A 283,443-nucleotide genomic window follows, 5' to 3' on the forward strand; every position below is an offset into this window, starting at 1 on the left:
AGGCAAAAGAAAAAAGAAAAAAAAGTTTGAGTATAGTCCCCATTGGTCTAGCTCCAAGTCACATGCTCCAGGTTCCAAACCAATCACTGTAGCCAGAGGGATGGCTGATGCTGATTGGTCACGTCTGGGTCATGTGTTCACTGGTGGAGCTCTGGATGAGGTGTATTACCCTATAAACCTGGAAGGGTGGATGATTCCCCACAGGTCTCTTGCTGTAGTTGGGAGGAGAGGACTATGTCCTGGGCAGGCAAAAACTGAATTCACACTATCTTCACCAGGGGATGTCCAAGCCCTCTTGAACATCTCGAGTGATTCTCCTGATGTTCGCTTCCTGCTCAGAATTTCTCCCATACGTTTTCCAGTTACCCTTGGTAATTTCCTCAACTCTCCCGGGGTCGGGGTTCTGTGGCTTTAGGCTGTATCACCTAAAACATGGACATGTCCCTCTTCCTCTGTTGCCCAAGATGCCCCTATCATGCATTAATGTGCATAATCCCTGCCATGGTCTGAATGTGTGTGTCCCCTTAAATCCATATATTGAAATCTTAACCCCCAATGTGATGGCGTTAGGGGGTGGGGCCTTGGGAGATGACTAAGTTATGATGGTGGAGCCCTCACAAATGGTGTTATGAAAGAGATCCCACAGGGGCGCCTGGTGGCTCAGTCAATGAAACAGCTGATTCTTGGTTTCAGTTCAGGTCATGATCTCCCCAGTCCTTGCCAGCAAGCCTGTGTATGGCTCCATGCTTTGCATGCAATCACCTTGAGGATACACTCTCTCTCTCAATCTCTCTTTCTCTCTCTCTCTCTCTCAAATAAATAAATAAATAAATAAATAAATAAATAAATAAATATATTTTTAAAATAGAGAGAGGGCACCTGGGTTGCTCAGTCCATAAGCATCTACCTTCTGCTCAGGTCATGATCCCAGAGTCCTGGGATTGAGCCCCACATTGGGCTCCCTGCTTGGCGGAGCCTCTACTTCACCCTTTCCCTCTGCCCTGCTTGTGCTTTCTTTCAAAAAAAAAAAAATAAGTAGAACCTTTTCAAAAATTAAATTAAATTTTAAAAAAGAGAGATCCCACAGAGTTCCCTTGTCCCTTCCATCATGACAAAGCAAGAAGGCACCAGCTAAGAGCAAGGAAGGGGGCTCTCCCCAGAAAATGACTATGATGCCCTGATAACACTCCATCTGGTCTTAAGGGGTAACTTGCTTCAAGTGAACACACTCCTTACTTGCTGACCTAATGCCCTTGACCTGTAACAGAACTAATGGCCTTGCTTTGAGATTTGCAGGCGGCTCCCCTTAAGGAATGAAGAACCAGAACTTTCCCAGGCCACAGAGGCCAGCAAGTCTGTTTGAAGCCAGCTCAGCTTTCTGATCAGCCTATTTTTTTCTCTTTTAGGTCACACAAATGACTTTACTAACCTCCTTTGTGGAGCTGTAAACTTTGCCCTCCTTTGCAGAAAGAACAGAGGACTCCTGCACATCACAGAACAAGACTCAGATCTCCTTGTACAACCCCAGACCACCAAGGCAGCATTTGTAGTTGGTACAGAGTCTGCACATGATGAAGAAACATTGCAGGCCACTGCACCCCCTTTGCTGATGAATGGCCCTAAACTCCTTTCAAAACTCCTGGGCCAGGGGCACCTGGGTGGCTCAGTGGGTTAAAGCCTCTGCCTTCGGCTCAGGTCATGATCCCAAGGTCCTGGGATCGAGCCCCGCATCGGGTTCTCTGCTCAGCGGGGAGCCTGCTTCCCTTCCTCTCTCTCTGCCTGCCTCTCCGCCTACTTGTGATCTCTGTCTGTCAAATAAATAAATAAAATCTTTAAAAAAAAACCCAAACAACAACACAACAACAACAAATCCTGGGCCAGGCAGAAACCTCAGAGTTGGCTTTTGGACAGGAGTCCACCTTCTCCCCAGGTTGCCAGTCTCCTGAATGAAGCTCAAATTCCTTTCCAATCGAAACTTATCTCTTCCATGATGATCTTTCAGGTGACGGGCAGCCAGACTTGGGTTCAGTAACAATGCTGACTTGATCTTAGACTTTCCAGCCTGTGGAACTGTGAGCGATCATTTTTGTTGTTTGCAAACTATCTAGTCTATGGTATTTTGCTGTAGCAGCCCAAGTGGACTAAAGATTTGGACAGTGAGTGGGTTTGGAATTAGAGCACATCACAGAAAACCAGAGAACCCCAAAGACCAGATATCACTGACTGTCCATATTGTGATGCCAGACAGCTGGGGTCAGTTTCCTCCCAAGCCAGTCACTCTCCCAGCTCTTTGTATCATGCTCCCATCTCAAGACCTACACCATGTGTTTCTTGGTACCAGGTGAAAATTAGAAATTGAGATGATTTTATTATTTAAGCAGTTTAGCTTCTTTTGTCTTCAATTCTCCATTCCAGACCATGCTCTGGGCTTTGCCCTTCATAACCAAAAAGGCCACTAAAGTATTTTCCTAAACCACAGTCACAAAACACTTCTTTCCTAAGTTAAAACTTTGGTGTCCCCCCCACCACCTCCATATCTTGCCTATTGTACAACAATGCTATTGTACATACAACCTAGGGTTGTATGTATCTTTTTTAATTAGATATATACACCCCTATGTTTATTGCAGCACTATTTATAGTAATGAAGCTATGGAAGCAGTCCAAATGCCCATGGGTAGATGAATAAAGAAGAGTGTTATGTATATACAACAAAAAATTACTCAGTAATGAAAAGGAATGAAATCTTGCAACTTGCAACTACATGGGTGGAACTAGAGGGTGTAATGCTAAGTGCAATAAGTCAGGCTTATTGGATGGCTCAGGTCTTGATCTTGGGGTCATGAGTTTGGGCCCCACATTGGGTTCCACACTGGACAAGAAGCCTACTTAAAAAAATAATTGTTGAATTGTTACATTATACAATGAAACTAATATAACGCTGTATGTTAATTATACTGCAATTAAAAAGAAAAATAGGGGCACCTGGGTGGCTCAGTCAGTTAAGTGTCTGCCTTCAGCTCAGGATCCTGGGATGGAGTCCCACATCCGGCTTCCTGCTCAGCAGGGAGTCTGCTTCTCCCTCTGCCTCTGCCCCTCTGCCTCCCCCTGCCTGTGCTCACTCTCTCTCTCTCTCTGTCAAATAAAAAAATAAATAAAATCTTAAAAAAAAAAAGAAAAGAAAAAGAAATTTTAAAAAACTAGTGCCTCCCAGTGCAAATCAAAACCACAGTGATATATGACTTTAAAAATACTAGGATGGGAGTACCTGGGTGATTCAGTCAGCTGGGTTTTGGACTCTTGATTTCAGCTTGGGTCATGATCTCAGTGTTGTGGGGTCAAGCCCCATATTGGGTGTAGAGATTACTTAAATAAACAAAACTTTTTTAAAAAGAAATATATATAATGGAATATTATTAGGCCACGCAAAGGAATGAAATTTTAAAATATTTGTTCATATGAATGGACTTTGAGAACATCATGCTTAGTGAAATGAGCCAGACACAAAAGGACAAATATTAGAGGATTCCATTTACATTAAGTACCCAGGATAGCTAAGTTCCTAGGGACAGAAAGTAGAATAGAGTAACTGAGGGAGGGGAGAAGGGAGAGTTATTGTCTAATGCGTAGAGCGTTTTGGTGGAAGATGATGAATAAGTTTTGGATCTAGATAACAGTAATGGTAATTATACAACATTATTAATGTATTTAATACCACCGAATTGTACATTTGTGAATGGTAAAAATGATAACTAATATGTATATTTAATCACAATATTAATTAGTTGATTGATTGATTGATTAGCAACTCCCAAAATTTTGTCATTTTTGCTTTTGTTGATGCTTTTATAAGAAAGAATTATAGATGGAAATGTATTAGATATCACAGATATCTATGTGATATCTTTGATATCACTATGTGCGAAGCACACACCATGTTAGGAATTTGGGGAAGAAGGATACAAAAACAAATGAATTTCAGATTGTGCTCTGAAGGTAGAATTGTCAGATATAGCAGAAAACCAAAGCACAGCATTGCTCATTTACATTTGAATTTCAGATAAGCAACAAGTATAATATCCCATGCAATATTAGGAATGTCCTTTAACTAATTGTTATTCATTGTTTATGTGAAATTAAAATTAAATGAATGCCCTGCACCCCCGATGGAAGAAATTTATAGTCCAGTTAGAGAAATAAGACATTCACAAGTCACCAGAATACAAAGTACAATGAGCTGAGCATCAAAAGGTCAAGGGCTGTGAGAACTTGGAGGTAAAAATATTATATTTAATTGTAAATGGTCTGCTACTTTAGTAGACATATAGTACATATAGTGTACAGATATTTGTAGGCTACTAAGTGGAGAAAATGGGCTATTTTCAATACTTTTCTTGTTTTTCTTCCTCCCCTCGCCTTTTTGCTCACTCCACATCCACGCAACAGACATTTGAGAAAACTTTTCCTGTTTCCGGGACTTTTCCCAGCTCCAGGGGCAGAGTGGTGAACCAGACAGACATTGTCTTGCCTTCATGGAGTTCACAGTTTGGTGGGGAAGATAGGTAACAACCGGGAAACGTCAAAGAACAGAATCACTTGAGATAGTAATGACAACCATAGGAGAAGGTAGGCTGAGTGTGGAGGCTGTGTTGGGGGCTCTGGAAAGGGCACTCTGAGGAACAGACACTTGGGCGGAGGCCTCCGTGCTATATAGCTGCCTGTCATGCACACGGCATAGGGAAAAGCATTTCAGCAAAGGGAACGGTAAAAATCCTGAAGCAGAAACAAAAACCGAGGTCAAAGTGCCGGGGACGTAATTACACATGGTACATTCTCATTAAACAATCACCTTTTTTCTTTTTTTTCCCTAGTCCTTTTATTGAAGGGTGTATGCATTTAAACTGAAATAGTTAAATGATAGGCAGCCAAAGAAAGAAAATAAAGCTAGGCATTGCAATAATCCAAAAACTATTAGGTAGACTACAGTGATTTTTAGGGTCTATTTTAAGCCCACTTTTCTAAGACATATTTTCCAGAATAATAACAGAATAATCCAGAATAACAGAATAATCTCAATCACTTATAACGTATCATGTCATTTACATCCATTTATTTGGGACGAAGAGAGATTGCAATTCAGGACCTGCAAGCTATGGCAAAACCATAGACAAGTTCAACAAACAACGGAGAGGGACTTATTTTATGACAAAGAAGGAGAAAGTTGGGGGGTTGCGGTGTTTTGAAGGAAAGTCCATCCAAAAAAGCAAGAATTCAGTGTGATGACAGTTTCTCACTGTCTGGGGTGCAGAGGTAGTCACTTTCTTGTGAAAAGGATGTCAGGGTAAGGGCTTCCTGAAGGTGGCGTTTGCAAATGGTACTACAGTGTCTATTTCTTGGGCCTTTAGCGAAGATCTAATAAGAAAATACACGGATTCATTAAAAAACCTTCAGTAGACCCAAAGCGGACCCAAAAGCCCTCTAGGGAAAGAGGCTCGCCCGGCGCCCACAAAAAGGGGAACGTTGGTCACGGCGGAATGGTGATCGAGATGGACGTTGCCCCAGACCGAACGGTGATCCCTCTGAAAACTGGCCCGGACGAACTAAAAACGTTCGCCAAAGAGGGACGTCAATCCGGGAGGAACCTCGCGCGACAGAGCATCACTCTGCCCGGGATTATGGTTACCCTGGCAACGACGCGCGCCGGCTGGGCGGGGGCAGCGCCGGAAGGAACCGCGCGCGCGGGAACGGAAGCGGGGCTTTCGACGGAAGTGACCTCTGCGCCCCAGCGGCCAGGAAAAGATGGCGCGTCTTGTGTGTTGGTGGCTGTGCTTCGGCCTGGGCAGCCTTCTGGCGGGGAAGGCGGAGGCCCCGAGCCCCGTGGAGCCGCCAGAGCGGAGCCGGCCGTACGCCGTGCTGCGTGGGCAGAACCTGGGTGAGCAGCTGCGGGCCGAATGGCGGCGGGCGGAGGGGAGATGGGAGGGAGGGGTGTGCAGCTGCGGCCGTGCTGAGCCCGTCCCACTCCGCGCCAGGCTTGTACCAGATAGGCTCTCCTTGTGTGCTGGTTGCACGAATGAGCTCGTTGTTGAGCCCCATTTTTGGCTGCGTGGGCCCAGGCTAGGCAACAAGGGTAACTTAATGAGAAAGCTCAGGAGTGCAGCCCCGTTTTCCGGATGAAGAGGAAACTCAGGTGAAGTTATTTGCCCATGTTTACACAGTTAGGATAGCTGTGGCAGCCAGTACTGGTACCCCCCTCCTCAAACACACACCCTGCTTTTCGAATGAGTATCTGTTTTCGCTAACCTAAAGAAATCCGAAGGGGATTCTTCCCTTTTACGAAAAAAGGCAAAAAAGTGAAAAGAGAGCTCAGCAGGTGTTCTGCAGTGCACACCCCCAGCAGCGAGAGTGACAACACCAAACTCCGTTCCCGAAACTACACTCAGCCTCTTAGCATCATGCTGTTACAGCTTTGAAATGTGTCTGAGTATCTGTGCGTGTTCTCGATTTATTTTGTGTATCCTTTAGCTAAATGTGTCTTAAGGTATCAGAAAAGCCTAAGGTTATTTTTGGGGTCTGGGAGGCTCAGTTTTTTACACTTAAATTAATGGCAGCTTTTTTTGCTTTATGCCATTTCTGCTTATGAAAGTTTTCATGGGCACAGGACTTTCAGAGAACATAGGAAACTAGCACTGGAACCTAGGTTTTGTGAACATAACTATTTACACACACAAGTATATACAGTGTACATGGCTTTGGAAGGGGTCCCAGAGCTTAAAGCTTCGCAAAATTCCCACTAACTCTTCCTCTTCTGCCAAAGCCCTTCCTTTCCTCTATTCCTCAGTGATAGATCTGAATCTCTGTGCCACATAGTAGTACCATTTTTGGATTATCTTAAGACTCATTTACGTTTGAATTAAATGTCTGTGTTGACCACTTACTGTGTACCTAGCACTCTGCTGAGTGGTTTCCCCGTGCTCTGCTGCTTAATCCTTTGGAGCGGGAGAGTTTCTCCACAGTGGTACTATGACATTCTGGACCAGATGGTTCTTTGCGGGGGAGGTAAGGTCCACTGTCCTGAGCACTGTAAGATGTTGAAGGCATCTCCAGCCTTCACCTGCTAGGTGCCAGTAGCACACCTGACTCCCAGTCTGAATAATCATAATATCTCCAAAGAGTACCAGCTGTCCACTGGGGGCAAAATCGCCCTGGCTGAGAACCACTGCTGAACAATAATACTATTCAAAGAGTGGTCTGCAGGCCAGTGCGGTTTCCAAATTATTTATCTGCAAAGAGATGACTACAGAAATTTAGTGTTTTTAACAAAATTAACAATTTGACACTGTCGCCACATCCAAGCAAGTAGAGGCCAGACCTAGGTGTCTGTGGACTGACCTGCTTCATAGGTAGAGGGAGCTGCTTACTAGTCATGCACATAGTAATGGCCTGGGACTGGCCACAAGTTATAAAAACTAGTCCTTTACCACAGATAGTGTAGAAAACACTACCCTAAACAATCCTGTGCAGGAGGCATTTTTGTCTCCATCTTTACAGAGGAGGAAACAGAGAGGTCGTGTAATTTATTTGAGAACACATAGCTTGTCAGTATAGATGGGAGCCCAGACAGCCTGACCCCACCCCTTGAGTTCATGACCGCTGTGCCGTGTTGCCTGTTTTGGTCATCATAACGGCTTTCACTTAACCGTCTGCATGTTCTGTGTCTGCACTCTATTGAGTGCTTTTCATAGGATACCACAGTTAGGTTTCAGGAAACCCTCTTGAGGTGGGTTTCACTTGACACATTTTATAGATGTAGGAAATGAAGTTCAGCAGTTGGAAGTGACCAATAAAGAAGGACCCAAGTAGTCTTAGGTTCTGCCTGAGCCTGCCATTCAGGCAACTAATACCATATGCAGAGTGCGGGAGAGGACAAAGATGAAGAATGGGAGAATCTGTCAAGCCCCAAATGGATAGTTATCCACATGGGCATTATGTACCTAACAACCCATCATTTTAAATCTGTTCAAATGCTTTTTGAGATTCTGTTCTCTACTTCCAGCCTCCTACATTCCTGCTTTGGGAAGGCGGGGGGAGAAAGAGGGTTGTTTTGTTTTTGAGAGTCCTTTCAGAATGTCAAATGCAGGAGGATGGTTTAAATGGAATAAGGCAACTTGAGGTCCAATTACAGTGAGAACCTTAGAAATTCATGGAATTCAAAACTTTGCAAATAAGGGCAGGTATTTAAATAACAAGGCCTGTTTTGAGATAGGACATTTAGCTTATATGAGTTGTAGGTTGTCTTTATCACCTACATTCTTTCTTCCCCTTCCTCACCAAAAAAAAGTATTTCTGTATGGTCAGTATTTAAATAACTGGGTTCCATATGGGGGCATTTTGTAGGGGTCACAAATACCCCAGATTACTGATTTAAATAAAACTTTGGTCAAATCTTGTTTTTTCAGTAGGCACACTAGAGAACAGCCATGGTTAGTCTCCCATTGAACCTGGGATGGGCCCACATACTTAAAAACAAATGTACACTTGCTTGGTAAAGGTAACATCTTGAACTCTTGTTAGACCTCTAAGGTAGTCACACAAATGGGATTGCCCTTCTCTTCCATGGGTTGCTGGTTACGTTAAAGCCTCAGTCCTTAGGTCTAGTCCTCTACCGGGGCTCAACCCAAGTGCGTAGTTGTAGGTTCCATTTCTCACTTGAGCACCCTGGAGATTTTAGACCTGAAATTTACTCTCTGAAATGGAATAGGTTTGTGAAGTTCATTGCTTCTTGGATCCGAAGGCCTTTGTCTCTTCTAGAGATTAAAATGCTTTACTCTTTTTTTCATCTCTAGTTTTTATGAATGGCTTTTAAAACGTTGGGTTCCCTGCTTCTGTTCTTGTCACCCATAATCGGGTGGTTCTCCATACAACCAAAAGGATCTGGTTTCCCACGTGAATCACATCATGTCACTCTTTGCCTTTGGCCCTCCCTTTAAACTTACAGTAAACCCATGTTGGCATCGTGGTCCACGAGGCCCTGCATGAACTGGCTGCAGCCTTCCTCTCTGGCTTCATTTCCTGCCTCGCTTCCTCCCCCCTCAGCCTCTTTCTATTCATTGGCTTTCTGGGCTTGTCTGGCCCCAAGAGCTTGCTTTTGCTGACCCTTGGGGCCACAGTGCTCTCCCTGCAGATCTTCACAGGGCTGGCTCCTTCCTCTCATCACGGTCCCAGCCTGTGTGTCACCTCCTCAAATGCTTTCTCCACTGCCCTACCTACCCTAACCCCTCCTCACCCCTCTACCCCTATCATTGTCACATTTCCTCAAGCCCTGTGAGCTGCTCTTACTTGTTTACGTTTTCTCCCCCACCTACTTGGAAACATCCTTAGAGAGAATCTGTTGGTGTCTGTTTCTCACACACCTGGCACAGTGCCTGGCACTGAGTGGCATTTGGCAAATTATTGGCAAAAAATGGATGAATGACAACGTGGAGCTGCCATTAGGAGGTAACCTGTTTTCCTTTTGCAGTGTTGATGGGAACCATTTTCAGCATCCTGCTAGTGACCGTGATCCTTATGGCATTTTGTGTCTACAAGCCCATTCGCCGTCGGTGACAGCTGAGCGACCAAGTTCTTCCACAAGTATTGGAGAAAAGTATAAATTGTGTTGCACATGGGTCATTGGAGAAGTTGGAATTAGAACTTCACCACTTGGAAATGACCTTCAGTCTGGACAGTTGGTAAATGTGAAATGATTTAGAAAAAACATCCATCTGGCAGTTATTTTTTTCCTAACACTGTAATGTAAATAACTGACTCTGCTTCTCGATGTTTCTTTGTATATCTGGCTGCACTTAACACTTGTTACAAGAAGGACCTGAAGCTACAAGTTTCAGTATAAAGATGGGAAAACAGCTAACTATATTAGTGGTGGGAAAACCACACTGGAAAGGACTCATCCCAAATATTGGAAAATACTCATAAGAGGAAGACTTGACATGTAGACATTCCGTACTTGAGAGCCATTTAAAATGGTCACAGTGGGGTTTAAGAATCACGCGTGTTTTTAGTTAGATTGAGTTGACCTGGAATGCCCTGGTTGCAAAGCAGTGTCAGCTGTGGGGAACTTAGGCCATCAGTCCTCGTGCCACATCTGGGTCTGCATCCAGGTGACCCCGCTGAAGTCAGGGCCGCATTAGCTAGGCCTGTGACCATGAGCACCCTGTGGCTGGAAGGCTCTGAGTTGGGCTGATTACTGGTTGGCCCATCTGAAAAAGAGGTCCATCCTGCTTAAACACATTGAGCTCCCTGGGGCTGCACTCAAGCCTTTCCAGCCCCTGGCCTAAAGCTTGTGGCAGCTTTTCAGATTTGGAATCTAAAAGAAACTCAGCAGGAGCTCTTTTTAGCTGTGGGTGGGGAGGTCCTCAACCCACGGAAGTGTGTGTTCATAGTAGGAGTCTGAGAGGCAGGTGGATGTGTGTTTACACAGATTTCATCTCAACCTTGAAAATGCTGCTGTTTTGCACTGTTGAAATGGATTTTTTCCTGTTGAAATGATACTTTCATACTTACAAAGTGGTTAACAGTATTTATTTTAAAGGTGCTAGGCTTAATTTTCTTTGTTATTGAACTGAAATGCTTGTCTTGTATTCCAGTCACCTCAATGATGTGTGTTGTTTTTTGTTTGTTTTTTTTTTTAACAACCTGCACTGAATGTGAAATAACTATTGTAGGATACTGTGACTGTCGGACTTCAGGATTTTGTGTGTAACCCTAACATTGAGCCACTGAAATGTTCACTGTTTTGTGGTTTTGAGCAAAGTGTCAATTAAAATTAAAGTAAAATCTTACATGCTATTTGACTCCTAGTGATTTATTTTCTAAGCGTCTAAAATGCAGGTGTGTGTTTGCATCTGCTCTACTCAGGGAGGCGCCGTGAAGTTGCATTTTAAAATTTATATATGTGAAGTAAGACAGTTGCCCCAAGGCAAGGTATTATTTCCGGAGACTGAGCCATAAGTAATCCCTCAGGCCAGGCCAGGGGTCTGAAGCTGGATTTGTGTCCCTGCTTCTTCAGAGCCTCGGTTTTTCACCTGCAAAGTGGTGCTATACACACCTTATCTTTCTTAATTATGGTGAAGATCAAACACTGTGAAACCAGTGGTGACAAGGGTGGGGTCACCACCTTTGGCCTGTCCCATAAAAAAACAGGGTTACTGACGGACTGCAGGGAGGAACAGGTGGGATTCTGAGAGGCTGGCACTGAGAGCTAAGTCCCAGGAGGGCACATCCCCACCTCACCTGGAATGCCATATTTTGATACACTGCCTAAAAATTTACTGGCATTTTTAGGACTCAAGAGGGAAACAGTAAAAACTTGGTAGGCCCATAAACCAACCTTGTAACCTGCCATTAGCCCAGTGATAACTAGGCAGCTTATAATAGAATCACATCCCAATTTTCAGAAACCTTGCAATAGTTATTCCATATACAAATCCCAGAACCCAGCCTATGTCTTCATTCCAACGTTACCATCTGTTCAGCATGAGATTTCAATCTAAAGCCAGACACAGAGTAATCTTTGTAGAAAGAGGCTTATTACAGAGATGAGTAAGGATACAAACCTCAATTCTGGGAGAGAGAGAGACAAAACTCTACTGAAAACTTTTATGCACCAGGACTGACCACTAATACTTTTGAAGTAGCATTATTTCCTTTACCTGTGTCTCTGGGAATACAAGGTTGGGGGGAGGCAGCTGAAGCCCCCTAAACTGAACTGTGCCCAGAATATCCACCGTGTACCCAAATGAACGTATTCACTTTATACCAACCATAGAAATGGCTTATCTTAGTAAGTATTAATCTTAACTTTGTTTAAATCTGAGATGAATAATCTGTGAGTGCTGCTTGGCATTTGGGGGCTCTGGAAGTCTTACTACATTTTTTTCAGCTGGACCGCAATCTGAATTCTACACTTTTCCAGATGTGGGTGTAGTTTGGACTTTGAACCCCAACACTTACCTGCACTGCAGATAGTCCTGGGAAGCAGCTGTCATGCAACTTGCCTTCCTTGAGGTCTTCGGCATTCAGCAGGAAACCCCTGGTTACAGTAAGTCTGGCCGTCTCTTCCCTGTCATTATTTAGAGCAGACCTCACTTCCTTGAGAGGCCAACACCATGTTACGTATGGTGTGCTCAGCTTGCTCATGGAAAAGAGTATCTAAAGTGCTTTGGCTCCATTTCCTGCTGGTACTGCACCACCTAAGCTTTAATGAACTTAAAAGTGAAGAAACTTATTTTTTTAATTAGGTAATCCACAGTTTTTGCCTAAACTATTGCCTCTTGGCCTAAGGCGAATGAGTTTTCTTCACAGTGCCCCACTGGCTCAGTATTGTCTACTTTCCCCCAAAGCAAAGCAGCTCCTTCACATCTTCCTGGAAATACCAAGGCCGAATTTCTGGAGCCCAGATGTTTTTCTACTAGTCACTGCCTCCATTTGTGTTTTTATGTGTCTTTTCAAGATTTTTTTTATTTGAGAGAGAGAGTACAAGCAGGGCAGGGAGGAGAGAGAAGCAGACTCCCCACTGAGCAGGGAGCCCAGTGTAGGGACTCGATCCCAAGCCCCAGAGATCATGACCTGGACTGAAGGTTTAACTGACTAAGCCACCCAGGTGCCCCCCACCTTCCCCATCCCCATTTTTTGTTTAAATACCAAAGTAACTGGGTGTAGGATAAATCTGGAAGCCCTAATTATCACCTGAACTTCTAAGATCAGCCTCACAGAGCACTTCAGCCTCAGAGGGGAGAGCATCTTCAGTCCCATGAGCGATCTGAGGTTGGCACGGCTTCCCGGACTCCAGAGGAGCCAGGCCACCTCCAGCAAGACCACTGCAGTCTCTCCCAGCAGCCCCTGTGCTGGTGGGCTTTTCAGTTTCTATGTGAAATGAGCAGTGTGGGGCACATGGACGAAATGACCCCGGTGGGGAGGCTGAGAGGAGCAGGTCACCTTGGTAATGGACGCCAGGTGGCACGACGCATTCTCTGTTGGAGTCACATACGTAACAGGGAGTGTGGGGACATTCAGCGACTAGAAAAACCCCGTAAAAAGGAACAAAGACTCAAAGGCTGGCTAGGATACTGTCCGAGCACCCTCTCAGGAAGCAGTCTTTATTTGCATTTTAAGAGAGTGAACACATAGATGAGAAATGCTGCAACAGATGGACAGAACGCTCAGTCCCTTTTTAACCAACTTCCCGGGGAGTCCCCTTCCTTTGGAAGCAGGACAGTGGAATGCAAACACAGAAATCATGGCTGGTTCACCTCAGGGAGTAAACGCTGCGGCCTGACGCATTCCCGAGAAGTGTCTTCACTCAGGGTGAACACGGAGTAAACAGAATGCCAAGCTGTGTGTTGGAAACAAACATGACGCTGTGGTATACTGGCCGTGTGTGCGCAACAGAAGGAATTCTGGTGGGACCGTGACTAAAAAGGCAGGTGGTTATGTGGAATCCAGAGCACAATCCTCTGTGACTAAGAACATTTTACTGGCAGCAGTAACTGGAGGATACGGACGCTAACTGCAACGTAGTTTCCGTCTCTTCCCATCCTGAAAGCAGCACAGCAGACAGGAAAGAGACAGGGAGCTGAGGAGGCCACTGTTACCAGGTCACGTCAGTGCAGCCTGTGGGGACGACCAGATGGGCCAGAGTGAGGGTGCCCTCGGCTCTCCTCCCCGGGGTTCTGCTGTGTGGTATGCAGTGCTTATTTACAGAAGGGTCAGATAAAATCATTAAACTACTAAAGGTATCCAAAAAAGGCCTGAGAAAATCTGGTTAAAATGTATAACCTTGTATTGCTACTGATGGGAGTAGTTGTCTTTATATCTTTTAAAAATAATAAAAAGATTCTGTTAAAAAATATATTTATCCAGAAAGATGTTGATTTGAACTCTAAAAAGCAATGCAGAATCCTCATTTTCCCTTTTGAATACAGAGCTTTATATTAAGTTCCGCTTGGAGCTCCCTTTCTAACTACAAGGCCACCCCTTCTTCTCTAGTGAGCCTAGGCCTGTAGTGGGGTCTCCCTTGGCCTCTCCGTGGCAATCTGTCACTAGGGAAGGTGCAGAACACACCTAGTTTGGTTCTGTGCTGTCTGATGTTTTGGCCAGCCTGCCGCCTCGAGAACAAGCCTTAGGCTCTCCTAGCTGCTCCTTCGGGACCAGGATTAGCTGCCTTGGATTTAGCCTGGAGGATCCTGCTCTCAAAGTGCGTGCCTTTATAAATTCAAATCAGACCCCTCAGTGTGGAGTGAGGTGGTTTGAAACTATTGGTAATTTTTAAGGCTAAGGCAACATCCGTGGTCATTTGTATATCCTAATGGGATGCAAATAGTTACGCCTATCTAAAACATATCCTGTACATGTCTCGCCTTTGACTCTAGCGGGGGTGGGAGGGATGGAATAAGGTGGAGATGAAGGAGGAGCAGTGAGAGTGTCCTAGAAACCCTGTATAAAGGTAAAAACAAAAGAATAGATCGGCACAGATTATCCATTTCTTTGGTGAACTGTAAAGAAGTGTCTCATAAATTCTCATAAACCACGCTCTAAAAAGGCTGCTGCTCTCATATATAAAAGCACCCTGACTCTGCAATAACTTGTTTTGTTATCACTCCTTGATAAAAATTAATCTACAAACTTGCGGGGATTGGGGTTTTCGTCTAAAGCTGGTAGTAAAAACGTGGCCTGCAAGCCAATACATCTAATGGAAAGTGACGATGCTCTCCTCCCCTTAGCCCGGAGATGGGGCCTGCTGGTCCCCAGCCCCTCCCCGGGGGAGTGTCATGGATGGGCCTGGGAGTCCCTGGTCCGGCACCTCTGCAGAAGGAAAGGGCAGCTGCTGTCAGCTGCATGCATGCGAGGTGCAGTCCCTCGGCCCTGGGGCACTAGTGATGCAGCACTCGAGTGCGGCCCAGAACCTCTGCTTTGTGCAGCCCGTGAGCAGAAAGGTCTATTTCTCAGTGAGAGACAGCTGTAAGACTTGCTGGAGCTCCTCCTCCTCCTCCCGGAGCCGGAGCTCCCGCTCCTCCAGCTCTTTGGCAGAGAGCTCCATGGCCAGCTTCAGGTCGCTATCAAAACGGCTTGTCTCGCTCAAAGCCCCGGGGCGCAGGCCTTCTGAGCTGGTGAGGAGGCTCTCCTGGATGGCCCTGTGGGGGGAAAGAGGCGGAAAAAGGAAACCAATTACCAGTATCAATCAGGGCGGCAGCAGCACCTACATTTAACTGCCTCCCAAGAACGCACCATACTGGGCACTTCATACGCGTCCCACAGGCACGGTGCCATTCAGTCCCCTCTACGTCTGGACGCGGGGTGCTGTGTACAGGTGAGCAACTGGGGCTCACAGAGGTGAGCAAACCCGCCCAGGATCACCCAGCTGCTAAGGGATGGGGTCAGGAACTGAATTTGGATCTATTTTAAAGCAAAACCTAAGTTTTCTTTCAGTGGGCTTTCAGATACGCCTGGAGTACATGAAAATACTCCATAAAATAAATCTTTCCAGTCTTTACCCTCTCCTTTAAAAAGATAATCTACTCATCCCCGTATCTGTTCCCCAAAGCCTCCTCATTCTTAAAACTATCTATTTCCTGCTGAGGGCATCTAGACCCTGTGAGCATATACTCCTTGCAGAAGATCAGACTGCTCAAAAAGCATTTACTGGGAGCCTTTCTGCCAATGGCACTGGCCTGTGGCTAGTCACCAACTGGATCAACACTAAGTCCTGTGTCGGCCTCAGTTTAATTTAAGAGTCACGCCAGTCACCTCTCATACTGGGCGTCGTAGGCAAGTGCCTGGCCGATCCCTCCATTCGAAGCTGGTCCTGAAAGTTCCTGCGAAAAACAAACATGATGGACATGAATACCTCCTAGAAGGAGGAGGCATCATACTGATAAGGCGATGAAAGCAGCAAGAACAAAATTTTAAATGTTTCCATGTCCGTTACTGAGAACACCACATGAAAAATGAACAGACACTTGGGTGATCTCAAAAACGACACCTAAATGTCAGGTGGAATGTGGTACACTACCCTGCTTAACGGCCAGAGCCTCTCACACTTGACACAGAATCTATCAAAAACAGCCTTGGGCAAAGTTTAAATGAACAAGGCAGGTCATTCTTGTAAAGCAAGGTGACAATACATAACTCAACATTTGTCATCTTTGACTTTGGCCACCCCCCCCCCCCCCCGCTTTGCAAAATTTATGGTCAACAAGGTTTATGCAGATACTGGGGGGGGGGGAGGGTAGCAATGAGCTCACTTGCAGAAGAGGAAGGCGCACTAGAGGGACAGTGAGGTCCAGGGGCTGGGCTTCTCCCAGGAGGTCTCCCAAAGGGAATATGCTGGCTCTGGGTGTGGCCCTTGGCCCAGCAGCTTCAGAAAACTGAATGGTTCCAAGAATGGATCGACGGGGAATGGAGGAGGGGAAGGGCGTACACTGCCCAACCTTGGAGTCTCAAGAATAAAACCATAATGCCAAAAACCTGAGCTTGGACGCTGGAGTGTAGGTACCACTCTCAAACCTTGGGGGGCCTGTGAGTTCAGGGGCTGGGCCTCCTTCAAAGAATCCTCGCTCTACAAACACGTGCCAAATGAGCGATGGAAGGAAACAAGGAACCAAATAGCAGGAGCCCAGGACACTAAAAGGTTGGGGACACAGAAAGAGAGCCCACCACAGCAGAATCAGAAAGACACAAGAGGGCAGGGTTGGAAGGACTTGACATTGGGGGAGGAGGAGCTCAAGGCCTACACTGTCCCAGGCAGGTGAGACCTGGAGGAAGAACCACCTGAGGAGACCAAGGGCACCTGTTCTTACTCTGGTCTGCCCCACCCTTAGCTCTACCCTTAGCTAGAGTCCCTGACAGTTTGGGATTATACCCTTTGCAACAGAGTAAAACACAGGAGTAAAAAACGAACTTAACAAAGACTCAACCAACATTTTCATCACACACTGAGCGACCACAACACAATGACTGGTCTTCCCTCGGGAGGAAGCTAGGATTCGAGTCCATATGCCTTCTTACAAGACGACCAACATGTGGACAATATTCCAGAAAAAAGCAGGATGGGGGAAGCTAGCATGAACCTACGGTTTTGGTACTGGCGTATCAGATAGTATGCTCTGAAAACTACGTGATTGTGGGCTGCGTGGGTGAACCTGAGGAGAAGGAAAGTCTGTCAGGAGACATCCCGTGAATGATGCTGACTTGGGCTATGCACATGGTGTCACAGAAGCAGCTTTTGGGAAAGACCAGGTGCAGAAAATAGGACCTTTGTGTACACCGAGAATATGCCCACTTGTGATGTCCAATGAGTCTCACAAGTCAGCTACAGCTTGAACTCTCCCGTGCCCTGCCATTTGTTCTGCTAAATGCACCTGGCTCCTGCTGGACTCCAGTAAACTCTGCTGGATGGCAAACTGCATTAGCTCATAATCTTCGTCTTGTAAATGCACATTTCTCCCATTGTCTTGAACGTGGTAAGAGTCTGGAATTTCAAATACAGACTGATCCACCTCAAAGTTTGTGACGTGGGAAGCTGAAACACAAAGGGTAAGAGTCCGGTGCCTGAATCAGCAAAATAAATTTCCACTTCAAACTTAAAATTTTAAGTGTATAAAAATTTGTTCAGTTAAAAAACAAAAGGATTAAAATGATTAAGATCTAGGTTTGCTACTATGTGAGAAAGATTTTGAGGAACAATAACCTTGATAGAAAAGTACCAAAATATGGCCTTTTTCTTTTGGTCTTTTTCTTTTTTTTTAAGTAATAAAATTAACTCATGGTCATAAAAAAAATAAAGATCTCTGTCTCCCTACACCCTTTCTCTTATTTCCAAAGTCCTGAGGTAACCAGTGTTCCCTTGCATGTCTTTTGAGAAATGCGGTGTGTGTATGTGTGTGAATAATACATAGTCACACCAAGGACTCTTTGTAGTTTTCCTTTTTTTACTATGAAATACAGTAAACATATAAAACAAAGTAAGATGTCTGTAAACTAAACTAAAAATGATAATAAAACGGGGCACCTGGGTGGCTCAGTCAGTTGGGCATTCAACTCTTGGTTTCGGCTCAGGTCATGATCTTGGGGTCATGGAATTGAGTCCCACACCGAGCCCTGAGTCAGGCTCCGCATTCATCGTGGAGTCTGCTTGAGATTCTCTCCCCCTGTACCCGCCCCCACAGCTTACACATGCTCTCTGTCCCTCTCTCTCAAAAAATAATAAATGCCTGTGTATCCTTCAACTAGTCCAAGACACAGAACACCATTTTACCCCAGTAAAACAGACAAAACAACTAAAAAAAAAATCAGTTTTGTTTCTATATACTACCAATGAGTAACTAGAAAGTAAGTAAATAATCCACTTACAGTAGCCTCCAAAAGATAATCTGGATGGATGGCAAGGGAGCCAGGAGAAATTTTGTGAAGTAACAGAAATGCTCTACATCTTGACTGTGGTGGTTCTGTGGGTACACACATTTGTCCAAAAGCACTGAACTGTCACACTTAAAGTGGGAGCATCTTATTGTATATACAGTACACCTCAATAGAGCTAGTTTTTAAAACTATGCTTTTTTTTTTTTAATACAAGTGGGGTCATATTCTACAAGTTTTTACACTGACTCTCAAAGAAATCTAACATTTTCTTTCATTCAGTGCAGAGATCTATTTCATAAGATACTCCAATATCAAACTGAATAATCAGTAATTACCTGGATGTGTGCTTTTTTTTTTAAAACCACAAAGCCCAACTTTTTTTTTTTTTTCTTTTTTTTACCTGTATCAGCCTGGGTCCCTTCCACGTTTTGAGATCCAGTTTCTTCAGCAGTGCTACAGCCATTGACGTTTCCAAACGTAATCCGTGCATTTAAGACATGAAACAAGGGAATTTCTAACAAAATAAAAGCTTTTATAAATAAATTTTACAAGAATAACAACAGGCACCATTTACTGAGTGCATACTGTGCTCGTACACATCAAATACATTAACATAACTACCCTTCCCAATATACAGATGGGAAAACTGAGATTCAGAGAGGTTAAGCAGCTTTTCCTAGATCACAGTGAATAAGCGATTGAGCCCGCACTGCAGAATGTGTCACAAGTATGCAACTATCCGAACTGTAGATTCCTTGCAAGTTCTATGTATTGTGTATAGGATTATGCGTTCCACTACAGGCCCTAAAACATACTTAGGTATCAAAGATCTTGGTGTCAGAGGTCTTCCTCAGAAACAATCTAATTTGATGCCTAAGTTAAGTGTGACATGAAAACAATGAATGTTTTCCATTCATTCCCAATGACACTTCTTTAAGCCATATTAAGCTAAAGGATCATTGTGACCTCCTCCACTATGTGTACTATCTGCTACTTTTGCCTAAAATGTTCCAGTGCCAGGGTGCCGGGTGGCTCAGTTGGTTAACCATCTGTCTTCAGCTCAGGTCATGATGCTGGGGTCCTGGGATCAAGTCCCACATCTGGCTCCCTGCTCAGCGGGGAGCCTGCTTCTCCCTCTCCCCACCCCACCTCATCCCCCATCCCACTTGTGCTCTCTCTAGCCCTCTATCCAAATAAATAAATAAAATCTTAAAAAAACAAAAAACATTCCAGTGCCCTGAAGCACATTCTGTCACCCACAGAAATGGCCAGAACCTGCAGGTGCTCCTGTGGTTTAGTAGTCAGTACCTATTTTGACAGGAAATCCAGGTGGGAATTCCAGTTTGATGAAATCTCTCAGCCGTGCAAAATGAGCACTGGTTCGGGCCATGAGATCAATGATGGGAATGACCTGCTCCACAAGAGAGAGCGGAAAGTCCTCACACATCCACAGCGTCGCTTTGAACCTGCAAGACGGACCAAGACAAGAGTGAGGCCAACACCCCCAGACAGGGAAAGTGAATGACTTGCACACAGCCGGCGAGACAGCACCAGCCTCCTCCTGAATGCAGCCTTCCCAGCCACTGTACTTCTCTTAACGCGGAGCGGGGAAGGGACTAGACCTGTGCGGAATTCGGACGACCATGCAATCTGGCCATCAGGAGAAATGCTCAGCATGCTGACCTCCCCCTGCAGCAGCTGGAATTGACAGCAAGCGTGAAGGAACTGAGCGCTGGTGGATCTTTCCACTGGATCAGCTGAAGCTTGCTGGCAGTAAAAAGTACAAGGAATTCTTATATCCCATCTCTACTCCATTTGGAAAAGGGCTAATAAGAAGGTGTGCAATCTGCTATTTGCTTTTCTCAGATAAAGTAACTTCCAAATGATGTTTAAAGGAAAGGGACACAAAAATGACAACACAACCCCAAGAAACAGCACAACTTCTGAAACAAGAATCCATGTTGCCGCTGAGCCCCTCTTACTTTTGCGTTCTAATCGTCAGCTCTTTCGGCCTTCCAATGTCCCGGTCCTTCAGATCAAACTCTTCGTTAAAGTACTCCTCAGGCGTGATGGCCGTGGGGTTGTTGGCGGTGGCACATTCCGTAGTGAGGTCCTGCCAAGCCAGAACTCAGGGGAATCAGAAATGCAAATTGGTGCTCACAAGTGGAGACCTATGGCACTCAGCCCCAGAGGTGGATGCGTTAACCAGCTACAGATCAGGACATTCTAGTCATTTCCCTCCCCCCACAACCATGCCCCACACACACTTTTTTTTTTTAACTAAGTTACTACACAGAACAAGAAAATCCACAAAGGTGTGAGGAAATGACACAGGAAGCCTAACGGGTCTCTCCATGTCAAACGTTTCTCCACTCTCTTTAGCATTTTTATCCCCTGACAGGAAAAAAGAAAAAAGAGAGAAATGGCTGAAAGCACGTAAGACCTAGGAGACCTGGAGCTTACATTCCAGCTCTGTCAGGCTCTTGCTCGGGACACTGGAAAGGGAATCTCGGTTTTCTGACTCTCTGACAGCCATTATACCAACTCCACAGAGTTCTCAAAAGGATCAAGTAAGAAAATGTTAAGGTGCTCGGTTAAAACAGAAAGTCCTGAATCCTTTCTAAGTTTACAGATGAGAGAGAAAGCACCTGAATTTCACAGTCATGACCCTCCTCTAAAATCTGTATTTGTAAGACTCATTTATTTCTCTTCCAAAAGAGTATCTCCGATTTCAGTTTGGGAGTGCTCTTCAGCCTTGCGGACAGAGAGGCCTGGTCGGGTTCAGTAAATGCCATCACAGCACAGCAAAGTCATGTCCTTTCTTGAACCTGAGAGCTCGCTGCTTCCACTTACCCCTTGAGCACCAAACTGGTGTTCCACAGTTCCCAGCAAAGATTCCAGTGGGTTCCTATCCGCTAGAGAAGGGAGGAAAAGTTTAACGTCTACTATTATACCTTACTTGTGACTGCAGAAAGAGATTCTCGTCCTATTTTAAAGTTCTAGATCCCAGCTACCTACGTTAGGAAATCCATTTATGGGCAGGCTGGTAAAATCATCTATAATAACCATCAGCTAATTTATCCCTCATAAGACATTTTTTATTAGGGTCTCTAACCTAGGTTAGCAACAGTTACAAGAACTAGAGTAGAAAGAGTTTGGGTTTAGGAGTGAGCCTGGGGTGGGGGGGCCACAAAGTTCTCATCTGTCAAACCAGAATCCTAATAACAGCGGTGGTGGTGGAGGCAGCCAGCAATGACCGTGTGCTTGCCACACTCTGCAGGAACCTTCCAAAGGTTCGCATGAAGCAACTCGTCCCATCCTCCCAAGCACCCCCATTTCACTGCTGAGGAACCTGAGCCCCAGAGGGTAGGTAACTTAAGGCCAAACAACAGGCCACTGGTGGGGCTGGGATATAACCACTGCGCATTGGCAGAGTTTGGGCTCACAGTCCAGGTTCTGTCCAGATCTTCCATGGTACGAGTTTGGACTGACTCGCTCATTCCAGGGAGAACTAGTCTCCAATACCCTTATCTACCTATATGTCAGATCCAGCAACCATTCTTCAGAACACAAGCACAAACCCTCCTGCATGGCTTTAATTCCACTTGAAGCCAACTATAGGTAATATCTTCAAGAATGGGCCAGACAGGGGCACCTGGGTGACTCAGTGGGTTAAGCCTCTGCCTCCGGCTCAGGTCATGATCTCAGAGTCCTGGGATGGAGACCCGCATCAGGCTCTCTGCTCCACGGGGAGCCTGCTTCCTCCTCTCTCTCTGCCTGCCTCTCTGCCTACTTGTGATCTCTCTCTCTCTCTCTCTGTCAAATAAATAAATAAATAAAAATCTTAAAAAAAAAAAAAGAATGGGCCAGACTAAGGAAATTTTTGTAAAAAGGAGTTAGGGTTAGGATGAGCCCGACCTGACCACATTCACCCCAAAACTTAATGAAGCCAACAAAGGCTCTGCTCGCTCTCTCTCTCTCTCTCTCTCTCTCTCTAGGCCAAACAAAGGGTGGGGATTACCTTTATATCTCTTTTTCTCTTCCTCGGTCAGATGTTCTGTCCGGATTTTGGTTATCACACTCACATTGTTTACTGTGTAAACCTTGAGAGACGTGTGCAAAAGAAAACAGTGACACAGGGAATCAAAACTCAAAAAATAAGCATAGCAAGAGCAAGAATGCTGAAGCCAAAAAAAGAAAAAAGAAAAAAGAAAGAAAAAATTCAGCAAAATAAAAACGAGAAATGGTTGACAATCATTAGGATCCTTCAGAGAAAAATATATAAGCTATCAACTTAGAAATGCATCAGCAGTTAATTTGCATCTCTGTCAGTTTTAAATACCGAGGAGTAAACAGGGATGGCTGCAGCTTCCCGCCTGCCCTTTGTGTTGCTAAACACCCTCGAACAAAGGTCCTGATATTTAGGCCTCCCTGCTGGATTCCTATCACGCTATTCCTATCCCAAAGCTGCATCATGGGCTTGTGTACTGATCTGTGGTGATCTTGTAACAGGACTGACTTAGACAGCCATCTGCTGGGCGGCAGGAAAACGGAACAAACACAAGGTTCTCTATATCCATTAAGACTTAACGAGGAAACTGACAAGTCACTATTTAAAAAGCTATTCCCTCTACAGACAAAAAATTATCCTCACCACCAGTCAGGGCTCTTGTTCTCAAGGCTGCCTGAGGAATGTGGGGGGTCTGGAAGACCAAATCTCCTGGTAAGCGGAATTAACTGTATGTGCCCTCCGTGGATTCCTGCACGATCAGAGACTCAGGAAACCCACACAGCACTGGAGCGACTATGTCTAAATGCATCTTGCTGAGCATGACGTAAGTGTCTTTGCACACTCAGAGGTCACCAGAGGATCCTGCGGCGGCCGACTCCGGCCCTGGGAGCCAGCAATCCCTGCTAGACTGCACGGCTACAGAGAAGCCAGCAAGCAGAGTGCTCCCGCTGACAAGACACCAGAGGCCCGGACTGACAGCAGTCTCCACTCTTGACAACTGTATTCTTAACGCACTGATGTCATGCGAGTGGGCTGTCAAGCCACTGGTTACAATTAGGCTGACTACGAAAATGCGAGATTATTAAAGCTACTTTACTTTTTTTTTCTTTAAACCCACTCAGGTTATAAAAAAAGATCGACATGCAGATCTAAGTCTAATCCTTTTCCTCCTTAAAGAATTAAAGGAATGGTCACTCCCCTGGGGACGACTGGCACCCAGACTCACTTCTCTACAGGGCTGTTTCTCTTTGGCATACCTAGGGGCCTCCTCGGGACATGCTATTCTATTTTCTGAATGACAGATCAGATACAAATCCAAGTTGAGAGACGCCAAGCAGTACGTTATTCCCCAGAGCATCTCCACGGCACAGAGGCATGAAAACAATCTGAACAGACTCCTCATTTGCATAGAAGCTAAATAGCTATATTAAATCTTATTTTAAGAGTTTCCTTTTACCTTTGCTTCGTAACCATTAACAACTTCTGCTTTATCTGTCCTCCAGCCCCAGAATCCGGATTTAGTTCTGATAAAAAGTGAACACCACAAATTTCTACATGTACAAAATGCCATTCAGATTTATCCCTGCCGCCTTTATAGTTTACTTCCCCCAGCTTAAGGCGGTGAAGGCCACTTGGTGAGTTGGTCCTACTGTCCACAAAAGGATGCTCTTGGTGACAGATGGCTTACGCAGCCCCACCCCCTCCCACAGATATTAATCAATTCACCTCACCCCTGGCATAGAAAGCCTCCACTCTTGGCTTCTTTACAGAAACCGCCAGCACAGGGGACAAACGTGGTGACACTGACTAGACAGCTGTCCTAAAGAAATGAAGATGACCAGCTTCCAAGGGCTCGCCACGAGGTGCGATCTGGGTCAGAGCATTTGTCTGGATCATCGTAACTGTGGGCATGGACGTCAGCAGCTCTGTCCCCATGAGCAGCCGCATCTCAATCGAGGAATTCTTAGAACAATGAGGCACAGACAGACCATCCTGCTCCTCCGGAGAGAGCACGTGGGGCAGGAACTCATCACTGTGGCGAGCTGCTTGGAGAAGCCATTAATGCCTGCAAAACGGCTTGGGAGTCACACGTTTTATCAGGTTTAGTGCAGCAGAGGAAAGGATGTTATGTTAAAAGCAGTTTTTCAGCCCAGGCATTGATTCCAGGTCTGTGGAACTGCTTTTAAAGTAGCCCAGCATTCCAGCGGCAGCTACGGCATTGGTCAAGGTACCTAAAAACCCAGTTATTCCACTCAACATACTTCTGGGTAAAAATGCATTTAGAGCCAAGAACGGCCAAGAGGCTGTGGTTCATTTTCAAAGCAGCTCATCCTGGGAAATACTACCACTCAGAGGGGAGCCCTGACCAGTCTGGTCTGCCCTTTTGTCTAGGACATCACATCCTAGCTCCACTCCATCACATTCTAGCTCCATGCTGTACTTGGCCCCATGCAGAACTGGCCTGCCTATCTTCTGCTCTGACCCCAGAGGGAAGTGGGACATCACGCAGGAAGCTCTGGAAACTGGCAGGTGAGCCAACTCACAATGAAGATACAGGCCATTTGCATCTTGTGTTTCCAAACGGCTTTATTAGTCCAGATGGGGTATGCAAAGTTTTATGCGTACATTACAGCCCATCAGAGAAAGGAGGGACCAGAGCTTCACCTTTCTGATTAGTCCACAATGAAGGAAGCATGACCCATGGAGGGAGAGCAAGAAACCCTAAAGGGATTACACCAAATGCTAGCTATCTCCACTTCACATTTCAGAAACAAAACCGAAATCCAGGGGGCAAGGGGTTAGGGTCCACACTGATTCATAAACCAGAGTCCCCTCTTAGTCATCAAGAATTGAAAATCAAGACAGTCCTTTTAGTTAACAGATTCAGTCCTCGGTTCCTTGTCTTTCACCAAGTCACTTGATATTTTGGCCTGGGGAGAACTGTTTCCTGGCACACAGTCTTCCGAGGTACCAAAGGATGACTCAGTCTGCTCTCCTTCATCCTGCGGGCCTGCTGGGGAAACAGAGCTGCGCCGTTCTCCCTGGAGACCGCCATGCTGCTCAGTTCTCTGCATCTGCTTGGCTGGCAGTCCTGGCTGCTCCCCTTCCCTTTCCACTCCCCCTCTGACAGCTTGCTTATTAAATTCAGCATCCTAATTTAAAACCAAAAGTCTAATAACTCCTTGGCTCTTGATTAACTTTACATGCAGAGGCATCTGAAAATGACAGGAGGACACCAGCTCCCCCTCTGCCATTTTTACCTCTGCCGAGACTGCTACACCAGGGACCACTGAGCCAATGCTGCAGCCTGGAGGCTGCTGAGCCATGCGGAGAAAGGCTCTGAGGGTGGCAGGGAATGTTCTGTTTAAGGCTGGCAGAACCTAATCTTTCAGGGACGAGACCAACCCAGACTTCAGCCAGAGGGTACATACAGGGGGCCAAAAACTCAGGCAGGAAGCAAGCCTCAGGCTGTCAGAAGCAGATCAGAGGAAAGAGATGGACGAAAACGACTATCGCAAGAGAGCACACCTTCCAGATTCAATCAAACACACACTCCCACCTCCAGTACGAAGGACATGCGCACACCATTTCTACCACTCGAATGGCTCCAAAACTAACTGCATATTTAATTCTGAGCATCACCAAAAAAGCACCTGTCTTCCAGAAACCCTTTCTCCGAGACCCACTGTCATTTGCAAAAAAGGAGGTTAGCTTGAACATTCTGAAAACCTAGTAACCATATGAACATCAGATGTGCCTTAGTCCTCCATACAAATGGAACGTGCCCTCATATACCATCTACATTCAGCCAGTAATCAGCACAATCTTTCTAAATTACACTTAAGAACACTGACTCTACCAACTCTGCCAGTAAACTAGAGGGAACAGCAGCTCTTCTCATGACATCTTAGGATCATGGGGACTTCAGCAGCATATCTCAAGATTCACTCCTTTCTTTCTTTCAAGGACACCGAAACCCGGAGAGACCAAGCCACCTCCCCAAAGCCACATAGTCATTCAGGGGCCCTGCCAGTGGCACTCAGTTCTTCTCACCCCCATCTCCACAGCTGGGCTGCAGCAGGGAGGGCAGGCTCCTCTCTTCCCAGCTTTCCCAACAGAACCCTAGCTGAAGGTGCTCTCCCTGTCTGCAGAGGTGTGTGCCAAGCCTCAGGGGTCTGCCCCAAACCCTCCCAGTTAAAGTCGCAGTCAGTCCCTAGTAGACAGCTATCACCTGGCAAGGCTAGTGATGGGACGCTGACCCCGCCTCACAGGGGTACCACTACCCAAGCAGCAGCGGTATCAGGACACCACACAGGCTGACACTTGGGTTTTCTCTTCCGCTACTAACAGATGCCCCAATTCCACTGCTCTATCTAAATTCGAAGAAAGGGGCATTTCAGTCTTATATTTGACTCATCAGAAAATTCTCAGTCTTACAAACTAATTTTATGGAAACAAAGAAAAGAAAAAGAGAGGAAAGGTAGTATATTCCCTAAAAGTAAAGAAAGCCTAAATCCAGGATAATATATGTCCATGTTATCTCAGGTTGTGCTGCTTTGGATTACAGAGAGCTGGATGTGACATCCTAGGCAAACACTCAGGGCTCTTGCAGACTCCCTCAGCTCAATGTGTTTGGAGGTAAAAACACTCAGGCCAACAGCTCTGACAGCCTCTGCTTCCCCTACATTCAAAAGCTCTCCATGCCTCTGCCCGGCCCAGAGGCAGATGACCAGTTCTCGTCCAGGTTAACCAAGGCACAAACCTCTCCAGAAGTTTCTTCTGGTAGAATCTGGAAGAGAACCGAAAACTCCTCCAGACTCTTTCTCTAAACTCTTAGGCCTCACAGGGGGAAAGGGCCACATTAAACTATACAGTAAGTGTGAATTTGACTAATATCAGTACAACCACAATCAATACTGGGTCAATTCTAGCTTCCAGAAACTCAGAGCTCCATGGTTTGGGACTAGGGAGTCTTATGGATCCCCAAACACCAAAACAAAAAATTCAAATAAAATCCATTAGAAAGGGCCCATAAAAGAATATGAAGACATTTCTCCAAGATGTAACCAATGTGCTGTAAAAATGATCTATGAAAGAGGATGTCAGCTATGGCTTTTACTTGGTTAGAACAGAAAGCAATGTTAAAACCCACTACTGTTTATTATGCTGGATTAGAAAAATCCCAATCCACCCATAATTTCCGATTCATATCTACATGCTACTAAAGATAGCAGTAAAGGGACTAGATGTTAAAATGCAGAACCAAAATGCATACCTTTCAAAAGCAATATTTTTAGTATCGAGGCTGGTGTTAATGACTGGGCTTGTGAGCCGCCTCTCAACTTCCCTGCCTTTTGGCTTCATCAAGTCCAGACTGAGGCGCTCCATTTCCTGGGAAAGGTCAAAGTGCTCAGTAGTGACCACTCTGTCATCATGGTTGACTTCCATCAGCTCCGCCCGGTTGTCTGTTAATGGAAACAAGAGCGTAACCAAGCGCCAGGCAAAGAAGACACAAAAACAAGGAAGCCTCAAAAGTTAAAATGCATCATCTCACATTTTTCCCCTCAAGTGCTATCAGATAAAACCTAAAGACTACTGATTATTCACTACCTACTTACATGGAGATTATCTGGCCAGTTTCCACAGCCCATAGGCCATCTTCCTCAGAACTGCAGGCATTAAAAACAATTTGCCTTTTTCATTGGCAACACATCTGTGCACTTTTTAAAATACACAACTTACAAATATACAATTTACATAACTAATGTAAATTGTTTATGCAACATGCTGGGCTAACAATACAATTTTTCTCACCCTCCATCAGGAGGATTACGCCTGCTTGTGGAGGGAATATAAGGAGATACAAGACAGTCTTCCACTCAACGCTCAGGAATGTGGGACAGACGCATGTCAAAAGGGTAACAGTGTTGGGTGGTAAATGATACGGGCAAGAGAATCAAGAGAACTATCCAAAAAAGAAATAAAATTGAGGAATCGAGAGCTGAAAAGTTAACAAGAATAACCAAAAAAGGAGAAAAAAAAAAAAAGCCCCAGACAGGGTCAGATAAAGTATAGGAATGTAAACACATTTTGATGGTCAAAAAGCAGTCTGTAACTTAGCATGAGCAGTGATTATGAAAACAGAACAGAATCACTCACCTTCTCCCTTAAATATAAAACTACGCCTCCCTCTTATCCAGCTCATGTTCTCAAATCCCAGCAATGTGATATCCACACGCAGCTTGGCACCACTTTTCCAAATGCGACACACATCGTTCGGGCATATTCTGGAAACCAATGGCACTGGAGAAGAGAAACATACTACTGAGGAGAAACCTGAGGGCCAAGCAGAACATGTAGGCCCAGGAAATCTGGATTGGGACTTTAATAAAAGGAAAGCAGTGGCTGGACGGTGACTGTCAGGCAGAACTGGGCTTGGCTCCCACACTGAGGATCCAGGTGGTCACTTTTAAAAAACAGACCTTCTGTTCTACAGCTCTTTATAAAAGTGCAGGTGTATGTCTAACCAGAGAAGACCCTGAATGAATCTCCCAGGGGTATTTTCAATCCCAAAACTGAACGTCTCTCTGTGACCGTCACCACCATCAGGGCTATACAGCATGTCCACCTGGCCTTCTCGCTCACATACGCTGCTCTGGCCACGTGGCCATGGCCTGCCACATTGCCACATCCACCCTTCAAAATATCAGACCTAACACAGCTAAGATCTGTGGCTGCTTCGGCATTGAAAAGAACTTGTAAGGTTTCCAGAAGAACCTGAAGTTCTCTTCTGTTACATACTTTTTACTTCATTTAAATGTTTCATTACAAATATGACTTCTTGCCTGACAGAAAAGTCGGTGTGAAACGGCTGGGAACCTGGGAATTAAGAGCTGTCATTAACTGATCTACAAGAAATAAAATTGGAACATCTATGAAAATTACTGTCAGTCAACTTGCCTTACATAAGATTTTAGAGAAATACATCCATTTTGTAAAAAAGCCAAGCTATCCCAACATTTGTCTCATCTTCTTCCATAGAATAACAAGTTTAAATGAAGCAAGTTGAACCACATAAGGAAATGAGTAATAAATTATGGCAAATCTACTTACTACAATTTTAGCCCTTTAAAAAACCTAATAATATGGATAGGTATCAGCTCTAAGTGACAAAAAAAGGACACAAAATTGTCTATATATTATCTTTACAGTTGCTCAGGAGAAAAATCCCTATGTGTGGAGGAGAAAACTAGAAGGAAAATATTCAAAGCATTAACAGTAGTTGCACTTAAGTGGGACTATAGGTGGCTGTTTTTTCTTACTCTTTTCTACACATTTCTTAGATTTAAAAAAAAAAAAATACATTCAGGGCACCTGGGTGGCTCAGTCATTAAGTGTCTGCCTTCAGCTCAGATCATGACCCCAGGGTCCTGGGATCAAGCCCCACATTGGGCTCCCTGCTCAGCGGGAAGCCTGCTTCTCCCTCTCCTACTCCCCCTGCTTGTGTTCCCTCTCTCACTGTGTCTCTCTCTGTCAAATAAATAAATAAATTAAAAAAAAAAAAACATTCTGTTTTTATAAAGGAAAAGTAAACATATATTCAGGCTCAATAATTTTGGAAACAAATAAAATACAAGCCCAGAGCCACTCACCCCAGCTGGTGAATTCCCATTTCATCTGCACATAGAAATCTGGAGCCTGAAGGACAAAGGTTTAAAGTAAATGATCCTTAACACTATTAACCGAACACAAACATTGTTAAGGGTTAATGAGGTTTTAAGTTTGGGGGTTTAAGTTTGGGTGGGGAGGAGGAGAGAACACAGAAAATAAGAAACATAAAATGCAAACCCATCAAAGTAAATGCTTATTTTATATGCAGGCTGTTATTTTATCTTGAGATAAAATATGTCTAGACAGTTAATAAAGTTAACTGAGAGCAACAAGGTTAGAGAGGGATAAAATCAAATCTGATTTAGGACTCAGTCTGCTTCCTAACCGTAGCAGAAAGATGAGCCTGGAAGATGGGCCTAGGCACCACCATGCAATGTGGGTAACAGGCTATTCTGAACAAAGAAAAAGGAACATCAATTCCATCTATTCTATCTGCCTGACTGCAACAGGTTGTGTGTGCTGGGAAGGGCTTCATATTTACTGGACCTCCAAACCAGAAGAGGCTGCCAGACATCACTTCTCCAAGAAGTTCATGTTCCCTCCAGTTAACAGACTTCTGCCCTCATTTTCCTCTTAAACTTTGAGAATTTGGCTTTATAAAATTTTACACCACCAGAGAAGTCCTGTTTAGGACGACTTTCTGATCTGCCCTGAATTCTTACAGAAGGTTCTTGGAGAGCTTACTTAAGAAATCCAACAGTTACCATCCAAGAAGAGAAATGCTAGAAATTCCAGGTGTTGCTCTGTTCCCCCTCTGCCCACAATGGCTTTGTCGTGGTTTTTACAGAAGCAATGGAAAAGAAGACCAAGAATCTACCCTAGAGTAAAACCAGGATTCCAGTGATGGGCAAAGGCTCAACGAGGGGCAGCAGACAAGAAGGGGGGGCTTGTTTTAAAGAGCCAATGTTAAAAGACAAAATGTCAGCAACAACATCTGGTGCCACTGGGCACACAGGTCATTCACAGGCTGTGTCTAACTTCAAGCAGAGAACACAACCCAATGCAGTTTACTGGTATGGCTCAGTATAGGTTAAAAAACAGAAAGTCCTTTACATGGCATTTTTAAAATGAAGAGTGACCCCACATTAAGTCAGTTTCTGGTTTGCCAAGTGGGCGAATGTGTTTTTAGTTCCTCCTCCAGTAAGCTAGACAAGAAAACAAGAAATCCCCTTGATCTTTCGCACACTCACACACAACGCAGCTTAAAAACAACGCAGACAACTATTTCATATTTCATGGAAGGTTTTGTGTACTCTGTGAAAAATGAGTATCTCCAGGAACAATTTTGCTTGAGTGTCAGAGAAATACACTTTTTAAAAAGAGTGCTCAGATAATGAGCAGTGATTGTCTTACAGCAAAGCTGTTCCTTTTCTCAACAGAGCTGTTAATTTTTCTCAAGAAACATGTTGACTAAAGTTGTAAAGTGGATTTATCTAGCAAATATCTTTGGAGATATTTTGGGAAGCTCCCTTATGTGCTTAAGAATAAATGACACGGAAATTGAAGCACTAATACTTTCTTGTCTCCCACAGCTCTGAGAACATTCCATGACTGGCTCCTAAGATGGTTCTTGCAAGTAACAGACACTTTCTGGAGAAGGGCAACCATGACGCAAAACAGTCCATGAGCCTAGAAGTAAATTTTCATAAAAATGACCTCCAAGTGTCAAAGAGCCCATACACTTTAATTCACAGATAATGGTCTTTACGGCCCAAAGCCAATGGCTGTAAATAAATTAAGCCAATGGACTGGAAGTCACAAAATGCTAATGCCTAGAGTCAACAAGTGGCAAGGAGAAGGTGCATACACACTTCAGAGCCCCAAGAGGCCTTGGAAATCCCTGTACAGTAACCAACGCTCTTCACAGTTTCCTCAAGATGACCTATGCTTAGGGGCACCTTGCGGGGGCTCAGTCGGGTAAGTATCCAACTCTTGATTTCGGCTCAGGTCATGATCTCCCGGTCGTGAGATCGAGCCCTGTCTCAGGCTTCATACTGGGTGTGGAGCCTGCTAAAGATTCTGTCTCCCTCTGCCCTCCCTGCACCATCATCCCACCCCCCGCCCCCGCCCTCACTCACATGTGCGCACACACTCTATCTCTCAAAAAAAAAGATGACCAATGCTTAGAACGCCACTGTTAAGAAAACAGACACCTAGACAAATTGTTTCATGTCCATTTGTGTTCAGTTACAACTCTTGAGCCGCACTTAGAAGGGAAGGTCTAGTGATGGAGAAATGAAATCTGTGAAAGACCTCATACGTTTAATAGATGAGGGATAATGCCCTTTAGTACTAAATATACCGTATTTACCATTCGTTACACTCGTGGGAAGGTACACGTGGACGTCTAACTGTGTCTCTCCAGCTATGCTGTCAGCATTTAACTCAAATTATGGCATCGCCACATTTTTATGGATACCTCGAGAATCTTCTGGAGCAGCTCAGGAACTCCTTCAAGGGCCATGGATGTGTTGTGGTAGTCCCGATGCTGAAGAACGGTGTACACCATCTCAGGGTCACCAGTGCTCACAGCCTCGTGTAAAACTGAAAACCAAAAAGGTGAAACTTCATCATCCAGTAGTCTCATACTCTGACAGACTCCTAAGCTAGTTCGAAGAGAGTCTATAGATCAAAGACAAACATTTTCTTCAAAGAGTAAGAGAGGCTACAGCCCCACCTTACTTTTACAACCATGACTGCTTATCGCTAGCTCTTAACTAAGTGAAAAGAAAATATAGGGCTTGTAGCCTCTTGAGCAAACAGACTTCCATCCTCCCCCCGCACCCCCTCTCTTACCACTGGTTCTGAAATCCTGACAGTGTCTTCAGAGAGCAGGCTTTACCTGTGTGATCACACAACTGGGGTTATATGTGGATCGGGCAGGTAGGGCTTATGTGTATCTTTGCTCAGCCAACACAGAATTACTCTGACCAACAGAGAGCTTGCAAGCAAGTGAAATGCCAGGATATCCCCGGAAGCAGCCATAATTTCGTTTTCATTTTGCCTATCCCGACAGAGTCACTGGAGTTACCATCACATTCCTCAGGAGGAATCTGGCCTCCACACTCATGTGAGATGGAAGGGTTTGCACTGAGAGCTGCTTTCCGGATAGGAGTCGCCCTCCACTGAGGACTTCTGGCCCAGGGCACAGTTTGGACCATTGTGCGCAGGTCTCTGAGGCCCACATCTTCTCGCCCCGGCCCCTACTCCCAAGAGAGAAAGAGTCTTAAGATAAAGATAACTTGAGGACAATTATCATTGAGACTCGCCTTTATTCAGAAAGAGACACCGAAACAAAAGGCTTTCAGATATTTTCAAAATATACTTGCCTGTCCATCCCTCACGATTTTCTTTCGTAACATCTGCTTTATGTCGGAGCAAGACTCTAGCCGATTCCAAATGTCCCAAAGAAACAGCAAGGTGCAATAAGGTTCGACCTCGTGGATCCAGAGCCTCCACATTCTGTGAAGTAAACACTGGCATTTATATAATTGTATATATTAAATCAAAATAAGGAAATGTGTGAGAGATAAAATTTAGTATAAAATGGAAAATTGCACGTTACAGCAGTGTGTGGAAGAAAGAATGCTTGTATGTGGGAGTGGCTGAAATATTAATTTGAGGCTATAATAAAGATGATGGTTACTGAGTTCCTTTTTCTATAAAGTGAAGCACCTAATAAACAAATACTGGCCGTAGGCCTCAGATCATCAGGCACATCTTATGCCCTCCACAGCACTCAAATTAAGTCTAAATAAGGCCGGGGTTTTAATGAATGCGACCAGCCCATGACACAGAACGTGGGGGATTTCTCAAGCGTGTATCAGGTCTAGAACAGGAAGTAGAGGACTTTAACCAAACAGAAAGCACAGAAGAGAACTGGGTCAGAATAAAACTACATTCTCTACCTGGGTTCCTACCAGAACGCTGCTCTCATTGCTGTGTATGGAGTTCCAAGTACCCTGAAGCAGCAGCATCCACAGGTCCTACAATGAGCACGATTTGCCAGACAGGGACGTGGACATATTTATAGGTAAATGTGAGAAGAGACACATGCCACTATTGTCCATTTCCCCTCGAAGGTTTTCTTCCCCATGCTAGACATAGCCATCTGGCTTCTACTCTTCATTCCTATTCCCGCCCTCCTTCCCCCAAACTGCGCTGGGTGGAGAGCCAAGTGGCAGTTTCTCTGGTGTGAACTCAGTCCGAATGACCGAAGGCTGCCTTCCAAAGATGGCTCTGAATGTTCTTCCAAGGACACAATAAACCACCATGGGACTTCTAGGATGTAAAACGTTTTAAGTGCTCAACTACTTCTCAGGAAATGTGCTTTTATCTTGACTTGAGATGCTAGTTGTTATGCAGGCATTAACTGCAGCCTCTAAAGATATCCAGAATGTTCCACTTACTGGCCACATGGGAGAAAGGTAAGCAGAACTAAACAGCTACTGCCCAACAGCTACTGAACCTCCCTGTTCTGCAAAGGGCATCATGGCTGCCGTGCAGTGAAGACAGGAATTGTTCTTGAGGACTGACAGCAGTGGCCGAAGACATTCTGCAAAGCAAGCACATGCCCTCCTGGACCAATCCCAGGCATCAGCGTTCTCTCCGGCGCTGGAATACCAACACATCTCCTGGAATGGGACCCACAGCACCTCCCAGGATTCCCTGGCTTTCCCCAAGGGCATGGCTTGTCCCTCTCACCAGAGACACTGATCTTCTTCCAAAGGGCCGGATCCAAGTCTCATATCTCATATTCCCTAGCTTCCGCGACCCTGGTCTCTAATTTGCATTAAACCATTATTTTTTAAAAAGTAATCTAGCTAATTTTTACCTGAGTTGCAGTTTAGCAGGAGAGACATAATTAACAAGTTCATTACCTCTTTACATATCTGTTATGTAAACTGTTTCCTCACCTAACAAGTTCAGTCTATGGGAAAGGTGCTGGGTTTTAGCACACTGCCTGAGAGAGAGGCGATGTTTAACGATATTTGTCACACAAAAGGGGCAAATTCTGTTTTTTGCAATTCACACCCCAGAACAAAAAAAACATCTCAGACCAAGGACTGACACTCAAGCTCCTGGGCAACCACGAGATATGATGTGTAAAATCAAAGCCAAATTCATTAAGTTGTTGACTTTTTCCTATTTTGGACCATAGGAAAAAAACATATGTATGAGCCAGACAGCAGCATTTTGTGTTGCTGACTATAGCCCTTCAGAGCCTCCTGTGCCTCCTTCTCATGTGAGAATCATGTGAAAAGAGAGAAGGAAGGAAGAGTATTATGGGGACAGGGATTAAAGATGGTGGATGATTGAAGAAGAAATTAGCAAAACAGAGGACAGCAAATCAATACAGAAAAAAAAAAAACCTGAAAATTGGTTCTTGGTAAATATCAAAAAAATTGACAAACTTTCAGCTAGATTGACCAGGAAAGAAAGAGAGAAGACTCCAGTTACCAAAAGCAGGAATGAAAGAAGGGATGCCACTACCAACTCTACAGAAATACAGAGTATTTAAAAGGAATACTATGAACAACTGTATGCCAGCAGATTAGAGGCTTAAATGAAAGGCACATATTCCTAGACAGATACAAACCAGCAAAACTGACTTAAAAAACAGAAAATCTGAATAATTTGTAACAAGTAAAAAGATTGAATCAGTAATGTTTGAACTTTAAAAAAAAGCTCAGGCCCAGATGGCTTTGCCGGTGAATTCTGCCAAACATTCAAAGAATTAATACCAATTCTTCACAAATCCACCCCCCCCCCAAAAAAATAGAAGATAAAGGAAAACTTTCCAACTCATTTTATGAGCCCGGTTTATCCTGATAATAAATACATTGCCAAAGAAAGAAAACCACAGACCAATACCTATAATGAATATAGATGCAAAATCCTCAACAATATAGTAGCAAAACAAATTTAGCAATACACAGAAAGGTTATTAAACACCAGGACCAAGTGAGATTTATCCCAAATGCAAAAGTGGCTTAACATCTGATAATTACTGTAACATATCAAATCAATAGAATAAAATTTTAAAAACACATGACCATCTCAATAGATGCACACGGTCTGAATGTAGTCTGCATTCTTTTTTTTTTTTTTTAAAGATTTTATTTATTTATTTGACAGACAGAGATCAGAAGCAGTCAGAGAGGCAGGCAGAGAGAGAGGGAGAAGCAGGCTCCCTGCTGAGCAGAGAGCCCAATGCGGGCTCGTTCCCAGGACCCTGGGGTCATGACCTGAGCCGAAGGCAGAGGCTTTAACCCACTGAGCCACCCAGGCGCCCCTGTAGTCTGCATTCTTATGTTGAAATGCTAACCTTCAAAGATGATGGTATTAGAAGTGGGGCCTTTGTGGGGGGTGCTTAGGTCGTGAGTGTGGGGCCCTCATGAATGGAATTAGTGCCTTAATAAAAGAGACCAGAGAGTTTGCTAGCCCCACTTCTACCATGTGAGGACACAGCTGGAAAGATCCTGCTATGAACGAGGAAGAGAGCCCTCTCCAGCCACCACACTAAATCTGCCAGCACCATTATCTTGGACTGAGAGCCTCCTGAACTTTAGGAAGTAAGTTTCTACTGTTTATCAACTACCCCCTCTATGTTATTTTGTTACAGTGGCCCAAACAAGGCTAAAACAATACAGAAAAAGCATTTAACAAAATCCAACACCCCTTCATGATACCAAATAAAAATAAAAAAACAAGAAGCGCTCAACAAACTAGAAATAGAAGGGAATTTCCTCAAAGAGCATCCCATTATGAACACCACAGCTAACATTATCTTAGCGGTAAAAGACTGGATGTCTTCCCCCTAAGATAAGGAACAAGCCAAGTACATTCTCTTTTGTCGCTTCTATTCAATACTGTACTAGATGTTCTAACCAGGGCAATAATGCAAGAAAAAGAAAGAAAAGGCATCCGGATTAGAAGGGAAGAAGTAAAACGATTTCTATTCATATTTTACATTATCTTATCTACAGAAAATCCTGAGGTATCCACTAAAAGGTTAGAACTAACGGAGGAGTTCAGCACGATTGGAGGACATAAGATCAATATACAAAAACCAATTATATTTCTCAGAGAACAAACTAGTGGTTGCCAGAGGGGAGGTGAATGGAGAGATGGGTAAGATAGATAAAGGGGATTAAGAGATACAAACTTCCAGTTATAAAATAAGTAAGGCACAAAGATGAAAAGTACAGCATAGGGAATACAGTCAATAATATTGTAATAACGTTGTTTGGTGACAGGTAGTGACTACACTTATCACAGTGAGTGCTGAAAAATGTATAGAACTGTCAAATCAATATGTTGTACACCTGAAACTAATAGAACATTGTATGTTAATTATACTTCCATTTTGAAAAATGAAACAAAATCAATTGTATCTCTATACACTTGTAACACAACTCGAAATGAAATTATGAAAACAATTCCATTTACAATAGCATCAAAAAGAATAAAATATTTATGAATAAATAAAAGTACAAAACATATTTAGGAATAAATAAAAGTACAAAACATACTGAAAACTATAAAGCATTGTTGAAAGAAATTAAGACCTAAATAAATGGAAAAACATCCATGCTCATGGTTCAGAAGACTTAATATTCAAGATGTTAATACTTGGTGCGCCTGGGTGGGTTAAAGTCTCTGCCTTCGGCTCGGGTCATGATCCCAGGGTCCTGGGATCGAGCCCCGCATCGCAGGCTCTTTGCTCGGCAGGGGGCCTGCTTCCTCCCCTCTCTCTGTCTTCTTCTCTGCCTACTTGTGATCTCTGTCAAACAAATAAATTTTTTTAAAAATCTTTAAAAAAAAAAAAAAAGATGTTAATACTCCCCAAACTGAGGGCACCTGGGTGACCCAGTCAGTTAGGTGTCTGCCTTTGGCTCAGGTCATGATCCTAGGGTCCTGGGATAGAGTCCGCATTTGGCTCCCTGCTCAGCAGGGAGTCTGATTCTTCTTCTCCTTCTGCCCCTCCCCCCTCCTCATGCTCTCTTTCTCTCAAATAAATAAAATCTTTAAAAAAAAAAAAGTACTCCCCAAACTGAGCTACAGAGTCAATACACTACCTATCAAAATTCCAGCTGACTTTTTGTAGAGATTGACTAGCTGATCCTAAAATTCTTAAGGAAGTGCAAGGAGACCAGCATTGCCAAAACCATCTGGAAAAGAGCAAAGTTTGAAGACTCACATTTGCCAAATTCAAAATTTAACTGTGTACAAAGCTACAGCAATCAAGAGTGTGGTACTGGCAGAAAGGCAGAATCAACAGAATACAATTTAGAGTCCAGAAATAAACTTACACATTTATGGTCAATTAGTTTTCAGCAAGGGTGCCAAAATAATTCAGTGGGGAAAGAATAATCTTTTCAGCAAATGGTGCCTGAACAACTAGATATCCGCATGCAAAAGAATGAAGCTTTACATATATGATACATGAAAATTAGCTGTAAATTGATCATAAACCCAAATAGAAGAGACAAAACAATAAAACTCTTAGAAGAAAACAAAGAAGTTCATCTTTGTGATCTTGGGTTAGGCAAAACCTTCTTAGATACAATACCGAATCTTTACAAAAGAAAATAGAGGTAAATAGTACTTCATCAGAACTAAAAATTTTTGTACTTCATGTGATATCATAAACAAAGTAAAAAGACATCCCACAGAAGGGGAAAAAAATATTTGTAAGTCATTTATCTGACAAGGGGCTACTTAGTATCAAGACTATACAAAGAACTTGAACTTCTTAAGGATAAAAAGACAACCCAATTTTTAAATGGGCAAAGGATCCGGAATAGACATTTTTTCAAAGGCGATAGGCCAGTGTCAATGAGTATATGAAAAGAGGCTCAATTTCATTCATCACTAAGGAAATCTCAGTCAAAATCACAATGAGATACCACTTCACACCCACGAGGATAACTACAGTCCAAAAGAACAGCAAATGTGGACAAGGATGTGGAGAAACTGGAACCCTCATGCATGGCCAATGGGAATGTAAAATGGCGCAGCCAATCTGAAAAATGGTGGGCAGGTCTTCAAAAAGTCAAACACAGAGTAACCATATGACCCAGCCATTCCTCTCATGGGTATTTACCCAAGAGAAATAAAAACATACATCCCTATGAAAACTTGTACACGAAGGTGCATACAGCATTATTCATACAGCCAAAAAGTTCGGCAGGGACAAATATCCATCAACTGGTAAAACGATAAACAGAATCCAGCACACCTAGACAACGGAATACTATTCAGCCATAAAAAGGAATGAAGGCCTGATCTGTGCCACAGTGTGGATGAACCTCACACACACGGTAAGTCCAAGGAGCCAGACACAAAAGGCCACATACTGTAGGATTCCATTTATAGGAAATGTCCAGAATAGGCAAATCGAAAGAGACAGCAAGTAGATTAGCGGTCACCCGGAGCTGGAGGGGTGGAGGGGAAATGGAGAGTGGCTATGGGGTACGGGGTTTCTTTCTGGGGAAGTGAAAATGTTCTGGAATTTGATGCTGGTGAAGGTTGCACAGCTCAGTGAAGACACTAAAAACCACTGAATGTTATACGTTAATGGGTGAATTGTATGATTAGTGAATTATAGCTCAATGAAGATGTTTGAAAAAAACCTATGTATGTATGTATGTGCTTCATGTAATATATAAAACGAATCTATCATCTATATACTGTTTGATGAGTTAATTTCTCCAGAGCTTCAGTTTGCTCCCTTGTAAACTGGGAATAAAAAACGGGAGGGGGGCGGGAATTGACCTTATAGAGTTCTTACAAAAGTAAAGGCGTAATACCTAACCCTGTAAGAAGCACTAAGAAGAATTAGCTCTTCTTATCATATATACCCACATTACGGAGCGTATATAAGCAGTCAGTTTCTTCCTAAAAGGGATCTGTTCAGATTTCATTACAGTTAATAGTAGGGCTTAGGGTCTCCAACCAATGACATTAGCTCAGTGAGCAAGAGATTTCAGAACTAAACTAGAATTCACATTGGAAGCTGATCATGTCAGGTTTTCCTTTATGTTTCTCCAGTCATGAACTGTACCAAATTAAAAATACCCACCCCTTCAAACTGTAATAGTGCCCCTGAGGAAGAAAAGCAGGGAGATTTCTGCACATCTCCATCCTAACTGCTAATTTAAGAATTTAAGCCCACTGACTAGGCTTGCTCAAGGCAAGCCTACTTTTTTTACATCCTGCTGCCCTCCGGAGGCAGTAAAAGGCCAAGCCTTGAGTGCAGGCTGCAGAGCCAGACAACAGGCCCACAGCCAGGCCCCTGACTAGCCTCAGGTGCAGTGCTCAACCTTTCTGTTCCTTGGCACCCAGCACGATATAAGTGCCTCATCTACTCTCACTGCCAACTGGGGGCGGGGGGCCCTCCACCAAGAGGCTGTGAACTGGCCTTCCATTCTCTCCAGAGTCCACTCTCATTCCTGTGCATCTCTCAGGCTGCTCTGGTCCTCTGCGGCTGTGACCCAAACTGACGCCCCCACCCCAAGTCCGGCAGGAAACGGTATCCATAGGCATAGTTCCCTCAAGGGAGCCTGAGCCCCTAAGGGCCAAAGGGGAGCACGTGAGAGGAGGCTCTAGCTCTTCATCTTGGATGTTGGGCCCCTGGCTCCTGGCAGGCCTCCAGCCAACAGGCACCAACCTGAATGTGGGCCCAGGGCCCCACTCAGCCTGTGGCAGATGGGGGTGAGAACCCCAGGGTAACTCCCCTTCAAGCTCTGAGGACTGCTGCCGCCTAGAACACCCTCTTCTTCTTGCCCTGATGGTGTCCCTTCACCTGCCGGCTTCCTCACTGGTGGCGGGCCCTCGAGTCGGGCCTCATCAGCCACCCTCCACCCTACTGGGTCCTGGGTTTCCCCCCATCCAAGGTGCACTGACTGACCTTTGCATACATCCCTTTAAGTGTTCACTCATTCTCCCAGCATCCGTAAGAAAGCCAGGGATGTTTAAAAGACCTCTCTAGCTAAATGACAAACAACATAACCGTGACACAAATCACTTCCACTGCACTGGCTTCAAGGCCCCACTGAATATTAAAGACAGTAGAGCTGATGCGTCAAGAGGCACTTAATAAAATGCCCCTGCTGAGCCAACATGGAAAGTCTGAAACAACTGCAGAGCTGGCAAACTCCACACTCCAGCCCTCAGCAAGACCTTGGGATGGGGGGTGACTCGTGTGCCCTCGGAAACGCGCCTATCCTCCTCATCTGGATAAACTTGATTCTTTCTGTGCTGCTGTTCCTAGAACAAAATACAATTCTTGCAGCTACCAGCGTGCCCTCTTCGAGTCTCACTCGTGGGATGGGAGGAATGAAGGAACAGACCGCAGAAGCTTACTGGCAAACAAACGGAGTGAAGCAGCTGGTTGTGTTGCTGGGCCGATAGGAATTTTTTGTTTCTAACTCTGCAGCCAGTACATGTTCCTTGCAGAAAAACTGGGCCATAAATAAAAGAAACTGAATGCCCAGGACGATTACAATAATCACAGCAGCAATGAGGATAAATGGGATCACTCTCATTTATGATGTGCCTGCGTTTTCAGATCTGCTCTCTGGCTTATCTTCCACAATTCTGAACTGGAGGGACTCTTATGGAAAAAGCAGCAGAATGGAAGGGTTAAGAATAAAGCATCAGGGCAGAGCCCAACCTTCTGGGTTCACACCCTGGTTCAGCCAGTGGCTAAGTGTGCAACTGAGCCTCCCCACCTTATCTGGTTTCTTTATCTGTAAAATGGGAATCGTGATAGCATTCACTCCAGCACACTGGTGTGAGAATTAAATCTGAAATTGCACAGAAAGCATTTCAGCACAATGCCTGACAAACCAGTAGGCTTTCAGGGCTACTCTCCCTATTTTTACAGATGATAAAACAACTCAGGAAGGGTAGATAACTTGCCCAGGCTCACAACGTTATCAGTATTCGTACTGGCCATTAACCCAACTGCCTGTAAGTCACAGACCTCCGTAGTCGTTTCATAATCAAGAGGATCTTGACAAATATGAAAGCAACAAAATATTTCCTGCCACATGTTTTAATGATATCAATGAATAACTTCTTAACCCTGAACCGGTTACATAATTTGCAGGGTGCAGGGAGAAATGAAAATGCAAGGCGGTGGGGCCACCTGGTGTGGCTCAGTTGGTAAGGCTCCAACTCTCGATTTCAGCTCAGGTCAGATCTCAGGATTGTGAAGTCAAGTCAGGCTCCACGGCTCAGCGGGGAGTCTGCTCAAGATTCTCTCTCTCTCCCTCTGCCCCCTCCCACGCTGTCTTGCTCTTGCTCGTGCTCTCTCAAATACATCTTTTTAAAAAAAGAATTTCAAGATGGTGAAAGCAGAGCATTGTACCAAGCATACCCCTTGAAGCCAACCCAACCTCTACCCCTTCAATGGCCAAGCTTTAGGATGGAGATTGGGTTATATAGTCGTGACAGTCAAGCTTTCACAGTAAAGATGTTCTTTATGATCCATCTGCTTCAATTGCCTCTTACTCAGAAACGATTGGTATACTATGAAATGATCTACAGGGATAACCAATAACAAAGTCAAAACCAAATAATTAGCAAGTATTAATATTCTTCCTTTGACCACCCCCCCCAACCTTGACAGTATAAGGTGCGAAGAATCAGTTTACTCCAGGAAAATCTGCTGCAGAATTGTAATTCTCTGATCACGAACGTCCTTAACATTTTTCGAGGTAAGAGGCACAGAGAACTTTCAATGAATTACAGCCTACAGGAAAAGGAGAGAATTCAACTATGCCACATTTTAGACTGTAAACCAAGCCTGTGTTCTTATCAAACAAGTTTTTCCTATAAAGAAAACCTGCACTGCATTCAAGCTCTTTTCTTCACCCCCGATGAATAGAAAGCCTGCTGTTTCCAGAAATCAGTATTGAAAGAGTGTGTGGCTTAATGGTGGCGACCAACTTCTCTATCAAAAGGGAGTTTAGTTCTGCGACTTTCTTTGTACTTTATCTCAGTATTTCACAAGAAGCTGGGGCAGCAGGGACACTGAGGAAGTGCAGACGCACAACACAGCAGGATTCTCTGGTTGTTTTTCAAGTGTCCAAGATGAGAACGCTTAGAGCTGAGAGCAAAATGATGGAGGATTCCCTCTGCGCCACATCTAGTAACAGAAAGGGAATGAAATCACCAGGTATACTGGGACACCTAATGGTGAGTCATCTACTCTGGGGGCGTGATCTAATTAAGACCAATGACTCTTACAATAAAAGTTTATTCTGTCTGGACAGAGGATTTAAATGAAAAAAGACCAACTCTTGACTTCCAGCAAGTGCTCAGCAGATTTTTTTTTTTTTTTAAATATAGCAGGGGGCAAGAACACTCTCACTTAGCAATAACCATTCACCAAACGGGGTGATGCTGACCTTGCTCAATTTTTGCCAACCAAAAGCGCTCCTTTTTCTCTAAAATTTCTTGACAATTATAGCATCGATTTTGAGCCACTCAAAAATCAGGACTTCGAAGTCAACAAGAATTACACCAAGTAACTACAAATCCTTATCCTAATAGCAAAGTACGTTAGCTTGGAACCTGAGGGCACCAATAACTCCCCGAATTATTGAGATGCCTTTAAAAGCAGTCTTTCTCCCGCAGAACACTACTGACACTTTGGACCAGATAATTCTCAGTTGTGGAGAGCTGGCCTGCGCACCGGAGAATGATGACCTGCATCCTTGGCCTCTACCACTAAGATCCCAGTAGCACCCATTCCCCACTGGTAGCAACCAAAACTGTCTCCACGCATTACCATTGGGGATGGGGAGGTGTGTGTCAAAAATTACCTCCAACTGAGAACCACTGATTTATAAAGATGGCAAGAAATAAAAGACAAGGAATCAAAGCACTGGAGGACAGGAAGGGATTTTAAGGATCCTGTGCCCCCGTGATTCTCAAACTTTGGGATGTATCAACCCCAGAGGGCCAGAAAGGGAAAATGCCTTGCCCAAGGTCACAGGGCGAGTTACAACCTGGACTCCAAACCCAACCAAGCCCTTCCTTACAAAAAAGGTGGGGGGGGCCGCGGGGGTGAGCGGTGTGTGTCATTCTTACTTCTTTGGGAGAGGCAGGAAAACCTAACTGGTTACGACAGTGTACTCTGGAGCCAGCCGGCCAGAGTTAAAATCCCGACTTAGCATTTATTAAGTGGGCGACCTTGCACAAGGCACATAACCTCTGAGAGCCTCAGTTTCCTTCTCTGGCAAATGTAATAATAACAGTGCCTACCTCCTAGGATTGCTGGAAAGGCAAAAAGATTATTATAATGTTCCTAAAGCCCTCGGCACAGGGCCTGGCACCCAGTAAGCACTCCGATACATGTCCTCTTATTATTATTGTCGCAGGCTGCAGAACTGAAGGGGTCTGCGGCACTCCGAAGGCAGAGGGCTGGAGATGGGCTCTGGGGGGGCGAAGCGACTCCCGATTCCCCCCCCTCCCCGCCCCTCGCCGCAGGCGGACCCCGGCCCCGCCCCTCACCTGGCCCCGCAGCTCCTTCTCCAGCTGCCGGTAGTCGTTGTTCCAAACCAGGAGGTGCAAGGGGAAGTGGCCGCTGTTGTCGCGGGCCGAGGACATGGCGAGAAGGCCGCAGCCGGGCCCGCACTGCCCGCTTGCCAAGCCTCAGCCCTGGCGGGGTCTCCGGCGCCCGCCCGCCCGCCCGGCGGCCGACCAGAGAGAGAGAGAGAACGGAGCGAGTGAACGAGGTGCGCGGTACGCGGTGGGGCGGCCTACGGGCCGGGTGCGGGGCGCGCGGGAGGTCGGGGGTCGCGGGCCGGGTCGGGGACGGGGTCGGCCGCGCCCACCCCGCGCCCCGCCGCGCTCCCGCCCGCGCTGACAGCTCCCGAACCGACTTCTGCGGGCCGAACTGCCCCAAACAGGGAAGTGCGCGGGGCAAACCACCGCGCGCCGCGGCGGGGGGAAACGAGGCCAAACGCGCGGCCCAGAGTCGGCCCACCGCACCCACCCCCAACCACACACCGGAAAACACAGTGCAATCCCAAAACAGAGCTAACATTCTCTCCCTTCGCCTAGGATCTCGACACGGACAACTCGGCCTATCCCTCACCAGCCCCTCTCCCCCTGCTCCAGCTGTCTCATATGGTTCAGTCCACAACTGGGCCTCTTCCATCAGCTCTGGGTTCAGGGGGTGGCCGCTGGGGCCTGGACCAAACCATTCCAGTTACTGACTCCCGTGCAGCCTTTTTGGAATTGGGCAGTGCTTCCATGATTGGCCAGAAGCCATTTTGGAAGTGGGCAACACCCAACAATTTTGAAGAGGGAATATTACAAATTCCGGAGAAGTGGCATCGAAGATTTGCCTAACAAGGGGATTGTTCTTCCTTAGGGCTTCTCAACATTGGCATACTGTAAACTCGGTAATTTTCTTTCTGTGAGGGTTGTCCTGTGCTTTCTAGGGTGTTGAGCAACATCCCTGGCGTTTCTATCCCCTGGACGCCATAGCACTTCCCCGCCAAAATGTCTCCAGACACTGCCAAATGTCCCCTGGGGGAGAAAAATCATCCCCAGTTGAGAATCACTTTCTACCGGAACTCCACACCGAGTTAGGATTCAAAGTGACCTACAGTGTGGTTTCCACATATGAGGGGCATTGGTTTTTCATACTAGTCACTTGAGTTTTGGATTATGGCTAAAAAGTCTCGCGGAGAATACCCAGACTTGATCAGAGTCTGCAAATATTAAGTTCATTCTTTGAGTTTCAACTTCAGACACTACAGCTCTTTGATTCAATGAAGAGCCACGTCAACTTAACAGCTATTCCGCAGCCTAAGTTATCGGCACAGTTGTCTGCAACTAGACCACACAGCCGGGTGAAGTTATTCAGTGCCTCCTGAAAGCATAGCCTCTTCCTCCCCAGCCTGCGTACATCCAGCTTTCAGATGCCCGCCACAACAGCTGTTCAAGAATCCTGGCCTAATCCGTTCTCCACACGCGTTGAGTCGGGAAGATTTGTGAGTCTGCGGAACAAAGCAGGGTGCAGGAGCACCAGGATATGACCCAGAGGCCCTTGCTGTGGAATGTGTGGGAATTATTCCGTCATTCCTACACCACACATTTATCAAAATGGAGAAGTAGACCAACATCCAGGGCCTCTAAGACCTCTTCCAGGACTTCCTATCTTTCCAGAAGCCTTATGCAACTTAATCTTTCTTTTCATCATTCAATGTTCATTGGACATATCTCTTATTCATGAGTTGAAGAACTCCACAATGGCTGTTTACCGGAGTATCTAAAGTCAAAACAGTGCCTGGCCCTTAATGGGCATCCAGTATTTCCCAAATGCAGATCATGGCTGCGTTTACATGTAATACATACAATAAGTATTCACAGTATTAGGGTCGCATCTCTTCTCTCATTCACACTGATTAAACTCATCTCATTGTGTTTATCTCACAGTATCCTACAGATTACTGTAGGTCATCTATTCTTATTCTCAAAAACAAAAAGTTGTGATTAGAAACTAACAGTAATACTAAATACCAAGAATAGCAGGAGCTACTATTATTGAGTGCTTACAATGAGGCAGGCACACCACATTTTTCTGTAAATTATTCCATTTGTCCTTAGCCAGATAGTAAATATTTAGCTCCGTTGGCCATATATGAGTTCTGTCAGATATTTTTCATCGACTTCCTCTTCTTTTTCTTTACAACCCTTTAAAAATGTTTTTTTAAATTATTCTTATGTAGCAAGACTTGCAAAAAAAAATTGTACGCTAGAGGTAGAGAACAGATCAGCTCCATTTTGCATATGAGACTAAAACTGCAGCCAAAGAAACACCTAGCGTTGGTTATTTTACGTATTTTGTTGTAGATGTACCACAATAGAATGTAAGCGCCATGAGAACAGGAAATTTTGTCTTTGCTCACTGTTATGTCTTCTGTGCCTGGAACAGTATGTGGAACAGAGTACATGCTCAATAAGTATTTATTGAATAAGTGAACGAACTTGACCAGTTATACTAAGTGACTCGACTATTAACGGCCTCGTGAAACATGTGGCTGCAGAACCCTGGCCACGAGATTTTGCTGCTTCTCCTGGTATTAATCAGTGCTGGGACTTCCAAAGAGAGAGAGAAACCCAAACTGAAGAAAATATATAGGCAGGGGAGAAGATGCTCAGGCACATATCTGCCCTCACTCAAGATGGCGACAAAGCAGCGTGCCCTTTCCGGTCACATGATCTGCCCGTCGGCTAAGGGCGCCTCCCCGCGCGTGCGTGCTGCGCCGCGGCTGCGAGGCGCTGAGGGGAGAGGCGCCGCCGCCAGCGCCGCCGCGGGGACCCGTTAGAGCGGAAGCGCCTCCGTCGCAGCCTTAGCTGTCCCGGGGACCCTGATTCCTGGCAGGTGGGAGGCGGGAGCCATGTCGAAGCGGCTTCGGAGCAGCGAGGTGTGCGCTGACTGCAGCGGGCCGGGTGAGTCGCACCGGCGGGGCCCGCTTCCCTCAGTTCTGCTCGAGGGGACCCCTGCCCCGGGGCCGCCCCCTGGGTCGGGCGGGTCCAGGCGTCCGAACCCCACACCCCCGTTCCCAAGGAGGAGGCACCGGCGCGGCCTCCGGGCGGGACCCGTCCGGTGCCTGTCAAAGCCGGGCGGACTAGGGGCCCGCCGCCCTCCCGCCCCTCCCGCCCCTCCCTCCCGTCTCATCCCCTTTCGTCTCCTCTGTCCCAGGCCGGGCGGGGAGGCTGCGGGGTCGAGGCTGCTTCCCCAACAGGAAGGGGCTTGGGCAATCCACAGGAAGGCCAATTACAGAAGTAAAATGTGAGCGTTCTCCCGGCTGCGGCCCCCAGAGGCTGCAGGTGTGCCCCCAGCTCCCCGCGCAGCCCCCCGGACCCCCCCCCACCCGCGAGGGGGCCCTGCCTGGGGTGGGTGCGCTTGCCGCTTCCGTCTACTGATACTCTCCATAGGACCCCCGTATTTTCCTGTTCTAAAAGCCCGTCTCCCGCTCCACCTCCACCGGGGAGAATCTCCAGAAGGTCGGGGTCTTGCAGACACAACCAGCGCTTGGGAGGCAATACCGGTCTCGAGTTTTGGGGTCTTAAGGGCCTGGGTTCAAGCTAGGTTTTGTCTCTGGGTGACCTTGGACTGGTGATTTCATGTCCCCAGCCTTAATTTCCTCGTTTTTCCGATGGTGATAATTGGGAGACCCACATTCAGTGGTAAGGAAGAGTCGATGAATATTCTTGGGATCATCTCATCTAAGTTTTTTTCTTTTCTGTATTGCGTTGTTTAGTACAGAATCTTTGCTGTCTCTTAGAGCTGGAGTTGAGGTTCTAAATCATACATTAATTACAACCTACAAAACAAAATGATTGGCAACAGATACATTTGGGCATTCAGGCAGGATAGACATATGGGTGTGTTGAAAGGTCAAAACCGTTTTTCCCTTGCATAAGGGATTTAGCGTTTTCAGATTTAGAGTTCAGATCCCTCTTAGCAACTGAAACCGAATTGACAGGTCTCTGTGCTGTTCTTGGTGCTTGGATTAACCTGCTTTGAAATTTGAAGTAATTCAAAGGTAAGATGGCTTCTCTGGTTACAACAAAGTCCAATTAACCATCATTATTAAATCATTGAACACCAGTGTTTCTGCAACTGTTCCAAACTTCATCTTGTTGTATGTCAGTGGAGACTGATTTTACATAGTACTGTGGTAAGTCAGACCTTGTGTGGTTCCTTTATGGCCTGTGTAGTGCAAGTAGGGTTACCAGTTTCCTTTGCAGATGGGGAAGGGGGTAGGGGAGTTGAAAAAGAGGACCTCAAGTCAGTGTGGGTTATACAGACTCCATCGTATTCTCTGAAAATGTTATTTGTTCCACTTCCTTATTTTCTTGTTTTCAGTTGAACTTTCTGTGATGTGTTTCATTCACATGAGTCTAGGTTCAGACTTCCTCTTGGAATGTGTATTCTTTACTCCTCATTAGGTGATAGGGAACAAAGGAAAACTGCTTCTCCATGGCTGCGCTAATGACTGTCTTGCCCTTCTGCAGCATTTCGTGCATATTTCAGAACATTTTCTCTTCCATTGTATCATTTTCGTTGTTGTCTCAAATGCCTAATCTACAGAGACTTGAGTCACTTCCTTCCTGTTTTGAATATAATTAGGCTACCTTGAAATGTTGTGTGAACTTGAGCAGCTAGGAATTTGTGCTGCCTTTTCTACAGAGCCCCAGTCAAGAGAGTTGCCTCTTTCTCGAAGGGGTCCCTTTAAAGATTCTGATGACTGCTGAGGCCTTCTCCCCAGAAAATGCACATGTAGTCACTCTTTCATCCAGAACTCAATTTCTTAGTGGGGTCACAGACATTTCTGAGGTCCATTTCTGAGGTTCCTGGGGAGGAACTCCCCATTGTGGAGTCCGGGGAAGCTCCAGCATAAAACAGTTTACCTTTAGGCAAAGGTTTCACCCAGCCTCATTCATATGAACTCGATTTTGATTTTGCTGTGCTGTGAATGTTCTAATATTTTTTGCATGGGACTCTGATCCATGATGTTAAAGTGATTAATTGAGAACCTTGCTTAATGTGTATTAAATCCTTGTTGTCTTACTCCTATTTATTTTTCTCCAGGAACACTGTGAATCCTCTGATATGTGAAAACAAAAGCTATGCTTCAAAATAGCCTTTTTATTTTTTTTAAGTATCAGTACCAAACTACAAAAAGCGGTGTTCTTTTTTTTTTTTTAAGATTTTATTTTTTTTATTTGACAGAGATCACAAGGAGGCAGAGAGGCAGGCAGAGAGAGGGAGAGGAAGCAGGCTCCCCGCTGAGCAGAGAGCCCGATGTGGGGCTCCATCCCAGGACCCTGAGATCATGACCTGAGCTGAAGGCAGAGGCTTAACCCACTGAGCAACCCAGGCGCCCCCCAAAAAACCGTGTTCTTATGTATCTTTGTAGGAATCTTTGGTCTTGATATTTTCAGTCTTTGCATTTCAGAATAGTATAGTAGTACTGACAGAATTATACTTCATTGATTTTGTTTTTGTTTTATTTCACGGCAAACCTTTTACCATGATAACATCTTAGCAAATTTTTTTTTAATGGCAACATTAATGAATCTCTTTTTAATGAATCTAGTTCATTTTAAAGGTTTTGTTTTATTTTATTTTGAGAGAGAGCGCAAGTGTGCACCGGTGCACACTCCTACATATGCACGGGGGGGGGGGGGGGGGGGCAGAGGGAAGGAGAGGGAGGGAGAGACTCCAGGTAGACTCTATGCTCGGTGTGGAGCCTGATCTCACGACCCTGAGATCATGACCTGAGCCGAAATCAAGAGTCTGTCCCTAAGCCAACTGAGCCACCCAGGTGATCTAGTTCATTTTAAATAGTTTGTTCTCTGAGCTCAACTACCTGAAAACTCCATTTGAGATTTTTTACTATAGTAATAGTGTTCACCTGAAACAGTTGAAGTCTTAAGTATTGACAATCAAAACTTTTTCCAGTTGTCAAGAATTTCAGCGCCTCTTGAAAATACCTGAATGGTACTTTAAAAATAATTTATAAAAGTTATAACAGCTGACATTACTGAGTACTTATTATATGCAGAGAACTTTACCCTTTATATGCCCCCTACTCTGAGGTATGCTGTTATTCCCATTCGACCCATGGTGAGGATGCTCAAAAAAGTAACTTATCTGAGATCATTAGAAGTGGCAGAGTTTTGGTTCCAACCCTGGACTGCTTGTCTCTAGAGCCACCCTCTCAGCCACCACACCTGTGACTCCCAGGATTTGTCTCTGATTTCATTATATGGTTGGAAAGGATTTGAATAAACGGTTTAAAATGGCAAAGATGGTGTACATGCATTTTAGAGATTTTTGTGGACATTGAAGAATTTCTGTATATAGCTCTTAGACCAGGCAGCTTGAGTGTTACCTTTTGTCACCCCATTGTGAGTCTGACAAAATGTAGAAAGTCTGTTTTTGTCTGGGGTTTTTAAGTGTATGTGTTCAGTTTACTTGCCCCGTGTGGATTATTCTCACTCCTTACCAAGTGCGGATTATTCCTCATCTCAAAGGATGTCTGCTGAAGCTCCATGGGACTTCATGGGAAAGAAGTATTGTACACGCACCAAAAATGTTACTCACTTTTATTTTATACCTTTGCCCCTTTAAAGCAGCCGTTATTCCAGCTTCTGTTCTTTCAGAGCAGTTGCAAGGTGGGACTCAGCAGTTTATTTGAAACGACTAATGGATGTCATAGAATATTTTCTAGCAGAGAAGGCCAGGTTCCTCAGTGTGTCCTGCAAGCCACCACAGCCACCCAGTGTTACTGTGTTGCTTGCAGCTTTCTGCCAGGCCTTGAGCCGTGCACAGGTATGGCAGTAGATCAGGGTAGCAGTCTCTTCAGCATTTAGTTCAGATAACAGTCTGGATTATTCATTGACATGGCTGTGTTATCTTGCTGTTTGTGGAGGTTGGTTTGAAATGACTCATCTGTCCTCTCCCAGTTTGCTTCTCATGTTGAATGAAGGAGCAGGCATCTGAGACAGTAGATCACATTAGGGCTACAGACTGTGGCCCTACTCCAGAAAGGAGACAACTGCTTATTTAGGGCTTCAGCACATGTGTTTAATCTCAATCAGTGTGGTACCCAGTCAGCCAAGAAAGGTGGTATCATCAGACAGGCTCACCAGCTCGGCATGTTGACTAGCATCATAAGACAACAGAAATGTCTTGTTTTTCTGGAAAACCAAACCTCAGTCGTCATTGGCCATCTGGCAGTATAGCAACCACCTGGTATCCTCGACACTGAGATGTCATTCTTCTTTCCAGATCCTTCCTGGGCGTCAGTAAATAGGGGAACTTTTATATGTGACGAGTGCTGCAGTGTCCATCGGAGCCTAGGGCGCCACATCTCGCAAGTAAGGCATCTTAAACACACACCGTGGCCTCCCACGTTGCTGCAGGTAAAGAGTAAGAATTCTCATGGTTTGTAATTTGAGCTTGTAGGGTTCATGGTTTTAGCAACTAAATTCCCCTTAAATCTTAAATTCCCCTTAAATCTTACAAAAATGTTTGAGTCATAACTAAATAGAGGTGCTATGCCTATTAGTGCTGTATGTGAGAACTGAATTCCTCATTTAAGATTTTTTTTCCCCTTCTAAGAAATAAATTTTGTCTCAAAAGCTCAATTATAGATAGAAAAATAATTGTTAAAATTTCCTGGTAACATTTCACTGCTGACTTTCTGGACTGTCACCAGAAATTGTTTTCAAATGGTCCACCTTTTTCGTATACCACAATAAATGTTTCTGAAAGCTGCAGTCTCGGGAAATTTTCCTTACGTTTCCTGCTTTGATGGAAGCATGGACTGAGACTCCTCAGAAGTCTCTGAAACGTCTGATCTAAGTTTTCTTGAAATTCTTGTTACAATTTAGACACCAAATTGGGTTGACATGTTTCGATAGAATGCCTGACACCCTGGTAAGTGTCAAGTGAGCTCTTTGTTTTCTTTGGAGTAGGATGTCATGTCACCTGTACTTCTATTTTGGGGTGCACATTCTTCAAGTTCTATTTGGAAGTCAGAATTAAGCATGTGTTTCGCCTTCATTTGTCTTGAGTACATATTTTACTAAATCTGTGGCAGCTGCTCAACATGTCCCTTAAACTTACCTATATAAACCAACAGACCAGAACAAGTGGGTTTGGGTCTCTGATGTGACACAGTCTCCACCAATGCAAAAAAAACAGATGGGGCAGTGTCAGGAGTCATGCTTTGAAATGAAATTGGGAAGTATGATTTATTAATAACTCGTGCTTAGAAGTTTCTAACAGCTCTTTCTCCTGTGAAAGTGGGTGTTTACTGCTCTCAGGTCTTTGTTTACAGATTTCATTATAGAAAGTCCAGAGATGAGTAGTTTAAAATGCCAGGCTTGACCCTAAAAGAACAATTCTGGAGCGCCTGGGTGGCTCAGTTGGTTAAGCAACTGCCTTCAGCTCAGTTCACGATCCCGGAGTCCCGGGATCGAGTCCCACATTGGGCTCCCAGCTGTCCACGGGGAGTCTGCTTCTCCCTCTGACCTTCTCACCTCTCATGATCTCTCTCACTGTCTCTCTCTCTCTCAAATAAATAAAATCTTAAAAAAAAAAAAAAATCCGGAAGGATGGCATATGAACCACCAGTGGTACTCAAGACAAATGTAGGTAATACTTAAATATTTATTTTAATGATTGCGTCAGTTTAATGTTTATAGGAAAACTTTAGCACACCAAGCCATAATTGCTAGTAAAAGTTTTTTAAAAATGAGTGGATTAAAGGAAAATCTTAGGCAGAAGGTCTAGACAGTACGTGGGTTGTTAAGAATCTTAAAAATTGTATTTGAATGATCACTGCCCCAAAGTGTCAAAGTGCTCTTCATAATATGTAAGAACAATTTAATCAAACGCGTTTAGGTACTTAGCCATCCTCCTGGTCAGACTTGAATCCTGCATATAGGGGTCATCCTTCTCTTTCTGGAATCAGAAAGCAATGGTTTGTAGGAAATCCCCGTCATGCTAATGTTTGCAGTAGGGCTTGGTTTTCCCAGTTCAGTCACTACAATTTCCAGTGAATATTTGTGGAAAGACATTAAAATATGATTTTATACTGCTTGGTTTTAGATGGTTGAAACCTTGTATAATAATGGTGCTAATTCTATATGGGAGCATTCTTTGCTGGACCCTGCCTCTATTATGAGCGGAAGACGTAAAGCTAATCCACAGGATAAAGTACAGTGAGTGGAATGTTTATCAATACTTTTATTTCTTCATAACCCTTGGGGCCCACTAAAAGGAGTGCAGCTACTTTGGACCAGCCTCCACCAAGGGCGGCACAGGAGGTGGTTACACTCCAGTTGTGCACAGAGCTCTTTGCTATTAGAAATGGAGAACAAGACCCTGCACAGAACCATCTCTTTTGCATGGTTGCACAGCACAAGTCAGTGGCTTCTCCAGTTTGAAACTAAAGCTTGGAGGCTGTTAATGTAATCAGACTTAAGCTTAGGTGCTCAGACAAGAGGCAGTCAGACCAGAGTTGTAGGTTCTGGGCTCCAGTCTGCCTGATGCCTCTGCCTGTACGATGGGATATAACAGCTGCTTCCTCACAAGGCTGCTAGGTCAATTAAGAAAATTACAAAGAAAAGAGAGAGGTTCTGAAAAGCAAATACTCTGCAATCCTGGCCATTAGAATGACTGACGTTTTGAGGCTTCAGGTCTTAAACTCCTGCTGGAACTTATTTCACTATTGTTCCTTTTCTTCTCAAGTAGGGGATGCGGGTCACTTCCTCTTCCTTTACAGCCTAAAGAATGGGGAATGTTACATCTGAGCTGTGAGTGAGCTGTTTTTTTCCCTCCCCCTCTGCAAACCAGTCCTAATAAAGCGGAATTCATCAGAGCCAAGTATCAGATGTTAGCATTTGTACATCGCTTGCCTTGCCGGGATGATGACAGTGTGACTGCCAAAGACCTTAGCAAGGTGGGTCATACCTTTTAAAATCCCTAAAATTGCTGGATGAAATGTTACATTGTTTTGTTTGGAAAAAACTTAAAGAGGGGGTGCCTGGGTGGCTCAGTCGTTGAGCGTCTGCCTTCAGCTCAGGTCGTGATCCCAGGGTCCTGAGGTCGAGCCCTGTGTTAGGCTCTTGCTCAGTGGGAAGCCTGTTTCTCCCTCTCCTACTTCCACTGCTTGTGTTTCCTCTCTCGTTGTCTCTCTGTCAAATAAATGAATAAAATCTTTAAAAAAAAAAAACTAAACAAAACAGGAAAAACAAGAAAGGAAAAACTTAAAGAGGAGGAAAAGAAAAAACAAAAAACTTTCTGTACTCTAAATAATTAATAACAGGCCCTTTTTGCAGTTGGTTTCATCTTTAATTTTAGTTCAAGTGGCAGCCATTCATGTTAGTGGAAGTACAAGGGCAAAGAGGAAAAATAAGTATGTATCTAGAAAATGATTTGCATTTTTCATATATGTTTTAAAATTATACTTCTATAAGTTTTTTGTTTAACTTTGAAGTAGGAACCATCCTTGAGTTTGTTTCTAGAAGGGGCTAGAAAGTTCAAGGGACTTCTTTAGGTTTCTGGACTGCATACTGAGTAGGATCTTCAGGAAGCAGGATGACTCAAAGCTGTAGTGCTTGGGATTCTTTATTATACTTGTAAAATGAGTAGATGGCTTTCTTTATGTGGGCCTTTGCATGTTTTTGAGAAATGCCATGAGAAATATGCATCTTTTTTTTTTCAAAGCACTGCTCTTAGGAAACGTTCACACAGAGTATGGGTGCTCACAATCAGAATTTTAAACTTTGCACAGAGTATATATGTTACTTTCGCTTATTAATAAGGCTTGGCGTGGCTTTTTTACCACAACTTAAAAATGTTAAATACATTGATTTTAAAAATAAGGTGTGGCTATAGATGCTGGAGTAGATTTCTGTGTTCTTATAATAAGCGTTATTGCATTTTGGACAATTCTAGGTTAGACCTGAAGAAAAGCAGCTCATCTTCTGCATATGTAAGAGCTTTTATGCAGTGGTACAGAATTTGGTATACTCAGGCCCATTTCCCACCCAGAAAGACTTTAAGTATTATATACAAGGCCAAGAATGGTGTTGTGGAGAGGGTGTGCTATGAGGCAGAATCCTGTAGCTTACACAGTGTAGGAAATGCAGCCCTAACATCCTAGGTTCAGTAGTAAAAGCAAATAATAATGATGTTTATAATGACAGCAGCAGTGGTCTTTGAGCATTTCCTGTGTAACAGGCTCCATGCTAAGCACTCTGTTATATCATCAACTCCTTCTAACAACCCTGTGAATACGTGGCATTTTTATCACCATTTTAGAGCTGAGAAAACTAAGGTTCAGAATGCTTAAAGAACTTCCACAAGGTCACGTAACTTGAACAGTGTATGGTTTGAATTTCAAGTCTTTGAGACTGCAGAGCCGTGTTCACCCTCCTTCTCCTACCACCTCTCACTTCAGGTCTGGTTGTGCCACCTAGACATATCATGCGTCTGGGCAGATCGGCCCTCCCAGCCCTCATTCCCTTCTCAGTAAAGTAGGCATGGCCCCTCTTTAGATCCTGGGGTAGTTGTGAGCAGCAAGGGAGAAGTGCTGCTTCCACCTTACTGAGCTAAATAAAGATTGATTATTACTAATAGAATGTATATTAAAATTATCTGCCAGCTGCTCTGGTATACCAGTCTTTACACTTGTAACAAAAATTTTTTTGGTTTGTGTTTTTTAGCAACTCCACTCAAGTGTGAGAACGGGGAATCTCGAAACCTGTTTGAGGCTGTTATCTTTAGGAGCACAAGCCAACTTCTTTCACCCTGTGAGAAAAGCATGAATTGATTTAGATATTAAATTGAAACTAAGTGGGTTGTGTTTGTGTAGCCTTTCGTTTTATTTGCTTGTTTGTCTACTTTTTATTAATATTTCTTAGGAAAAAGGAAATACCCCACTCCATGTCGCCTCCAAAGCAGGGCAGATTTTACAGGCGGAATTATTGGCAGTATATGGAGCAGACCCAGGCACACAGGATTCTAGTGGAAAAACTCCTGTGGATTATGCGAGGTGAGAGACCTAGATTCTTGTCACTGCCTTGGTTAGGGATTATTTATGTTGGGTATGATTCATTGCTAGGTGGCTAAATTGTGTATGATTAACATTTAACCCCTTTAAGTTAAGGATTTACATCCTACCATTTTGCAGATGAAGACATTTCAGATACGTATGAGCTCAGAGCCTGGCAAAGTCAGAGGAGGTAGAACCATTAACGAGTGTACTTAGCTTCCAGTGTTTCACATGACTTCTGATGCGGTGGTATTTGAGCCATAGGCAGCGTCCAAAGCAGGTATCAAGAATTGCAAAACCCACTCCTCAGTTTCTTAATATGTTTAGTCATGACTTGAACTTAAAAACAGATCTGTGCAGATAGGTAGGCGATTAAACAAGTAATAGTAAAATGTTAATTGTAGGTTTTAGGTAGCAGACGTCTGGGTGCTTGCCGTGAAATCCTTTTAAGTTTCTTCTTGGTTTAAAAACTTTCTAAAATGCTGGAAAAATTAATCCATAAGTTAGTCTTGAATATCATTTAAGTGATAGAAGATTGTTCATCTTTCCTTCTATTTCCAAATTAACTTTTTATCAACTGCAAAGCGGTCTGTTCTGTTCTGCAGAAGATAAAATGGGTAAAATGCCAAAACTGTGTCGTCCCAGAATTTCTTCTTCTTCTCTCATGGAGGAGATGATTCATAAATGCATAAAAGAGTTAAATGAAACAAGATAATGTGGAATTAATTGCCAGAATCGGTAACTGGTCTTAAAAGGCATATGTAAGGTTTCTTCATCATGGCCTAGGTCAGTAAGAAACTTCTTTAGTTGGTCTTTGAAAAATGGGTTGCATTTGGGTATGTGAAGGAGGGGCTAAATCATTCCAAGTGAAAAAGAAAGGCATGATTTAAGTTCAGGAGGGAGAGCTGGACGGGCATGTTCAGCACAGCAGAGGACTTTACTAGGTAGAGCAATGTGTCTGGGAATAAGAGCTGAGGTATATAGTATTCCCTGGATCTGAGACTCCACTGACTGTACCAAGTCGTCATTATCTCATATACCACTAAAAGCGGGAACAACTTGGCTGATTAAATGATGACGAACCATCAATTGTAGCATGCTTCCTGATTTCACAGCTGTTAAAAAAAAAAAAAAGGGTGCCTGGGTGGCTCGGTGGTTGAGCCTCTGCCTTCAGCTCAGGTCATGATCTCGGGGTCCTGGGATCGAACCCTGCATCGGTCTCTCTGCTCAGCAGGGAGCCTGCTTCCCCCTCTCTCTCTGCCTGCCTCTCTGCCTAATTGTGATCTCTCTCTGTCAAATAAATAAAATCTTAAAAAAACAAATGAGGAAAAAATATACATATCTCAGAAATCAAACATGTGGTAGATCGAAGGAACATCCTATAGTGTCTTGAATGGTGGGAAGAGAAAGTGGCAGAAACTAGACTTCGGCGTTTAAGGGAAGAGAGCCCTCGGTGCATGGTACTTATTATCACTTACCTTGTAGTTTCCTTGTGTGCCTTGCATATATAATAGTTTCTCAGTGTAATAATTTATTTATATGCCTGGTTACTAAACAGATTTCAAGCAGCTTAAGCTTATTTCTTTGTGAATGAAGAAAGGCAGATCTCATGTTTTCTGTTAGGCAAAGTTAAGGTTTTAGGAGGTAAAAGTAGCTATGAGTGGGAGCTGTGCATTCTGTTGGTCTGTCTCTCCCTGAATTACAAACCTTAAAGTGGATACTAAACTCTCATCCAGAATCAGACTGGCTGCATCAGAAGCCTCTAGGGGGAAAACCTTCTTCAAAATACTGACATTCCCACTCATCCCATCCTTACTGATGCAGAATTCCCAAGGTTGGGACCTAGATTTCTATATGTTTTTAAAAACACTTCAGTTAATTTTTGAGAACCTCTACTCTAGACCATTTATTAGTTTTATTTTCTACCTCATTAGATGAAGTTACTCTTTATCGCTCCCTTAAGTCCTTCATTTCTTTATTAAATATTCTGTTCTGTAAATTAATAAAGGAAGGGGGTAGTTCAGATTGTGAAAACAGTTTATAAAGGTGGGACAGTTTACCTCACACAAAAGATTGGTTATTCTGAGAAGTCACATTTGGTAAATTGCTCGGGTGTCTTAGAAGACATCTCTGTACTTTTTTATTTTAGAGCCAGTGGCTGGTGAGGAATATAAATGGTACTTTGTTTTCTCTTGGTAGGCAAGGAGGGCACCATGAGCTGGCAGAACGCCTTGTAGAAATACAGTATGAGCTGACCGACAGACTAGCCTTCTATCTCTGTGGCAGGAGACCAGGTGAGTGAAAGGACAGCAGTCTCTCTACACCTTCAGTCAGGTAACTAACCTCTGGAAAAACAAGTTGGAACACTGTTACCCAAGATATCTGCTTCAACATATCCTTAAGAAAATTGCAAATAAGGATTTTTATTCGAAATAACTATAACATATTCAGTTATATGTGAAAGGTATAGTCAGTCAAAACTCCTGGAATTTTGGGTTTTAAGACTTTAGCTCTAGAGGAGTAACTATTTTAAGAACCAAAGAGCATAATTGAATGTACACTATAGTTCTTGTGCATAATGGGACTAAGAATGGAAGAGCAGAGCAATAACCTATGTAGTTATTTGAAGAATTCTCCTATCAAAGGAATGGAAGAGAGTCCAAAAATGAACTTTGCCAAGTTTATTTATGAAGTAGAACTGGAGTCGGCAAACTGTGGTCTGTGGGCCAAATCTAGCCTGTTACCTGTTTAAAGTTTTGATGCAAGATAGCCATTCCCATTCATTTTACATACTGTCTGGCTGTTTTCATGCTACTGTTACAGAACTGAGTAGATTGAGGGCTGCCTGGCTAACTTAGTAGAGCAGGTGACTCTTAATCTTGGGGTCATGAGTTTGAGCCCCACATTGAGTGCAGAGCTTACAGAAGGAAAGAGAGAAGGAAAGGAAAGAAGAGAGTAGATTGAGTAGTTGCAACAAAGACCATATGGCTACAAAGCAAAAAATATTTACTGTCTGGACCTTTACAGAAAGTTTGCCAACCCCTGATTAGAATATCCACATACACCTGTACAGTAGTTCCCTAACCTGGTTGTATGATGGAGTTAATAACTTGGTTGTGTGATGGAGTTAAGAGCCTCTGCTGTGGTTCCCAGGGAGATGGGGTGAGCACACCCCACCCTTTCTTTCCTGCTAACTACAATTTAAAACCCTGGACCAGAAGCATGGAGTAGCTATCTAAGGACTCTGGATGCTGGTTTAGGGAGCTCAAAGTACCATCAGGCTGGTGGTAAGTGTCCTGTTTATTTTACTTCTGATACGGCCTTTGTGATAGCCTGAAATCTGGAACTGTATAACAGGTGCAAAGAAGCCTTCTCTCTCTGGTCTATGGAGCAGTAAATGGGATCTTATGGGACAGAGAATTGGGGGGTTCCCCTGGGGGTTTTTTTCTCCTTCTTCCTTTTTCCCCCACCCTAGCCCCTAGGCAGTCATGTGGCTGCAGCAATGGCAGCACAGCTGCCTAAATCTCTGACCAAAAGTGTGAGGAGAATCCTGACTGCATTTATTTTTCTATTCTCTCATCACTTGGCCAGGAGGCAGAGCCTAACCTGGTCAGTTGCTTGCTAAAATTCTTCTATGGAGAATATTAATGTTCTCCATAGAATTTAAAGAAGACTCAGCATTTCACAACATCATACACAAAATGTCTGGGATATCAACTGTAATTACTTGACATAGGAAGAACCAGGAAAATTCCAAAGACTTGCAGGGGAAAAGATAGTCAACAACTGCCAACCCCAGATGACACAGATATTGGAATTAATCAGACAAAGACTAAAGCAGATAGCAACATCATGCATTAAGAAGTAAGGGTGAATGTTCTTGAAGCAAATAGAAATATAGAAAGTCTCAGCAGAGAAACAGACCCAGATAGAAATGCTGAACTGAAAAATACAATAACAAAAATTTTAAAACTCACTGGATGGACTTAATAGCAGACTGGAGATGACAAAGAAAAGAGTCAATGAATTGAAATAGATCACTAGAAATTACCCAGTTTGAGCAACAGGGAGAAGAAAGAGTGGAAGGAAAAAGAAACTGAACACAGAGCCCAGGGACCTATGTGACAATATCAGAAGGTCGTATTTGTATCCTCAGACTCTGAGAAAGAGATCCAAAAGCCTGGTGCAGGAAAAATATTTGAAGAAACATGGGTTCAAAACTCTAAATTTGGCAAAAGACGTAGACTTCAGATTTAAGAAACTCAGAAATTCCCAAATAGGATAAACTCAATAGAATCCTCCCTCAGACACATGAAAATCAAACTGCTGAAAACCCAAAGACCAAAAAAAATTGGAAGCAGCCAAGGGGAAAAAAAAAATGACAACATATGAAAAGACAGTTTGAATGGCTTTGGTTTTTAATTGCAAAGAGTCAAGATGAAAAGGAAATAGAACAATTTTTTAAAGTCCTAAAAGGAAAAAACTATCAGTTCATAATTTTGCTTAAAATGAAAATAACCTTCAGGACTGAAGGCAAAATAAAGACATTTTTAGATGAAGAGAACTAGTTGCTCTAACAGAAATGTGAAAGAAAGTTCTTTGGGTAGAAGGGAAATGATACCATAGGGAATCTGGAACTTCAGAAGTGAAAGAAAAGCAACTGAAATGATAAATATCTGGATAGATATAGTAGACTCTTTTCCTCCTAAGATCTTTGAGATATGCATGGCAGTTTAAAGCTTGTCTGGTGGGGTGTTCAGCATATGTCAGTGTGATACATTGATAAGGACGACATAAAAGGGGAGCAGGTAAAAGAAATGTGGAGGTGAGGAATTTACATTCTTAAGTTGACAAAATATTCTAAGTAGACTAAAAGATTATGTATACTGTAATGCATAGTACAACCATTAAAAATGGTCTACATAATGGAAGGTGGTCAAACTTCTAGAGATAAAATGAGATGTTAAAAATTACTCAAATAACAAAAGAGACTTCAAAACATTCCAGAAAAGAGAGAAAAGGAGAGAAAGAGGAACAAAAACCTGAGGTCCAAACAGAAACTAAACAAAAATCCTAGACTTAAATCCAAACATATTAATAATTACATTAATTGTTATATTAATGACATAAATGTACCAAATAAAAAGCAGAGATTGTCAGCATGGATTTAAAACAAAAAATGAGCTCTAATAACTATATGCTCTCTGTAAGAAACCTACTTTAAATATAGTGATAGAAGTTAGTTAAAAACAGAAAGATATAAAAAGATATATCCTGGGAACACAGTAAAAGAAAGCTAAAGAGTTTATGTTAATACCAAACAAAGTAGGGACACCTGGGTGGCTCAGTCAGTTAAGCGTCTGCCTTCAGCTTGGGTCGTGGTCTCAGGGTCCTGGGATCAGGTCCCACGTCGGGCTCCCTGCTCAGCGGGGAACCTGCTTCTCCTTCTCCCTCTGCTGCTCCACTTGCTTGTGCGTTCACTTTCTCTCTCTGACAGATAAATAAATAAAATCTTTAAAAAAAAAAAAGTAGACTTTCAGGGCAAAGAAAATTAGCAGGGATAGAGATAACAGTTTTCCAAGAAGATGTAACAATTCTAAATGTGTACACACCTAGCAACAGGGTTTCAAAATACATGAAGCAAATTTTGATAGAACTAAAAGGAGAAAAGGTCAAATCCCCAATTCTTGGATATTCAGAGGTCTTCATTTAGTAATAGATGGACCTGGTAGATGGGAATCAGCAAGGATATGGGGCACTTGGCTGGTGCAGTTGGTAAAGCATGTGACTCTTAATCTCAGGGTTGTGAGTTCAAGCTTCACAGTAGGGATAGAGACCACTTAAAAGAAACAAATAAAATGAAATTTAAAAGAAGAAAATCAGCAAAGATAACAAACTGAAACCAAACCATCAGCTAACTGCATGTAGTTGACATGTGTGCTCTACCCAACATTGTCAGAATACACACTCCTTTCAAGTACATGTTGAACATTCACCAAGATAGACCTTATCCTGGGTTATAAAACAAAGTTTAACCAATCTAAAAGAATTAAAATCTTAAAGAGTATATTCTCTGACCATAATGGAATTAAGGTACTAAAAAGTAATAAAACTGTAACTGGAAAATTCCCAAATGTTTGGAAATTAACACAGTTCTAAATAATCCATGGGTCTAAGAGGAAATCTCAAGGAAAATTAGAAAATATTTTCAGATGAATGAATTATGAGATGCAGCTAAAGCAATTCTTAGAGGAAATTTTATAGTATTAAATTCTTACATTAGAACACAAGAAAGCCCTCAACTCCTCCAACTAAGGTTACGCCATAAGAAACTATGAGTTTCAAAAAAAAAAAAAAAAAAGAAAGAAACTCTGAGTTTCTTACTGCTTACTCATCCAAAAAGATGAGTAAAACCCCAAGTAAGCAGAAGGTAGGAAATAACAAAGATAAGAGCAGGAATCAATGAAATTGAAAAAGGAAAACAGTAGAGAGAAATCAGTGAAACCAAATGCTGATTTTGGGGGGAAAAAAAAAGAAACGAATAAATGTCTAGCCATATTATAAATAATACAATGCACACAAATTAGACAACTTAGATAAAATGAACCAGTTCCTTGAAAGCCACAAACTACTAACCACCTACCCAAGAAGAAAGAGGTAAATGCATAATCTTAAATTTTAAAGAATTTTAATTTGTACTTTAAAACATTCCATTAAAGAAAACCCCAACCCACATGACTTCACTGGTAAGTACTGTGAACAAGTTGAAGTGATATTGCCATGTAGCAATTCAACAGATAGGTGTTTTGTTTTGTTTTGTTTTGAAAGATACTTCTTTATTTATTCAACAGAGATCACAAGTAGGCAGAGAGGCAGGCAGAGAGAGAGGGGGAAGCAGGCTCCCCGCTGTGCGGAGAGCCCAATGCGGGACTCGGTCCCAGGACCCTGAGATCACAACCTGAGCCGAAGGTGGAGGATTAACCCACTGAGCCACCCAGGCGCCCCATCAACAAATAGGTTTTATGACTCATGTGATTTGCTAGCTTTGCAATTATGATTCTTAGTGGACATTTTTAAGTTAGGAATTCACACTCCAAGTTTTGCACATAAAATGGGACTATTCTACCAAACATTTGAAGAAGAAATAACATCAGTTCTACATGATATTTAGAAAATAAAAAGGCAGGGAACATTCTGAACAAAATGTTAACAGGTTGAGTCCATATATATATGATATATATATATATATCATAGTCAAGTACGGTTTCTAGATGCCAAAACTAATTAAATATTTGAAAATCAATATGATTTATCATATTAACAGAATAGGAGAAGAAAACCATCAATCTTATCAGTTGATGCAGAAGAAGAATTTAATAAAATTCAACATTCCTTCATGATGAGAAAAAACTTAGCAAACTTGGAATAGAAGGGACTTCTTTAAGTGGATAAAGAGTATCTGTAGAGGGATGACTGGGTGGCTCAGTCAGTTAAGCATTTGCATTTGGCTCAGTTCATGATCCCAGGGTTCTGGGATTGAGCCCCCGCACGGGGCGGGGGGGCGGGGGTGGTTCTTGCTCAGCAGGGAGCCGCCTTCTCCCTCTCCCTCTGCCTGCCACTCTCCTTGCTTGTGCTCTCTCCTCCTCTCTCTGACAAATAAAATCTTTAAAAAAAAAAAAAAATCTGTAGAAACCCACAGCTAACATCATCCTCAATGATGAAAGATTGAATGCTTTTGCTCAAATATCAGAAACAAGGCCAGGACGTCCACTCCCACCATTCCTATTCAACATGACACTGGAAATCCCCCAATGCCATAAGGCAATAAGAATATAAGGCATACAGATTGAAATGGAAGAGATAACTGGTCATAAATAAGATGGTTTCTATGTAGAAAATCCCAAGGAATCTACAATAACATTCTTAGAACAAATAAGTGAGTTTAGCATGGTTGCAGAATATAAGGGAAATAATGAAAAATCAATCATATTTCTATAGATTAGCAGTGAACAATTGGAAACAAGCTAGAAAAACAATACCATTTATAATAGCTCCAAATTCGATGCTTAGGTATAAATCTGACAAAATATTCATGGGCTCTGCATGCTGAAAACTACCAAATGCTGCTGAAAGAAATTGAGGAAGACCTGAATCAATGGAGAGAGAACTGCGTTTATGAGTTAGAATAGTAATATGTCAATTCTCCACAAATTGATTTGTAAAATTAATGCAATTCAAGGATTTTCTTGTGGACATAGATGTGCCAATTCTGAAATTTACACAGAAAAGCAGAGGAACTAGAGTGGGACCATTTTTGCAAAAGAAGAATGTGGGCAGAATCACACCTCCCAATTTTAACTTGTGCTGTAAAGCTCTGCTGAACTCAAGACCATGGTTATGGAGGAGAGACAGACATACAAGTCAGTTAAACAGTAGAGAGAATCCAAAAATAGACCCACACAAATATTTTCAGTCGATTTTTTGAGAATTGCAAAGACAATTCAGCAGGGGAAGAACAGTCTTTTAAGTATATGGTGTTCTAACAACTGGACATCTATATGCAGAAATAAAAACTTCAGTACCTTCCACCTGACATAAAGGCTGTAACTCAAAATGGATCGTAGATCTAAATATAAAACCTAAAAGTATAAAACTTCTAAAGAAAACAGAAGAAAATCTTTATGATCTTGGATTATGTAAAATGTTTACATGTAACAACAAAAGCACAATCCATGAAAGAAAATATGGGTAAATTGGACTTCATAAAAACTGAAAGCTTTTGCTCTGCAAAGGCTACAGTTAAGAAAGAGTGAAAAGACAGGCCACAGACTGGGAGAAAATATTAGGAAATCACGTGTCTAACAAAAGACTTTGGTCCAGAATATTTATACCTAAATATATAAAACTCAACAGTAAGAAAACAAACAACCCAGTACAAACTGGGCAAAGACCATATCCAGATGCCAGATAAGCACATGAAGTTGAGATGCTCAGCATCATTGGCCATTAGGGAAATGCAGATTAAAAGCACAACAAGACACCGCTATACACCTATTAGAATGACTAAAATTTAAAAACCTGCCAAAGAAACTGACAACGTGAGTAGGAAGATGTGAAACAACTGTAACTCTTACATTGCTGGCTGCGAAACAAAATGATAGAGCTACTGTGCCAAAAAGTCTAGCAGTTTCTTACCAAGTTATATACACATTTACCTAGTACCTACATAACCTAGCATTCCCATTCCTGGGTGTTTATCCCAGAGAAATAAAGACTGATGTTACACAAAAACCTTTATTTGAATGTTTATAATGGCTTTTTATTCATTGGCATGTGATCAGTGTCCTCCAGAAGCTAGGTTGGGACTGGCTCAGTAAGCATTGTAGGAGAAGGAAGCCCCACCCAGATCTGCCAAGACCATCTGCCCCAGCCTTGATGGTTTTATGCTAATTGATTAATTTGAGGGTAAGCCACCAAACCCCAAGGTGCTCCTCCATCCCACATGGAGAGCTGACAAAAGCCCACTCTGCTCATTTAGGCTCCCTTAAAGTTTTCTCCATGACTAAAGATCATCAGTTATATTGGGAATGAAATGAAGTGTAGGATTAGTGTGAGCACAGCCTTTTTGCTTAATGATGTCTGGTCCTTTGTGCCCAAAGAAAATGGGAATATGATTCTTGCTACTAGCCAGGTCTTAGGCAGTTCGTAGTCAGTCTGACAACTTCTGCCCCTTCCCCAAATAATTCATAGTTATGAGAAACTACTGATGGCAAGACGTAAATTAAGAAAATTATGGTAGTGTTCCTTTATCGATCTTACCAGTATTTATATAAACAAAACTCTGGCTTGATTTCTGTTTCAGATCACAAAAATGGACAGCACTTTATAATACCTCAAATGGCAGACAGGTAAGGCCACTGAAATACCAATCAGTTCTATCTGTCAGTATTATTTCCTTGGTTGTATAGTGTTTAAGTGTATTATACTTTGTATTTAACAAAGCCCATACATTTTTCTCTTTTACGGCTATACAATTTGGAAATAAGACGGCTGTAAGTAAACCACCATGTAAAACTTAAGTTTGAAAGAGTACAAGTAACAGACATACTAGTAAAATTGTAGTTAGTGATATTGTCACAGTTTTAGCTAGTTGTGACAGTATATCGTGTTGATAGGTTGTATCACAGAATATTACTATATTATAAGAGAGGATATTCTTTGTCTATAACAGGGATTGGCAAATAATTTAAGGGCTAGATAGTAAATATTTTAGGCTTTGTGGGCCATACAGCCTCTGTCACAACTGCTCAGCTCTGCCAGTTGTAGACAAAAGCATCTGTGGACATTAGGTAAATGAAGGGCAAATCAGTTGCAAGAAAATTCTCTTTCTGGACACTGAAATGTGAATGCCATATAATTTTTCCTGTGTTAGGAAATATTTTTCTTTTGCTTTGGGGTTTTTTCCCCCAAACCACTTAAAAATGTAAAAACCATGCATAGCTCATGGGCTGAACAAAGAAATGAGCCATGATCTGCCATCCCCTGGTCTGTGAGGTTAGCAAAGTTCACAGCTGCAGGAATGAACTTGAAATCCTTATTTATCCAATTACCTTTGCACAAACACTGTCAAGAGTTTATGAAACAGTTAGCTGTTATTCCACATGTAATCTTGCCATTCTGGTTTTTCACATTCTGCCCTTTTCATATTTCCTTCTGTCGTGCTTTTTTTAATACTTCAAGAATTGAGACTTCTCACATAAAGGGCCTGGGGACGAACCATAGATAGTTTCTGTCTACTAGTTATTCAGTGATTATCTTTATCTGTACTATGTTGTGTGACTTTGATTTTTCTAAAAGGAGTTACAAATTCTTATGCTCAAAGTTTTCTCGCTAACTCTAATGGGCTATAGAATTTTTGTTTCTGACCATGTCCCTGAACTGTTGATTAATGTCTTGATGCCTTGCCTATCTTAATGTTCTATAGAACTCATAAAAATGTTTTTTATTTATTTGCTTATTAGTTCTGTACATTTTCTTAGCAGCCTGGATTTGTCTGAATTGGCAAAAGCTGCTAAGAAGAAACTTCAATCCGTGAGTATCTCTGTTTCCTAGTGACGTTCAGTGTGGGAAACCATGCATCCTGCTGATACCTGTCCTCAGCCCATTCATTACCTGCTGCGAGAGATGACTTTGTTTCCTCCTCTGGGATGTTATAAAATCCGAAGCAGAGTATTAAGTACTTAGAGAAGAGACAGAAAGTACTCTTAAGTTTAGTAGATCTGATTTATCGGCTCTGCATCAGGTAATGGCGTTTTTCTCTGTCACTCTGAAAGCGAAGACTGTGCCTTTGATGTTAGGGAGTTGTTTTTCCTGAGAGTTCCCTAGTTCTCCTGAGAGTTCCGTAGTGTCTCTCAAGAGTGGGACGCACTTTTAGGGATGCCTTCTGGTAGCCACCTAGGACGCTAGGGAAAGGCAGGAGCTGACGTTGGAGTTGTGAGTGCCGCAGATCCACTTGGCCGCCATTCGGGATTGGGCCACCACCGTCACTGTCTTGCAGAGCCCACGTTGTTGAGCAGAGCTTTTTAAGTGTTTGTTTTCAAGGGCTGGTGGTCCTTCCCCAGGTGCATGCTCAGAGCTTGCCCAGTTCTGCAGGGCCGAGCCTCCCTTCCATCTGCGTCCCTCTTCCCAGCCTGCCCATCTCAGCCTCAGGGGCCCAACAGACCAGCTTCTCTGGGCAGCTTCCTCTTAGTTTGATCCCCACAGATGAGGCCTCACCAGGGTGCTTCCCCGCCGCCTCAAGCACCAGATTGCCTGCCTTGGGCTGTTCTCATAGCTCTCTGGATCAGAACCAAGATTCTTAACTTCTTGTCGTGACCTTGAAGGGCGTCATCCAATGCCCACGATTCAGTTTTTGCCCTGGTTTCCATCTGGTTCCTCCTGTGTGTGTGTGCATGCGTGTACACATGTGTGAATGTATTTATTCCATTTGGGGTTAACACTCTCCAAGGCCACCTTCAGATCCTCTCTGGGGACCTTCTCTTTCTGCAGTGTTCTGCTTTCCGGGCTTATAGCCCTTTTGTCATTCAAGTAGCTGAAATCTGACCACCTGGTGTAGAAGGGAGTTTCCCCAAGCCTGCCTCTCCCCTAATGTATGACTTTCTCTTTGTTCCTCTTTTCACAGAAGACCCTTTACTAACACTTCATATAATATTAAGTACTAAATATTACGTAAAATGAATTTATCATTACTAGTATTCAACTGTGTTATGAAATAAATGTATTTTATGCAATTTGGTGTCTCTGTGTTCTGTATCTGTGGTTATGTGTGTCTGTTCTACCACGTTTCTTAAATTTAGGAGGTCATATGGTAGGATGATTATGACAAGCTTTGGAATCAGATAGCACTAAATAGTCTCATTTCCTTTTAATTAGAGTATATAAGCCAATTTTTATTTTAAATAATACAAACATTATTGGTAATACTCCAGCTCCCTTTGACTGACCTACATTTGCTACGCTGAGAGAGCTGCACAAAAGTTGGGGTTACGTCGGTCATATCTCCAACGTGTGGCAGGCGCTAGATAAATATGTGGAACAAAGTTGAGTATAGCTCTCAAGAACTCAGGCTCTTGGGCACCTGGGTGGCTCAGTGGGTTAAAGCCTCTGCCTTTGGCTCAGGTCATGATCCCAGGGTCCTGGGATTGAGCCCCACATCAGGCTCTCTGCTCGGTGGGGAGCCTGCTTCCCCTTCTCTCTCTCTGCCTGCCTCTGCATACTTGTGATCTCTGTCTGTCAAATAAATAAAAAAATCTTTAAAAAAAAAAAAAAAGAAAAGAAAAGAACTCAGGCTCTGGCTCAGACTGGTCAGGTACAGAGCTCATCTCTGACAAGCTCCTTAACCGCTCCGTGTCTTGGCATCCTCTCCTGGAAAGGGAGCTAATGATCAATCAGCAGCTGCAGATCTGAAATGCTCCATGAGGATGGACTGCTGTTATTACTTGTTGACCCCACCCCACGGTCTCCCCCTCACGGGGACAGCTGGACCAGTGCCACTGCAGTGTTTATCCTAAAATATCTCCCTCTCTCCAGCTGAGAGAAATAGAAAACTAATATATTTCTTAAATTAGTAAGTGTTAACATTGGAGAGACTTAAACTTGGATCTCGCATCCATCACTTGCTGTCTTTGTGACTTCAAGCAAGCTCCTAACTTCTGTGCTTCAGTCTCCTTGTCTGTAAAGTAGGATAATAGTAGTTCCTGTCTTCGTAGAGGTGTCGTATTAATGTGATGATAGTAGCACAGTGCCTGGGATGTAAGCCTTCAGTCTTGCTGTTGTAGTTACTAAGTAATAATAACCTTAGCTTGTAGCCCCTTATTGGGAAGAGACTGGATATTTAAGAGGCAAGTTCAAGTTCCCAGTCCCTCATTACTTTATCCAGCAAAAGGCTCTCAGAGTTTATTTTCAACTATAAATATAAATTCAGCACACAAGAGAAAATGTGGAAAATGGACAGAGGGAATCATCTTCATTCACTATATTCTTAATGGATTCAGGCTCAATATTTTGATATATTCTGATTCTTATTTTATATGCATGTCATTTTTTTAATGGAAGCTCAATCTTAATTATAGGATTGTATATCCTGCTTTTCTCACCCAACAGTCTACCCATTTTAACAAGCTCCCATGAGGTCTGTTTAGCCAACCTTTTAAATTGCCACATAAAATACCTTCTGGTCACTGTGTGACTGGATATTTACTGGGCCCCATCTCAGGGCCAGGTACTGTGGGTGGACATAAGGAACACGGTAAGGAATAAGATTCAGTGTCAACTAAAAAGTGACAGCCACCAACCATCGGGATGTGTTTTATGAGGAAAACAGTGCAGAGAGCTGGAGCCATCCTGGTGAGGCTTAGCCTCAACTGGACTGAGGAAGACCCAACTGTCCTTCCCATATCCGTGGCTGCCAGCTGGCGTGGAGACTATTCTATTGGCTGACACTGCACGGCACGCTGATTAGACAGGCTGCCCTTTGTGGGGGGTGCTGAGTACTTTCCGGGATTGGAGGCCTGCTTCCTGAAGAATATAGCAAAGTGGCTTACTGAAGACTGGATGGTGGTTTCTGCAGTGGCATGTTTTACATTCTGAAAATGGCATGTTTTGGCATCTCTGTCCCACCATGGGTTTAGGATCCTTTCTATCTGTGGGCACCGACAAATGCTCAAGAGCAAAAGAGGGGACTTTAAAGGGTGATGTCACGCGGAGAGTCGAGAACTGGACCCTGCATTTCAGATGACTCTGCCCTCTATAGCACACTCCTGTCTGCTTGTCAGAAAGGAGTGAGGCTGCTGTGGGAGGCAGGTATTTCTAGAGGATCTGTACTATTCTGGAAATGTTGTCTGTTTGACAGTGGGTATTTACTAAGCACTGGCTTTGGATAAGACATTGGAGATTAAAGAGTGTATAAGTCACAGTGCCCACTCATTCTCCCAGCATTAATCCTTGTCCCTTGTGTTCCTGGTATTTTTTTTTTCACTTGCAGCTAAGTAATCATTTGTTTGAAGAACTTGCCATGGATGTGTACGATGAAGTTGACAGGCGAGAGACCGATGCAGGTGACTGAAAGTGTAGCTTTCTCTTACAAGCTTCTGTTGTTGGTGGGCAGTACTTCTACTGTCCTGGTGTTGCATGTTGTCGACATTTACTTTTGTGTATGTTGGTTTTGGAGTGTGCTTCCCCTAGTTTCCCTCGTGACCCCCAAGCTGCGGCTCTCAGAGAAGCAGTGGCACACTCGTGGTGATAAGATTCTGTCTCTGGCTCTTTCCTCTGGCTAGTCTGGCTTGCCACGCAAAACCACAGCACCCTGGTAACCGAGACAACTGTCGTCCCCTTCCTTCCGGTCAATCCTGAGTACTCTTCAACACGGAACCAGGCAAGTGGCCGAGTCTGAGAAGTAACTAGTGGTGGTATTTTGGGAAGGGCTGATATGGTATTTAATTTTCCGAGGCCAGGTATTTAAAATTTTTTTATTGATTAAAGTTAATATCCTTTGCACACACACACACATATACACAACTTAAGAAATCGGTAAGAAAAGCAATAAATGTAAATCAAAGACTAGAAAAGAATATAAAATAATTCACAGAAGAAATATAAATGGCTTACAAATGTGAAGAAATGTTTAACCTAACTAGTAATCCAAGAAAGCAGCCTAAAGGCATTCATTAAAATTTCATCAATCAACTACTCCAGGCTGGTAAGGATATAGGAAAATGGACTTTCTTACGCTACAGATAAGAGTTTCCATTGCTGTAGACTTCAGAAAAGTGATTTGTTAACTGATTTTAGAAGTCTCAAAATTAAATCCATCCTTTCCCATACATAATCCTTATTTGGGAAAGTATGCTAGTAAAATAAAAATAACAAAGATTTATGCACAGTGATTTTCATCAAAGCACTGTATAAAATAATAGAGCATTAAAAACAGCCTAAGCCTCTGTCAGGAGGAGAAAGGTTGAATAAATTGGGAAGGACTTTTAATTTTTATTGGTTAATGGCTATATATAGTGATGGAGTCCCAGCATCTAGGCTATAACTTTATCTTGAAATTTTGAATTTTCTTCCAAATCAGTATCTCATTACTGGGTCTACTTTAAAACTGCATTGATAATGGGGAAAAAAGCATCAGGTAGAAATATTTTGGTTTTGTTCACAAAAATAAATGCGCACGGTATTATCTAATTCTCTTGTGTAGATGGCTCTGCCCTGTTTGCAAGGAAAATGTTGATGTGTGCCTCCCCTAGACTGCGATGATCTTTTGATCATGCTTGGAAGTCTTTGCTTGGGAGTCTTACTCAAGTGTAACAATGTGATTGCTTTTATGTGAATATCCACGTGTATGTTTTCACATTTGGGAACATTTCCAATTATTTCCTCTCTCAGGGCAGACAGAAACTCGCTCGGTTTAACGCCCATGAGTTTGCCACACTGGTCATCGACATTCTCAGTGACGCCAAGAGGAGACAGCAAGGCAGTCCTCTTTCTGGTTCAAAAGGTAACTGTTTCAAACTGCTAAAATTTGCTGCTTTGGTCTTCTAAACTCAACACAGGTATTAAATTTAAAATTATAAATTAACTAAAACAATTATCATGAAAAGTTTACCCTTTTTGAGCCCTGATGAATTACAAATATTTCAGTGTTGTTAACTGCTATTCAAATTTGTCCAATATGTTTTTTCCTCTTAGAACACCTATCTTCCCTATAAAATTGCATCCTGAAATTAACCTAAAAGTCTGACTTAGGTCTTATTAAAGGGCAGAAGAAAAATCAGCCTTCTTGATTGATACTTCAGCTCACCTGTTATTGGTTACAAACAGAATTGATCTCTAAATAATAAAATTTGTTACTATAAACTTCAGATGTCTACAGTAAGAATTATTGTGGTTTAAACTTGTAGAGAGCACCGAGCCCTATTTCCAAGATGCCCTGTTGAGTCTAGCTTAGTAGCTCCACGTCCCAGCTCTGTGCTTAAGAACACACTCTTCTCCCATCTCTATTACTATATACTTTTTGTTTTTTTTCTAATTGTAGAAGTAATACATTTTTAATTATAAAACATTTAAACAGAAGAAATACATACGATAAAAATTAAGGTTTCAGTTCATTAACTGACATTAGTTTGTTTTTATTTTACTGGCTCAACCAGGAATAAGCAAATTCTAAGAAAATCTACTAAGTTTTGGTAAAGGTGCAGTGATACATAAATTTGAAATATCAAAATGTATATACTCTTTGATTGGTATTACTATTTCTGTTTATTTGAGGGAAAATAATCAGAGATGTTGTGAGAATATGTAATACTTTTTTGAAAACATTAGAAACAAATAAGAGAATCACATATTTGAATAATGCAGACATTTTCCCCCCAAAGAATATATAATGACACAACATAAAGGAATAGATTAGTCTTTTTTTAAGTATTTAATGTAATCCCCATTTTGTAAGGAAAACATTTATACACATACATATGTACAAGTAAATATACCACATTAAGTACTGTGTAAATACATAATCCTCATTATTTCAGATCGCATATTTGCAAATTCATCTACTAAAACTTATCTGTAACTTCGAAATCAGCACTTTCATGGCAACTTATGGACATGTGCAGAGAGGCAAAAAATTTGAGTTGCCCAAAACTCACGTACCCAGTTAAAATTGAACAAAACATTTCTATGTCTTTTTGTCTCAACTGTCATACTGTTAACAAGTGGCCTTTTTAGGTCTGCTTAGTACCACATTTTACATTTTTGTGCTTTTTGTTGATGATCCTGCTGCTTAAAATGGCCCCCAAGCATAGTTCCATAGTGCTGTCTGTGGCTCCTTAGCACAAGAAAGCTTTGATGTGCCTTATGGAGAAAATACCTGTGTTAGATAAGTTTCATTCAAACGTGGGTTTTAGTGCTCTTGGCTGTGAGTTCACTGTTAATGAATCAACAGTGTATATTAAAGGTGTCTGAACAGGGACACCTGAGTGGCTTAGTCAGTTGGGCGTCTGACTCTTGGTTTTGGCTCAGGTCATGATTTTTTTTTTAAGGTTTTATTTATTTATTTGACAGAAAGAACATGAACAGAAGCTGGGGGAGTGGCAGAGAGAGGGAAGCAGGCTCCCTACCGACCAAGGAGCCTGACGCAAGGCTTGATCCCAGGAACCCTGGGATCGTGATCTGAGCCAAAGGCAGACGCTTAGCCGACTGAGCCACCCAGGCGCCCCTTAGGTTGTGATTTCATGGGTTGTGGGATTGAGCCCCAAGGGAGGCTCCACACTCAGTATGGAGTTTGCATGAAAGATTCGCTCCCTCTGCCCCTCCCCTACTCATGCTCTGTCACTCTCTGTCTCTCAAACAAATAAATAAGTGTTTTTTGTTTTGGGGGTGTTTTTTTAAAGATTTTATTTATTTATTTGACAGAGATCACAAGTAGGCAGAGAGTCAGGCAGAGGGGGAGGGGAAAGTAGGCTCCCTCCTGAGCAGAGAGCCCGATGCGGGGTTCAATCCCAGGACCCTGAGATCATGACCCAAGCCAAAGGCAGAGACTTAACCCACTGAGCCACCCAGGAGCCCCTAAATAAATGTTTTTTTAAAATGTTGCATAATTGGGGTACCTGGGTTGCTCAGTCCTTAAGCATCTGCCTTCAGCTCAGGTCATGATCCAAGGGTCCTGGGATCCAGTCCCACATTGGGTTCCCTGCTCGGTGGGAAGCCTGTTTCTCCCTCTCCCACGTCGTCTGCTTGTGTTCCCTCTCTCACTGTCTCTGTCAAATAAATAAATAAAATCTTAAAAAAAGATTAAAAATTAAAATTAAAAATGTTGTGTAAGTAGAAACACGCATAAAGTAAGGTTCCGTATTGATCAGTGGACAAAAACATGAGCAAAGGCTGGCAGGAACCTACCCCTGTGTGTCCGCTTAGAACAGTGGTTCAAGATTTGCTAATTCAGTCTTCACACCTTTAGGGACCATACCAACTACAAGTGATGAAATGGACTCTTTATGTGTTTAGGGAAAAGACCGAAAAGGTATAGACCAAAATAAATCAACAGCTATGATTGATTACCACTAGCTTCAGATTTTCTTTTCTTTCTTTCCTTTTTTTTTTTAAAGATTTTATTTATTTATTTATCAGAGAGAGAGGGAGAGAGCACAAGCAGGAGGAGCAACAGGCAGAGGGAGAAGCAGGCTCCCCGCTGAGCAAGGAGCCAGATCCTTGCACCCCAATTATACAACATTTTAAAAAAACATTTATTTAGGGGCTCCTGGGTGGCTCAGTGGGTTAAGCGTCTGCCTTTGGCTTGGGTCATGATCTCAGGGTCCTGGGATTGAACCCCGCATTGGGCTCTCTGCTCAGGAGGGAGCCTGCTTTCCCCTCCCCCTCTGCCTAGGATCCTAGACTCAATCCTGGGACCCTGGGATCATGACCCAAGCCAAAGGCAGATGCTTAACTAACTGGGCCACCCAGGCATCCCTCAGATTTTCTGTATTGAGTATTACTTCTGTAATTCAGATGATATATCCATTTTAAATATTAATTTGAAAAATTAAAATTCCTGTTGGAAATCAGAGGTCACCTTGAGTTAGTTGCCTCAGAGAAGTTGGAGAGACTTGGATAATTTGTGAAATCTTTTATTCAAAATGTATTAGAGCCTATGGAATCATCCCTGCTCCCCTGTAGGCCATACCTCCCTGGTGTGTATGTGTGTCTGTCCACTGGGTTGTTCTGTTTTCTCTGTTCTCTCTGGCAGTTGGTACTAAATGCCAGCGAGCCTGTTCTTTGAGCAGCAAGTATCCAGGCTCCATTTTAACAGTGTCCTTACAGTGACATTACCTTGTAAACAAGTTATAGTTACAGTTGAATCACGGTTAATTTTATATTAGTTACAACTTTAGTTCCCTGGTTTGGAACTACACTCTGTCTCCTGGAATGATGAGAAACTCGGGAACCTGCCTCCTCAGTCTGAGCAGCACATCCATAAACCACCTAATTAATTTGCCCAGATTTGGTGAGTGACCCAGAGAGACGCTGAAATGCCTCTGTGCAGTTGACGGTAGGCCCTCTGTCTGGTTGATAACTTGCTCTGTGATGTTTACATTAGTGTGATTATAACATTGGGATTTCTGTCATTTTCTTTTAGTCTTTAAATGGCTAAACCCAAAACTCCTCCCAGTGGATTTTAGGGGAAAAAGTTTTTTTTAAGCCTGAAGAAAAGTTATTTGCTTCTATTGATAGACAATGTGGAGCTTATACTGAAAACAATCAGTAACCAGCACAGTGTTGAGAGTCAAGACAATGACCAGCCAGACTATGACAGTGTGGCCTCAGATGAAGACACGGATCTGGAAGCTACTGCAAGCAAAGCAAACAGGCAGAAGGTGAGGTGACACATTGCACACAGAAAGGGATAATATGTTTCTTCTTAGAATCTTTCCTCCTGCAAAATCGTCTTATTTGTAAACCACTGTGAAAAGTGCTCTGGAGGTAAAGTTGGGTTTACTTCTAGCTTGGGCCAGCAAGGTAAATCGTTTTAAAATAGGGGGTCCTGTGTGCCTAAGTTGATTGCTGAATCACAGTCCTACCTCGATTGTGATTTATAAAACTTGTGAGGAGGGGCTGATGTGTTTTATTCCCTCAGCAAATGTTTGCCAAGTAACTTCTCTGGATCATACGCTCCCGAATGAGGCCCAGTCCCTTTCCTGTGGGGCCGCCCCCTGCCTGTTAGGAGAGAGAACTGCAGTCGGAGGTACAAAGTGATACATGTCATAAGAAACAAATGGAAGCCAGGGGTAGGGGTGTGAGGACACCCAGCTTGTTGGCAAAGACAAGTGTTCGGGGTCACTGTGTAAGTGTCTTGTCAACATGTGCCTTAAAGGATGCATGGGATTAGGTATGTGGGGAGGCAGGGGACGGTGATCTAGGCAGAGAGAAGGTGAAGGAGAATGTCTTGCAGAACCTGCTCTTGGTAGAGACAGCCTAAAAGGACTGGGACACACAGCTGTAGCAGAGGGCAGGGGTCACACCATGGAGGAACATGACCTCAGACGGAAGAGTCCCCACCTTGGCAGGCAGTGTAGAGCCCAGGAAGCTCTTAGGCAGGGCAGGGGGGCGATAGTGAGCAATTTGGGTTCCTCTCTTTGGGGAGGACAGTTCTTGGTAGGTCAGAGAGCAAAATAAGGAAACCCTGTTGGGGTACTACTGAAGAGGCCGCCGTGGAGCCCATGCTGAGAGGGTCCAGATGGAAGGGAAGTCACAGTAGCCAAGTGAGTGTGGACCCAAGGAGAAGGCAGCGGAGGCCTGCTGGTCCACCTGCTGCTGAGTCCCCAAGACCTTGCCCCAGAGGAGCTCAGCAAACGTTTGAGGATGGACAAAGACAGATAAACAGGTCTCAGCAATAAGTTCGAATGTTTGAAGTGGGGACGTAGACCTACAGAAGATGTGTCCAGAGCTGTCCAGCTCACACGACTGCAAGAAGGGTTGTGCCATCGGTAGATACAGGGAATGTAGAGGGGACAGCAAGAGTCACTTGTCCTATCTGATACGCCCCTGCCCAGTGTCCCCAGAAGCACCAGATTCAGACCAAAAGCCAAAGTCATGATGGGATCCTACCAGCTGGCATCCTCTCTGCCTTGCACACCTGCTCCCTCTGGCTAAGCTCTGCTGCTGGCTGGAACATTCCTCCAGACAGCCACTGGACTGATGTCCTTCCAGCTGTTACTCATGTCTCACCTACCCAAAGGCTTATCCCACCTGTCTCATTAAAAGGCACCCACCTTCACCCCTAATTGTCTCCCCAGCCCCTCACCTTGCTCCATTTTCTCTGTTTCCCACAGCACTTGTCATCTGCTGTCATACTAGATAGTCACTTATTTTTATTTTGTCCCTCTCCCACTCTGCTGGGGTATAAACACCATGGAAGCAGTAATCTTTGTCTATTTTCTTTTTTTATATATCCCAAGTCCCTAGAATACTGCCTGATGCTCAATACAAATAGGTTGGAATGAAGGAATTACTGAAAGAATGTATTGAAAAAAGGAAAAAGGAACGAGCAAGAGAAAGGCAGGCAGGCAATACAAGACAGATGCGCTGCGAGTCCTCGTCAGACTAGATTTGTGACCACACTCCCTGTTCTGTTAGAAAATACTGACTCTGATATTTTTCAGATATTATAGTAACCCTACCTTTATGTTTTATTTTTGTGTTCCTCCCAGAAGCCTTGATTCGCTTTGATTAACTTTGCAGTCCAGCTGGCATGGTCAGAATTTGAAATTCTTTAGCTATGAGTCTTGCATGTTATCATCATCTCAGATTGTGAACATTTTCCCCAATTTATTTTTAGAGCCTAGATTCAGATTTATCAGATGGACCAGTCACTGTGCAGGAATTTATGGAGGTCAAAAACGCTCTAGTGGCTTCTGAGGCCAAGATACAACAGCTAATGAAGGTGAATAACAACTTGAGTGACGAGCTGAGAATTATGCAGAAAAAGGTAACATGTTAATAAATGCCAGGATGATTGACTCTTTAACCCCGTAGTATAAGGAAGAATCCCAGGCACAATGCTGGTGGGCAGAGGGAAGAAAAGCAGTTATTGTAACAGACCTAAAAACCTTTGGGCCAAGCTTTTTGGAAGCAGTATGTATTTGGATATTTCAGATGAAGTGGTTTTGATTAGAAATAAGTCCAGAGTGAGTTTCCCAGGCACTTGAACCTAGTTGCAGCCACGCTTGCACTGCTCCGTGCTTCCTGGGAATGTGGATGCTCCTCATGGATGCACGCCATCCTATTGCTCATTCTAAAGAACCACACCACGAAGACAGAGCAGGCAGAAGCCCTTTTCAGCGCTCTGTGCAGAGGGTGCCATCCCTGCTCACTCATATTCTGTTGTTACCCACCCAGCTCTGGCAGCTTTGTCCCCACATCCCCAGTACTACTAACTTAGGATATCCTCAGAGCCTAGAGCAGGGCCTGCCGTGGGGTAGGGACTCCATAAATATAAGAAAACATTTTCGTTTGCACTAGCGAGAGCTGTTCACTAGTAAGAGACAATCCCATTTGCCTGGCATGTTCTCATTCACTGCCTTTTGGGAGAGTCAGAAATACATGAATATATTAGCCCCTAAAAGGAGCGTGACTACTAGTAGCAAGGAGTATGCTTAAAGGGGGATTATGTGTGCAACTCTTTATGAGAAGGCTGTCCCTGTCAGATTTTGTGCCCTTCCCTTAAATAGAAACAAAACAAAGTATGTATCTGTGTCTTAATTCTGCCATTTGAAGAGTAATGTTTCAGAATCATTATCAGGAACAGAGGACAAGGTGCACTCCCTGTGTGGCTGGGCCTTCCCAGTCATGTCCCCTAAAGGAAGCCCAAGGAACTAGAAGAAGGAGGTCTGTCCCCTCTGCCTGTCAGGGAAGGACACTGCAGTACACTCTTGCTTGGGGCTTGGTCTAGGATTCTTTTGGTGTGGAGTTCTAGATTTTTTTTTTTTTTTTTTAGATAAATGGCCCCAAACCCATAGTATTGCCTGAAGATCAACCAGATTTTAATTCACCCTTTGTTCTGGGCCATCCTGGCCCTATCAAGGGCTGGTGTGCAACCGTGAACAGGGTAGACCAAGAGCCCTTCTGCTGTATCATACAGGGATTGCACTTCTTCTGTCTTTTCTGAAATATCTTTTGTTTAATGAATTACAGTTTGTCCCATTAATTGAACTAATAATTTTTGTTGAGGTGACTTTTTCTGAAACATGCTGACTTTGCCAGTGTAAATCAGTCTGCTAACCATCACTTTTTTTTTCTTTTTTCTTTTTGGCTATAATGCTCCTTTAGTATTTGTAGAAATTGCCAGAGATAACTTCATATCTCTGAAAGCAAATGGCTTGAGTGAAATTATTTGCCATTGCTCATGGATCATCTCCTCATTTCTTAGAAATGCTTTTGATTTCTGGAGCTATTGAATTACCTGTAACTTCTCATTTCCTGTTACACTCCTTCCAAACAAACATGTAAAGTCTGATTCTTAGTAAGATAGCATCAATCAAGTTTATTCTAGGACATCTCTCTAAATACCGAGGACTAAAATTTTTTAAAATCAAGACAAGGAACTTGTGCTCTCAAATACATTCAAGTAAAATCCACCCTGGATATTTTAGAGGCATGACAAGTGTTAAGTTGAAGTTTCAAATTTCAAGGCATTCATTTTTGGATGACAAGGCATTATCTAAAAAACTCTTAAGAGAAAGTTTTTACATAGACAGACAGGCACATGACCAGACACACTGGTCATTCATGGAGGGGCATGTGCGGTTCTGCTCCTCACTTTCTGGACTGTGTCCATTTCCACTTAGGACATGGGCTCACTAATAAATAGTTTGGCAGGCACCTTCTGCTTGTCTCTATCCTGGAATGTAGGAATTTTCAGTGGCTGCTTGTCACTTTGCAGCTGTTCTTTCATTAGGAAATGAGTTGCACATAGAAGTTATACCCCATAAGCCTTTGTGGTATAGAAGCACTCTATCATTCCTTAGTGGATCATCCTTGGAAAAAAACAGAAATGAGGGTATTTCTGTGGCAGAGGCAGTATAAATCAGACTGTCCCCAAAATTTGGCACCATTACTGTAAAGTATGTAGAATTCGCTTATTTTGCAAAGATGTGTTGGTTTTATTTCAAAGTTAGGTAAAAGTTTTTGTATCTATATAGTTGACAAAGTAGCATGATTTGTATCTGATCTTTCATATTTAACAGTTGCTTGGAAAAGATGCTAATTAATGAAGAGGAGCAGCCACTATTGGTGTATAATTCACAGATCGGTGCTTTCTAAATAAAAATGGAAAGTAACTCCTAACACTGAATGGGTTTGCTATTGAAAAAGTAATGATCTTCTGGTGCAAATACATTTGCTTGCGGACTTAAGCCTTGGCCCCGGTGGGGAATTTGGTCAGAGTTTACAGTCTCTGTCAAAGAGTAGACAGCTGAACTTACACCACACCCAGCTTATAAAATGTCTTGGAAGATGAAGGAGCACCAAAGGGGAAGGAAGCTGTGCAGACGGGACTCAGTTAATTGTGTTTCAAATGCCAGACACTAAGGAGTAACACAATTCCTTGCTGATCCCTTAACTCTAACTCATCAAACACCATGAAGCAGCCTGCATGTGAGGAATGGAAGGAGCAATCAGGGTCTCCAAGTGACAGCCTCTAACTAAAATAGGGTGGTGCCAGGCAGATTAGAGTGATTAAAGCTGACACCGCCGAGGTCGCGTTTTTGGGTGACAAAGCCAAAGGAGAGAGGCCAAATAGTCCGGCCCTGGCTGAAAGCTGATCGATCACCAGAGGGAAGCAAGCATGCTACGTGGAGCATTCAGATGAAGACGTTAACGTAGTTTGATAGGCCTCCAGTTTTCTTCGTGATATGTTAATATAGCAAACGTACCATGATTCAGTTCCCTCTCTTTTTTAAGAAGTTCTAAATTGTTTGGAATATCAAGAGTATTCTGTAATAAAAATTTGTTGATCATAATTTTTCTTGTTGGCTTTTTGGGAAGCAATAGCCCTTCTGATTTTTCGTAAGCTGAACTTCACTGTCTTTCTTGCTTTTGCAAAGCAACTCCGGTTATCTTTGTGCTGCTTCCATGGTGTCTGCTGGCATTTTTGGCATTTGCAAATTGCTCAGGGCTCATTTGAAAAGCAGCTTACCTAAATCTTCATGATCTCAAGCTCTTGCTTGAAACAGCCTTAGAAGAATCCAGAGTCTGACTTGCCTGCAAACATTTCCCAGGCCCACCATGACCAGTTTTTAAGTGGTTAGACATTTTGTTTTTAAAAAGTCCAAACTGTAACTTTTCTGCAATGAGAAATCAAGCCTGTTTAATTTGCTTGAGTGATAAAGTGAGTTGATTGTGTGTCACTCATTCTAGGAGAGCGAGCTCTTGTTTGTAGTTGTCTGTAACTTTCAACCCAGCTAGCTGTTACTGTTCTTACTGTTTTAAGCTGGTAGTTGTATGCGTTTACTTGGTGTTTGCTTTTTCTGCTTGCTATAGAAAAACACCGTCCCACTGCCAAACATTTCTTTCAGCTTCAAACACTCCAGAGTGAAAATTCGAACCTCAGGAAACAGGCCACAACCAATATTTATCAGGTGCAAACTGGTTCAGAGTACACAGACACTTCAAACCACTCTTCCTTAAAGCGACGTCCGTCTGCCCGGGGCAGTAGGCCCATGTCCATGTACGAGACGGGATCAGGTCAGAAACCATATCTCCCAATGGGAGAAGTGAACCACCCCGAAGAGAGCAGGACGAGACTCCAGCCTTTCCCCGCGCACGTAAGTAACACCACCGGCGCTTACGCTCTTCACTCTCTGTCCATCCTGACTTCTGCATTTCCTCTTCTGAACCTGCAGATCCCTGTGTCTCTGCTTTGCCAAATTGGGCTAGGAGAGTTATCCTTGTGTTTGCTGTATTAACATGTCAACAGATGCTCATTATACTCCCACAAGCAGACAGGGCCATTGGCTGAAAGTTTTCCAGCAAGGTTCAGGTTCTGGTTCCTGTTCAGCACTGCAACCCCCCCCCCCCAACTTTTCTTCCTCATATCCATATCTTTCCCAGCCAGCCAGTACTGGAACTTCTTTTGTAACAAACTTTCTTCCCCACTTCTGAAACCTAAAACAAATGGTAAAGGTCACCAGCAAAAGGAAGTTCCATCTTCTTTGATGTAGACAGATAGGTGCCCCTCTGTGAAATGGAGCCCTTAGAACTCAGCGTGCCTTCTCTGCTCCCTCCCAGCGGGGCAGGTGGTATGTGTGGCCTAGACATGCAGGGTAGGTCTGGAAGCCTCCGCGCCTCCTCAGCCTTGGCATGTGGTCAGCCTGCCTGCTTAGCTTCTGCATCCGCCTCCTCCCCTTCATGGAGAAAATGTTGCTGTGTCATTTCATAAAAGGGAAATGTAAAACCTCTATACCAATTTTACAAGTATTGTATGCCAAAGATTGCATTCTGTAACAGGCTGCTAACCACCTTGTTCTACAGTGGAATAAGTATTGTGTTTTAAGGAATGTTACATTTCTTTTGGATTAATTTACTTTAAAAACCCATGTTTTGACAAAATGTTACAGCCCTTTAGAACTTTGTTTTTTTTCAGAGAGTAGTATTTATCTTTCATGAATGTGAAAGTTCTTATTTCTTTAATCAAATTTTATAGGAGTCTCCAAGAAATTCTGAGTAAATGCAGAGTAAAGGATATGGTCTAGTAAATTAAGCCCTAGTTTAATTTTGTCAGGCTTAAGTGCAAAAAATTTCAGTGTTGTTGTATTATAGTTGGGCAAGGGGGGGTCTCTTCAGCTTTTTAAGTTGTTTGGGCTAAAACACTCTAAGGCAATTGATTTGATACGTTTGTGTAATGGAAATGCCATCAAACTAACTTAATCTTATTTTTGTATAACTGAAAACAAAAATTAGGAAAAGCAACTTTGTCAGTTTTCACAGTATCCTTTTTTATTTTAGAAACATTTAGAATGCAATGTTATTTTATTGCTAAAGTTCTGTATCTGTACTGAAGAATAGATTAATAACCTATACCAACTGAACCATTCATATAGTTTCTTATTTCGAGTATATCCTGATTAAAAAACAAATATTCATTTAAGGCTATCCATTTAAAAAAACTGACAAAATGAACAAATTAGGCTAGGTGTTACCTTTTCTCTTATGGAAAAGTAGCTTTGTAAATTCCAAGTAATTTCTGGGAGGCATCTCACTAAAGGAGTAAACATTTCTGGGGACCTGTCGTCAGTTAGCATGGCAGTGAGCCTGCTTGTCACAGAAATTTCAGCATTGATCTCACACAATGAGTTACTTTTTAGGATTCTTTTACTGGGAAGCCCTGGGCTGAAGCCAGGGTAGGTGGTAGGGTTTTTTGTTTGTTTTGTATTTTCCCGAGTGTGTTTTTTTTTTCCCCTTCCAGATCGGGAGGAGTGCGCTTGTGACCTCCTCTTCGTCTCTGCCTTCCTTCCCCTCCACACTTTCCTGGTCGAGGGACGAAAGCGCCCGAAGGGTTAAGTACACTCTGACCGGTCTGCTCTCTGGAGGAGGGGCAGTGCTCCTGGGCGCTTTGTGCTTCTCCTGGCCCTCCACTAACTGCCCGTCTGTCCTGCATGAGGCAGTGCTTCCCCCAGGTGTCTCGCCACAGCGGCCCAAGGGCACACGCGTGCGCGCGCACACACACGCACGCGCGCGCACACACACGCACACATGCATGTCTGTAGGAGGCGGTCTCCCTTTTCTCTAACCCCATGTTGCTCAATTTCACTTAATATTAACAAAGTTTGTAATTCGCCCTATAACATTTATTCAGACCATACTGTTTCTTTAAACAATCAGAAAATTAGCTGGCTGCTGGTTAAATATTGTAATTGTGTCAAATTTGTCGAGAGTAACAGATATCAGATTAACATTAGTATACTTGGGCTAACTGAAACACTAAGACATCATGCTTTATTGTTTTTTTATTTCTTTGCCTGTTGACATTTTTTATGTCCATGCCATACCTGACATACACAGGTTTTGCAGTCCTTGTGTCCTGCATCAGAATTGCAACATGGGGCAGCTTTGGAGGTGTAGGCAGCTGTTAGTGTGGCACTCATCACTTACTGAGTTGGTCAAGTTCAGCTTGATGATGTATGATTTACATTCCCTCTAACAGTATGTGATCCAGGTAAGCCCCTTTTAGAGTAGCCAGACAATCACATTTATTAAGCACCTCCTCTATACCCAACCTTTTGGTAAGTCGAAGTATCCTAGGGACTTGAATGACATTCCTGCTCCCAAAGGAATTGTCAGTTTAAAAAATCCTTTCCTGTGGCACCTGGTTGGCTCAGTCGGTTAAGCATCCAACTCTTGATCTCAGGTCTTGATCTCAGGGTCGTGAGTTCAAGCCCTGCATTGCACTCCAAGCTGAATGTGGAGCCTACTTTAAAAAAAAAAAATCCTTTCCTGCACAAAGAGTGCATGATGTCAAGCTGGAAAACAGTGGGGAGAGTGTACAGGCTATGAAGATGTGCATTCAGATCATGGCACACTTTATTTAACAGAAGCGTTAACTCGAGAGGAGAGAAGGTGGCTGTGGGTGAGGCAGTACCCTCCCAGACAGGGTGGGGTTTGCACTAGGCTTTTTTCCATTCCTTCCACATCAGTAGGAATGACACAGAGTCTTTCTTCCCCACTACCAGTGCCATATGGCTCATCGAGGCCCTTTCAACACTTGGAGGTAATCTCTTTAAAGGAATTCTTGTTGTATTTGTCTTCTGAAGAGTTCAGAAATTAAATTGCAATGTTTTTATTGTAATTTTTCAGTTAACTGAGGGACAGTTAAATAGAAATGAAACAACTCATTTGAAATTTTTTTTTAAAGATTTTATTTATTTATTTGACAGAGAGAGCTCACAAGTAGAGAGGCAGGCAGAGAGAGGGAGGGGGGAAGCAGGCTCCCTGCTGAGCAGAGAGCCCGATGTGGGGCTCGATCCCAGGACCCTGGGATCATGACCCGAGCCAAAAGCAGAGGCTTTAACCCACTGAGCCACCCAGGTGCCCTTCATTTGAAATTTTACTAATAAGGGTCAAGTAAATCTCTTTTGCCCACTGTGAAATTTGTTTTAAAAAAATTTCTCTTCTTTGGTAGTTTTGAAAAATCCTTACACAGCTGCTTGCTGAGACAGTTTTATACAAGATCAACAGTTACGTCATTTATACTAATAATCTTTTTTTTTTTTTAAGATTTATTTATTTATTTATTTGACAGATTGAGAGAGAGAGAGAGATATCACAAGCAGGCAGAGAGGCAGGCAGAGAGTGGGTTGGAAAGCAGGCTCCCTGCAGAGCAGAGAGCCCAATGCAGGGCTCGATCCCAGGACCCTGAGACCATGACCTGACCTGAAGGCAGAGGCTTAACCCACTGAGCCACCCAGGTGCCCCTATACTGATAATCTTGATTGTTCCTTACAGCTTCATCATGAGTTTAGGCTATTATGGTATTCAGAGAAAACTGCACATCTATTCAGTAAACTAAACCAGCACCAGCTATAAGGTAACTTTTCCATTAACAGCTTTGAGAGAGCAGCACTTTAACTAATAGGTCTTAATCTTAGCTCTGCATGTTTATAATTGTTTTTATATAATTAAATGCTGGCTAATTTGAAATCCTGTACCTTGCTTTTGTTGACAATGATGAAAGACAGTAGCTGATTTCCCAGATGGTTATTGCTCTATGTTGTTTTCTGTGCTTGAGGAACATTTCCTGAATACTTGTTGTATATATGAGTTGTTAACTCTTCTAAAATGTTTGAATGAAACCTGGTACTTTGATCACTGCAGGGTAATGCATTTGATTTGTAATTATCACATTTACACCAAGGAAGGCAGAAAGATTGATTATAAAAATGTGAGATTTTCTGGGTTTAATTCTGTTTTCTAGATTTTTCCACTGGAGCAGCTCTGGATGAATTTTCTAGAATACTTATTTAAATGCAAGTTTTTTACGTTTCATTTTTGTATGTGCATGTGTGTGTGTACACACACAGACACACATCCACATACACTCATCCACATGTATGTGCATGTGTATATTAAAACTAAAGGAAATAAGCATTCCCTGTGAAAGGTAAGATGGGGTATTTTTGTTTGTTTTGGGGGAGTTTTTTTTTTAGATCACCTCTAGAAGAGCCTGCTTTCCCTGTTCCCTGTACAGGGTACATGCCTAGCTTTGGTCTTCCAGCTACACTTCTAGTATCCAGTAACTGACTGATGGATCCATAAAGCCAGGTCAGAATAAGGCACCTGGTAAAACAGAACTGCTTACTGATAGGAGAAGAAAACTCGGGGATCTGGAAGGTTGTCGTAGATTTTATCGAGTAGCTTTACAGACTCTCCACATGGCTCCAAGCCAACACTTTAAATCATTTGCCAGATGAATTTGAGTAGATAGAGCATGAGTTCACATTGAATTTTAGGAACCCAGCAGGCATCTTATATTAGAGAACCAAATAGGAACACTCAAATATGGGAAAACCTCAGCATACAGTGGAAGGGCGCCTTGCCCTGGGAGGGGAAAAGGAGGCCATGGGGAGAGTAAAGCGAAATGTGGCATGAATAAGTCTTTCCCCACCCCGGGTCTGGCAGCCTTGCCAGTCTGCATCGGGCCTTCAGAGGGCCAAGCAGCATTACCAGCAAGGAGCAGATAATTAGACTTCATATAGACTCTACGCTAGCCATTCTTTTGGATGAAGATACAAAGTCTCCATAGGTTTGAACAAGGGTCTTAATTTACAGCTATATCTTTAGCCACATTTATTGCAGCATCAGTAAAATTCCTTAGTCACGTTTCAATTAACTTGGATTAAATTCAAGGTGTAAAGGTGGAAATAGCTTGTATTTGTATTTTGCAAAGTAATTGGTTAAGTTTTGAATCAGATTCCACTCACTTCTGTTCTAGAGGATGAAATTCCCAAACATTGTGGATAAAATAAATACTGAGGGAAAATCATTTTTATTACACTCCAGAACTAACATAGTCCCCTTCAAGGGAATGTAATGTGGTCCCCTCCAAATTTGGTCACCCTGGAAGACCTATGCTTCACTGTGCTGACGTTTGCCCAAAACATTTTTAGGATTCCTCTATTGAATCTGTGTCTCATTTTTGAAACTCCACAATTGCATCAAATATTTATATCCTAAGGGATAGATGTTTTGGGAAACATAAAAGTGGTTGGAAACCAAGTGTCATGCTGGATTAATCCATTTTGGTTCACAAAAACAACATGCAACAGTAATACCAGTTTTCTTGTGTGGCTCATACCAACTGTCTCTGAGGGCAGTTCTTGGAGAGCCCTAAGTGCTCTGAGCAGTGACAATCCTCAGGGCCCCAGGCATGGAATACTGGAGTTAATAGGAGACGGGACCTAGGTTCTTGGTGCTGATTTTCTGCCGATTCTGTGGCCTTGGGGTTGTCCCCTAGCTCTTTTGGCCCTCTGTTTTCTCATCTGGTAGTAGACTAGATAATCTGCAGCCAGCTTCCAGCACCGAAGGTCTTGCGTATGTAAGTGCTAGCCTGTGTGCATTGTATTTTAGTTAAACTCCCTACTCCTTAGAGAACTAAATGTAGTTTGTTGCCTCCCATGTCTGCGTTAGTTTATACTAGGAATCTGTTTATGGAGTTGCCACTGAGCTAAGAAGAAAATGGTGCCAAGAAGGAGAGAAATCATTTCTGGATCTACTATTCAGCTTCTACTAAATTTTCAATAAATTTTCAATTCTTCTTTTCAATTCTTCTACCAAATTTTCAATAAAGGGTTGATTCCTGTCCCAAGTGAGATCTGGGGCCTGAAGGCCACATAGCCTAATAGGTAATGATTCCTAGGCAAGGCTCCCAAATGTCTCATGCTTGAAACATAACAGGTGTTGCCTTTCTCTCTTGCAGGCATCCAGGCTGGAGAAGCAGAACAGCACGCCTGAAAGTGACTACGACAACACCCCCAATGACACGGACCCAGACGACACAGGGTACAGCTGCAGGAGAACTGCCCTGGGGTGGGCTCTCGAACCTGAGACCTAGCAGCCATGCTCAGGAGACGCACTTTATCCCCCACGTGCCTGCTCTGTATTTTCAGACCTAGGAGGTCATAAAACATGGAGGCATAAGTTTATCCTCTCATCCTATTATTACCCCAGGGGTCTGGTTTTCTTTTACCGGCATATTATACACGTCTCTGAGGCTGTAATGTGCTTAAAATCAGTACTTAAAGAGTACTTAAAATCAGTACTCTTAAGTCAACATGAGGTCATATTCTACGTCGTAGCCCAAGGGATGAGCTGGCTTAAGGATGGCTCTGTAACAGCACATCCTTGCTGTTCCACTTGTTTCCTCCCTTTCTCCGTCTTTACCCTTTCTCTGAGAGTCATAATTTCCAGCCCTGTGGTAGCATGAAGCAGCCGCCATGTGAGCTGCGGCTGCCTGTTGAGGAAGCAGCCTCACCGTGAGTCTCCTGCCCGACAGGATATAGGAAACCACACAAGCAGCCAGCTCATGCATTCAGCAGGTGCACATGCACTGGCTCCTAGAAGCAGAGAGGCAGCTGAGAAGCACCTGTCACATGTAGCCACTTTCTGATGGTCACAGGTCAGGCAGAAAGGGAAGGCAGAGGAGTATGGTGTGGCAAGGCGACGGCTCAGTACCAGATACAGCGGAACCCCACACAGCCCCAAGCCCCGTCCTCCCCAGCACGGAAGACGTCATCCGGAAAACTGAACAGATCACCAAAAACATACAGGAGCTCTTGAGAGCAGCTCAAGAAAATAAACATGACAGGTAAGGGGGTTTAGAAATCCCACCTGGAAAAGTGCACATGCTCTGAAAGAGATGCTGCTCCATTACCAACAGGGATGGGTTGGGTTTATTTCAGCATGCTGTTATTTTTAAGGTTTTTTGAAAAGTTCAGTTTGTGTAACAGGCTTAAGAACAAATTTGTAAATTTCAGTGGGGTTTTTTTGGTTTTTACATGGTATTTTCCATTTTCCATGTTCTTATGAAAAGTGCTTTGGAAACAGATGCCTCTAGAAATAGAATTGCAGCCTAGTTAGGGTTAGTCCTATTCCTGGTGCTGGATATCGAGAGGAAAGAAAGAAGCTTCCTTAGAGCTTGCGGTTGATTCTTCCAACCCCTGTGCTCCCTGTGGTCTCTCTAGCTAGAGCAGAGTTGTCTGATTTAAAAGGTATCCTGACATGAATTTGATTTCTTAGGTCTCCTTTTTGTGCGTGTATGTGTGTGCATGTGTGCAAGCATGTGTGAACATCTAGGAAACAAAGTGGTTTACAGATAAAAGTGAATCTAACTGACACCCAAATAATACTATGCTCCTGAAGTAAGAGGCATCTTACTCTGAGCAGAACCACATCCTGCAGTTTTGTTTTGTTTTAAGAATTTATTTATTTGTTTATTTATTTATTTATATTTGTCAGAGCGAGAGAGCAGGAGTGGGGTCGGGGGGAGAGGCAGGCAGAGGGAGAAGCAGGCTCCCCACTGAGCAAGGATCCGATAAGGGGCTTGATCCCAGCACCGGGGGATCATGACCTGAGCTGAAGGCAGTTGCTTAACCAACTGAGCCCCCCGGGCGGCCCCTGCAGAGTTATTTCTTAGGGTGAAGAAGGGACTGGCTCTTGTTCTAGCTCAACCTTTTGTTCACTGAGCACGAATTCTGAGAACTTCTGATGAGTCGTTCACTGTTCTGGGTGACGTCCTAGTTTCACATGGCCAGCCATGTCGAGAGACCCTCGTGAAACATGTAACATCCTCCCATTGAGTTTATGAAAGCAACAGAGGTCAGGCACAAGCCCTCACCAATCTCGCTGTCGTCTGTAGTCAGCAGAGTGTAAGTTGTTCAAGGAACACTGTGCTCCACCTCCTTGGCCTCCTTGTTCTCTCACTCCGCATAAAGATGCACCAGCATCTTCTGTCTTCCCTGTGATCCCAGCACCACCAGACTAGTCTCCCCTTCTCTCCCCTTTCCCTTTTTCCACACCTCTGACTTCCCCCAGGGTCACTCCTTCCACTCGACAGGAGAGGAGTGGACAGTGTTTAGTGAAGGATGAGAGTTCGTCTTCTGGGTGGACTGCTGGAGGTTCCTCAGAGGAAAAGAGGAAGGCTGTTGCTCAGCCTCCTTCCATGAGAATTAATGGCTCTTCATCCCCCCCCTTCCCGGCAAGCCTCCCTGTGACACACCCCTATGCCTCACTAGCTCCCTGTGTAAACATGTGTCACAGCGCACCGTAGGGCAGTCTTTAACTGACTCCCAATACCGAGATGGCCTCCCTCCTCAGGGCGTTCCTACCAGTCGACGACAAGCTTCGCTTTTCATTTACTCCGGTTCAGAAGTGCCACGCTGTATTTCAAACAAACCAAAAAATATGTTTACATTGCATTGTTCTCTTCAGTAGTTGTCAGAAATACCTGCCTGGAAGCCATTTTTGGCCTCAGAGACCACAATAAGGTACTTGTTTTTCTTTTTCTTTTTCTTTTTTTTTTAAGATGTACAAACCCATTCAAAAACCTCATGATCTGATTTTTTTAAGAGCATGAGAGAATGATGCAGAGTTTAGTCATTAGTTCACTCTTCCAATTTAAATCATAATTGATCTAGAGATTTGGTATTTTATGACTTATTCAATGTTCTAAGATCTCTGGTTACTCACATATACAAGACACTTCCATTTATAATTTTGCGTTGTACTGATTAAATCCATGCCTTTTCCTCTTGTTTTCTCCTCTTGTTCATCTGTTGCTTATGCTCATCCTAAGTAGACCAGCAGCCTACACAGACACCTTCAGGCTTTACCCTGGTCCCTTGAGCCCAGCAAGCTGCCCACAGCTCCTGACCTGGCCTCAGCCTGGTCCCTCCCCTGGGCCTCCATTCCCACTCCCTGCCTGTCTCTGTCTGTCTCTCATACATGCACACATGCGTGCACAAAGACACAACTCAGGAGTACTACATATTATACACAAAACCCTTTTTTTGAGGAAGGATAACACCTAGAAGTTGTGAACATGAACACCCCCGAGTGAGGAGGAGGACGACTTTCTCATTTATCTGCATGTGCTTTCTTTTGTGGCTCATTGAGGACTTCCTAAAATATTTCGTACTGAGAGAGTTTTGGGGAGGTGTCCATAAGAAAATTGTCTTCTGTGTAGCAGAGGGAAGACTGAATTATATTTCTGGGTCAAAATGAAAACTCTAAGCATAAATCTTTCAGGTATGAGTCTCTGTTAACATGTTATTAATGGACATACTAGTTCAAGTAAGATTTATGGCTGAAACAGTGGTTGCCATAGACACAGCCTTTTTCCCTGAGTGTTTGGATGTCCAGATGGGTTGTCACCCCTTCATATACAAGGGAAATGACTCCCTCTGCCTTGGCTTTTTTGTTATTCTACGGAGTATGGTTCTAACTGCTCACAAAAGTAAAAGTCAGGATCGCTCATTTGAAGGCATTTCAAGATAATATAAACCACTCTCTTGAAATGTGATGATTTAGTTAAAATGTAGCCAGTCTTAATTAAAATAGTTTTGAGACTAGATTTCTTACAAAGATGAAATACAGAGGTTGCTTATTAGATAGTGTTTAAGCAGAAGCCAACTTTATGACTTAAAAAATGGGGAAAGAATTTTACTTGAGGGCTTTAAAAAGTGCTAAGCTGGATGCTGAATGAGATTTCATTCCCTGTCTTGGAAAGGAAGTTTTAAAACAGCTCCATGGGCGCTTGTGGAAGGCTACACCTGCATATTCACACCATATTTTCTAACATGCTGCAAACAGGCTGCTAGTGAGCTTTTCTCGTATCCCCATTTCCCCCCGGGCTCTGTGGGTCAGTTGTTCTGAAACCAGAGCCCTGGACAGTGGTAGCATGCTGGCTAAGAGCTGCTGCTCCGTCCATCTTCAGCATGTCTTTGTCTCTGGACCTTGTAACACATACTATGGGTGGGAGCCTAATATTTTGAAGGTGTAGGAAACCAACCCCATATGCTGCACATCCCAGTGCCAAAAATAAGAAGCCAAGTGGGGCGCCTGGGTGGCTCAGGGTTAAAGCCTCTGCCTTCCGCTCAGGTCATGATCTCAGGGTCCTGGGATCGAGCCCCACATCCGGCTCTCTGCTCGGCAGGGAGCCTGCTTCCCCCTCTTTCTCTACCTGCCCCTCTGCCTACTTGTGATCTCTCTCTCTGTCAAATAAATAAATAAAATCTTTAAAAAATAAAAAAATTAAAAAAAAAATAAGCCAAGTGAAGTCCAAGTCTCCATCCCTGCAGTTCTCCTCATCTAAGAAGTTAGAGTCACCAGTCACAAATGAAAAGTGGCCTGCTCTAAAGAAAGGCATGAATCTGTTGTGTCTCTGATAGCAGGAGAGGCCTGTGGCATGTGGTAAGGGGCCGGGGGTCAGGTGCTGGACAGTTGGGTTTGTGCTCGGCTCTCCTGTCACCAGCTGTGGGACCTTGGACACATTCTCTGCTTCTCCAGGCCTCAGTTTCCTCTTTTGAAAAATGGGAACAGAGCTGGCATTCTGTCAGTGCTCCCGAACCCTCAGCTCTCAGCTCTTATCCATGGGGCCCTTAGGATGCCAGTGGCTGGAGGAAAGGATGAGGACAGGCGGAGTCCATGCACTTTGTCTTCTTAGAGCTCGTCAAGCGAGCAGAGAAAGTGCTGGCTGTACTCCTAGCCTGTTATTACAAGCAAAGTCATGGCAACTTCATTAGAAAGTGGGTGAGTGATCCAATGAAAGAGCGGACCTCAGCGTTTCCTCTTTACCCAAAGTAAAGCTTTTGATTCCCCAACAGTTGATATGTGTCCATCAGTTTTAACCAACGTGTGGATGTTGAGGTGTAGGCTCCACTTTGAATTTTAAGGACTTTTTTCAGTCCTTTATTTTTAAGTTCTGTGGCCTTGGTGTGGAAATCCTCTCTCTCAAGAACTAAGAAAGGTGAAGCATATGAGAACCTAATGACCCCCGGAAGTGGTGGGACGGCCGTCACAGACTGGCTGGCTGGCTGTGGCTTCTCCGGCTACTTCTGTGTGTTGCCTACGTTCCATACCTGGAGACTAGCAGATTGGATGAACTTTCGGGAAAGGATGGGGACCCTGCTCCTATTGGCGTGGCATCCACGGGGAGCTGGCGGCGGCCTCAGCCCCTTCTCTGGGTGAATATAAATGGAGCGCATTCTGGCCCCTGAGTTCTCTCCATCTCTGCAGACTTCGTACTTCTGCTGTCTTCGAATAACCTCTTTGATGTTCTTGCAGCTATATCCCCTGCTCAGAGAGGATACACGTGGCCGTTACTGAAATGGCAGCATTATTCCCCAAAGTAAGTCACTTCTTTACTTGGTTCAGACCCTTTTAAATGAACTGAAAGAAATTTCTTCAGGATCCTTGATACTATATTAACCTTTATTTAGCACAAGTTTTTAAATATGCAAACAGTCATAGGGACCTGGAAATCATTTTGTCCTACATGCATACCAGTGGGCTTTTTTTGTTTTGTTTTGTAAAGATTTATTTATTTGAGAGGGAGAGAGAGAGTGTACATATGCATGTGCATGAGAGTCGGGAAGGAGGGGCAGAGGGAGAGAATCTCAAGCAGACTCCCCACTGAGTGAGGAGCCTGACTCGGGGCTCAATCCCAGGACCCATCAGATCATGACCTGAACTGAAACCAAAAGTCAGACGCTTAACCAACTGAGCTACCCAGGCACCCCTATGAATATTGGTTTTAATAAGGCAAGAATGTGTGAGCCCAGTGCTGAAAGGCAAAGCAGTAATAGATTAAAATTGTATCTGGAATATCTCACCCGAGCAGGTTACTGTTTTTGAAAAACCAGCTCAGACTAGGGTGTCCTAAAACAGCACTGCGTACACTTGGACATTTGAGTCGGAGCACTTGGGCATCTCTCACGCTGTGGGCCACCCAGCTTGCCATGTCCTGAGCACCCCCACTGAGAAAGGGCATGACAAAACTGCATGCCCCGTGGAACAGCTTGAGCTGTCCTCACAGGAACGCTTGTCCCTGCGCTTGGGTGTCCACTATGCAGCTCACACAGGCAACTGTGTTCTTCCATTCAGAAACCCAAGTCTGACACAGTGAGGACTTCCCTGCGCTTGCTGACATCCAGTGCCTACCGACTCCAGTCTGAGTGCAAGAAGACCCTCCCTGGGGAGCCTGGCCCGCCCACGGACATCCAGCTGGTCACGCAGCAGGTCATCCAGTGCGCCTACGATATCGCCAAGGCCGCCAAGCAGCTGGTCACCATCACCACCAAAGAGAACAACAACTGAACAGCTCAGTGCCGGCCCTTGCATTTTCTAGGCTTTTTAAGGTCCACTTTCAAATTGAGATGTGGAATTCTGCCAGTTTTTACAGAACAAACATTTAATGAAAGTTTAAAACTTTTTTTTAAAAAACTCAGTATTATTTTTGCATGTTTTCTAACAAATTTTCGACTATTAATTTAACCCACTTGCCTTATTTTGTGCCTGTTTGCCAGTTTCCTCGCTGATGTTCTGTCGTGCTGTCAGTGACTGTTGTTGAGTTGATGGTCATAGTCCTCCAAATGCATAGTTTCATTGTTTCAGGTTTGTTAGACCTTTTCCATCCCTTTGAAAACTGCCTGTTTAGGGTTAATATTATAAATGAGATTTTTAGTGAAACATTTTCTGGAGAGAGTTGGGTTTAAAAAAAAAAAAAAATCCACCTCATCTGTTCCCGAGCAAGCATTGTGCAATAAGCGAATTTTCCAGCCCTAGTGCAAGAATCTCTAAGTTTAGGGGGGTCTACAAACACGGATGTAGAGAAAGGACTTTGCTCCTCTCTAAAAGTAGTGTGACAGTCTCTCTTGAAAGGAAACAATGAACTGCTCCATTGCTTTTAACTGTTTTATCTTGTTAGATGTTCTTTTATTTGATGTTTCTGTCTGGATCCTCTGTCTCTTTTACCATCATCCTGAGGTCTCCGCGGTGCCATGTGAGCACTCATCCCCCACGTCCCGTGTCATTTGGCTTTGTCCAGGTAGGAGCGCGGCTCAGTGCTCCGCCTTCCCACAGGCAACCAGATATGTCATTCCAAACGTGTGGCAAACGTGCCGTGTCCCACAAGCCATGACTAATTCTGTGCCACCCCATTCAGATATCACTGCCATAAACTGTGGGAAGAGAAATGACCTACTCCCTGACATGGTAATGTATCTCTCTCCCAGAACTCAGTTCCTCTAACCACTTAAAGTTTCCTCCCACGGCCTGTTTGGCACACCTCATCACCTTTAAGGACTTCTCATAAGGTAAGGTTTATACAATCTGATTTTGTTTCTCCTCCATTACCTCGCTGGTACTTAAAAATTAGACCTCCTCTTTCATAAATTCCTCAGAGAGTGTGTTCTAGCTGACTGCCAGCTATCCTGAAGCTACGAAAGTACAGGTTTAGATTCTAGAACATACTGACATTGGTTTTTAAACTGCTAAGAAGACCTTTCTTGCTCTGAATGCTAAGGCATGTCCCTGTCCCTGCTTCTTGTGGTGTTTTTGTGGACGGGAGGGGCCAGGCAGCATTGATGGAGATGAATGGAGTGGGCAGATACAGAGCAGGGCCGCAGGACCGTGGGGGAGCTGTGGCACACCCAGGAGGGACAGCAGCTCCCCAGCTCCACTTGGGCCACCTTGTGGAAAGGTGGGCCCGGGGTTGACAGAGCTTTGATTTTTTTTTAAGAGACACCAGAAATATGGATTTTTTTTTGCCATTTCTCTATTTATAAATGTTGGTGATGAAACATTCTCACAGCACACGGCGGGGGTGAGCTGTGGTCTCTAGGCAGCCAGCTCACAGATTCTGCCAGGGGGTCCTGTCCGCTGCAGTGGGGAGGCCACGCCTGGTTTACTTCTGAGCCTTACGTGTCCCCTGGCCGCCCCTACCGTGTGTCAAGTTGCTGTTAGTCCTCATCTTACCCATATAGTCTGTCCCATAGTGCTTCATTCATACACATGAAGAAGTCAGAGTAATCACAGTTGCCTCAGTACGTGCTAAATAAGCCTGTTTTGTCACAGAACTGTTTGACCCACAAATATCTGCATAGCTTGACCGGATGCTGTTGTGAAGGAAGCACCATGACGGTGTTGGTTTACTAAGTCCTGGGGTGTGGATGCTTTTGCCGGATTTTGCTGCACTGAGTAGCGTGGGGAAAGGTCCACATCTCCAAAAGACTCATCCACTTATCTGTACAATCCTAAGTGCCACGTTCCTGTCGGATGCTGAGGGGACACCTACCTTAAATTAAGTTCCAGCACCATCTGACAACATTGTCTGCATGCTGCAGATACTTCGCTGTCCCTCTTCCTCTTTCTGACAAACACCTGCCCTCCCGTTGGGCCCATGCAGGGGCCTCGGGAAGGGCCGTCTTGAGTTGGTGCCTCAGCCTCCCAGGGAGGACAGGCTTCTAAATAATGAGTCATCTGGGGGGGGGGTGGGGAGCAGCATCTTTACTGGAACACTCGACAGGTGATGAAAGACGTTGTCTCTGTGCCCCTAGAGAAGGTCAACGAGTGCAGGGACCAGAGGGCATTTCCAATCGCAAGAGCACCACAGAGGTTTGCTCTGGGAACCCAGTGCTAGCACTCCAGAGAGAAGTTCTGGGTGGAATGAGATGCCTCCTTTGCTACCCTGCACATTTCCTCAGCCTCTTCTGCGACACAGTCCCGCTGACAAACTGCACCTTGTCTGGATGGCCATTCACCACCTTTTGCACACGTGTTCCATGCCTTGCACTAACACCTGCGTTCTCTAAAGTCCTTTTTTTACTCTTCGTTCTCAAATCGCTCCCCACCACCGTGCCACAAGCTGATAGGATGGAGGTGCACTTTATGAAACGGACACTTGCCGACCGAGACAGCTCCGCCCTGAAGTCCTCCTCTGCCTCATAACGCAAATACTTCTTATTTGCCAAAGAACAGGGAATCGGGCCCAAAGAGCAAATACGGCATTTCGCACAATTGGAACCACAGACGCACACCTCAGGAGTGACTGAAGCTGCAGAACCAAGAGCGAGACGAGCATGTGTCTGTCCACAGTGGCTCTGAGCTCTCCAATCCTAGAATGTTCCTTCTCTCCCTGTCCCCTGTGAAAGGCACCCTTGTTTTTATGAAAGAAAATGCTGCATAGGAAAAACGAAATGCCTTTCGTTCAAATGTGTTCTATCCATGTGACCCATTATTCTGTACGTTTCATGTTTATTGTACATTCTATTCCTGTAATTATTGTACAACCCTGTAAGCGTTGTAAAATTGTTCTGAAATTTGTGCCTGGTAGTTATGCAATAAACAGGCTCTGTAGTATCTTTGTGGTAATGCTGTGTTTCCTGGCTGTTAGGTGATGTTTCCAGATTCTCCGCCAAAGTTTCAAGAAAGTTCTCCTCCTGTAAGGTCATCTTTAATGAGACAGTAGTGAATATGTCTGCACCCTGGCAGCTCTTGTCAATTTACAGGAGTGAAGACCTTTTTCCCCTTCCTGCTTATTAGCAAGTAGCTCTCTTAAAAGAAATTACACATCACTGCGCTCCGTTGTCCACTCCGTTGATCTTATCATGATGTGTTCATTCTTGAACTTTTATTTTCCAAGTTCAGCGACAGCCAGCCAGGCATGGTGCTCCCACCTCCTCTGCCAGATGAGGGGTCTGTAGGGTTACTTTGGTCTCTTAAGGCTACCAGTCTTCTAACTCTCAGAGCAAGGCCTATGGCGCAGGTTCCCACAGGGATGGTGGGGTATATCCGGGTTCATCAGGGCCACCCTCAGTCCCCAACAGTTGTCCTCTAGAGCGGTGACTTGGGGCTCTTCTCTCAAACAGAAGGAGCAGGGCCTGGCCATCGCGTTTGCCTTTCCAAGCAACAAGGCTGGGGGAGATGCACTATCCTTCCTATGGGAGCCAGCTTGTCTGAGGCCCCACACGCATCAGCTCACACCCGGAGGTTCCTCCTAGGCCGGAGTTCTCATGGACACCCACATCACAGCACCAGCAGGGCTCGCTGGAACACAGCCAGGATCCCGGAGTCCCTGGCCCGCGCTATGCTGTAGGCCACTGCACCCTACCACGCACCTCCTGGCCATCTGCTTTTCATAATTACAACTGGTTTGTATCAGCTGTTGACTGTGCTAGGTGCTGTGCTGGGGTCCGGACGGGTATTGACTCCTGTAATCCTCACCATGTCCCTGTGCAGCAGGCGGGAATGAGGACGGTTACTCCCCAAGCAGTTACACTGAGGAGGGGCCTGTGAGTTGTCAGTAGTCCAGTTCATCTTCCTCTTAAACGACCCAGTTGGGGGGCGCCTGGCTGGCTCAGTGGGTTAAAGCCTCTGTCTTCGGCTCAAGTCATGATCCCAGGTTCCTGGGATCGAGCCCCACATCAAGCTCTCTGCTCAGCGGGGAGCCTGCTTCCCCCTCTCTCCCCCTGACTCTCTGCCTACTTGTGATCTCTGTCAAATAAATCAATAAAATCTTTAAAAAAAAAAAAAAAAAAGACCCAGTTGGTTTTTCTTAACCCCTGACACTCCAGGACTGCGGAGTCTCGTGGCCTCATTGGAGGTGAAACCAGGGGGGCTCCCACATTTCCCCAGGGTCTAGATCAGGCATCGGGGGGGGGCCCGTGCATGACATGAGACTATGTGGATAAATGCAGCACAGTCAGCTTGTGACCCTTAAGATGGGCCCCCCAAGCAGGGCTGTCTCACCCTTGAGCCCTTGGGGGCTGGGACCCCACCAGTGTTTGCCAAATGACCCCTGGAAGGACTGTTCGTTGGCTCTCAAGGACCACGAGCAGTGCTTTCTCACCCATGGGGCTGTGCAGGGGCAGCTTCAATGCAGGGACAGCTCAGCAACACCCGAGGCTGACCCGCTGCCCATCAGGGTGGCGTGCAGGAGTGTCGGGGAGCCGGGCCCTGTGGCCCACAGACGCCAGGCAGAGGACACTGTGGTCTGTGCCTCGGCCAGCCGGCCACCCCACCAAAAGCCAGGGCCACGTGAGGTGGGACAGACTCCCCCACAGTTTAACCGGGGCATGGTTGGCTCACCACAGAGCAGGTCCCCCGGGGTGGGGTGGGGGCTGCTGCAGGGAGGAGGGACAGGGAAAGGCGTGTTCGAACCTCACTCCTTCCCACCTCACCTCCATCTCCCCTTCTGCCCAGGCTTTTGCCACACAGCTTCCTGACTACACCACCTTCCCAGACCCCAGAGATGGGAACATCTCCGCCCCATTTCCCCCAAATGCAGCTTATCTCCAAGCATCCGCCTCTCCTCCAAAATCCCTCTTCTCACCCCTTCCAGCACCTCCCCTCTTGGGACTCCTCTTTCCCTTCTCTTCCCTCTCAAGCACCCCATTCCCCACTCTTGTAACGGGGACCCCTGTGTCCTGCCCTTCCCACGGCCAGCTCTGCACCCATCCCCCTCGAAACTCCACTCCTAGCCATGGCCTTTCACTGGGGCTGAGTCCTGCAAGCACCATCTGGCTCATAGGCTTGGAACACTTTACAGACAGGGAAGATTTGAAGTCTAACTTGAACCCCCACTCTGACCCTGGATCTAACGTTGGCCTGAGTCTCCCCTTGCTCCACACTTAACTATGGGCTTCCCTCTTCCAGCCCTCCTCTTCCCAGGCCCTGGCCCTTTCCATACTTCCCCACTGCACCCCAGCTATTCCTTTCTGAATGAGGGCTGAGTGAATGCCAGCACGTACTGTGCGCAGCCACCGCGCTCTATACCATTTCGTAAAGTAGGGACTGAAACTACCCCTGTTTTGCAGATGAGGACACTGAGGCTCAGACCTCAAAGTGCAGTTGGTGGTGGGGCAGGAAGTTAGAGGACAGGGCCTGTGCTCTTCATCACGGGGCTCTTCTTGCACAGTGGACCATCAAGGAAGGTGGCTGGAGGGACGGGCAGGAAGCAGAGGAGGATGAAGGCCAGCTGTAACTTTGGCAGAGGTAAGGTGGGAGGGAGACATGGAGCAGGCTTGGTGGCCCTGCAGTCCTACCATTCCTCCTGCCTGGGAGTGGCGGAGCAGGAAGGCCCATGCCCATGTCTGTGTGGTCCCCTGCCCTCCCCAGGCAGGCTTAGAGGAACAGGATCCGGGTGGCCACATGTGTGTTTCATCTTTCCCCTCCCTACTTTCGCCACAAATATTTCCAGTCTTTTCGGTCTGTTTGAAATTGAAACTCTCAGTAACTGCTGCTCAAGTAATAAGACTGATCTGTGAGTGGAGGATATTGCCCATTTCACCAGTTTCCATGATTCAGGGACCTCACAGATTCCGTGGTGACACACACCCCGTCAGCCCTTCTGGGAGGAGCAGCCCTGGACCTGCCACTAGAAGCAGGAGGGCTCCAGGGCCCAGCACAGCATGGACGGGAGGTTCACCCGTTCCCAGAATAGGGGGAGAGAGCTCCCCATGGAGGCTGGAAGCTGGAATCTGACCTGCTTCTGCCAATTAAGTCAAGATGAAATCCTACCCAAGTACAGACACAGGGACCAGGGTGTGCAGGCAGGTTGTTTCCTAGGGGCAGGGAGGCCCCCTCTTGGCAGGAAAACAGGTCCATTTGGGCTCCGCGCTTTTTGTTATTTACCTTTAGCACATCCACACGTCACCCTTCTCCACATTTCACAGATGAACAGGGCCCAGAGAGGGGTCCCCTGGCCTCTACATGGTGGAGGTGGAGCGTCAGAGAACCCTAGTGCTTGGGCCACACCCTCTACCCTTCACTCGGGCACTTCTGTTTGCCACCGCCTCCCACGGGAGCTCTAAATTCAGAAATACGTCTGCCGCATCCACGTAGAATTCTAAAGTGACCACCTGGGTAGTTGCAACCCGGGTAAGAAAGAGAACACTGCCTTTCCCCCAGGAGCCCCCATGGGCCCCTCCTTCCCCTGGGCTTCAGTGCTCACTGCTCCTAGCTTTTGGTTCCATGCCCTGTGTGTCTTCCCAGACCTAAGTAAGAGCTGTGTTTTGTCTGGTTTTGAACATGTAAATGAACCCTACTGGTGTATTCTCGTCTTTCCCTCAATCTTGTGAGTCAGCTAGGTCAATGTGCATGCCTCTGCTTAGATTTTCCATGTTGTGTAGCATTCATGCATTGTATACACATGATTTATTTATCTAGTATTTTAGTGATGGAAGTTTCAGTTATTTCTAGTTCTTGGCTCTTAAAAAACTCTGAAAGGTATGTCTTATGGTACATGTAGGACTAACTTCTGTGGGGGATAGATATGGACCTGGATTGTAGAGAACGTACATCTCCAAATGTGTAATGCTGTTTTTATCCCTTTTTCCAAAGTGTTGTACCAGCAGAATGTGAGACTTCCCATTGTTCTGCATCTTCATGAACACTGATATAAAAGCTGTGTCAATTTTGTCAATCCAGAGGCACCCGGCTGGCTCAGTCGGTAGAGCGTGCGACTCTTGATCTCAGGGTTGTGAGTTCAAGCCCCACATTGAGTGTAGAGATGACTTTAAAATAAATCTTTAAAAAATTTTTTGTCAATCCACAGGGTTTATGGTAGTGTCTCAGTTTCAATATGCATTCTTCTGACAATATTGCTGTGTGCTTTTCCAGGTTTATTAGCCATTTAGATTTCCTCTTTTGTGAAATGCCTATTTGAGTGTTTACCCATTTTTTCCATTAGGTTCTATTTTTCATTATTCTTCATAGGAGTTTTAAAAATGTTTTGAACACTAGTCCTTTGTTTACTGTGTTACAAACATCCTTTAACATTCTGTGGCACGTCTTTTCCTTCTTAGGTGTCTTTTGAAATAAGCTGTTTGGCTTTTTTTTTTTTTTTTTTTAGATTTATTTATTTTTAGAGAGAGCCTGTGAGTGAGGGAGGAGGGGCTAAGGAGGAGGGAGAGAAAGAGGAGAAAAAATCCCAAGCAGAGTCTGCACTGAGCAGAGCCTGACTCAGGGCTCAATCTCACGATCTAGGAGATCACAATCTGAGCCAGAACTAAGAGTTGGATGCTCAACTGACTGAACCACCTAGGCAACCCTGAAATAAGCATTTTATTAAATGTAGTCAAATTTATCAATCCTTTCCTTATGGTTTGTGTTCCTTGTGTCTTAAGAAACCTCAGTGGTAGCCATGAAAGATAGGGGCAGAGGGAGCAAAGCAAATGGACTTGGAGGTTGCTGGAGCTCAAAGTAGCAGGACTCAGTGCCCCTAGGCTTATGGCTTCTGCAGCTGGCAGGATGGATGGGGGTGCCACTCACTTATCTGAGAACACTGGAGAAGAGCCAGGTTGTTGCTATTGTTTTGTTTAATGATAGGAGTTTAGTAGGAGAGATCATTTGCTAGTCTTGTGCTGAGTTGGAGGTGCCTTTGAGATGCATATCGAAGTAGGGATACCAAAGGGGTGGTAGATATAGGAGTCTAGACTAGAGATACAGATCCAGGATGTACTGATGGGTAGACAGTGCTGGAAGCCATAGGCCTGGCTCACATCATGTAGGAAGGGCCTGTGTGGTGAAGAGAAGCCTGGGCCTAAAGGCTGTCACTCCTTGGGTTACAACTGGCAAAGGCCAGAGTGACAGCAAAAGTGCCCAAAGAGAACCCTCCTACACTATTGGTGGGAATGCAAGCTGGTGCAACCACTCTGGAAAATAGCATGGAGGTTCCTCAAAAAGTTGAAAATAGAGCTGGGTATATGACCTAGCCATCGCACTACTGGGTATTTACCCTAAAGATACAAATGTAGTGATCCAAAGGGGCACGTGCACCCGAATGTTTATAGCAGCGATGTCCACAATAGCCAAACTATGGAAAGAACCTAGATGTCCATCAACAGATGAATGGATAAAGAAGATGTGGGTTGTGTGTGTGTATATATATATATATATATATATGTGTGTGTGTGTGTGTGCGTGTGTGTGCGCATATATATACATATATATGTATACATATATACATACACACACACACATATACATATATACATATATGTATAAAGATGTGGGTTGTATATATATGTGTGTGTACATATATATACATATATATGTATACATATATACACACATATATACATATATACATATATGTATATATGTATACATATATGTACATATACATATATGTATATGTGTATATGTGTATATATACACATATATACCCACATATGTGTATGCATATATACATATATACACACACACACACATATATATATATCCCACATCTTCATTGTGTGTGTGTGTATATATATATATATATAATGGAATACTATGCAGCCATCAAAAGAAATGAAATCTTGCCATTTGCAACAACATGGATGGAACTAGAGGGTATTATGCTTAGCGACATAAGTCAATCAGAGAAACACAATTATCATATGATCTCCCTGATATGAGGAAGTTGAGAGGCAACATGGGGGGTTTGGGGGGTAGGAAAAGAATAAATGAAACAAGATGGGATTGGGAGGGAGACAAACCATAAGAGACTCTTAATCTCACAAAACAAACCAAGGGTTGCCAGGGGGAGGGGGGGTAGGGAGAGGGTGGTTGGATTATGAACATTGGGGAAGGTATGTGCTATGGTGAGTGCTGTGAAGTGTGTAAACCTGGCGATTCATGGATCTGTACCCCTGGGGCTAATAATACATTATATGTTAATTAAAAATTAAAAAAAAAAGAAAAAAGAAAGAAATAGATATCATTAGGCTAAATGGACAGTTTGAAAAATGAAAAAAAAAAAAAGTGCCCAAAGAACCTCATTTATATTGTCAACCCGGATGGAGCAAAATATATGTTAACTGTAAGCCTGTTACATAATGTATATGTTAACTAGAGTAGAATTACAAAGAAGGAACTCAACAGAGAAAAATCAACAAAACCAAAAGATGGTTCTTTAGAAAGATCAATAAAATCAATAAGCCTCCAGCCAGGCTAAGACAAAAAGAGAGGATACAAATCACTAATATCAGAAATGAAAAGGGGACATCACTACAGATCCCATGAACATCAAAATCAAAATGACAATAAAGGAATACTATGACCAATTCCATGCTCACAAATTGATAACCTAGAAGAAATGAACCAACTCCCTGAAATACTTAACCTGTCAAATTCACATAAGAAGAAACAATCTGCGGGGCACCTGGGTGGCTTAGTGGGTTAAAGCCTCTGCCTTCGGCTCGGGTCATGATCTCAGGGTCCTGGGATTGAGTCCCACATCGGGCTCTCTGCTCAGCGGGGAGCCTGCTTCCTCCTTTCTCTCTGCCTGCCTCTCTGCCTACTTGTGATCTCTCTCTGTCAAATAAATAAATAAAATCTTTTTTTTAAAAAAAAAAGAAGAAGAAACAATCTGCACAGGCCTACATCTACTTACGAAGTTCAATCAATAATTAATAACCTTCCAAAAATGAAGTACCAGGCTGGCCCAGATGGATTCACTGGTGAATTCTACCAAACATTTAGGGAAGAACGTATACCAATTCTCCATAGGTTTTTTCAGAAGATAAATGCAAAATCCATTCTGTGAGGCCAGCATTACCCTAAAGCCAAACCTAGGCAAAGACATTACCAGAGAAGAAAACTACAGATCTCTCTCATAAACATAAATGCAAAAATCCTCAACAAAATATTAGCAAATTGAATCCAATAGTGTATAAAAAGAATTATATACCACAACCAAGTTAGATTTATCCCAGGTATGCAAGACTGGTTCAACATTCAAAACTCAATTAATGTAATCCATTGCATCTACAATCTAAAAAAGAAAAATCACATCATATCAATAGATGCAGAAAAGACCTGTGAGGGGCGCCTGGGTGGCTCAGTGGGTTAAAGCCTCTGCCTTTGGCTCAGGTCATGATCCCAGGGTACCGGGATCAAGCCCCGCATTGGGCTCTCTGCTCAGCAGGGAGCCTGCTTCACGTCCTTTCTCTCTCTGCCTACTTGTGATCTCTGTCAAATAAGTAAATAAAACCTTTAAAAAAGACAAGACAAGACAAGACCAGACCTGTGGAAAAATCCAATACCCATTCGTAATAAAAACTCTTAGCAAATTAGGAAGAGAGGGGAACTTCTTCAACTTGATAAAAAAAAAAAAAATCTACAAAAACCTATAGCTAGTATCATACCTAATGGTGAGAAACTCAAAGCTTTCCCACTAAGGTCAGGTACAAGGCAAAGATGTCCCCTTTCACCACTCCTTTTCAACACAGAAGTTGTAGCTATTGCAGTAAGAGAAGAAAAGGAAGTAAAAGATACAGATCAGGAAGGAAGGAATAAAACTGACTTTGTTCACAGATGACATGATCATCTTTATGTACAAAATCTGAAAGAACCAAAAAAACCTCCTGGAACCAATAAGCAATTATAGCAAGGTTATAGGATAGAAAGTTAATGTACAAACGTTAATTATTTTCCTACACACTAGCAACGAAGAGGTGGAATTCGAAATTAAAAACACAGTACCAATTACATTAGCATCCAAAAACAATGAAATACTGTAGGTATAAATCTAAAAAAAAAAAGTATCAGAGCTATATGAAGGAAAACAAAATTCTGATGAATGAACTTTTACAAAGATATATTTCATTCATGTCAATAGACAGGAAGATTGTTAAAATGTCAGTTCTTCCCAACTTGATCTACAGATTCAATGCAATCCCTAGCAACTGGCGGGGAGCCCGGCTGGCTCAGTCAGTGGAGCACGCAACTTTTGATCTTGGGGTTGCAAGTTCGAGTCCCACATTAGGTAAAGAGATTACTTAAAAAAAAAAAAAAAAATCTAAAAAAAAAAATTCCAGCAAGTTATTTTGTGGATATCAACAAACTGATTCTAAAGACCCAGAAGAGCCAATACAATATTGCAGGAAAAGAACAAATGGTACTACCCAACTTTAAGACTTAAAGCAACAGGAATCAAGACAGTGGTATTGACTATAGAAGCTTATGGTACTGGCGAGAGAATAAACAGATCAATGGATCAGATTAAGGAGGCCAGAAATACACTGACATAAATACAGTCAACTGATCTCTGACAAAGGAACCAAGGTACTGTGATGACACAAGTATTCTTTCAAACAAATGGTACTGGGACAACTGGACATCTACGTGACCAAAAAATGAATAAAGACACAGACCTGACACCCTTCACAAAAATCAACTCAAAATATGTGCTGAATGAGCACGAAGAGTGAAAACACAGAAAATAAGAATTACTTTAATATTAGTAGTGGCTTCAGCACCACCTGTTCCAAAGGAACTGAACTTCATAGAAGAACCTGTGAAGAATAATCTAAAAAGCACTAATTTTACAGGGCACAGAAAAAGGCACTGGAAAAAACAGGAAAAAGAAAAAGGTGCTTAGAAACAGGGCCAATATACATACATGATAAGAGCACAAACTACACACGAGAGAAGAGGACTCTGGGCTATGCTAGAAGCAGTAAGGCAATGGAAGCTCGAAACTTAGAGACTATTATTTTGGTCGAGTTTACATGAATTAGACAGAAAATCGGCGTCACAAAAAAGGCTTCAAAAACAAGAAATTTGAAAATAAGAAATAGTAGATATTTACGTGCCTACTTACCAGGCATTCTGGCCAATCAAATCTATAGTGGAGCTAGTAATTCCCTGTGGTTTACTTAAGAGAGGATCTAGTGAAAATTAGAGGGGAGACACGACCATTTCCATAAGAAAAAACTGACATAGCCTAGAAAATGTGAGCAGTCATAGGAAATATGCAAAGCTGTAAGAGATGTGGATTAAGTCAGTACAAACTTTTCACTCTACAGGGCCCACTTGGCAACAATTACTAAAAGCGACAGTAACAAAGCCAGGAAGCCATGCTGTCACACCAGAACTTTATTTCACAATAAATGAACATCTGAACAGGGGAAGCAAATATGAGCAAACATAATGAAAGTGGTGCTCAGGGGATCATAGCCAAAGAAATTCAAGACAAGAAAATGAAAAATATACCATTTGTTTTACAGCACAATGGATGTAGAAGGCAATGCAGCCCTTACACACAGGAGTTTTTCTAATAAACTCTGGTTTTTAATAACCTGGCACGTAGCCCTATAATTAGCTGTAATTTACTGAGACGTGCAATCTTAAGTACAATATAATGAAAACAAACCTCAGAGGAAGAATCTGAAAAAAAAAAAAAAAAAAAGTCATAAAAATATGATTATTGCTGCCGGGAACTTGTACTCCTTGCAGAGATGAATCTAGAACTGTGTCACATTGATAAAACAGTGGGAAGAGGAAGTTCTGGCCTATCTGGTTGAGTGTGATCTACTTCCTTTAGGCTCAGGGCTCCTTCCTCTGGGTACACACATCCCAGAAGGCTGCATGCTGCCAAGACCTTCCCAAGACACGAGAGGTCCAAAGTGTCAGCCAAAAGGTTAGCCACCCAGGTGGCCTTTTGAGATTCCCTTCTGGGGCTCAGTAACATCCACATTGGGATCACCCCACACAGGGCTCTCTATGGGAATTCTACCAAACGTTTCCTGAAGGAGGAAAGACCCACTTCTTGCCACCTTTCCAGAAAGCATCTGTGAAGCACATCAAACTGTCTCAGAATTTCATAGCTTTTTTCTTCCAGAAAACAAGACATGATCCTTGGGGGACCACTAAATTAATAAACCCTGAAATAAACTGCATCAAGACTTACGAGTCTGTTCTCAACAGAATAATGAAATTAAAATAGCAAGTTTAAAAACTGAGAAACTTCTCTCCAGAGGGACTCTTCACTGGAGGTTGACAATTAGCGTGAGGCAACAGGAAACCATATATCCTGCAATAGGACATATCCCACAGCTCCTACAGCAGGTGCAGTCTAGGAGGGGACTGTGTGACAGCACTGTCAGCGTGTGACTACAGGAGCCCCATCCTTGGATACGAAAGGCAAGAAGGGCCTTCCTGCTGGGTGCTGCCTATCTACAAGACCTTCATCTGGTGAGACCCTTGCTCTGTTTAACTGTGGACCCGAAGAGGCTCACTGAACCATTTCACAGTGACCCGAACATTCGACCGGAACGCGGTACAACTGTCTGGTGCCTGCTATCGAAGGCCTCAGCATCCCTGCTCTCTGGGCTTATGGTACCAATGGAGTCAGTTCCAAGCAATTCTGGGATGTCCATAGGGCTGAGGAAAGAAAGAAAACACAAGTCTGAGAAGATCGGCAATCTCAGGAACACTGGGAATGAAGCCCAACTTAAATAAGAACTAAAAGCGCAGTAAAAATAAATGGCTTTTTCATTTACAAGTGACAAAACTTTGACACTAAGCCATAACTAAGGCATTTTATTACTTTTTTTAAAGATATTTTTCATTTATTTGAGATAGAGAGAGAGAGAAAGAGAACAGGAGCAGGGGCACAGAGGGAGAGGGAGAAGCAGACTCCCCACTGAGCAGGGAGCCCAATGTGGGACTTGATCCCAGGACCCCAGCATCATGACCTGAGCCGAAGGCAGCCGCTTAGCTGACAGAGCCACCCAGGCGCCCCTATTCCTTTTTTAATAACGCGTCCATGGGCACTCTGTGAAGCCTAGGCCTGGGGCACTCACCGATCCATGGTCAAGTGAGTTGAGAACATGCTGTTCCCTGTACCTCGAGAGTCCCAGCCAGTCAGGAAAAACAGTGTAGGTGTAGGACAAAACTGCTGCCAGTGTAGCACCTGCTCTACCTGCCTCAACGGCTTCCCAGAGTTATCTGACCATGAAGGAGCCAGTCTCGGTCCCGCAGCACTTCAGAGTGCCAGGGGGACCGGAATGGCCATGGTACAGAAGCAGCAGGGGCGACGCACTTGCTGGGCCATCCCTTGGTTCCCGGTGCTCTAGCTGTCAGCTCCCTGGGAGGAGCGTGCCAGCCTCTGCTTCTCTGTGCGCCCTGTGGTGTCCTGCACAGGGGTGACTCAAGTACTTTGAGAGACAGGGAAAGACAGGAGAGGAGAGGATCACAGAGTGGGGAGGGGGCAGGTAGAGGTGCTGAGAGGAAGGGAAACCTGGGCTCCGCCATGTGCACAGCCAGGACCTAGCACCACTGCTCCTTCACCTCCCACCCACTGCGCCGGGGCTCTCAGATGGCTCCTGGCCCCACAGGGGGCCACACGGCCCGCAGCTCAGCACTCAGAACCTGAACAAGACCATCTCAAGCCCAAACAAGAACTGGAAGAACCACATGGCAAGGTCCCCTACTGGCCAAGAAAGGGAGAAACTGAGGAGGTGCGAGGAAGAACCGGAGCTGGTTGGGAAGTGGAGCCGAACACAGGGCTACAAACAGGCCTGGAATGGCAGAGGCCAGGTCGAGTGGTGGCTCAGCAGCGTGGCCCATCCCCTGCAGACTCCTACCTTGGGCCGGTAGCCCCGCTCGGCCATCGTCTTCGCTTCCTGCTGCAGCAGGGTGTCACTGAGCTGCTCTGCCCGCCTCGCCTCCTCTTCTTCCTCCTCCTGCTGCTGGTCCTCTTCCCATGCCTGCAGCTGCCGCTCTGCAACCTGGCCACCGAGAGCACAGTCACCCAGGACAAGCTCCCGGGGCGGAGCCCTGCCTTGGATCACGAGGGGAAGCCCGTGGATCTGTGCCGGCTGGACAATCCCAGCTAAGGAACAGTGCCGGCGAGTGCCGCAAGAAGGAAGGGCAATTATGAGACTAGAAAGACAAAAGCTCTGGGTGTGCCCATGTGCTTAGATCATTCTGTGCTCCTATTAGGTCCCGAACTGAATAAACTGTGCCCCAGTGAGCCAAAGCCTGGCAGATGCAGAGAGGCTGGCCAGGCATGACAGTCTTGCTCCCACACAGACAGAGGACCTGGAGTAAAGCTGGAACTAAGGAGGGTTGGAGTTTCAGCTAGAAAGGAAAAGAGATGCACTGAGCCCATTAGCGTGGGCTTCTCAGACAAGGTCCTAGTGCCAGGCCACGGAAGAAAGTCAAGGGCCTCGGCATCCTGTGCCACAGCGGGGAGGGGCCACAGCGAGGCCTGCTGCCTGTAGCTCACATCCCCCTGGCTGAGGCTGCCTCCCCGCATCATCCCCCCCACCCCCAGCTGAGCCCACCTGGGCCTCCAGCTCCTGTTTCCTGGCCGATTTCAGTTCTTCACTCTCCTCTTTCTCACGGCGAGCTGACTCTCTTGCTTCTTCAAGATTTTTAATAAGTTGCTCCCTGTGTCTCAGGGACTCCTCCTGTGCTCGTCGATTTTGTTCAAGCTTTTCTTGTATTTGTTGTTGTCTTCCTGTCAAAACCTACCCACAGTGGGAAGGCAAAGAGCAGATTTTAGTGTGATGCTAACAGGTACCTGTTCTGCGAGCCCCAGCCTTGTCCTCAGCCTCAGGGCTGAATATGCCAGGTGAAGCCAAGTCCAGATCATAGGAGCGGCCCACACGGTGTCAGCCCTGCCTCCCATCTGTCCCCACCACACACAAAATGCACACAGACTCTGTGGCAGGGAGAGACAGCTGGGCACCGACAAGGTTAGAGGGGATGGAGCTTCCTACCCAGGACAGAAACATAGCAACAAGGTTGTGAGTCTCACTATCCGTCAGTTCTAGAAAAAGAAACAACACGCCACGCAGATGACCAGAGATAGAGTCAGGGTCGCCCCCTCAACCTTTTGGATTTAAATGTACTGCTTAGAGTGCCAGAAACCTTCTGGGTTTGAGACCTGACCTCACCACAGGATAACATCCAGAGCACAGTCAGGCCTGGAGAACCAGAAACAGTGGGAAGCCACCTCCTACACCCAACAATTTTGCTCCCTGGCGGAGACACATAAGTGGCCACAACGAGGAGGAACATTTTTAATAAGAAAACAAAAGGTGCTGCAGAGTATGGGTAGTCCCAAAGTGAGAGAGCACCACTGGGAACCCGACTCCCCATGAATTCCAAAATGACAAGCAGAAAATGTAATTTCCATTTTAAACCACTTTAACATCCTTTTTTTTTTTAAGATTATTTATTTATTTGTCAGAGAGAGAGAGAGAGAGAGAGCACAGGCAGACAGAATGGCAGGCAGAGGCAGAGGGAGAAGCAGGCTCCCTGCCAAGCAAGGAGCCCGATGTGGGACACGATCCTGGGATGCTGGGATCGTAACCTGAGCCAAAGGCAGCTGCTCAACCAACTGAGCCACCCAGGCGTCCCCACTTTAACTTTCAATACATGGATAACGAAGGCTTTTCTCTAAAAGATTTCCTTTTTTTAATTGTTTTTTTTTTTTTTATTACGGAATCTCTACCCGCAACGTGAGGCTTGAACTCATGAGCCCAGGATTAAGAGGTGCATGGTCCACCAACTGAGCCAGCCAGGAGCCCCTAAAAGATTTCCTTCTAATGGGGGTATGCCTCATGTGCATTTCTTAACTCCAACAAAGAAAACAGCTATGTTCCTCCAAGAATCCACTTCTGGTTACACACCCCAAGAAAAAAACATCCTAAATATGGAAAACGGAAAGCCTTATGCACCAAGATGTTCACTGCAATGATTCCTGTAATGCCTCAAAATTAGGGGAGGGGGAAAAAAAAGAGTACCCCCAAGAAAGGAATAGAACACAGACTATATACACTCATGTGATATAATATGCAGTTGTCAAAACAGCTCCAAGACGTGACAGTATGTTAGAATGCTTGAAATCAAACAGCGTGGTATGAGGGAACGCACAGAGACACACGTCATGCACAGAAACCCAAGGAGTCGAAGGAAACCAAGTAATGGTGACTGTAGGTTCCGGGGGTCTGGGTGACTTGGTATTTACTTCCTGTACTCACGAATTGTTTTCTACTAAGTTGATACTACTCTCATAACGACATTACAAGTCTCTTTAAGATAACCAGAGAGGCCTGCGTTCCAGAACATTTGGCAGGGTCTGTGCTCGCAGCCGCGATTACCTCGCTCATCAGTCTGTCTCGGGCGCTCCTCTCCTGGGCCCACTCCGCCTCTCTCTTCTCCCACATCTCCTTGGCTTCCTCCCTGGGAACAGAGCAGATGAGAGCAAGCTCCTTGCCACCATCGATGGCAGAAGACTACAAAAGAACCCACAGGGCTCCGTGCACACATCTCCTGTGGGGCCAACCTTCACACCAACTTCTGCACCCAACTCTCCACAGGTGACAATTACGAACAAGCTCTCGGATACTGTCCCTCCAGTGAGTGCTCTGGGCTGCCTGTCACGCTCCTGCCTCCTTAAAAAACACAACTGTGATGACCAGCACCCAGGTGACTGCAGCAGTCAGGACCCTGGAAAGAGAAAGGAGCCCTACGGTGCCTGAGCTCTGTCGCCTTGTTCCTGAAGTCACTGCTGGCTCGCATGAGAGATAAGCAGTGGGGGATGCGAGTCCCCCTCCTCGAGTCCCAGGGATGTCAGGATTCAGTAAGATGAGGACGGGAAAGCGCTCTGCAGTGTCTGACCCACAATCCGTGCTCAGTAAATGTGACTTTTCAGTTGATTATTTCAATCTCCTAGATGAATTTTTAGGGTCCAGAACCATCTGTAGTATCAGCATCTCCACAGTTTATAATAATTTCCCATCAAATTTCTAAAATTTTAAATGAACAGACCCTTACTCTAAACCCTAATGATTTCTTCAGGGAAACACCCCCAGAAGCCAGGGCTATTAGCAAACACGTGCTCCTCACTATGGACAGCTGAGCAAGGGCAGAGGTTTCGGTTACAAAGGAGACCCCGTGGTCCCTGTGCGGCTGTGAGGGACCAGAGTAGAGGCCAGGAGTGTCGGTGCCGCCTCTCACCTCAACAGCAGCTGCAGCTCTGCCTCCCGCTCCCTCTCCAGCTGCAGCTGCTCCTCAATGACCTGCTTCATCCACGCTGCGTCGGCCAGGGCCTGCTCCTTCTTGGCCAAGTGCATGCGCTGGTTCTCATCCTCCTTCTCGAGGAGCGCCTGCAGGATGCGCTTGTCCGCCTCCTGGAGGGTGGACAGGGAAGCACAGCGGGGGCGGTGGGAGCTCTTCTGTGGCCCCAGCCTCCCACTCCCACAGCCCCTCCCTCCTGCACTCAGCAGAGAGCAGACACTCCTGAGGCTTCCAAGGGTTCCGGAGAAAGAGATGGGAAGAGTCAGTAGAATCACTTAGGAGCGGTTTTAAACAACACAGGAGAGGCCCAGGAGCTTTCCCTTTCCAAGGGAGACCCCTCTGCCGCTACACGCATGTCCCTGCCCTTGGACAGGCCTGGCAGCACAGCTTTCCAGAACACTGTTGGGCAACAGTCTCACTTCTGAGAACAGACTGGAGACCCAAAGGCACAGAGACATGTGCACAAAATGCTCACTGCAGCCATGCTGTAAGAAGAAAGAACCACAAGTGACTGCGATGGAACGGGCTGTGATGCACACTGCTATAGTGGGGTGCTGTGCAGAGCGAGAGGGCTCTGGAGGTCCCTCGATGGGAAAGACGCGCTGGGGAAAAGCGGCGTGCCGGCCCCAGCACAGCACCGCTGCCACCCCTGGCCCACCCTGACTGCTGCAGGCCAGGTTGGAAGCAAGCAGGCTTGCTCATTCACTCTCCCTGTCCCTGCGTCACTAGCGAGCCCACGGACAGCTAGTACAAAAGAACAAGCTCACTCCCAGTATCTGAGGTTTGCTGTTAGGTAAATACGCTGAGGAATGCCACTTCGATTTTTAAAGAACCCCACTGCTCATCTCTCCGGGTGTCCTGTCAATGTATCTGGGAGGAGACCACGGCAGACCCCTCTGGGGAGGGGCGGGGACTGCAGGGCTGAGCAAGGCGGAATCTTCCCAGGGGTCTTATTATGAGAGCACACCCAGCTACTGAGCAACAGAAAGCATCTTCTTCCAAAGAGGGTGGAAGAAATGCCAGGCTAACCCAGACTCACCAGTTCCTCTTGGATCTGCTGTGTACGCCGATTGAGCTGCACGTTATACTGATGTCTCAGAAAGCGCCTAGAAATGAGCAAAACAGGGGCTGCCTTCAGTGTCTCATAAACAATTACTGGAGGTCAGACAGCTGCTTACTACAGACTGTGTCCTCTCTGGTTTGGGATACCTATGCACGTCTGGGAGAGAGGCTCACCCCCCTGGCCAGGGCAGCCACTGGGGGCCCCCACACACCCCAGCTCTGTCTTCTGCCGGAAGGCTGCCATCTGCTTCCTCTCTTCCTCCAGCCTCTCCAGCTCCCACCGCTGCTTTAGCAGATTCTCTTGCTCCTTCTTCAGTTTGGTGGCCTGTGGTGACAATGACAGTTAAGTCCAGTTAAGGTCATCAGAATCAGAGCTCCCTTCATTCTTCATCTGTATTTTCACCAAATGCACGGCAACAGGGCTGGCCTGGCAGGGGGCAATCAGAACCCCCTCCCACCTCTGGGCTCTGAGCCCTGGGCCCAGCTCACTCATTTCCTGCAAGAGCCTTTCCCGGGCCTGTGGACAAGCATGAGACCCATGCTCCATGCTGCCACAGGACCCTGCACTCGTCCACGCCTTACTGTAACTTAACCTGTCTCCCCCACCCAACACAGCTCCTGCCGTGAGGGCCAGGAGCTTTGCAGGCCAGGGCTGTGGGCCCTGCTCACAGCTGTCTCTGGAGCCCAGCGCAGTGCTTGGCATTAAGCAGATCATGGGCATTAAGGACCTGTTTCCTGAATCACTTGGGCCTGAGGAAGAACAGGCTTCCCCTCGTCTGAATGGGAAGACCCAGCCCAGGAATCTAGCTCAGGGCAACTGCAACCTCAAAGAGCCTCCTGAACTGCTGAACCAAAGACCCTCACAGTTTATGCCTTGAGATCCCCAACCTGCTAGCTGAGGAGAGGTATAGCTGTGTGCTAGAACATCAGACTAATTCAAGTCTACTTAGTGCCCTGGAAAATCCAAGTTCTAAGAAAGTCCTCACACAGCCACTCTGGAAACACACCTAAGAGAAGTACTCTCTCCATATCATGAACATTCTAGAATCTGGGCATACAACCTAGGAGGATGGAAAAACCACAGCTGGGAATACATGTGAAAAGGGAGAACCCAGCATTGTTGCATTTCTTAGATTCATCCCTCCCCCCGTGTAGGAACTTCTCAGCACAGCTTTCTAAAACGCCATTTTCTAACGACAGGCAGCTGCTAGAGAGGAGCCAGGACCGTGCCCTCACCTCCTTCTCCTTCAGCTTCAGCTCCTCCATCTGCTGGAGCAGCGCCTCCGCCTGGAGTTTGCCCTCCAATTGCCTCCTTTCCTCTTCTGCTTTCATCCGCTCCAGCGCTTCCCTTCGGGCCCGTTCATACTCATTTTCATACCGTTTGTTCTCTTCCTCTTTGGTGGCTTCTTGCTACGTGGACCCAAAGGAACCTAGGTCAGTATCTGTAATGCGGCCAGCAAAGACCCAGGTCCCCACCGCTGTTCCTCATTTGGATGTGTCTGCACCAGAGTAGGTCATGCCACTTATCAGCTGTGTGACCCTGGGTGAGGGAGCACCTTCCTGGGCTGTTCTCATGGTGAGAAGCATGGGTGTGATGCTTCCCTCAGAGACGACACTGGGGAAAGACTCAGCACAGGGCCTGGCACAGAGGAGGGGCTCAAGAATGTTGGGGTTCCTTCCCCTTCCAAAAGCCAGCAAAATACTCTCCAAAATTAACCCAGAGATACAGCTGCGGGTTCACAGAGGTGTGGACTTTTGTCCCCAGAGGGGCTGCCATAAGCCAAGGTTGAGAGTTTACGATGCAAACTACATCAAAAGAGACGGCCAGCAACAACAGTGACCTTTAAGATGTGCATTCCACCTGCCAGTGGCCCACCCTGGTCCCCTGTGTGACTCTGCCCCTGGGAATGAGCACAACGGATTGTCGTACATGTCAGAGCAACCGCCGCTCGGTGTTAGCATGTTAGCATCTGGATCAGAGTCATTAACATCGAAAACAAGAAAACTTCAAGGCACTGGAGACAGCATGCCCACCACAGCATGGAGGACTATTTCCCAAGTCATTTACCACACCTGTTTTTTTCCTTCTTCCTGCATTTTCCAAGAGTTTATCACATGCTCCTTGTGCAGGGCTGATTCAATCTGAGGGTGAGAAGGCAGAGAAGATGAACTTCCTCACTGGTTCATGTGACAGATGTATGCTGCAGGGTGCACCGGCAGTGGCCCTAAGTTCCCCACTCGAGAATGCAGGGAGGCCCAGGTACCTTACAGGGGAGCACAAGGGGACCCCAACATGGACAGTCCAAATGCCAGCCAGTTGGTGTTTACTGACTTAAAGGACTAGGCAGTTCTAAGCAAACTGTAAGAGTTGTAACAAAGGAGCACAAACTTTTCTCCCAGCACCCTGGGGGTTGAGCAGGAGCCAGGCAGTGGACGCTGAAATGGAAACAGGATCTGAAAGGCCACCTCTGGCTGCTCCAAAGTATGGAAGGCCTCAGGGCAGCAGGAGCTGGCTGAGGGACAGACTCAGCCTTCTGCCTGGCTCCTCAGAACTCCCTCTGCAGAGCTGGATAAACACGTACTCCCACAGCAACAGACGCGACGTATATGGGGTAGTCAACAAGAGATTTCGGGATGAGGGGGTAGCGCCTGGGTGGCTCAGTCGGTTAAGTGTCCAACTCTCCATCTCAGCTCAGGCCCTGATCTCAGGGTCCTGAGTTCAAGCCCCATGTTGAGCTCCACATGGGGCGTGAAGCCTTCTTCAAAAAAAAAAAAAAAAAAAAAGAGAAGAGATTTGGGTTTAAAGAATCTTTTGGGTCAGAAAATGAATTAAAGCACTACCTAAAAGCTTTTATTGGGGAAACTGTCTTTAAAAATGTTTAATCTTTGGGACGCCTGGGTGGCTCAGTTGGTTGAGCAGCTGCCTTCGGCTCAGGTCATGATCCCAGCGTCCTGGGATCGAGTCCCGCATCGGGCTCCTTGCTCAGCAGGAAGCCTGCTTCTCCCTCTGCCTCTGCCTGCCACTCTGCCTGCCTGTGCTCGTTCGCTCTCTCTCCCTCTCTCTCTCTCTGACAAATAAATAAATAAAATCTTTAAAAAAAAAAATAAAAATAAAAATGTTTAATCTTTATGTAAACATTTGTCACTAACTTGAGTTGTTTTGTTTTTTTAAAGATTTTAACTATCCATCAGCGAGAAAGAACCAGAGCACCAGCAAAGGGAGAAGCAGGCAGAGGTAGAAGCAGGCCTCTTGCAGAGCAAGAAGCCTGATGTGGGACTTGATCCCAGGACCCTGGGATCATGACCTGAGCTGAAGGCAGATGTTTAACTGACTAAGCCACCCAGGTGTCCCTAATTTGAGTGTTCTAAATAAACATTTTTTTTTAAATAAAGATTTTATTTATTTATTTGACAGGGAGAGAGAGATCATAAGTAGAGCAGCAGGTGGGGCGGTAGGGGAAGCAGGGTCCCCACCAAGCAGAGAGCCCGACGCGGGTCTCAATCCCAGGACCCTGAGACCATGACCCGAACCGAAGGCAGAGGTTCAACCCACTGAGCCACCCAAGCGCCCCATTTTTTTTTTTAAAGATTTTATTTATTTGACAGACAGAGATCACAAGTAGGCAGAGAGGCAGGCAGAGAGAGAGGGGGAAACAGGCTCCCTATTGAGCAGAGAGCCCAACGTGGGGCTCAATCCCAGAACCCTGCCAAGCTGAAGGCAGAGGCTTTAACCCAACTGAGCCACTCAGGAGCCCCTAAATAAACATTTCTGAGTAAAAGATTTTGGAGCACCAACCTAAACCCTCAAATGGCCAAGGAAAGTCTTAGTGCTAACTGTATAAAACTCCAAACCACCAAATTACTCCATTACTTAGTAACTACCAATTTCCAAATATAATTAGGAATAAATAAAGACACAAAGTTTAAGTTGAAATAAAATTACTGACAACATCACGGGTCATCTTCCTCTAGCCCAGTCTCCATAGAAGGGTGCCGCTCAAGCCAAACCAGCCCTCCCTTGCTCCCAGGTCTCATCCATTGTCCTCCTTTCTCCTGCCACCCCGGTCTGGCCTCCACCACCACTGCCCTGGCTTCACCCCTTCCTGCGGACTTCCACGGTGCTACCAAAGCTATTGCTCCCCAAAATGCAGCTGGGTCCCGCTGTACCCCTGCTTAAAATCATCCAGGTGCTCTCCATGCTTCCAGGAGAAGGCCACACAAGGCTGGCCGGGGTCTGGGCCCACCTGCCTCACCAGCCTCAACTCCTGCAGTCCCCCTTCCCTCTCTGACGGTGCAACCTCTCAGCCACCGTTGCTCCGTGGAGTCGCTCAGGCCTGATCCTCGCTCAGCTGCCTCAATCTGGAATGTCCTTTCCTCACCTCCACACCATCAGGTAAAAGCCCATGTCCTTCCAAACTTCACCCCAGCAACTCCTCTGAGATGTGTCTCTGACCCCCATCTTTCCGGGCCTGCCCAGCCCACTGCAATCTGCACTGTAACGAGCTGCCCCCTGTCTCCTGCACTGGGCAGCGAGCTCTTGAAGAGTGGGGACGCCACCTAATCTCCACATGCCCAGGGGCTAAACCAGGCAGCGAATGATCAGTAAGTGCTGGCTCAAGACCAAACGAACCAGATCTGCCTGGTGCATTTTTCAGGTGGCTGTTCTCTCCTGTTTCACCCCCAGAAAGAGATGCAAGTTGAAAAACAAGAAGGGAAACAGGATTTCATCTACTGAGGCAAATCAAAGGTTTTCACCTCTCGAAGTCTGGGGTGGTTCTTTTTCCAGTGTTCATATAAAAGTTGTTCAGCAATCTGTCAAGAAAACACAAAGCCTCATGTCACTTCTCAAATCCATTCGCATTTTGGATAATCCCCAGTCAGATCAGGCTGAGCGCCCCTCCACTGGCTCGCTGTCACCGCACCTGCCCTTCAGACCGCCTGCCTGCCCGTGCACCCCTGGTTCTGGGAGACACCGGAATGGAACCAGACAAGTCTGACAAATGACAGCCACATGGTGATGGAAGGGTGCCAAGATCTGATGCTACAGATGGGTCCCAGATGTGACAGATCCATTGCAAAAGATAGAGCAGGCTTCAATACACAGACTGGGGCTCACCATTCCCCACAAGTACCGCCAAGCCTCTGCAGGACCATGGGACTGGAATAAAGGCAAAGGACTCAGAGGTCATGATTTAAGGGGCCAAAGAGAATAGAAATGACTCATGCAAAACACACGTGAAGAACAACATAGCACAAGCCCCTTCCCCTGCAGGCTCTGCCGTTAATGGCTGGCTCATCAGACCAGAGTGCCCAGGGGCAGCCCCCACATAAGCCGCACTGACCTGGCTAGGGACACTCCCACTCTCCTAGGCTCCTAACGGACAAGAAGACGTTACCAGTTTCCTCTGCTCTTCTCGGGCCGACTTCAGATTGCCGTGCCGCTCCCGGATCCTTCCCTCCCGCAAGTCCATGCTTAGCCGCAGTGCCTCCAGCTCTCTGGTGAGCAGGTCCTGCTCCTCCAGCAGCAGCTGCCTGAGTCTGTCCCGCCTGCCTTCCAGCTGCTTCCTCTTCTCCTCCTTCATCTTCTCCCGCTGATAGGCATGCATGCTGGGGGTAGAAGGAGCCCTCCCTACATCAGTCATGTGACGGCCACCCGTGGCACACTCTGCTCTGCTGTGTGGCCAAAGAGGCTAAGATGGAAGTGACATGGTGACCCAGGAAAGTGTCAGCGGGTCACGAAACGCTATGCATAACAGCATCTTGGCTTCGCAATAAGGAAGTGTACAGTGGTCTCCCATATGCACACAATCACAGTAGTAGCTAACGCTTGAGCAATTACCATGTACCAGGTACCAGATACATGGATGGCTTCCTATTCACCATAAATCCTAAAAAGTGGATTCTGTTGTAGCCCCACGTCACGGAGGAGGAAACAAGGCTCATTTATACAGCAAGTGACACAGTCAGGATTTCCATCTAGGTTTGTCTAACTCCAAAGCCTACGCTTTTACCTTCCATGTTTTTTACATTTATTTCTGTAACTATGGATGTGTGTGTGTGTGTGTGTGTGTGTGTGTGTGTGTAATTTATACACATACGGCTGGGGAAAAGTACGGGAGGATCTGTACCAGACTGTTAATTGTGGTTCTCTCTGGGGATAAAGGGTCACTCGGAGACTCCCAGATTCTACATATATTTCTTATTGTTTTCTCTTTTTCAATGCAAATATATTATTTCACTGATGATCTTTCTTTTCAGTTTTCAACTGGAAACACATGACTAAGCAGGGAACCTATGCCATCCAGCAAATTCCTCCAGAAAATGTGCTGTTAAGCCACTCCCCCACCCCCACCCCCTGGGTTCTTAAAGCCACATGCCCTGACCAACAAGTGGCTTCCTGCCTCTGTCCCCCTAAAGTCACTGTAGTTACCTCCGCTGGTAGGAGGTCTTAGAGCTCCATTCAGCCTGTTTGAAGCTACAGATATCAGACATCCTGAAGTAGCGGCTGTTCTGGTCCCACTGTTGCCGAAGCCGGGCCTCCTGCTCTCGGTGTCGCTGTCGGGCCATCTGCTGGTCCAGAAGCCTCCGGCTGCACCAGTAAGAGGGCAGCGTGGGGAGTGCCATCTGAGGAGAACGGCAATGGTAGGAAAATGAGCCTGCTGCAGCCCCCTAATGAGTGGTCTTCACCTCTTGGCTGCCCCCAGAATCACTCTACTCCAGACCAGTGACATAAAAAAAGTCTTAGTGCAGGCCCCCAGGCAGCAGCATTTTTCAAATGCTTTGCAAATCATCACTTTAAATACGCCTGGACTGCACCCAGCTGTGAGCCAGACACCATCGAGGACGCTGCAGATGAAGGCAGGGAACCAGTCCTAGCAATGCTGGCCCAAACACTTGGGGACTTCAACGCTCTTCACAAAGTAACAGGGATAATGATTTCAGGAACACATATATGTGCTAAACTCTTGACATATATGATACTTTTCATTGTTAAAATCACTCCATTATTTGGCAGGTGAGCAAACTCAAGCTCAAAATGGTGACTGGGTGGCTCAGTGGGTTAAGCCTCTGCCTTCAGCTCGGGTCATGATCTCAGGGTCCTGGGATTGAGTCCTGCATCGGGCTCTCTGCTCAGCGGGGAGCTTGCTTCCCTCTCTCCCTCTGCCTGCCTCTCTGCCTACTTGTGATCTTTCCCTGTTTGTCAAATAAATAAATAAAACCTTTAAAAAAAATAAATAAATAAAATTTAAAAACAAAACAAAATGGTGAAGTGGCTTGCCCAGGATCACAGAGCTAGGAAGCAGAGGAAATGAAAGGGCTGGGATCCTATTTCATGACAGTGTCAAACCAAGGCCTGGGCTCTGTAGACAGCAAGAGGCTGCCTGTGGGGACCAATGTGCCCTGGCTCTGGCAACCCCCGGGGAGCGTCCCAGCCCAGCGGTCACAGCTGGAAGTGTTCTGGATTGGCATGGAGGACACATCCCTCAACTTACAGATGGAGAAACTGAGACCCAGAGAGGAATCCATGTGCCCAGATCACCGAGCAAAATGGGAACACAACGGAGACTTGAAAGCTGAGAGCAGTCTCACTCCAGGCACCTCCTTCCCCTGAGCCCAGAGCTGCCAAGATGGGCAGGGTCTACACAGTGCCTGGCTACGACGGTGCTTACGGAACGTCTGTTGAATAGGCGGATAGGTCTGGGTCCAGGCCAAGCCTCAGACTCGGTGCTCAGAGCTGGGGGAAAATAATCCACATCTATGGGCCAAGTTTAGCCTGTGGCTGCCAGTTCACAACCTGTCTTGGAACTGTGCAAGGTGCACCTAACTTTTTCCTTGCCCTGTAAGCCGCCCGTGGAAAAGTTTTGCACCAGGAATCAAGAAACGAGACTCCGGTCCCAGATCGGTCCCATCCTTCACGCAGCCCCAACGTCCACAGACGACAAACGGGGTTGCAGAGCAAGGCGTCGGACCCAGAGCGCGCAGGGACTGCGGGTCCCCGGACGCCAGCCGCGGTTCCCGCCAGCGCACGGCCACTGCGGCCGGGCTCCGCGAGTCCCGACCCCCACGCCGGCTCCGGCCGAGCCCATCCTCCGACTCACGTTCCTCCGCGCCCCGGAACTTCCGAAAAGTGCCCCCGCTGAGCTCCTGCATGCCCCAACCAAGGCCGGCAAGTCCCGACCGGCCGCGCTGCACAAACGCCCGCGGTTTCCACGCTCGTTGCCCGTGGCAACGGACGGACGACGGGGTGCCGCAAGGGCCAAGCCACCTCCAGAGCGATACCGAACGCGCGGAGAGAAAGGAGGCTGCGTTTTTTTTCTCTGGCGCCCTCTCGTGGGGGGCGGGAGATCAATCCCAAACGCCGCTCGTCCCGGAAACAGGGAAAGATGAAGGTAAGGGAATCCTCACTACTCCGCAAAAATCAGAACGGTGGTTACCTGGGGGTTGAAGGTGAGGGTTGCCCGGGATTAGGGGTGGGGAGGTGGGGAGAAGGTCAGGGGGACAAGTTAGTGGTTCTCAAGCCTGGCTGCACACGAGAATCACTTGGGGAGGTCTTAAAAGTCCAGGTGCCTTTAAAGAAGGTAAAATAAATAAATCCAAGATGCCCAGACCAAACTCCAGACCAGTCCCATCAGTTTCTCAGGGGTTGTCTCAGCTCCCCAGGTGCACACAGCGTGCAACCAGCTGAGAGAACCGCTGGCCTAAGTGGATACAGTTATTAGTTCACTATTGTCTTTAGCTTGGTGGTGGGTTCAAGGGTGTTCATTCTATTGGCGTTTTATGACTCGCATGTGTTACATGTATTATTTTATGTATGAAAAAGATAATAAAGGGGCGCCCGCCTGGCTCATTGGTTGAGCCTGCAACTCCTGAATGTCAGGATCGTGAGTTGGAGCCCCATGTTGGGCATAAAACTTAGTTTAAAATTTTTTTCTTTTTTTTTTTTTTTTTTTAAGATTTCATTTATTTAGTTGACAGAGAGAGAGAGAGACGATAGAGGGAGCAGCAGGCTCTCCACTGAGCAAGGAGCCTGATGGGGGCTCCATCCCAGAACCCCGTGATCATGACCTGAGCCGAAGGCAGTGGCTTAAGCGACTGAGCCACCCAGGCGTCCCCAGTTTTTTCTTTAAATACGTAAATTTACCTTTAAAAAATAGACAACTTCACTCATTCAGCCTCTTTTCTTTCACTTGCCCATTTTTCTTTAATTCTCTTAATTCCTCCCTTCATTCTTACTCATTTGTCTAGTTTCTTTTCTGGGTGCAGCAAAGCAAATTGTTGAACATTTTGGCCTCTATTCCAACCTCCACCAAGCCAATTCTGGGGTCTCAGGCAGGTCACTTCTCTCTGGAAATGAGAGCAATAAGGAAATGGAACAGAGAGACCATTAGACCAGGCAGCTCTGGTTCCTTGCCAGCCTAGCAAGCAAACAAAACCTAAATCAGAATCAAGCCAGGCTGCACACAAGAAATCTGAGAAAATTTAAAATTGAGAACCCGAGAAAAACTAAATGTAAGGACAACCAACCACCGACATCTGGCCTTTCCCAAATAAGGCAACTGCATAAGCTGCAGCCAGTAAAGTGATTTCCTTGCTTGCCTCTGCCTCTTCTCTGTAAAAAACCTCTCCCCCAGGTCCTGCCCGCTGGAGGAGAGCTCCTACCCACTTTTGGTTTGGTGCTACTCAGTTAAAACTGTTATATGCCAGGGCGCCTGGGTGGCTCATTGGGTTAAAGCCTCTGCCTTTAGCTCAGGTCATGATCTCAGGGTCCTGGGATTGAGCCCCGAATCAGGCTCTCTGCTCAGCAGGGAGCCTGCTTCCCTCTCTGCCTGCCTCTCTGCCTACTTGTGATCTCTGTCTGCCAAATAAATAAATAAAATCTTTTTTAAAAAATCGATATATGCCCTAATAAACGCTTGGAAATTTTAATGTGCCTCAGTGTACCCTTTAACAAGAGTACCAGCAGAGTTGTTTTTTAGCATTGCCCTTGTGAGATGAAATGAAGGTTTCAAAGGAGAGCACGCAGGCACAGTTTACCTGGTACATCTCAGGAAGTACTTTCTTCCCATCTCCCTTTACTTGACTCTTGCTGACTCAGGGTCGGCCCTGCCCCATGCATGAGATTCCCCAGGGTTACCCTCCTGTTAGTCCCTACCTCTTTGGCCAAGATCATGGCCTCTTTTCAATATTGTATCCCCCCTGCCCGCCAACGGGCCAAGGAGGCAGCTACCCAGGGGGTCAGCCAACCCAGCAAAAGAGCCCAGTACATGAACGCTTATTGGTGGGTCTCTCTGAGTGTGGTAGGAACTTCAGAAATATGTGAATTGGGGTGGCGGGGGAGGAAGAAATATCTGAATTGAGTAGGGGGAGACCTGGCTTAGGTCCTGATTTTGTGCCTCTTGAGTGAGTCCCCTCTGCTCCCCGGGCCTTTGATTTTCTTATCTGTATAATAATTACCTTAAAGGACTAAGAAGTCTCCACTAGTGTGACTCCAGGGCCTAGGGCTTGACTGGTGTGGTCCTCAGGCCATGGTCTCTGGGCCTCTTCTGCTGGGCAGCCATCCCCACCAGCCCCCACTTACTCAACTTCTACCCTCATGATTACATAGCTGCCTGCAGCTCATTAAGCATGTTTACAATATCTTTTCCTTTGTTCTTCTCAGGACCCCTGTGAGATATTTTACTGTTGTTCCCATGTTACCACTTTTTTAAAAGATTTTATTTCTTTAAAACATTTTTAAAGATTTATTTATTTTAGAGATTGAGAGCGACTGCATGTGCAAACGAGCAAGGGGAGGGGCAGAGGGAAAGGGAGGGAATCCTCAAGCAGACTCCCCACTGAGCGCAGTGCCCAACGCAGGGCTCCATCCCAGGACCCTGAGGTCATGACCTGAGCTGAAATCAAGAGTCGGACACTCAACCAACTAAGCCACACAGGCACCCCAAAAGATTTTATTTTATTTTTTGTAAAGATTTTATTTATTTATTTGACAGAGCGAGATCACAAGTAGGCGGAGAGGCAGGCAGAGAGAGAGAGGAGGAAGCAGGCTCCCTGCCAAGCAGAGAGCCCGATGTGGGACTTGATCCCAGGACCCTGAGACCATGACCCGAGCCGAAGGCAGAGGCCCAACCCACTGAGCCACCCAGGCGCCCAGATTTTTTTTTTTTTATTTGACAGAGATCACAAGTAGGCAGAGAGGCAGGCAGAGAGAGAGGGGGAAGCAGGCTCCCCGCCGAGCAGAGAGCCCGATGTGGGGCTCGATCCCAGAACCCTGGGATCATGACCTGAGCCGAAGTCAGAGGCTTTAACCCACTGAGCCACCCAGGTGCCCCCAGATTTTATTTTTTTAAAGTATAATTCCTACACGCAATTCAGGGCTTGAACTCATGACCCAGAGATCAAGAGTCGCATACTCCACTGACTGAGACAGCCAGGAGCCCCTTATTCCTGTTTTAAAGTTGTCTGAACTGAGCCTCAGAGAGTGATGTCCTTGCTCAAGTAAGGTGGTAGAAGCCCCACCCTGTCTGATTCCGGGACCCCCCGGGCCCTCTCAGCAGGGATCACCCCCTTCCCTGCTGTCCTCCCCGCCTCCAGCACAGGGGAGGCTCATAATAAATATTTGTTGCGAATGAATGAGTAGATTCCCTGCTTTTGGGTCCCTTCTTCCTCTCCAAAAGAAAAAGGGAAGCATAACATAGAAAGAAAGCAAAAAGACAAAACAGAGCTAATGTTATTTGAATACCATGCGCCAAACACTTTGGGATATATTCCCTCCCTTAAGCCTCCCTCCAGCCCATGGGAGTCCCGCCTCCATCCTGTACCTAAGGGACCTGAGACCCTTAGCAGTCAAGCCACTCCCTTGAGGTCACAAAGCAAGGATTGTGCGACCCAGAATTCACATGCAACCTCCAGGAGCGTGTGTTCCCTCTTCAGACTGCTTTTCCAGGAGCTTGCACCTGCAGGTGTAGCTCTTAAAAGAGGCCAGCAGATGTGGACCAGCTGGGCCATTTAAAGAGTTCAGTATTAAATATTTAATGACAGGTTGATGACTGGCCCACAGGAGGCAGATAGGGGAAGGCTTAGCAGGTGGACGCTGCTCGTGCTGGGCCCTGGGCCAGTGCCATGAGGAAGACTATTCTTGGACTTGTGTCTTTGGGTGTCCCAGCACAAGAGGAGAAAAGAGGGCTGGAGAGATGGCATGACGACACGGGAGCAGCTCCCCATTGGCTGAAGGGTGGTGGCACTGGAGGCCGTGCCAGGCCCTCAATTAGTAGGTGGCATTGCCAAGGCACGTTGGTCGAAGCTGGGTTTTCATGGGGTTTCAAAATCAGCCATTCCTCCGGCTTCTCTCTTCTCACTGGGACTGGGCACCCTATCCTCCCTGAAGATGACAGATGCTGCAGCAGACCCTGGGGTTATGGGGCTGCCTGTAAGAGCCCCCAGTTGTGTGTTTTAATAATAAGAACAGAGATAATCATAACTGTAGTTATCTAGGGGAAAGAAAGTGTAAAAAAGCATTCACCAACAACAGTGGCTAAATCACTAGGGGGCACGATTCAGGGTGATTTGAATTTTTATTTCTCTCTAGGTTTTTAAATTTACAGTGGTCACTGCTACTTGTATAATTAAAAATAATAATAATAATACATTGGTTGGTGAGTCCTAACAACCTGCCTTTCCATCGTGCTTAAGGCTTTATGAAGTACTTTAAGTGGTGAATGGCTCTCAACCTGGACTATAGGTCTGAATCACCTAGAGAGATTTTTTTTTTTTAATCCTGATGCTTGATCCCTGAGACAGAGGTTCTGATGTAATTGGTCAGGGATGGGGCAGTTTATCTTTTTAATTAAAAACCTTTTTAAAGATTTTGTTTGTAGTTGAGAGTGAGAGAGGGCACTTTGGTGGGGAGGCAGAGGGCAACAAAGAAAGACTCCCCACTGAGCAGGGAGCTGGTCAAAGGGAGTGATCCTAGGACCCTAAGATCATGACCAGCTGAAGGCAGATGCCTAACGGACTGAACCACCCATGTGCCCTTTTTTAATTAAAAAAGTTTTAATTGAGGGGCGCCTGGGTGGCTCAGTTGATTAAGCATCTGCCTGCAGCTCAAGCATGATCCCAGGGTCTTGGGATCGAGCTCCATGTCTGGCTCTCTGCTCTGCAGGGAGCCTGCTTCTCCCTCTCCCTCTGCCTGCTGCTGCACCTGCTTGTGCTCTCTCTCCATCTCTCTCTGTCAAATAAATAAATAAAATCTTTTTTTTTTATTTATTTATTTGACAGACAGAGATCACAAGTAGGCAGAGAGGCAGGCAGAGAGAGAGGGAGGAAGCAGGCTCTCCACCGAGCAGAGAGCCCGATGTGGGGCTCGATCCCAGGACCCTGGGATCATGACCTGAGCTGAAGGCAGAGGCTTTAATTCACTGAGCCACCCAGGCGCCCAATAAATAAAATCTTTAAAAGTAAAAAATAAAATCTTTAAAAGCAAAAAATAAAAAATAAAAAAAGTTTTAATTTAAGTAGAGTTGATACAATATCATGTTAGTTTCAGGTGCACAATATAGCCTTCAGACAAGACAATCGCATACATAACAAAACGGAGTGTGATCACCATCTGTTGCTGAAGTTGTTGCAATATTATTGACTGTGTTCCTTTTGTTGTACTGACCATTCAGGGGACTGATTTATTTAACTGGAAGCTCATCCGTATTTTGAGTAAACTTTATTTTAGAATAGCTTCATTTTTAAAATATTTTATTTATTTGAGAGAGAGAATGAGAGAGCGAGAGAGAGAACCAGAAGGGGAGGGTCAGAGGGTGAAGCAGATTCCCAGCTGGGCAGGGGAGCCCAATGCAGGACTCGATCCTAGGACCCTGGGATCATGACCCATCTGAAGGCAGACTCCCAACAACTCAGCCACCCAGGCTCCCCAAGCACGGCACATGCTTACTTCATTCCTCCCAGTGTGGACATCATCGTCCTGAAAGACACCTGTGCAGGTAAGTCCGCTCTTTTCAGATTCATGGCCGGGACCTCCCATGACCAGTGATGCTCCATCTGGAAATCAGGTGAGCTCCTCAGACCCTGCTCCTATGTGCAGAGGAAGCTGCTGCAATATGCAGTCAGGTTCCGGAACCTTCCATCCAGAGCCCTCTGGTAGTTCAGCCTGCTTCCTGCTGCTAGAATATATTCCTCTTATGGAATGGCACTGTTTTTGGTATTCCTTTTATTTTTCAAGGCCAAGCCAATAGGAAGGAAGGAGCCTCCATGAAGCTCTCAATCATTTTGTATCTCTGAGCTTCGATTTTCCCATCTGTGAAATGGGGATGATAGCACGAGTTTGTTATTAACAGCTGCCTTAGCCCAGAGCCTGGCCCAGTGTCAGGACCTGACAAATCATCACCGTTGGTGTTACAATGGCCCTGATAACTGACAATTTTCCGCATAGTGCCTGCCTCCAGAAGTGCTGGGTTCGGCTCCCCCTCTCGGAAAGGTAGGCGCTGGGAAACTGTTACTTATTTGCGCACCGGGGTTTGTGATTGACTCCTAGCCATTGTCCCCCGTTTCCCCGCTCAAGCTGTACCCTCATTGGTGGAGTACCCTCTACTGGGTGGTTCAGGAGGAAATCCTGGTGTGTCTAAACCAACAACAGTGGACCCACACCCTTGTGTGGGAGGGGACATGCGGCCCAGTTCTGCCCAACGACACTTCAGGGGAGGTCTGCTGGGTGTGGGAGGAGGTTCCTGGGGGTTGTCCTTTCTGGGGGAGACCCAGGGTGCTGCTGCAGCCATATTCCCACCGGGAGGAAGGCTCCTGACACAGCTGGCTGTGATCATCACAGGGCAGGAAGAGAGAAGGATCTCCTTCTTGATGATGATATGGTGAGCTCAGAAACGGAATCAGCCCATCTGTGGGGCCTAAGCCCATAGCTTGGGCTTCCTTTTTTTTTTCTTTTTTTCTTTTTTTTTCTTTTTATTACTGTTTTATGGTAAAACAAAAAAAAAATGTAACTTGAGACCTACCCCCTTAACCTTAACAAAGTCTGTTTTTTTCTTAAGATTTTATTTATTTGAGAGAGAGAGAGCGCACACACAAGCGGGGGCGGGAGGTAGAGGGAGAAGCAGACTCTCCACCAAGCAGGGAGCCCCTTGTGGGACTTGATCCTAGGACTCTGGGATCATGACCTGAGCTGAAGGCAGACGCTTAACTGACTGAGCCACCCAGGTGTCTACCCTTAACAAAGATTTAAGTAGACGGTAAAGAATTGTTAGTGGATAACGAAGATGTGGTATATACATGCAGTGAGATTCCTTTTTAGAAGGTAAACTAAAGAGACTTCTTGCTTTAAGTCATTTTTCACTTACCAGGAAGCATTCCCATCGACAGACTTTTCTAGAGCAACATTGCTCACAGTGATAGATCATATATGCATGACACTTGGGAAAGAGGGTATTAAAATACACTTGTATAATCAACCATTTTTAAGTGTGAGATTCAGTGGCATGAAGTACACTCATAGTGGGGGCGCCTGGGCAGCTCAGTCAGTTAGGCACCTGCCTTTGGCTCAGGTCGTGATCCCCGGGTCCTGGGATGGAGCCCTGCGCCGTCACAGCGGGGAGCCTGCTTCTCCCTCTCCCTCTACCCCTCCACACCCCCAGCTTGTGCACACTCTCTTTTTCTCTCTCTCAAGTAAATAAATAAAATCGTAAGGGAAAAAAAGCATACTCACAAGGTTGTGCAACCATCTCAGTGTGTTTGAGCTGTTATTTAATATACAAAATCAGGTTGTGGGAACAGGTAATAACAATAATAATACTCCCACGGCACTTATCACACTGCGGGCGGGGATGGGTATTTCTGTGCCCAAGATATGACTGGCCAAAAAAGACACCAGAAAACAAAATATTCAAATACCCTTTTCCACAGCCAGGTTGGTAGTTTGCCATGGCCCACAGATAGGAGAGGTTGCTGGAAGACTGCTTCCCCTGCCCCCCAGGGGTGCAGCAGGGGCCTAGAGTGGAGCTTGAATCACTCAGGCTGGTGGCCTTTGCCATGGCTGAATTTCAGAAGACACGCCCACACCGTGTGCAAATAGCATGCCTTCCAAGGGAAAAATGTGATGCGCAATCTGAGGAAAATTCTTCAACCACAACAGCATCTGGAGAACTGATGTCAGAGGCTCTCCCCACACACACGCCCCCTGCCTCACCTCCACCCAGTTCTCCCTGGGGTTGGGAGTCCCAAGACCTCTTTGGAGAGTCACGTGGCCCAGCTTGGGGGCGCTTACCCCTGACTTTACACAGGGAGAGCCGAGGCCCAGAGGCGGGGAGGGCGCACCCAAACTGGGTAAGCGGTGGAGCTGGTGTGTCTAGTGAGAGCATTGGTGGCCTCAGTGAGCAGAGGCAGGAAGAAGCTGCAGAGAAGGGGAGACTCAGCCGGTACCCGCTCAGCATTGGAGAGGGACTGTGGACTGTTCCCTGTGACTTCCTTTCTCACAGTGTCTCTGGAAGGTATGGTTATCACAACCCCACTTTTCAGATGGGGAAAGTGAGGCTTCATGTTGTCCAGGGTCCCCATCCCAAAGCCCACACCAGTTTCATTCTGCTGGGCTGTCAGGTGTGGTCCCAGTCCACTGAAATGGGGCATCATCAAGCCAGCCTTGCATTTTCTGAGACTTTCCCAGACATGGGCACCCTCTGGCCAATCCTGAATGGCAGACAGCTTCCACTTCCTAAGTTCCCAAGTTCAAGGTGATCAGTGGAGAGAGTCAGAGCAACTCCCTTCTCTGCTTGAGCCTTTCTGGGCTCCCCATTTCCCTCTGCATGAAGCCCACGCCATGAGCAGGCCACTGGACCCAGAATGGGGGTCTGGCTCTTGGCTAACCTCACCCACCACACCGGCCTTTCCTTTGACTCCCATGGCCAGTTTCCACCATGCTGTGCTCTGCACAGCTTCTGACTCCTCTTTATCCTTTTGTCTTTTCTCTAGGAAGCCCTCCCTGATCCTCTCTGATGGGGTCAGGATGCCTGGCCTTGGGACACACTGCATTTTCCCCATAGCATTCACTGCAGTGAAATTGCAGAAAGCAATGATTTTTTAAACTTAATAACCTGCCCACACAAGACTGTGAGCTTCATGAGAGCAGGGACCTCGCTGCCTTGTTCCTATGATGTGTCCCCAAGTCTCTGCTCTACCGATTGGTCCACAACAGGTGCTTAGTAAAAATACTGGATGAAAGGAGTGAGTGAAACTCTGGCCAGTGGGACACTAACCTAAGCACACTTGTCGTTGGGGACGTGGGGGCAGGAGATGGAGGGCCATACTTCTGCCAGCAGTTTGCCCCCAACCTGGGCCATCTGCCAGGACTGGTTCCTGAAAACGAGCACAATCTCGCTTGAGCAAGCACCTGGGCCGTTCCTGAGTCCTCTCCTGAATATCAAGAGCTTTTGTCCCTGGGGCAGTCTTCCCCACTTGTCCTGTCTCCATACCACCCTCACCAGGACAGTAAAGGACTCACGTGACTGGCCTGGGTCCTGAGGGAAGGGCAGCAGGAGCGAGGAACACACCCCCCAAAGCCACTGTTGAAATTAGAAGGTAGAAGAGTGTAGAAAACAAGATGGAGTCACTCATGTCAAGCAGGGGCCTGTGCGGAGTAATGACGCCAGCCACTAAGGGTACCTCGGCTGCGAGATATCGCCGGGACCAGCCCCAGCTGACCACACACCCGAGCTGATAAAAAGCAGGAGCAGAGCAGGTGTGCGGCCGTCCAGGACTGATAAACCCCTTTCAATGGCAGAGGATGTTGGCAGCAAACTGTCAGACTCTTCAGCCATGACCCCCTCTCTGTCTGCCCACTGAAAAAAAGGCAGACACCACCCAACAGTCTGCTCAACAATCTCCCAAGAGAACTGAGATCCTTCCCAGTTTGAACAGAATAAGGAGTAGCAGTAAGTGCTGAGAGCTGACCGGGACCAAACCCAGGTCTCTTCTCAACAGCGCTTGCAGACTGACTTCACATTTTTTCTTTTTTTTTTTTTCTTTCCTTCCCTAACTTCCTCCCCCCTCTGTCATCTTGTTGGTTGTGTGACTTGCGTAGTGTTCTGCTCTGCGTGCTGTGTAAGAAGCCAAGTCAGTCATGTGGTGAAATGTCATTGACTTTGGAATCCTGAATCTGCTTTGTAATTATGTGAACCTGGCTTTAGGACTGAATAAAGCTGACATTGTGGAAAGACATATCTCGTGTGTGTGTGCGCGCGCGCACACCCACACACCTTCGTAGCATGCTCGTAACAGAGGGAGGGACCTCTGAAATTACCAGGCCAGACCTACTCCCTTTACCCTCAGGGAAAATGAGACTCAAAGAGGGACGTCAAGTCTTGAAACCAGTCCACAGGGTTAGAACCGGATCTCGGGTCCCCTGACAGGTGGGCCTGGGTACTTTCCACTTTCCTGGACTCCCTGCTTTTACCCCGAATTTCTGAGAGCCGGGGAGGGCATGTTGACAGTCAGCGACATCACCCTTGGCATCCCCATGGAACCTCTGTCAAGTGCCAACATGTGTCCCAGGTGAATCTTTAAATATGCCATCTCCCTGAGCATTGTCCTTGGCACTTTGAAGGAAGTGTCATTAGGATCCCCATTTTGCAGATGAGGAAATAGAGGCTCAGAGAGATAATGTCATTTGCTCAAGGTCACGCAGCTGAAAGTGGTAGACCTAGCGTTTGATCCTGTGTCTGCCAGAATGCAGAGTCTGTGTTCCTGTCTGTTCCCTTGTCTCAGGTTGAGATGCTCAGATTCAGTGCATGATTTATTCCTGTTAGAAAAGGGAGAAGCTCGGGCACGTGGGTGGCTCAGTCAGTTAGGCATCTTCCTTCAGCTGGGGTCATGATCCCGGGGTCCAGGGATCGAGTCCCGCATTGGGCTCCCTAATTGGTGAGGAGTCTGCTTCTCTCTCTCTCTCTCTGCCTGCCACTCTGCCTACTTGTGCTCTCTATGTCTCTGTCAAATAAATAAATAAAATCTTCAAAAAAAAAAAAAGAAGAAGAAGGGAGAACCTCAAGAAGTGATGTGGGATGAAGGAGACCAGCTTTCAATTTTTCTATTTCTCCAGCTGACTAACAGCAGTCGTTTGCCGTGAAGTGTTGGGTCAGGGACACAATGCTTGGGTCTGCTGGCAGCATTTTTCCCCCAAACCCACCACCCCCCAGCACTGCGCCCTGTATGGGAACAAGAATGAGGTGGTATTTTCCCTTTCCTCTGCTCTGTGCTGTTTCAATGCCCCCAATACTATTTTCATCCGGTAACTGAAAAACTGCAAATATTGAGTTGCAGTGTGCTGTGCCGTTTTCCTTGGGACAGCAGCAAGCGGTCCTGCTGGTGGGTGTCGCCTGTGTGTTAATTAGGGAAAAGCAGCAGACGGGCCCTGGAAACAGCAAGGCGGGTTGGCAAGGCGGGTTGGCATGGTGGCTCTTCACACCCAGAGGAGTTGGCTCAACAAAGCCCATTTGGCACATTTAGTCCTGCTGAAAACCTGGCAGTTGGAGAGGGGACATCACTGGAATCAATTACCCCCAGGACTGCCAGTCCTGGGTGGAAATAACTCAAGAAATCAATTCATAATAACCACCCCATTCATCGAGGGCTGCCTGCCTGCCAACTTGCCAACTGCCTGATTTACATTAACCCCTTCACCCTCACATCAGCCCTGAGAGGTCATGACCGTGACCTACCAGCCTTGTTTTACCGATGAGACCGTAGGGGCCAAGGGTGGGCCACCCCAGGATCGGCTGCATTGGCATGAAATGATGGGGAGTTAAGAAGCCACCAAACCCCAGCGGCTTCAGGAAAAGTGCTTTACCTTCCATCCATCCCCACCGGAACTGCCTAAAAGTAATTAAGATAGAGGACCTGCTCAAGGAAGAGAGCTAGCACCATATATAACCATATTATGGTATGAACAAGGTATGGTGGACAGGGAGCGACCCTGGAAGGCCACTTGGATCAAAGTCCTCTCTAATATCCTGTTGTTCCCAAGCAGCCCAGCAAACGTGTTTACCAAATACTTACTCTTTTTAAAAAATTTTATGTACTTATTTGACAGGGAGAAACCGAGCACAAGCATGGGGAGCAGCAGAGAGAGAGGAAGAAGCAGGCTCCCCGCCGAGCAGGGAGCTCAAGGCAGGGCTCGATCCCAGGACCCCAGGATCATGACATGAGCCAAAGGTAGACGCTTAACCAACTGAGCCACCCAGGCAGCCTCCAAATATTTACTCTTTTTCATTTTCCTGTGAACTGCATTCCTTCTCTTCGAAGTCCCAGACCCCCTACCCCTTCTCCTTAGTTCAGCATGACACATACAGCTCACTGTGCCTGTCTTTGGAATTTCCATGTCTACGTGGATTCCCCATACATACGAAATTCAATCTGATTTTCTCCTGTTAATCTAGCTACATCAGCTTGATTCTTGGTCCAGCGAGGACCTTGAAGGGACAGGAGAATCTGGTTCCCCAACAAGACCATGGAGGGTTAGAGAGGGAAAGTGTGGTAGGCTAAGTAATGAATGTGTCCCCAAAGAGAGGGGCTCTCATTCCCTGGAACCCCTCAATGTGACCTTATGTGGGAAAGGGGTCTTTGCAAATGTGATTGAGTTAAGGATCCTGCGCTGGAGGGATTACCCTGCCTTACCTGGGTGGGCCCTAACCGCCATCACAAGCACCCTTATAAGACAGAGATGGGGGGGCTGTGCACCCACCAGGAAAGCTATGTGAAGACAGAGGCAGATATTAGATCTGTGCAGCCTGAAGCCAAAGGATGCCCGGACCCCCCAGAAGCTAGAAGGGGCAAGGAGCCGATTCCCCTCTAGAACTTTCCGAAGACATGCCATGGAACTGACACATTGATTTTGTCCTGGTGATATGGATTTCAGACTTCTGGCCTCCGAAACAGAATAAATTTTTGGTTGTTTTAACCCACCAGGCTTGTGGGCCTTTGCAATACGGCAGCCCCAGGAAATTCACACAGGAAGTGACTTGTCTGCAGCTTAGAAAGTGGAGTTAGAAAGTGGAGGTGTTGGGCTTCAAACACAGTAAATGCTCAGAAAACAGGACCTGTCATTGTTGTTGTTGTTGTTGTTGTTGTTATTATTATTATTACTGCTGCCTGTGGGTAAGCTGGGGATAAAATGACAAAAAGACCATGGATTTGACCTACTTTATCCATCCCAACAGATCCCATTGGGGAGAGACAGTCTGAGTAACCAGGATTGGATGATTCAGTTTGGGAAGAAGCTGTTAACCCCGGGTGGGGCTGGCTCGGGGAGATGATGAAACTGTGCAGGGTGAACACCTCAGCCCCACTGGGTCAGTTCCAACCACAAGAGTAAACTCCCACTGGCTAAGATGGTCCTGCAGATAAGCTCGAGAGGGAGTTTGCTGTAGACGGAGCAAATAGGATGGCCCAACAGTGCGAAAAGATGAGGTAGTTCCTCTGTATCTGGCTGAATTGTCCCCCAAAACACTTTACTTATTGCTGATTTCATCCTCCGCTCTCTTTGGTTCAGAGTAAACACACCATGCGGCCCCTCCCCTCTTCCTTTTGTGTCTCCTCCTTTCCCTTCCCTTCTGTTCTTGAGCCATTCAACCCGAGAGCCATAGGTGGGTCTCAGCAAGGTAAGCATCAACATTGGGGGAACAGGGAGAGGGGACATGCTGACCCCGCAGAGAGTGTCCTAGCCCACACAGGGTAAGCAGAGTGTCTGCATGGGGTGGGAGGAGCACAGCCTCCAGGGCCAGAGCTCACGGGAGGGAGGAGAGCATCCTCGTAGAAAGGCAGCCTGCTATGAAGTGTCTGAGCTCCAGTGGGCTGGAAAGGGCATCCTTGTCGCAGGGAGGGTGGCATCCACAGTAAGAAATTGTCACCTATGGGGACAAATAAGCGAACACACTGAAAATACCAAGAACACCAGGTTTCTCAGTGGACAAGGGAGTTACCAATGTGGAAAGGGGGAAAACGGGAATTAGCTCTGGGGACTTGGATTGTAATTGGATCTATGAGGATGAACTCATGGTTTTTTCCTTTGTGGTGGTTGTTCTTTTAAGATTTTATTGATGTATTTGTTAGAGAGAGAGAGAGAGCAAGCGCGCGCATATGCAGGGGGAGAGGCGGGCAGAGGGAGAAGCAGGCTCCCCGCTGAGTAGGGAGCCGGATACGGGACTCGGGACTCGGCCCCAGAACCCTGGGACCACAAGCTGAGCCAAAGGCAGATGCTTAACTGCCCTAGCCACCCAGGCATCCCAAACTCATGGTCCTTAATATAACAGAGGACTATAGAGGAAAATGGAGACAAATATTGACATAAATGTGTGTGTACATGGTGTGCATACACGTGTGTAATTCTGTCCACGGTGAAGATCTAGGAGCAGGGACTCCCCAGTAACAGGAAGCACATCTAGATCCTGGTGCCTGAATACTGTTCTCCACAAAGAGGGACTTCCGTGTTTTGGAGAAAGGGCTGTATTCCGGCCTAGGGCAGGGAAAAGACACACATATATTGTATTAGAGGGTAAGGAAGTGCTCACAGAATGAGTGACACGTCGAAAGAACACAGAAGCCCGCCTGCAGGGACCATCACAAGCCCAATCTGGGAAGAACGGTCACCTAAACAAAGAAAAGCAGTAACATACTGTAGCCCACGAAGTTATTTACATCAGTCTCTACAGACATACACCAATGGAAAGTTTGGTGAGAGGTGGGACATTTACCTGGTCTCCAAGTACTTCCCTATGGATTATTTCTTAATTTCAATGAGAAAAAGAGCAGGTTTACTGCACAGTGGGGAAGCCTGGAAGACATCACCTCATTCAGTGATCGAAGTTCACAGTACCAAGTGGGACAAATTGAGGTCAGCCGTCACCCGTTATGATGCAACAAGAAAGGCACGGCATCACTTCTGCAACCGTTAATGATGTATAGAATCCACATTCCACCTCTAATCTAAGACGCATGGGACAGCTGGCTTGCCTGGTCAGTAGAGCGTGTGACGCTTGATCTTAGGGTTGTGAGTTTGAGTCTCATGTTGGGTGTAGGGATTATTTAAAAAATAGAATCTAGGATGCATGACCTGAGGGGTGCGTGGGGGGCTCAGTCAGTTAAGCATCTGACTTCTGCTCAGGTCATGATCCTACGGTCCTGGGATCGAGTCCCGAGTCGGGCTCTCTGCTCAGTCCAGGAGTCTGCTTCTCTTGCGCTCTCTCTCTCCCTTTGCCCCTCTTCCCCACTCATTCTCTCTCTCTCTTAAAATAAAATAAATAAAATCTTTCAAAACATGAATTACCTGAATCTAATTAAGAGGAAACATCAGACAAACATAAAGAGAGAGATACTCTCCAAATAACTGCACTGTCTCTCTCTCTCTTTTTTAAAGATTTTATTTATTTATTTGAGAGAGAGAGAGAGACAGAGTGAGAGAGCATGAGAGCGGAGGTCAGAGGGAGAAGCAGACTCCCCATGGAGCTGGGAGCCTGATGTGGGACTCGATCCCAGGACTCCAGGATCATGACCTAAGCCAAAGGGTCAACCAACTGGGCCACCCAGGCGCCCCACTACACTGTCTCTTTAACAGTATCCAAGTCATAAGAGCCAAAGAAAGACTCAGGAATATCCCAGATTGAAAAAGAGTCAAGAGACGTCACAAGACAACTAATCATAGGCAACATGATATCCTGAAGTGGACCTTTTTGCTACAGAGGACATAATTTGGACAAATGGTGAAACCTGAATGGGTCTGAGCTTTAGATGGTAATGATGTATCAGTGTTAATTTCCAGCACTGATGGATGTACTGTGATTCCATTGGAGAACACCCTTGTTTGGAGGAAATATGCACTGAACTATTTAGGGTAATGGGCATTGTGTCAACCAACTTCCGATGGCTCAGGGGTAAAAAGTTACTTGAGTTGTAGTCACAACTTCTCTGTAAGTTTGAGATTACGTCAAAAGAAAAAAAGGAAACAAATGTTCTGTGTGGCTTACATAGTGGTTTTTTTTTTAAATTTTGAAATCATTGCCAACATCTAAAAATCAGATTTTACCTCTAATCTAGTTTTCTCGCTTGTTAGGAAAGCTGAAATGCTAACAGCTCTGGGCAATGAGTGGCCAGGCGAATAGTCACAGTGTCCTTTATTTTTTTAATATATTTTTTAAAAAAGATTTTATTTATTTATTCGACAGAGACAGAGATCACAAGAAGGCAGAGAGGCAGACGAGGAAGCAGGCTCCCTGCCGAGCAGAGAGCCCGATGCGGGGCTCGATCCCAGGACCCTGGGATCATGACCTGAGCCGAAGGCAGAGGCTTTAACCCACTGAGCCACCCAGGCACCCAATTTTTTAAATATATTTTTATAAAGATTTATTTATTTGAGAGTGAGAGAGAGTGCTTGTACATGAGCAGGATGGGGGGTGGGGACCTGGCAGTCTATGATTTACAAAGCCCTTGGGATTCTGATGTTTATTCAAGTTTGAGAACCACTGATCTAGAGCTTCCTTCCTTCTACTCCTCACCAGAACTTTCTGCTAGGGACATGAGGAGCTAGGAATGAGGAATAATCTGATATTTCCTGAGGCAGAAGGGTTTGATCTTTCTGGACCCTTTCTTCCCAGGAGATCATTGGGAACCTTAGCCTTCTCTACCTTGTCGTCAGAGAGAAGCCTTAGAGCCACTGAGCTGCCTTGGTTTCCCCAAAGTGATTAGCTGCGGCTTCTTTTCAAAGATTTACTTAATTTATTTATTTTAGAGAGAGAAAGAGAGCAGAGCAGGGGGAGGAGCAAAGGGAGAGGGACAAGCAGACTCCTAACTGAGTGCTGAACCGGACAGGGAGCTCGATCTCACGACCCTGAGGTCATGACTTGAGCCAAAACCAAGAGTTGGATGTTCAGCTCACTGAACTACCCAGGCACCCCCATAGTGTCCTTTATTTTTTATTATTTTTTAAGATTTTACTTTTTCACTTGAGAGAGAGAGAGACAGAGAGCACAAGCAGCAGGGAGGGGCAGAGGGAGAGTGAGAAGCAGACTCCCTGCTGAGCTGGGAACCTGACTTGAGGCTCGATCCCAGGACCTGGAGATCATGACCTGAGCTGAAGGCAGATGCTTAACCATCTGAGCCACCCAGGAGCCCCCCACATTGCCCTTTAGATGGGCCATGTGATCCCTACTCCACAGTCGCCATCACCCCTACTCCTCAGTCCCCATCCCTCCTTATTGTATAACACATAGCCTATAGCATCCATTTCTGCTAGCAGCTAGCCCCTGGAATCAGCCCAATCCCTATCATAAGGTATGGAAACCACCCCCCCCCCCCGAGCAGGCACTTAAAACATGTTGGATGGATGGATGGGTGGGTAGACAAAATGGGTAGATAGATAAACTTTGAAAATATTCCATTAACCTGGAGCAACGACCTTTCTCAGCACGTTCAATGTCCCATGGTCAGACAATTCTTACAGACTTGAAAGTCTTGTGTTACCCATAGTTTCTGGGTGGTTTGGTTGGGATGGAGCAAGTTGAGAAATCAGGGTGTTGTCTGATGCTGGAGGTCCTCATTGTAGGTTGTGATCTCTCCGTGGAATTGACGGAGGTGTCTGAAATGTGGGTGGGGTACTGGCGCTGGGCCAGGGTGCTGGGCGGGATGGCGAGTCTTCAAGGAGATGGTATCTTAGGATGCCTGAGGTGGTGAGGTTGGGTGGGGTGGGAACAAGCCAAAGTGGATGGCTTGGGCTCCTATCAGTGAGAGATCTGACTTGATGGGGCATGTCAGGGTCTGTGTCACGAGCAAGAATGATGATAGCTTTGTCTCCCTCAGACCCCCTCACTTCCTGATTGTACTTGGGTTATACCCTTGTCTTAGAACAATCTCTTCTCCCATCTTCCCCCCTGAAAGATTAGATTAAAAATATTTCTTACAGTTTGGCCATTACTTTTCTAGCATGAGTGATTTCTCATTGCCCTTAGGATAAAATCCACACTCTATACCACCCCCTACCTAACCCAACATGCCCTTGTTCTCCTCCCCGAACTAAACTCCTATCTCTCCACTCCCTTTCCCTCCCCGTCCCCCGGGGTTGCTTGCACATATCAGGCTTTTTGTCACCTTAAGGCTTTTGCACAGTCTCCAGCCACTCTGGCTGTCACCTACATCTCCTTCGGGTCTTGGCTCTTCATAGGTACTTACTGCCCCAACCTCCTACCTCCTATTTCCCTCTGTCCTCCTCCGACACTCTGACATTTTATTTTCTTCATTTCTAGTTATGAGTGTCTGAAATTGTCTTATTTGTGTATTATTGTGTTGTCTCCCGAAGCAGAATGCCAGCACCAGGAGAGCAGAAATTTTGCTGTACTGTTCATAACTTTGATCCACAATTCCTACCTAACACAGTGCACGGCCCATGCTGGGCACAAAATGAAGATTTATTCTGGCATGAATGAGAACCTCTCAACAACTATGTGCTAGGGTTTTTGGAGAAGATGGGCATTGGGTTTTAGGACACAAGCATTTAGGTGGGTTGCGACTGATGTGAATTGTGCTCCAAGTCGTGACAGGCAGGTACCTGAACAGTCCAGGTCAGACTGGACCCCAGATTTTGGGAAAAAGGAGTCTTAGCTAGGCATGGCCGAGTCAAACTTGTGACTTGAGCAGCGTCCAGTACGGTATTGGTATGATCAGAGATCATTGAAGAAGAATCAGACGTCCCCATTTTTGTAGCTGAAGAAGACTGAGACCCAAGCGGTGTCCAACAGGCTGCTTGGGGCTGTTGGAGGACAGACTCTTATTGCTGAGGAAACAGGTGTCCTCAGGGGCGCTGGCTGCGTTGGGCTGTACCCCTCGGCTGGTAGGGGGTCTGAGCAGTTCTACGCCCGCATTGGGCGAGGACCTGGCCCAAGCCGGCGCGCCCAGGTTGGGGGCGGAGGGGCAATGCACCGGGAGGCTGCAGCAAACACCTGGGGAAGGTTCACCTGGGAGCGGCTCACCTGGGATGTCCTGGGCAGGCGAGTCCGCTCGCTTCCGCGCCCGACAGGCCGGCCCCGTCCCCCGACCAATGGAGGCGCGGAGGCCTGCCATGGCGGGCGCGGATTGGTCCGGCCGGGCAGGGGCGGGGCGGCGCGGCGGGACGCTTAGGCGCTCGGCCTGCTGGCGGCGCTGAGCGCTCGGCTACGCGGGGCGCGGCGCGAGCGGAAGTGGCGACGCTGGCGTCCCCGGAGTCTGCGGCGGGCGGTAGTGACGGCCCCAGCGCTGAAGGCGGCAGCCCGGGGGGCGGCGTGGACGCCCGCGGCGCCGGCTGGGGCATCACCGCCGGCCTCGACCCCGAAATGGCGCTGCTGGCGGAGCACCTGCTGAAGCCGCTACCCGCGGACAAGCAGATCGAGACGGGGCCCTTCCTGGAGGCGGTGTCCCACCTGCCGCCCTTCTTCGGTGAGCCGGGGTGGAGGGGGGAGCCGGCCCGCAGCTCTGCCCCAGAGCGCTCCCAGACGCCCGACGCCCCCGAACCCCCATGTCCCGAGCATCTTCCAGACATCCCTCTCCTAGACACCCCGAATCCTGTTTCCCCAGGTACCCAAGACCCCCTTTCCTTCCAGGCACCCGCAGTTCTCCCTATCCTGGACCACTCCCAGATTTTCCTCCCTCCAACAGGGCACATCCTCCCTTTCTTCCCAGAAACCCCCAGATGCTCCGTCTCCATTCCTTCATCTCCAGGCACCTCACATTCCTCCATATTCTTCAGATGCCCCCAGTTCTCCACTTCCCCCAATCGTCCCTCTCTCCCAGACACCGCTCAATTTTCCAGTCTTCCATCTCCTTGAAAGCATCCCACCCCTTCCCCCTCAAATCCTATATCCCTCACCCCATCGTTCCCTTCTTCCTTTTCAGAATGACTTTCAACCCCCTCCTTAAAATAATCCCCCCATTTCATAAGCCCTCTCTTTGCCTTATTCTCCTAGCCTCTCCCCTACAGGACCTTGTGAACCCCTCTTTCCTCAGAATTCCCCCATTCCAGATCAAAGACACCCACCTCACCCGCACTCCAAAAGAGATGCAAGGAAGCCAGGAAGGAGGAGGAGGAGGGTTTTGAAGTTGGAGTTTCGAAACTCTGGCAAAACCCTTCGTAGGGGGAACCACCTAAGCCTTTTCCCCCATTTAGAATGGGGGTTGGGACAGGGGAAGCTGCTTTGTGGGGGTGACATCAGACACAGGGTGCTTGGTGTGGACTCTAAAAGAAGACCCCTCCCTTGTATGTCAGGACCAGGAAGGCTGTGGGAGCATGAGGAAGGCAATCCCTAACCCAGCTTCAGAGCCTCCTTCCTCTCTTCCCTGAGCCCAGCCCAGGCCCTGGATGGAAAATGGGAAATAGAAGACAATACCATCTGCTCCTGCCCTTTGCCTTTCCGGTCCTGCCTAAAGGGTGCAACTTGAACCTCTGCTTTCTTCTCTTCCTTGTGGGCTTGCCCAGCAGCCTGCCCTGCTGGTGCGCTCAGTGGCCTTGCAGGGAGATCCCAGTCCCCAGGACAGAGGTTGGCGGCAACCCACAAGAGACAGAACCTTAACACTGACTCAGAACTGAAGAGATCTGGCACCTGGGCAGTCACTCACGTTCCCCCTCATGGGTGATCCCCCCGCATCCATGAAATGGGGATGCCAGTCTCTAAGGCTAGCTGCAAGGAGTAAATGTGTGTAGAGCGCTGAGGCTTTAAGTGCCAGATAGATCCTAGCTGGGGGGCGGGGGGGGTGTCATATGAGTTCCTGGATCCAGTTTTGGTTCCTTCCCATAGTAGGTGATTAATCAGTGTTGGAGGGAGTGCAGTCGCAGGGTTTGTATGATCCTCAGACTGGGGTAAGCAACCCGACAGCAGGGTCTTGGTCCTTTATGTCTGCCATTGCGTCCTTAGGACCCAGAACAGTGCCTGGCACATAGTGGGTGCTTAGTCAGTACTCACGGACTGAAGGAAATGTGCTTATTATTGGTATTTCAGTTGTTGAGATAACACAGACCCTCCAGGCAGGGGCTCAATCTTTTATTTGTGCCCTCCCGCCACCCTGCCTCTTGTTCCGTGAACATTTGCTGGACGGAGCTGGCATGGCCTGGACAAGGGTTCAGAATCTGTTGAAGCTAGTGGTACTCCGCTGAGGGCAATTTGGCCCCCTCAGGGGACATCCAGCAATGTCTAGGGGCATTTTTGTTTTTCACAGCTTGGGTGGGGCGTGTGCAGAGAGGTGGCCACCGGCAGGTAGGAAGGCTGCAAAATACCCTCCCGTGCACTGGTCAGCCATGGCCACAAAGAATGGATCCAGCCCCAAATGTTAGCAGTGTCGAGAGAAACCTGGAGTTAAGCCCTGTGATCTTTTCATTCCTTATTGTCAGCACTGGTACACGTCCTGTGGTTCTGTAGCCCCTGGAATTGGGGGTGGGGGTGGGGTGGTGCTTCTTTGGATATGATTATCTGGCTAGTTTTAGAGGAAAGGGGATGGTGGCCTCTGGAACCAGCAGTGCTCTGATGCCTGAGGCTGAAGAGCATCCCCTCCTCCCTTTCCCTGATCTCAAAGGACCCTTGTGTTGGCCATGAGCTGTGTGCTGTGGGCAATCACATCTGTTGACAGAAGCCCCATTGATACAGAAACTCCAGTGGGTTGGCCCACACAGAATCGTTCTCAGCACTCTAAAAAGAAAAAAAAAAATGTGATGGTCCATTTGGAACCATTATGTTCGTCTGGGGAGAAGAGTTCCTCTGGAGGATTTAAGGTTTCTAAGGACGCTCCCACCAGGGGCTTTTCTTTGGGACTCAGGGGTCAGTTGAGATCCATTGTTGGCTGTAACACAGGGGCTCTGTGAGCTCTCGGGAGCGGCTGGTCACCTGGATGATCTGGGTGGTTTGTGTGCATCTCTTGAATGGAGTGGGTCTGGCTCAAGGGTTGCAAGAAATCCGCAGGAGGTTGCAGTGACAGTTCCCTCCAAAGCACTTGAGCCCAGATCACTTTTTGAGGTGGGGGCCGCTCTGCGCCTTGGAGAATGTTTGAATGACTGTAGCCGCCAGTAGCATCCCCTCTCCCCAAGTTGCAACACCCAGAAATGTCTGCAAGGAGACAAAATATGGCCAAGAACCACTGTTCTTTTTTTTTTTTTTTTTTTTTTTTAAGATTTTATTTATTTGCCAGAGAGAGAGAGAGTACACACAAGCAGGCAGAGAGGCAGGCAGAGGCAGTGAGAGAAGCAGGCTCCCCGCCGAGCAAGGAGCCCGATGCGGGACTTGATCCCAGGACCCTGGGATCATGATCCGAGCTGAAGGCAGCGGCTTAACCAACTGAGCCACCCAGGCGTCCCGAGAACCACTGTTCTTGATATACACGGGGCAAGGGACTGGAAGTTGTGTTTTTATTTTTTAATTTATTTTTATTTAAGTAGGCTCCACACCCAGCATGGAGCTCAACGTGGGGCTTGAACTCACAACCCTGAGAGCAAGACCTGAGCTGAGATCAAGAGTTGATCATTTACTGAGCACTTACTATGTGCCAGTCCTCTATGTGGATTCATTCAGTAATCCTCTCAGAACCTTTGGAGGAATGGTTTTTTGGTTGTTTTTTTTTTTTTTTTTTTTTTAAAGATGACTAAATCAGTAGTTGTCCCGCTTTTTTTTTTTTTTTTTTTTGACAGACAGAGATCGCAAGTAGGCAGAGAGGCAGGCAGAGAGAGAGGGAAAGCAGGCTCCCTGCTGAGCAGAGAGCCCGACGTGGGGCTCGATCCCAGGACCCTGAGATCATGACCTGAGCCGAAGGCAGAGGCTTTAACCCACTGAGCCACCCAGGTGCCCCTGGTTTTTTGGTTTGTGTGTCTTTGTTTTGAGAGCATCTCTGCCAAGCTTTCAGGGTATTTTCCTTCTGGACTCATTTTTACCCACCTTTAAGGGGAAAAGGTATAAGCTGGCTTTTCCACCCAGCTCTACAACCTGGCCATCTTTCCAGGCAATCATCGTTTTTCGGGGCTGCTTAGAACTCCTTTGTTTGTTGCTGTCATTTATGTAACCCGTGCCACCCCTCTCACCTCGTGGGACATTCATATCACTTCTCTTTCTCTGCTCCGGTAAACAACGCTGCAGTGAACATCCCGGTGTATGTTTCATTGTGTACTTCTGTCGTTAGTTCTAATTTTTAGAAGTGAAATTGCAAGGTCGATGCATGTGAGGGCTTTTAACCTATTAGAGCAACAACATCACTTTCACTTCTGTCCGGTGTGGTTTGTGGCAGAATAGGCTGGCCTGGGTGGATGCTGATTCTTGGGGCTGCAGGTCAGATGTGGCTTAGAGCATCCCCCTTGTGGGCTAGCCCTTCCTCCTTCTCTCCAGCTTTTATGATGCCCACTTAGAGTCCAGCCCTTTGTCCATCTTCTTCCACCTTGACCCAGTAATTGGATCTCGCCTCTGAGTGATCAGCTTGCAACTGACTTGGGAGACCTGCTCTCCTATCTTTTAGGTCAATCATGCAGCAATGTCCTCCAGCATTAACAGCTAGAGGGCAGAGGGAGAGACTTAGATGTCATTTCATCTTGTCACTCCCTACCCAGAAACCTCAGTGGCTCCCTATTACCCCACCTTCAGATCTTTGCTGTAGCCTCTCTGAATGGCTTACAGCCCCACAAACGGTACCACACCATCGCTTGCCTCTGCCTGGCATGCTACTCTTCTCCAGCCTACCACCTTCGCTTTTGCCTGGCTAGGTTCCTCCTCTCTCCACGGAAAGGTTGCCTCATCCAGAAAGTCTTCCTAACTCCCTTAGACTACCGTAGAACCTATCACATTCTGTGACTTCGAGCCATTTCAGTGCCTAGCCCTGGGCAAGCTAGATGTGAGGGCAAGCTGAGTGAATTCCCATTTTTTCCCCTCTGGGTTCTTTCTAGAAGCAGTTTTGCTTTTCTCCCCCTTTCTAAATTAAAATATGTAACTCCTAAACCATACCCATGGCAGGCATTATTAATCAATTGTGACCCTGTTCTCTCACTTTTAGTCTAGACACAACCTTGGTATTTTTCTTCACACGCTGTTCCAGGTCAGACGTGATGCGTGACGTCACACCTGTCCGCTTTCGCTGTTTAGGGAGATGGTGCAAGAACCAAACAGGATGATTTCCCTCTCCCAGTTCCTGAAATCCAAATTCTGGGAGTGATTTTTCTTCATTCATATCTCTTATTTAATTAAACAAATGTCTAGAGAATCAGGCCTTACACATATCTGGTGCTTGTCAAGTAGTCCTAGAGAAAACCCCAGAAAAAGTGATTTCCCATCCCTTTGGTTCAGTGCTTGCTAAATTTGGGGGGGGGGTCAGTGGCATCCCAGAAGCACAGAATAATCTTGTTATTCAGCCTGAGAAATCGAGGCCCAGGATGTAAAGTGACTTGCCCAGGGTCACACAGCTGGGAGTTAACGAGTTGAGTCCGATTATAACTCAGAACTCTGGCCTCCGGACTCCTTACACAGTGGTTTTGGCTTGTGCATGCCTTCCTGCTCTCCTGGCTTCCTGTCTGAGAGAGGAGAACTGTCCCTTCCTGCCTGCCATGGAGCCAGCCTGGACTGGAAAAGCACAGGGCTCGGCCGGGCCCACAGTGACTTGTCCAAGATGCAAGGAACCGCAGACCAGATATACAGGTTTTGTCTGGGGTGTGTGCCTCATCGTTGGCCTGCCCAGGGGGGCCCATGACCCTTGCTCATTTGAATGCAAGTGTGAATGACTAGGATATGGAAGTCCTCCAGTGGGGAGGTCCTAAGCAGGTCAGATTTTCCTGTAATTGGGATGAGGCATTAACCCGCCTGGGAATCAGCCCTGTTAGCACCCCTTGGTCTATGAGTAAGAGGTTCTCCTTCTCTAGGGAAGGTTGTTCTCCCCATTGCGGTGAGCACCTTCCAGACCTTGGGACCACCTGTCAGATCTCTGCAATGTTTTGTTTTGCTTTTTAAGTTTCTGTGGATAGATGTTTATTTTTGGTTTTATATAGAATATCCTCAGAAAGAGAAGACAGTCTGTTAACCCTCTTACTACAGCAGGTTAGTTTTGGTTGAGTGTCTGTTGAGGGCTGGATTCTCTAGGGATGGGACGTAGACCATATGCCTGGGAGGAACACTTCTAGAAGGAAGAAACTATGTCCTGTGAGAGAAAGAAGCCAAAAATACCCTTCCTGCAGTGGGTTTTGCCATCTTGAAACCACCCGCAGACTCTCGTTATTAGTTGTCAGTGCATTTGCAAGTAGTGAGGGCCCACTGGGCTCAAGGAGCACCTACTATGTGCCTGCTTGTCGTCCTGATGCGTCCTGCTTCCAATCTCCTCCAGCCCCAGTAAGATTGGGGGAACACCTGGTGGGAGGGCTTCTGCTGGCCCTGTTTTCTCAGCCTCTTGTCTCCAGAATGGCTGTGGGTTGGCTGCTTTTGAGGCCCAGCAGGGAGGAGTCACTTTGGGTAGACCAAGACGACTGGGGTCTGTGGTGTGCAGAAGGCCTTACTCTGAACATCACAGGTAGACGAATGGAAAGAAACAGGGGCATAGGTGCCAGGCTGAACCAGCCCGAGCTCCCGCCCCGTTTCCCTGGTGCCAAGGCTGGGTCTGCACAGAAGCTCGCCCACTCCCTAGGCCTGCAGCCCCAACTGTAAAGCAGGGATGCCGGGCCTCCCAGAAGGACTGATGGAGGTGATCTTCTCCAATAATTTGGTACTCGATGCCCTGAATTGCTCCACCTTCGCACAAGTAGGACAGGTGGTCCCAGGCCTTCAGATACTCTCTCTGTTGCCACACGGTGCTTGGGAAATGAAGATCTTTCCCAAAGAAGCCATCTCTGGGTCTGGTGATGGGCTGCCATCTGAGACTGCTCCCAAACGCTCATTTATAACCTCCGAAGGTCAGCATGGAGCACAGACCGAGGGCGCCCATCTGGTCTGTTCTCCAGGGATGGTGATCGTGTCCTCCTCTGCTCCATGTTCTGAGGAGTCTGGTCCTCGGGTCAAGGGCCGAAGTCTGTCGTCTCCTCCTGGAGGGAATAAAATGAAGAAACAGGAGAAAAAAGACCAACTGTCTGTTCCGTCTCTTGGTAGCTTAAGAGGCCCTCCTCACCTCCAGCGCGGGGCTGCTTGGAGGAACAGGGCCCCACTGCAAATCCCTTAGGGGCAGAAAAGTTGGGCCCTCCTAGGGCCAGGCAGTGCATCCGGCCAAGGGGAGCCACCTAGTGGGTGTCAAAGCAATAGGAAAAGAATGAATGACAGGGCTTTATAAAATATAATGCATATCCCCGTGCCCTGCCCCCTGCCATCATAGCTAGCTTAACCTCCATTTTGAGTGGCTCCCATGGGCCAAGCTTTCAACTAGCCACTTATGATGACTCCAGGAATGAAGAGGAGTTGGTACTATTTTACAGAAGACACTCAGGTTCAGAGTGGTGAAGGGATTTGACCAGGTGGAGCAGCTAGAAAGTGGGTCTGCAGGGCTTAGATTGGGAGGACTCTGCAATGGGGGCAGGGGGGCAGTCTTAAGTTGGCAGAGTCAAGGCTCTTTCTTCTGGCCCTTCCTCATGGCTTGTGTGTTTTGGGCAGGGGGGTAGGAGGTCCCCACCTGGCATGACAGTACTTATTTCCCTGAGCCCTAGGTTGGCAATGCAGAGGTTCTGGTCTTAGGTTTCATTGTTTCCATTTAAAAAATAGCACGGGTGGGTGTTAACTCCTTTTGTTGCCTTCTTACAGTGTTACTTGTATCAGGGGCCTTTTTTCTTCCCTTTTTTTTTTATTTTTTATTTTTTATTGTTAGAGTGTTAACTGTAGCTGAGCTTTTAAGTCATTAGAGCTGATCAGCCCTCTCCAGGGTCCTGTAAAAACCAGCTAGCTCACACTTTCCTGTGCTCGGAAATGATTCATTTTCTGCGTTGCTGTTCCCCCCAGTTCCTTACTCCACTCCCTTCTGAGATCTCATTTTTTTAGCCTTCTGGAATACATTTGAAGTCATGATTTTACAACTGGAGGTTTCCTGCTAATTGTATCCTGGAGACCCCATTCCTCCCTCCCTCTCTGCCTCTCTTTGTCTTTTGATTTCTCAGTCATTAGGATCATTCTTTCCTGGATTTCCCGTGCCAATTGCAAAAGATGGAAATGATGGCATCATTTATATAGTAGTAATAATAATAAGCATAAAGAATACTTCTTTGTTTCTGGAGTGCTTCCTAGGTGCCAGAGACCATGCAGAGCCCTTTACACAATGTGATTTAAGCCTCAGGTCAGCCTGATGAGGCAGAGTCCATTTTGGGCCTTGTTATACAAATGAGGAGATGGAGGCTCAGAGAGGTTAACTGATTTCTCTCAGGCCACACAGCAAGTGAAGATAAACCCATTTCCCAACCACATTCCCACGTCAAGGCTGGTTTTTGCCCAATGAAGCAGGCAACTGTGGACAAAGAGAGTTGGCATGTCATAGGGGTGATTTTTTAAAACTAATGTTTTAGATCATTTGTAAACATTCTTTCCTCCTTAGCCAGGATTTTTTAAAATGGCAACTCACAGAACAACAATAATAAAATGCCTTATCTCAATAAGTTTTAGTTTTAGGAAGGTGGGCATTCTTAGTGTTCTTATTCTTCAGAACAGGCCTTGTTGCAAACTGAGCCATCATACACACACACATGCATACACACACATAAACACACACACACACCCCACATACCTGTGGATTAATAAATGATTCACCTCCCTCGGCTGTAATTTGAGTGCCTCTCATTATGATCCTGTAACCCAGGACCTGTAAAGTTAATCTGCCCCACGTCTTTAACAACAAAACCTTATTATCCAGCTATTGCGGGGGAAAAAAATTGAATATGAAATAGAACCTTCCCAAACCAGGCTCCTAGCATCAACAACACAGGTATCCTGTTCTTCCTTTCTGGAGTAAGTATTTATGGGTTGGGCTAGGTGTTTTGAGTCCTGAGTCACACAGGCCAAAAGTGAAGGCATGTGTCTAAGAAATGGAAGGCTTTGTATTCCCAAGATACACTGAGAGGGTGGGCCAGGTCTGGGCAGGTGTCGTGGGGCAACTCGCATGGAGCATGCTGTGGTCTCACTCAGAGCACGGGGACTGTTGCTTTCCCACCACGCTGACGCCAGAGAAAGCAGAAATGAGCCTGATTCTGGGTGGCGTATGCTAACTGCTGGCTTGCGGGGACTTCTGCTTTCTGGCCGATCTCACTCATCTGAACTGTGGTGAAGACCCAGGTAGGAGGTTGTCCAGCCAGAATCGTTGCAGAGGCCAGGTACCAAATGCTCTCTTGGTACCCACATTTTGCAGGTGATGCTTACACAGTTGGCTATTTATTTTCCAAGTATCTAGCAAAATGAAAGCACTGCAGAGAAAGCAGGAGGAAGTGACCATTGCCCCTCAAGGCAAGTTTCTTTTGAACTGTGCAGAGCTGTTTAGTGAAGGGTTGAGAGGGTCTGTGAAGTTACTGAGTCACACCTTTATCATCATTCATATTTTCAACGATGGCCCCGCTCAGAAAACCGTGCATGGCATGCTTTACAAAAGCAGGGACATTTGTGTTACCTTTTGATGAAACTCATACAGAATGGCCAGTGCATTCATAAAACTTGGTAGTGAGAAAATATTTCACTGCTTTCATTTTGTTTTCTTATTATTCTTGAGATAAGGCATTTTATTATTGTTCTGTGATTTGCCATTTTTCTCTCGAGTTGGGTGTCTTATTGATTTGTGAGAGCTCTTTACATATTAGGGATAATAATCATCAGTCCATGGTTTGTTTCACTGATCAGCACCCTCAACCATCAGTTTGTTGTTTGCCTGTGATTAGTGATGGGATATCTCTTCATGCCCCACACAAGAGGTTGCTGGATTTTGTAATCAGATTTGTGGTATTTTCCTTCATGCCTTCTGGGTTGAGTAGCAGGTTTAGAAAAACATTCCACACCAAACAGAGGGGGCCATTTGCCACATATTCCAGATAACCAAGGCTTATCTGTATTGAGAATCTGTGCTCATTAGAGTCGGTCCTATGGAGTAAGATGGTGGAGTTATATCTGATTTTTCTTTTGTTTTTTTTGTGTGTTTTTTTTTTGTTGTTGTTGTTGTTTGGCTTTTTTGTTTTTGTTTTTTTGTAGACAACTTCCTTTCTCCCTGGAGATGGGAGGAAGAACCAGGTAGCCTTCCAAGCCCCCTCCCTCCCTTCTGGCAGAGGGCTTCTGGATGGCATTTTAAAGAGCCTGTTTGCTGACAACAGTAAAAAAACAACTTTGAGGTATCTGCCAGACTGGTAAAACAAGAAAGACAATTTTCAGGCCGGGCTCCATAATTATAGGAGCGGTAACTCTAGACAGTGTCACGCTCTCTCTGGAGCAGGGGCTGGCCTGAGTTTAAACTGTTTGAAAGGCCACCATGTGCTTGATGATTAAAATCATCTTCTGGTTTTCCTGTCAGAGTACTCTCCCGTTGGTTGCGTTCACATGGGATGGAAACATTCTAGAAAGAAAGATGAGGAAGTAGTGGAATGAGCCTGTGTCCTGTAATTATGTTTGAGTGCCTGGCTTCCCCTGTGTGATCCTAGGCAGGTCCGTTGGCTTCTCTGGGCCCTGTGGCCTTGGGGTTGTCACGGTGAGCACCCCTCGTTGGCCTGGCACCCGTGGGCTGTGGCCAGTGAGGGGTCCGAGCCCGGCATGGATGAGGCACTGGTGCACAGTCACTCTGGACTTGAAATCTGAACCCCGAGTGGCAGGCTCTAGAATCCCACATGGCTGCTTCCCTGACCCCAGGAGGCTTGCTTCCAGGTGCTCTGAAACTGTGTGCGCACGTGGGAGCCACAGGGATGCCTTGTTGTTGGAAGTGGCTTCTGGTGTCTGCCCCCCCACCTCCCCCTCCCAGCTCCCGCTGTGCTTCCAGTCCTAGAAGGTGTGCTTGTGGCCAGCATTCCTGCTCCCTGGTGGAACAGAAGCTCTTTCCCTGCACGCGGGCCACGCTGCACAGAACCACCGCTGTCAGGGCCCGGCGACTGCTGACGGTGGGGCCTCGTGATCCACAGAGCACACTGTCAGGGGAACGGGGAACAAAAAGCCTTTCTTCTGCCACCAGGGCCACTTTGAACTGCACAAGAGCCTTTTCAGAGTCCAGGAGGCTGGATACCCTTTCTCTGCCTCTCTGAAATGCGTGTTGGATGACCGGGGTCACCGGGACACGCCCATCAGCCGCCCAGGCATGGCTGACTATGGCCTCTGGTGAAGGCAACCCACTGCCCCTGGGGTTCCTCTCTTCTTGCTTTGGTGGTATGCCTTGCCATCAACCCGCAGCCCGACGAGCCTGGCCAGGGGTGTCCCACCTCATTCGGGCCCCAGATGCCACCTGAGCGCCTGACGGGGTCTAGTCACTCGCCAGGTGCCGGGGACACAGGGGAACCTAGGCTGCCTGGTCCCTTCCCTGTCAGAGCTCAAGTCCAAGGGGAAGACGGAGGGTAGATGGAGGCCCATGTGGGACCACAAGCACGGTCCCAGTGAAACAGACTTGGAAAAAAAGCAAAAGGAAAATACATGACTTTAGGAGCAACAACCAACCAACCAACCACAACAAATATAACCCTGACTTTCCCCCCAGCATTGGATAGGACCATTTTCCCCTTTCTTTTTTTTTTATTTTTTAAGATTTTATTTATTTATCTGACATAGAGAGAGAGAGACAGCGAGAGAGGGAACACAAGCGGGGGGAGTGGGAGAGGGAGAAGCAGGCTTCCCACTGAGCAGGGAGCCTGATACGAGGCTTGATCCCAGGACCCCAGAATCATGACCAGAGCCAAAGGCAGACGCTTAACGACTGAGCCACCCAGGTGCCCCTGTATGACCATTTTCACGCTTAACGACTGAGCCACCCAGGTGCCCCTGTATGACCATTTTCAAACACAGGGCGACAGTGAAAGAATTTTACAGAGAAAATTTGTTTACCCTCCCCCTCCACTCTGCCATTAACATTTCACTGTCCCAGCTCGCCATCCATCACTTCACCCGTATGCTGGAAGGTGGGGACCTGACGCCATCTCTGAGGAGCAGCTGTGCCTTTAGATGGGCTGTGCCGGTCCCCACATACTGCACACCTGTGGCACCTGGCTGGCCCCGGTGAGGGTCAGCGTTGGTGACCCCTGGCCGCATGGCCAAGAGGGGAACAGGCACTGCGGGTGGCAGTGGGCATCTGGGCTCATGTGCAGTGTTCGTAGAGTCGAGAACGTCTTGTCCTTTGCGGGAGCTACTAGTCCCTCGCCGCAGGGCTAGCAAATGGCACGACCTGTCGAGGTTTCTGCTGGATGAAGGCCGTGGTTCGCCAGGCAGGATGAAAGAGCAAGGTGGAGTGGTAGCTCATGTAGGACTGCCCTGGGCAGGTGGGCCTGTGAGACTGGAGGGCGGCCAGCTGCCCGGACCCCCCGGCCCAGCGCCTCGGAGCTGCGCCAGCATGGCCCCTCGGAGGGAGGTTTGCCCCCACAGGCCCCAGCCCTGGGCCCTACAGCGAGGGGCCTCAGGAAGTCAGAACATAGAGGGGACACAGGCACAGGCCAAGTGGGTTCCCGTTCGGCAGGGATTCTGTGGGTCCTGGTGACTCATAAGCACAGCTGGGTGACATCTGGGTGGCATATGCTGGACCATGGAGCTTGAGGTCACAGAAATGATCCAAATCCATTTCTCTCTCTCTCTTTTTTTTAAGATTTTATTTATTTGTCAGAGAGAGAGAGAGAGAGCAAGCACAGGCAGGCAGAGTGGCAGCAGAGGCAGAGGGAGAAGCAGGCTCCCTGCCGAGCAAGGAGCCCAATGTGGGACTCGATCCCAGGATGCTGGGATCATAACCTGAGCTGAAGGCAGCCGCTTAACCAACTGAAGCCACCCAGGCGTCCCCCAAATCCATTTCTTGAGTGTTCATCCATCGGGCACTCTGCCAGATGTATCCAATGCATGGTTTTTAATTCCTGTGACGACCCCATGAATTAAGTGTTGTTACTGTCCCCTTCTGACGTGAGAGGAAACTGAGTCACACAGGTGAGACTTGTTCATTAGGGCATGGTTGCGGCAGGATTCGAACCCCACCTGCCTGGGTGCCTACCCCATTTTCTTCCCATTGGGTTTTGGAGTATTTCATTTCTGTTTCCCCAGTGCACTTCCTTTAACAGCTGTGCTTAGACTGTTCCAGATGGCTCACCAGGTGTGGCGGGTCACCTTGGGTGGAATTCAGCCTGTGGTGGTCCCTCCCCCGTCCTCTGCTCTTGTGCGGTCAAGGTGGCATGCACACCGAGGCCCCAGCTGGGCAAGGAGAGTCTGGCACTCTCCTTTCCACCTCGTTTCCACCTCCCCACCCACCCGTGGGTCTGGTACCCACTTCAGCCTGCTCCAGCTTCTTTGTCCCCTGCACTCTGTATCAAGTGTGGCGGTCTCTGGACAAAGCACTGAGGACAGCAAGCATGTGTTGGGGAGCTCAGCTGTCTTTAGGCTCTGAAGGGGAAGTCCATGTTGAGCCTGCTCATCTCTAGTCCTCATGACAGTCTGCCAGGGGGTCCCAAAGGAGGGAAGGGGGGCAGGCAGGCCACCGGCTGCTCGCATTTCAGGTCTACCAATTGCTAGGTCTGCCTTTTCGCAACCCAAAGGTGTCACTGGTAACACCAAGAAAGGAACCAAGAACGGGGAAAAAAAAAAAACAAAACAAAACGAAAAACCCTCCAGTTAAGAACATTCTGATTCCAGAGATAAAGAAAACATGTGTCTTGGAAGTGAAATGTTTCAACTCTTGCCTGCAGCATGTCTGATCCTCCTCTTGCCCCACTAGCTAGATGGGAAAGCTGAGGCCGGCGGAGCTGAAGGGACACACCCAGGCCCACACAGCCCGTGCGTGCAGAGCTGGGGGGGTCGAACCCACCTTCCTTATACTCTGTTAAGTGACTAGGATCACACTGCTGGTGTATTCCCCCACCGGGCTCTAATGCAGGGTCTCAGAACCGTGGAGCCTCTGAGTCCCCAGCTTATTTCTTTCTTAGAAGCTGGTCAATGAGAGGGTCATTTTTAATAAAGCGGGCCCCTCTCCTGCCTTATAAGATTCCTCAGTCTGCCTCCTGGCCAGCTGGTCAGGTAGTGGTGACCCGCCTTATTGGCCAAGATGGGCTTATCAGAGCCTCAGTTCTCTAAGGTACTCTATAGCTGTGCCACCCAGTGTGGCAGCCATGGGCCACATGTGCCATTTATATGTCAGTGGACGGAAGTCAAATTAAAGTGCAAAGCCAGCTCCTCGGTCACATCACATTCAAGTGTCCAGTAGCCACATGGGGTCTATTTTTGGTGCGGATATAGAACATCTCCATCACTGGATGAAGCTCTGGACAGTGCCGTCCGAGGGAGAAAGGGTACTGTGGACGAAAGGGTTTGCCCTTTAGATATTCCAGTTGCATTTTATTTTATTTTTTTTTAAAAGATTTTATTTATTTATTTGACACAGAGAGAGATCACAAGTAGGCAGAGAGGCAGGCAGAGAGAGAGGGGGAAGCAGGCTCCCTGCTGAGCAGAAAGTCCGATGCGGGGCTCGATCCCAGGTCCCTGGGATCACGACCTGAGCCGAAGGCAGAGGCTTAACCCACTGAGCCACCCAGGCGCCCCTCCAGTTGCATTTTAAAGGCTCTGACAGGACCTGCAGCAAGAAACCGGTCTCACCGGGGGCCCAGCACTCCATCTTAACTTGCCCATGAACCTTTTCAACACCTACAAATAGCGTGGCTTTTCCGTCAATACACCAAGTGACCCTCCCTGTTCCCAAGCCTCTGTGGCCATTCCTGAATCTTCATCCTGGCTGGGAATCTGAATCTCTCTTCTTGTTTTGTCCCCAGATTGCCTTGGGTCCCCAGTGTTTACTCCCATCAAGGCGGACATAAGCGGCAACATCACGGTATGTACTTGGCCCAGCAGCCACAGCCCAGAGTCTGCTCCAGTGCCCCGCTCCCCGCCGCAAGCTTGAGAAACAGGAAGGAGATGGGGTAAAGGGGCTTGGCCCTCAGCTCATCCAGCTCAGGGCTCAGGTTTCCTGGTCCTCCTTTGCAGTCATGCCTCCCAGGCACAGCCTGACTAGGACCACGATCTGAAGGGTTGACCTGAGCAGGAACCCAGTTCTTGTGTCCACCCCGACCAAATCAGAAATAAATTCCAAAGCACACAGGTGCAGCGGCTCGGCCCTTACCTTCCCTATTCCTGGGAGCTCCCGCTGCCATCCCCTAGCCACCAACCCGCTCCCGTGAGCATCCACATAGGGCCTGGCCTGCAGTCTTGGGCGCGTCCGAGCAGCCCTTTGAAGCTGGTCCGTCATTATCCCCATTTTACAGATGAGGAAGCTGAAGCTCACCTAAGGTCACACAGCAAGGAAGGGGCAGAGGTGCCTGGCTCCCCCTCAGGAGCCTTGTTCCTGGACACCTGTCTACTTCCGATGCTCGGTGTCTGGGGACCTCTCAGTAGTGGTCAGAGAACACGGGCTCTGGAGCTCGTCTGCGCTGGAACCCGTGGCCACCCATACCAGCTGTCACTGTCCCCTCTCTGAGCCTCAGTCTCCTCATCTGGAGACTGGGATAATGTCAGAGCTATGTCGGGATCGCTGTGCAGACCAAACACAGCCGTGCACCCGTGACCCGTCGGCTGGCGGGAGGTGCTCAGTACATGGAACCAGTCACGGCAGCTACGGTTACCAGCCCCACTGCTGGGCCTGGTGCTGGTGGGCAGGAGTGGGGGTGCTCCCCTGGTGAGCGTGGGGGCCAGCCATCTGTGAGGACAGCTTCTTCAAGGGGACAACCCCATGTGCTCCGTTTCAGAAAATCAAGGCGGTTTACGACACCAACCCAGCCAAGTTCCGGACCCTGCAGAACATCCTGGAGGTGGAGAAGGAAATGTACGGAGCAGAGTGGCCCAAAGTGGGAGCCACGCTGGCGCTCATGTGGCTGAAAAGGTGATGGGCTTGGGCGGCAGGGTGTGTGTGGCTGTGCGGTCTGGGGCCCTGCTCTGCAGAAGAGGGACGTCCGGCCCTACTCTTGCCCCGCGAGGTCACCTCCGTTTCTTCCACATAGGCACCCTTGTGCGATGCTAGTTAGTAGCTGAGGAAAAGCGCCCAAGGGGTCAAGGCCTGCCCGTTGGTGATGCTCCCTGTTCCAGCCCCACCAGAGACATAGCAAGTGAGTGCATACTCCGGGCATTGTGCTAAACATTCCCTGCGCCTGATCGCATCTCATGTGGTGAGAGTTAGGTGTGATGATTATCCTCGTCTCAAAGAGGGAGGCCAAGTCATGTGCCTGGGTCACAAGGTCAGAGCTGGGATGCAGTGACCAAGCACCGTTGTGCAGGTTGTGCATTACACAGAGGTGTCCTGTCTAAGGCTGGTTACATCCTGCATATGGTAGATTCATATGACAGCACTTGACAGAAATACAGTGTCTTGAGAAGAAACTCTTATCTAATTTGCACAGATTTGTCCCCTGGGCTGGGGGGTTGGGGAGCAGGGTGCCTTGATATGGGATTTAAACCCAGACAATCTTACCCTAGACTTGAGAATGCTCATAATCACTATATACATTGTTTTTCCACCAAATACCTAAAGCCAGATACAGTTGTTCCCCTCTTACACATGAGGCCACCGAGGCCCAGAAAGACGCTGGGAACAGGCTGCGTTGAGCCGGCTGGTCACATTACACAGCTTGCTTGCTGCACTCACACTGCTCTCTGCCAGCTACAGAATTCTCACTTAGCTGTGCAGACACCACGAAGCCAGGGATGCACTCTTGGCCCCACAGATGTTCCTGGTGTTGCCCTCTCTTGGGCCTGATGTCAGGTGTCAGGAAGGGTGCTCCTCCCCTGTTTCTTCCCCCATTCCCTGGAGCCAGTCCCCTCTCCCCAACACACACTTCCTTGGTGAAATACAACAGGGACAGTCAGCTCCCTGGAGGGCGCAGCCTTGTGGCTGTCAAGGGGTAGGTGGGCTGTGATTGACACCCTTACAGCATGTTGTAGGAACTGCCCCCACCGAGCTACCCACTTGGGTCTGTCAACAAGACACTCCCGGGCTCGCATGAGGACTGCTGTGGTCTCTCCATCAGCATGCTCTGTGGGTTTCTGGAGAGGAGCAAGGCAGATGGTGATGTTCAGCCCAGTTAGGTTGTTCGTGTCCAGGTCAGACGTGGACAGAGCCAGGTGACCGGGAGGGCAGGTGAAGGGAGATGCCAACAGGCTAAGCATGTGATAAGCACCTGCTGTGTGCTGGGTGTGTGGGATGCCCCACTGAATGAGGCAGGGCCCCACTGAGGGTATCACAGCCTGGGCGGGGCATTGGGCTGGTGGATGGATCCTGACAGCAGGATAGTAGAGCCTGGAGCAGAGAGAAATCAGGGAGGGCTTCCTGGAGGAGGGGTACCAGGCAGATTCTCTGGCACTGAGCAGGAGGGTCCCAGGAGGACAAGGTCTTTGAGAGGTGGGAGGGCAAGAGAGGCCTGGTGTATCTGCTGCTCTGGGAGGGTCTGGTCCAGCGGGCTCTGATTGTGAGGCAGGAGCAGGGAGGGACCAGGTGCGATTGGACAAGGGTGAGTCCCAGCATGATTGGGGTGCTGGGGAGCTACCGAGGGCCATGAAGCTGGTCAGCAATCGGGTCAGATGGTGCTTCATCCTGGCTGCTGGGTGGAGGGCTGGTCATTCAGGCTGGGGGAAGGCAGGGGCTCAACAGAGGTGGTTGACCCAGGACAGGGCTGGGATTGTCTCCTGGGCTCAGTTCCACAGCCCAGGCTGATCCCTGATGGTTAGGGGTTCTAACTCAGGCACAGAGAACTTCCATTTACATCATAGGCGATAAAAGATCCTTTAGTCCCAGTGTTCCTGCCCCTGAGAGCCCTCCAATCCAATCCCTACCCCCCTACAGAGAAGGAGCAGAGCAGCTCATGCAGGAACCCTGGAGGGACAGTGAGGGACGGCGAAGGAAGGAGTCCAGCTCGGGGGTGAGACAGCTGAGTTCGCATCCTGGCCTTTGCCCAAGGCTTTCAGGGGTGCCTCAGTGTTCTCCTCTGTGAAATGGGTGGATCATAGAGCTGAGGGAGCAGAAGATGAAATGCTGTGCATTAAGGGACTAGCATGTACCCATCTTTGACATAGTTACCCTGCTATACCCCATGGCCATAGCCTTCTCCCGGCTCTTAAAACATCATCCTTCCCCTGGAGGAAGGGCCCAACTGGCCTCTGTAAGTGTGGACAGTGGCTTGGGGCCACGGTCGGGGTGGGGAGCCTGGGCACAGGGCCAGGCTCTTCAGCATGCCCAGTGTGTCCAGAGTCCGTGGTCCGTGAGCCCTCAGAGGGCCGGTACCGCATCTTCAGCCCTCAAGCGCTGACGACCATCGCCTGCCGCACCAGCTGAGGGGAGGCCAGGTGGGCATAGAGATGGGCAAGGCAGGCCCAGACCTGCCTCATAGACTGTACAGCCCAGTGGCGACCGCGGTCGGCAAGACACTGGGGACAGGATGCGTTGAGCCGACTGGTCACATTACATATGAGGCAGGTTCAGGACAACAGCTGGGGGTTGACCCCTGCCGTGTGCATGTGCATACCCGTGGCACAGAGCAGGTGCCTGAGTCCAGGCACATCGGGGTCTGCCCCAGGCTGAAGTGCGCGGGCCGGGCGATGGGCCGCGGCGTGCGGGGTCCTGAAGGGCTGTCTCTCTCCTGCGCCACAGAGGCCTCCGCTTCATCCAGGTCTTCCTCCAGAGCATCTGTGACGGGGAGCGGGATGAGAATCACCCCAACCTCATCCGCGTCAACGCCACCAAGGCCTACGAGATGGCCCTCAAGAAGTACCACGGCTGGATCGTGCAGAAGATCTTCCAGGTGAGCCCCTTAGCCATGGGCCCTGCGGGCTCCCGAAGGGCTCCCCAAGGGCTCCCTGTCTGTGCGGGGGGAGGCTGGTGCACCAGGGGGCCCTGTCCCGTGTGCTTGGGGCCGGAAGAGAAGAAAGGCTCCTGGACCCACTGGGGCATCTGCTGAAGAGACCCTGGCCTGCAGGGGTCTTGGTGGCTTATGTTGGGATGATACTGGCGCGGGTTCCTAGAAATGGGGCTCCCAGGGTTGCCAGGCTGAAGGCCCACTCTGCAGACGAAGAGGCCCGTGGGGTACCCTGCACACTGTTGCCGGCCACGCTGCCTCTCTCTGGGCCCATTCATCTTGCCCAGCCGCTCCTGGCCCAGCCTCTGGCCTGCAGCCCATCTGCGTCCCCCTGCGAACCGGGGTCTGCCAGGCTTGCCTCCTTCCCACAGGGCACCACAGGCTGGGCCAGGAGCCAGGCTGGGTGTAGGCAGGAAGAGCTGGGCCCCCTCCAGGCTACGCCGGCATGGCTGGCAACAGGGACCTTCCTGGGTGGGCGCCATGAAGCCCTGCCCTCCCCGTGTGCTGCTCCCTTGCCAAGTCCTCACAGCCGGCACCTGGGTGGTGAGGGTGTGTGTGGCCCACATCAGATTGTGTTCTTCACAAACGCACCATGGGGGTGGGGCAGAGCAGGTGCAGTCTCCCCCCCATTTCACAGATGAGGAACTGGTGCTCAGAGAGGTTAACTGTCTTGCTCCAGGTTGCACAGTAAGAGGGGGTCTGGGATTCTACCTCCCTGAGCCTTCGCCGCCTCCTTTTGCATATGGGCATAAACTAGGCCCCATCTCCAGGGGTCGTAGTGATGATCGAACAAGCTAACATGTACAGAGTGCTTGGCGCACACTCTACACTGTCATTCTGTGTCTTGCTGGTGGTATTCGTCATGACCATACTATTTTGAGTTGCCTCAGCCTATCAGACTCAGCCTAAGCTGCTCATCCAGCGATGTCCTTTCCTTTCCGGTTCTGAAGTTCTGTGCATTTCTGGTTCTCTGTACTTCTCACCGATCAGGGAAGCCCTGAGAGTTGGGAAGCATTGCCCCCTGAAGGCCAGGAGAGGCCACAGTCCGTATTAGCAGTAAGCTCCCCTGGTCCGCCTTCTCCAGAGCAGGGAACCCAGAGGCCAGAGGCTCCGGGGTGCTGGGCACCTGCCCTGTGCCTGGTACCATGCCGAGCACTGGGCACCCACCCCCTGATCCTTTACAAGAGCAACCTGATTCGGTGGGTGCCATCATCATCCCCATTTTACAGATGAGGAAACCGAGGCTCAGAGAGGCTAAGTAATTAGCTCAAGGCTCACAGCTAGTCGGCGGCACAAGCTGGACTTTGAACCCAGGTCTGTCGGTCCCCAGAGCTCATGTCCGTCCTGCTGTCCCTCACGGGGGTAGAAGGGCATACACATCTCCCTCTTCCTTTCCCTTCTGACGCCACAAGGAGCACGGATCTCAGGGACGTCCCCTCCCAGGACCCTACCATCCCTGGCCCTGCGGCCCCGCTTGGTGGCCCTACCAGTTCCCTAACACCATGCCACCTACCCCCCCAACTTTTGCCCATCTCAAGGCAGCGCTGTATGCGGCTCCCTACAAGTCCGACTTCCTGAAAGCACTCTCCAAGGGACAGAACGTGACGGAGGAGGAGTGCCTGGAGAAGGTCCGCCTCTTCCTGGTCAACTACACGGCCACCATCGACGTCATCTATGAGATGTACACCAAGATGAACGCCGAGCTCAACTACAAGGTGTAGGCACGCCCAGGCCAGGGGGCCCCTCACAGCACCTGGCGAACCCGAATCACTGTGAATCAAGCCGGCAGGCCACCCCTGGAGCCGCCCAGAGGCCGGCGGAGGCCTGCAGGGGACGGCCAGCCATGGTTTTCTTTTTTTAAAAAAAGTCATTTTGGGGGGTTATCCTAACGGAGCAATATATAACAGTCCTACTTCCGAATCCCCTTTGAATTTCACAACAGCACAGACTGACTTCCATCCCTCCATTTCAGTGTGGTAAAAATCAATTAATGTTTCTAATCAAGTCCTAAAGTTGTTTTTTTTTTTTTTTTCCCTTTCTCTCTCTTTTTTCTTCTTCCTCCCCATGCGGAGCATAACTCTGGGGGGAGCTATGTGTCATACACCTCACTTGAAAAAGAAGCACATGTCCTTAGGATCCGACCAAATGATGTTTTGGGTATTTTAAGGACCATGAGGAGTTTGATTTGAAATTACACAGGGCCCCTGCGGTGGGCTTTTTTTTTTTTTTCTTTTAAAGCAAACTGGTGTGTCTTCTCATGTGGTTTGTATGGCCCGACCTCACAACACTGTCATTATCGATCCTGCTTTTTCTTACTGTCTTTGGCCAGTCAGTGTTTTTATAGCTGAAACCAACCAGCAAGCCTTTGATGGGCAAGGGGGGGGGGCTGTTATTTTAAAGCTATCAGGCACAAATAAGTGACCACAGATGACTATATTTGCATTCTTCTGCATAGTAGTTTTCTTCAGGGACAGCTTTTCCAACCTAAGAAACTACCGACCATGTATATTCTCTCAAAGGGGGAGAGGGCAAACCCTCCCATCTGCTGAGACCCAGGAAAACGCCTCACTGCCTTAACTGTCCTTCCTGGCACTAAAAAGAGCTATATTTTTTAACGTGTTGGGGTAAACAGAGCAACCCCAGAGGAACTGATGTGTGTTCCAAACCCAATGAGGAACAATTGGTGATTTTTTGCGAGAAACTAAATGATCCTTAATAAATAAATCTCTATTTTGGAATCACATCGGTGTGCTGTTTTGGTTCCTGATTCTTTTTTTTTTTTCATTCTCCTGCCCTGGAACAGAGGTTACAGCTGGGGACCAGCCAGGGACCTGTCTTCTGGCCTCTATGGTTTACCAAAATAGAAGCGGTGGCCACACTGAGAAACAGGGGACATTTCACACACAGATCTTGAATTCTAGCTTCTTCTGAAAAAAAAAAAAAAAAAAAAAAAAAAAAGGACTGCGTGGCAAATGCCGAGAGATAGCCGCCCCCTTGGCCGGTTGGGACAAGCGGACAAACGCATTCGCCACTTTGCCTCAGTCTCCAGTGATCCCGATTGCCTCCCTGACCTGCGGGGTCCTTGGCACTCTCTCATAGGCTGACTCTTCTTCTGATACTAGCGTTAAATGGAGACAGAATCTTTATTTTACTTCATTCCTTGAGCCTCCATGGAAGGGGCGGGGGTGGGGAAGAGCCTGGCTGCGGAGGAGGGGCAGGGCACACTCCAAGGTGAGGTGTAGGCAAAGACCTGGTGGCTTGACACACAGCACATAATGTGCACACACATAATTGTGCTATGAAGGGACTTGAACATGACCCTGAAAATGATGAAATGCCTTCAGGAGTCTCCTGCTCCATCCAGCCATGTAGCCAGTTTGGAAGGCTGCCTCCAGCATGACCAAGGGATGGACACCTGAACCAAGTTTTTTACTGACTCTGATTTCATTGTATTTTCTACTGTTGCTGGTCTAGGAGTGCTGCTGTCCTTTCTAAGCTGTAACTGCTTTTCAGGCTTTCCCCCCACCCCACTTTGGGTTTCCTGGAAACACAAAATTCTGTCAACACGTAAAAAGAATTCTGCATCTTCCTGTTAAAAACAGCCTTTCTGGGGGCGCCTGGCTGGCTCCATCCGTAGAGAATGTGACTCTTGATCTTGGGGTGGTGAGTTTGAGCCCCACGTTGTGGGTAGAGATTATTTAAAAAAATAAAAGAGGGGTGTCTGGGTGGCTCAGTCGGTTAAGCATCTGCCTTCCACTCAGGTCATGATCCCAGGGTCCTGGGATGGAGCCCCACATTGGGCTCCCTGCTCAGTGGGGAGTCTGCTTCTCCCTCTGCCCTTCCCCCACCTGCTGGCCTGTACACGCTGTCTCTCTTGACAAATAAATAAATAAAATCTAAATACATAAATAAGTAAATAGCCTTTCTTTATGTCTCTAACATAGCACAATGGGACCAGAAAGGCAGTGTCTTCTTGTGGAAGGTCCATACTTTCTCCAGCCAGCCTCCTTCACTCTCGGTACCTGCTGGGCCCTGAGGAGCACTTTGGGTGCCCAGAGACAAAGCCAGTAGAGCAGCTGTGCTCTCCCATTTCATTTTTGTCAAAGTGGGACTGATTTCTGCCCGGGGGCAGGGAGTAAGGAACACACGTGGAGCACCAGCTATATACCTGACCCTACACACGTTCTTTACAGACACCCTCTCACAACCCCCTGAGCTGTGGGCATCAGGAGCTCCATTTGTCAGATGAGGAAGCAGAACCCCTGACAACAGGGCAAAAGGACTTGGTGTGACCTGGCCAGGCCTGGGGGGGCGGGGGCACCGTGGTTTCACATCCGACTCCGTATCTCCCCTGGACCATGGTCACTTCTTTGCCAGTAGAGACTGAGCCCACCTTCCAGCACATCCTACTGCCATGACCTTCCCACTGTGGGGAGTCGCTCATCGGACCCCGGTTAACCTGACAGCGCTCAGAAACCCAGATGACCCCAAAAGTCTGACACAGTTTGCCCCATTTACTCACATATTGGGTTCATTCCATTAAACGTCATCGAATGTTCAAGCCCCTCATAAAATATTTCAAACCCATCATAATACATCTCTCTTACAGACAAGGAGCAGAAACTCATTTCTCCCTTAAAGAGCCTCAGTTTCCTTTTCTGTACCACATTGGTCTTGCTAATACCCACCTCACGGGGTGTGAGGTTTTTAAATTAAATGCTACAATCTGTAAAGCAACTGAAGTATAGAAAGCTGTCTTAGCTAAGCATTACAGAAAACTGCAAGGCTCTATTTACGCAGCGGGGTGTGTATAATGTTGTGACTGAGCATTGGAGTCCCGGCTGTGCTGTAGCTGAGTCGCCACCGACAGACCTCTCTGAGCCTCAGTCCCCTGATCCGTGCAATGGGGATGTAATAGTTCCCAGCTCAGGTCGGGCCCTGGGCGGTGTAATCGTCCGGTGTTGGTCCACTTATCATTTACGGAGCGTTATGGAAGAAGAGAGGGCTCTTTCCTTCCTTAGGTTTGGTGGTTTCATTGATAGAGCTCCAGGAGTTTGACATCCGCCCGCCTTGGGGGCCCCCACGTCCAGGGGCCCCGCGCCTGCGAAACCGACTGCCTGCAGCTCCCACGGTGCCCGGTAGGTGGTGCTGTGGGCCTTGGGCCCCCGCCGTGGCACAGCTGGGAGTCCCCGCCAGACAGTGCATGGACCTCCCTGCCTCCACCCCGCGCCCCGCTACCGGTGATGGGCTGGCTTCCGAGGGTCGCATGAGGAGCCCCGTTTGAACACTGTTGGGGAAGCCTCTCAAGCCGATGCTTTGGGGTTCTGACTTCAGGACAGCGTCTGTGTCAGAGATGTGTCCTGTTGACACGCTTTGACTACTACTGCTGCTACTACCCATAGCACCATCACCACCGCCACCCAGCACCTTTGGGGTTCAAGTCCAGGTACTATAACTGTGTGGCTCCGTGATCCACGGGAGCCAGCTCGCCGCTCTGAGCTTCAGTTTCTGCATCTGTAAAATGGGACAGGGTCCCTGTACCTAGCCGGAGTCCATAAAATTCTGTTGTAATGTGCCTGACACGTTCAATAAATGGACTGTAGTTATTTATTACAATGCTACAGCATCCCAGGATTTGAACACAATGGCCTTATGAATACGAACCAGGGGCTCCTGAAGGCAGTTAGACCTCAGCATGTTCACTTACCCCTTGTTCCTAAAGACACAGCAGGGTCCCTGTCAATAGATCAACAGAAAAACCCCAGAAAACATCGTGCAGTTTGGCTGCTTTTCTCACTCCCAGCTGATCTGCTGCGGGACGTTGGGAAAGTTCCTTCTTCCCCCTGGGCTTCAGTTTGCTCATCTGTAAAATCAGGAGACTCCTGGCTCTGTCATTCTACAGTAGACACCCCATGTCACTGTAAGGAGCCCCTGGTTTGTATTCAGAATTCCAGCGAAATCAACACTACATCCTGATGCGGGGCCATTAGTCCTTCCTTGTGACATCTAGGGTGTGACATGGGCAAAGCACTCAGCACAGGGCCTGGCACTTGGAAGGTATTTGGGAAAGGAGAGCTATGATGGGGCACCTGGGTGGCTCAGTGGGTTAAAGCCTCTGCCTTTGGCTCAGGTCATCGTCCCAGGATCCTGGGATCAAGCCCCTCATCGGGCTCTCTGCTCAGCAGGGAACCTGCTTCCTCTGCTTTCTCTCTCTGCCTGCCTCTCTGCCTACTTGAGATCTCTGTCTGTCAAATAAATAAATAAAATCTTTAAAAAAAAAAAAAAAAGGAGAGCTATGATGACAAGTCACCCTTAGATGGCCCTTGATCTAGCCCAGAGAGGAGTGTCTGGAAGGCAAGACATTCAACTGCTGTTTGCTATGCACAAGGCCCTGAGCTTGGCTCAGGAGGTCTTTCAGGGCCCTACCTACTCTCCATGGGGCTCATGGACCGCTGGAGGAGACATAGATGGGGTAGGGCAGGGAAGGCCTCTCTAAGGAGGTAACATGTGAGCTGAGATCTGAAGGGGGAGAAATAGCAAGCCATGAAATGAGGCTGGCTATGGCTAGTGCAAAGGCCCTGAGGCAGGAGAGAAAGCAGCATGGTCTAAGGACAAAGTGAGGCCAGAATGGCTGGAGCCTGGAGATTAAAGTGGGAGGACAGTGAGGGATGGAACCAATGTGACTTAGCTTTTTGTTTTAAGAGCAAGGGAAGTCCTAAGCCTCTGTGAGTAGAGGGTGACAAAGCCAGTTCACAGTTTACAAAGCTCTTCGCAAGGATTTTCATGAGTCTTTTTCCTGGACTCAGAAAAGAGGCTACCTCTTATCCCCCTACTCGTGCCTCTTCCTGGTTGGGAAAATGGAGCTCTCATCACATGTATGTGTGAGCAAGGTAGGGTCCCAGGCCTTTGTGAAAACCTTGAGCCTCTCTGCAGAAAGTACAGGTTCACTGTGATGATTTCACTCAACACTCCAGGGATCGCCACAGACCCCCAGCAGCCTACCCAGGGACCCCAGTTGGGGAGCCCTGAATTACTGAGAGCCTGCTGGCACCAAGGCCTACATGCCCCACCCCCCCCCATGACCACAACTCCAGAGGAAGGCCATCTTTGAAATGCCAGTGGGCAGTGGTGGCCCAACCACACCCACAGGAGGGTGGCTGTGCCCATGGCAACGGTTGTCTGAAGGGAAGGGCTTCCTTCCCACCTGCTCTCAGGTTTCTGCCCCAGGGAGAATTCCAGAAGAGTCTCATTGAAGGTGTCTGGCTGGCAAGGCAGGGCCTCCAGTCTCTGGGTCAGGGCCATATGCGGGACTGAGGTGGACAAACCAAGGTCTTTGTCTCCAGCCGCTCCTATCCTGTCTCAGCGGCTTCTTGGCAAATGTGGGGTGGATGCGATTTCACGGGGGGCCTGGTGTCTAGGCCCACCAGCCCTTGGCCTTAACCAAGCCCAAGCCGGGCTGGGCTAAGTCACTGCCTGTGAAGAGAAAGAGGGGATTTAATTGGACGGGACCGGAACAGCACGGGATGTGCGGGGAGAGGAAAGAAGTTTCTGCCTGGGAGTGTTGGGTGGAAGGGCCGTGTTAGGGATGCTGGCTCTCTCCTGGGTTCCATAGCTGTCACTTGTAAAATGGGAACAGCAGTGGCAACCTACCCAGATTCCTGAAGGAATCACAAGGGGGAAGATATTACAGTAATGGGAGGGAAGACATTGGGTGATTGTCGGGGTGCTTGGCAGGGGATGTGAAGTTGGTTGGGGTAGGGGAAGCATGGGGACCTCTGGGGACTAGTCACTGAGCAGCTACCCTGTCCCTGCCCTGCCCTCCAGAGCACTACCCGTTGAATCCTCCCAACTGTGCGAGGTAGGGGCGGTTACTCTCCCCATTTTGTAGAAGAAAAAATGAGGATCAGAGAAGCAGGGTCCTCTGCCTGAGGTCACACAGCTAACACACAGGGGACAGCCACATCCAGATGCCCCAGGGACCACATTCTTTTTATTTTTTTATTTTTAAGATTTTTTTTTTTTAATTTCTTTTACTGGAGAGAGAGAGCACAGAGGGAGAGGGAGAAGCAGACTCCCCGCTGAGCAGGGAACCCAATATAGGGACTTGATCCCAGAACCCTGAGATCATAACTTGAGCCGAGGGGAGATGCTTAACCGACTGAGCCCCCCGGGCGTCCCGGGACCACATTCTTTTAAAAAAAATTGTTTCTATAACAGTTTTATTGGGATAAGTTTCACATACTATGCAATTCACCTGTTGAAGATGCACTTTCTAGGGCTTTGACTATATTCACAGTGCATCAACCCGTCAACTTGAGAACACTGTCATCACCCCAAAAATAAACCGCAGGGGCGCCTGGGTGGCTCAGTGGGTTAAGATTCTGCCTTCAGCTCCGGTCATGATCTCAGTATTCTGGGGTCGAGCCCCACACTGGGCTCTCTGCTCAGCAGGGAGCCTGCTTCCTCTCTCTTTCTGCCTGCCTCTCTGCCTACTTGGGATCTCTCTGTCAAATAAAATCTTTAAAAAAAAGAAAAGAAAAGAAAAGAAAGAAACCCCAGATGCCTTAGGTAACACCCTCCAAGCCTCGCCTCTCCCCAGCCCCTGGCAACCATTCCTTTACTTTCTGTCTGTCTAGATCTGCCTCTCCTGGACATTTCGTACTAATGTGATCACACAACACGTGGCCTTTGATGTCTGTCTGGCTTTGTTCATTAGCATCACTTTTTCCAGGCTCATCCATGTCAATACGTCACTCCTCCTATTGCTGGGTCGTACGCTGTTGCATAGATCCACCACGTTTTGTTCATCTGTTGGCCATAGGAGTCATCTCTATTTTTGGCTCTTGTGAATAATGCCACTGTGAACATTCATGTTCAAGTTTTTGGTGTGGCCGCATGTTTTCCTTTCTCTTGGCTTTATCCCTCAGAGTGCAGTTGCTGGCTTATATGGTAACTCTAGATTTAACATTCCTAGCCTCCGCCAAGCTGATGTCCAAGGTCGTTGCCCCATTTCCCATTCCACCAGCCGTGTTCGAGGACCCCTGTTCCTCCGCATCCTTGCTGACACTTACCATTGTCCATCTTTTTGAGACCACATCCTTACCGACTCTGCTACCCTGAGGACCATCCGTCGGGCTGTGGTTCCAATCCTACTGGCTGTGGGATCTCAGGCGAGTGGCCTCTCTGTGTCCCTTTCCAGAAAATGGTATAAGAATCCTTCTCTTCCAGGCTGTTAGGAGATGACCCGGGGTTGGCCCCTCATTGGAGTTATGCCAACAGTCAAGTGAGGTGCACACCTCTTGTTTTTATACCTGCCCCTCCCCCGCAGGGGTTGGGGACAGGTGCACCAGGTGTAATGAAGTCCCTCCGGGGCTGACCCCTCTGGCCCACGGATCTCTCCCCAGTGCCTGGCACTGAGTCTGCCATTCCGTAAGTGCTTGCTATGCGTAGACCCTCAGTGCAGTCCAGGACCTCCCTTCATGGCCATGGCAGAGACCCTCCTCCCCCCAGGCACTCCGGAAGCTGCGTGGCCCAAAGGGCTGGGCCGGACCACAGCCTACGTGTGCTAAAGGCATTATGATTTTGCTTCTTCCTTAAGACAAGAAGTTCCATCTGTCCCTGTTAAGAGTCTCTTGTCCTTCCAGAACAGAGGCCAAAGAGCTTCACCAGTGACAAGAACAGCAAAATAATGACAGTCACATCCTCACAGTGGCCCTTGTTCACGTTTGGGAAATTCTCCTGAGCACCTCACTTGCTCTTCCTACTCACCTCTTCCCGGCAAGGCAGACCTTCATGCTCTCAATCACCAGTAGTTCTCTCCCCCATCCCTCCCTCCCACCCCCACCATTGCTTTTTTACGGTGGTAAAAATGACCATAACAGAATTCACCACGTGAAGCCATTTTGAAGTGCAGTCAGTGGCGTGAAGTACGATCTGGCTGTCATGCAAACGTCGCCACCATCCACCTCTGGAAGAGTTTTCAGCTCCTAAAACTGAAGCTCTGTCCCCCAGCATACGCCGACTCCCCATCCCCACCCCTCCCTCTGGCTATACCAGTACTCTTTTTTTTTTTTTTTTTAAGATTTTTACTTATTTATTTGACAGAGAGAGACACAGCAAGAGAGGGCACAGAAGCAGGGAGAGTGGGAGAGGGAGAATCAGGCTTCCCCCTGAGCCACTGAGCAAGGAGCCTGATGTGGGGCTTGATCCCAGGACCCTGGGATCATGACCTGAGCCGAAGGCAGACACTTAACAACAGAGGCACCCAGACACTCCTCCACCAGTGCTTTTAAAGAAGCTACTGAGTACCCAGTCCTGCGGCTGTCAGCAAGACGGACGTGGTCCCTTGCTTCATGGGAACCAGTACTGCTTTCCAGATGAGGGCACAGGCACCAGGGGCAGGGAGGCTCTTGCTCACGGCCTCCCAGTGAATCAGCCAGAGGCCAAGATCCAGCCTCCTGGCCCAAGATGAATTCCTTCCTTGCACGGGGCCTCAGTTGTCCAGTCTACGAAGTAAGGGTCAGGAGGGAGCTGGGCTAGCGACACCGGGACTGAGGGTTCATGCCACTTCCCCCTGACTTCAGAGAAGAGTGGGTACCAGCCCTGGCCCCTTCTCCTACAGTTGTCTCCATCAGCCTCCTGGTAGCCAGGATCATCCTTGTCCTTTTCTTTTCATGGTGGTGGTGGGGGGGGGGGCCCTCCCTACAGGAATGGGCTCTGGATTAGTCTTTCTGCCGCCCCCTCCGCTTCCCAGTTGGGTCCAGCCGCAGCCAGAGAGAGGCTTTCTGTGGGGAAGGCATGCCCAGACCCTCCTCTGTTTACATTCCTCACCCCAGCCAGATAGCTGCTTGTTTGCGCCAAGATCCTGGAGACCCAGCAGGAAAACCTTCTCCCACCCCGTTATGGAGGCAGCAGCTTTCCGAGATGCCAAAGTCCTCTCGAAGACTCAGATTCCCATCTGTAAAGTGGGCACAGCAACCCCTCCCTCAAAAGGACTCTCCCCTTGTGCTCACTGAGTTAATTATTAAGGTTTCTTTCTTTCTTTCTTCCTTTTGTAAATGTTTTGCACTGGTAGTATGAACACATGGCTTGTTTGGATTCTCTCTCTTTCCAGCAATTTCAAAATTCCACTTCCTAGCTGCCGAACCAGACCGTATGGGAGCTATTTCTGTTTGCAGGCTGAGGAGGGAAGGACCTACCCCGCTGTCTTTGGGGAGTTAGCTCAATTTAATAAAAAACAGTAATGATAAAAGGGCTAAAAACGTTCCTGGTGCCCTGAACAGACCGGGAGCTCCCAGCATCTCCCCCCAGGACTGTAGGGGGTGGGGAACAACATAGCTATTCCCCACCCTACAGTGGGGACACTGAGGCTCAGAGGTGGAACGATTGGCTGCTCAGGGGATGAGTCCAGAGCCAGAGTGTGGGCTCAGGGAGCCTGGACCTGGAACTCAGGCCCACTAGGCTTCCAACCAGCCCCAGCAGAAGTGAGCTGCCCGTCCTGTGGAGGCATTCAAGTGGCTGGAGTAAAAAGCCAGACTGCAGGTAGGGGCTCACCTTCACCACCCAATAAAAAAACACACCGGAGCACCTCCTAGGTGCCGGGCTGCATGCCACGTGCTGGTAAAGAGGTGAAGAAAGGGAGCTCACATTTAGCCCCAGACAGCAGACTCTCTATCTACCCCTGTGCCACTCCTGCACCTCGCCTGCGGGACTGGGAGCGACCTAAGGGCACGGGCCCGGGGGCCGCGTCCCAGTGAACTGTCTGCTGAATGAATGAGCCAATGCACCGAGGACGGCCTCGCCCGTTACCAGAGGGGAGGCAGCCGCCGGGTGGTGGGATCAAGAGCCCCGGAGGGAACTCAGGGTCCCAAGCGGAGCCCACCCCGGGAAGCGCCAGGGCCGTCGGGCCAGGATGATCGTGACGCCCCGCTTTCCGGGAGGGGGGCCCGAGCCCGCCCCCGCCCCGACAGACGCGGCAATCGGCGGGGCGGGGGCAGCGGGGGGCGGCGCGCGGCGCTGGAACCTGAGCCGGGGGAGGAGAGTCGCGCCGGGCGGGCGGGCGCCGGGCGGCCGGGATTCAGGAAGCGCCGCGCCGTCCTGGAGGTGAGCGGGGCTTGGGCCCTCTGGGCGAGGGATCCCGGGAGGGCATGCTCAGCCGAGGTCCTCTCGCTCCCCTGGGGACGTCTCCGAGGTTCCAAAGTCCGGGCCCGGGGCTCAGGAGGGAGGCGCGGGGTCCCGCCAGCTGCTGCCACCCCGCCCGGCGCCCTTGGGCCGGCCAACCCCCCCATCCCACTCTGGGCTTTAGTTTTATCACTTGTGAAATGGGCGCCGTCGTGGGCCTTGGGGTCGCGGGTCTGCAGGAGGGAGGTCCTGGAGTCCTTGAGATCCAAGCCCAGGAACCCAAAGTTAGGAGGCCCTGCAGCCCACCTTGGGGTCACCCCCATTTTGGGGGGCGGGTGGAAGGTAGGCGGCTGAGGTTTGCCCTCTACCGGGAAGCAAGCAGGAGGGAATTGGAAGTCTGGAACTTCCGAAGCCCACTTCTTAGTTAGCCTTCGTTAGGCCCAGAGATGGCTCTTCCCCCAAGAGGCAGGACAATCTTTAACCTCCACCTCTGCCTCTAGACTCCGGGGAGGTCTGGGAGGGCAGAAAGAGACCTCCCACACTCCCCACTTGCCTGGAGATACCAACCACATGCCCCTGGAGCTCCCTACCACCCCCGCCTGGCCCAGCCCCAGCCTGGCCCTCCATCAGACTTCCCGGTTTGCAGATGGGAAAGCTGAGGCTTAGGTGGGGGATGTAACTGAGTGGAATTTAAACCCAGGGCTGTCAGGCTCCAGAGTCCTCCCTGCCTGGTGCCCAGGGGTGCCCTGTGAGTTATAGGGGAGGGGTTGTGCTTTTGGGGGCTCTGCTGGGGCTGGGGACGTGTGATGTCGTGTGTGACTTCGTTCTGGGGACGCTAAGAACCGCTGGAGGAGTTAAGCTTTGCCACTTTATCTGGGGGCCAAGAACGGGGGGTGACTCCTTGACTACCAGGGAGGAAGGTGAAAAGGAGGTCTCTTTAGAGAAGTCAAGGAGAAGGGTCAGGTCCGGGTCACCTGTGGGGTTAGAAGCAGGGCCTGTGTGGCCCCCGTTCCTCCCACCCCTGCTGCTGAGTGACTTTGGGTCAGTCCCTGAAATGGGGATGGACTGAGGGCCACCCCAGGGATATGGTGAGGACAGATGGCCCAGCTCAGCACCAGCCTGGGCTTCTTAATGCTAATTAGTCATTCCCTCATTTCCCTAGTTCATTCTGTTTGAATAACAGCGGGGAACCCCTCTTTCCAACCTTTGTTGGTAAATCGGAGGGGGAGGGGCTCCCAAAACAAATGGCAGATGGCTCTCCTAGACTGGTCAGGGTCAGGGGTGTAAGATGGAGATGGGGTCTTTTGGCATGTAGTGTACCCAGGTGTAGTGAATGGCGCCTGAGGGCAAGGGCGTGAGGGTGAGAGCTTCTGAAAAGGTGCCTGGGGCTCCCTTGGAGAAATCTGGAGCCTTACTGCTGGGGAGGGGGTCACGGGGCCCCTCTGTTGCCTCACCTGGTGGGAGAGGGGCCTTAGTTGCTTCCGCCTGTGGGCACCTGGCAAGGTGAACAGGTGTGGTAAATGCTTTGCAAATGTGTGCTGTTGAATGAATGGGAGCCAGGAGAGAAGGCTGTGGGGTGAGACAGCAGTCCGGGAAAGGATCAGGGAGGGCTTGATCCAGGTGGGGGCTGAGCCACACCTCCAAGAGTAAATGCAGACTAGGGGAAAGGCATTCAGATAAAAGGAAGGATACTAGCAAAGGAAGGGCACTACCTGTTGCCAGGTAGGTAAAACTAGACTTTGTAGAGCCAAGACATGGTTCTTTTGGCCTGGAATGTGTGACGTGGACAGGAAGGGCAAGAGATCGGGCAGGCAGGGGCTAGATCAGACCCAGAAGCCCTGAAGACCAGGCTGGGAGGGACATGCTGGGTGTGTGGTCTGGAAGGGTCCCTCTGGCTGAGGGTAGTGGGGGCCAGGCAAGGAGGCAGGTCCCCAGGCTGGGGAAGTCATTCAGGCAGGAGACGTGAGGCCCAGGTTGGCGACTGGAGAGGTGTGGCTGGCAGGAGACCTAGGAGGGAGAGACCTGCTCGAGAGCTGGTTTCATGGGGCCTGGCACAGGGCAGGTGCGCCATAATGTCTACTGCCCAGTGGAGGGACTGGACACGTTGTTTGTGAGAGGGCCCGAGTCCTTTGAGCTTCGTCATCTTTTCCTTGGATGGAGGGGGAGTTTGTGTGAGTGGCCATCTTGACCCCTCACAGGCCCCTGACCTGCTGTCTGCCTCAGTTTCCCCCCTGGGAAAGACACCCCAGGCCCCTCCCCAAATCCCTGGCTCCACTTCTTGTCACACACCAGATCTGGGGAGCCAAGAGAACACTGCATGCCAACAGGCCTTCTGGAATGCTTATCCATTTAGAGCGGAATTCACCTGTTAAAGATTAATTCCGATCTCTTGAGATACTTATGGCCCTGGGCCCCGCAGCTGGCGCTCGGAGCACTGGGTACAATGTTCTGCCTCGCTTTAGCCAAGCCTGGGCTGCATTCGTGGTCCTTATGATGGTCGTGAGCATTTAGTGAGCACTTCCTATGTGCCAGGCCCTGGCCCAAACACTCTTAGTACATTAGGAGACAAAACTGTAATTGTACCCATTTTTGCCAGGGAGGAACTGAGGTCTGGGTAGTGAAGTTGCTTGCCTCGGGGTCTTTTAGTTGGGGAGGGGCAGAGCTGGGATCTGAACTCTGTTCACCTGATTCCAAAATCCACACCCTTAACTTCCAAGGTGGCCTGTCCCCATTTGTCCTGACCTGGGGTCATGGGGGAAGAGACTGCAGTGTAGAGAGAGAGAGAACCCTGATGGCTCAGGCAGGCCCCGCCTTAAGTCCTAGGTCAGCTGCTTCCTCCCCAGGGAAGCTCAGGCAAGTCACCAGGCCTCTCTGAGCCTCAGTTTCTTTGTCTGTCAAGTGGCGCTTTCGGTTCCCGCTTTGCCAAGACAGTCCGAGGCACACAGGTGGGGCTCCGAAGCACTATCCTCTTCCTCATTCTGTTTCCCTGACCTTTTCCTGGACATGCTTTCCTCCAGCTTATCCCAGTGGCAGCTTCTGAGAGCCCCTCTGTGCCAGGCAGGCAGGCGGAAGGGAGCAGGGGCAAAGCTAGACTTGCATTTGGACAAAGGACGATGCCTTTTCAGCTGTGAGATATTTACAGGCCTTGACTGAGTGCCAGGAGCAGTCAATGTTTCATACTTAGCTAGTCATTTAGTGGATAGCCAGTGTCTGTCACATGATGCTCATCTCGGTGATGTCACAGCCTGGCCCCCACTGCAGGTGGGCAGAGGCAGGAAGGCCGGATCTCATTTTATGGCTGGGGAAACTGAGTCTCCGAGGGCGAAGCAATTTACTCAGGGCTCCTGGCAGAGCTGGATCTGGAAGCCGGATCTGAGTGACTCTGTTCCCTTTGGGTCCCTGAAGAGCTTCTACTTTGGAGTCTGACCCACCTTGGTCCAGTTCTGCCACTTGCTGCTGTGTGATCTTGGAAGGTAGCTTAAACTCTCTCTTCCTGGGATTTCAGCCTGGGATTTGCTGGAGGTCTGAGCTCTGTCTGCTGGAGGGGGATTTGGGTAATTCTGGCCGCTGTTCTTGCCCCAGCCTGGACTCCCTTTGCCTGGGTTTCCCTTGGGTCCTGACACTCTGGCTGAACAGGAATGAGGAAGAGAGGCCAGCCCCCTACTTTCACTATGACTCCGACTTCCTTCTTGCCGCAGAGCCCCTTCCTGATCATTGGCTTCCCCTTTCTGTCCCGAGCCCCTGGCCACAGCTGGCTGTGTGACCCCAAGTAGGTCACCCCCGCCTCTCTGAGCAAGTTTCTTCATTGGCGAGGGAGGGCCAAACACCACACCAGGGCCATAGGAAGCTCTCCATAAATGCTCTTGGGTCTGCTCCTGATGAGATCAGAGGATAGGAAAGGTGGCAGAAGGAGGAGGGTGTAACTGGGGGGGCAGACAGGCAAGTCATTGACCAAATGGGCATACTCTTATTTTTCTTTGGGTAGTGAGTAACGGCTGCCCGCCCTGCCTGCCGCCCTTCCTGACTCCCACCTGCACAAAGGGCTCCTCAGTCTCCCGGGTGCCTGTTTTTCCCTGAGGGTGGAGTGGCCTGGGTTCCACCCAGATGACCGGGAGGCCTGACCACCTCTGGGACAGCTCCTCATGTGTGTGTGATGGGGGGGCAGACTTCCACCGCATGCCCCGAGTGGGCCCCACAGGCTCAGGGGAGACCCCACTGGGCAAGGGGCCAGTTGACCTCAGGCCAGGGGGACCCACTGGACCCTCCTGTCTCCCCTTGCAAAGGTAAGGAGCTCAGGAGTACCGGTAGACAGAGTGAATGAAGGAAGGAATGATTGAACAGACAGATATCTCAACAAGGCAGGGGCATCAGCAGAAAGCCCCTACTTGGCTCGGAGACCAAGTGGGCTTGGGCGAGTGTCCTGGTCTCCTTGAGCCTCAATTTCCTCTTCTGCAAAATGGGTTCATGTTCACTGTCGCCTTCCTGGCGGGATGTGGGTCTCACAGGTCAGAGAGCCCAGCACACAGTAGTTGCACAATAAATGAGCTGTTGAAGGTTGGGAGAGAGGAAGGAAGTTGGCCAGTGAGCTGGTTCATTGGGCAAAAAGGTTCATTTGTGTCTGTGAGTTCATTCATTCATTCAGCAAGTCTATCTTGAGCAGCTACTAAGTGCCAGGCTGTGTTCTAGGCCCTGGGCACTCAGCAGGGACAGGAACAGAAGAGCTCCCGTCATGCCCCATGCAGTCCTCAGGGCTGCACTGTATGAGGCTCTGATGCCCACAATGACCAAGTGACCCAGGGGTGGGTGCTGTGCTTAGCTTCCTATTAGAGACAAGGAAACGGAGGCTCAGAGAGCTGATGTGACCTGTTGGGGATCCCACAGCTACAAGGCAGCAGAGCCGAGATTCAAACTCCAAGTGTGTCTGTCTGCAGCACCCCAGCTCCTTCCCACTGCACTAGCTGCCTGCTGAGCTACGGCGGGGTGGTGTTTAGAAGAGGGTGGCCCTGGAGAGAGGGCTTCGGAGACCCCGAAATGGTGAACTGACACGGGTTTCTAAGCCGATGGTTGGAACCCTAGCCACATTCCCTTCTCATTGCATTGTGACCTCGGCTGGGTCCCTCATCTCTCCAAGCCTCAGTTGGCTCTCACGTGACATGAGGATGATGACAATGCCTATCTCAGATGAGGGGCGAATGCAAAGGTGCTCGGTGCGGGGGAAGTGTTGGGTGGCTAGCCGCCCACCTCTGTTCCCCCAGGACTTAGTTTATCCATCTGAGAATGGAGACGATAATATCTGACTTCTGGATTCATTACTTGGGTTAGGACAGAGAGAAGGGGACGTGTGGAATGTTCCGATGAGGGCAGACCCTGCTAATGGTGGGATTTCAGGCATGAGCCTCAGCCACAATTTTGAGCAGTTACTCAGAGACACAGCCTGCTGTTGGCATAGGCTGGTGGAGGGGTGGGCTGGGGCAGAGAGAGGATCTCAAGCTGTTTTTTCTGCTGCTTTGGCTTCCTTCCTGGGCTCCTGATGGGCCCATTTGCTCCCTGGGGATCTGCTCACTCCTCTGACTTGGTTAACCTCGGGCTGCTTGCATGTGGGCATGAGGTTAGGGATGCCCATGTGGGTCGGTGGGGTCCTGTCCCCTCTGGGACTCAGCCTCCCAGCTGGGAAATGGGGTCATGCCCGTCCTGACAGCCTCCCCGAGATGGCGAGAGAAGGACATGTGGGGTGAGAAAACTCTTTTGGAAGGTAAGGTCTCCAAGCATCGTCACCGGCCCTGGCCTTGGAGCCAGGAAGTCTGGGTCCCAGAGCCCAGTCTGCCATGCCCTCTCTGGGCCTCATTTCTCCAGCTGTGAACAGAGGGCATGTTCACAATCCCCCCCCAAAACAAATACTACTTGTTGAGCACTTATTAGGCACCAGGAACAGTCCCAAACTCTTGAATAATCTCACTCAATCCCTGTACCAGCCCTTTGGGGCAGGAGCTGTCCTTTTATTTTTTAATTTAAAGCTTGACTGTATGGTACAACAAGAAATTCTAAAGCAGATACGGATAGAGGTGTATATTCCCCCCATTTTATAGATGAGTAGACTGAGGCCTAGAGAGAAGGTACTTGCTCAGGGCCACCCAGCCTGAGAGTAGCAGGTGGGAAATAGAAAACGGGTCAAGCCGTTCCTGAGGCTAGAAAATCCCCTCTGGGAGTTTCTGGGGCTTGACTGTCCTCTGGGAGAGGGGCTGGGCCAGAGAGAAGGGAGTCCTGAGCTCTCGAGGGCTCCCACCTCCTGGGCTGAACATTGGGTGGAATCCTGTAGCTGTGCTCTGATGGGAGGAGGTGAGGACACAGAAGGAGGCAGAGCCTCCTGGGACAGGGAGGGCCTCTGCTTTGGGTTAGACCCCGTGCTGGACACTTTACAGTACTCAGGACATTCCCATGTTGTGCCGAGGAAACTGAGGATCAGGGCAAGGAAGCCACTTGCCTAAGGTCACCGAGCCAAGCAGGGATATCAAGATGTAATTCACATACCCTACCATTCACCCTTTCAAAGTGTACAATTCAGTAGGTATTTTTTATTTGTTTGTTTTTTCGGGTTTTGTTTGTTTTGTTTTTTACTGTGTTCAGCGTTGGACAGACATTCCCACTCTCTGGTTCCAGTGCATTTTCATACCCCCAAAAAGGAACTCCGGACCCATAGCAGTCACCATCCCCATGCTCCCTCCCAGCCCTTGGAACCACGAATCAGCTGTCTGTTTCCATGCATTTGCCCATTCTGGACATTTCTTTAAATGAAATCCCACAGCGTGTGGCCTTCTGGGTTGCACGGTACATGCTCTTGAAAGCACCGAGCGGTACTACCTCCTGGGGGCTCCTTCCCAGGGCACGGGGCCCTCGGAAGTGAATGGCCCCCCGAGAAAGCTCACAGTGGTGTCTGTGCACATGGTCAGAGCCCCTCCAGCCAAGGACCTGCATGATGTCCCAATGAGGGCCTGCAGTGGCCACACCAGCCTTGCCCTCTGTGGGGCCTGGTGACTCACCCTGGGTGAGTGCCCCGCCTGGGTGGTGTGAGCTTGAGGGGGCACTCTCCTGGGTGTGAGGGGGATGATAGGACACTGGGGCTCTGTCTGCCCCGGACAGGCAGCCACTGTGCAGCAAACAGGAAGCGGGCTGGGCCGAGACCTGCTAGGTAAACACAGGCTGGCTGGGGAAGGTGCCTGGCATGGCGGGATGCCCCCCGCCGCTGCCGCCCGCAGGGAGCCAGGGAGCCTCAAGCAGCCTGGCAGGCAGCAGGCGTCGCCTGGCCAAGGGGCTGAGCTCCCAGCCCGCTGCTCCCAGCCGTGGCCGCTCCGAGGTGGCTGTGGTCCCAGGCTCTGGGCCCAGCCACTCCGCCCTCCTGGGCAGGCATACCTTCCTTGGTCCTCCGTCTCTTTGTTCTTCTGCCCTCTGACAAGAATTAATAATAATGATAATAATAGTAATAGTAATAATAATAATACTATAGTAGTACCAACGATGTTAACAACAGCCAATCTTTACGGAGCGTGCATTCTCCCCCAGGTCTTGGGCTGAGTATTTTATACATTTATCTCATTTAAGCCCACAACAGTCCCCGGAGTAGGTGCTCTGACCATCACCTCGTAGAAATGGGGAAACTGAGGCACAGGAAGGCCAGGGGACTTGCCCAGGGCCACACAGCTGGTGAGCTGGCCATCTGCCTCGGGGGCCTGTGGTCCCCACCAGCCATCCAGCACCCCTTCCTCCAACCCCTGCTTCCACCCTTCCCTTCTGGAGTCCCCAGTCCTTGTCAGGTGTCCATTGGAGGCACAGATCCTGGGGACCACATAGGTGTGACTCCTGGTCCTCCCCCTCGGGAGCTGGCCAACACTGTTGGAGTGACCCTGCCTCTCTCAGCCTCAGTTTCCTTACTGGGAAGGTCAGGGGGGCAGTTGGACAGAGTTGGTGTTGTCTCTGCGGGATCCCCGTTTTCCTAACCCCTTCCTCACCCACACCGCCCCTCCAAGACTGACCGGGAATGACAGGTGCTTGCAGTCTTATTTATTTCAGGGGACCGCAGGAAGTGGAGGCCCCACAGATTGGGCACAGAGCCCCAAGATGGAGGGAGGAGGAAGTGCCCTGGGTCCGTTTGGGAGCCCCAAACCTCCCCCGAGGTCTACCTGCTTCCCACCCACCTATGCATCCCCCACCCACTCACCCATTTTTTCTTCGTTTGCCTTCTTTGGCCCAGTGCCCCCTGCACTTTCTCATTAGACCCTGCTGCCCCCATTCCAGCTGTCAGGCCCCAGTCCTGACCTCCCCTCCTTGCAGCCCATCCCTGCCCCCAGACACATCCCTGTCTGTGTCCCCATCGGGGGAGTAACGCTGCTTTCCCATGCCTGCACCCTCTGGGGACTTCAGAGGGCTCCTGCCTTACGGTTCAAGGTGACAAATATTTATAGATACCCCATTCTGCCTTCAGCATGGTGCAGAGAGCTGGGGAGACAACAGGTACACAGTAGTCCCTCCCCCATGGAGCTGACACTCCAGAGAAGAGAGAAGGTGACTAAAGGCGTAATACAAGTCAATGTACAAGTTTAATCACACAGGGGCTATAAAGGGAGGCACGTATTGAGTGCTCTATGAATGAACAAGGGAGCTGGTTGAGACTGGAGGTCAGAGAGGCTTTTCACAGGAGATGTCTGTGAAGAGGGGACCCAAGCAAGGGGCCCCAGCCAGGAGGAGGAAGTGGGGACAGCCCTGGCAAAGATCTGGAGGGGGAAAAGCCATGTTCTCCCCCCAAGACTCTTTAGTGAGGTTCCATTCTTTTATGCTTCCCTGAGTGCTTTGCAAACAGGTGGCACTCAACAGGTGCCCATCAGGGTGAATTGATCCCAGAAGGGAGAGATCAGAGAGGAACTAGCTCCCTGGAATTCTTCCCCCTGGGGTAGAGCAGCTTTGCACGCCCAAACTTGCCACCAGATTTAAGCAGCTTTCCTGGGTCATGGAATCAGGAGGATGGGATTTGACAAATACGTGCCAGAGTTTCCATGAGATCAGGCAAAGCTACAGGCGATGGTGAGGATGGGCCCCTTCTTCCACCCGCTGCATGAGGAGGGGGCAGGCGAAAGGCGCAGGAGACCTCAACCCCCTATTGGACCTGAGATTCTCAGAGAGAAGGGACCTGCCTTTCACTTAGGCTTATGGTTCACTGTTTACTGAGGGCTTCCTCTGTGCCAGGGGCTTGACTCGACTTGTACAGTTCGCACAACGACCCAGTTAAGATCCCCATGGACAGGGGAGGAAGGCAAGGCACAGAGAGGCTAAGTCACTTGCTCAAGGTCACGCAGCTCAAGAGCGGTGGGTGGGGGAGCCAACCCCCTGATCTGTCTGATCAAAATGCACACTCTTTCCACACCCCACTAGTTCCTTCCCAGGGGACCCCCGGGGGAGAGAGTGGGTTTAGTTGCCCCAACTGAGTCCCCAGGTCCGTCAGAGCACAATGCGTGTCTTTTGGCTGTTTTCCTGGAAAGCCCAGAGCCTCTGTCAGGGCAGAGGGAGTCTTGGGGACCCTGGGTCAGTACTATGTCTCCTCACCCTGCTCAGGACCTCTGCAGGCCTTAACCCAGTCACTCCTGAGTCCCTCTGGTCTATACCGCTCTGAACACCACTGGACATGACTGCTCCTTGCTTTGTTCAGCCATTTAATCTGTCCCCCACTGGAAGATCAGCCCCAGATGGGCCGGGTTTTTCTCCGTGTCCTCTGGTAGGTTCCAGGAATCATTTGGCGAGTAAATGAATAGAGGAGTGGTTTCTAATCCTGTTCCTTGGGCCCTGAGATTCCAATCCCCCTCCATTCGTCCTGTCTGGCCACCCTCTGCATGGACCACAATCTGGTTTTTATGTTCGGAAGCAAAGCTCAATGCTTAAAACAACACGTGAAATTGGTTTCAGTGACGCTCAGCGAGTGGGGAGGTTCCCACTCAGGCATACCCATCCTCTGCTGGGCCTCTGGTGGCCCTGGTGCCAGCTGGGAGCTGCCTGCTGTGCAGGCCTTCTGAGAGGGGCAGCCCCCAGGGGCTCACCATGGGCACATGCACACGTGTGTGCACATCGCTCGGGGAAAGACACGGAGAAGCAGACATGACGTTCCCGCCCTGATGAGGCCCACGGGGACTCTCTGCCTTTCTTCCCTGCCCACACCCCCTTCCGTCCGAAGCCTGGCATGGGTTTGGAACGTGTAATAGCAGCCTACAGGGCAAATTAGAACAGGGAGGGAACTCTTTTCCTGACCACAAAGGACAGGGTAGCGTTTGGGGGTAGAATGGTGAGAGAGCAGCAGAGCGGGCTTGTGTGTGTGTATGCACACGTGTGCATATGCATGTACATGTGCTCCCTGGCGTGTACACCGGTGTGGGCCGTGTGGAAGGAGCCCAGGCTTAGGATCGAAAAGACTTCTTCATGGCCATTTGCTCCTGGGTGGCCTCTGGGGGCCTCAGTGCCCTTAGCTGTGAAATGGGAGCCAGGGCCCAGCTTTGTTGGCCAGGCTTTCATGGGCTGGCACGGGGTTTGGGGGGGGAGCAGGCTACAGTTCTGCATGTGCCTGTGCGTGGGGAGGGGGGTGAGGAGGGCAGGTTAACATGCCGTATATCACACACAACGGTGATGATGGCAATGGAAGCATTCGCCAGTGCTTCATTAGGAGCCCAAGAGGCCTGTGATCGGCCTTATGTCACGGCAGCCCTGAGGGACAGAGGCTGTTGCCACCACCCTCATTTGACAGGTAGGGAAACTGAGGCTCAGAGAGACCAGCATGGGCTGGCGGGGATCATCCTTAGCTCCCAGCGTTTGTGCAGCTTGAACAAGATACCATCAGTGGTTGACGTGGTGCCTGGTGGCCATGAAGGACCCAGTCAACCCAGGGCTTAGGGTAGCCCAAGCTTGGCAGCCAAATGCTCAGATTTGGATCTGGGCTCTGCCACTAACCTGCTGTGTGGCCCTGGGCAAGTCACTCAGCCTCGCTGACCCTCAGCATCCTCATCTGTAAAATGGGGATGAGAGCCATACCTCCCTCCAGGGCGAGGTTCCCCGACCTCAGCACTGCTGATGTCTTGGGCTAGATCAGTCCGGGCAGCGGGGTTTCCCCTGTGCGTTGTCATAATTATGATCTTATCATAATTAAACCCTAATAATGATCCCACATGCAAGGAGCAAGGAGTGAGCAAGGAGCGAGTGGCCAAGAGGAGATTTGAGCCTGGGTTTGGCTGAATTTAGACCCCTCATCGTGGAGCCCTCCAAAACCGTGGATACTGGCTGGGTTGGGGTTCCTTAGGAGATGGAGTGCAGGCATGATGGGGGGTTGGGAGCGCTCTGAAGTGGGAGATTTCCCCACTAGCTCCAGTGGGGAAAGGGGTATGGTAATTGGGAGGGTGTTGACAGCAGAGGAACGTGCCTCAGTGCCTTCCCTCCCCTCCCGGCAGGTCCCCAGGGAGGTGGGCAGAGCTATGCCCCTAGAAGTACAACCTACCCCCCCATGCCTGCACCCCAGTGGATTCCTGTCCCTGCCTAACATGCTCCTCATTCTTGTGGAACAAAGCCATCTGACACCTCCCGAGATCTCTAGAAGGATGTGGGGTCACCCAGGTTTTATAAGGAGAGAAACAGAGACCCAGAAACAGGAAGTGATTTGTCCAAGATCACACAGTTGCTGGAGTCCAGGGCCAAGACAGGAACCCTGTGTGTCTGATTTCAGCACCTGTGCTCCTAACCCTTCCTTCCTCCTTTGATTAGACTCATCGAAAGCCCCTGATTTATTCCCAGGGTTGGCACGGAAAATGCCTGACCTCACTGAATTCTTCCCACAAGGCTATGAAAAGCTGCTGCCTTTATTCCCATTTTATTTTATTTAAAGATTTTATTAATTTGTTTTTAGAGAGAGACAGAGAGTGAGGGGAGGGGCAGAAGGGGAAGGGAGAGGGACAAGCAGACTGCCCTCTGAGCACAGAGCCCAACATGAGGCTTGATCTCATGACCCTGAGATCACATCCTGAGCCAAAATCAAGAGTCGGCTGCTTCACCGACTGAGCCACCCAGGCGCCCCTGCACCCATTTTAAAGGGGAGGAAACTGAGGTTCAGGGAGCTGAAGTGACTTTCCCAAGGTCACACTGCTTGTCAATAGCAGCTGAACCTAGAACCTAGGACTGAGTAACTCCAGAGTCCAGGCTCTCCCTCCCCACTGGTGCCCAGAAAAGGGCCAGTACCCAGCAGGAGAGGGGACCCTCTGTAAGTTCCTCTGTATCCACCAAGAGAGGCCTCTGGTGGTGCCCCTGCCTCTCTGGCCTTAGCCTCCCCTCAAGCAGTCACAAAACAAACAAGGCGGGAAGCGGTGTTTATTTGCTTCCCTGCTCATGTGTCGGGCAGGGAGAGGAAGACATAGAAAAGAGAGCTTTTCAGACATCTCCCTGCAGCCGGGGTGGGATGGCGCAAGTTCCAGGAAACTCGCCCTCAGTGCCCAGCACTGCCTGCCCAGCAGTGTGCCGCAGAGGGCAGCGGCCTGCCAGCCAGCCCGCGGGGCCTTTCACCTCCCCGTCCTTGCTCCTGGTTCACCGTCGGGCCCAGAGCTAGGGAGACCTGGGTGCAAGTCCAACTCTTCTCCCTAGCAGCTGGGTGACGCCCCCTCTTAAAGCTCCAGTTTCTCCATTTGAGAAATGGGAACACATCACACCTCTGTCCACTTGGCCCCCTTCTAGGTGCTGGGACGCAGGAGTGAACAAGACAGAGGCATTCCCTGCCTCCTGGTGCTCATGGCCCGGGAATGAACTAGTCCCATGGACAGATGGTCCGGGAGGGCTTCCCAGAGGAAGGGACAATTGAGCTGGGATCACAGTTGGGTAGGAGTTAGCCAGACCAACAGGGGAGGGAAGGGACAGGCATTTGGCCCAGAGGAGCCAGGGTTTTGCACTGTAGTAAGTCACCTATAGTCTAGGGAACTCAGTTACCTGTTCTGCAAAAGGGGAGTCATGAGAATGGGCGCTAGGAGAGACAGAGGAGCCCTGGCTTACGCAGTGGGTTCACACTTGTGTTTTCTGAGCACCTGCTGGGCCTGGAGCATGCATTTAATGGTTATGTTCGAGTTAGTGCCTGACCATGGGAATGCATGCTCTCTGCTTGGATGCCCCCATTTTACAGGTGAGAAAACTGAGGCCGTGAAATCAACTTGCCCAATGCCACGCAGTTGCTGAGTGTGGTGCCCAGATTTGAACCTGCTCTGTGGGGCTCTGAATCCCGCCAGGTTGGGCAAGAGTAAAGCCCCAGGCCGCAGGCTTGGGGTCCCAGGGGTGACTCTGAGGCCCTTCTTCCTCCCCCTAATGCCCAGGGTAGTTGGACCTGAGGCACATTTGCATTTCTAGGTCCCTAAAAGAGGCTCCTGTTGCAGCCCTCGCCTGGGGCCGGCAGCCAACCACATCTGGGAGTGGTCACCCTGCACCCCTGTCATTACAACGGTGGCTTTGAAGCAGCTGGCAGCAGTGCTGTTTGCCCACATGGGAGGGGGCTTCCTGGAGCCCCCACCACTGGCCGGTCTCCACCTGACTCTCCTCCTGTTGCCTTGCAGGCCGAGCAGTGCAGACGGGTCGTGGGTCGGCATGGCAGATCCCAGCGAAGGCCCCCACAGTGGGCCTGGGGAGGTGGCTGAGAGCCCCGCGGATGAGAGCGGCACCCCTGGCGGTGAGGCCTTCCCCCTGTCTTCTCTGGCCAACCTGTTTGAGGGCGAGGATGGCTCCCCCTCCCCCTCCCCAGCTGACCCCGGCCGCCCCGCCACCCCCGGGGATGCACGACCGAACTTACGCATGAAGTTTCAGGGTGCCTTCCGCAAGGGGGTGCCCAACCCCATTGACCTCCTGGAGTCCACCCTGTATGAGTCCTCAGTGGTGCCGGGACCCAAGAAGGCACCCATGGACTCGCTCTTTGACTATGGCACCTATCGTCACCACCCCAGTGACAACAAACGGTGGAGGAGGAAGGTCATCGAGTGAGTATCGCGGGCCACCTGGCCAAGGGTTTCCTCTGTGTCAAGTCCATCCACCCATCTGCCCATCCATTCGCCTACTTGTTCACTCACCTGTCCACTTTTCCATATACTTGTCTGTTCAGCTATCATCCAACCGTCTACCCATTCATTTCTCCAGTTACTCGTCTTTCCACCTGCTCATCCACTCATCCAGTCCATCTGTCCATACCCCTCTACCCGCGATCGCTCCAGCCACCCACCCACCAGAACCCGTAACAAACCCCCTCAGGCCTCTTTGTGTATCTAGAGGACAATCTTGAAGTCGGGAGATGGCCCGTTGTTGCCCGATCCCCGCCAGTCCCCCTTGCCAGTCACAGACTCATTTATGCCCTTGGACGAAGCCCTTGCTCAGTCAGGAACTGTCCCCTTTCTTTATTCACTGAGTCAGTGATTCATGTAGTGCGTATTTCTCAAGCACCCACCCCGAAGCCCACGTGCCAGGCAGTGCGGCTGGCCCTTTGGCTCTAGGGGTGAGCCACACCAGATCCTGCTCCAACGGAGATTAGAGCCTGAGCAGCCTTCACTGGCACCTTCATTTTGGAGGGCGAGCCAGGTAATAAGTAAGTAAATAGGCACGTGAACATACAGTTTGGGTTGGGAGAGGTGCTGAGGCAGAGAGAGGAACTAATCCAGGAAAGGTAGTCCAGGAGGGTTTCTTGGAGGAGTCAGTATTTTAACCCAATACTAAGGGATGAGAAGGAGTGGCCATACGGGGTGAGGAAGGTGTTCCAGTGGAGCTACATGCATGTACCAGGACCCGAGGCTGGAGGGCGTAGGTGTGCCCAAGGAATGAGGCCTTGTGGTCATCTACATGCTACTGGACAGTGTGTTTCACCTCTGCTCAGAGGACAGCAAAGCACCCCAGGGTCCCCATCCCTTTTAGGCCCTGTTGGAAGCTGGTGGGCTCCATGTCTCCCTTTCCTCATCCTCAGAAGCCCTTCTTCAAGCCCTCACTGAAACCCTACCCCAGACAGTCAGGGCCAATAGCTCACAGGAGGGCTGTGCAAGGACTGGGGCTGAGGTCTTCAGAGACCCCGAATACCACCTAAGAGGTGTCGGGGTGAGGGCGTTCTTTTCATTTCATTTTTTGGTTCCAAGCTCACAATTCAGGAGCAGATAAAATGGGGGCTGTCCAGGTGCTCTTCCAGTCTATGCCCCGATCTTAGGAGAGCACCTCTTCCCCTGTGCGGGGCCCTGCCCCTGGTGGGGAGTGTGTGGCCCGGTGCCCAGGAAGGAAGGAGAGCAACTGTCCACGTCCCCTGGCCTGCTACCGGTTCTCTCTGCCCCTATAGCCCCTCCTGACTCAGTATCCCCCCTGCCGACCTGCTGCTGTCACTGTTACCCCTCGGCTCTCCTCCTCTCTCCTCAGCTCCCCCGCCGTCTCTGTTTCTGTCTTTCTCTGCTCTACCCTCTGTTCGATCGTTTGGATAGGTTCTTCCTGTGCCCCACGTGCGCCGGCGCTGGGTGGGTGGGGACACAACAGAGAGGATTCTTGCCCTTCCTGGGGCCCCCGGGCTAGCGCTGCTCCCAGCTTTTGTCTCTTAAAACCTAGCACGCAGTAGGTGTCCAAGTGGTGTTTGTCCAATGACCAGGGGAATATCTCCGGTCATCTACTTTGTCTCTCCGCTCGCCAGTCCCAGCCCCTGCAGGTTGTGCCCTTTCTCCACCTGCCTCTGTAGCTTGGCATTTCTCTCCAACCTCCTCCCTCCCCCACAGGCTCTGGGACACACAGTGGGTGCCAGATAATAGCCTCAGTGTCCGCTAACATGTGCTGTGTCCTGCTGTGCAGGGGGCCTTGAACCTGGCACCTGTGTGCACGGCCTCATTCGTCTCAAATGTTTGTTGAGTGAGTAAACCAGTGAGTGAATGGCGGAATCAATGAATGAGTTGCTTTATCTTTTAGTCCAGAGTTCTTCCTTTCTTTTCTTACTGGTTTCTCTTTCTTGGTCTCTGGCTTATTAAGTACTCAGTAACTGACCGATAGAAGAGTGGAAGGGTGGGTGGGTGGGGTGGATGGGTGGATGAATGGACAGATGGACAGGTGGATGGGTGGATGGATGGATGGATGGTAGATAGATGGGTGGATAGGTGGGTGGATGGATGTGTAGGTGGACAGATGGATGGATGGACAGTCAGGTGGATGGACAGACAGATGGATGGATGGACAGTCGGGTGGATGGATGGACAGATGGATGGATGGGTGGATGGGTGGGTAGATGGACAGACAGATGGATGGGAGCATGGGTGGATGGGCCAGTGGTAGATGTGTGGCTGGTTGGTGGATGGATGGATAGGTGAGTGGGTGGACGGATGCATAGGCAGGCTTATGTTTCTTTTTGTCTGTTTCTACCCAACACACAGTAGGTACTAGGTAGAGTTTGTTGGGATAAGATATTCCTTTGTTTCCCCAGCTGTCCCTCCCCTCTATTCCAGTCCCTTCTTAGGGCTCCAGCTCCCTCCACCTCCCCGCCACAACCCCTGGGCCCCTCAGGCCAGAGATGGTGGGGTGGGAGGGGGATGAGCCCTTCCATCACCCTGCCTTCCCCCACCTCCAGGAAGCAGCCGCAGAGTCCCAAAGCTCCTGCACCACAGCCACCCCCCATCCTTAAAGTCTTCAACCGGCCAATCCTCTTCGACATCGTGTCCCGGGGCTCCACTTCTGACCTGGATGGGCTGCTTCCCTTCTTGCTGACCCACAAGAAGCGGCTGACTGACGAGGAGTTCCGGGGTGAGCCACCCAGGTGGGGTTGTGGGCAGGCCAGCCAGGGGATGAGGGAGGCCTGGCATGGGGGCCCCCTTTCCTCTCAGCATCTTCTCCTGTGTTGCTGGCCTGCATTGGCATGAACAGCACTGGAGAGGGAGTCTAGTCCTGTGTGTCCTTTGCCATATTACTTAACTCTTTTGGGCTTTTGCTACCATTATTCATTCATTCATTCTTTCAGCCTTAATTTAGGGAAAGGTCAGTGTTGTAGGTAAGCAGACTTTACTCACACAGGTTCAAATCCCACCTCCATCATTTCAGGGATGTATGGCCTCCCTGAGCCCCAATTTCCCCATCTGTCAACTGAGGAATAATAATAGCCTAGTCCTGGCAGAGTATTCCCGCTTCTGCTCGCGGGCTCTGCCCCACCCCAACCAACTCTCGGGGCTCCCCTCCCTAGGCTAAAGCCCAAGTCCCCACTGCCCGGGACTTCTCCCAGCCCAGAGAGCTCACCCCTGAGCCTTGTCTGGGCTCCAACCTGCACCTCCAGGGATCAGCTCCCTCTGCCGCCCTGGTCTTCCCTGCAAATTGGCAAAGTTGCCCTCTGAGCTCCCAGACCTGACTCAGTCACCTGCTGTGCGCCGGGTGCCAGGTTTAGGAGCCATAATTAACTGGCCAAACGACCCCACAAATCAACATAAGATGTTGAGAACCGTGGCACCTGTTACAGAGGAGAGCCTGTCTCTAGAAGGCTGTCTGCTGTCTGCCGCTGGGGGCAGACGAGACTTCCGGAAGGTCAGAGGGGCCATTTTCTGAGACTTCAAGTATTTCAGCTAAATTCAGTGCCAGAGCTGGGGGTACCTAGCCAGCAGTGTATTTTTTGCATGTATCTTTCCCAACCAGATCCTTTGAACACCAACGCAATATGGGGCAGCATCTCAACTGCCAGAAGAGAATTCCTGGATTTATCAAAAATAGTCCTTCATGGTGCCCGGCCGGATGGTGGGGCTTCTTGGCGGCATGAGCTTAGAGTTGTGGCCTGTCGGGGCTCCTCCCTGTCCTTGGACGGTCTCAGTGACTATGTTTAAGCCCTTGGCCAAACGGCCCCTGCAGAACCCCCTAGAGCAGTCAGCACAAGGAGGGATAGGCTTGGGGGAGAGCAAACCCCTGTGTCTCCAGCAAGACCATACAGCTCCTGGCTGGGCTCCCAAGGCTCCGTCTGCTCCCGGGTTTACGACCGAGTCAGGAGCTTGTTGCCTAGGCCAGGAGCCCCCAGGCGAGTGTATCTGTGTGCATGAGCAGAGGTGGGGGGTCCCCCGAAACTGCAGAGAACAGTGCATGTTATTGGGGGATTAACCATGAGGCCTATGAGGCTAAGTAAGCTATAGGGCGGCTAGTTTGTTCTTGCCCCTTCCAAGGCCCTACAACTAATTTTGAATTCATAATTGCATATTTGATTTCATAAACAGTACCCCGAAATCATGTAAGTCTGAGGCCCCCGAAAAACCTGGATCTACCCCTGCATGTTGTTCTAGCCAGAGGCTCATGAGCTCATCTGATTCTCAGGGTAGTCTGACCACCACCCTTCCAAGTCTGACACCCTTCCATCTGGGATTCATTTAGGGGCCCTCTCCCCTAGCAGCCGCTTTGCCACCTGGTGGCCGAGTCCCAGAACTGCGTGTCCCTCCCTGGTTCTGGGAAGGTGTCTCTCTTGGCATTTCATCCCAGGACCCAGGCTAGCAGCCCCCCACCCTGCTACAGCCTGGGTCTGGGAGGTGTGGGAGCCTCACCTCACCTCAAATTCAAGGTCTGGTTCCATACCCCACACAAACCACTTTGGGTTATCTGTCGTTTGGAGTTACCTGTGGTAACCAGCTCATGAGGTGCTGTGGTAGGCATAGGGCGAACAATGTTGAATGAGACAGAACACAATGCTGTCCTCAAGTTGCTTGCAGTTTCCTGGAGGAGAGCAACATTCATCAAGCAGTCAAGGAAATAAAAACAGTTATAAACTGTAATGTGTGCCAACAAGCAGCTGTCTTGGAAGATTGATCTAGTCAGGAAAATCTGGGAGAGCTTCCTGGAAGAGGTGACACTTAAGCTGAATCAGAATGAGTTGCAGTTAACCAGTTAAAAAAAGGAGGAAGGACCAGGGAGGGCTTGCAGGACAGCATGTGCAAAGGCCCTGTGACTCACTGCAATAGCATATTCTTCTGTGGCCACTCTAGCTGCTATGAGGATTGAAGGAAAGCCAGAGAGGCTAGTGGAAACCCGGCAGGTGTCTTGGGCCAAGGTGGTGGCAGTGGAGATGGGGAGTGGTGGAGGGATTGAATAGGACATGCTGAGGGGCATGTGAGGGAGAAGAGAGGACAAGGACAAGGGTGACACAAAGGTTTGTGGCTGGAGGGAGACCCCATCCTCTGAGTATATGTGCTGCCGAAGCGAGCACGACCCCATCCTCTGAGGAGGGGACATAGGTGGGCTGGGAGTTGGCTTTGGGAAGGAGCGCAGAGAGTTGCAAGCTGCCTGAATTAGGAAATGGACTGACAACTCCTCAAGGCTACAGCTGAGTGTGAGTGTGTCTGGAGAGACTCGCCAGGGCCCTTGACCAGCATTTGGGGCACCCCCACCCCCCACTTAAGCAGATGAGGAACTGGAGTCCGCTTTTCCTTCAATTCAAGGTAGAGCTCCTGGTGACTCTGGGCTGGGCACCAGGGATCCAGCAGGAAGCAGCTTGTCAGGAATGAGGCTCGTCCACGGGACCTCAGTCCTGGGGGCACCGGGCCTGGAACTCAGGTCTCTGTGAGTCTTTCTTGTTCTTCCCGCTGACTTCTGGCATCTAGGGAGAAATTCCTAGGCCACCCTGTAATGGAGTATTGACTGAGGACTTTTACCTGCCCGGCACTGGGCTCATCAACCGACATCTGGTAGCTCTTCGATGTCCTCTGTGGCCTGTTTAGCCAGAGGGGAAACTGAGGCAGAGGAAGAGTCACACAGGAATGGGGAGTAAAGCCAGGAGTTGAACCCCAAAGTGCCTGCCTCCCCAAGGTCTCAGCTCACACCTGCGTCTCCCATTCTTGATCCCATTTCTGCTTCAGCTGTTCCTGAGGCCCCAGCGTTCTTAAGGGAGTTCTCTTCCCGTTGACACTTGCTTGCTTATTTGCTTGCTTGCTTCCTTTTTAAGATGTATTTATTTATTAGAGAGTGGGAGGGGAAGGGGGGGAAGAGGGTTGGGGGAGAATCTTAAGGAGACTCCCTGCTGAGCAAGGGCTTGACCTCAGGACCCTGACATCATGACCTGAGCCCAAACCGAGTGTCAGACACTCAACCGACTGAGCCACCCAGCCGCCCCTCATTAACTCGTTCTTTTAAGATATAAGTCAACTCGTGTATCTATAAAAGTCAACCCAAGGGAAAGAAAATTACCAGTGTCAGTGGACGGTGTTAAGGACCTGTTTCTATCATGCGGACACTGGCTTCATGAGAGAGGTTTGACAACAAGCTCATAGTGGGACTTCAGTGTCATCTGTGGGACCCCCAAAGCCCTTTCCCACCCCTCCTAAGATAATTTCATGTCCACTATGGCGGGCAGTCTGCACTTTGGGGACTGCTGTACCCCATCTGCTCCCTTCTAGTGGCATTGATGTAAATACTTCATGGGAAGAAGATCCTCTGTTCAAGTAGGTGGCAGATGCTTCCTGCTATGTCTGGGTTTAGAGCTTCACATTTGTCATTGGCATATCAAAGGCTCTGACAAGTCCTGTAACAAGTAAATATTGGTTGGCTTTGTTTAACCCAGGACTCCCCACCATTTATTGGATTTTTAAAATTCCCTCCAAATTATGGTTCCATATATCCCAATCTCAAGAGGCTGTGGCTTCCCACATTTTGCAGAACTGCCCCTCCAGGTTTTTTGGACCCCTCTCAGCACCATGGGGGCAGTAGGGAATGGGCTCAGAGGGGAGGTGTGACATGGCCCCAGTGCCCTGTCCCCTGCTGCCCAGTAGTTCCCTGAACCGAATGCCCCTCATCCCGTATGTGTGTCCCCCCAGAGCCATCCACGGGGAAGACCTGCCTGCCCAAGGCCCTGCTGAATCTGAGCAACGGCCGCAATGACACCATCCCTGTGCTCCTGGACATCGCTGAGCGAACAGGCAACATGCGAGAGTTCATCAACTCGCCGTTCCGGGACATCTACTACCGAGGTGGGGCCCTGCACTGGGGCAGGGGTGACGCATGGTGGTGGAGGGGGTTGCTGTCCTTGCTCATCTGACCCACGCCACCCCAAGGGCTTTTGTCTATGCCGGGGTGCCAGCACATGTCCAGAAACCGATCATTGAATGACTCCCCCTTCTGTTGGTTCTAATAGTCCGTGAACTTGGCTTTGGGACCTGAGGTGCCATGGCTCCAGGTGCTCTAAGGCTCTATGATAGTAGTCCTATAGGCCAGCAACACTAAGGGGTAAGGGGATCACCAGTCCCTGCTCCCCGGGGTCTAAGTTTTGAGATTCCATGAATCAGACTTGACCTTTCTGATTCCCAGTTGTGGAGATTCAAAGCCTGTGAATTTTATACTTCAGTCCAAAATTCTGTGGGACCACAATGCCTTGGTATCCTGGGTTGAAGCCCCCATGAGTCTTGACAAGTCCCCACACTTGGGATCCGACACGTGGGCTCTCCTCTGAGTCTACGTTCCGCTTGCCCGATGCACGATAGGCCTTCACGTGGCAGGGATCCCACATCCAGGCAGCGTCTAGAGGTCCGTTGCTGCCCTTGGGAGGAGCTGGCCAAGGCCTGGGACTGCAGCCCACACTCTGCAGCCCCCCACCCCCGCCCTCAAGCCTGGCCTGGTCTTTGCCCCCAGCTGGTAACAGTCCTACACCCCTCCCCCCCAGGTCAGACCGCCCTGCACATTGCCATCGAGCGGCGCTGCAAACACTATGTGGAGCTCCTGGTGGCCCAAGGCGCCGACGTCCATGCCCAGGCCCGGGGCCGCTTCTTCCAGCCCAAGGACGAGGGAGGCTACTTCTACTTCGGTGAGGAGGGGGCGGCGAGGGCTGGGGGGACACGGGGTGTCCACAGCCCCGGTCCCTCCCCAGACACCCAGAGCCCTGCTCACATGTCGTGTTGGTCCCCAGGGTCTTACTATGAGGAATAGAGCATCACCGGCTCCTGGAGCCTCAGCTTCCCCAGCTGTACTGTGGGGTCCATGAGCGCCCCTGGGGCTATGATGGGTGGTCAGCCCCTGCACACAGCACCGCATCATGCTCGTCCTTTAGTCCCATCAAAGCTGAGACCAGGGTTCCCACTGCAGAGCCCACACCTCCCATCACCACCACATCATCCCTGCTTAAGGCACACGCTATTAAAAGTTCAGGGCCAAAGTCCCTCCACATCACAGAGCCACACCCCATCTCCGGCATGTCACCCACGGAAATGTGCATCTGCCTAACGCCTTGCCACCAACTGTCAGGCCTATGTCCAGTGTCCCCGGCTCTGTTCCCTGAGGATCCGTGGGCAGAGCTCCCCTACCCTGGTATCCCCCCTTCACTGACCTTCCCCACCTCCCCCCCTGGCCTGCAGGTGAGCTGCCCCTGTCACTGGCAGCCTGCACCAACCAACCCCACATTGTCAACTACCTGACGGAGAACCCGCACAAGAAGGCCGACATGCGGCGGCAGGACTCCCGCGGCAACACTGTGCTGCACGCACTGGTCGCCATCGCAGACAACACCCGCGAGAACACCAAGTTTGTCACCAAGATGTATGACCTGCTGCTGCTCAAGTGTGCCCGCCTCTTCCCTGACAGCAACTTGGAGGCCGTGCTCAACAATGATGGGCTCTCACCCCTCATGATGGCGGCCAAGACGGGCAAGATTGGGGTGAGTACAGGGGGTGGGGGGCACAGCCAGCCAGCACCCCCCACTTTTGTCCCTCTACACACACACACACTGGAGGAGCGACAGCTAGTATTCGTTATTATTGATGTGCACACCCACCTCCTATCATACCGACCCCATTGTCCTTACCCAAGAACCTGCTGTGACTCCCTATTGTCCGGCCACACTACTCAGCTTCATCCCAGATCCTCTGTCCTCAACCCATGCCACTGGATGATCAGGCCCCACTCCCACCAGCCAGGACAAGCCACTGATAGAAATCGAAGTCCCATGGCTCCACCCCTGGAGACTCCCCTATAATCCACTGTTGGGGTCAAGCTTAGCCCCTAACCTGTCGAACAGCCCTGTGCAGGTTCTTTCCGTCTCTGGCCTCACAGCGCAGGACACTGATGACATCAGAGGCTGGTTCTGGAGTGTGCAATGTGTCTGGTGCAGAGTAGGGTGATTAGCTATATCCTTGACCTTGAACCACCAGGTACCAGTGGCACTCCCCACCACTGTGACAATCCCAGAAGACTCCAGACGGTGCCAGCTTGTCCCCTGGGAGGCACCGTTGCCCTGATTGAGAACCAAGCCTGCAGTGCTCTGGAGTTAGGAGCACCTGTGTCCAAAGCCTGGCTCAGCCACTTCCCGGTGTGTGACCGTGGGCATCTCCCCTCCCCCCCCGCCCCATGCTTCAGTGTCCTCGGCTATAAAATGGGGACGAAAATAGCACCCGTGACAACTAGAGAGGGTGATCCACGGAAAGCTCTTTAATGAAGACCCTGGGATGGGTGCTTAGTAAGTGGCAGGAATTATTCTTGTTCTATTAAAAACATGGTGAAGGCTACAAAAACTGCAGTTCATACAAGAGGCTTGACGTACTGGAGAAAGCCTGAGTTTAAATTTTGGCTTTTTGCACCATTAACCTGTGTGGTTCTGGGCAATGCCCACCCCCCTCTCTGTTCCTCAGTATCCCCTGCGTGTAAGCTACAGATAGTGGCATCATTTAACATGTCAATAAGATGGATTCGCTGTTGTTTTAATTACATAAACAAGACATTCGTTCTGATTCTGATTTTTAAGGCTGGCCCGGTTCAGTCTGGCGTCAGCTGAATGTTTGTGTGGCCTCAGGGAGCACCCTTCTTTTCCCCGAGCCTCTGTTTGGTCATCAGGGAACCAAGACCATAAGAGTAAGGACAAGAGGCATGCTCTGTAAATATTTCCTCCCCTCTGCATCCTGCTCTCTGGGAGGTGCCATGAGATGGGCTGTGATGGGTCCCTGGGTCCCTGGGATGTGAGGGGCTGAGTATTGGTGTCCCTCCCCGGCGCCCCCTGACCCACTTTCCGCCCCCCTCCCACCCCGGTGTAGGTCTTTCAGCATATCATCCGCCGGGAGGTAACAGACGAGGATACGAGACACCTGTCTCGCAAGTTCAAGGACTGGGCATATGGGCCGGTGTATTCCTCACTGTATGACCTCTCCTCCCTGGACACATGTGGGGAAGAGGCCTCTGTGCTGGAAATCCTGGTATATAACAGCAAGATCGAGGTGAGCGCCAGGGCAGGGGACAGAGCCTTGGGAAGGGTAGGGTGGCTGAGAGCAGAGAAAGGACCCTGGCACCGGGAGGGGTCTGTAACTTATGTGCTGTGTGACTCAGGACAAGTGACCCAGCCTCTCTGAGTCCCAGTTTCCTCTATCTTTATCTATCTATAAGGATAGTTTGTGTCCCTTAGGGTTGCTGGGAGGACCAACTGAGTTCCTTTGAGAACAGTCTGGCACCAAATAAACATTATATGTCAGCTGTTATCATTAGTAGCCATTAGATGAAGGTTTGAAAGCTCCTTTTTTTCACTTAGCAGTATTTCACGAACATCGTTCTGCACCATTAAATATTCTTCTGCAATATCATTGCTGCGAGTAAATGTACCACATTCTAATTAACCATTCCTCTATTCTTGGTCATTTGGGTTTGTTTCTGCCTTTAACTACCAGGAATAACACTGCAATGGCATCTCTGTGGCTGCATTGTTGCACAGATCTGTGGTGATGAGGGAACTCATGTCATTAATAGGACAGGACGCTATACAAATGGGACAGAAACTGCTGGGGATGGGGTGTAGGTCTCCCTTCCCTCCCCGGCTCCATGAGCTTGGACAGATGCCTTCCCCTGCTGGAGCTCACTTCCCCCATCTTTGAACTTAGGGATGAATTTGATTGAGGTTAGGGGTGGTGGGAAGTGTAGCATCTCTGGTGCAAGCTTTGATGGATTGGTACTGTCTGCCTGGGGACCGGTATGGAGAACTATTGTGTGGGGCTCAATTATTGATGCCTTCCCCTCACCCACTCTACGGAGAAGAGTCACCCCTGAGTTAAGTGTCTATCATCCTGGGGCTAAATTTCCCATCCTGTTTCCTGACTCAGACCTTCTGAGGTTGCAGCCCAGAGATTTATATATTTTGACAAGCCTACCTAAGTGATTTTGCCACCAGGAGCTGGGGACCTACCATGCTCATGTTGGAGTTTGGGGACCATGAGAATAGCTTTCCAGCTATTCTCTGAGAATAGCTCTGAGTCCAGAATAGCCTGGAAAGGTCAGCTGTGGCAGAACTGGGCAGAGCCCAGTGGGGTTGATTTGGAATCCCCACCCTGTTCCCCGTGAATCCTTGAGTGTCACAGAAGAGTGGCTTAGGGAGAAGAGAGTGCTCTTGGGGCCGAGGGTGGGGACGGGTGTGTTAGAGTCGGCCTGCCTGGACCCCACGTGGCCCCCGCTTGCCTTGTCTCCCACAGAACCGCCACGAGATGCTGGCCGTGGAACCCATCAATGAGCTGCTGAGGGACAAGTGGCGTAAGTTTGGTGCCGTGTCCTTCTACATCAACGTGGTCTCCTATCTCTGCGCCATGGTGATCTTTACCCTCACCGCCTACTACCAGCCGCTGGAGGGCACCGTGAGTGGCCGGGAGCCCGGCAGGAGCTGGGGCGAAGCTGGGGTGCAGCTGGGTCCTCCTTTGGGGGTCCCCTGTGGGAGGGACTGGAGAGAGCCCGAGATAGAAGTGCCCCCTCCCCCTGCACCTAGGTGGGGAAGAGAGTGAGGGAAGAGGATCCACAGGATCCAGGGGTTTGGGGGGCCTTGGGGGAACATCTGGATCAGCAGCCAAATGTCAGAGGGGCTGGGTGAGGACTTGTGTGCCGTCTGCCCCCCAGCCCCCTTACCCGTACCGCACCACTGTGGACTACCTGAGGCTGGCCGGCGAGATCGTCACACTCTTCACCGGGGTGCTGTTCTTCTTTACCAACGTGAGTGCCCGGCCCCTCGCGGCACCTTCCCTGCCCATCCTCCTTCCTCCTTTCATTTCCCCCCTTCCATGCCCTTCTTCTATCTTCTCGTCCAGGCCTATACCCTCCTTCTCTGCTTTTTCCTCTTTCCCCAACAGAAAAGAGCCCATTAGCTTGGGGCACCTAGGTGGCTCAGTCAGTTAAGTGTCTGCCTTCGGCTCATGTCATGTTCTTGGGGTCCTGGGATCAAGCCCACATCGAGCTCCCTGCTCAGCAGAGAGTCTGTCTCTCCCTCTGCCCCTCCCCCACCCCTCACATTCTTTCTCAAATAAATAAAATCTTAAAAAAAAAAGAAAAGCCCATTATCTTGTCTCTGTACCACATTCTGCCTCCCTCTCTCTCCCCTCCCCTCTGCATTCCTGCCAGCTCCACCCCTCTCACCTGCCTCCTCCCCTCTTCCAGATCAAAGACTTGTTCATGAAGAAATGCCCAGGAGTGAATTCTCTCTTCATTGATGGCTCCTTCCAGCTACTCTAGTGAGTCGAGGTCCCCGGGCTGTCAGATTCTGGGTGAGGAAGGTGGGATTGGGGTTGGGACTTCGTCCAGATTTAGGGACAGGGGCTGGGGAGAGGTGACTTAACTATTAGGAGTGTATTTACCCAGCCCAGGCAGCTTAGCCCAAAGTCAGGACAAGACCAATGTCAAGCAATAGACTCTTCTGATTAAAGCAAGATACTGGTTGCTACAGAGCTATCACCACATACACCTTAGATAGAAGTAATGTAACCTCTTAGGCTGGTGATTGATTGCTAATGTCTGCTAGGAGTACCATGTGAAGAATCCTGAGGCACCTTTGTGTTTGGTGGGAAAGAGTGCTGTGCTTGATTAATGATGTCTGCCTGGGGCATGGGATGAGTTCCTGCCTGGGTACTACATCTTTCCCCTTTTTCTTAGGAAGCAATGAAATTCACTTATCCACGAAATCTCCACTCAACACCACTTTTTCTAGCAATTTCAAAGGGCATTACTTTGGGATCCTGTAGGGCCTGAGGCCCATTGCACACATATTACTTGCCAGCTAATTGAGCATTCTGGTTAATAGAATCCTGAGGAACCCAGTGAATCTACTTTGTTTCTCTTCTGGGGGGTCCAGAAGGCATCGGGATGGCCTCGCCCCCTGGAGGGCTTGGGAGGTATGTCTCCCCCTCCGGTGCCTCATTGTCCCCTCTCCCCTCTGGGCCCTCTTGTGGTCTCTGCTGCCTGTAGCTTCATCTACTCCGTGCTAGTGATTGTCTCCGCGGCCCTCTACCTGGCGGGAATTGAAGCCTACCTGGCTGTCATGGTCTTTGCCTTGGTCCTGGGCTGGATGAATGCCCTCTACTTTACCCGTGGGCTGAAGCTGACGGGAACCTATAGCATCATGATCCAGAAGGTAGGGGCCGTGGAACCTGATGGACTGTGTGTCCCTGGTGGGAGCCATGCACATGAAGTGTGCAGCTTATGTGTGTAGACAGTGCCCTTGGCCCTGAGAACATAGGGCTCCCCTGCCAAGGGAGGGTCTGGACATCGGTGGAGGTGGGAAGGAACAAGGGTGGAGGTGGGAACACTTGGGATGGAGAAGTCAGGAAAATGATAAACCCCGTGTCTCATGTTTATCTCCATATTCCCACTGGGGTCTTCAGATCCTCTTCAAAGACCTTTTCCGCTTCCTGCTGGTCTACTTGCTCTTCATGATTGGCTATGCTTCAGGTGAGCTCTGGGGAGCCAGGTGACCTGGTAGGGGTGTCGCCAGGACCAGAAGGGCAGCCTGATGCGTGGAGGACAATAACTAGTGCATGCAAGTTTCTTTCTGTGTGCCAGGAGCTGGGCTGAGTTCTCTTCCATCCCTGCCTCACTAGTCCCTGATGGGTCTCTGAGGTCAACGTCTTTATTGTCCCCTTTATAGGTGAGAAAACTGAGGCTTAGAAAGGTTAAAAAACTTGGCCAGGTTCCAAAGCTAGAAAATGGTAGAGATGGCATAGTAGTGATTATTGCGAAAGGAGTCACCTGAACTTAGGGGCTTAAGACAGCCACTGTTTACTGTTGCTCACAAATCTTTGGGTCAGCTGGGCAGTGGTGCTGACCTGGGCCAGGTTTGGCCCATCTCCATGAGCTCCTGTGTCCGTGGCCAGCTGTGGTTTGGCTGCCAGCTAGCCAGTCTAGCAAGAATGGTCTCGGTGGGAGTGACCTCGCTCTCTTCCCCATGGCCACCTGTCCTCCAGCTAGCTCAGGAGTGTTCACGTGCTGGTCTGAGGGTTCTGAGAATGTATGTGAAAGTGTTCAAGGTCACTGCCTGGCATCCCTTCTGCTTTACTCTGCTGGCCAATGCCAGTGACAGGCCAGCCTTGATCAAAGGGTGGGGAAATAGATTCTACCTCTTGATGGAAAGACCCGCAAAGTCATATTGAAGGGGCATGGGTAGAAGGAAAGGTGAATTTGAATATGCAATCTACCAGTGCAGGTCAATCAATTCTGGCTGTCTCCAGTATGCCTTCTCCATGACGTCATGATGCCAGGATGCCAGAGGACCTCAGTGGCACAGGCCGTGGGGGAAGGGTCAGGGATGGGAACACTGACTGAGCCATTGGGCTGAGGAGATAGCAAGAGGCTACAGCTGCGCCCTCCCAGGGTTAGGACTGGGAAGAACTAGACAGAGTGTTGGGGGCTCTGTAAGGTCAAGGGTCAAGCCCTACGGCTGTCCTAATTATAGAAACCGAGGCAGGAGCTTAAGGGTTAAATTAGCAAATGAGTGGTCAGCTTGGTTGCAGGTCTTCTCCTGAGAGGGGACACTAGATCCCTCCTCTGAGGCTGACCTATCACAAACATGACACATGGGCCTTTTGTGCCCATGGCAGACATTGCTAATGGATCACAGAGTGATTTATTTTTTCTTTCTGATAGGTCCAGATAAGGTCTTAGAATCCTTCTCAACACATGCATCAGCAGCCGCTACACAACTTAACAGTGATAGCATATGGGTTGAAATGTGTTCACTGTAATCCCAGGATGAAGGTCCTAGGGGCTTGTGTATACCCCATTGACCGAGGAGCTCAGCCTCCTTGTGCTCCCCGCCTGGGATGGTGTGGGGACACTTGTTGCTGCTGAACTGTGTTGAGAAGAATCCTGAAGCTTCATCTGGGCTCAGCGGGAAGGGATGTGTGCCAGGATCGGTTTGAGATGTCTGGAGTGGGGGCAACGACCTTAGCAGTCACGGCCTCTAAAATAGTCGGGCCCGGCACCAGCCTTCAGCTTGCCCTTCTCCTCTGTGAGCTGGTGTGGGCCGGGAAACAGGAGTGTGGCAGAGGGTGTGCCCCCAGGAATGCTGGCCTTCTAGGCTCCCAAGACCTCTACCAGCAACAGGCTAGATTAGGGTTTCCCACCCTTAGCCCTGTTGCCCCTTGGGGCCAGATGATGCTCCGTAGGAGCCCTCCTGTGCGTGGTGGGATGTCTAGCACCATCCCCTGGGGCCTCTCCCTGCCAGGTACCAGTAGCGCTAGTTGTGCTCTCTCTGGTTGTGACAGCCAAACATTGCCAGACGTCCCCGAGGGGAAACGTGGCCCCTGGCTGAGAACTCATAGACTAGATCCCGGGACCCTCTTTTTTGTTAGCAAGAGTCTGTGGAATGAGTCAAGGCTTTGGACCCTTATGCTGGGGGACCCCGGGCCAGTGCGCTCCCCTCACCAAGCCTCAGCTGTCCCCTCTGTTGAAGGGGCATACTGCTGTCCACCCATCAGCGTGTGTCTTCACTCAGCGAATGTCACCCCCCCCCACAGCCCTGGTGTCCCTTCTGAACCCATGTGCCAACATGAAGGTGTGTAGCGAGGACCACACCAACTGCACGGTGCCCACATACCCCTCATGCCGCGACAGTGAGACGTTCAGCACCTTCCTGCTGGACCTCTTCAAGCTCACCATCGGCATGGGTGACCTGGAGATGCTGAGCAGCACCAAATACCCAGTGGTCTTCATCATCCTGCTGGTCACTTACATCATCCTTACCTTCGTGCTGCTGCTGAACATGCTGATCGCCCTCATGGGCGAGACGGTGGGCCAGGTCTCCAAGGAGAGCAAGCACATCTGGAAGCTGCAGGTGACGCCCCGGGAGCCCCACCCCCTTCCTGAACAGGGAAGGCCCGATCCACGGCAGGCCCCTCCTTGGCCTTCTTTCCGCTCAGGGCCAGCTCCGTTGTCTCCTTCTGCCTTGACTTCCCTGTCTGTAAAATGGACATGTGGACATGGGGCTCATTGGCACAGGGGGGCTGCTGCCTTTGCTTTCCCCAAGTGCTCTATGCAATTCTAGAAAGCAATGGCCTCTGGGGGTCACATCCTTCTCAGGCCACATACGGCTCACAAATGGGGGGTTCACAGTAAACAGCGCTAGCACGAGACCCAGGAATGCTGCAGCCTCTTTACGGCACATTTCAAGGAAATGATGCAGTGAAAAGGAAAAAAAAAAAAAAGCTCCAAGGTCATCCTCCCCGTTCTGGGTCTCGGCGAACGTCTGGCTGCTCTTAATCTTTATGCATACTGCTAGCTTCCTTTCCTAGACCTCAGTTTCTCCACAGGGTATAATTCATAAGAGGCAAAGTGGCAATCTGTGGGCTTGACCTTCAAAGATTTATGTTTTCTGCATTGCCAGATTTTTAAAAAAATTAATGCAAAATTTTAAAATAAAGAGATTTCTCGTAAAAATCCAGACTTCTGGCCTTTCTGGAAAGCTGGAAGCCTGGCAGGGCAGGCCCACATTCCTTTCCAGCAGTGCCTGCAGGGACAAGAGGCAGCTGCCTGCTTCTATACAGGGCTTGCACTCCCTGGTTTGCCCCAGTCCCCACCCCTCCCTGGTGGTTCCCAACACCGAGTGGTGACATCTTGCATGTTCTTGGGGCTTGGGCTGCAGCCTTCCTGCCTCTGATGCTGCTTTGCCCATTTGTGCTTCTGGCAGGCCCTGTGGGCATCTGAATGTATGGCCTTGCTTCCGGGGCAGTAGGGATGAGCCTAATTTCTGCCACAAAGGCAGTAGGCGCTGGTGGGGGGAGACTCACCAATGGCCTGCCCCCCTCCCCCATGCAGTGGGCCACCACCATCCTGGACATCGAACGCTCATTCCCCGTGTTCCTGAGGAAGGCCTTCCGCTCTGGCGAGATGGTGACCGTGGGCAAGAGCTCAGATGGCACCCCAGACCGCAGGTGGTGCTTCAGGTGAGCCGGGGCAGGCGGGCGAGTGGGGTTGAACCATCCTGTGTTGATCAAGCCTCCTTACCTTTTCTACCCATTGCAACTTCCTGAGCCACTGAGGCCCGATGGGCCCAACTGGAGTTCAGTTCTACTGGGTGATCTCAGGCAAGGTTTTCTTCCCAGCCTGGGTTTTTTCCACGGAAAACGACACCACCCCCTGGGGTTAGCTGCATGGAATCAATAGACTTGGGCTGTTACCCAGATGCATAGGGAGTGCCCCCCTCTTAGGGGAACCTCTGGGTGAATCCTTTCTTTCAACATGATTCATTCTTCGTAAAGCGATTGCTGACATAGAGTACGACCGTCATGTCTTGAGTCAGGCAGAGCCAGTTTCCTGGTCTGTGAAGCAGGGACAATACTGGTGCCTGCCTCCTAGGACAGCCAGACAGTCCTGTTCAGTTGGAACCTGAAGTTCCAATCCTGACCCTCTGATCGGTCAGCTTCGTGCCCTTGTATGAACAGTGTAACAAGCCCAAGTTTTCTCATCTGTCTAAAGGGGAACAGTGAACGGATCTTCCTCGCTGGATACTAACCTGTAGAAATGGCTCCAAATAGGGCAGTTGAATGAAAATGACAAAAAATAATTTTCCAAGAGGGAAATTAGATTGAGCCTGTTGGAGCCCAAGGGGCTGCCTGCTGCCTTTGCCAGGGCGTCCCATAAAGAGGAAGGAGAGAATGTTGAGAAGCAGGGTGTCCATTGCAGATGAATGGATAAGCAAAACGCGGGGCATCCCTAGGAAATATGATTCAGTCGTAAAATGGAGTACAGTCCTGATGCATGCTCCAGAATGATGGACCTCGAAGACGTGATGCTGTGTGAAAAACAGCCACACACATAAGGCCATGCGGTGTAGGATTCCATTTATATGAAATGTCCAGAATCGGCAAATCTATAGAGGCAGAAAGCAGAGCACAGCTTATGGGAAGGTGGGGTAGTGGGACTTATAGCTTAATGGGTCCAGGATTTCTGCTTGGGGTGATAGGCAATATTAGAAATAGTGGGGATGGTGACCCAACATAGGGGGAATCTATTTAATCCCCTGAATTGTATACTTAAAAGTGGTGAAAATGGCAAATTGTATGTCACGTGTATTTTACCAGAATTTTTAGGGAAAGTAGGAGGATGGGTTGGGGAGCTGGAGAAGGGAGGCTGCCTGGGGGCAGGGAAGGGCTTCAGTCGGGGTAGGGGAGCCCCTGACCTTTCTGCCTGCTGTGGCCCGCCAGGGTGGACGAGGTGAACTGGTCTCACTGGAACCAGAACTTGGGCATCATTAATGAGGACCCAGGCAAGAGTGAGAACTACCAATACTACGGCTTCTCGCACACTGTGGGCCGCCTCCGGAGGGGTGAGTGCAGGGGGCTGGGGGGTTAGGTGGGAGAGATCCAGAAGTACAGAGGGGGAGTCTGTGTCGTCCTCATCCCCGATTTGCTTTGAGCAGTCCTGTCCTCTTTCGCAGACTCCCTGTTCACATCTGTAGAATGGGAGAGCCCAAGGGGCCGGCTGCTGAGTTGTTGCCTTTGCCGCTCATGAACGTCTGGGGCACCTCCCTTCCCCTGCCCTGGGTGCATGAGACGCGGGGATGCAGGCCCTCAGCCATTCTGACCCAGGCTTGAATTCTGGCTCTTCCACTTGCCCCTGTGAGCTCCTGGGTTTGGAGACTTGACCTCGCAGAGCCCCAGTTTTGGCCTCTGTAAAATGGGGATGATAATCCTCCCCCTTTAGATCACCGTGGAGTGCCCGGGACACAGAAGGTGCTCAGCACCTATGTGTGCCTTCTCCCCCCGCCCTCATTCCTCCCTCCACCGTGCTCACAACAGATCGCTGGTCCTCGGTGGTGCCGCGCGTGGTGGAGCTGAACAAGAACTCGAACCCAGATGAGGTGGTGGTGCCTCTGGACAACATGGGGAACCCCAGCTGCGACGGCCCCCAGCAGAGCTACCCCCCCAAGTGGAGGACTGATGATGCGCCCCTCTAGGGGCTGTGGGCGGGTTAGGGTCTCTGGCCTGCAGCCCAAGCCTGTCCCTCCACCCGCCTCTTTCTGTTCCACCTACATTTCAGAGATGCCTCTGCAGGGCATCCCCCACGTGCTCCTTTGACCTCCAGAGGCGAGGGCCCGGCGGAGATGGAGAGGCCCCAGGACCCTCTGGTGCCCAGCTCCTGCCCCCCCAGCTCCGCCTTCCCCTCCCTCTCTCCCTCCCCCCGCCCCAGGGCATGAGGCTCCTGACTGCCGGTCTCACTCCCATGGAGTCACATAAGCCAAGGCCAGGGCTCTCTGCCCATGGGGGCTCAGTCCCCTGCCTCTCCATTATTTATTTGCTCTGCTCTCAGGAAAGTGGTGTGACCATCGCCCCCAAAGGGAACCTGGCCGAAGCCTCGGGACCCCATTCCAGGTCACTGCCGACCAACCCCCAGCCCCAGCCTGGGGCCCGGGCAGCACAAAGCACCCTGTGGCTTTGTGATGGGGCTGGGGCCCTTGCAGTGGGGCCGTGCCTTCAGTGTGTTCTGTAAAAGGGCTGGGGTTTGTCGGTGCCCAATAAATGTTCATTCACTGATGCTGAGGCTGGTAGGGATGCTGATGAGAGGAGTGGTAATGGCATGGGGATGAGAGCAGCGAGACGGGGAAACTCAGAAATGCTGTTGGGGGGCAGGGATGAGAATGAGGAGCAGTGGTAGTGACCAAGGTGGTGTTTAGGGTGATGGCCGGAGGCTGGACTCAGCGGTGTTTGGTGGCGTGAGCCTAAGAGATGCGGGTGAGATTGGAAGGGAGGGAGAAGATGGAGTCGAAGGGAATGGGGAAAGAGTAAGTTTGGCTGGGTGAGGGAGTAATGCTGGGGGGCAGAGAAATGTTACTGGCAGGGAGAGAACACAGGTATAGGGAGAGTCATCTTGGCAGGAAATAGTAATATTGGTAGGAGAGAGTAATGTTTGTGGGAAAGAGTAATACTGGGGGAGGAGAGTAATGTTGGTGCTCTAGTAATATTGGTGAAGAAGAGTAATGTTAATGGGGAACAGTAATGTTGGCATGGGAGAGTACTGTTGGAGAGAAGAGAAATGTTAGTGGGAAAGAATAGTGGGGGGATGGGCATAGTGGTGGGGGGAGAGTAATGTTGATGGGTGAGAGTAATGCTGGTGCAGATTAATGTTGGCAGGGGGAGAGTAATGCTGGTGGGTGGAGTAATGGTGGGAGGAGAGTAATATTGGTGGTAAGGGTACTGGTAGGGAGAGTAGTTTTGATGGAAAGAGTAATATTGGTGGGAAGAGTAATGTTGGTGTGAGGAGACAGATGTTGGTGAGAAAGGGTAATGTGGGGGGAGAGTAATACTGGTGTGGAAGAGCAATGTTGGTGGGAAGAGTAATGTGGATGGGAAAGAGTAGTATTGGTGAGAATGAGTAATGTTGGGGAGAGTAATATTGATGGAAAGCATATTCTTGGGGGAGAGTGGTATTGGGGGGAGAGTAATGCAGGTGGGAAGAGTAATGGTGAGGAAAAGTAATGTTGGTAGGAAGAAAATAATGCTGGTGTGGCTTCATGTCAGTAGGAAGAGTAATATTGGTGAGCATGAGTAATGTTGGGGAGAGTAATATTAATGGAAAGGGTATTACTGGGGGGGAAGGGTATTACTCGGGGGAGAGAGTATTATTATTCCCCTGCAGGTGGGAAGAATAATGTTGATGGCAGAAAGTAACGCTGGTGCAGATTAATATTGGTGGGGAGAGTAATGCTCGTGGGTGGATTCACGGTGGGAAGAGAGGACTATTGGTGAAAAGAGTAATATTGGTGGGGGAGGATAATGTTGGTGGGAGGAGAGTAATGCACTTGGTGGGTGGGCAGAGTAATATTGGCCGGAAGGGTAACGTTGGTGTGAGGACAGTAATGGTGGTGGTTCTCCTTGTGTCTCTTTTTAAGAGGGCGGATACCTGTCCCTGAACGACCTCCCCTCTTGTGTTATTGGCCAGAATAGTGTCACGTGTCTCCTGCTTCAGCCAATCAGCAGGCAGGAAGCCACAAAGTCCTAAAGCCGACAAGCACATGGAGAAAGGTAGTTTCTCCTGCCGGGAATCCATACTGACTGGGCCCGCTAGCAGCGGCTGCAGACCTTTTCCCTGATGCCCACCCTCCGCCCCAAGGGCTCTCCAATACCTGCTAATCTCTCAGGACCGCCGAGAGGCCGAGCTGGAACCGGGGATGGCATGGGCTTCCCCCAGATCACAGGGACTGGAATGGGGGCACTTCCCAAGGAAAGTTGCAACATGGGTACCTGTGCCAGAACGGGTGGGTGCCCCCTCTTCCCCGCTCCTCCCTCTGCCTGTGCATTTGCAAGATAGCCTTATGGTGTTCTCCCACTGTACACAAAGCAGAATTTTGCATCCCTGGCTTGACTGTGAGATTTGTTTTAATCAGCGGACATGCCTGGGCTAGGCTCCCCCAAAGGAGGCTGCGAGATCCGTGGAGCGCAGCAAGCCCGGGTGACCACAGAGGAACCCCAAAGATGCACGAGAAAGAATTGTTCTCCCATGCCAATGAGTTTTTATGGTGGTTACTTTTTTTTTAAGGGCAGACATCACTTTTGCGGCAACAGCTAATGATTACAGAATGTCCACTGCCCCCCATGTTTTGGATGAGAAAGCCAGGGCTCAGAGAGGTGAAGACTTTTGCCCAGGGCACCTGGCTGGGAAGTTGAACGCCCACATTCTGCCCTCAGAGCCCATCCTGGAGAGAATGCACTCTGACCCCTGACAGGTGACAGGTGACAAGGCCAGGTCCCTCCTCTGCCCTGAAGCCCCTGGCTGTCGCCTGCCACTTTCGCTCAGCCCCCGAGACTGTCAGCTCCTGTTTAGAACCCTCTCTCTCTTTGAACATACCCCTAACTTTATTCCAACCCGGATTTCTTATTATGTGCGTGTATGTGTATTTAATAATGATAAAGCACTTATATGTCATATTTGACAGGAGGGCTTTTTTCATCTCAAGTTTAAAGCACTACTGGGAAATAATTAGTGCTACTAGAGTCAAAAACAATGGGACCCCATCAGAAAAGACAGTCTCGGAAACTCTCAGATCTTAATTGAACAATTACCGCTTATGCCTATGAATACTTCATTATTACATGCCCTGTTATTATTAGCTGTTATTATTGTTTTAGATGAATGCTGGGGATTTTTTAAAAATCAAAAGCCATTTTCAACCACACTGTTCATCTCCCCAGAACGCACACTCCTGACATTTCAGAATATAATAACGTTGTAGCCGGCAGTCTCCACACCTCGCCTGGAAGACGTGTGTTCTGATCATTTCAGTTGTTTGGACGGAGCCGTTAAAGACTCCAGGCCTCTGTTCATACTGTTATTAATTGTTGACTCCCTGGCAAAAGCGTTGGTGTGAGAATCAAGCACCCCTTACCTTTTCATTTTTAGGAGCACAAAGCCATCGGGACAATGGGGAGATCTTCATTCACCCCAGGCTCATGAGATGAAGCAAAAGGAGGGACGGTGGTGGAGGCAGAGGACAGGATGGAAAGGGCACTGGCTGCAGAGACCCAAGCCCAGAGAGAGTGGCCGAGCTGGGCATCTTCTCTTCTTGGAGGGAATCACGGGGGGAGGAAGCAGGTGAACATGTGCTGGTAGGCACTGTACTCAGTGTTTGGTGTTCACGTCTCAGGAGCCATGTGCGGGAATGGGAGGATGGGTGTTGGATGTCCCTCCAGAAACCATGTCCCCCTTCCTTCTTCGCATCACCTGTTTTGTTCAGAGTTCTCCACTCTGCTCCACAGTTAGGAGCTTCCCTAGGCCAACCACTGTGACTCTATTTCCCTTACCAGGGATTGGTTGGGGAATTGCCACGTGAACCTATGAGTTCTGACCTGTGAGACAAAAGGGGAAGTCTGCTAAAGGAGGGGGGGATCCTGGGAAAATAAGAGAAATCTAGGAAGACGTTGCCTTTGCTGGGCACTGTCGGGTTTGTGATGTGATGCCTGGATTGCAGAAGCCGTTTTGTGACCATGAAAGGGCTGGGTAGAATAGAAGATGGAAAGAGATCTTTGATGATACCATTGAGCTGCTGAATTAACCAACCCTGGGGCCACCCTACCTCCCTACCTTAGGGCTTCTTATGATTGTTGGAGATAATTTTTCTTTCTCATTTAAACCAGAGAGTCAGCGTTTCCTGATACCTTGCCCAATTCCTGCAGATACAAGAATACATTTTGATTCCTATTTTACAGATGAGGAAAGTGAGCCCCAATGAAGTAAACACACTTGCCTAAGATCACACAGCCTAGATGTGGTGGAGTCAGGATTTGCACCCTCTGTCTTAGGAGGAGAACCCTTCTAGGGATTTGTAGGATTGTCTTTACGTGGTGTTTTGGCCTTTCTAAAGCATGTGCTCATCCATTTCTCCACTGTAACAGCCTGTAATGGGTTCCAACAGGTGAGGACAGGGGAGGTTGGATGGAGCTGGGAATGGAACCCAAGTCCCCAGATTCCAGCAGACAGCCTTCTCAGCATCTCCAGGTGCTCTGTGACATCAGAGAGTCCCGCTTGTTCTTACCCCCTCCCCCCGCCTCCTTTTGGGATGCAGGCACCGAATCCCACAGATCAGCCTTTGGCCTGTGCAGGGTGGGACGGCTGATCCTCGAGTTTGGCCACGAGGGGCCGCTGTAGTCATACCCAGTGGCCTGCTTAGCTGAGGCCGGAGAGAACCTGGAACCAGCCAACTTGGTCAGGAAGAGCCCCTCGCTGAGCTCTCCATTAGAAGCACCCTGAGGCTCTGAGCTCAGGAATTCCCTCACCACCCAACAAGGAGAGAAGGCAGCCCAGATCTGCCCCTAGACAGTCTAGAACTTAGTTGCTGTGTGCCCTCAGGCAAGTTGCCTTCCCTCTCTGAACCTCATTTTCAAAATCGGGGTACACCCCCACTTGTCAAAGGAGGGATTCCTTCTCTCTCCTTGCGGGTCTCTTCTCTCCTTTGGGCCTAGCACAACACGGTGAACAAAGACCAATTAGAATGTGGTGGCCCCAGAACTGAGGCCCAATGACTTCAGGTCAGGGTTGGAGTCCAGTCCTTGCTCCACCAACTGGGGAAACTGAGGGCCACACATCACCAGAGAGAAGGAGCTTACTCAGTTTCCCTAACTGCAACACAAGAGGTAGGATTCTATTTCCTGAAGTATTGTTCCTTGGGATGTTAATGGATAGAAACAAAAACAGGTGATCAAAAATACTAGGGAAATGCTGGGTTAAAGCTAAAAGGGTACCTTGCCTGCAGGACTTTTCAGAGCCTTTAATATGCTAATGTGATTTGTGCAGCTCTAAGGTGGGGGAAGGGGGATGCATCTGTTTCTTTAATTCTTTTAACCTGGAAACCCATTTTCCAAGGTGAAAGCTGCTGGACCAGGTGATGACAGAAGTAACACGCCTAAAACTTTTGGGGCATCTTCTCCCAAGGAGGCTCTGTCCCCTAGGGAACTTGACCACCTATTTCCAATGTTCAACTCCTGGTGGTTGTAATGTGCTTGCTCTTTGCGGTGGAGAAAGAGGCAGCTCAAAGAGGGGTGGTCACTTGCCAAAGACCACGTGCTCATGAGGGAACCAGGTCTCTCTGATCTTCAGCCCCTAGGCCCCACTGCCCTGGGACTGCCTTGGGACCATTTGCCCTGTCATCCTGATCACACGTCACCTGTGGACATCCCAGGCCTTCAGAGGCCACCACTTCCTCTGACAGATTTGGAATCGAGGCTCAGGCCACACAAGTCCACCCAGGGTCACATACGGCCTCAAGGAGGGCCACTTTTCCTGCCCCCTCCCCTCCCACTACCACTCTCTTAGGGAGCTGGCCTATGGTGGTGATTTAAATAGAAATCCACAGGGCGCCTGGGTGGCTCAGTGGGTTAAAGCCACGGCCTTCGGCTCAGGTCATGATCCCAGCGTCCTGGGATAGAGCCCCGCATCGGGCTCTCTGCTCAGCAGGGAGCCTGCTTCCTCCCTTCTCTCTCTGCCTGCCTCTATGCCTGCTTGTGATCTGTCAAATAAATAAAATCTTAAAAAAAAAAAAAAGAAATCCATGGGACACCTGGGTGGCTCATTTGGTTAAGCATCTGCCTTCAGCTTGGGTCATGATCCCGGGGTCCTGGGATAGAGCCCCATGTTGGTCTCCCTGCTCAGCGGGGAGTCTGCTTTTCCCTCTGGCCCTCCTCCAACCCCTCCCAACCCCTCCCAACCCCTCCCATACACTCTCTCAAATGATAAAATCTTTAAAAAAAAAAAAATAGAAAGAAAGGAAAAAGAAATCCTCTGACCATAGGTCCCCCTGGGTGGGCCACACCTTCCAGGCCCGAGCAGGGGCAGGTGGGGTCCACGAGGGCCCTTGAAGGCCGCCTGGATTGTGCAGGCGCGGTGAGGCGGCGCAGTGGGAAGCGTGCACGTGAAACCCACGCTGGCGGGCGGAATCCCGCCCCTTCGCAAGCCCCAGTGTAGGTTCTAAGCTGAAGTCTCTGGCTGTTGCCAGGCAAGGTCAGGGGTTGACCTTGTCTGCTTCCCCTGTCCAGGTGTGGGGAGGTGCATGGAAGGCCGGCCTATACGAGTCAGGAAAGCACAGAGCTACCCTGGAAAGGTGAGTGTGCCTTGCGGCGGCTCCGCTCATATAGTTGCTCAAGCTTTCATGCCCCTCTGGGGCTGCTCTGATGTCAGTGTGAGATGGGGTGATGTTCTCCTAGCAGTCGTTAATCACAATAGGCATCACATAGTGGGGGTTATGTGCCAGCCATATGTGGCGACCACCTCGGACACTAAGGGGCGTGAGCGCAAGACCACTAAAGGGAGAGAAGGAGCCCAGTGTCCCCCCGGAAGACCTAGAGGAAGGCTTGCAGCTCTGCCTGAGGTGGGGGCAGACAGATGGCAGATTCCCTGCCCTGAGCCTTCACCCAGCACGAAGTCCTGCCCCCGGGAGCACAGGACCCAAGGCTGGACCAACGCCCTGGAGCGAATTGGCCATATTTGGGGCGTGGTGGTAGTTCTCTGTTCTCTGCAAAGTGCAGCCCACTCTGAGGGCAGGCTTGGAGTCAGGCCTGGGTTCTGTCCCAGCTGCTTCTCGGTTTTCCACCCTCAGCTGACCTTGGGCAAAGTGCTGGCCTTCCAGGGGCCTCACTGGCCCCACCTCTGCCATGGAGGTGTGCACCTGTGTCGTGTTGCATGATCTATAGGGGACTAGATACCATTTAGCACCAAGTCTGGGGACCCGTCTACTGGCAGTGACCGTGGGCATTGTAGCATTGATGGTGATGTCATCATCACCTGCCCTGCCCCTCCAATGTGGCAGGTAGTCCAAGGTGATTATGTGAATGCAGTGCAGGGGTGCTGCATGCTGGAGGGCCCACTGAGATAAGCCAGCCCTGCTCCCAGGAAGGAGCCCGGCCAAGGCACCTGGGAGCTGGTGGTGCTAGGACAGGGCTAGAACCCCAGCCAGACTGTCTGTGCCATGCACTCCCACTGCCCTGCGTGTAGACCCACAGACCCTGCCCATGGAGGGCGAGGTTTTCCCAGATCGGAGGCAGGTCCGTCTTTGGCCCACATCTCCAGATGGGGGACCTGGCCTAGATAGAGGATGGCTCCAGTCTTGCCTCCTTGCTCTCCCCTGATGCCCCAGTGTGGGTGGGCCCCTGGGAACAGCCAAGCCACAGGCCACCATCCAGCCCTAAACCTGGCTCTAGACCCCAAGTTCTTGCCCTGTGCTTTTGTGCCCTTGAATTCCCTGTCTGGGTTATGGTTACTCCAAGTAGCAAAGCCAGGATTCCAACCTGCTTCTAGTTCAGGCCAGAGGCTGGGTCTCCCGAGCTGCCTGCCTCCTGGGCTCCCCTGGGGTGCTGTGAGGCTGCAAGTGGGCTTCAGCTCCATGTGAGGGGAGAGGCTGCTGGAGTGTCTGGGGTGTCTAGAGGCTGCCTGAGCCAGGGTGTGGGACCTGATGCTGGAACCTGGCTGCTTCTTACCGTCCTTGCAGCTGTTCTCAGGTTCTGTGTTCTCATCTGTAAAATGGGGATGATTTGGTCACATACCTAATGGCGCTGTTGGTGAGGCTGTTTTGGGAGGTCAGTGAAGCACTCGGTCAGCTGCCGCTTACATACCACTTATGGTCACTGCTAGAGGCCTTCTGTGTAGCTGGTCACCTAGCACGACCCCTGGACTAGCGCTCCCCCAGGGCATGCGGGGTGCTACACTTGGTTCACTGACCCAGTTCCGAAGAGCTTGGGTCCCGTCCTGGCACCCAGGTAGGGCTGTGTGCATAGGAGGGGAGGCCTGCATCAAACCGGGGGCTCTCCAGGTCCCCCCCCCAGGCCAGATGGCAGGCTCCCTCCCGCCTGGGCGATTAAGGCAGAGACAGAATGTAAAGAAGAGTCCAAACCATGGGGTTCAAAGCCCCATTTTTCAGACTTGCTGTGTGACCTTAGGCAGGTCACTTCACATCTCTGAGCCTTGGTTTCTTCCTCTCAAACACCTACTACCTTGCCAAACACCTACTACCTTGCAAGGATGTGGTGAGGCTCCAGGGAGATACAGCGTGTATGAAAAGGCCCAGCACAAACGGACTGCTGATAAACGTGAAGTACCTTGGGTGGTCTCCTGCAGATCCCCCACCCCCAACCCGGCACATGGGCCCAGGCGGGTGTGTGCTGGGGCTGCCCAGCCTCTTCGGCCTGCCCGCAGCCGCACTGCCCCCTAAAGAAGCTTGGAGAGTGGCGGGGACAGAGGAGAAGCTGGGAAGGAATGTAGTGCGACATGGGGGACACCATCCCCAGACCATTCAGGGAATGAGCCACCGGGCCCGGGCTTGGTCCTGCCTCAGCCATGCTACAGAATGATCGCTGGCCGTGGCCCAGTGGCCTTTAGCTTGGGTACTGGCACGTGAACAGGGTACATGACAGCATACCCCTCTCAAGAGCTGGAAAAGTAAATGACCCACAGAATGCCCAGTACAGTGGGGGCCCCTGGCCCGCTTCCTCGGGGCTCTGTGCTGGGTCGGCTGGGGAGGAGATGGCCCCGTTCTACTCCTAAGGGAGGGAAGGCAGAAAGAACAAAACAGGAGCTACGGAACAATTCCACAGCTGAGACACCATCTGTGTTTTCTGTCCTTTTTTTCTCTTCGTTTTTAAAACAATATAGTGCAGACTGCACTTCTCACAGTAGAATATAATGGTCAATTTTAGTATAAAAAAAAAACATTCTCAGAGATTTGTAAATGCACTTAGTGCTTGAACAGGCCTTGGAGAGATACAGTACCGCTTCCGGAGTGCCAGAGGGGCCAGGGCTCAGGGAATTCGGGCCTTGGGGATGTAACCGGGGGTGGGGGGGTGGGTAGGGAGGGATCCCTGCCTGCCTCCCTCCCCCAACCCTTGATGGTGCCCAGCAGGCTTTGGAGGGCAACTTGCTGGAAGGGAGTTGGATTGGGTCTCCCAACTAAAATCAGTAGGTCGCCTCCTCGCTGGCTCCTAGGAAAACCCCAGAAGAAGATGGCAGGCCCACTGTTAGCCCCTGTGGTGCCTTTGTGCGAATAGGGAAAATGGCACCCCTTCCTCAAGATTCGGAAAATTGCCATAATAAATATACAAGTCTGGGATGCAAATGGTGTCTCCTTGGACGAGGTGCCCTTGTGCAGCGCACAGCCTGTACAGCTGTGCCCAGCAGCCCTGTAAGATGTGGAGAGAAGGGGGAAGGTGGTAGTACAGGGTTTGGAGAGAGTAGGAATGGGGTACAATTCTGTGTTGGGAAGGAATGGTAGGAGGAGAAGGAGAACCCAGAGGAGGAGGAGGAGCAGGGGGTACTGGTAGGCCTTGGAGCCTATATTAGAGTGGTCTTCACCTGGATTAGCCAGTGAGGGACACTGTAGGCCCTGTGACTTTCTATACCCCTTCTCTGCTCCGTTTCCAGGAGACTGGGGAGCTCATGGTGGGAGATGTCTGACCCCCGGGGGACTGCTCTGACCCCACCCTGACTCTAGACTGTCACATTTCCTCCTGTATCTCACTCTGGCCTGAGCTCCTCTCCTAGGAAAGCCAGAAAGAACCATTCCTGTCTTAAAGTGGTTTCTGTCTCCCTGCCTCTGCTGGCTTGGATGGAGGCAGTGGTGGACGTCAGCAGCTGCCCTGGGCCCTCCCCGTGTCCTAGGGCAGCCAATGGCAGGGAGGGGCCTTGGGGAGCCTGGCCGCCGTGCTCCTCCCCATCAGGCGGCTGCGTGGCAGCAGCCAGCCTGGCTTCCCTGTGGGCATCCACGGGCACTCAGGCCCAGGGCGAGGCTGGGCACCCCTGTGCACCGCCCACCCTGTTCCGCGGCCTGCCTCCCCACTTGGTGCCCTGTCCGTCTGTCCGTGTGGCTGCCCGGCGGGCCTTATCTGTAGACAGGCAGGCGGATGTGGGCGTGCTGGTGGTCGAGCAGCCGGGGCACGGCCACGGTCTCGTAGCCCTTGCCCAGCATCTGCTCCTTGATGCAGGGCGGCCGGATATCATTGATGAGATACTCCAGCGACTGCAGGCTGCTGCTCAGCACTGCTGTGTTGCACACGCTCTTGCTGGGCAGGCCAGAGAGTGCCTCCGTGGGGGGCCCTGCCAGCTCCCGGGCCGCCCCCGGCCCCAGCTCGGTGACCGCCACAGCCGCTGCCGGGTTGTAGCAGTCGCTGGTGGGGGTCACCAGCACGCTGTTCCAGGGGGCGGCGAAGTACTGGCCCACGGTGAAGCCAGTGGGCAGCCCCAGGCCGCAGTTGAGGGGTGACCCGCCGGCCCTCTCGTAAACCCGCCCCCCACAGGCCTCCGGGGACTTGCTGGCCACCGTGCCGCCACTGTAGGCCCGCAGTGGCTGGGGTGGTGGCGGGGGAGGCTTCTGCGGCCACAGCAGGTAATCCAGGCCCCCATCTGCGTACCCTGCAGGCTTGGTGGCCCCAGCCAACGTCAAGGCCGCTGCGCTTCCCTGGCCCAGCTCGGCGCCCTTCCGGCAGTCGGGCAGGCCGGCAGCGGCCGCATAGGCCATGCCGGGGAAGCTGGGCATGGGGCCATGCTTGGCCGGGCTGGGGTGGGGACCAGCCACAGCCTGGCAGGCAGCGGGCGCGGCGCCCGGGGCCTGGCACTGCTGGTTGAGCTGGTACAGGATACTGTGGATGGAGGGCAGGTTGGAAGGTGGCAAGGGCAGGCCACGGCCAGGCAGGGGGATGACGGAGGCGGCAGTGGCAGCAGCCGCGGGCAGGCCGGGCGGCGGGGCAGGCGCTTCGGGGGGCTTGGGGTAGGCCAGGGGCCCCAGAGTGCTGGGCGCCGGGTAGGGCGCAATGCCCACCTGCACGGCAGCTGGTGACAGCTTGGTCCGCTTGCCCTCGGCACTCTTGAGCACGCTCTTGGCGGGCCCGGTGGGCGCAGTGGCGCTGGAGGAGGACACAGCAGCCTTGACGATGGCCAGCAGGCCCTGGTAGCCGGCAGCGTGCTGCGGGTAGGGGCTGTAGCGCTGGCCGCTGGTGTCATAGCCATTGACGGTGCGGCCGAGGTGCTTGTGCTGGGGCACCCGGATGTTGGTGGGGAAGATCTTGATGGACAGTGGGCTGTTGGCCACCTTCTCCGCATAGGCGTCCAGCTCGGCTGGGCTCGGGTAGCGGGATGAATGCATGGAGCTGGCCGCCGTCTCGCCTGTGGGGACAAGCGGGTGAGGAAAGCACAGGTGAGAGCCGCCTCCATGACCCAGGGAGCCCACGGCCCGCCACCTGCAGCGGGGTTCACTCTGCCCCCCCTCCATCGGTTCCCCATCCGTCCCATCCCCTCACTCCTCCAGCTTGTTCCATCTACGCTCCAAAGCAGCACATCTAGCGTCAAGTATGGGAAGGAAAGCCCACGTCGTCAGCTGAACTCGCACAGACTGAATGCACTCCTGCAACACCCCTGTGGCCAAGGGATGGGACACGGCCAGTCCCCCAGAGCCCCCTGCGCCCCTGGCCAAGCGAACAGCTGTCCTGACTTCTCACGGCAGTGTCAGGCGGGATGGAATCCTGCTATGCGTCCCCACCCGTACGGGCCTCTGCGACTTAGGGTGGCTTGTGGGATATGCCCAGGTGGCATGGTCCATGCATTCTCACTGCCCTGTGGTCCTCGTGTGGGATGCGACCATCACAATGTACTCGTCCTTGCTCCTGTTGATGGCATTGGGGGAGACACACTTAGCACCGTATGTCCTCGTGTACACATTATCCTGTGACTTCTGTTGGGACTATGCCCAGCAGGGGGATTCAGGGCAGGTGACTCTGCAGCTCTAGGAGAAGATACCCACAGTCTGCCCAGGAGACTGTCCCAGGCTCCGCTCCCCTGTAGAGCACAGACGTTCCGGGGGCTCTGCAGCCTCAGTGATGCTTGGTGTCACCTGTCTTAACACCACACCGCCGGGAGGCTATCCCTCCTATTGCTTCATTATCCTCTCTGTGCCTCCCTTTCCTCATCTGCAAAATGGGGTGATGATGACCTGCCACCCTCTGTGGGACGGTTAAGCGTGCTGCTCCTGGAGCAGAGCACAAGGCCTAGAACAGGGGGACATGGTGCAGGCAGCAGCCAGCCTTTGCTCCATCAGCAGGCAGGTGAGGGGAGTTTACCCACCCCGGCTGCCCAACCCGTCCCTGTCCCCTGCATGGCCTTTTCTGCATGTGGTCGGCATGGGGCTGAAGGGTGCACTTTGTGTGACAGGCTGACTGTCCTAGTCTTGGAGGCACAACTGGCGCCTTCTGTGGGGCAGGTGGGTTGCTGGTGGGCAGACCCTCTTCTCCCATCCAAAGCCCCTCCCTGGGCCTGAGATATTCCTCGGCGTTGCCCAGGACCCTCCGTGGGTGGGGAAGTGAGCAGGGGCCTCCCAAGAAGTAGTTGGGAAGACCCTGGGCTTTAGAACCGGCGTGCTGGGTAGAATCCTGTCTGGTTGTGGGGCTTTGTGCCTCTGGGCAAATGGTCTGTCTGGCTGAGCCTCAGTTTCCCCACCTGTGGAATAGGCATCAGGTACAATTACGCCAGTCCTGCAGGGCAGCTTGGGGGAAGGACTGTGCCAAGGGGCTGAGCAGAGGGTGTGAGGCTCACAGTCGGTGCTGGGAAGGGGGCGACCTCTCTGGGCCCTTGGGCGAGGGGACCTCTCAAGGTCTCCACAGCATATTGCCTTCCTCCTGCCCCATGAGCACCCCTGGAACCCCCTGGGGACTTGAGAATGAGGCTTCCCCACACTGTGGCTCTGTTTCCTCATCTGTAAAATGGGCATGATGCTGCTGGGGACACTGCCTCCCAGGGTGGCTTCAAGTTCCAATGAGTTGTGCGTGGTGGGGTGTGTCAGCAGAAGCAGGTGCTCTCTAGGCGGAAATGGTAATACCCTCCCATCTGCCTGGGACAAGGGCCTTCCTGGGGAAGAAGGGGCAGTGGCTCGGGCTGCCCTTTCTGACCACAGGTAGGCCTGGCATGGTGGCTGGGTGGAGTGCTGACCCCATCACCTGCCCTCCTCCCCCTCGGTTGGAAGGCCTCAGCCCACATCCCATCCTTCCAGAGCCTCAGCCCTGGTCCCCTTGTTGGGCTCACAGCCAATCTCGGCAAGGTATGTGCTGCGATGGGAAGGCACAGGCATTTTGGGGTGCAGGGGGGGCTCACTCAGGCTGGCTTTGGAAAGCGAGATGGCTTTCTAGAAGAAAGAGCATCCCAGTTAAGGCAATGTTGAAAGGGGTGAGGAGAGAGCAGAGAAACACATATCAGGCAAAAGAAAACAGCACAGGCAAAGGTCCAGGGGCGAGGAAGCCTATCCCAAGTGGGAACTGTAATTCAGAATGAAAGCAGAAGCCAAGGGCAACAGTCGAGGGAGATAGAGGCGGCCTGGGAGGGCGTGGGGTAAGGCAGTGGCTTCCCCCACCCCACCCTGAGGGCACATTAGCCAGTCTGGGGATGTACTTAGTCCTCACACTTGGGTTGCGGGAGCCCCCATCCCAGCTACGGGGGTCCAGTGGGTAGTGGCCCAGGATACCACAGGACAGCCTATAGTACATGGGACCACCTCTGAGCACAGAGAATGTTGGAGAAACCCTGCCCCAGACCATTGACAGCCAGGCGAAGTTTGACACAGGGGAGAGGGAGGCCCAGGCATGCATGTTAGAGAGGTCAGTTCCCTCTGCCCTGAGGTGCAGGAATGCGGTCTGACACGGGCAGGGCAGCAGGGAGGGAAGAGGCAGGCAGCCCTCAGCGTCCCAAGGAGCCTGGGCCAGCGCCCCTCCATCCCTTGGTCCTAATCTGGGCCGGCAGGTGGAGCTGACCCCTGGCAGGCCACAGGCCTCCATCCTTGACCCTGCCTGGGGCAGCCCCCTCCTAAGTGGCCTAAAATAAACTCGGTGTGGAGAATGGAAATGTCACTTTGGCCAACGGGGGAATCTTTCTCTGAGATTGGATTTAAACTACATTATACAAGCAATTTCATGGGCACTTAGCGCCACTCGGAGAGTCCCGCAAAAAAGGGACCAGCTCTTCATTTACCAGCCATAAATCAGCAGTTGCTATAATGAGCACAAAAATGTCACTTTTATGCAATTTTACAGATGAACAAAACTGGTGAAATTAACTGTGGTAACCTACCAGAGTCAGCAAAAGCGGCTGCCGGGGAAAAAAATTATATCTGTATGTATTTTTGTTCCTCTTCAACCCCCTTCCCAAGCAGGTTTCTGCCATTGTGGTGTGAAAACTCATTTGTCCTCACCATTATACTTTCATTTGGAGTTTATCTTGAGTATCCAATGAGCCACCAACTGTGAAAATGATTAAATCTACAAAATCTATCTAATGGATGGAATAAATTAGGTGTTTAAAACCTTTAAGAAGAAGAAGACGACGACGACGAGGGGGGTTGTAAAAAGGGTTCAGCCTGTTACTGGTTCCCATTCGCTGAGAGGAGGGGCCCGTCTGGGCCCTACCAGTAAGCAGGGCTCCCCCAGGGTGGGTTGGGGCCTCCAGTATTTGAGGGAGCTGATGGGGGCTGGGGGTGCCCTTTGGCTGCACTGAGTACAGGCTGGGCTCTGGGCCCACAGCTTTTCTCGAGGTCTCTTGTCTGGAGCACCTGAGCACTCTGAGAGCCGGGAGGAGGGGAATGGGCAGCGACAAGTTCAGCACCGTGGCACAGCTCCGTGGGGTCAGGGACTCATAGGTTTAATGTGTGGCAGGCGGGGGGACCTGCTGGGGGACCCCAGGGCCTGTCTTCGATGCTGCTCCCTCCCTGCCTTCTCTGGTACCTCTAGCTGGACTAGGGGACCCCTACCCCCCAGTCCAGAGGTCCCATTAGTGCCTGGGTGTGGTCACCACAGACACCACAGCAGATCCCGGTGGCCCTGGGCTTGTCCTTCTGCCCCCCAAGACTCGGGCTCCCTAGCTGGCCTGTCTGCTACCGTGTCCCCCAGCGTCTACAGGACACATAGTAGGTCTCCAGGAATGTCTTACTGGACGACTAGGCTGTGCCCGGATGGACCCTTCCGGCCTGGGGGCCTCTGTGTGCTGCCAGTCACAACACTTGGAAGAACGAATCCCAGGAGGGACTAAGCTAAGGAGACAGCCCACGGCAAGCCGCCTCTCCAAAGCCCCCTTCCAGCCCCGCGTCCAGACACTTCCTGGGCCCTTGTCTATGCAGGCAGCACACAGGGCCTTGGAGAAGCAGCAGCAGCCAGAGCAAACCAACATTCCCGCCCTCACAGAGCTGACAGTCTCACAGGGGCGACAATCCTGAGACCCTGTCAGGCGGCCACAGGCCCCAGGAACAGGGACAAAGCAGGCGTGGTAGTCCACGAATCCTTTGGCACTCCTCCCACAAGTAGTGGAGGCTCATCTTCCTTACCTGGAATGTGAAGGAACTCAGCTACTCGGTTCTGCGCTGAGGGGGTGGAGGGGGTGGCAGTGGGGCGGGTTGGGAGCGTGGCGGGTGGGGCGCCCTATGGCCCTCCTGGCTGGGCGGTTAACAGGCAGCATGGCTTCGCACGGACACCAAGGTGGCTCTGTGCCGGTCTGTCGGGGTGTCTGTCCCTGGAACCCAGTCACTGCTCTGGGAAGCCTCGGCCCCACGGAGGGCCACATGTGGGTATTAGAGTGGACCATTGGCATCCACCACCTGATGTGGGAGGAAGCATGCCTTTGGAAGCTTCCAGCACCGAGCCCAGGTCTCCCTCACCCTGCTCCCAGCAGCGCCACGGAGCAGACACACCCTCCCCACTGTGCCCTGTCCGTTCTCCCGAGCACACAAGATGGCTGTCGGAGGTCACTGAATCGGGGGGTGGGTAGTTATGCAAGCACAGTAAGCAAAACAGTGGGGCCTGGGGCGTGCAGTGACCCTGAGGAGGGGTGCCTAGTGTGGATGCTGTGATCAGCGGAGGCGTCTCTGATAAAGTGGCCTTTGAGGGAAGGCTGCAGAGTGAGGGAGTGAGCCACATGGCTTCTGACAGAAAAGCAGTCTTCCCAGGGGGAAAGCAAGTGCCAAGGCCAAGGGGAATGGGCCAGGCGTGCCTGGGGAAGCAGTGTCAGCAGGGGAGGATCGTAGAAGGTGGACGGGGTCAGGCACTGTGAGGACCTGGGCTCCTACTCCGCGTTGGAGGGCGGGGACCAGAGGAGGGACAGGACCTTCCTCGAGTTTTGATGGGACCCCTCCAGCTACTGGGTGGAAAATTGGGCAGGGAGAGGGGGCCTCACGAAGAAGTCCTGGGAGCAACTTGACTGTCCCCACGAGAAAGAGTGCCCAGCAGGTCCTCAGTAGAAATGTGCTTTGCTGGGCATTGAAACTTGGGTTCTAGAAGGTTCTGACGAAATGGGCAAAGGAGTACCAACAGTACGGGTCTGTGGAGGCAGGAGGTAACAGAAGGGCTGTACCTGCGAGCCCTCGGCCTCTCTCCTTCCCTCTCGAAGGGGGGCCAAGACAAGACTTAAAGACAAGAACCCTAGAGGCTGGCATGGTCTTGCCTGGGAGAGGGGCATTTTAGTTCTCTGTGCTTTTCTGTAGTCCCCAGGGGCTGGCCCTGACCATGTGCCGTGTGTGGGTAGGGGACAGGCATGCAGCTCTCCTTTCTTCCAGGGCCCTGCCCTTGATGCCTGCGTCACAGCAGCCTGCTTCAAAGCTGTCTCCTCTACCCTTGGCCTCGAGCTGCCCAAGGCCCTCCCTGGCTCCCTGCATGGGCCCTCACCACCAAGGGGAGCAGAGCACCAAGAGCAGCTAGGAGCCTTTTGAGAAGGCATCCTAGTGCAGGGGGCTGGGGAGGCAAGGGTGGGCTGAGTCAGGCTGCTACCCCTCTCTGGGTCTCAGTTTTCTCTTATGTAAAATGGAACACTACTGTTGGTCTTGGGAGAGTTTTTATGAGCATCCTCGGGGGTGCTATGGTTGCTGGTAGTGATGGCTTCACTAAAGTCCCCTCCACAGCCTCCAGGCTCCCGGGTGCGTCTCTGTACAACGCCCTCTGTTGAGCCCCTGTGTGTGTGTGTGAAGTCTGAGCTGCTCAGGCTGGCATCCAAGGCCCTGGCCATGGGACTCTAACCTCTCTCTGCAGCCCTCCTTTCCCACAGGGCCCTGGACACACCCGTGGTGTCCCTGGGCTCCCTCTCACGTGCTGACAGCCACCCTCGGTGGAGCATTGCCCTGGGCCAGGCACAGTGCCAGCTCCTTACAGCCCTGCCCTTTGGACATCCTCATGGCAGCCTGGGAGGTGGCCCTGGGTTTCAGAGGTGGAGGGGAGACATTCAGGGAACAGGGTGTCAAGTGTTATTGCTGACTACTGGAGGACAGAGGGGCTGGGGATGGGCCAGGGGCCAGAGGCCAGGAGGCCTAGGCTGGGGGGCAGGGACTGGGGCGGGCGTGGAGGCTGTGCCTGGCGCAGAGGTGTGCACACCCCTGAGACTGTGTTCGGACACCACGTAGGCCCAACCGTACACCTGTTGGCTGGGAGGTAGCCCAAGGAGCACCAGTTTGAGAGCTCGGGTGGCACAGAAAGGATCTGTGAGGCAGGTTCTGAGCTCTGTCACCTGTCCCCTGGGACCCTGCTCTCTGTCACCAGGCGTCACGGACACCATGGCTCGGGACAGGTATCTCCTCCCACAGGCTTCTCCTCAGTAACCAAATTCTCCCGGGTCCCTTAGAGCCTAGCTAGGATGATGCCCCCTTGTGCTCAGATACTTGGACACCCGCCTCACCTGGTCTGTGTCCCACACCCTAGTGGTAAACCCTCCATGTCCGCCTCCCCTCCTCCACCCCGCCCAACCGCTCCTGCAGAGCCGGGTGAATCTGGGGTTGGGTGGAACTGTCTGTGTGCTGCCTGGTGCACAGAAGGCGCCTGAACTCTGCCCTGGGAGGATGGAAGAAGAAGTGGGGCTTATACCTGGCTGGGGTGGCTGGCTTCGGCCTCCGGCCTCGGCCTCGGCCTCGGAGGCCTCCCTAGGGATGGGCTCCACACACCCCTCCCCGCCCCCAGGGCACCCAGGCTGTAACTGTCTGTTGTCTTCAGGGCAAAATACTGAGGGCAAGCGTGGCTCTTTCTCCCCACCCTGACCCCTGGGAAGATGTGTGGGGTCCCAGCAGGTGTCTGCAGAGTTCATTGTCTCCCCCCACCCCCACCACATTCCGAGGCCCGTGGGACGTGGCGGGGGCAGAAGCCAGACAGAACTGAGACTCCGTGTGCAGAAACCACCGCCCCCACCCTGTGAGTTGGGCCCCCCCTGCCCCACGGCCCCCATTAAAGTCCTGTCAGGAAATTTAAGAGGCTGGCTGCCAGTGCGGATGGGCCGTCACTGCCATTACGTTAATGTTATGGGCCTTTTACAGGTGCCTTAAAGAGATGTGGTTATTAACGAGTATATTAAGCCAATTAAAAGCAGCCCTTTGAGTGGGATTTAATGTTGCTACAGGGAGATGGGAGAGCGGGACTCGGCAGCCCCTGGTGGCCCCCCACCAGGAGGAGGGGAGAAGCATGGGTGGCCAGGTGGGGGCTCCGCAGGAGTGATGGCACGGGTGCAAAGCTCAGACCCTGGCTGGGGTCGGGCCGCAGCATTACCACTTGTAGTGGGACCCTTGGTTTCTCATCTTTAGGGGGAGAAGGATGGACAAATCACAGCGGGCTGAAGTCCGTGGGCTCCTCTGCCCTGTAAGGCCCGTGGTGCCCGCTCCCTGAGGGGCAGTGGAGGAAGGCATGGTGGTGGTTTTGGGGGTGGGGTTGTCCAGGGCAGCAGTGGGGAGATGCCAACTCCCAGGCTCCGGGGTTCTCGGTCGGACCCCAGGCACCTCCCACGGCCATGCCAGTCCCTCCAGGTACTGTCCAGCTGAAGGCAGGCTCCTGCAGGGCCATGGACACGCTCCCACAGACGTTGTTCCCTTGGGGGACATTGGGTGTTTTTGACTGGAAGGTGGAATTCTGTAGCTTTCCCCTGGGAGGAGTGGGAGGACTACAGGCATGCCAGGCACACAGTAGGTACTCAGCGAATGTCACTTCTTTCTCATTTATCTTTTCCTGTTGCCTCTTCCCTTCAGGCTCTGGAAGCCAAGGCAAGAGCACTACCTTGCTGAGATGGGGGAGGGGTGTCCCCAGGCGCCTCAGGGCATGAGGCGTCCCTGAGCACAGGGCCTGGCCCAAGCCCACAGGGAGGAGCAGTCCGCATCTGCATTCCCCTTTGCTGCCGACACTGTGCCCTTGGAGGTGGCAGCCTCCTGAATGCTCAATTAATGTGACACTAATTAGCTGGTGGCACCAGCAGAATCCCTAATGAGGCCGCCCAGGAAGGGGGGTGGTGGGGAAGGCGGCTGGGCCGGGGCTGATGCAGCTGTCCTCTGGCCCACACTGCGAGGGCTGGGGGAGGGACGAGGGCGGCCACCAACAACCCTGACCTGCCCCCAGCTTGCTGACCCGGGGTGTGAATCCAGGTGCCCCAGTCCCCAGCAGAGTGACCTCAGGGAGGTGACCGCAGCTCCCTGGCCTCCATCTGCCCTAAGAGGACAGGGGGGATTCCATGAAAGAATGCGTGTCCGAAATCTTGGTACATCATGGGTGCTCAGAAAAGGCTGGCTACCTGCCTTCCAGCTCTTCCTGGACCAGACTAGGCAGTGCAGGGTGGCGGTGATCACTGGGCGCTGCGGGAAGGATCCTCTCGTTCTCTAACCACGTGTGTGCACGTGCACACAGGCTCACATGTACACACACCCAGATGCTCAGGGACACGTGTGGAGTCACAGGTGCTCAGATATTGAAGGCCGGCCTGTACACAGAGACCAGGAGATGCTCACAATCTCACAGTGTATCTACCCATGCCTTCCATGCCCTGGAGTGCCTGGGGGGCCCTGTGGGCAGGGCTAGGGGGACTTTATTCCTTCCCAGCCTGACCTTCCTGCCACTGACCTGTGTCTCAGTCTCCCTTCCCTGCTCCCTACCCGGCCTCTGAGAGCCTACTTCTCACTGTCCCCCTGTGCTCCGCTTGCTGACCACTGCCTGCACGGTGCCCTTTGGAACTGATGCCTCATCTCCCCTCCTTGTGGCCACATACATTCCCCCTCCTCGCATCTCCATCCACAACCACGTGGATCTGACTCCTCTACCCTTCGCTCCCCAAGTGCCCGGCCCCATCCCATCCCCTGCCCCTCAGCACTGCTTTCTCTGCAGTCACATCCCTGGCTGGCTGTTCTGGATATCGGTCCATTGTAAGTGCGGCAGACTCTCCCTGTCTTTGGCTGTCTTGACTTTTTTTATGGTGCATTTTGCCAAGCAGCAGTTTTTTTTTATTTTAATGTGTTCCAACTTGTTTCCTTTATTCGTGCTTTTATCCCCTCTTCCCATTTGCAAGTCCTTCGTGGTGGATGTTCCCATCATTTGCTTCAAAGAATGATACGGTTTTGCGTTGCATGGTACCAGATTTTTAGTCTGTCTGGACATCCTCATTGTGTGTGGTGTGAGGTAGGGCTCCAATGTCATTCATTCCACATGGATAAGCAGGGGTCCCAGCCCTGCATGTCTATCCCCAGGGATCTGCAGGGCCTGCTTTGTCCCAGACTGAGCTCACATGCACACTGGTCCACATCTAGATGTTCTGCTCCATGCCCTGGCTCCCTCTGTGCCAGTGCTGATCCCACCACCTCAGCCTTAAGCCAGAGCAGTACGACCCTGGTCCTCTACCCTTCTATTTCTTTGTCAGGCGCGCGTTGCCCGTTCTTGGCCTTTTGTTCCTATCAACTTCAAAGTCAGCTTTTCAAGTTACACACACACACACACACACACACACACACAGTCAGGATATAAGGATTGGGCTGATTTTCCCCCTACTGAAATCTCTGTCCACATGCAGGACATACATCTATGTTTATTTTGGTCTTTAAAAAACATCACTGAATATACTTTTTCTCCACAAAGGTCATTTACCTCTTCCACCAATGTACACCAATGTGTTTCTTTTTTTTTTTAATTTTTTTTAAATTTATTTATTTGTTAGAGAGAGAGAGTGAGCACAGGCAGACAGAGTGGTAGGCAGAGGCAGAGGGAGAAGCAGGCTCCCCGCCGAGCAAGGAGCCCGATGCGGGACTCATCCCAGGATGCTGGGATCATGACCTGAGCCGAAGGCAGCCGCTTAACCAACTGAGCCACCCAGGAGTCCCCAGTGTATTTTAGTTTCTTAATGATACCATAACGTGGCTAAAATGGATGGTTCCTGGAAAGACACAAACTACCTGACTGACTTATGAAGGAACAGAAAATCCGAACAGACCTATAAAGCAATAAAGCACTGGAATTAGTCATCAGAATGCTCCCTCACTGAAGTCACCACCACAGTGAGATCCCGTGTCACAGTTGGGGGGGACGGCTGGGATCAGAAAGCCAGGGGGTAAGTTTCAGTGAAGACGGGGAGAACTGGCACCTCAGCCGTGGCCAGCAGGCATGCACAACAGCACAGCTGTTCTGGAAACCTTTCTGGCAGTTCCTCAAACGAGTTCAATGGAGGACAGCCGTGTGCCCAAGCAACGCAACTCTCCTCAGGTTCACCTGCAAGACGCATGGAAACCTACGTCCCCACAAAGACTTGTGCATGAACATTGATGGCAGCATACTCACGATCGCCCCAAAAAGAGGAGCAACCCGCATGTCCATCCGTAGACACGTGGTAAGGAAAACATGCCGTAGCCACACCAGGGAAGATTACTCAGTAATGACAAGGAATGACGTATGGGTACGAGCTACTTGGGGGCTGAACCTCGAAAACATAGGAACTGAAAACAGCCAAACACAAAGGGTCACACATTGTACGACTGCGTTTATCTGAAACGTCTGAGACAGGCACATGCGGAGACAGGGTTAGCGAGTTGCGGAGTCCAGACTGATCGTTCATGGGTGTGGGGTTTCTGTTTGGGGCGATGAGGCAATGTTCTGAAACTTCATGGTGGTGACGGCAGCACAGCCCTGTGAATTCGCGCTACAGGGTATTCACCAGTACGCTTGGAAGGCACAGAGCGTGTGGCGCATGTTACCATACACGGAAAGCTGTTTCCAAAAAAAAAAGTAATAGTATCTTTTTTTTTAATGTAATTTCCAGCTCTTTAGCTGGAAGAGCCTGGCCTGCTGCCTGCCATTGTAAATAAAGTTTTATTGGAACACAGCCATGCCAAGCCTGGCCTGCTGCCTGCCTTTGTAAATAAAGTTTTATTGGAACACAGCCATGCCATTCATTTCCGAGCATCTCCGGCTGTTTCCGCGCTACCACGTGGCCGAGCAGAGTAAGTTGCCATAGAGACTGTGTGGCCTGGAGGGATGAAAATATCAGAAAAGTTACAGGAAATGTTCGCCAGCTCCTGTGTGTAGGGGAACACGATGGCTTTTGGATGTTGGCCTCATAGCTGCGATCTTGCTGAATTCTTCCAGGGTTTCTATGCAGCTAGTTTTACTTCTTTCTAATCCTTGTAGCTTGTTACTTATTTTCCCTGTCTCATGGAGCCGACCAGGACCTCTGCACCATGTGGATAGGCAGGGATTTGGATCTTTGTCTTGCTCTGATTTCACCAGCCCTCAGCTTGGCTTGCGGTATGGGTTATGCTTGGATGCTCTGTAGTGAAGGAAGCTGCCTTCCTTCCTAGGGTTAGAGCTGATTTTTATTTGTTAAATCATACAAAGGGGGCTGACTCCGTCTGGCCCTCTCGCAGCCCTTTATCTCTGAGCTTCTGTCCTCTCCTAGGCATGGTTCCTGTGGCGGGGGTGGCACTGGCCCTTCCTTCTGTCCCGAGGCTGCACTCAGTGACAGTTACATAATTGAATCTGCTACCAGAGGTTTGTCTTTAATTTTATTGGAATTTTAAATTGCTTTGTTTCTTCCGTATTTTATTAGTGTCAGTGGAAGCAGCTGCACCTGCAGGAATGCTCGCGCGTCCAGCCTTCCGGGGTCAAGGTTGGTGGGTGAAGGATGGGAGTAGGGGAGAAGCGCCTCTCCCTGCTCCTTCTGGGTTAGCAAGCCCTTCCTCCCATGAAGATGAGAGAGTGGGCTAGAAGCCTTTTGTCCTTTTGTGAGCACGGGGAGGGGCGCTCCCGCTCCCTGCGGGGGAGGTGGGGCAGGTGAAGTGTTTGAGTCTGCCACCAGGCCCTAGGGGTTCTCTGTTGTTTTTGTCCTCACATCACAGTCGAGTTAACAGGCCCAGAGACGGCCACTCACTCACTTGTCCAAGACCTCACACACATACCCCACTCAGGGCACAGCTAGGATCTGACCCCCCAGACCAGCTCTGTCTCCATGCCTTTGCCCTGGCGGCTCATGCGCAGGAGGGCAGTATGAGGCACAGAGAGGCTGTGCCACTCGCCCGAGGCCTGGCAGAGCAAGGATGGCAGCTCACGTCAGTGTCCTGGGGTAGCTGCCTCAGCTCTTCCCTTCCTGGGTGGCAGGTCCTGGAATGTCACCCCCATGCTCCCATGGTGCCTCTCTGGGGCTCTCTCCTCAGCCTGTACTTAGAGCAGTGCGCGCTCCAAGTTTATGGATCAACACCATGATGAGAAAGTCAAATATTTATTATCAGGGAAGGTCCTGAGCAGCTGAGAAAAACACGCTTCTGTCCCAGGTGTGGGCAGGTTCTATCGGGGACCCAGGGACTCTGGCCAGCTGGGAGTAGCCCAAGAACTCAGGCCTGAAGTAGGGGAGGGGAAATGGACTCCCCTGCCCACTGTATATACACACACATACACCTTTTGTCCCTTCTTTTTTCTCTCCAGGTCACTTTCTCTAGTCACCTGTTCCAGCTGCCCAGGCTCCTGGACACAGGGCCACCCCCACGCCTGTCTCCTCTACTTGCCTGACCTCAGGCCCCAGAGAGGGAAATTGTGGCCATTTCTGGTTTGCTGGCCATGTTCTGGGCATATGTGGTTGCCATGCCTTGTGCAGCCTTGTGCAGGCTGCTCTGATCCCATTTTTATAAAGAATGGAGGGAGAGCATCTCAGACCGGGCCATGTCCTCCCTAGACCAGGCTTTTGACATTATTGTCACAGGTGGGCAGAGCTGGATGGCTTCTTAGGTCCACCTGACTTGACCCCTTGCTTTACAAAAGGGAGAGCACTGGCCCTAAGAAGCTGACCAACTTGGCCAAGGACAGTACCCATGGCCCAGTTGAGACCTTTCCCCTGTGGTAAGAAATGCAGCCAAGCCTATGGTCCAGTCACAAAGCTCAGGGAGAGCCCTTCCCATCTCAGCTCTGCCCGAAGGCCACAAGCACAACTGCCCCACAGTTATGCCCAGGAGGAAAGGGCAGGAGCCTCACTCTGCCAAGTGTCTAGGCCCTGACAGGCAGCAGGGCACCCAATTCAATTTGCTTATCTCCCTTCCTGCCTCCCTCTTTCCTGTGCTTTTCAATTACAGGCAGAGTCACTGTCTTTTCCAATCAGTGCAAAGATGTCAAAGGGTCTGAGCGAGCTGGAAAAGCAGGATGTCCTTGGTGGCCCTCCACACTATTTCGTTCAAGCCTTGGAGCAGGAAGGAAGGACGAGTCCAGGTCATCACGCCCACCCCAGGTCGTCCCGCCCAGCCCCTGCCTCCAGCCAGATGCACAAGAGCAATCAAAGGTTAAAACCCGCAGATCCTCTGAGCCAGTAAGTCCACCTGGGGAAGACCTTTTTTTTTTTTTTAAACAAATACACATACATGTACAAAGATCCATTACAGCCCTGTTCTGAATAGCAAGAGACTAGAAACCACCTAAATGCCCATTAACAGAGGGATGGTTTAAAATGTTATTCTTTATCCAAGTAATGGAATACAATGCAGCAATTAAAAAGAATGAGGGTATTCTTTCTATCACGTGGTGAATAACTGCCAGGACATATGAGTCATGAAAAAAGGGAAGAAATTGAGAGGGGGGGGGCAGATATGAATGTTTATACGAAAGGTATTTATTGTTCCTCCTGAATGTGTATTTTTCAGGAGGGTATTTAAGAAACTGCCAACATTGGTTTCCTCTGAGAAGGTGAGTTATTTTTCATTTTAAATTCTTCTGCTTTCTGAATTGGGCACCATGGACAATCTATTCAGTGAAGTACTTAATTTAATAAAAAAGAATATGTTCTCTCTGAAGGTCATATAAAGGAATGAAGGGGACTGTGCATGAAAAACATATTCCTTGAAACCAAAGCCCCCCACCACCACCAAATTATCTGTCCTTGTTTTGTTTTTGATAAGGCAGACAAATATTTCTCTATACCCCTCTCTCTGGAAGAACACCAGCAGAAGAGCGAGCCTCAATTTTGAGAAATGTTGATATACCTTCTCTTCCTACAAATACCCCCAAAGCAACATGGAACAAAAACACAAGTTCCATTTTTTGGCAAAACTAGGAGACAGCTAAACCCCTAAACAACAACGGAGAGGCTGCCCAAAAGCAACAGCGATCCAGTGGGGGCTTGAGGGAGGAAGCAGAAAGAGTGCCATAGCTGTGCAGTTCAGAAAGAACCGGCAGCATATACTTCCCAACTGTGACAGATACATCCTGTATGAGTCTAAACAAAATCTAAACCCTCTTTTTTGCAGTGAAACCAGGAATGCAGCAGCTGGTTATTGACCTTCCCTAGGCCTGCGTGGTTCTGAAAAGCAAAGAAGGTAGGGCTAAGTAAGAAATCCCACTAATAAGCCATACTTGTAGGTATGTATGGTTTGTCTCTGAGGCCACTGGAGGGAAACAGCTGGGCTGAGAAAAACTCCAGAGGCAAGTAATAAAATTGAACCAGGATGGTACTTAATCAAAAGGAAAATGAGACAGGCAAAGCCTACGTAACATCTGGCAAAATAAATAAATAAATAAATCCCACTTCCCATCGAAAATGTAGCCACAGATGAGACGAAGATTATAGCCCAATATTTCACTGTGAGGGAAAAAAAAACTTTGTAAACAATTGTTTCTATAAAACAACAACACAAGGCAGATATACAAGAGTAGAGGAAAAAACTTGTAAAAGCAAAAGGGGAACATGGAATGTATAAGGAAAACAAAAAGTTCAAAAAAAAAAAAAAGTGAGCAAAGTGAAAAGGGTACATCAGGAAGATAGGTGAAAGACAGACAATCTTTGCTTAACTAATTCTCCAAAGAAGGAAACCGAAATAATACAAGCCTGGGATCCCCCTGTCAGAAGGGCATGGTACTGTGTTCCGGGAAAAAGAGACTCTCAACGGTCAACCCCAAGGCACATGCTAGTAAAAGTAATAACATGAAAGACATGGAAAGATCTAAGTGAAATGTAAGAAGGAAAAATCAGGCTTCAACTTCTCCATGCCAACATCCGACAATAAAGGAGAACTGGGTATGGTCTGCAAAGATCCGCAAGGAAACAAGTGACTCAGGGAGAATTTTTCACTCATTTAAGCAGAAGATCGACAAGATATACCTTTCTGAACTTGCAGGAACTCCTGGAGTGCTGTTCACTTGGGGCAAGCCATATACCCACGGACTAGCTTTGGTGATGGGAAACTAAGGCACAAGAACTGGTGGTGAGCAGTGACCCTATTTCTCTAGGAGACAGACTGAAATTAACTGTGGGACTGTGACCAACATTATAAATCCTGGGAACAGTGTAACAGTATCACTAATAACAGAAGGTTGGGAAGGGGAAAGAGAGGAATGGCAAAAGCACATAGATATCCTCATATTTAATAGTTGGGATCAAAAGATATATATTTTTAAGATTTTTTTTTTCAGTAATCTCTACACCCAACATGGGGCTCGAACGCACAACCCTGAGATCAAGAATCATATGCTCTAACAACTGAGCCAGCCAGATGCCCCAAACAGTAGTTCAAACTGATGTCAGGTAAGGGCACCTGGGTGGTGCAGGCTTGGTTAAGTGTCTGACTCTTGGTTTTGGCTCAGGTCGTGATCTCAGGATCATGAGATCGTGCTGGTGTTGAGCCCTGTGTTGGGCTCAGTGTGGAGTCTGCTTGAGATTCTTTTTTCCGCTCCCTCTGCCCCTCCTGCTTGTGCTTGCTCTCTAAAATGAATAAGTCAATCTTTAAAAAGAAACTGATGTCAGGTAATGGAGGCTTAATATGAAGAAGTGAGCGCTAAGAAAATGTTGAGAAAAAAAGGAAATATATCGATTTCATAATTTTGTTTTTTTTAGGGATAGTAATAGATACTGTTCCGAAAAAATAAATATCAGGGTATTATTTGAAGTTACAGCACTAGAACAAGGACAACCTTCTGTATGATCAGTAGGTACACAAAAAGCACAGATCACATAGAGAAAGACTTTTTAAAAATATTTTATTTGAGAGAAAGAGACTGAGCAAGAGAAGCAGACTCCCCAGTGAGCAGGGAGCCTGACACAGGGCTCAGTCTCAGATCATGACCTGAGCTGAAGGCAGGTGCTTAACCAAGGGAGCCACCCAGGCACCCCGAGATAAGACTTTTCAAAGCAATTAAAATAAAGCACAAAATAGATCAGACACCTGTCATATCAATAAATGTAAATGGCTTAAAACATTCAAAAAATTTTAAAAAGCCATTCAGATTGTCTCACAAAGCTTAATCCAACTCTATGGTATATGAGTCATGTCTAAACCAAGTAATTCAGAAAGGCTGAAAGGAAAGGACTAGTAAAGTTTCAAGGAAAATGTGAATTAAAAAAGCAGAAATTACCGTTGTATTAAATATGGCAAAGAAAGATGCAATTCACTACAAAGAGTTAAAAGATTACTATCTGTGTGTTAAAGGACATTGCATCACCATGCAGAATGCCACACCTGTACATGCTGCAAGAAGAAACAGACTGGGAACACATGAGTAGTAGGTGTCTAATTCATTTCTCCATCCATGACAGGTAAGCAAGGATACAGAAGACATAACCAACATAATTAATGGGGGAGACATAATTGAAATACACCAAGCTCTGAATCCCCAATATAGCCACACTTCTTTTCAAGCCCCATTTGAAAAGTCATAAAACTCACAAAAACTGATTACATCACAAAGAAAAATTTAAGTCCAAAAAAGTGGAAATTATGGACAACATTCTCTGATCATAATGCATTGCAGAAATAATTAATTACAAAATCACCTACTACCGGAATGGACAGGTGGAATTCAAATGAGCCTTAGGTCAAAGAAGAAATCAAAACCAAATTATAAGAGATTTTAAAAATAATGATAAAAATGCCTTCTATTAGGGCTCAGTGGATTAAGCCTCTGCCTTTGGCTCAGGTCATGATCTCAGGGTCCTGGGATTGAGTCCCGCATCAGGCTCTCTGCTCAGCGGGGAGCTTGCTTCCCCATCTCTGTCTGCCTCTCTGCCTACTTGTGATTTCTCTCTCTCTCTTTCAAGTAAATAAATAAATAAATCTTAAAAAACAAAACAAAACAAAACAAAACCTTCTATTAGGACCTGTAGGGTACAACTAAAGCAGTGCTCAGAGAATTCATAGCCTTAATAATTCCTTTTTTCTTATTTATCAGTAGCAAGAATTAAGCTTCTAACTCATTTTTTAAGAAGAAAAGTACAAAGAAGACCTTAATAAAAATATAAATTAGTGAATTAGAAGCCAGGAAAGGGTAATTACTAATAAATAAATCCTAAAGATAGATCTTTGGGGGAGGGGAGGTTGGTGACCTCTTAGCTAACCTAATCAAGAAAAATGGGGATGGGGTGGGGGAGGAAAGTACAAAATACACAAGAAAAAGGATGAAATCATCATTTAAAAGAACAGTAAATTAATTTGTTCAACCTCATGAAAGTAAATTTAACAACTGGACAAAATGAATACTTTTCTAGACAGACATAATTTACTAAACTCATTCAAGAAGCTGTAGAACAATGATAACAGATCAATTATTACAGAAGATCAATTATTACAGAAGAATCAAAGAGCTACTCTCCCACCCCAAAGAAAGGCACTGGCCCAGCCTGTTTCATGGAGGATCAGCTAATCTTTAAAGAACAGATAATCCACTTCTACTTAAACTGTCACAACTGCATAGAGAAAGGAGGGAAGCCTCCATTTTCTTTACAAGGCAAGCCTAACAGTGATCGTGAAACCCAGCAAAAATGTGTTCCAAAAAACTGAAGACTAATCTCACAGATGAAATTATAGCAAAACCCGTAGGCAGCCAAGCCAATCCAGCAGTGTACTGAAATATTCACCATGAGCGAGTGGGATTCGACCAGGAATGCAAGGATAGTTTGATGTTAAGGGATCGCTGTCATTATTCCTATTAAAAGATTAAAGGAAAAAAACCTACAATCGTCTTCACAGACACTGAAAAGGGATTTGGTAAGCTGCAGCTTCCATTCTTAATTTTTAAAAAATTCTTAATAAAACAGGAATACAAGGACACTTATTTAACCTGATAAAACATCCATCCCTGAAACCAGCACTTTGCATGATAGGGACATCTTAAAAGCTTCTCATTAGAGTCAGGAATGAAGCAAGCGTGTCCATTATCAGCACCATTATTTTTCACTGTTGCAAGGATCGCAGCCAACACTATTAAGACAAAGAAATTAAGGTATAAAACCTCCGAAGTACATGCACACGAAAACAGTGTAACTGGAAAATCTAAGAAACCAAATGGAAAAACCATTACAAACAATAAAAGAATTCAGGGCGCCTGGGTGGCTCAGTGGGTTAAGCCACTGCCTTCAGCTCAGGTCACGATCTCAGGGTCCTGGGATCGAGTCCCGCATCGGGCTCTCTGCTCAGCGGGGAGCCTGCTTCCCTCTCTCTCTCTCTGCCTGCCTCTCTGTCTACTGTGATCTCTCTCTGTCAAATAAATAAATAAAATCTTAAAAAAAAAAAACAATAAAAGAATTCAGTAAAGGGGCAGGAGTTAATAGCTTTTATGGAAATAACCTCCACTTCAGGAAGAAAAGACTAGCCCAAAAAAGGGGTAACTATCCAGAATTAAACTTTTAAAATGTGCACGGATCTAGGTGAAGCGAATATTACAACATTCCCAGGGACACAAAAAAGTTGGAACAAACCGAGGGTTTCTCATGGCCCTGGAAGGCATCGACATAAAAAAATAATTTCTTCCTGAATTATAAATTTCCATGTGATCCCAGAAAAGAAAAATAAAATAAAACAGGACTTTTGTTCTTACCCAAATGAGCTGATTCTACAGTTCGGTCAGAAAAATAAATAGCCAATTTCCATTTCTAGAAATTTAGGGTAGGGGCCCAACAAGGAACAACAAGCACCACCATATAGTAAAAGGTGTTGTGTACATGCTACAATGCAAATGAACCTTGAAAACACGCCGCTAAGTAAAAGAAGCCAGTTGCAAAAGACCACATGCTATAGGGTTCCCTTGTTAGGAAAGAAGAAGGGGAGTGAGGAGTTGGAGAGTGACTGCTGGTAGATAAGAGGTTTCTTCCTCAGGTGATAAGAATTTTCCAAAATTGACTGGGGTGATGGTTGCAAAATTCTGTAAATATACTAAAAACCATTAATTGTATAAATCACATGGGTGGGTTTTATGGCATGTGAATTCTATTTCAGTAAAGTTGTTAAAATTCTCTGTAACAACTCTGTAACAATTAAAACACCATCGCCCTAATGACTTGAGTATGCTTGGATCTATACCTTACTTTTTATACCATGTATTTATTTATTTTTATTTTTTAAATTTTTTATTTATTTGACAGAGAGAGACATAGCAAGAGAGGGAACAGAAGCAGGGGGAGTGGGAGAGGGAGAAGCAGGCTTCCTATCAAGTAGGGAGCCTGATGCAGGGCTCGATCCCAGGACCCCGGGATCATGACCTGAGCTGAAGGCAGACATCCAACAACTGAGCCACCCAGCACCCCTATACTCTGTATTTAAAACAAAAACTAGAAGAAACCCTGGGGAACTTAAAAAAAAAAAAAAATCTCAGCATGAGGAAGGAGACATTCTAAAATCCATGACCCAAAATCCACAGGCCCTAAAAGGAAATACAGATTTCACTTCACAAAGACAAACGGCAGAATCAAAGACAAATGGTGAGTTGGGAAACCATATGTAATTCAGATGACAGACAGAGGTCTAATTCCATCATATACAAAGAGCTCCTGTAATTCAATGAGGACAAAAACTACCCAACTAAAAAAATGGACTAAGGAGATGAATAAGTTCAAAGATAAAACAAATGGCTCCAACATGAAAAGATATTCATCCTCATTCATGTTAAACTTAATTTAAAACTGCACTGTGATCCTACTTTCACTGATGAGGTGACCAAGCCTAGAAGTGTGATACCATGCTGTGATGGTGAGGGGGTGGGCAAACAGACTATCTCACCCAGAGTCATCTGAAGATATCAGTCAGACTACATCTATCAAAATTACAAAGGCAGGCGGGCACCTGGGTGGCTCAGTCGTTAAGCGGCTGCCTTTGGCTCAGGTCATGATCCCAGGGTCCTGGGATCCAGCCCCACATCGGGCTCCCTGCTCAGCAGTGAGTCTGTTTCTCCCTCTGCCCCTCCACCTGTTTGTGCTCTCTCTCTCAAATAAGTAAAATCTAAAAAAAAAAAAAAAAAACCTCAAGTAAAATACTTAAATAAGTAAAATACTCAAATAAGTAAAATCTAGAAAAAAAAAAAAAAAGGTAAACACCTATTAAGAAAGGAAAAAGAGCCACAGCGTAAGCACAATGATGAATGGCAACCAATCCTGGGCTATAGGACAGAGCCAACAGGGAGACAGCTGTCCCCTTACACTTAAAAAGAGGGCGACAGCACATGCGCATGAGCGGGGAGGGTGGGGGGGTGGGGGGTGGGGAATGAATCTTAAGCAGACTCCAACACACCCAGCATGGAGCCGGACATGGGGCTCACAACACTGAGATCATAACCCTGAGATCATGACCTGAGCTGAAATCAAGAGTTGGACACTTAACTGACCACCTAGGTGTCCCCAGAGCTGTCCCCTTTGAAGAGACAATAATTGTTCATTTCTAACTGAGAGCTGTAGTTCAGGAACCCGGGCCTATGTTACCAGATCCTCTGATTTTTTTTTTTTCCCAAGAGACATTAGAAATCTAGGTTATTAGGCAAATCTCCCTGTTTTCAAATGTTTCCAAGGACTTCAAATTAAAAAAAAAAAAAAAAAAAAAAGACCCCATGATGGCTAAAAAAAATCGGATCAGAGTTTGGTCTTCCTGTCCTAGAGGGTCAAGGAAGACAACCCCTTGGAGATCACCTTGTCCAGCTCCGTAATTTGACACACTGAAAACGCAAGACCCAGAGCGGGGAAAGACATGCCCAAGATCACACAGCAGATCAGGCCCTGCACTGGGATCCCACTCAGGACTATGTGCTTCTGCATCGTCCTCCTCTCTCCCAATAGCACCAGAAAATCATGGTGAGTGAGACAGACACGGGGCATCATGGGGTCCCAGGCAGGGGGCTCCTGGGGAGGAGGTCACACCATGTAGGAGTCACCCACCCCGCCAAAGGGTGGGTGCCATTATTGGGGAGGGGGTACAGCACAGGCAAAGGCCTAGAACACAGAGAGCTCTGGACAGGGTGGTGGTGGGTGGACGATTCCTGCTGGGATCTGCCCCACAGAGGCCTGAGGTGGGAAGAGCTGGGTGCATCCGGGAAAGAGCACTCTCCCCCCACCCCCGACCATGGACTCAGGGGGCAGAAGAAGGGGACAGGGACAGGGGCTGGGGAGGCTGTGCACTCACACTTGCGCAGATCCAGGCTCTTGCTCGGGCAGGCCAGGTGCTGGCCTGGTGGGTTCTGGGTCCTCTGGAGACAGGCCAGCATGGCTGAGCTGGGGGCCCGCGGTGGGGCACACTGTGCAGCAGGGTCCCTGTGAGGAGGGAGATGAGATGCTTGTCACTCGGGCTGCTCCGTGCCCGCCTCCCATGTCCCCCGGCTGGCAGTTGCTTCCAGCAGCCTCCCCACTACCCGGTAGAACATCGGAGACTTTCAAAGCAGATGCCCCCTTTCCCTTATCTGACAGAGGAGAACGCTGAGGCCTGGAGGCATTAAAGGAAAGAAAGGAAAAGAACCTAGATCTCAGGTGGTGGATTTCCACCATGTCACAGGGGGCGGTGCGGGGGGTTGTGTAGAACAGACCGGTGGGTCACCTCCTCCAAGGGGCTTCCCTGATGCCGCCAGGCCTGGTTAGATCCTCACCCCCTCCCTGTTTCCTCAGCAGGTTGCCCTTCCAGCCAGGGGTGGCCTGTGGCCCTCTTGTCCCCACCTGGGAGTGGGTCTGTCCCTGCTCTTCAGTTTTGAGATCATGGAGAGCAAAGACCCCATGTGGTCACCGCTGGAAGCGACACGGGGGCCGGGGTGGGGGGGCCAGTGGGCGCCTGGGTGTTCCAGTGTACTGAAGAGTCCTGAGGCATTCTCACAGCACCCCAGGGGGAGACGTCCAGGACGGCATTCCTGGGAGAATGTGCAGTCTCCAACCCTGACCAGTGCTGAGCCTGAGCCCTGAGCCCAGGTCCCCAGGGCCACCAGGGTTCCCAGAACACAGAGGCCCTGATGGGCAGGGTGAACACAGGCCAGGTGGGGCCTGCCCTGGAGGCCATGAAGAGGGAAGGGTGGGTTTCTCTGCAAGGCCCCTCCCTTCTTCTTGTCCTAGTTAGGAGCCAGCAGCCAGACACCCCTGGCATCCACCGAGCTGACCCCGGCCCCCCCCCAACCTCCTGACCTCACCCCACCCCCACTGGTGTCCTGAGTAGCCAAGCTGGGCCAGCTCAATCCTCCCGCCAGTTCTTAAAAAAAGGAAGAAAGACAGGGTGGGGGGGGGTGTTTAAGGGGAAGAAAGGGAGTTATTTAATACTAAACAGGTGTCTGGAGCCCTTAAATTCTGCTGCTTTCTTCTAATAATGAAGTATTCATGAGGAAAAGCCTTTTTTCACTACTTTCTTAAGATACTAATTTCACAACAAGCTCCTTGTTACGGCGCAATTATTCCAATCTTGAATTTCCCCGAGACGGTTGCAGCCTCCTGTCTGTCCTGGCCCCTCGGTAAATGAAAGACAATCACGTAACCACCTTTCATTATGCTCTATTTTACTTTCAGCAAAGGTACCCTGAAAGAAATGATTTACTCTGAAAGGGACTTTTATTCAGTTTCAAAACCAATTTTCTCCTATTACTGTCTCAAAAAAAAAAAAAGAAAAAGAAAAAGAAAAAAAAGTAGGGGGTGGGTGGGGGAGGGGAGGCAGTTCATATCCCCCTCCCTACCCCCCAGTTGCCAGCCTTAAGGCAGGCAGAGCTGCAGTATCCACTTCCCGGCTTTGATTTCTGGTAATTTTAAAATATGCCATTACAATCAGGCAGAAATTATACAGTTTAAAAAGGGAATGAAGTGGGCTTTATTGCAGGGATGAAAGCCCTTGACAGCGGGAAGGAGGCACCGCTCCTAGGGGACAGGGGACCCGGGCCCTCTAGGACAGAGCCGCACACTCACACTGCCTCACTAGGACAGCTGGGGACATGCAGGCAGGACGCCGTCCACGTGCACTCCACTCGTCTCCCGAGGTGGGCGCCCACTGCCGTCCTCCTGAACGTGAAAGTCCTCTTCATCCACAGATGGGGAAACCCAAGCCTGAGAGAGGCAGCACCCCGCCCAGGGCCACCCAGCAGGCAGTGGCTAGATGAGCCTGCTCCCTCACCACTGGGCAGCCCCCCAGGCTGGGCTGGAAACCTGGGACCTATAGACCCTTGCCCCAGGGCCAACCATGGGACCCCAGGGGAGCTACTACCCTCCTCTTGTAAGTAGAGGCTCCCTTATCCCTCCCAGGTCATTACCCACCAGCATCCTTACCATGCCCAGCAGGCCCCTCTCCCCCTGCAGATCCTTTCACTGTGTGCCAGGGGCCCAAGAAGCCCAGCCCCTGTCCAGGTCCGCTCCTGCAACTCCCATGGGTCACACATGCTTTGCAGCTGAATGGGGCAGGATTGGGACTGTAGTTGTCGGGGGTAAGGGGCAGGCTGCCTAATCTTGGGCCTCTCTGGACCCCATCAGTTGCCCTCTCAGTGGGGCTCTGGTTTTCAGAATGCTGATGGATGCCTAAGCAGTTCAGGAAGCCAAGAGGTCATCAGCTCAGGGGGCGATAGAGGATCCCCCTGGAAGGGACAGCATCCACTCAGCTCAGTACAAACAGGCTGGATCACCTCAGCCTTGCTTCTGGAGGCCCCACAGCCCAAGAGACCATCTCTACTGGAAGGCGAGGAGTTTTTCTCTCTGTGCCTCTAATCCCAGTTCACTGCTCATTTTCCCAGGAACCCTGTGCCTTGCTTCTTGGGCAGGTGGGGGGTCACCGTGGGAAGGGACAGGAACCAGCCCAGCACGGTGATGAGCAGGTTACAAACAGTTCCCACAGCATCCCAACCAGCTACAACAGGACAGAGGCCCTCTCTAACCCCATAACAGGCCCAACATTCTTTGCCTATCCCCCCACACCACCCGCCCGTCCTGGCCAGCTCTCTTAGCCCTCCCTCCAACTGGCTGCCCCACACCTCCAAACCTTTGCCTGTGCTGGTCCTCTGCCCAGAGCACCACGACCTCAGTCCATTTTAAGTCAGACTCTGGCTCAGCTGTCCCTCCCCTGGGCATCCCCCCCTCCACAGTCCTAATCACACCAAGTTGTAATTGCCAATTTTCATGTCTGTCTCTCTCCACTGGACTGTGAGTTTCTCAGGGGCAAGGACCATGTCTTATTTGTCTCTTTCTCCCAGTGCCTGGCAAAGAGTAATCATTTAATAAATAGGTGTTGAATGACTGGCTGAATCAATGAATCAGTTATTGTCAGATGAAGTGACCAGGGCCCAGAGAAGCCAAGCATCCTGCACAAGGCCACACAGCAAGCTGGGGACAGGAATGAGGCAGGCGCCTAAAACACTCTTGTTCTTCCCGTGAACCCACGTGCACCCCTCCCTGCTTGGCATCATCCCATCTGCAGAAAGCCAGCTCCTCTGAGGCCCCACTCTGCCTCATGACCAGCCCCCCCACCCCTGCCCCTCCACCAGGGACCGTCCTGGGAACACTGCTCATTTTGAAACCCTATCTGCAAATCAGGCTGTTTATAAGCCCAAGGTCTTTTGTGACTTTAATAAAAAAAAGGGGGGGGGGAGAGGGAGGGAGAAAATGTCGCAAGCCTCAATGATTAGAATGCTTTGGCATCATTCCTGACGTGGGGGCTGATAAGACGTCTTATCTCAGAGGCACCTCTAGGAAAAGGTCCCCTCCACCAGATAACGCCCCCAGCTGTCGATATGCCCTTTCATGGCTGAGGATTTAGATAAAGGAAATGTGACAGGGGAGGGGAAAGAAAGGAAGGAACTTTCCCAGTCCGAGGAGGAATAGAGTCTGTGCGACTTGCCTCGGCAAAACAATACATAGAGGATGTCTAAAGGCTGTCTTTATTTTTATTAAAAGAACAGGGAATTGGGGCCTTTGGCCCTCCCTGCCTTTTGTCATCTCTCCCTGCCTGTCTGGCTGCAGGGGCCCTCAGGAAGCCCCCAGCCAGCAGGGAGGGGGAGCTCACCAATAACCACACACATTAGCACTAATAAGAGCCCTGCCCATTTGCCTGGGTGGCTCAGTGAATTAAAGCCTCTGCCTTCGGCTCGGGTCATGGTCCCACGGTCCTGGGATCGAGCCCCGCATCGGGCTCTGTGCTCAGCGGGGAGCCTGCTTCCCCCCCCTCTCTCTGTCTGTCTCTCTGCCTACTTGTGATCTCTCTCTGCCAAATAAATAAATAAAATCTTAAAAAAAAAAAAAGAGCCCTGCCCATTTACCGAACGTTCCCTCTGGGCCGCCTCCCACGTGCTTCCTGTCCGTTACCCCTCACTGCCACTCCCTAGCAGCCTCTGTGGGTTCTGTGGTTAGCCCCATTTCACAGATTAGGAAATGGTCACAGAGAAGGGAAGTAATCTGCGCGAGGTCACACAGCTTTTAAGTGTCACCCCAAAGAGAGACCGCACTCTAAGCCTCACACACGTGCAGCCCCCACACTTGGCTCCATCATGATGGGGGGGTTGCCCGCAGGCCCCAGCTCCTGGGCAGCTGGAGAGGAAGGAGCGGAGGCTAAGGCCTGCTTCTCCCCAGTGCCCAAATCCACTTTGATTCTGCTCCAACACGGGCTAGGATCACAGGGAGGGAGGTGAGGAGGGGAAGGAGAAGGAGGGGCTCCCAGGAGGCCGCTTACTCATCCCATAAACATTCACGGAGCACAGCGTGTGAGGCCTGTGTTGGGCAGAACAATACCAAGAGGAATAAATCGCAGACCCTGCCTCTGGGAGAACCGTTCTGAGGTGGCTGTCATTTACCCACCCACTCACTCACTCACTCATTCATTCAGGCAGCAAACACTCCCTGAGCATACTTTGAGAGCCATCCCTGTGCCATGGGCCCTGTACAAAAATTGGTAAGAACGTCCTGCCAATCCCTGAGGTCTGCTTCTCCCTCTCCCTCTGCCTGCCACTCCTCCTGTTTGTGTGGTCAACTAATAAATAAAATCTTTAAAGGAAAAAAAAAGGATGTCCTGCCAAAGAGAACATCCAGTAAGAACTGACTGTCCACTCCCAAATCCAACCCACTGAAAATGAACTTTCCTGGGCATGTGGGTGGCACAGTCAGTTAAGTGTCTGCCTTGGGCTCAGGTCATGATTCTGGGGTCCAGGGGTCCTGGGATTGAGCCTCATGTCAGCTCCCTGCTCAGTGGGGAGTCTGCTTCTCCTTCTGCCCCTCCCCCTACTCCTGGACTCAAGCTCTCTCTCAAAAAACAAATAAAGTCTTAAAAAAAAAAAAAAAGAAAAGAAAAGAAAAAAGGACTTTCCTGGCTTCTCCCTCCAGCTGCTATTTCCCGAAAGTGGCAGGTGGGCAGAACGCTCCCTCATGCATCCTGCAGGTCCACGATCTGCCCCTTGCCAGGCTACGCTGGCCCTAGAGCAGGACAGAGTATGAAGACGTGCTTGGGCTCCACAGCAGGGTGAGGCTGTGACCTCATGAAAGCCAGAGCTACACTTCCAGAGCCTGGCCTTCCACACTCCTGGAGCTGCTGACTCTGGCCTCGCTGGCTCTACCCAAGGCCAAAGACTGGCTGTGGCTTGCAGCAGAAGGTCATGCCAGGCCCTTCCCAAGGTCTAGTGGGAGTAGGATTTCACTGGGGAGAGCCAGCCCTGGACGCCTCTGGGTGGCACCTGCCCGCACCAGGGCTCTGACTGGCTCAGTGACTTGGGGAAAGTCTCAGTCCCTCCCTGACTCTGTTTCCCTCACTGAATCATGATGGGGAACAGCCCAGAGGATTTTCTGGGAGGGACCTCCAGCTTGGACATGAGGGGATGTTTCACGATTTGGTTTTCAAACAATCCATGTGCAAGGCAGCAGGCTAGGACCTCTGTTGACACACAGAGGGAGTTCTGGGTGCAGCCTGTGCTTGAGGAACTTAGAAGCTTGAGTTGGGATGAGTCAGGGAGCTGGAAAAATACAGCAGTTCACATAAAGCGCTGGGGTGGATGGTTAGGACCATGCTATTCCTCAAGGCCCCACAACTTTCACAGGGGAGGGGGGAGGGGCTGCCACAGTTCTCACCCTGATCCCTCCCGGAGGGACAGGAAGCCTTGTTCTTCCCCCTGCCCTGGCCACAGAGTCTGACCTCCAAGTGTGGGGAACAATGTGAAGTGGTGATGGGAGGCCCAGTGGCTGGGGCAGAGGATGAGCACTGGATTGGGAGCCTGGGAGAGCTGGAGTCAGATCCTGCTCTGTGGCCCTGGGACACTTTTCTGTGATAGTCCCCAGCACCACAAGCCAGGCCAGCACAAAGCCTCAGGAAGAACAGTCCTCCTCTCTAAACAGTGAGGGACAGGAAATCACCCGCACCTGGCCAGGACTGCTATACCATAGGAGTCTGGGTACACAGCCCCTCCCCCACAACAGGAGGCTCCACTGTGTCTCTTTCTTCCTCTTCCCTCTCTCCTTCTCCCTTACTCCATCTGCCTCCCTGTCCTGCTGCCTCCCTTCTTTTTTCCTGCTGTCCCTTCTTCTTGTTCCCTTCCCGACCCCAGTCTCCCCTATTCCTTCCGATTCCCTCCCTCTGGCCACCCCCCAACCCACCCTGTCTTTCAAGGCAGCCAGAGTAGAAGCCCACCCCCATCCTCCTCCTGCAGCCCCCTCCCCCATTCCTGTTCTGAGCCTGAGGCCTTCCAGGGGACCCTGTTAATAATTAAATGTTAATCTAAAAAGCAATTTGAGCTGCGGCTAGGCAGATCTGGTTAGAGATTACATTAGCATGGAGGAGGCGAGGGTAATTTTCTTTAACCCCTCTCCTGATCTCTCAAGCCCAAGAATCTTCAAGTCACACTGCCACTCCTGATTAAACTGGTGCAGGGCTGGGCTGTGGATAAGGGGTCTGTGAAAAGTGATTATTTCCCCACTGCCATTTGGGCCTCAGTACCAGAATGGGATTTTCTCTCTCTCTCTCTTTTTAAAGCTTGGGATGGAGGGGCATTGCCCCCTTCAGCAGGAGGCCTCATCTACTGCCAGGATTAGTGCCATATCCATACCTACCCCCACGGGGCCAGAGGTCTCTCTAAAATGCAAATCTGGCCACAAGGCATACCTGGCTCCCTCTGTTCACCACACAGAGATAGATGCCAACCCTGGGCCTGGGAGAAAACTCTCCATTCAGTCTGGGCCCAGCTCTGGGCAGGACACTGGAGCCAGACATGCGGGTAGTTCTGGGCCAGCAGGAGAGACCAAAAAGTGAACTAATAATCACAAAAGCCAGAGAGCAGGCAGCCACAGCTGGGGTCCTTGGGTGGGGGGGCACGAGCTTCTTACCATCATCCTTGCAGGTCTTTGCCTGTGGAATCCCTTCTGCCTGCCGGCAAGCCCTTCCTGAATCTCTACCCGCCCCACAAAATTCTCCTTGACTTTCAACTGAAGCTCGGTCCCTCAAGGGCTTCTCAGAGACACACATGGTGCTTGATAAATGTTTGATCAGTAATCGAACTAATGGAGTTCCTCATGTGGCTCTCTCTGATCTCTCCTCTGTGGGTTCACAGTGCTGTGACCAGTGACTGTACACAGTGGGCCCCCAGAAAACCATCTCCTGGAGGAGGAAGGGGCCAGAAGCACAAGGCAGGGCTCAGTGACAGGTTCCCAGCGGCAGCTCCCTGGAGCACTTCAGCACCAGGGCCAGCTCCCTGTGCATGTGCCCGGATAAAGGGGCGGGGGGGGGGGGGGGGGGGAATTTGGGAGCCTAGTGACGTCAGTGGCGAGGGGACTTGCCCTGAGCAGCACTCCAGCCTCTGGAGATGTGATAAATTAAGCACCTACTGTGTGTGAGAGGCTGAGACAGTGACAGACCCTGACAGCGTGGAGGGGGCATCAGGGGCAATTACAAGGCAAGGAGACTAAGTCGTAGCCAAGGTGGGACCAGCCTACCTAGCCTAGGGGTGTCACGGTCAAAGGACAGACCCCTGCCCTCATAAGGAGGATTGACAATAGCTTCCAGTCTTTGGATCCCATGTCTGAGCTTTTTATCCCTGATGCGCAGGGCACGTCGCTCTGAGACTCAGTTTCCTCCTCAAAAAGAGGGGGTTATATCCACAGACTGTATAAGGGGTTGTACCAAGGATTGTACTAATAAGGTGCCAGGGTCATCGAAGTGCCTGCCCAACTGGTAGCTGCTATTAGTACAGTTTACGATTACCACGAGCAGGTAGGTGGTAAACAGCCAGGTAAAGATGGGGGGAGAAGGGGTCTGAAGCACAGGATGGCACACTCAAGGCTACGAAGACTTGAAAAAAATCAGGGAGTGTGAAGAACTTGAAGCAGCTCCAGGAGGGAGAAGAAACCCTCTTGATGAATTACTAAGAGCAGCCCATCTATGTTAAGGCCAAGCAGGGTCACCAGGGCAGAGGGAATTGGGGCAGGGAGCCCAATGGCAAGGTGGCAAGATTCACCTGCTGAGGACAAGTGCTGGCTCAAGGCAGGGAAGGGTTAAGAGAAGGTTCTGGGTGGGCGGAGGGCTCATAGGAGGGGTTGAAAACTGCTCTCTCTCACGATGGGTTAAGGTGGCAGCTGCCACTGGCATCAGACCCGGTGAGCCCTCTCCCAGAACCAAGGGCCACCCAGGAGCACCTAGGGAGTGAGAGGGGTGAGCACTAGGGGCAGGGCTCGTGCTCAAGAAAGCGAGCCTTCGGGAAGCCCAGCAGTCCAATCTCAGGCACTCCCATCCAGCTTCCCCTCCCTGAGAGCCAGATCCCAAAACAGGAAGTATGGGGGGAATGGTGTGATTGTATAAGTCACTCATTCTTCCCTTAGTTCTGGCCTGGGCTTAAGTGACAGCCAGATCTCCCTTGTCACCTTCCAGCCAAGGGGTGAAGCTGGGCATCAATATACTGATGTCATCAGCAGAAATGTCCCAACCCAGTTTTTTTGCTGGAGGTCATAGAAGCTTTGAGGAGGAGAAACATACAAGTGGAGACCAAAATGATACTGTGTGCTCCCACCCATCCTTTCACTTATCCCCCGGCTGCACTCCCCAGGTTCTTACACCCTACAGTTCAGGGTTAACCCAGCAACAGGGAAGGAGAAAATCTAATAATCAGAGCAATAATAGGAGCTGGTTTTTATTTTTAGTGTTCCCATGGGCTCAGCACTTTCCAGACATCACCTCATTTAGCCCACCCCACAACACAGAGAAAGAGAGGATCACTATGGTCTGTGCACCCATGAGGAAATAGTGGCCGGGGACTGGGGTTGTCCAGGGCCGCAGGACAGGCAGTTAGTTGCTGGAGGGGGCAGGGAATCCCAGTAGAAGAGGTGGGCCTAGGCCAGACTTAGACCCCAAGGGCAGAGAGGAACGGAAGAAAACTGGGCCCAGGGCAGGAAGGCAGGCTTAAGACACCAGGAGAGAGAAGCCCAGGTTGGGGGATGGGCTGAGGGGAGGGCTGGTCTGAGCCAGGAGCCAAGGATCAACAGATGCTTCAGAGGATCAGGCTAGAAGAGAAATGAGTAGAGCCTTTGGGACGGGGTGGGAAAGCAGGACAGGAAACAATACTATTTATTATACATGTTAACTCCCCAGAGCCAAGCCCTGCTTGTTTGTGGGCCAGGTGTCCTTTCCTGTGAGCTGGGCTGGAGGTGGCGGCGCAGCGTCTCTAAGCCCCCATCATCTATCCGCAGGGAACCATGATCCTAGCAGTGGGATGCTAGGGTCAGACCACCTGGGTTCAAATCCCAGCTCTGCCCCAGGCTGGCAGTGGGACTGTATTTATCTCTAGGGAGACTGACTCTTCTTTGCGTTTCTACTTCTAATTTTTCTTTTCTTTTCTTTTTTTTTTTTTAAAGATTTTATTTATTTATTTGACAGACAGAGATCACAAGTAGGCAGAGAGGCAGGCAGAGAGAGAGAGGGGAAGCAGGCTCCCTGTTGAGCAGAGAGCCCAATGCGGGGCTCGATCCCAAGACCCTGAGATCATGACCTGAGCCGAAGGCAGAGGCTTTAACCCACTGAGCCATCCAGGCGCCCCTACTTCTAATTTTTCTACAGTAATCATGCATCCCTTCTCTGTGTGTGTGTGTGTGTGTGTGTGTGTGTTTAGGTAACTTTTTGGAAAGGGATTTCAACCACAGGTCTCCTGGAGGCAAGGAGCTGGAAGTACTCTAAATTCTTGGCCGTGAGGGAGCAGGAAGAGACAGGGAAGAGACAGTGGCCTGGGAAGGTGGAGATGGGTAGAGGGAGAGGCAGGGGCAGGAGAAAGCCCAGAAGCTTTGAAATCTAGCAGCGAAGAAAGCACGTATGGTCCAGGCAGCCCTCTAGCAGGTCCTTCCTGCAACTTTTCCACAACAGACTGCTGCTCTGATCACGTGCCTCATCATGTCCCAAGGTCCCGGGGCCACTTCATGCTATTCTCTACCCTGCAGGGGCCAGGCTGGGCTTCCACGTGGAACTCACTTCCTTCTCCACTCAAAACTCCCCCGCTGGTTCCCACAGCATTTCTAACAATATCCTCTATGGCTGTGTGTGAACCCCCTCCCCACTTGGTGCCCACACTGTCCCTCTGCCTTTGCTTACCCTGACCTTCCAACAGGTCGACCTTGGTCTCATCTCAGGACCTTTGCACTTACAATTTTGTCTCCACCTAAATATTCCACCCCAGGGCTCTCAGGTAGAAATATAATGTAATTACAAGTTTTCTAGTAACCACAAGAGAAATTACTCTTTTGTTTGTTTTTTTAAAAGCCCAATGTGGGGCTTGAACTCACAGCACTGAGGTCAAGAGACACAGGCTCTCCCGACTGAGCCAACCAGGCGCCCTGGAAAATCATGTCTACTGACATATCTTATGTAATCTAATATGTCCAAAATAGTATCATTTCAGCATATAATCAATATTTAAAAGTGACTCGTGAGGGGCGCCTGGGTGGCTCAGTGGGTTAAAGCCTCTGCCTTTGGCTCAGGTCATGATCCCAGGGTCCTGGGATCAAGTCCTGCATTGGGCTCTCTGCTCAGCAGGGAGCCTGCTTCCTCCTTGCTCTCTGCCTGCCTCTCTGCCTACTTGTGATCTCTGCCTGTCAAATAAATAAATAAAATCTTAAAAAAAAAAAAAAAGAATGACTTATATTAAAAAAAAAAGTGACTAGTGAGATTTTTTTTTCCACACTAAGTCTTTGAAAGCTGGGGTAGATTTTACTCTTCTAGGACATCTCAGTTCAGAAGGGGTAGCACTCTCCATGCCAGCTCTAACTCCTCATTCACACCTCAACTCAAACATCACCTCCTCCAAGAGGTCCTCCTTGACTGCTCCAGCCACTATCCCATCACTGGCTGTAGTTCCTTCCTTGTCATTACCACTCCAAAATGACCTTATTGATGAATAGTTTAGCATCTGTCTCCTCTACCAGAACACAGACTCTGCTGTGTGTGCCCACTGGGGCGCACAGGTGGTAGGGAATGGGGGTGGGGCCCCAGGGCCCTTGTCTGTGCACCTCATTCCAAATTCTACTCTCGGTGAGGAAAGGCAGAGGCTTGCATGTGTGTGTAGGGGGGGGTTGCTGGGAGGGGGGCGGATATGCACAAACACACACACACCCACAGACACACACATAAAGACCCCCACCCCCTCCTCCAGCTTCTAAAGAGCAGGCCTAGAAGATGGGCCTCCTTTCAAAATCAGCCCAGCGCGGAAAAACAGCTGTGACAGCACAAAGCCGAGATTGAATCAGCGACAGGCCCGATTGCCTGGTGACGGTTACAAATGATCTGATGTGGAAAAGACAGGATCAGATGTGTGCGGAACAACGGCTGCTCTGAGCCCCCACATGCCAGACAATGGGCTGCTGGGCAGGCGGGCAGGTGGCTCCCAGAAGCTGAGGCCGGAATGTGCCCATCGGTGTGGGGCCCACGACAGGCTTAGCGCAGACTGGGCCCTTCCTCTGGGCCAGGCTTGGCCTTGGCTTTGTCCAACCAGGTACTCACACCAGCCCCACCTGACCAGGACAGTCACTTCTACAAGGTGAAATCAGACACTGCCCAAATGCCCAACACCTGGGAACAAAGTCCTCAGCATGAGACCAAGTGCTGAGCTCTGGGCAGCTGGATGCTGTGAATTTTTTCTTCATTGGACTTGTTTCCAGATACCAAAAGATGCCTTTCACATTCTTCCTACTTCTTATACCCCCCTAGCCCCCAGCCATACATAGGTCCCCGACAGCCACAGGAACCAGCTCTTACCCTCCCCCCAAGAGTTGGGGGGCAATGAACCCCCAGTATGCAACTCCCAGGCTCTCAACCACTTAGTACTGAATGTCATCTTCGGTGACACTCTACACTGCCCTATCGGGAAGACTGAGTCCTGGGAGAGACTGTGGCTTGCCCAGAGGTGCACAGCTTGGAAACGGTGGAGCCTGGGGCCTCAGGGGCCCATTTCTAGGCTCTTGTTACACCAAAGCCAGGAACACAGGAGATGCTCAGTACATCCCCTTGAACGAGAGACGCACTGGGCCTCTCCTCCTTGACCACTGCGTGGCCCAGGGCTCACGTGCTCTCACAGCTCCCCTCTCCGGTCACCTGCCCTGGCCCCTGGCACCTTTCCCTCATTTCACTGCACAGCATACCTACCTCTTCAGTCCTATCAACCCCTCCACACATCTGGAACACAGGGGACCCTGGAGAACCAAGTGGGTGTTCGACAATGTGGGTGTTCGACAATGTGGGTGGGTGAGTGGGATGTGGGCTGGGCAGCAACAGGAGCTCCACCCTCGGGGATGTCATGGAGGCTCCAGGGCTGGGAAGCTTCTGGAAGGGGGGGAGGGGAAGGGCTCCTTCCTCATGAGGTCTGGGCAGGGGGCTGCTTCACCCAGCCTCGAGCCCATCCTGAGAGGTACAGGCAGAGCCATGCCTCCCATTCTCCAGGGGCAAGCAGAGGCTCAGAGAGGCCCAGGCCAACCGGTCAGATGTGGACGTGAAGGCAGGTCTGCTGCACCCTGAAGCCCATGGCAGAGCCATGCCAAGGGAAGGCTGGGATTCTAAGTGGGCATCCAGTGTCCCATGGGCCACTCCTGTGAGGGGCTCTGCGTCACCTCCCCTGGACACCACCCTGGGCCTGAGTAGTGGGCATGACTGTAGGCCGAGAGGCTGATTCCAAAGGGGCTGCCCTGAGTACCATGAAGCTAGCCTTCCACCACCACCACCACCACCACAATGGCATCCTACTGGGCCTCATCCTCCAGGCTGGAAGGTGCTGCCTCCTTTAGCCCCTGATCAGCAGTATGCGGGAAGGCCAAGGCACAAACCCAGACCCCTGACTCTGCCACTTCCAGCAGGCCCTGCTTGAGGAAGTGACCAGGTCCCTTGAGGGCCTTAGTTTCGCCATGTGAAAAACAGGGCTAGAAACAGCAGCTCTGTCACCTGGCCATGGTGAGGACTAAGCTGGATGACGTCTACATGGAGTATGGTCACTTCCTCAGTGGGGCCCTCCTAGCTCCTTGAAATCCCGCACTCCGCGGTGGCCCATGGCGCTGGCCACGTCCGCCCTCAGCTTTCACTGTCAAGGGCCAGAGATGACAGCAAGTGGTTTCAAAGAGGTGAAGGGATTTGTCCATGGCCATGCAGAGCAGGGCAAGGGGACCAGGGAGGTACGTGCAGCCCTGGCCTGGGGACCCTTGACCTCCAAGACCTAAAGCCCAACTCCTTCCAGCACAGTTTATCCTCAACTCCCAGGGACAAGCCCCACATGCGCCCAGTGAGTTAAAACCTCTGCCTTTGGCTCAGGTCATGATCCCAGGGTCCTGGGATGGAGCCCCGCATCGGACTCTCTGCTCAGCAGGGAGCCTGCTTCCTCCTCTCTCTCTGCCTGCTTCTCTGCCTACTTGTGATCTCTGTCTGTCAAATAAATAAATAAAATCTTTAAAAAATAAAAAAATAAAACCTTGCCTGAGCCCCACCTTCGGTGCTTGGCTGCGGGGACCTAGAGACCCAGACGCAGAGGGGATGATCAGGTACACGCCTTGCAATCCAGACCCCGGCCAGATGGAGCTTCAAGAGAGCCCAGGGAAGAAGGGTTGCCCCAGGAGCAAGGGGGAGCATCTCAGCCCCTTGATGGTATGCTCGGGAGCCACATGGAGCACAGAGATACACGACAGGCTTAGAGAGCTCGATGAGCCGGTGGGGGAACCCCACCCCACAGGCAGATGCCAGAGGTAGTTGTTCACCCAGTGAATCTTCCTAACCCTCCTGAGGTAGAGACTCTTATTATCCCAATCTTCTGGGAGGGTAAACTAAGGCAGAGAGCAAGGTGGAACCACTTGCCCAAAGCCATCCAATAAAGGCCTTGTGAACAGGAATTGGAACCCATACCCATTTGGCTCCACAATCATGACCACCCCACCCGCGGCCCCTCCATCTAAGAGAACATGGGGCAGGGGTGGTGGTCTTGACAGCCAGGCTGAGGGCTCAGCTCACCACCCGCAGACCACGGGGAGCCACAGAGGAGGTGTGGTGATTATGCTAGGACTCTGGAGCTGGCCTGTCTGGATTCAAATCCCAGCTCTCCCACTCAAGTGGCTGTGCAGCCTTGGGCAGGCCAACTAACCTCTCTGGGCTTATTTCCCCATCTGAAAGAAAGGGCACAGGACAATGAGGTTGAATTTGGGCACACGGTGAATTTCACGTGTTTATTAAATTGGGGGGGGGGGAAGGAAAGAAAAAGAAAAAAAACCTGAAAGCTGGTGGACCGAGACGTGCCTCATCAGGTTCGGGGACAATCTGGTTGCTGGGCCTAGGGCATATTTTGGCTCAGGGCAGTGGCCACAGACTGGCCCGGCCCAGCCTGAGCAGGGGTGCTGGCCCTGGGGAGGGGGCAGCGGCAGCTCAGGGCCTTGCTGGGACACGCGCTGGCGTGTGCGCGCACACGGCTGTGTCTGTTGCCGCAGCAGCTTCTATGCAAACATGTTAATTTGTTTTCATTTTGTGTTTTTTTTCCCTCACAGGATAATTGGGTGAGTTTGAAGTCTTGGCGAGGCTGCTGATTATAGCTATTTGGGTGGTGCCCTCGTGGGGCTCTGGGCCCTGCCTCCTGCCTCTGGCAGTGAAGGCGGTATCTGGGGGTGTCTGGAGGGGTGCATGGGGCTGTGGCCGGGTTCTGGGGGCTCTAGCTGGCTGGGGATGGAGAAGGCATGACATCCTGGGGCCCAATGCATGCTCCCCGCCCAGAAAATACCATATCCCCAAAGGGTGCAAAATCCCACCCACAAATCTTTTCTCCGCCCTGTTTGCTGTCGTTTAAAAAAAAAAAATTATGACATGGTTGCCAATATTAAAAATGAAAGAAAAATGAAAATTTCACCCCAAATCCTCATTGTCTGGCTGGTCTTGAAAACAAACAAACTAAAACTGGCAGCTCTGGGGCCTCCGAGCCCGCACTCCCACAAGGCCCTGCAGCAGCTGCTTTGTTCTTCATGTCACCTGGCCGGCCCCTGTGGGCTCCTGAGTGTTCCACCCTGGAGAAGGGCACAGGCTTTCGGGTCACATTGTCTGACACTGAGACCAAGGCTCTGCCCTCAGGAGCTGTGTGGTCTCAGCCAGTAGCTGTCTTCCCGAGGCTCTTTTTCCATCCATGAAACCCCTGCCTGGCCTTGGCCTTGGGAGGACAGAGATAAGACTGCAGGGATTTCAGGAGCAGAGTCAGGGTGTGGAAGGGTTGGTTGGTTCCCTTCTGGAGAGGAGGGTCGGCTGGGGTGGGAGCTTCTTGCTCCCTGGGTGTCCTGCACTTGATCCCACCCCAGGACAGGCAGCCTGGTCTCTGGTCTGTTTTGTATCCTTTTCTTCCACTGGGCGGGGACCAGGGGTCTGAGGTCAGGGCTGCATCTCTATCTTGGACTTCACTGACAGCCTACTATGCGCCACACTGTGGCAGAAGAGCTGGGAGAGATGAAAAGGCGTGGGGAGCCAATGGCAGGAGGCAGGGTGTGGGACCCAGGGTGCGGGGACTCCAAGCCCCACCGGGAAGGAAGACTACTAGGGGAGAGCAGAGCTGGACTTACTCTACAGAGAAGGGAGGCATGTTTGATGTTTGTGCCGGGGTGTGTGTGTATGTGTTGGGAAGGTGAACAATGAAGGCAGTCTCCGTGGAAGCCTTGTGTTGACAAAGGCACAGAAGAGGGAATGGCCTGGTGGGTGCGAAAGGTCCCAGGTTGCTGTGATAAGCCGTGGGAAGCCACGTGGCCTTTGGGGCTGCCTGTCAGTGCTCTGGGCTTCCCACAGCACGGAGGGGACTTGGTCAGTGTCTACAGCGGACAGCTGCCCAGTGGGCTGGGTGGAGGTCAGGAAGAGACGAAGGGCTAGACCTTCTGGGAAACTACCTTCCCTGTGTTCCCAGGACTCTTGACAAGTCGCTTCAGTTACCAGAGCCTCAGTCTGCCTTTCTGTAAATGGGACTGCAGCAGGAACCCCCTCCCCGCCATGAGAGTCCCTGCCTTGTGTTTATGTTCCTAAGACTTACGCCACCTGCCTGCCCCTGCACACTGCCTCAGCCTGTCCTCTTGCCTCTCCCAGGAGGGGGCAGGGGTGACAGAGGGCCCAGGCCATGGTCGTGCAGCCTGAGCAGGTACAGGCTCTGAGCTCAGCCCTTCACCCGTGTCCTAGCACATCTCCCAGTGCTCCCCACAGGGGTTCTATTCCATTCCCATTTTTAAGCTAAGGACACTGAGAGTCAGAGGAAATTTAGCAGGTAGGGCAGCCCTCAAAAAAGGTCCTGTCCTCAATCCCCACTAACATGACAGCTGTTAGCGTGGAGCCTGGCCAGGATGGAGGGACAGAATGGATGTCTGGTGCCTGCCCAGGGAACAAAGGCACCCGGCAGCCTTCCTGAAGCCACGTAGGCAACAGAGACGGGCACCTCAAGTCGCAGCCCTGGGTCGCGGGACCCAAAACCAGTGGGGCACAAAGGGCAACTCCACAGAAAGAAAAGGCATTGAAATGGGCCAAATACCGGCCCCGAGAGCAGCTGGGACTATGGTGAGTCCCCTGTCCTCTCTGAGTCTCTGTCTTCATCTGTGATGGGACTACTGCCCTTTACCCACAGAGTTGCTGGAGTGCACACAGTAGGCCTACAGCAACCAGGTTAACAACTGCCCTTGGCTCCTCCGGCAGCCAAAGGTTCCAGAACACAAGAGCAGGCAAATTATGGTGGAAGGTGGCAGCTGGGGAGACGACAGGCTCCCTGGCCAGTCCCCTGGGGGTGGCGGCAGACCTCTGTGGAGGGCTCGGGCCTCCCCGGTCACACAGGGTGGCAGCTGGCAGCATCCCCTCCCCCAGTGAGCACCACACAAAGGGGCCTCTATTCCCCTGCTCTGAGCATTTATCCTTGGCCGACTGGGCCGCACCGCCCTCTCCCCACTCTGCTGGCGGCCCTGCCTGGCCCCGGCCTACCCGAGCCTACACAAAGGCCGGTGTGTCCCCACCAAGCCAGCCTGGCCTTAGAAGACCCCATCTGCAGGGAGTGAGAGCTCAAAATGGTCCCGGGGCGGGTGCCTAGTGTGTGGCAAGGCCTCAGATCCGGGCTACGATGGGGAGGCAGCTAGGAAGGCAGGGGAAAAAGATTTCAGAGAGAAGAACCTGAACGGAGAGAAGAACCTGAACGTGGCTCCAGCTGCCCATAGCTGTGTAATCTCAGATTGGTCTGGACCTTGATTTTCTCATCTGTACAATGGAGACAATGACCAACTTTCAGGGCTACTGAGGGCTCAGTTAGGTGATACACGGCCTAACACACAGTCAGCACCTCAGGGCCAGATTAGAGGCAATGAGAGGGGGTGGGGAGCCTGGTGGGCCCAACCCCCAGGGTGGGAGGGGGCACAGCACCTGTGGTAGGCCCCTCCATCCCCAAGACCCACGTATTTTGGTGCTGACCCTCAGGCCAGGTGTGCCCCTGCCTGCCTGAGCCCCCCTGCAGGGGGTGGATGACACCAGTTACTCCTGATGAAAACACCGGCTGTGCACTAGGACTTTTAGATCCATCACCTCCTTTCAACCCTACTGGCATGGTGACAGGGTGCAGCCAGGTGGTGTAATGGCGACAGGCTCTTGATCCTGGAGAGCCCGGTCCAAATCCCCACACCACTTCTGGCCGTGAGACTCCTCCGGCCCCCTGGGGACAAGGGCAGGGCCCAAGCAACAACCCAGTGGGAACAAAGCTGCCCAGCATGCTCAGCCCGGGGCACAGCCCAAGTACGCCTGAACTCCTCATCACCAAGCTATAAGGCCTAACTCACAGATGGGGAAACGGAGGCCCAGCTGGCAAGCCACACGTGCCTGGTGTACAGGAGGGCAATAACCCCAATGGATCATTCCAGGAGCAGAACTCAGGGTGCGAGGCCAAGTTTGCTGGACTCTGACTCCCCTTTTCTGCTAGAGGATGCTGCAAACACATTATGGCAGTTTTTCCCCATCTTACAGGCGTCCTCGGCTCAGTGGGCCTGTGGGCTGCAAGGCCAGTGGAGAGTGGGACAGGAGAGCAGAGCCTGGAGCCTGACCCATCCTCCTGGTTGACACCCAGGAACCCTCACCCTGCTTCACCAAGTCCCCCTTCTCCCTCCCCGACCTGCGTGGGGCGGCCAAGTGAGCAGCGGAATACCAAGTAATTAAGTCAGTGTACACCATCCGGGCGCCCAGGAACACTGTGGAGTTTCCCTTTTATGTTTATAGCAATTGTATGAAAATGTGCAACATGGAGCGGCACCAGCTGACAAATGAGACGAAACAGACAGGATTCCGGGCCGGCTTTTTTCCGGGCCTGATTGGCATTAATTGTGAGCGTTTACAAAGCACAACTCGGCGCCTGACATTTGCTTCAAGCGAACATTTCCTTCTAATAGTTTTAATGATTACAACGGGAGCTGGTGATCACTGCCGGGCGGGGAATGGGCTGCCTGGTGCCTGGCCTGGGCTCCTGCCAGAGGTCTGACCAGGCTGTGCTTGCCCGGGGCCCAGGGGTCCCACTTTCCCCTGTTACCTGTTGCAGGAGGGCTGTGCCAAGTACCACGCCTGGGGCACCAGGTCCCCTGTATGGGGCCTGGGTGCAGACACACACTGAGCCCCCAGCTCAGAAGCTGATGGGGGAACCCCCAGGCATGGTGATCCTGGGTGCAGACCTGGAGCAGAGGGAGGGTGGAGGAAGGAGGAACCATGGGATTTTGGCTGACCTGGCTCTGAGGCTGGGGGGCCTCAGGTGCCTCATCTCATGACATGGGGTAGGAAGGACCCCACAGACGCTGGCAACTCTGTCTTTGCCACATGACCTTGGCCCAATCCCACCCCTGCTCCAGGCCTATCCTCCTTCACCTACAACATGAGCATCAGGGACTTGGTCAGCCAGTCACACCTCCATGTTCCGGTCCCAGCTCCATGAACTTGGTCTGAGCACATTTTCCTCAACTGCAGAACAGAGTTCAGAATGCCTGCAGGCTGCAGACTGGTTCCTGGACTCCAGCAGAAAGGGTGCAAAAACCCTGAATCTCTGGCCAGCCAAGAGCCTGTGGCCCATTTCCTCCCGGAGAGTCCTCCCAATACCTTGCCCGCTCACATGTCCACTCAGTAGACCTCAAGTGTCCCGCTTAGGAACCTGGGAGGAGGGGTGCCTGGGTGGCTCTGTTGGTTGAGCAGCTGACTCATGATTTCTGCTCACGTCATGATCTCAGGGTTGTGAGATCGAGCCCTGCAACGGGCTCTGTGCTCAGCGTGGAGTCTGTTCAAGATTCTCTATTTCCCCGCTCCCTCTGCCTCTCCCCCAACTCAAGCACGTGTGCGCGCGCTCTCTCTACACAAATGAATAAAATCTCAAGAAAGAAAAGAAAAAGTCACCTGGGTGGTTCAGTCAGCTTAGCGTCTCTACCTTCAGCTCAGGTCATGATCCTGGGGTCCTGGGATTGAGTCTCACATTGGGATCCTTGCTCAGTGGGGAGCCTGCTTCTCCCTCTGCCCACTCCTACCCCCGTGCTCACTCCCTCTCTGACAATAAATAAAATCTTAAAAAAAGAAAAAAAAAAGAACCTGGGAGGACATCACTAACAAATGCAAAGACCCTCCCTTGAGGACAAGTTATGACAGTTTTGGATGCACTTGGGATGCATTATCCTACTGACTTTTCCCCATTCTACAGAGGGAGCAATTGAGGCACAGTGAGGGAGAAATGAAGTCTCCCAGTTGGGATGAGATGGCCCAGCCATCGAACCCTGGCAAGCTGCCTCCGAGGTGAGTCCTCTCAGACCTGCCTGATGACCACCCCACTTGGGCTCTGGGTGGAAGCACCCCCCTTCTGAGGGCCTGAGGAGGGCTGACCCCACAAGCGGGGCTCAATGTCCCAGCTGGGCTGGCAGGAGGCACAGACCACCCAGAGGAAGGGAATCTGTAGGGCCTGGACAGCCCCCCATCCTGCTGGGCTGGAAATGGAAGGGGGTGTCCCTCATCTGTGGGCCCCACAACACCACTCTTTCCCATATCTCCACCAATATGGGGCAGAGCCACACCCCAGGACAAGTCCTGCTGTAGAGGCCAGCCAAACAGCGTCAGTGAGGTGGCTGCGAAAGGACAGCAGGTCCTTGGATAGCTACACGGCATGTGCAAAGGCCCGGAGCTGTGGAAGACCCCTGGGGGTTCAAAATGCTGGCAGTTTGCAGAGGCAAACTGAGTGGTGATCAGCAGTGCCCCTGTCCCCCCACCAGCCCCCTGACTTTGCCAGGCCCACTCAGCAGGAAGCACCCCGGATGCGTACCTGCTCTGTGCTTGGCTCCAACCACCAAAACCTTGGCAACCATTCCATTTGGAGTCAGTTTGGGGTGTGGGGCAGGGAGAATTTTTTTTTTTTAATGGGAATTTTTTTTTCCCTTTTGCATATGGTGGCACAGATGGGCCCATGATCCATAAAAACTGTTTGCAATTAAACTCCCACTTTGCATGGCTGGATTTGTCAGTTGTTTGAACCTCGAGTGTGGGGTTCCACACGGATGGGGAGATGGGATTCGGGGCAGGGTGGGGCTGGATTCTGCAGGATGGGCGGAGGCCCAGGAACCTGCTCTGGGCGTGGGGCCCAAGCTGATGGGGTATCATGACAGCCCAGCCAGCTCCCTTTCTGGGCATCCCCCAGCCCTCGCCAGGACTCGGAGTGTGGCCAGGCAGCTGGGGTGGGGCTTGGCAGGGTTTCCCAGCCCGGCGGAGACTTGGCCAGTGCTGGGTGCCCCGGCTGCGGGGGTAATGAGGGGGGAGAGAGAGGAGCTAATCACCCCTCAGCCCTGCCAGAGCCTGGGTCTGGGACGAGGACAGGCAGGAGGGTGGTTGGGCAGTATGAGCCATCACGGGGGGTCCAGCAAGCAGAGTGCAATGGCAGGTTCGAGGCTGAGGAGCCAGAACCACTGGCCCAGTTGGCAGAAAGGTCTAGGATGGTGCCAGGAAGAACTGCCAGGAGCCACCTGAACTGGCTCAGTCTCCCTAAGCCTCTGTGAAGCAGGCAGGGAAATCAAGGCAGGCACTGAGAATATCTCAGGGGCCCAGGCTGCCCTTGCCGAACCAATAGGCTCTGCCTTCAGGAGCTTTTTCAGAAGGCTTCTAGAATGGGGGCAAGGGGCCTGCACCCCTTCTACCACTCTTGGCCTCAAAATGCCAGCCTACCCTGCCCCCTTCTTCCCCCCCAGCTGCCGCCTGGGGATGCTTGCTTGTTTGGGTTCAAAAATGCATCATTTGGCTTTGGGAAATCATGAGATCGCTAATAATTGTTCCCCGATGAAAAGAAATAAGGCCCCGATACCCCCTTCCCCCCGCCCCTTCCAAGCTGGGAAAGAAAAGTCATAAAAATAGCTTGTTATCTCACCTATTGAGGCTCCGACTGGATGTTACTGCTAATTGGGTATAACATCCTTGTCTTGTTCTCTCAGAAGCTAAATCAAGAAAGCGCCACCGCTGCGCACTAATTATATCTCCGGCCTGCAGCCCGCAGCTCGTCTCTCCCTTTATGGAGTTAAAAAATGGTCATGAACCTTCATCTTTTATCCCCCCAAGCACTGGGTCCAGGCTGCCCGCCAGGCGTGGACAGCCTGGCGGGGAGGTCGAGGCGGGGCTGTGGGGACAGGTGGCAAAGTGTGGAGTGCCGAGAGGGAAGCCGGGGCCCCGGGTATTGGCCCGGCTGGCTGCCTCCCTCCGCCACCACCCCAGGCCTCTGGTCTCTCTCCTCCGCGCAGCTGGGCCCGCTGGGAAGTCGGGAGCATGTCAGCCCAGGGAGCATCCGTTCTCTTATTCATTCAACACTGCTTCGGGCTAAAGCTTCCAGTAGACCAGAGGAAGCCCCAAGCACCAGCTAACCCGCCCTGGGTTCAAGGAAACACTGAATAAATATACCGAGATGGGCCAGGAGCATTCCTCTGTTTAAAGAGCTGCCACAGTTCCCTACCATGGAGTCCAGAGCTCAAGACCAGCCCTGGTTCCTGTCACAGTCCCCCATGTCTCCATATTCCAGCCACGTCCAGCCACATTATAGGTCCCTCAACCCACATTAGGTCACTCTTGCCCGCCTGCCTGTCTCTGAGCTGCTTCTCATGCTGTTCACTTCACCCAGAAGGGACCCCACCCCTTTCTTAGAAGGACCAGCTCTGCCTGTCAGAAGCCCACCAGGGCTTTAACGACACCTCCTCCAGGAAGCCTGCCTTGGCTGCCTGCCACACTTGAGCCAGCTTTAGGCTGTGGACCTTGAGACCTGAGTGTGAATGTCAGCATAGCTGCTCATCAAAGTACACTACCCTATTCTGTTTAATGGCTCTGAGCCTCGATTTCCTCATCTCTAAAATGGGTTAAGATGTCTTCCTAGAGGTGCCGAGAGGCACGATGCAGGTACTCTGCAGAATGATGAATGAGAGGGTATCCATGAAGGACCAAGCTCTCAGGAAGAGCTCAGTAAAGGCTGTTATTATTATGCAGGCAGAATGCTTTTGGAATCCACCCAGAGCACTTGAAACGAGCATGCACTGGGCCACACAGACACAGGTCTCTCTGGGAGCTGGAGGAAGGTAACGGGACTCTTACATTTCAACAGCTCCTGCAACCGCAGAACCACCTACATCCATGGAGAAGACTTCCCAGTGTCTCTCATTCTGCTACCATATGGAGATGGGCCGGGAGAGACCTCTGAGCTCATCAAGGCCAGGCAGGCAAGCAGGCTTCAGCTCACAGGCCCCACTGATTGATTGGAGCTGCCTGCCCAGAGCCCTGGAAAGAACCCAAGGTCAGGGGAAGAACTCAGCAGGGGAAGAGGGCGGCAATTGATTGGCGATGTCTGCCAAGGGCGCAGCGGTGGAAGGCAAGCCAGGCCTGCCACAGATTTGCCATCCTTGACATTTTACAGAGGACGCAGCTGAGGCTGGGCTGGGGTGGGAGGTAACTTGAGCTCAAGGTCATGCATCTCATAAGGAAAACAGCTGGCCTAGAACTGGGTCCCCTAGGCCCCTGCCCTAGGATCCTCCCCACCCCACCCAGCCCAGGGCCCTCCCAAGAGGAACACAGGCAGAAGCTAGCACAGATAGCCAAGGGGATTCTGCTGATCTGCCAGAGTGCCCCAGGCTGTCATTTTACCTTGCTGAGCCTCAGTTTCTTCATTCACACAACACGGATAAAAATACCCTTCCCACAAACATAGGAGGATTAAATGAGAGAACAAAGTGTCAAAGCAGGAAGCTTAGTCTGGGGCATAGCAGAGGCTGGCAGTGTCCTGTGAGCCCCATAATAGGCAAAAAGGGTTTAGACAGAAATCTCCAAGGCTGGCCATTGAAAATCCCTCCTCTTCCTCCTCCTCCAGGGAGCCCTCCCTGGTTCTCCCAGCTGGTAGTAATGGCTTCTGCCTCTGATTTCCTAGCCTGCTTTGAGAGATGGAGCCCCGAAGGGCAGGGGCTGTATGCGGCCTGTCCACTGCAGTCCCCCTACCCCTGGCATGGTGCCTGCACACTGTGAATTCTTGTACTGTGGTGACCGACCCACTGCACTGTGATGGGGTGTCTGAGGCCTCACCACCTTTTAAGGCAACTGGGCATGCTCATTTCTGCGTCCCCAGCACCTGGCAGGGAGCCTGGCACAGAGCAGTGAGCTCTCTGAATGAACAGGCGAATAAAGAGTAAAAATAGCAGGTCCTGTTTACTGCCCGCCCGCTATGGGCTCCTGCCAAGCCTCACAGCTGCCCCCTGACGTGGACCCCTGGCCCATGTGACAGATGAGGAGAGGGAGGTCACACAGACGCTGAGGGATATGGCCAGGCTCCCAGTTCAGGGCCCAAGGACTGCAGGCTGGAAGGCTGTGCCCCTCCACCTCTCGCGATGCCAAGCTCAGACCTGGCCCCTGTAGGGAAGCTGCCCCCACCTTGGCAGCGAATCCAGCTGGCTGCTGGACCGCCCTCCTCCTCCTCTTCCTCCAAGGGAGGCCCCTCCTCCCCACAGACTCCGGGTCATTAAGTTCTGCATCATTAAGTCCCCATCCCCAGGAGCCTGTTCACAGCCAGCCTCAGCCTTACTCCCTGACCTCCCAGGCCTTTGTCCCCTGTGCCCTCTGCACAATGGCAGGGGCTTCCCAGGGCCCCAAACAGCTGCTGTGGCTGGGATACTGGTTTGCTTGGGGCTGGGGTGACTGGCGGGGCCTGTGCCTGAGCCCACCCACTTCTGAAGGGCTCAGACTCTGCACACTTAAGCGCATCCCACCCATAAGCCTGGGGGCAAACTGCCAGTACTTCCTTGAATGGATGAGAAAAGTGAGGCCCAGAGAGGCAAAGTGACTTGTCTGAGGACACACAGCCAGTGAGAGTGCAGGAGCCCAGGGTTCAGGGGCAACTCCTAAGGCCCTGCAAAGGTTGCCAGACTGACCTCTCTGCACCCAGATTTGCTGGCTTCAGGTTGTTCTTCCTCTAGACTCATCAAGTACTTAGCTCAGCACTTGAGGCTCTGCACACTCTCTTAGTTTTTCTCCCTTTACCTCTTCCCTATTATAAGCTCCCCCTGCCCTTCCTGGTCATGTCCTTGAATCTCAAAGTCCCTCTGCCAACAACATCATCATTTATTCCATGCTGGGCAGATCCACCCAGTCCTCAAGCCCAAGAACAAAGCCCCCTCTGTCAGGAAGCCCTCCATGACCAGCTGCAGTTTTTCCCTCCTCCAGCCCTTCCTCTGACTCTGACCAGAATTCGAGTTAGCTGCAGGCTCCTCTTCCTCCCCATGGAGGCTGTGGGCCATCTGATGGCTTAGAGCTCTGCCACACAGACAGTGGCCTGCAGGGTGCCCTTGCCCAGCTCAATGTCTGATCCCGAGTGGACCCAGGGGGTGGGGGAGGGAGTAGCTGGAGCCCCAGGCTCACTCTTTCATTGGCTTCTCACTGGCCATGTTGCCTTCCACACTCCCACTTCTGACCACCAACGGACTTCTTGCTTGTGCTCCTTCCTGGCTCTGTGACCTTGGGCAGGGAAGTTAACCTCCCTGTGCTTGTTTCCTCCCCAGTAAAATGTAGTAACAGCACCTGCATTTCTTAAGGCGATGACATACATCCCAGGAGGTACCAGACAGGCGACCTCCAACCCAGGAAGGCTCACCGCTATTATTTCTGTCTGCACCTCATCCGGAGACCAGCACATGAATTTGGGGGGCAGGGAGATCTGCAGTTCCAACCACTTATTGCATATATGACTCTGAGCTGGTGGCTCATTCCTCCAGGCCCCTATTTCCCCATCTCTGAAATGGTACTAACTCCGCCCACACGAGCAACCGCAAGCCCGATCTCGGAACCTCTCTTTTGTTCGAGGCACGCAGGAGGCACTCTGGTATTTCTCAACTAACGAATCAGTGGTCCAGGTGTAAGGAATTCCAGCCTCCTCCCCACCCACCCTAGCCTCCAGAATCCCCTTCCCCACCCCCAGCCCGTGCAGACTAAAATAGTCATTAGGCAGATTTCAAAAGATGTCAGTAGCTTATAATTATAGTCGACATCCTTCTGAGATAAAAGTGATTACCTTGGATGCAAATCACTTAGCAACCAATCAGGGCGGTGGGCGGCGCCCGCGGAGGTGACCGGCCCGCCGCGCAGCCCTCCGCCCGCAGTCCGCCGGGCACAGGAGGAGAAAGCGCACAATAGCTCTTGACACGCAAATGGGTTAACACAATAAAGGCGGCTCCGGCCGCTGCTGGGGGAGAGCAGCAATTCCCGGCCCGCGGGAGGTAATAAAGCGGCCCTTTTGTGCGCGCCTCCTCGTTCTCACCCCCGCCCCGAGCCCAGAGGAATCGCCGCCTGATTGAATTACGGTTCATGAATATGAGCTGCTCCTATTGCTTCCTCCGGTTTGTGAAGGACTGGAAGGTGGAGGGGGCCGGGAGAGGTTTGAGGGCGGCGGGCGGGGGGGGGGGGGGGGGTCGGGGTCGGGAGGGCGCTGGCCAGGGCCCAGCCCTGTAGGAACTCAGGTAGGAGGGAGCCACGTGTGCTCACTACGTGGGGTGCCTGGGTAGGTGGGTGGGAGACCAAGTGGAGGGTGCTGGAAGGGTCCCTGCCTACCCTACAGTCTTTGATCTTTGGCTCCAGGAGGGACTAGGCTGAGCCATTCGACGCACTGTTCTGAGGATGAGGCTCAGAGAGGCAAAGCTGCTAACCCAAGGTCACACAGCCAACAAGGGTGGACCCATTCCATCGCGTGGCTCTTAACCATGAGCCACTGCCCACCAATGGGGGTTAAGCAACCCAGCCCAGGCCCTGGCCAGAGCTACTGTGAGGCTCAGAAGAGACAGGGGATGGGGGAGCTTACGAGCTTAGGTGGAATTAGACAAGTGAGATAAGGATTACTGGGGTGAGTGGGAGCTAACCTTGAAAGAGGAGACTGGCCAGGGTTACCATCCCTATTCAGGGAGCCCTAACTGGATCCTGTCCCCTGCTTCAATCTCTCCCATCCCACCTAAGTCTCCAGGGTCCCTGCTTCCCCTCATCCAGTATACCCCAGCACTCATATGCCACACCCAATGCCCAGTACATGCTCTGCACTCCTCTGTCTGGTGGATCCCGGTTGGTCCCAAGAGTCCCAGTGCACCCCTCCCAGAGGGCCCTTGCCAACCTTCAGACTGGTCAGGAGCCACGTCTACCAATGTTGCCGCTGACCCATCCACATCCTTGACTTCTCTACCAGTGGAGTGCGTACCTGGAGTGTCCCTGGGGTGACAGAGTGCAGCCTCAACCTTCCTGGTGGGGAGCTAGAAGGGGCATCTCTCTCAATGCTTCCCCCGCCCCTCAGGCAGGTCTCATGGCCCACCTTCCTTCCCCCAGTGCGGGAGAAAGGGGGTGCCAGGGGTGAGGAGAGCAGGCTGTCCGCAAGGCCAGCACACAAGTTACTACTCAGCTCGAGAGTATCCTGGTAGCAATGGGGAAACAGGATTCAAACTCAGGTTTCAGTGTGGGAAGGCCTCTTCATGAGGCCAGACTCCCTCTCTAGCCGACAACCCACCACTCTTGCGGGGACCCTGTCCAACAAGTGGTGTAAGGCTTCCTCTCCCCCTGGGGAAGGAGGTGGGAAGACCTGGGGACTTTGGTGCTGGTGCAGAGGCACTTCAGAGCTGTGGGGCTGCGCACCTGAGACTGTTTCCTCATCTGTAAAATGGGCCACCACGCGTGAGCCACTCTGAGCGGTAACTGAGCTCCCCCTATGCAGCGCCTGGCATGCGGGGAGACGCCGGGTAAGCTGGCATCCCCTCCTGCTCGTCGCCGGGTACTATTGCCAAGCCCGGGGAAGGGAACAGAAGGAATTGCCCAATTCTGACAGCCTTTCCCTCCACTTTGGCTGTGGAAGTGTAAATACTCCGAGGAGGACCTCCAACCGCCTGTGTTTGTGGAGCTCTGGCGCACACTCCGGGTTTGTTTCTAAACTGGGAAGCTCCGAGAGGCAGCGCAAACAGCCCTTCTGCCCACCTCTCCCACTCCCCCCCCCCCAATCTGCTGTTGCTCTGTCCTTGGAAGCCTGTGTGTTTAACGACACCATTTCAGCAGGAAATATCATCTCCCTGCCAAGCCCCCCAAAGCAGCTCCACTGATATTTATTGACCTGTTAATCTAGCTAGAGAGCCTGGGAGGAGAAGAGAAAAAAATGCTAGCTGCATCCAGACTGGGGCCTGACTCTCATAATGACCCCACACACACTTCCCTCTGCTCTCACCCCACCCCACAACGAAGCAGTGCCACAGTTCTCTAACCTTTACCTCCAAATTTCATCACACCACTTTCACCCACATCCGACAATAATAGCAATTGCTGGAAGAAACTCAAGACGAATCAAAGAACCCAGCAGCAGGATACTGGCTGGGGGTTCTCTGGGCCTTCACAAGGCAAAGGGCCAGGGCTGGGGCACGGTGGGGGGAGAGTGTGCGGCAAAGAGGGCCGGTGCCTGACTCCCATCAAAGCTGGCCCCTGGCAGGGACATACTTTTTTCAGACCTTGGCACTGACGGGACTGACTTGCCCTCCATTCACTTAATGAGCACCATACTGTGCTTGTCAAAATCATCTTAAACAGCAAAAGGAGAGCAGAGAAGACAGGAGTCCAGGCTTGGCCAAGGCCCTTCACCTTGGGGTTGTGCAGCAGGGGGAACCCCTGGACTTGAGGGGTAGCAGGCAGCAGCTCCTCTGCACCTTCCCCACACCTTTTTCCTGAGCATCCTTTTCCTGAGCGGAAGTGGCCTCTTTTAAGGGGGAGGGGGGGACATCTCTCTAGGGACCCTGGGAACTTCAGCCTGCTGGCTGGGTGTATAGTGGGGTTCGAGGAAGTCTCCTCCGTAGCATCCCTTTTGAAAGCACAAAGTTGCTCTGTTTGGCAGTCCCGAGCCCCCAGGCAGTGCCAGGCTATATGAGCAAAGCTGAACACCTGTCCTTGTGGGGAGGAGCATCAGCAGGACAGCTGGCACTGCTTCCCTCCCCCACCTCATGAAGAGCTGGGGATTTAGGTCAGAGGACTGCAGTTGAGGCTGGGGGCAGGGGTATGATCTGCCTTCCCCCCCCCCCCCATTACCCAAAGGCATCCAGTCTCGCCCCTGGTTACCATGACCCCGCCCCCTCCGACCCTGGGTCAATGCAAGTCGTGTCTCCATGGCAACCCCAGTGATGTCAGATGCCTTGCAGTGACGTCAGGCTGTGGCCCCAATGGGAAACCCACCATCCCTGTGAGATTTTTGGAGGAATGAGGGCTGTACAGGAGACCCTGCTATGATCTAGCATTGGAGGGCACAATCCTCAAACGCAACCACCTGCATGGCTGGGACTCCACAACCACTGCTAAGCGGATGTCCCCTGAGGACCTCAGAGGCTGATCGGGAACACCCCAAAGGTTCCATCCTGGGTGCCCTCCTCCTTGGCCCTCCAAGACGCGGGAGCTCCCTGAGAATTTTCGCAAGATGGAGCTACTACCTTTGTCTGTTGGCTTTAGGGGTGGGGTGACCTTTCCTCTCTGACATACGCCTCACCCGAGGCTCCGTGGAGTCCCCCAACGGGCTCCCAAGCTCCATGCCGGCCGCTTGGCCGGTCTAGGCAAGTTGTGTGTGAGCGGGAAAGGGCTGGGGGGAGAGAAGCAGCACCGCTGCTTCAGGATTCCCAACAGCTCAGGGCCCCTTTATTTCCGATCCGGCCGCCCCGACGCCAGGGAGTGCCCCCGGCTGCAGCCCGGAACCCCGCCCCGCGGAACTCACCAGATCAGCCAGGCCGTTGAAGGGCACCAGGTCTCAGCGGCGACGACTCTTCGCTCGCCGGGTCGCAGCCATGCAGAGGCGGCAGAGGCTGCTTGAGGAAGACCCCCTTGGGGGCTGATACCTTTCTCCGGGTGCGAAGGGACGCTGTCCGTGAGGGTGATCCAGGCACCGACCCCCGCCGTCCGAAGTCGGGGGTGGCGGGTCTCTCCGCTCAGCGTGGGTCGTACCCGCCCCGGACCTGGGCCGTTCGGGCGCTCAGGTGGCGCATCCTCGCCGGGGCCTGTGCTCACCACGTCCGGCGGGCGGCGCTGCGCCTCCCCTCGGGGTCCCGCTCAGGGCTGCAGCTCTGCCCGCGCCGCTCCCCGGGGCGCCCTCTCCACTCGCGCCAGGAGCCGGGCGGCCACGGCCCCTCTCGCCGGCCCCAGCTGCAGCCTGTCTTTGTTGCTTCCTCTCGCTCGACCGCCCGCCCGAGGCTCGCAGCCCCCCGGTCCGCCTGGGGGTGTGAGAGGGGTCGTCTTCTCCGGGGTTGCACGCACCTGCAGCGGCCCCGGTTCCTCGCCGGGCATGCACCGGCCCCCGCAGGTTGCAAAGAGCGGCGACGAGAACGTACTGGCCCCTCCTCCTCCTACTTCGAGCCCTGGATGTGGGGGGAGGGGAAGCTGGAGAGCAGCGGCGGCGGCGGCGGCGGCGGCAGCGGGCGGCGGAGGCTCGGATGGCAGCCCAGGGGGCCTCGGCGCCGCGAAATAACCGGTCCGGGTGGCGCAGGGCGGACGTAGGAACGGCCCAGAGCACGGTACACCGGGCGTGCGAGCTCGCGAGCTGCAGCAGGGGCGGCGCGCGCCGGGTTCTCACGCGCCCATGGCCCCTGGCGGCGCGCAGGGGCTCCCGGGGCTCAGCCTCGCGCCGCCTGGCGCGCGCCGGCGCCTCGCCTCGTCTCAGGCCCAGGTGCCGCACGCCGCGTCCCGCAGGCAGCGGGCTCGGCTCTTCACCTCCCTCGGCTGGAGCACGCAGGCTCTCCGCAGAGCCGCCCGCTCGGCCGTCCTGCCCGTTGCTCCGCTCCGGCCCGACTGACAGGCGCGAGCGCCGGCAGCGGCCGCGGCGTCTCGCCCCCCGCCCGCCCCCTGAGGCCCGGCCCAATCAGCGGCGGCCGAGAGGCGGTTACCAGGGTGACGCGGCGCCGCGTCCTGCGGGGGGCGGGGCCGGGGGCCGCCACGCGCGCTTTTCGCGGCAAAATTCAAAGGCCGGCAGGGCGGCTCTCCAACCACCTCCCCCAGGCTGGGGCGAGGCGGGACCTGCCTCTCGAGGACTGCAACTCCCGGCATGCAGCGCGCAGACGCCGGGCGGAGGGGCCCCGACTTGGGGCGCAGAGCATGCTGGTATTTGTATTCCCTTTGTCAGGACCCCGAGTTGGAAAAACCGGTACCTTTTATTGAGCACATATTTGAGGCAAGACACTCTGCTAAGAGCCATTATCTGCATTGTTTCTTTTAATCTTGAAAACAATCCTAGGAGGAATTTGTTAAAGATAATAAACTAGGGTGCCTGGGTGGCTCAGTGGGTTGAGCCTCTGCCTTCGGCTCAGGTCGTGATCTCGGGGTCCTGGGATAGAGTCCCGCATCGGGCTCTCTGCTGGGCGGGGAGCCTGCTTCCTCCTTTCTCTCTCTCTCTGCCTGCCTCTCTGCCTACTTGTGTTCTCCCTCTGTCAAATAAATAAAATCTTTTATTAAAAAAAAGATAATAAACTAGAACTTATGTAACAAAGTATTCTAATGTTCACAACAAGCTGGTAAGGTAGGTATTATCACCCCTATTTTACAGATGAGAAAACCGATATGGTAGGTACTATTCTCCCAGCTTATAGAGGAAATTGAGGCTAAGATATATCAAGTGACACTCTGTCCGGAGTGCTTTGCCCCAAGGCATATTTTTGGCATTGAATGATTTTTGGCATCACAGTTGAGATCATGGACCACGAACTATATACCCCAGCACTGTGCTGAGCTCTTTACAAAGTCCACCGCATGGTATCCACGCCGCAGATATGGGCGGCAGGCCCTGGTATTCTCCTCCACTTAACAAACAGGGAAACGGAGGCACAGTATCACCTGGTACCCAAATTTTGACTCCATCAAACTGTACTGCACCTTGCCTTTTACTTTCTTTCTTTCTTTCTTTCTTTCTTTTTTTTTTTTTTTTTGCCTTTTACTTTCTAAGCAGCTTCATAGGTTCTCAATAGGTCTGTCTGACAGCCCATGGGTGGCCTGCTTAGCAGTCCCATTTTATAGCTGGAGAAACTGAGTCCTGGGAGGGACAGTTCCCTCAGTTGCCATGTGTCCATCCCACAGCAAGTTGGGGAGCCAGCTTTCCAGGAGAGACTTCAGGATCCCTACAGAAATGCAAATCCGCAGCCAGAACTCCTCTGAGCACTGTCAGGCTATGTCTGTGTGACCCCGTGGAATCCCATGGAACTTGGGTGGGATTCCATCCTTGTCCTTGCTGGCTGTTAGCTTTGGACATGTACCTTCATGGCTTTGTGCCTTGTCTCTTGTCTGTGTATCATAATGCCTATCGGAGGGGGTTGTTGTGTGGACAAAAAGTTATTGCTGGAAAGGATTCAGAACACAGTAAGTGCACAATAAATGCCAACTGTAGTCATCCAGACCTGGAAGGCTTTGAAGACCCTTGTGAGTGTACCCAGTGAGATGGGCTGCTTATACAGGCTGGTGGGGCGGGGGGTTGGCTAGCCTACTTTTAGGCCAGCCAACCTGCCCCTATCCACAGCCTGAGAGGCGCCCGTGGGGGAGCTCCAGGCTGACCAAGTAGGCCACCCCCTATCTTATCTAGGGCAGGAGCTGGCCCTGTTTCAGGCCCTCGAGCGGCTGCCATGAGTGCCATTCCCAGCAGCTCCTGGCTTTAGGGCCCTGCTCTAGTTCTCCTGGGCTGTCCCACCCAACCCTCTTGGAGTTGGGGTGGGGGTGGGGATTTACCTGTGAACTTGATCCAATCCCCAGCTGCTTCCTCTCTCTCTGCTCCAGGGGCCAGCGGCCAGACCTGTTAGTGACGTCAGAGCAGGTTGCCAGGGCAACGCACTGGGTGGACCCAGGGTGTGGACAGGTGGAGAGAATATGGTGCAGGACTCAAGCCAGGTGCAGGGACAACAACGGTAACAACCAAAACCCTGTGAAGAAAGGACGGGAAGTGGAGAAGAAGGATGTGGGGCCACACCATCTATTTTCCTAAGTTTGGGCTTTCATCATAGGTTGACTTGACACCTACTATGTGCAGGGCACATGCTCAGTGCTGTTTGTATCACGTATTTCTATCTCCTTTTACCTTCACAGTACCCCTGGGAGGTCTATTCAATTACCGTCCACATCTTACAGCCAAGGAAGGCCATGTGACTCGCACAAGGTCACACAATGACAGAACCAGGTCCCAAAAGCCCGAGCCCCTGGTCTTGATTTATTGCACCCTGTGCCAGCCACTAATTGACAGGGTGTGGCCTTGAAGGTAGGATTCCTCTCCTCTTTGGACCTCAGTTTCCTCTGTTGTAAAATGGAGGGTGGGACTTACGACCCAGCCCTACCAACCAGGCTCTTGCAAGCTAGCACCCCTCCCTGACTTAGTGACTTCCAAAGGTCCAACTGCAGTTCCAATATCCAGCCAGGGATTTAGAAGGTCTCAAAGGCCCCTCCACCTCCAAAGGTCTGTAAGCCCATGATGAGCTAATGGTGGGATTTCAGGCAGGAGCGGGCTGGAACGTAGCTCCACAGGTGGACAGCTCCGTCTTCCAGGTGCCTCACACACCCGTCCAGGCAGGTGAAGGGTCTCAGAGATGCTCAGCTTATACCCTCCCACACTCATACAGTGCCCATCTCCCTGAGACCAGGCCTTCCTGTCCATGCCCCCCGGCCCCCCAGTTCCCAGCCTTGATCCAGCCTCCCCTTGCTGTGGTCATGTGCAATAACTCTGCATTATGTGAATGGAGACAGTGTCAAGATAGATTTGCCACGGTCCACGGAACCACTAGGCGGGCCAGCACTTGAATGCTGGCTCCAGCCAGGGTTTCAAGAGGCCCTGAGGGTGTTGGGTGACAGAGAGCACCTCAGTCCTCACTGTCCCTGTATACCTCCTATATTCCCGTCTTGCTGAAATGCTTGCACACCCTCTCAGGTGTCTCTCTGACTTCCAGTCCTTTACCCATTCTGTCCATTCCAACTAGACTATCCTCCCCCCAGGTAGTCAACTCTTGCTCCTCCTTCAGATTTTAGCTAGGGTGCCACTTCCTCCGGGAAGCTTTCCCTGACTACTGCCCTCCAGGCTGGGGCACTTCCCCCTTCATATAAGGGTCCACTTATTGGACAGTCTTCCTCACCAATCTGAGGGCTCTGAGAGGGCAGGGGCTGCATTTGAACTGTGTTAGCCCTACCACAAACCTGGTATACAGTCAGCACTCGATATTAAGTTTCGTTGAATTAATCTCTGAATCCATGAATAAATATGGCTCAGGTTTTCTTTGTAGTGGAGAAGCAGGGAGAGGAGGAGGGGGTGGAATCAGACCAACTGGGTTTGAATCCTGACTCCAGCCATGTGACTGATCTGTTCTGTGCCTTGATTTTCCCCATCTGTGAAATGGGGTTAATTGTCACATAGGCACTGCTCAAGGGGTCTGGAGCCTGGAACTTTTGCTCCCACCCTCCCATGTACGTAAGGTTAGTCATGCCCATTCCCTCTTTAACTCTGTTCATTCATTCATTCATTCATTCATTCAGCATTTCTTAAGTGTCTGCTCCGTGCTAGCCACTAGGGATTCAGCAGTGAATCCTTGACCTTGTGGGACTCAAGTTTCATGGGGGAACAGATAAGACAACTAGCAGTTATCATCTAGGGTAACAGGAGAGGGAAAAGCCCAGAGCAGCCACCTGACCCAGCTGGTGGGTTGGGGATGGTAGAAACACTGATCAGTGGCCCTGTGAGAAATGAATAAAAGGTAGCCAAGGGGAGGGGTGAGGGGAAGAGTGGTCCTGGCAGAGAGAATCGCCAACGCAAAGGCCTAGTGTCCCAAGTGAGGGGGATATGAATGCCCCAAGAGTGGAGATGGTCAGAGTCTGAGCTGGCCTGGGGAGGAAGGTGGGGAGGCAGAGACTGATTTTTGTCCTGGTTGGGGGAGCAGGGCTGCCCCAGCCTCCCTCCCCAGCCCCCACCTGCCTCACCTGCCCTTGTTGCCATTATCTAGGCCAGAGCCTGGAGGGAGCCGAGCCCCCATTGGTGCACACCATGTAGGTTTTTCAGAGATAATTTAATCAGAGCTATTAATAAGCAGAAAAGAAAGAGCGCTTTATGCTCCTTCTGGAGAAAAGGGGAAAGAAGAAGCACGTGTAACCTTGTTATTCACCCAGCCCTGCCCCCCCAGTACCTGGAGCCTCTCCCTAGGGCAGGCCCAGGGAGATGGTGCCAGAAGACCAGGAGATGGGGGCCGAGGAGGCCCACAGAGCCTCAGGGACCGGCCCCTGCCACACTTACCTCTAGCCAATTTGACCCCCTCTCAATCACTGGCAGGTGCCAAACTCTTTCCTTGAGGCCTTTGCCTAAGCTGTTCGCTCTACCGGGAACACTCTTCCTTCCGCTCTTTGCACGACTTTAGTCTCAGCTCAAATGTCACCTCCTCTGAGAAGCCCTTCCTGACCACCCCATCTACATTTATTCTCCCCAGAGGCCCTTCCTTTGCTTTCCCTCTGCAGTGCTTATTATTGTCAGCAACTCCCTGGGCACTTGTGGGTTGACTTGTTTATTTTCTGTCTCCTGGTCTCCATGGTCAGCTCTGCGGGGGAGGGGAGGACTGCTGGGCGTCATCTTTGGTGCTGTACTGCCACCACCTTGCACACAGTAGATTCTGGGTCGATATTTGTGGATGGAATTGGAGAAGGTTCAAGATGGCTGGGGAGCTGGGATAGCCACCAAAAGGTGATGGGGTCCCTTCCACTAGGAAAACCCAAGAGAATCTAGGAATTGTTAAATCCCCCTTATTTCACCCCTGGGGATCAGGAGGCCCAGAGAGGGGAAGGAACTTGCACAAAATCATGCAGTAAGTTTGGACCAGAGGTGGGCCTTGAGCCCAGAGCCCTCTTGGGGCATGCAGTTTCATCTGAGTCTCAAATTGAAGGGAATTCTGAGGACTTACCAGGCCCAGAAGGGAATGAGTGCTGTGGTGCCATCAGTTAGTGATGTCAGCCGAGTCTGGGGTTGGCTGTCAGGGGTTTGGAAAGAGCACTGGACTGGGAGTCCAGGATTTCCTTCCTTCAATCAGCACCACCATCTTGTCACGGGACCCCTCTAGACAAACCAGGCAGCTTCCCTGGGCCTCAGTTTTCTCAACTGAAAGTTGGGACTACTTAACCCTGCCTATTTCAAGGAAGGACCAGAAGCATCGTATGGGCTCTACAAAAGGTCATCAGTGATGATTAGTGTAAAAAAAAGAGGTCACAGTAAAAGGGATATGCATCTAGTGAGGCCCCACTATGGACCAGGCACCACCCCAGGTGCTTCTCATCTGGGATCTGTAAACCTTGCAGCAAGCCCATAAAGGGGAACCACTGGCCCATGTCAAGGATGTGGATCTTGAGGCTGGCGTCAGTGGCCTTGCTCGAGGTGGCATGGAGCTCCTGGGTGGGCAGCACCGGGATCTGAACCCTGATGGGTCTCTGTGATAGCTTTCTGACTTAGTTGGAGGCCTTAACACACAAGAAACAGTGACTGGATGTGGGGGTGGTCCCCACGACCCCCCGCAAGGTCGATCTCTGCTCTTCTGGTCCCGCTGGGCCAGGTTCTCCCAGGCTCTAAGTGGCAGAGAGATTTCCAGAGGATTAAACCCAGCCTGCCCTGCCTCCCCACCCCACCTCAACCTGGAAAGGCCTATAGGCCCTCCCAAGCCTGCCCGGCAGCTCTCCTTTTGTACAAAAAGTTATTGACTTATCAAGGTTAAAATACATTCAGCGCAGGCCAATAAAGCAGGGATACGGCCGCATCCCGGCTGTCACGCGCGGCCTGGTTTTCATGGCAACAGGCTCTCTTCTGCACATGAAACGGTTCAGTTGTGCAAAGTTCAGGCGTTACATAAACAGGGAGTTAACAACAGCCGCAGAAATCAATGTCTGGCCAGGCATGGCCTGGGGAGATAGCATTGATTGGGCCCTACACTGTCGCTGTCGATAGGCCAGGTCCCTGCTTCCTGCCCAGTCGCTCTGGGCTCCCTCCCGCGGCCCCAGCCCCTGGCTCAGGGCCAGAGAGCTGCAGAAAGGTGCCTCCGCCCTGGCCCCAGAGCCCCTTTCTGGCTGGGATCCAGCAGGGAGGGGATCTGTTAAGCTGTCTGCAGCTGTTTCATAAACCATTCTATGGCTCAGAGATGCCATTCCGTTGCCTTAAAATAAGTTCACCCCATTGTTTTTGGGTTTTTTTTTTTTGAAGATCTTATTTATTTATTTGACAGAGATCACAAGTAGGCAGAGGCAGGCAGAGAGAGAGAGAGAGAGAGGAGGAAACAGGCTCTCTGCTAAGCAGAGAGCAGGATGCGGATGTGGGGCTTGATCCCAGGACCCTGGGATCATGACCTGAGCCAAAGGCAGAGGCTTTAACCCACTGAGCCACCCAGGTGCCCCTCACCCCATTGTTAATAGGAAAAGCAATTCTCTGCCTTTTGAGCCCTCCTTGAGACAAGGGACAATCCCATTGCCCCTGTGTTTAGCCGTAAAAAAACAGCCATATGTCAAGATGTGCCCCAATTAGGTCAAATAGATCAGGATATGAAACCAAACTGGCTGGGTGACCTGGGATAAGTCACTTGACCTCTCTGAGCCTTGGCTTCCTGTTTTTTCTTTTCTTTTCTTTTTTTTAAAGATTTTATTCATTTTATTTGACAGGCAGAGATTACAAGTAGGCAGAGAGGCAGGCAGAGAGAGAGAGGAGGAAGCAGGCTCCCTGCTGAGCAGAGAGCCCGATGCAGGGCTCGATCCCAGGACGCTGGGATCATGACCTGAGCCGAAGGCAGAGGCTTTAACCCACTGAGCCACCCAGGCACCCCGGCTTCCTGTTTTTTAAGAGTAACAGCACCAACTTCATGGGGGTAGGGAGGAAGAAATGAGGGGACACGTGTGAAGCCCCTCGCTTAGGGCGCATGTCAGGAAGCTAACCCGCTGTGTCTCTTTTCTACTATGCATTCCAGCAGGTACCTAAATGGGGTAGAAAGAAACACGGAACTAGAAAGTGGTATTTGAGCTCCAATCCCAGCTCCTTTGCTAACTGTGTGACCTTAGGCAAGTCACTTGACCACTCTGAGCCTGGGCATTCATTCCCTTATGTAGTATGAAGAAGGTGCCTTTGCAAGAGTGAAGAACAAACTAAGCTCACCGTTCCGGGCAGGCAGCAGTGACCAGTAAAGCATCATCAAATCAGGTCCTTCCTCAGTATTCCAACGTCAGATCTACCCACCCTCAGAGAACGGAAGCTCTCATGGAAATTTCTCTCAGGAAAGGGAGGGTTCCAGAGGAATGAGTTATCTGTCCCATTTACTGGAATGTTCTTAAGGGCAGGAGCCAATCCTTGTTCATCTTTCTGTGGTCAGTGCTCAGTGCAAAGCCCAGGTCTATAGTAAGATATCTCTGAGTGTTTGTTGAAAAAAGTTAAACTTGTCCCAAGAGCTGACTAGGCCTTCTCTATCTGGCATGGAATAGCATGGAGACAGCAGGACGGCTAGGATGATTTAGGGTGGGTTTGGAGTGCTTCTTGGCACACTGGGTATGGCACGAACATCTGTTCACTTGCACCAGTAAGATGTCAGGGGCTTGTTTGTTACAGCGGTAGTGTTGCTATCATCCTCTGCCTCACCCACTTCAACTAGAGCTCAGTCCATTTCTTCTCTTTTTCATATTGGAGTTCCGCAGGTGATTTTCATTTGAGGAAAGGTTTCCACTGTTCTGACAACAGAAGCCTGAAAGCCACTGAGTTCAATCCTCTGGGGTGATTGACGGGGAATCAGGTTCAGAGCGGGAAGAGACTTGTACCAGATTGCACGGTGAGCCAGTGGCTAGGTAGAAATTCACACCCAGGTCTTCTGGTCCCCAGGACATCATTCTCCATGGCTTTCTGCAGGTTCTATGAGGGTTCCAACCCTGGGGGCTGCTTGGAGGCAAAGAGGGCAGGTGTGGCACTCTGGACAGGACTCCTTCATATCCTGTACCCTCCAGCTAGAGCCCTCTGCCTTTGGCTGTGTTCTATGTTGGGGTCCTAGGTATTTGACCTAAGTGTTCTGCAGGTGGGGAGTGACCGCCTGGGAGGTGATGGAGGGGGACATTGAAGAAGACTTCAGTGGGGCCAAGAGTTTCCTGGAGTAGGATCCACCCCTTCGATCCCTGTACCACCCCCTTCTCTCTAGCTGTGGTGAGAAGATGGATGGGGAGAGTCAGGGTGGGACAGACCACTCAGGAATGATGGATTTAGGCCCCGACCAGAAGCTCCCAGGGTCATCTGGGGCCATGGGCAGAGGTGAGAGTTCAGCCAGCCAGGGGCAGGTAGGTCAGTAAGGGCCAGGGAGTCAGCTTGGGGGTTTGAGGGCTAGTAATGGAAGGAGTGGGGTGTACCCTAATCCTGGAAATCTTCTAGTACCAGCTGTCGTATTCATTCATTCATTCATTCTACTATTACAGCATGCCAGGCTTAGGCTGGGCACTGGAATTCCAGGATAAATGGGCACGATTCTTGCAGGGAGAAGGGCAGCAAGGCAATAAACAGTGCGATCTCACCCTGCCCTAGCGAATGATCGGTCACATGTCCCTGCGCAGGTCCCATCAGCCCTCAGAGCATCAGTTCCCCCTCTAGAGAACAAGGATAGTTGTAATTCCAAACAGAGAGCCTGTGATGCAGGGGGTACAGAGCTCAGTGCAGAGAAAAGGTGACTCTCCTCCCCAGACTGCCAATCAGAAGAGAAGTATCACCTTTGCCCATATGGGCTGTTTCCAGGAATCATGGGCATGGATTCAAATCTTAACTCCACATAGTAGCTGTGTGACCTTGGGCCAAATCTCTTCCCCTCTCTGGACCTTGGTTTTCTCCTCTGTAAAATAAGCATAGTAATAACAGTAACTTCTTTATCTGATGGTTGTGAGGTTTCAATAAGTTAGCATATGAAAGCATAGGAGCACCTGGCTGGCTCAGTCAGCAGAATGTGCGCCTCTTGATCTCGTGGTTGTGACCACATTGGGCGTGGAGCCTACTTTAAAAAAATACATACATATATAAAATATGTATATTTTATATATATAAATATAAAAATATTTATATAAAATATATATTTGTATTTATTGTATATTTATATAAATTTATATTTATATATAAAAATTATATAGCCTGGTGTCCATATGCCAACTCTGACCCATCTGGAGGGAATGCCTAGAGCTCTGGTTTGGACTGGCTTTGCTAGCCCCTCCAGGCTCAGTGAGAACAGTACCACAATTGATTAGCAATGCCTGCCATGGGCAAGGATGGGGAGACTGATGGGAGGCATGCCTTCTATTAGCCATTCCCATGCTGGCCTAAGCCCTCCCCTTGTACAGATGGGGAAACTAAGGCTCAGAGAAGAAAATAAGACTTGCTCAGGGCCACACAAACAGTCACAGGCATGGTTCCTGTGCCCGCCTTCCTGATTCCTCACTGGGCCCTGGTCTATGTCATTTAATCCTGTGGAGAAAAGTCATTATTTCTCCATTACATTTCTCAGCCTGTTTTCTGGAAGGGAGTTAATTGATTTAAACTTTTCCAGGATGATTCTCCCTCCTCCACCCGTCCCCTGGGCCCCCGATTCTATTACCACTCTGCCTCTCGGAAATGAGTAGGTGGCATCTGTGAGGACAGGCACAAAAGTCTCTAGGCAGGGCCTTTAAGTGGGTGTGAAGAGTGTAGACCTTGCCTGGGGCTGGGTCTTCTGGGGACCTCCACAGTTAATGACAGTAACTGCCAGGACCTGAGTATGTGGTGTTCTTTTTCCTCATCCAGCTCCCACTTATGCTGTGTGGTAGGTGTGGCTCAGAGCATGTGGCTGGTCACATCTGCAGACGGGGGAACCGAGGCACCGGGATGGTCCCAGAACTGGGATTCAAACTGAAGACTGCCTGGCCCCGAATTCTTTGTTCTCTCCTCTCTCTAATCACTGCCTCCTTGGCTCTGTCGAAACTCGGTCACCCTAAATGCCCTTTCAGATTCTCCCTCTAGACCCATGGGCTTGGCTGAGGGGGTGATCATTGACACCCCACTGGATAGATAAGGAAATCGAGGCCAAGTTGGGGGCAGGTGGTGATGGATCCTGAGCCACATGGCAAGTCCGGCCAAGGCTCCATCTTCGTCTGCCCCTGTGGGGAATCAGCAGAACAAGAGAGGCTCAGAATAGGGCTGGTATGGCGGTCATCCTGGCTGATTCATCTTCCAAGCTGGAATATTTATTTATGCACCCCATTTAATCAGGATATGCCATAATTAGTGGCAGATTTGTGCCTCCTGCCTGTGGTATTATTTATTTCAGGTTCTGGGCAGCCACTTCCCTGGTCCCAGTGTGCACTGGCCCTGGATTTCAATCAGATGGGGCCATGGCAAAGCGGTCCCGGGGGACCTCACGGCAGCAGTGCCCCCCTCGGAATGATAAATGAGCCCGCAGACAGCAGCAATGCTGCCCAGCTGCTCCGGGGGTTGGCGTGCGTCGGGGAGGAAGGGGTGTTCTCACCAGTCCCAGGATCCTGTCACCGAGGGCCTTCTCCACCCCCAGTGCCAGACAATACCCTGGCATCCCCAGACTCAGAAAGAAACAGCCAAGAGAGACAACGCCATGCATGTCCCACCACTGTCCTGCTTCTGGGGTCCCAGGGCTGGAAGGAAATTGGAAGAGGCACCTGTCCCTATTGTTGTCTTGGTTCCCATTTTTACTTTGGCATCTCTTGGCCTTGACAGTGAGGAACACACTCTTCTCCTTGCAGCCCCCATGAGTCAGAAGTTCCTCTGCTGTCTAACTTGAGTCAAGGTAAAAGAATCTGCAACTCGGTCCCCTAGATGATCCCATAAATGCCACCCTCTGTTGCTGTCTAGAAGGAGGCAGAAGACAGAGAAAGAATGGAGAATGTGGGCAGGGGTTCTTTGGATGCTCAAGGGAGTGGAACAGAAATAAAAGCTTGCCTTTATTGATTTGGCCTCCTGTGTTAAGGTCTTCATGTGTGTTTGGGTGAGTTTCTTAACTTCTTGGTGCCTGTGTTTGCTAAACCATAAAATGGGGTAACAGCGGTAGCTACTTCCTGTGATTGTTGTGAAGGTTAAGAGTTAATACACTCAGAGCCCTTAAGAAGTATCCAACACACAGTAGGTGCTCAATTATTGTTCACTCTTGTTATTACCTGGTGATTAATTATTACACTAACCTGACAAGTTAGGACCACACCATTTTACAGATGAGAAAACCGAGGCCAGTAGCCAGTACCTTACCCATGAGATGGCCCTCATCATCCTCATTTTTCAGCAAGGGGGGGGGCAGGGTCTGGAACACCAGGGACCCCCCAAGGTCTGCATCCAGCATGGTGAGGGCTCTGTGGATGGTCCCCACCCCTGCTTTGCCCTGGACTCTTCCAGAAGGTGGGGACAGAGGTACTGACCTTGCTGGATGTTTTGGGAATCAAGTGAAGGCATCTGCAGGAGGCACCCAGTGTGGGCCTGGCAAGGAAAGAAGCCCCGTTGGGGGCGTGAAGCTCGTATTTCAGCCACAGATGAGCTGAGTCCTGGGGCTGGCTCAGAGGTGCTCCAGGCAAGTGTTTCCTGGGTGTGTAAAATGATCACAGCGAAGCTGGCACACCTCCCGGGGGTGGGGGTGGGGGGGCGATGCCAATTAGGCCAAATGCCCACAGGGGGATCCCGTTGTGGCTGGCCTAGTTGGGACAGGTTTTGTGGCCGAGCTTCCGCCAGGGACAGCTGCTTCCAGGCCAACTGCCCTAACGAGGTCAGGGAGAGATGTGGCTGTAACAGTTGTGGGGGGAGGGAAGCCTGCACCTGGGTCTTGTTTTGTAGATGAGGAAATTGAGACTCCCCAGACGGGTGACTTGCTGGGTGGGGCACAGGCTGTAAACCCTGGAGGCTGTGGGAGGGCTCCTGATACACGGTTCCCTGATGGCCACATCCATCCATTTTGCTCCAGAGCCAAAGCATCTTTGCTGTGTAGCCTTGGGCAAGTTACTCAACCTCTCTGAGCCTCCCTGGCCTCAGGCACCATAATGGGAATACTACTTACCTGGGGAGGGGCAAGGGGGCATGATGGGTGTGAGAAGCACCCTGATGCTCCAAGGATTCTGATCTTGAAACAGAACATAGGAGTTTTGGGGGGTGGTCACTTCTGTGTCTATACCCTGTTCCTTCTCACTTTTTTCAGGCTGTTCCCTCTGCCTGAAATGCCCTTCCCTAACTTATTGTTTGGGTCCCAGCCCAACTGTGACCTCCACCAGGAAACTCTCTTACTGCCCTTCCTCCGTATATGGGATGAGTTTCACATCTGTGCTCCCTGGTCTCCCCTTGATCACATCGAACTGTGTCACCTGCTTCCTTGCAGTCAGTTCTGGGGCAGGGGCAGGGACCCCGATTATCTGGTTTACACTGCAGCCCTGGTGTCCAGCATGGGTCCTGGCACACGGTGGGTGCCAATAAACATTTGTTCAGCGACTGACTCACTCTCTAAATGAGTGAATGATGGAACCAATTAATAGGATTCACTGGCGTGCCTCTGTGGTCTTGAATGTGTGTGTCCCCCTAAAATTCAAACATTGAAAACCTGATGCCCAAGGGCATGGTGGTAATGGGAGGTGGGGCCTTTGAGAGGTGACAAGGTCCTGAGAGGAGAGCTTTCAGGAATGAGATCTGTGCCCTTAGAAAAGAGGCCCAAGATCTCCCCTAATCCCTTTAGCCACAGGAGGACACAGTGAGAAGTCTGCAACCCGAAAGAGGGCCGTTGCCCAACTGTGCTGGTTCCCTGACGTCGGACATCAAGACTCCAAAACTGTGAGAAACAAGTTTCTGTAGTTTACATGCCCCTGAAACTCTGGTATTTGGCTAACAGCAGCCTGAACAGAGTAAAACACATGCCCACCTCTCCCGGGTCAACCTTCATCCCTCTTACAGCGAATCAGGAGGCTGGCAGCTGGGGTGGCCACAGCTCAATGTGGATCCCAGTCTCAGAGGCCACACAAGTGTAAAGCCGGGTTCTCTGCTCTGGGAGTTCACTGGTTTTCTCCAGAATGGCCACGCTGGCTAGATGCTGCTGAGGGAAGCCAGCTTTGGGCTGTTCCCCTTGGGCACCTATGGGAGCAAAGAAAAGGCTGGAATCATGCAGGGCCTGGGTTCAAATTCCAGTCCTGGCACAACTGAGCTGGGGACCCCAGGCAAATGCTTTCACCTCCCGGGGCCAAAAGGGATGGGGCAGGGGGATGCCTGTAGGCATATTCTGTTCCACAGCTGTACCTCCTCACCCAAGGGAGGGCCCAGGCATCAACTCAAGGGACCCTGACCATCTGCCAATCCCATCCCTCCTTCCGCTCTCCACATGGAAATTGCCACTGAGAAAAGAGCTGCAACTATCCACGTTCATTTCCTGAACACCTACTATGTGCCAGACACTGGCTCTTTCTGCCCTCATGGGATCCTTCCCACTGTCCCACCCCACCCCGTTTGACAAATCAAGAAATGGAGACTCAGGGAGAGAGAACAGAGGCCCCCAAACATGCAGCTGGGAAGTACTGGACCCAGGGCTTGAACTCACACCCCGCCCCACCTCTGGAAATA

The 283,443-nt window shown here is 49.7% G+C and overlaps 7 protein-coding genes across 13 annotated transcripts; 4 read left to right on the forward strand and 3 right to left on the reverse strand.

Moving 5' to 3' along the window:
* Window positions 1–5,790: 5,790 nt before the first annotated feature.
* On the forward strand, window positions 5,791–10,843 carry LOC308354326 (uncharacterized protein C12orf76 homolog). The gene is made up of 2 exons (XM_080821664.1): window positions 5,791–5,932; window positions 9,518–10,843. The coding sequence occupies exons 1-2, from the start codon at window positions 5,800–5,802 to the stop codon at window positions 9,601–9,603; spliced, it is 219 nt and encodes a 72-aa protein (XP_080677790.1). The 5' UTR covers window positions 5,791–5,799; the 3' UTR covers window positions 9,604–10,843.
* A 2,273-nt stretch (window positions 10,844–13,116) lies between these two features.
* On the reverse strand, window positions 13,117–44,976 carry ANKRD13A (ankyrin repeat domain 13A). 2 transcript variants are annotated; one of them, XM_080821266.1, is made up of 16 exons: window positions 44,627–44,976; window positions 33,427–33,559; window positions 32,517–32,641; window positions 30,079–30,124; window positions 28,586–28,729; window positions 27,702–27,891; window positions 27,189–27,215; window positions 23,883–23,949; window positions 22,436–22,517; window positions 21,268–21,329; window positions 20,397–20,527; window positions 19,723–19,880; window positions 18,815–18,928; window positions 17,415–17,575; window positions 15,802–15,869; window positions 13,117–15,188 (listed from the first exon to the last, which is right to left on the reverse strand). In XM_080821266.1, exons 1-16 carry the CDS (start codon window positions 44,720–44,722, stop codon window positions 14,993–14,995), a joined length of 1,800 nt encoding a protein of 599 aa, XP_080677392.1. In that variant the 5' UTR covers window positions 44,723–44,976; the 3' UTR covers window positions 13,117–14,992. The 2 variants fall into 2 exon arrangements, with proteins under 2 accessions (XP_080677392.1, XP_080677393.1); XM_080821267.1 differs by lacking the exon at window positions 27,189–27,215.
* A 2,396-nt stretch (window positions 44,977–47,372) lies between these two features.
* GIT2 (GIT ArfGAP 2) lies at window positions 47,373–98,165 on the forward strand. 6 transcript variants are annotated; one of them, XM_080821796.1, is made up of 20 exons: window positions 47,375–47,578; window positions 51,933–52,066; window positions 53,760–53,872; window positions 54,507–54,612; window positions 56,381–56,467; window positions 56,579–56,709; window positions 58,909–59,003; window positions 66,572–66,617; window positions 67,749–67,800; window positions 71,252–71,324; window positions 71,544–71,641; window positions 72,652–72,763; window positions 76,495–76,637; window positions 78,599–78,748; window positions 82,335–82,583; window positions 84,224–84,313; window positions 88,730–88,812; window positions 89,429–89,617; window positions 94,093–94,156; window positions 94,912–98,165. In XM_080821796.1, exons 1-20 carry the CDS (start codon window positions 47,527–47,529, stop codon window positions 95,122–95,124), a joined length of 2,280 nt encoding a protein of 759 aa, XP_080677922.1. In that variant the 5' UTR covers window positions 47,375–47,526; the 3' UTR covers window positions 95,125–98,165. The 6 variants fall into 6 exon arrangements, with proteins under 6 accessions (XP_080677925.1, XP_080677922.1, XP_080677923.1 ...); XM_080821797.1 differs by having other exon boundaries at window positions 47,389–47,578; window positions 78,599–78,703; XM_080821799.1 differs by lacking the exon at window positions 78,599–78,748 and having other exon boundaries at window positions 47,373–47,578; window positions 67,752–67,800; window positions 94,912–95,722.
* A 9,490-nt stretch (window positions 98,166–107,655) lies between these two features.
* On the reverse strand, window positions 107,656–122,894 carry TCHP (trichoplein keratin filament binding). Its single transcript, XM_080821236.1, has 13 exons — window positions 122,769–122,894; window positions 121,100–121,293; window positions 120,066–120,276; window positions 119,425–119,481; window positions 116,743–116,811; window positions 115,906–116,079; window positions 114,882–114,994; window positions 114,647–114,713; window positions 113,548–113,720; window positions 112,689–112,770; window positions 110,865–111,050; window positions 110,163–110,306; window positions 107,656–108,957 (listed from the first exon to the last, which is right to left on the reverse strand). The coding sequence occupies exons 2-13, from the start codon at window positions 121,291–121,293 to the stop codon at window positions 108,925–108,927; spliced, it is 1,503 nt and encodes a 500-aa protein (XP_080677362.1). The 5' UTR covers window positions 122,769–122,894; the 3' UTR covers window positions 107,656–108,924.
* Window positions 122,895–141,860: 18,966 nt separating this feature from the next.
* Window positions 141,861–163,560, forward strand: GLTP (glycolipid transfer protein). Its single transcript, XM_080821665.1, has 5 exons — window positions 141,861–142,125; window positions 156,566–156,624; window positions 157,535–157,668; window positions 160,426–160,576; window positions 162,169–163,560. The coding sequence occupies exons 1-5, from the start codon at window positions 142,023–142,025 to the stop codon at window positions 162,349–162,351; spliced, it is 630 nt and encodes a 209-aa protein (XP_080677791.1). The 5' UTR covers window positions 141,861–142,022; the 3' UTR covers window positions 162,352–163,560.
* A 12,570-nt stretch (window positions 163,561–176,130) lies between these two features.
* TRPV4 (transient receptor potential cation channel subfamily V member 4) lies at window positions 176,131–206,497 on the forward strand. The gene is made up of 16 exons (XM_080821965.1): window positions 176,131–176,223; window positions 186,358–186,774; window positions 189,369–189,541; window positions 193,567–193,719; window positions 194,409–194,549; window positions 195,097–195,395; window positions 196,765–196,944; window positions 198,184–198,342; window positions 198,599–198,691; window positions 199,133–199,206; window positions 199,937–200,102; window positions 200,353–200,419; window positions 202,483–202,799; window positions 203,780–203,907; window positions 205,168–205,289; window positions 205,762–206,497. The coding sequence occupies exons 2-16, from the start codon at window positions 186,389–186,391 to the stop codon at window positions 205,917–205,919; spliced, it is 2,616 nt and encodes an 871-aa protein (XP_080678091.1). The 5' UTR covers window positions 176,131–176,223; window positions 186,358–186,388; the 3' UTR covers window positions 205,920–206,497.
* An 8,555-nt stretch (window positions 206,498–215,052) lies between these two features.
* On the reverse strand, window positions 215,053–269,137 carry FAM222A (family with sequence similarity 222 member A). Its single transcript, XM_080822088.1, has 3 exons — window positions 268,594–269,137; window positions 239,082–239,209; window positions 215,053–217,597 (listed from the first exon to the last, which is right to left on the reverse strand). Exons 2-3 carry the CDS (start codon window positions 239,161–239,163, stop codon window positions 216,318–216,320), a joined length of 1,362 nt encoding a protein of 453 aa, XP_080678214.1. The 5' UTR covers window positions 239,164–239,209; window positions 268,594–269,137; the 3' UTR covers window positions 215,053–216,317.
* Window positions 269,138–283,443: the final 14,306 nt, after the last annotated feature.

This window comes from Martes martes (genome assembly GCF_963455335.1).
Source record: "Martes martes genome assembly, chromosome: 13".
Lineage (NCBI taxonomy): Eukaryota > Metazoa > Chordata > Mammalia > Carnivora > Mustelidae > Martes > Martes martes.

Excerpts from the sequence above, each read along its gene's own strand:
- TCHP (XM_080821236.1), bottom strand. The coding sequence starts at position 121,293 with ATGGCACTCCCCACGCTGCCCTCTTACTGGTGCAGCCGGAGGCTTCTG. Across the intron at positions 114,714-114,881 it reads CGGCAGAAGACAGAGCTGGG|GCGCTTTCTGAGACATCAGT; the intron begins GTGTGTGGGGGC and ends GCTCATTTCTAG. Across the intron at positions 110,307-110,864 it reads AACAGGAGCTGGAGGCCCAG|GTTGCAGAGCGGCAGCTGCA; the intron begins GTGGGCTCAGCT and ends CTCGGTGGCCAG.
- GIT2 (XM_080821796.1), top strand. The coding sequence starts at position 47,527 with ATGTCGAAGCGGCTTCGGAGCAGCGAGGTGTGCGCTGACTGCAGCGGG. Across the intron at positions 53,873-54,506 it reads AATCCACAGGATAAAGTACA|TCCTAATAAAGCGGAATTCA; the intron begins GTGAGTGGAATG and ends TCTGCAAACCAG. Across the intron at positions 88,813-89,428 it reads ACGGACCCAGACGACACAGG|GTCAGGCAGAAAGGGAAGGC; the intron begins GTACAGCTGCAG and ends TGATGGTCACAG.
- LOC308354326 (XM_080821664.1), top strand. The coding sequence starts at position 5,800 with ATGGCGCGTCTTGTGTGTTGGTGGCTGTGCTTCGGCCTGGGCAGCCTT. Across the intron at positions 5,933-9,517 it reads GCTGCGTGGGCAGAACCTGG|TGTTGATGGGAACCATTTTC; the intron begins GTGAGCAGCTGC and ends TTCCTTTTGCAG.
- FAM222A (XM_080822088.1), bottom strand. The coding sequence starts at position 239,163 with ATGCTGGCCTGTCTCCAGAGGACCCAGAACCCACCAGGCCAGCACCTG. Across the intron at positions 217,598-239,081 it reads GAGCCTGGATCTGCGCAAGT|GCGAGACGGCGGCCAGCTCC; the intron begins GTGAGTGCACAG and ends TTGTCCCCACAG.
- GLTP (XM_080821665.1), top strand. The coding sequence starts at position 142,023 with ATGGCGCTGCTGGCGGAGCACCTGCTGAAGCCGCTACCCGCGGACAAG. Across the intron at positions 142,126-156,565 it reads CCACCTGCCGCCCTTCTTCG|ATTGCCTTGGGTCCCCAGTG; the intron begins GTGAGCCGGGGT and ends TTTTGTCCCCAG. Across the intron at positions 157,669-160,425 it reads GCGCTCATGTGGCTGAAAAG|AGGCCTCCGCTTCATCCAGG; the intron begins GTGATGGGCTTG and ends CCTGCGCCACAG.
- TRPV4 (XM_080821965.1), top strand. The coding sequence starts at position 186,389 with ATGGCAGATCCCAGCGAAGGCCCCCACAGTGGGCCTGGGGAGGTGGCT. Across the intron at positions 195,396-196,764 it reads CCAAGACGGGCAAGATTGGG|GTCTTTCAGCATATCATCCG; the intron begins GTGAGTACAGGG and ends ACCCCGGTGTAG. Across the intron at positions 198,692-199,132 it reads TGCTGTTCTTCTTTACCAAC|ATCAAAGACTTGTTCATGAA; the intron begins GTGAGTGCCCGG and ends CCCCTCTTCCAG.
- ANKRD13A (XM_080821266.1), bottom strand. The coding sequence starts at position 44,722 with ATGTCCTCGGCCCGCGACAACAGCGGCCACTTCCCCTTGCACCTCCTG. Across the intron at positions 20,528-21,267 it reads ACCAGTTTGGTGCTCAAGGG|GACCTCACTACGGAATGTGC; the intron begins GTAAGTGGAAGC and ends CTGGCTTGGCAG. Across the intron at positions 15,189-15,801 it reads TACGACGCCCAGTATGAGAG|GGCCATCCAGGAGAGCCTCC; the intron begins GTGACTGGCGTG and ends TTCCCCCCACAG.